The sequence below is a fragment of the Bubalus bubalis genome, chromosome 7, assembly GCF_019923935.1.
Source record: "Bubalus bubalis isolate 160015118507 breed Murrah chromosome 7, NDDB_SH_1, whole genome shotgun sequence".
Lineage (NCBI taxonomy): Eukaryota > Metazoa > Chordata > Mammalia > Artiodactyla > Bovidae > Bubalus > Bubalus bubalis.
This window is the reverse complement of record NC_059163.1, coordinates 46,318,703-46,607,060: the sequence shown is the minus strand read 5'-3', so window position 1 is coordinate 46,607,060 and position 288,358 is coordinate 46,318,703. Positions and strand designations below refer to the sequence as shown.

Here is a 288,358-nt window from a genome sequence, read left to right as displayed (position 1 = left end):
GCATATTCAAAAGCAGAGACATTACTTTGCCAACAAAGGTCCGTCTAGTCAAGGCTATGGTTTTTCCTGTGGTCATGTACGGATGTGAGAGTTGGACTGTGAAGAAAGCTGAGCACCAAAGAATTGACGCTTTCGAACTGTGGTGTTGGAGAAGACTCTTGAGAGTCCCTTGGACTGCAAGGAGATCCAACCAGTCCATTCTGAAGGAGATCAGCCCTGGGATTTCTTTGGAAGGAATGATGCTAAAGCTGAAACTCCAGTACTTTGGCCACCTCATGCGAAGAGTTGACTCATTGGAAAAGACTCTGATGCTGGGAGGGATTGGGGGCAGGAGAAGGGGACGACAGAGAATGAGATGGCTGGATGGCATCACTGACTCAATGGATGTGAGTCTGAGTGAATTCTGGAAGTTGGTGATGGACAGGGACCCCTGGTGTGCTGCGATTCATGGGGTTGCAAAGAGTCGGACATGACTGAGCGACTGAACTGAACTGAACTGAACTGAATATCACCAAAATGTACATATTACTTATTTGGCAATGAGGTATGCAATGCCTTACAACATTTCTTTTTTGATGCCTTGGACAGATATGAAATGATTCATTCATTCAACAATATACACTGAGCATTTATATACCAGAAGCTGACATAAGGCACTAGTTAGAAACATGAGGAATAAAACAGCTGTTGCCCTCCTGAAGCATTCGTTCTCAATAAACACATAAGTAATGAAATTACATCAGATTTTAATGAGGGATGTGGGGAACGTTAAGGGTAGTCTCTCTCAGTTTTGAATGGAAATCCTTAAGAAGCAAGAGAGGAAACCATGCTGGTATCTGAAGGTGGCTGCCTGCTCAAATGGAACAAAGTGCAAAAGCCATAGGCAGGAATGTGCTCAGCAGGTTGAGGAGCAATGTGGAATCCAATGTGAAGGGAAGGAAATGGACATGAGCAAGAATAGGCAGAGAGGAAGTCAGAGAGGGAGCAGGGGCCAGATCACAGAGGACACTGGACGCCACTGTAAGCACTCTGGATGTTCCTTTAAGCCCAAAGAAGAATCGCTAGAGAGTTTACATGATATGACACAACCTGACTTAACCTTTAGGACTCACTCTAGCTGCCCTGTTGGAAACAGACCTTAGGGGTCAAGGCAGAAGCGGGAGTTAGAAGATTATTATAATCATCCAGGCAAAAAATGATGTGACCTTGACCAGGATGACAGTGGTGGAGATAACGAAATAGCATAAAATTCTAGACATATTTTGAAGGTAAAACTAGCAGGATTTTCAGGTGGATTAAATGTGTTTCATGAAAAGACAAAACCTCAAGTTTTTTGAGCAATGGCGATACCAGCTCCTGGGAAAACTGAGACGTGAGTAGATTTGGTTGGGGTGAGGTGGAGGGAGGGAGATCAGAGATTGATTTTACAGATATATTTAACATGGCTTTTAAATATTCATTTTTAAAAAACAGACAGACTAGACCAGAGTTCAAGAGAAAGGTTGAGGCTGGTGTCCTTGGCATTATTTCAGTCGGAGATATGAGGTCAACAAGTGAGTGAGTGGAAACTGAAGTCAAGAAGAATTGCAGGACTGAGCTTTGGAACATCCAGTACTGAAAGGGGCTGACTGCTGTTTAACTGTTGAAATATTTAGTGTTGTCATCCCCCCCAAAAAAATGCTAGCTCCCTAAAGCTGCAGCCCAATCTTTACATTTTTCACTTTGCATTTTCCCTATGGTGGGTGCTTAATAATCATCTGGTGAATGAATGAATGAATGAATGTACCATGCAATGTTGACAAAGGTTGCCAAGAAGAAAAAGGAAGAAAAAGTATAGGAGAACCATATCTGGCATATTTCTCCAGTCTCCATCACTCACTCCTCCCCAAGGGGAAAGAATGACTTACCTACTTAATGAGTTTGGGAAAGGAAATTGAAACTCTGAGGCTCAGCAGTTTCTGAGTTCTTTTATTTTCCACGGAGTGTTCTCAAATTCTAAGTAAGATTATCCTTCGGGGGCTATGAGAGGGAGAAGGGAATGAAAAATTAGGCCCCCTTCAAATATCAATATATTGCTGTATGGCTTTTGTGATTGGTTTCTTTCAGTTAGCATACATACTTTTTTTTAAGGCCCATCCATATTGGAGCATGTAGCAATCTTTCATTCCTTCTTATGGCCAAGTATTATCCCATTGTAAGGATGTACTTCATTTTGTTTATCCACTCATCAAGTGATAATCATGGGGATTGTTTCCACCTTTGCCAATTATGAATAATGTTGCTATGAATACTTAGGTACAGGTTTTTGTATAAACATATGCTTTCAATCCTTTGGGCATGAAGAGATGAAGTGAAGTCGCTCAGTCGTGTCCGACTCTTTGCGACCCCATGGACTATAGCCTATCAGTCTCCTCCGTCCATGGGATTTTCCAGGCAAGAGTACTGGAGTGGGTTACCATTTCCTTCTCCAGGGGATATTCCCTACCCAGGTATCGAACCCAGGTCTCCCACATTGTGGGCAGACGCTTTATCCTTTAAGCCACTACAGAAAACTAATTGGGTATAACCATAGGAGTAAAATTGCTAGATCAAAGAGTGCCTCTATGTTTAACTTTTTGAGGAACTGCCAGGCTGTTTTTCAAGGTAGATGCTCCATTTTACATTCCCACTAGTAGTATATGAAGGTTCTGATTTCTCCACAACACTTATTATTTATTTGATCACAATCATCTCATGGAGTCTTGGATTTGCATTTCCCCGATGGATAACAATGCCAAGGATCTCTTGATTCAATACAATAAGCAATTATTGGCCAATTGTATATTTTCTTTATTCTTCTCTCACCACATAGGCTGGTTTGGATCCTATTTCTATTGTACTTGTTAGCGTGTTTTTTTTGTTTTTTTTTTTTTGAGGCTTGAAGTCAAACATGATAGCTCTCATCCTTATCCTAAGTACAAAAACCTTAAAATAATTTATAATTCACCCCATTTTAATTGTTACATAGTATTTTATTCCAACTTTATCTTTTATACCTTACAAATTTGTCATTAATATTATTATTTTATGAAGTCAGTGCTTACCTGGTATCTAAGTTAACACTCATATTTGCTCATTACATTCTTTACCATTGTTTACTGCATCTCACTCTTCCCTTCTGGGTTCAATTTCCTTCCTCCTGTAGGACATGCTCAAGTATTTTTAAACACTCTATGAGTGATAAATTATATTTCTTCAGTTTTTTTACTCTTATTTTTGGATGACAGTTTATTTTGTATAGTTTCTAATGACAATTACTTTGTTTTAATATTTAAAATATGATTCCATTGATTTCTGGATTCTATTATTGCTGTTTTGGGTCTAAATATTATTTTTCTAGGTAAATGTCTTCCTTCTGTTTACAGAAATAACCAATAAGCCAAACTATAACAGGAATAGAAAAGAGTTTTATTTGAGCCAAACTGAGAACTATAGCCCAGGAGACACAGATTCAAGAAGCACTGGAATTGTGTTCCCCGGACTATAAAAGGGGAGGATTATAAAGGCAAAACCCACAAAATTACATAAGTTGTTGGTCAAGACTTATAATTCTCACTGGTAAAAAAAAAAAAAATAGGGTACTTGTTAGGCAAGGGTTGGCTGAGGTGCAAAATGGCTGCATAGTTATGAGAAGAGACTTTGAGACCACAGATGCTGGCTGCTTAACAGATATTGTTTTGAGAATAGTTGGTGGTGTCTTTGAGTCTGATACAGTTCATAAAATTCAGGTTCTCAGTGATGCAGAATGTGGCTGAAATCACATCCACAATGGCTACCCAGCTCCCTTCTGGATTCCTGAACCACAGTTACTCCATTTTTATTTTTTTAACGCATTCTTTTCTTTAACAGTTAAATCAGATTAACAGTGTATACCTGATAGGCCATAAAAAAGCTGTTCTGGTTAGCATAAAGTTTAAGTTAAACCACAAATAGGCCAGAATGACTTCCCCATACCTCAAAGTGAAAATTTCTCCTATCACATCTCCAGTTGCATTTAAGATCATGTATGTGTTTTCTCTGACATTCATGTTTACTTCTGTGTCTAGATGTCTAATTTTATTTATTCTGTTTATTTCATTATGTTTCTTAAATATAAAGATTCACAATTGTAATCAACTTGGAAACTTTTTCAAACACTACCTTTTCAAACTTTATCTGTTTTGCATTTTCTCTTTTCTTTCTTTCTGGCATCCTTGGTTATAGGTTAGCTGTCTTTCTTCCACCTTGCTCTTATCTTCTTTCATCCCCATCTCTATCAATTTTTACTGCTTTCTGAGATCTACCCTAGATTTAGCCACCAGGTTTCTTGTCAGTGATCTCTAGCTAGCTATTCAATCATTTCTTTTCCTTTTCTAAAAGTTCTATTTGGGTCTATAAAACTGCCCTGGTCTTTCCCTAACAGTGCATTCTTTTCTAGGATTTTAATCCCTTCTATTGGGTCTTTGACCACTGCAAACATGTTTATGTTTTTCAGAGTGTGGTTCAATTATCTCAATTTCTTACTGTTCTATATTCCTGACTTTTGTCACTCATAGTAGATTGTCTCCATATGAGTTCTATCTCTTTTTAGGAACTCACCTTTCGTGAGAGTTCTTCTTCTTGGAGAATTTCTTCCAAGTGTTTTGGCATTTGCATGTACCAAGCAGAAGTATCAAAAGCTTAGACCAATTTTTATATTATTTTCTCAGCTGAGAAAGACAGCTAAAGACAGAACTGGTAACCAGGAAATTGAACCTAAAGTAAACACCTAGAAGGCAGACACATTGATATTTTTCCTCCCATCCAAAGCCCAAGTTACTACATACAAGCCTTTTTTCATCTATTTCTGCCAGTGGGTAGATATTTTTTTCCTAATTCACCTTTATATATTTTCACCATAGAAGGCTACAGGGAAACTTTATACACTATTTAGTGTTAGGTTAGGTTGTAAATAGTAGGAGCGGGCTCCTGGCACAACAAATAGAAAAAAATAGAAACAAAAACAAATATCATATTTTAAGACATTGAAAGGCTGCAGAAACAAAGTCAAGGGAGTTAAATTCCAGACAGCGATAAGTCCTTCCTAGGAAACAGGTAGCCATTTCTTTCCTGTCATGCTATCTGTATGAGAGTAAAGGGTAGGGCCAACTTTAATACCTATGGTCCTTTTATAGACACACCCAGGTCACCTCCTCTGCCAAGGACAAGCCAGGCATCTCATCCATAAGATGGATGCTAACACTACCTCATAAGAGTCATGGTGCTGATTAAACCAGAATGCATTTTTTTAAAAGTCTGCCATATAATAAAAACTATCAACCAATTTGATTGAAATGATATTTGTGAAATACTATGTTCAACTACTATAGAACACACTCTTCTCAAGTATGCTATGCTATGCTAAGTCACTTCAGTCGTGTCCGACTCTGTGTGACCCCATAGACGGCAGCCCACCAGGCTCCCCTGTCCTTGGGATTCTCCAGGCAAGAATACTGGAGTGGGTTGCCATTTCCCTCTCCAATGCATGAAAGAGAAAAGTGAAAATGAAGTCGCTCAGTCGTGTCCGACTCTTAGCAACCCCATGGACTACAGCCTACCAGGCTCCTCTGTCCATGGATTTTCCAGGCAAGAGTACTGGAGTGGGGTGCCATTGCCTTCTCCGCTTCTCAAGTATACTTAAATATTTACAAAATACAATGTATGCGAACATAAAGCAAGTCTCAACACATTTCAAAAGTTTGAAATCCACATAAAAATGTTCACTGACCACAGCAGAATTAAGCCAGAAATCAGTAACAGAAAGATAACTAAAGAACTGAGGGAGGAAGTCATAATGGAAATTGGAAAATATTTTTTAGCCAAACAATAATGAACAACAATGTATCAAAATTTGTGGGAGACAGCTAAAGCAGTGTTTAAGAGGGAAATTGACAGTTTAAATGCTCATTAGGGGAAAAAAGATTTTAACTAAGATCTAAGTTTCCATCTCAAGAAGTCAAAATAAAATTAACAGTTATGGCCAAGAAATTAGAAACAAGGGAAGAAATATAAGAACAACAACAACAACAACAAAAATCAATGAAATAGAAGACAAATATAAAATAGGGACAATAACATATCCAATGGTTCATTCTTTGAAAATATTAATAAAATTAATAAAACACTAGCAAAACTGGTAAAGAAAGAAAATATATATTATCTATATCAGAAAGGAGAGGAAATCACCATAGATCCCTGCTGATTTTTTAAAATGATACAAGATTATTGTAAATAATTAAAATTATTAAATATAATTATTCTGAATAACTATAAAACTTTGAAGAAATGGATGAATTCTTTTCCTAAACTGACACAAAAGTAAACATAACTTTCAGTCCCGAAGAAACTCTAGGCCCAGATGCTATCACTGGTAAACTCTATTAATATTTGATGAAAAAGTAAACCATTCTTACACAATTGTTTAGAGGAAGAAGGAACAATTCCCAACTTGTTTTATGAACTAACAGGACACTGATACCAAAACTTGACAAAGACATTACAAGAAAAGACATGTAGACTTATATCCCTCAAGAGAAAAGACATAAAAAAAAATCCTTATCAAAATATTAACAAATCAAACCCATTATTTATTATTTATTTATATATGCCAAAGTGTAACCAGGTAAGACTTATCCCAAGTATGTAAGGTTGGTATATTTTTCATAAATCAGTGAAATTAATTACATTAAGAGAATACAGGTTGACCCTCAAACACAGGTTTGAACTGCTGGGGTCCACTTATACTCAGATTTTTTTCAGTAGCAAATACTACAGTATAGCACAATCTGCAATTGGTTGAATCCTCCAATATGCAGGAACAGTAGATACAGAGGAACCCCGTATACAGATGGGCTGACTATAAATTATCTATTCATGGATTTTCAGCCTCACAGAAAATTAGGGTTAGGGTTGGCGTCCCTAAATCCTTGTGTTATGCAAGGGTCAGGTGTAAATGGAAAGGTTACTGATTATCTCAATAAGGGCTTAAAATTATATAACACTTAGTACCTTTCCTGACTTTTAAAAATTCTAATAAAACTTGAAAAAAAGGGGAAGTTTTTCAAACTAACAAAAGGTATTTATGTACAAATCTACTAATAATATTATATTTGATGATGAATGACTGTCTCCTTTGCCCTGAAAATCAGGAATGAGACAAGAATGTCTGGCAACAAGACAAAGATGTTTTCTCTCAGCACTTCCATTTCAACATTGTACCGGAGGCTCCACCCAGTGCGTAAGGCAGTAAAATCAAGTAAGAGCCATCTGGACGAGAAGGGAAAAAGTAAAACTTTTCTTATTCACAGATAATACAAACATAGAAAATTGTAAGGTAGCTACAAACTCTTAGAATAACTAAATTTTACCAGGTCAGAAGTTTTTTATCTTCACTTAATCCTCTTTTGATGATCTTCCTTTCTTTATGTAGATTCAAGTTTCTGACTTACACTGCTTTCCTTCTTTTTAAAGAATTGCTTTAACATTTATTGCCAGGAAGGTCTACTGGTGACAAATTTTGTCCATTTTTACTTGTCCCAGAAAGTCTTTATTTCCCCTTATTCTTGAAGAATCAGATCAGATCAGTCGCTCAGTCGTGTCCGACTCTTTGCAACCCCATGAATCGCAGCACGCCAGGCCTCCCTGTCCATCACCAACTCCCAGAGTTCACTCAGACTCACGTCCATCGAGTCAGTGATGCCATACAGCCATCTCATCCTCTGTCGTCCCCTTCTCCTCCTGCCCCCAATCCCTCCCAGCATCAGAGTCTTTTCCAATGAGTCAACTCTTCGCATGAGGTGGCCAAGTACTGGAGTTTCAGCTTTAGCATCATTCCTTCCAAAGAAATCCCAGGGCTGATCTCCTTCAGAATGGACTGGTTGGATTTCCTTGCAGTCCAAGGGACTCTCAGGAGTCTTCTCCAACACCACAGTTCAAAAACATCAATTCTTCGGCGCTCAGCCTTCTTCACAGTCCAACTCTCACATCCACTCTTAAAGAATAAGTCTATGAATTATTTGGATTAAATTTTGTGTATGGTATTAGGTAAGGGTCAAGAATATATTTTTTCCTATGTGGATACCCAATAATTTCAGCATCACTTACTGAAAAGCCCTTCTTTTTCTTCCTTGTATTGCAAGGCACCTTCATCATAAAACAAGTAACCAATATAAATTGGTCTATTTATGGAATCATTTTTATTTCATAAGTCTGTGTATCCTTACACCAGCATTACACTTTTAATTACTATAGCTTTATATTAAGTCTTGAAATAAGATCACTGAAATCCTCTACCTTTTGTCTTCTTCAATCTTATCTTGGGCTGTTTAAAGTTTTTTGTTTTCCACACACATTTTAGATTCATCTTGTCAATTTCCACAAAATTCTTCCTGGGATTTCAACTGTGGTTATGTTGAATAATTAGAACAATAGAGGAGACATTAGCATCTTAACAACACTGGATCTTCAAAAAGAGGAAAATGAGAAACATGATCTATCTCTCCATCTCTCATCCATCTCTCCATTTCTCCATTTCCATTTCTCTCAAGCTCACACAGAACATTCGCTAAATAAACCACATTCTAGGCCATAAAACACCTCTTAACAAAATTTTAAAAATAGGAATCATACATTTGCTCTCAGATACAACAGAATTAATCTAGAAATCAATAACAGAAAGATAACTAGAAATTTTCAAAATATGTTGGTATTAAACAAAACACTTCTAAATAATACATGGTCAAAATAATAAGTAATACATGGGTCAAAGAAGAACTCTCAAGAGAAATTTTTAAATATTTTGAACTAAATGAAAATGAAAACATAATTTATCAAAATTTGTGGGAAGCAGCAAAAGGAGTACTTAGAAGGAATTTTACATCATTGAATGTATACTTAGAAGAAAAGAAAGATCTAAAATCAATATCTAAATTCCTACCTTAGAAAACTAGAGAAAGAAGAGCAAATTAAGCACAAAGTAAGCAAAGAAAAGAAATAATAAGAATTACACTATTCACCCGAAACTATCACAACATTGTTAATTGGCTATACCCCAAAACAAAATGTTTTTGGTGTTTAAGAAAAAAAAGAATGCTAAACCAAAAAAAAAAGTGCTTTTTGGTACTAGAAAGAAAAAAAAAGAATAAGATTTAGAGCAGAAATAAATGAAATTGAAAATAGGAAAACAACAGCAAAAATTGACAAAATCAAAAGCTGGTTCTTTGAAAAAATTAGTAACACTGATAAGCTTCTAGCCAAGCTAACTAAGAAGACAGAGAACACAAATTACTAATATCAAAGAAGGGATATCACTACAGATCCTATACATCAAAATAAAGATTTATGGGAGTTGTCTATACTTTCTGCACATTTCTCTATAAACCTAAAATTACTCCAAAATAAAATTAAGTCTATTAATCAAGAAAAAAAACTCTTAGACATATCCTATGGAAGGGCGGGGAGAAGCAGATTATTCTTAATGGATGAGGACTATGGCACCTGGTAACAAAAAGCACTTTTGCTTGAAAAATATATTAAATGAATAACTATGATTTCCAAGTAAGATTCCATTCTGAGGTACTGGGGGCTAGGACTTCAACATATAAAATGTTGTGGGACACTATTCAACCCACAACATGAGGGAATGGAATGTAAGGCATAAGGCAAAGCTGGACCTTAGGGCAGGAGAGACACTGACCTAGAGCAGGAGGCACAAATGTGCTCCCTAAATTAAGAAATGAATGCATATGGCATTGCATACAGTAGCCAAGGGCAATGGGAAAATATAAAGGGAGTGCGGGAAGTGGGAGGAGGTTCTGTATTTGGACTCTCCGTTACTCTCCACTGCCTTTTTGCCTATCCCTGCTCCCAACTACACTGACATAGTTACTACACCTATTAAACAAAACACTTCTTGGTCTTGATATTTCATGAAGTGACTCCTCCAGTCATTTTATCTTCAAGAGTCCCTTGGCCATCTTTAGCCCTTCCTGCTGCTGCTGCTGCTACTAAGTCGCTTGTCGTGTCCAACTCTGTGCAACCCCATACATGGCAGCCCACCAGGCTCTGCAGCCCCTGGGATTCTCCAGGCAAGAACACTGGAGTGGGTTGCCATTTAGCCCTTCCTGCTGCTGCTGCTGCTAAGTCGCTTCAGTCGTGTCCGACTCTGTGCGACCCCATAGACGGCAGCCCCGTCCCTGGGATTCTCCAGGCAAGAACACTGGAGTGGGTTGCCATTTCCTTCTCCAATGCATGAAAGTGAAAAGTGAAAGGGAAGTCGCTTAGTCGTGTCCGACTCTAGCAACCCCATGGACTGCAGCCCACCAGGCTCCTCCGTCCATGGGATTTTCCAGGCAAAAGTACTAGAGTGGGGTGCCATTGCCTTCTCCACTAGCCCTTCCTACTTCCATATAAATTTTAGAATCGGCTTCTTAAATTACAAAAAAAGCTGGGGCTTGATTGGACCTACAGTTATTATTCCACACATTGGTTTGAGAAGAATTGTCATTTTAACTATATAAAGTCTTCCAATCTATGAGTTTAGTATGTCTCACCTTTTAACTATGTCTTATTTAGTATCATAACACTTTATTTTCTTTTAAGACTTACATATCTTTTATTAGAGTTAGTCCTTGACACATAATAGTTTATGCCATTGAAATGTTATCTTTAAAACATTTATTTTCCGCTTTTGCTCAGAATTAGAAAAGTTCAATATTTAGAAACTGATTTTTGTATCCACCGTTACCAAACCCTATTAGTTCTAATATCTGCTGACTCTATTAGAGTTTCATATTATCTTCAAATAATGACAGCTCCTTTCTTACATTGTAATCTGTAGACCTTTTCTTTCTTTTTCTTATTTATTGAGCTGGCTAAGGCCTTCAGGAAAGCACTGACTCCAAAGGTGATTGAATTTTAGTTTCATATTTCGAAGGTAGAGCCAAGAGGATCTGCTGACAGATCATATTTAGCAAGAGAAGAATCAAGTTTGAGTTCAAGGGTTTTGGCCTAAACAACTGGAAAAACGGCATTGTCATTTACCACAGGCCAAGCGAGAGGTCTGTTGATTATATAGTGCAGGTAATTAAACGAGGAAAGATAAAAACTGACATTTATTGGCAATGATGTCTCTAACAGGCTTTAGCCTGTTTTTCCACTTTTGAAATAACTCCAGTAAGGATTTAAGCATTTATAAATGCTCCCAGTCAGGTTTGACTCTAAGCTTCCTGTTCATCACTGCCCTCTACAGGGGCTTGTGTGAATATGAGCTGTGCACTCATTAAAATCCAAATCAGAAAATAAGGGATAATTTTTCCCTCCAGCTTCAATTTTTCTTGTTTCCATGAGACACACACACACACACACACACACACACACACACACATCTTGTCTTTGTGATCTTTCATCTGATCAGGTAACTATAAGAGAGTCTCCCGCTCAGGAAACTTGGTCCCTGCAATGAACTTCCAGGTAGACTGTCTAGAAAGATGTCCTGGAAAGGCTAGCAGTATTTCTACAGGGTTAACCTAAGAACGAGGGCTTCCCAGGTGGCTCAGTGGTAAAGAATCCACCTGCCAGGGCAGGAGGAGCAGGAGATGTGGGTTCAACCCCTGGGATAGGAAGATCATCTGGAGAAGGAAATGGCAATCCACTCCAGTATTGGGAAATTCCATGGACAGAGGAGCCTGGAAGGCTATACTCCATGGGATCGCAAAGAGTCTGACAAGACTGAAGCAACTTAGCACACATGCATGCAACCCAAGAAGAGTGAAGAGACAATGAAAAGGTGACCCCCACATATGAAACGCTGGGTCATACAAACAGACCCCATTGTCCCAGCTAGAAGGCCAATTTGATCATCCTTTATCACATATTTCTCAAGTCACTGGTACAGACTGCAGTGTCCTTGCACAAAGAAGCAAAACTCCAAGAAGCTGGCACATTTAACAATCCAAAGGACTGTTCAGGACACAGTAACCTCCCCACCCAGTTCCCTGATGCTCATTTGACACACATATGGGGTTTCACACTCGGGTGTGGGCTGCCACTCCCCTCTCCCACCCCTCTCCTGCCACCCCATCTCAAGAAAGAAGCTCCAAAAAGGCAAGGACATTATCCTGTAAGCCTCTCTGTCCTCAGTGTCCAAAACGATGCCTATCATGTAAGAGTTGTTGCTTAGTCATGTTTGACACTTTACCACCCCCGTGGACTGTAGCCCACCAGGATCCTCTGTCCATGGGATTTCCCAGGCAAGAATACTGGAGTGGGTTGCCATGTCCTTCTCCAGGGGATCTTACCAACCTAGGGATCAAACCCAGGTCTCCTGCATTGCAGGTGGATTCTTAACCAGCTGAACCAGAAGGGAAGCCCAAGAATAATGGAGTGGGTAGCCTATCCCTTCTTCAGTGGATCTTCCCGACCCAAGAATCAAACCAGGGTCTCCTGCATTGCAGGTGGATTCTTACAGTTCAGTTCAGTTCAGTCGCTCAGTTGTGTCCGACTCTCTGCGACCCCATGAATCGCAGCACGCCAGGCCTCCCTGTCCATCACCAACTCCTGGAGTTCACTCAGACTCACGTCCATCGAGTCAGTGATGCCATCCAGCCATCTCATCCTCTGTTGTCCCCTTCTCCTTCTGCCCCCAATCACTCCCAGCATCAGAGACTTTTCCAATGAGTCAACTCTTCGCATGAGGTGGCCAAGTACTGGAGTTTCAGCTTTAGCATCATTCCTTCCAAAGCAATCCCAGGACTGATCTCCTTCAGAATGGACTGGTTGGATCTCCTTGCAGTCCAAGGGACTCTCAAGTCTTCTCCAACACCACAGTTCAAAAGCATCAATTCTTCGGCACTCAGACTTCTTCACAGTCCAACTCTCACATCCATACATGACCACAGGAAAAACCATAGCCGTGACTAGATGGACCTTTGTTGGCAAAGTAATGTCCCTGCTTTTCAATATGCTATCTAGGTTGGACATAACTTTCCTTCCAAGGAATAAGCGTCTTTTAATTTAATGGCTGCAGTCACCATCTGCAGTGATTTTGGAGCCCAAAAAAATAAAGTCTGACACTGTTTCTACTGTTTCCCCATCTATTTCCCATGAAGTGATGGGACCGGATGCCATGGTCTTCGTTTTCTGAATGTTAAGCTTTAAGCCAACTTTTCCCTCTCCACTTTCACCTTCATCAAGAGGCTTTTTAGTTCCTCTTCACTTTCTGCCATAAGGGTGGTGCCATCTGCGTATCTGAGGTTATCGATATTTCTCCCAGCAATCTTGATTCCAGCTTGTGTTTCTTCCAGTCCAACGTTTCTCATGATGTACTCTGCATATAAGTTAAATAAGCAGGGTGACAATATGCAGCCTTGACATACTCCTTTTCCTATTTAGAACCAGTCTGTTGTTCCATGTCCAGTTCTAATTGTTGCTTCCTGACCTGCATACAGATTTCTCAAGAGGCAGGTCAGGTGGTCTGGTATTCCCATCTCTTTCAGAATTCTCCATAGTTTATTGTGAACCACACAGTCAAAGGCTTTGGCATAGTCAATAAAGCAGAAATAGATGTTTTTCTGGAACTCTCTTGCTTTTTCCATGATCCAGTGGATGTTGGCAATTTGATCTCTGGTTCCTTTGCCTTTTCAAAAACCAACTTGAACATCAGGAAGTTCACGGTTCACATATTACTGGAGCCTGGCTTGGGGAATTTTGAGCATTACTTTACTAGGATGTGCTGCTGCTGCTGCTGCTAAGTCGCTTCAGTCGTGTCCAACTCTGTGCGACCCCAAGGATGGCAGCCCACCAGACTCCCCCGTCCCTGGGACTCTCCAGGCAAGAACACCGGAGTCGGTTGCCATTTCCCTCTCCAATGCATGAAAGTGAAAAGTGAAAGTGAAGTCGCTCAGTCATGTCTGACTCTCAGCGACCCCATGGACTGCAGCACACCAGGCTCCTCAGTCCAATGGGATTTTCCAGGCAAGAGTACTGGAGTGGGGTGCTATTGCCCTCTCCAACTAGCATGTGAGATGAGTGAAATTGTGCAGTAGTTTGAGCATTCTTTGGCATTGCCTTTCTTTGGGCTCGGAAGGAAAACTGACCTTTTCCAGTCCTGTGGCCACTGCTGAGTTTTCCAAATTTGCTGGCATATTGAGTGCAGCACTTTCACAGTGTCATCTTTCAGGATTTGAAATAGCTCAATTGGAATTCCATCACCTCCACTAGCTTTGTTCGTACTGATGCTTTCTAAGGCCCACTTGACTTGACATTCCAGGATGTCTGGCTCTAGGTCAGTGATCACACCATCATGATTATCTGGGTCATGAAGATCTTTTTTGTACAGTTTTTCTGTGTATTCTTGCCACCTCCTGAGCTATCAGGGCTATTTTTTGGAACTGACACATTTAAGGCTTTAATAAAATATTTTCTAAAAGACTTAAAGTTTCATTTGTCCTAACCAAAAACAATGTTGTTTAAAACTGATGAGTCAATAAAAATAGCACTGTCGCTACATGGAAATAAATACAAGAAATGACGGAGTCAAAAAGTTTGCTTCTAAGGAGTGGAACTCTAGAAGGAACAGGGCTGCAGTTTTTAAATTTTTACCACTTTCATTTTTGTATTTGCAATTGCCTTTACTTTCTACTTTACATGTTTAAATTCTACACATTCCTAACATTCTACTACAACTACTCATTTTTGTGTGTAACCTGCCTTCTTCATCTACATTCATATTAATATAGTTCACAATCATAGCTCTTCATTTTACATTTTAGATTTTTTTCACTTAACCTACAGTTCCAGTTATCACAAAGCTTTCCGTGTTTTTACAGTCTCCATAATTATTTTAATGGCTGCATGATATTCCAATGTGTTACTGTACCATAATTTAGCTAAATACCTTAACATGGAACATTCTGGATTGTTTCCATTTCCAATGAAAACAATGCTGCAGTGAAAACTTAAAGTTATGTGGCCTTGTTTGTTCCCCTGCTTTGAATCATATTGTTGAATCATATTTCCGGGGTCCCACCAAAGCACCCCTGATTCACACAGTATACCGACTGCTACCAACGAGCACCAACTTCACCCTAACCCGCGAACCCGCGTGGCGGGGCGGTGCCTCCGTCCCAGGGGGCATGTCCAGGGCGGGGCCAAGCGCGTCCCCGCCCCGCGCTGCGCCTCGACGTCCCGCCCGACTGAGTCCGCGCGCCGCAAGCGAGTAGACGGTCTTCCGGGGGCCGGGGGAGCTAGATAGCTGGGCTCGCCGGCTATGGCTACGTGGGCGGGGACCGAGGTCTCGGCGCTGAACCCGCTGCGCGCCTTTTGGCTCACGCTTGCTGCCACCTTCCTACTGACCCTGCTGCTGCAGCTCGTGCCGCCCGGCCTGCTTCCGGGCTGCGCGTTCTTCCAGGACCTGATCCGCTATGGAAAAACCAAGGAAGGGGTGCCATCGCGCCCGGCCGCCTGCCGGGTCTTTGATGTTCCCAAGAGGTAACCGCGCCCTGGCGCGAGTCCTGGTTGCCAAGTCAAGGAGAGCCGGGGGCGCCCAGTTCGAGCTGCCGGCAGGGGGCAGCAGAGGCGGGCACGGAGCCGGCGCGGACCGGATCCGGGAAGCCCAGGCCGATTCCCCGAGGCGGCGTTACCCCTGCCCTTCCTCCCGCAACTGCACGCGTCAGCTCTGCGGCCCTAGGGGCGGAGTGTCCGGAGACACAGAGGAAGCTGAGCCACGCGCACCTCCCGGGGCGCAGGAACGTAAACTTGTGGCCTCAACGTAGCCTTTCCTTCGGGGGTAATGGCTGCGCTCCCAAATTTAGGGCTGGTCACCAGGCGGTAAAGTCTCCTTTGTCCCCAGTTTCTCTTTCCGCCGTCCTGCACTCTATGGACTCATAACCTAACTTGAGGTCGCCGAGACTCACTAGAAATGAAGGCAGGCCCTCCCTTATCTCGTGTCCCTGTTTGTCTCCCTCACAGTCAACAGTCAGGACGAAGGGTGAGACGCTGGTCACTAACAGACGCCACCTCCATCAGCCGCACCAAGGCAGGTGCCCCGGGAGACAGTTGCCCAAGATGGCACGTTTAGGCAAGCGTGGTCCCTAAGCGCCATATGGCTCAACAGATTTCATAACTAAGTTAAATGAGAGATTAAATCGTTATGCCTTCAATATAATTGTTGAAAAAATTGTAAGGCTTATTACAGTCCGGGGAGTTTTTTTCATGTGTTTTCACTTTAAATTTAGAACATAACTGAGAAGAGTGGGCCAAACACTTCTTGATGGTAGGTATATAGCAGTGGCGTTTTTTTGGAGATACAGCCTAAATTGGCGTTCAGAAAAGACTATGGTGAAATGTGATAGGGTTTCTGATGTACTGAAATATCTCGATTATCGCTTAAACCTCAAATAGGCTGTTCCCCAGGTCTGCAGATGGGAAAGGGTGTAAGTAAACTTGGCTTCCCATTTCTGACTGTTGGAGAAATACTCACCAGATGTAACACTGAGAAGCGAGCGCTAAGTCATTTTGAGGAATGAGGAAGGGGAATGAGGCCCTGGGAAGAAGAGCATGTGCCTGCTAAGTCACTTCAGTCGTGTATGACTTTTTGCGACCTCTTGGACTTAGCCCGCCAGGCTCCTCTGTCCATGGGGATTCTCCAGGCAAGAACAGTGAAGTGGGTTGCCATTCCCTTCTCCAGGGGATCTTCCCGACACGGGAATAAAACCCATGTCTCTTGTCTCCAGCACTTACAGGCGAGTTCTTTACCACTAGCGCCATCTGGGAAGACGTAGATGCTTCAAACACTGTGATTAAACCTGTTTCTTAAAGGCTCTTTTTAAGCTAAAATGTCCTGTCAACCCTAACCCTATTTTTCGGGAGAAGGCAATGGCAACCCACTCTAGTACTCTTGCCTGGAAAATCCCATGGGCGGAGGAGCCTGGTAGGCTGCAGTCCATGGGGTCGGGAAGAGTCGGACACCACTGAGCGACTTCACTTTCACTTTTCACTTACATGCATTGGAGACGACAATGGCAACCCACTCCAGTGTTCTTGCCTGGAGAATCCCAGGGACGGGGGAGCCTGGTGGGCTGCCGTCTATGGGGTCGCACAGAGTCGGACACGACTGAAGTGACTTAGCAGCAGCAACCCTATTTTTAATCAGGACTTGAATGTAGTAAGTACTTTTCTACTTCACAGCAGGGATATTCCTAGATTGTCATTTTTTTAATGTTACAAAGTGAAGAAAACAATTACTTGTTTTGAGAGTGAATTCTAACAATTTAACTTTCTGAATTTTAAAAAAGATACTAGTGTCACGGATAAAAGGGCACATTTCAAATCATCCCCTGCACTTACCTATGTATTTGGCTCCCATACCCCACCTCTTACTACTCCAGTCTGTGGTCATATGGCAGCCAAGAAACAGATTTTGTACGTTTTCCTTATTCATTATTGCAAAATGGGTACTCTTTGGGCTGCTTGTAATTTCTACTATATTATGTAATAATTTACACCTTTTTCTTCTTCCAGAATTCTAGAATGGACCATCCTATGGTGTTTTGTTTGACTTTTTTTTCCCTAAATTGAAGCTGAAATTTCTTTTTATTCTAGAGCAGGTACAACTATTCCAGGCCAATAATGAAAGTCAAAAATGTCTAGATGCTATATTGAAGGACTTTTCCTTGTTCAAAATTCAATAGCACTCTTAAAAATGAAAATAAGCCTATAACTTTTACACTTACAAACAGGCAGCTGTGAATCATGTTTCTGTACCTAAGAGCTCAAGTTAATTTGGGAGGAATTATTTTTTCATAAATGGTAAAGAATTAAACCTTAATTGAGTTCATGGAATGTTTGATTCCATAATCCCTGTCTGGTAGTTTTTTTTTTTTTTTTTAATTAAGGTGAGACTGCTTTTCTTGTTTTTTTTTGGTTCCTGGAGTTTTGATTTCCCAGAAAGTCTGAATAAATACTTAACCTCAAACATGAGTCACAATGCTCTTGACTTTCATAGTGCACATGGAAATACTTCTATTTCTAATATTTCAAAATATTATAGAAACATTTTAATTAAATTCAGCTCTAGAGACAAAGAGAATTGTCCAGTCTTTCCCTGCTGGGGTTCAGGGATCCTAACCAGAAATCCAGAGGATCTATGGATAGAACTCATTGCAAATTGGATTGGAGAAAATTACACCTTTATTTCACTAATCTCTAGCTGTAATTCACCATTTTCTTAGTGATAATGGAATCAACAAACCACACTATAATTAGCAATATCTGCAGTAGAATTGGCAATACCTGCAATTTAATACTATATTAAAAATATTGAAGAGACTAAGAACATTTTCATCACTATATAAAAATACTGTATTATCATCCACTGTGTCTCATTATTTAATACATTTAATTAAGCACATATATCACAAATGTTTCTTAGTGATTGTGTAACCTATATTTCAGTATAATTGGGTTTCCTTTGTATCCCCATGTATTTTAGGCTTGGGAAGGGGCCTGTTGCCTTCACCAGACTGCCTGAGGAGTCCATGGAAGAAAGATGTCAAGAATCCCTACTCTGGGCTGTAAATTCCATATATTTACATTTGTCTTGTTTGTTGCCATATCCTAGGCTCAATGCCTGACAAATAATAAAGTCCTCAGTCAATGTTTTGAATGAATCAAAGAAAAAAGGTTTGATTTATTGATTAACTTGACTAGTTTCTCTGAGAGTAACTTTGGCTGAGGTACCTTCTCTTTCATTCATTTATTTATTTAACCAGTGTTTATAGAGTATGTACTATTGCCAAGAGCTGTTCTAGGTTCCTTGGAGCCTTGGTTTTTGTAAAGCAGTAAATATGTAAACAAATCTTTTAAAACAAGCAAGACAATTTCATATAGTAATAAGTGCTTCAGAGGAAATCCAGCTGGTTACTTGATCATGAGCAATATGTGGGTGGCAGTGACAGCCCTGGAAAGGATGATCAGAAGAGGGTAGGGCAGGAGATGAGTTCATTTCAGGAGGCCAGAACAGACATTGGGCTTTATGGACCATGGTGGAGATTAGATTTTATTCTGAGTGTATGGAAAGCAGCTTTAGGATGAGCAAATGGGGGTGTGGCATTATGTGATTTATGTTTGAAAGAACGACTTGCCATTGTGTGGGAAAGACTCGATGAGAGGCTGTTAACAGTGGTCCAGGCAAGAAGTGGTAGTATGGACTAGAGTGTTAGTGTAATAGAACCTATTTGTCATATAGGTGGTGATGATATTAAAGCATGTAGCATAGGGCCAGGCACCTAGGCAGAACTCAGTAACCATTAGTTTCCTTCCTTGGTGTGTGTGTATGTACGCACACGCTTGTGTCCAGTCACTCATGTCCAACTCTGTGACCGCCTGGACTGTATAGCCTGCCAGGCTCCTCTGTCCATGGAATTTCCCAGGCAAGAATACTGGAGTAGGTTGCCATTTCCTCCTCCAGAGGATCTTCCCAACCAAGGGATTGAACCCACGTCTCTTGCTTGGCAGGCGGATTCTTTACCACTGAGCCACCAGGAAGCCTAGTTTCCTTCCTTAGTTAACCCTGTAACTCCCCTATCTGGTCCTGGGATCAGTTCTGGCAATCAGTAAATATGTATTAAATCAGAGCATATCTCCTGGCTCCAGTGGCTTCTAACTCACAGAAGAGTCCAAAACCTTATACAATCTTGTTCTCACCACCTCACTGAGGTCCTATAGTTTGCCCCTCCTGTGGCTCTAATCCAGTTTTCTGGGTCTCTCTCTGCTTGTTCTTTCTCCCACCTCAGGGCCTTTGCGCTGCCTGTTTCCTCTACCTGGAAAGCTGTTCCCCCAAATAGCCAGATGGTATATGCTCTCACTTCCGTATCATTCTGCTCAGATACCTTGACAGTGAGACCTGCCCTATCCACCCTGTTTAAAAATATAATGCTGCCATACCCAGCATTCCTCTTCCCAGCTTTAGTTTTCTCATTAGCAGTTATCACCTACTGACATGCTATAAATTTTACTTCTGTGTGTTACTGTGAATATAAGCTCCATGATGGCAAGAATTGTTGTCCTTTGTATTCACTGCTGTACCTCCCGAGCTAGAGCAGTCCCTGGCTTATAATAGACATCAAACTGTTGGTTAAGTCAGAGGAGTGCTTGCTTGGTGCCCAGTCCTGTGTTACCGTAAGGGTCACCGTATCCTTGCTCCCAAGGGCTCACTTCAATTAAGCATAGTGCGAATGGAAGAAAAACAGGGAGAGTATTTAGAACAGAAGGAAGTGGAGTTTTCCAATCCGCTTTTGAGGCTAGAGCTGGGTCTTTTCAAAAAGAAACATGGGACTTCCCTGGTGATCCAGTGGCTAAGACTTCACGGTCCCAATGCAGGGTACCCGGGTTTAATCTCTGCTCAGGGAACTAGATCCTGCATGTGCAACTAAGAGTTTGAGTGCCACAGCGAAGACCCAGCACAACCAAATAAATAAATAAATAGAGATACAACCTCAAATAAAGAGTAGAACACATTTCATGGAGCAGGAATCAGGCAAACAAAATGAGAGAGAATGTGCAAAATGTAGGAATAAGAAAAACAAGTCAGCCTGTCAATCAAAACCCTATGGTACAAGTAGGGCAGAACAAAATGTGGCTTAGCAGCTTATATCAAAATGTGAGTGACTTGAATGACTCATGATTTGGTATAAATTGGTATATGTAATGGTAGAGGTGGAAAAGCAGGTTCAAACAAATACCGACCACATGACCAGGAGCACAGCCATGTGACTTTTAACTTCAGGGTCATCGAGGCTGAGTCTGGAGCCAAACACTGCCACTTACTGGGAAGTGTTGGACAAGTAACCGAACCTTCCGAGCCTTTGTTTTCTTATCTGCCACATGAAGATAAACTTGCCAGGGTTGTTGGGAAGATGGGATGAATACTCTTAACTGGTCTTCCCACAACTAGATGATCCTCTTACCTAAGTACCAGAGGGATTTTTTTAAACAATGACCAAAATGAATGAGCTATGTTCTCTCTTTCTCTCTTTCTCTCTCTCTCGATCACTCACGCTCTCTCTCTCTCATACACACATTGTTGGGAAGATGGAATGAATACTCTTAACTGATCTTCCCACAACTAGATGATCCTCTTACCTAAGTACCAGAGGGATTTTTTTAAACAATGACCAAAATGAATGAGCTATGTTCTCTCTTCTCTCTCTCTCTCTCTCTCTCTCTCTCTCTCTCACACACACACACACACACACACACACACATATATTCTCTCACATACTCCCTTTTTTTTGGATTGTGATGAAATATACATGACATAACCTTTTCCACTTTAACCCTGAGTGTACAATTCAGCACCTTAAGTCCATTCACATTGTTGTGCAGGCATCACCACTGTCCATCTCCAGAACTCTTCTGTTAGAGAGATTTTTAAAACATAGATTATTCCTTCAAGTCACTGTGTTTGAACGCTGGCCCATCACACTTAAAAGCCAGTGCCCTTACAGGACCCCATAGCATCTTCCCCTCCTTTTTCATGCTCTAGCACTGTCCATATGTTGTTTAGTCGCTAGGTCATGTCTGACTCTTGGGACCCCTTGGACTGTAACCCACCAAGCTCCTTTGTCCCTGGGATTTTCCAGGCAAGAATACTGGAGTGGGTTGCTATTTCCTTCTCCAGGGGATCTTCCCAACCTACGGATTGAATGCACATCTCCTGCATTGGCAGGCAGATTCTTTACCACTGATCCACCAGGGAAGCCCACTATCTATATAGGTGTCATTTATTGTACCTCAGGGCCTTTGTGGTTGCTGTTTCCTCTGCCTAGAAAACTTTCCCTAGAAATTCACAAGGGTTACTCATTCTAGCCAAGCATCACTTCTAGAAGGGCCATCCTTGTCCATCCACCCATCCAGAATGACCTCTCCTCTGCACCACCTCTGTCCCATCACCCAGCATCAGGCAGGATGTCTGCAGATTCATTTGCCGACTCTCTGCTGAAAGGTAAATTTCAGCAAGCCAGGCACCTGGTCTACTCCCTGCTGCATCCCCAGCTCCAAGAACATCACCTAGCAGGTTCGAAGTGCTCAGTACTCTTTTTTTGAAAAAATGAAATTGGTAAAGTGGCTCTAAAGTTGCCCCTCAGAAGCTGTCCCCTCCTCTTTCCATGGGAGCCTGCAGAGCAAGGCGCTGCTGCCATTCTGAGCTATTGGCTCAGACCAGACCTGGGCTCAGTTCTAGGAAGTGTGTCTTAAGGAAGACTCTGGTAGGCAACCAGAGGCCAGGGTCTAGGGATGGGGCAGAGGGGGCAGAATCGACACTCATGCTTGAACTAAGCTCTTTTGCATGAAGAAGAGCTGAATCAGGATTAACAGGACACCTCAGGACAGATCTAGTGACAATTTGTAACAGTGGTGGGAGAATTAAGTGGGCTGCTATGGAATGATCAGCTTAGATCAGCGTTAGTTAGACTGGGTTGTGGGCATGGTCTAGGGGACTGTGAGTTCTGGGACATAGAAGCATATTCTGGATCACCTAGAAGAGGAGTCTCTTGAGTCTGTGTGTAGTCTTCTTGACTCCAAGTTGTCTTACTGCATCACAGATTAATGAGAAAAGAAGGAAGGCTTAATATAGCTGTGATGCTTTGAAGACCAGGAAAGGCCAGGTGATGTCCAGGCAACTTGCAGAGTCAGAAAGATTTTAAGTTGATTCAAATAGAGAAAACTAGTAGACCAATAGGTAAAGAGACCTCAAAAAAACCCGTGGTAGGCCCTCGTACCCATACCAGGTATTGCAGCAAACCAACATTGTCTTTCAAGTAAAATTAACTCTGTTAATTGCAATTTTTGTTGCTTTTGTGGTTTTATTTCATTTGTTACTCTGTTGATGGTAACACACACACTATACTTGTACTAGACTGTACCCATCAGGAGTTGATAGCTAGTTTTATGAGTTCTTATTTGTCATGTTATCATAGAAGTAATTTAGGTCGACACAATTTAGGAAGACACTAAATCAGAAGACCTATTTAAGGTTTCTTGCAGCCCTATGAGCCTGTGATTGTGCAAATCTTGTGTAACTGTTGTATGGCTATTGCAGCAATATTACTTGAGATTTAGAAATCTTCCACAGGTTTGGCTTGTGGTAGCACAGTCTAGGCTCTCCCTGTCAGGCCCTGGGGCCCTCTATTTTTGAGTTTGAGCCCAATTTTGTTACCCTAAGATAAGACAGATAGTTAACTTTAGTCTAAATTTAACAAGGCCATTCGTGTTCTTATTAACCTCAGGAAACCTCTTTTTCCTATGAGTTAACCAGTCCTATCATCTGAAAGGAAATTTCAAAAATCTGAACATCTGTAGGATTCAGGTTCTATTAAAAAAGCAAAACTATGCTTGCAGCATGAGGGAAAAGAATAGTCTTCTAGCATAATAGCTTCAAGTGGATCTGCTTTGATCATTATCTAACCTGTTTTCCCTTTGCAGGTATTTTTCGCATTTCTACATCATCTCAGTGCTGTGGAACGGGTTCCTGCTTTGGAGCCTTACTCACTCTCTGTTCATGGGAGCACCTTTTCCAAACTGGCTTGACGGTCTGCTCAGAATTCTTGGGACTGCGCAGTTCCGAGGTAACAACTCCCCTGGCTAATTCCAACCCTTGCGTCCTGTTCCTGACTTTCCTGCTTGCGGCAAGCTCTTCTGGGTACTTCATAGCTTCTCTCAGGCTCCTCCTCAACGGGTGAAGGGTGGGGGCAGAAAGGCTTCTGCATGGATCATAGCCAGATGGCCAAGGAGGAGGCCTCAGGTCCTTCATAGAGATCATGGCAGAGCTGCAAGTTGACTCTTCATCCCTGACTTCCCAGCAAGTGCTGTGCTAAACAGCACTGGCCGTTCTCCCTCTGATATTTTTAGTCCTGTTGATAAATTTATACAGAAGTCTTTACAATTAAGGGGAAAAACTTTAAAGATTCCTCAGGTTTGCCTTGAAACATTTATCATATATGTAGTTCCAACCAAAATTGTGCCTCCAGACTCCAGAAATTTGAGAGAAAATTACTTTTTAAATCATGGATTAAAAATGTTTGTTTGCTGTGGGGCTTTGGTTATATAATAAAATTGACTGGAAATAGTTGTTGACCAGATGATTACAAAGTAGCCTTTAGATTGGCCTCACTGTGCCTTGAATAAAGGATACACGGAACGATTTAAAAAGTAAGGAATTGAAGGCGAAAACCATAACATGACCTCAGTTAATGTTGGGCAGCGGGAGAGGGGAAGAGTTAGAAACACATTGCTCTGGGGCTGTCACTGTCCTTTGTTCCAGCAGCCAAACCACTGGCTCCCTAGGAACAATCCTTGTTCTGTATCTACAGAGGAACTTTTTGCAAAAGGTGACAGTCAGACGAGGAAAGTATGCGGAGCCCACTTGGGAGGGGAAGATACCAGAGCGAATCCCACTTCACCACTTAACACTTTATGCCTTCATTTGTGTACTGGAGGGTTCGTGGGGTTCTGGTATTTGGAGGGTGGTTGTGAGGAGTTTAATTTGATTGTTTTAACCTGTTGCTGAAGAGTTAGAACTAGATTTTTACTATGTATAAAAGAGAAAAGCAGGCCAAGCCAATATGACAGAAGTCTCCATAGAATGTACCCTTCGGAGAGTCAGGGGAGGGGCAGTGCCTGGAAGGGAACCCAAGCACCTGCTGGTTGTCTTCCATTTCTGGATCTGGTCATATGGGTTTAGTTTGTAAAAATCTATTAGGCTGTGTTCTTAATGTATATTTATGTTGTATGATAACATTTTTTGAAAAATCTAGATTTTATGTCATTTTAAAAACCAGCATTTTTTCTGACTTCTTTTGGGGCAGAGGAGCAAAAGGCAGATAGATAGATTTCAAGGCTCACAGTCCCCCAAAAGTATCATTTTTTTGGCCCTTAGTATGAAAAGAAATGCACAGTTCTTCCCACTCCATTTTCATGCCCCTTTCTGTTTCTGTACATTCCTGTGTCACGTGTCCCCCTGACCTCAGGCATCCCACCAGGGGGCCTGGCTCAGAAGTCATCCAGGAACTCTTCCTGACCATCTTCAAATGGGGATGCATGTCAGGGACCCAGAAACTGTGGAGTTGGGTTCTGAGAGCACAGACCCTTCCCAGCCCCATAACCCAGACGGCTTTCACATCACAAAGTAGAGACAGGAGACCTGAGTTTGTCTCCACTCTGTCACTAGCCAAATTCCTTGACCACTTGGCTCACTTCCTTATTGCCACTAAAAATGGCAGTGTTAGACCTCATGATATCTGGTACCCTTTCCTAGCTCTGATCTTGTTTAATAGTGTCTAACAGTAAGGACAGACATAACTGGATTATTCCTGGAGAGAGATGCTGAGCATGTTCCATTCTGAATTGTAGGGGGTGAGCTCGCACTGTCTGCATTCTTAGTGCTAGTGTTTCTATGGCTGCACAGCCTGCGAAGACTGTTCGAGTGCTTCTACGTCAGTGTCTTCTCCAATGCCATGATCCACGTCGTGCAGTACTGTTTTGGACTTGTGTACTATATCCTTGTTGGCCTAACTGTGCTGAGCCAAGTGCCCATGGACGGCAGGAACGGTGAGTGGTCATTGGGGTCTGTCAGCTGAGTCACTGAGTATGTGAGAGACTCTCCCCACCAGGCATTATGGAAGTTGGAAAGTAAGAGACCTGCCCAATCCACTTGGCATATGAAGAGTCTGGGCTCTAATTGTAGCTTTAAAAACTCAACATACCTGGAGGCTGTCATAAAGAGTGAAATAAGTCAGGAAGAGAAAAATAAACATCATATATTAATGCATATATGTGGATTCTAGAAAAATGGTATAGATGATCTTATTTGCAACCAAGTAGAGACACAGATGTAGAGAACAAATGTGTGGACACCAAGGGAGAGAGGGATGGAGTTGGGATGAATTGGGAGACTGGGTTTGACACTATTGAGATTATGTATAAAATAGATAGCCAATGAGAACCTACTGTGTATAGCTCAGGGGACCCTCCTCAGTGCTCCATGGTGACCTAAATGGGAAGGAAATCCAAAAAAAGAAGAGGATATATGTATATCTGTGGCTGATTCACTTTGCTGTACGGTAGCAACTAACACAACATTGTAAAGCAGCTATACTCCAATAAAAATTTTAAAAATTAAACAAGTCAGCATGCCCAAGGGTACCCAGCAGATACACATCACATTAACCATAACTGCTGAAACCTGAGACACCAACATAAACAGCAGTGCCTTCAGTGAAGAGAGTGCAGTGCAGAGTCCTCAGGAGGCTTGGTTTAGGGATGAAGAAATGGGCCACGGGGTTTCCCTCAGTGGGACTGAAGTCAGTGAACTCCTATGGGTTAGTCTGGAAAGAAAGAGGCAGTGTGGTCAGGAGTAGAACAGGAAGCAGGGGAACTCACTGGAGCAGGAGAAAGGCCAGCCAGCCCAGTTGTCTCACCAAAGCCTTGTCATCCTGGGGTGGAGGGGTGAGGTTGGGGAAGGTGAAGTTGTTGTGCAGGGTGAAATCATGGAACACCAGAGGAGGAAGGGGTGGGTCAGCTCCTGGTGACAAGTTGGGATTTGAGAGGAGGCAGGGAGCCATTCTATTGCCATTTAGTTCTTGTGGTGGTTCCCCTTACAAAAAAGCTTTTCTCAAGTGAGGCAGCCTGAGAGGGGAGAGCAAAAGAGTACTGTAGTAAATCAAAGTTGTGTCTTAACACTTCCGAAGCTCTCACTTGCTAAGAAGAGGGAAGCAAAATCACAACCTTGGTTTATGAGGAAATGAAATGTGATTTTGCGGGGCTGGGGTGGTGGAGGGGAGGGAGGATGGGATATCTGACATATTTGACCATCTTTTTTTTTTTTTTTTTTTTACAAAAACATTGCATGTTTATCATAAAGAATTCAAGTCATTTTGGATGATTCAAGTGAGTTTTTAATGCTGAGGTTAACTTCATCTTGCACCCTTAGTATCCATCAGCCCACACATGCTAGAGTAGATCATTCACAACTGTTTTCTCTAAGCCCAAGTCGCTCTGTTTCCTAAAGCTGCTCTATCCCTCCTCGTCAGTTTGAGCCCATGGTCTGGCTATTTCCAGTACTCAGTGAGTGAGCTTTCTCCGCAGGTTTGATTTCCGTGCTGAGTGCCTTTGGAGCAGCCTCTCTCTGTTGCTGTAGAACCACCCAAGGCTTCCATGGCTCGAGGAATGATTTTAAAGTACAACTTACTGACTATATTTCTCAATTCCTGAATTATTTATTGGCTCCAGCCACACTCAGCTGGCATCTCTCCATCTGATTTCTCTGAGCTGAAGTCAGTTTTTCCTCCCTCAGCTTTTGGCTGTGGCATTCTTTTCAGCCCATGTCACTATATGAGCTGTCATTCCTGAAGAACAGTCCTAGGTTTTCACCCAAAGGAACTTTCCAGAGCACTTTGGTAACCTATTAGCTTGTAGTCTGTCAGCATGACGTGTCTCTCCTGGAGTTTCCTCTGCTGGCCTGGACCCCAGCTTTTGCTCTTCCTCTTATAGAAACAGTCAAGGAGAGGCTGTTGAGACACCCACAAAATAGCTTGTAGATACTCCTTTCTGAAGGTTTCTGAAACTTGAGTTTCACCTACCTGTCCTTCAAGAGGTCATCTGCAGTCATTTGGGGCAGGCTGGGGAAGACTGGTTTCAGGAATTCATTGGAAGAAAGCACACTGGGGCATTTGCCCGCTTCATGGTCTGATACACAGGCGCTTGGGAGTCAGATGGGCTTGAGTCTGAATTCTGGCTTATTTAATTTATCAGAGCTCCAGAACCTTTATCTGGAATTGGGGACATACACAAGAACTCATAAGAGGGTTCTTATGAAAGTGGAAAGTGTATCTGTAAACTACCCAGATTTTCACGTCTCCTTGTCTTCAGAGTCTAGAGGGTCTGCCCCTAGTCACTCTCTATTATATTGTTCTGTGGTTTTTTTTTCTTCAGAGCCCCATCTCACCCTTATATTACCTTGATTATTGATTATATTATCTTGATTATTGATTTTTTTAAACTTGTTTCATCTCCTGCTACGAGAATGTGAGTTCATGAGGACTAGGATCTGACCTGACTCCCACTGCTTTATCCCTCATGAGAGATGCCACACTCAGTAGACACTCCATAAGGAATGAATAAATAAACAAATCATTAAATACTACACAGATCAGACCCTCGGTAAATAGCCTTCTGCCTGCCTTCCCTTTCCTGTATTATAATTCCAACTTCCTCTGAAAAATCTTTTTTCCTTCATAGGTAATTTCTTTGCCTTTAGAGTAGGTGACTTGGCAGTGACATGAACTCCCCAACTTCTAACCCTATGGTGACTTGCTCTTAAAGCCCTCTGATTTAGAACTGGTTTTCATATTTTGTTTGTTTTTAACTTATAAAAATATAACCACTTAGTTAAATGGCTAAACCTAGTAAACATTAAGAGACATCGTTTTTTTAAAAAATTAACTCAATTAGACTTCGATGGACTGTCATTAGTTACTAGCTGTCACCAGCTGAGTCCTACTTCCAAGTACCCATATGGAATAGCTTGATCCTTGGTTCTCATACCTAAATCAATTGTTAGGGGCTCCCTCTCGGCTCCAGAGCCTAGGCTCTTCCCCACTGTCAGTGAACAGCTTTGTTTTCTTCAGTCAAGTCCCTGGCTCAGCTCCCAGCTTCCTGCTGAACATAGGGAAGTCCTTAGTTTGCTTTTCTGATGCCAGTCCTTAAACAAACCTTCATTCTTCCTGTCTTCTTAGTACCTGGAGAAGAAAAATAAAGATGGAACCTTGAGTGTTTCTACTCCTGAAAGAAAATCTCTTGACTGGGCTCTCTTGAATCAGAACAGGATATGTTTCGGTCTTTTATCTTGCAGTTTACATTTCCCTTTTTGAGAAGCTCCACCCCTCACCTTTACTTGCAGTGATTTTCTTCATTGGCTGGGGCCAGTCAAGTCAGTATTCAAAGTTTCCCTAGAAATGGCTCAGGTGAGATCCTTCAGAAGGTGTTTTTCTGACAGCAGACTGCAAGAAAGAAGACATCAAACCAGGCTTAGCAATAAAAATGCAGAGTGGTCTCACCACACAAGAATACATCACAAGAGTGGGAGCTGACCCACAGAGCTGATCCCCGTGCCTGAAGCACTTGAAGAAGGAGCAGGAGAATGTGCCAATCTGGAGTTCTCTGCCAGTGAGCCCTGAAGCTGCCCCTAGCTGAGGAGCATACCTCCTTCATCCACAGGGACGGTGTTCTCCCTTCTGTGCTTGGGAAATGATATCAGGGTGGTTTTCTAGTCATGAGGAACCGAATAAGTGGATAATTGTGTTTTGCAGACTGTGTAATTTTTTTAATGCACTGAGCCTCTGAAGTTTTGCAGAGTTGGCTAATAGGTAATTCTTATTTCTGTAGTCTATGTGATAGGGAAGAATCTCCTGATGCAGGCTCGGTGGTTCCATATCCTCGGAATGATGATGTTCATCTGGTCATCTGCCCATCAGTATAAATGTCATGTCATCCTCAGCAATCTCAGGAAAAACAAAGCAGGTAAGATATCTTTTAGAACCACTGACTGGGGGGTTTTAGCCCTCAGGAGTTAAATGTACTTATTCTTTCTCTCTTTTCTTTCCTGCCCTAATTAGTCGACTAATCAATCTATCAAATACTCATTTTGACAAGACTCGCTGGGTCTTGATCTTCCCATCTGTAAAATGAGAGCATTTTACTGACAGCCATCCCTGGCACCATCTAGCCCTGACATTCTGTGACTCTATGCTGTGCCCACATTTTGGGGCCTGCACTGCATATATGTGTCTAACCAGCATGTCAGCACTACCATTACTGTGCCAAGTTAGTATCGTTCCAGCCAAAGCAAAAAAACTTAACTTTTTTAGTTAGCTTGTATTGACTTATCACAAATACAGTTTTTATTAGGCTTTTTGAAATAATAAAAATTGAACAGTGCTACTCAACATTTATCAGGCGCTTGTTTTGTGCCAGCCCTGTTCTGAGTTGCTTTATGTGTAACGTCACAGTACTCGCTTGAGGCAAATACAGTCTTACCCTGATTTTACAGGTGAGGAAACAGAGGCACAGAGAGGTTAAGCAACTTACCTAAAATTACACAGCTTGTAAGTGGCAGAGCTGGGATTCGAACTCATTCAGTCTGACTCTGGAATCTGAGCTCTTCATCACTAGCTTGGAGGACTGGTGGAGAAACAGGCTTTCTTTTGTGCTTATTTACAGTTAGTATAACTTCAGTCTGCGACTTTCTGACATGTAGTAGGTTGACAGTGGAGGTGGTGACAGCATGGTTTGTACAGTCTGCGACATCCTTTTCTGGTTGAGTTTTTATAAATGATTTCGGGAGCAAAGTGGTAAAACTTTTTTCTAGCAACTTCAGATGTTAAGGGTATCTTCTTCTCCCGTTTCAGGAGTGGTCATTCACTGTAACCACCGAATCCCTTTTGGAGACTGGTTTGAATACGTCTCTTCCCCTAACTACTTGGCAGAGCTGATGATCTACATTTCCATGGCTGTCACCTTCGGTTTCTACAACTTGACTTGGTGGCTCGTGGTAACCTATGTCTTCTTCAACCAGGCCCTGTCTGCTTTCCTCAGCCACAAATTCTACAAAAGCAAATTCATCTCCTACCCGAAGCACAGGAAAGCTTTCCTGCCGTTTCTGTTTTAAGTTAACCTCCAGTTATAAAGAATGCAAACCAAGTGACGGGTTCAGTTCCTAAGGACAGGTAAGTCTAGAGACCAAAGTACAGTTTCTGTGGAATGGCTTGAAACTCTGTTCCATTTCTGTTATCAGAAGTCTTCACTGCGTGAGCAAAGACATACCCCTCCAGAAAATGAGTCTTCAGACAAGAAATCCTTCCTCCCGGCAGACATGGGAATGCTTTGTGTGCTTTCTGAGATGCTCTATAGAACCAACCAGCTGCTAGAAAATAAAGAGCAGATGACAGAAACAAAACCAGCCAAGAATATATGAACAGCATCTAACAAATACATACATATACAAAGGAAGAGACAAGCTCACATGTGGCTTTGTTTTTGCTCCAGACAAACTAACTAGACAGCAGGATAAGCAATATAGTAAGTGCTCAGTAAATGCTTATTGCATTTCAGTCAAAGCAGAATAGCCCTTGAAAATAACAGCAATGTATAATTTCACACTGATGGATTCAGGGGAAAGTGAGTTTATTGAAGTTATTTTATACTTACTACACAAAGATTACCAGTAATGTAACCATCAGTAGTCATCTCCCCCTCGAATCACAGCTTAACAGAAGGTTTGAAACCTCTTTTATTTAATACTTTTTTGACATCCCTTTCTGGGGAGTACCTTAAAAGTGAAAGTATCAAAAATAAAGTATTTTTGTATTTATGCATAAAAGCCTTCATGAATGGCACTGACACTCCAGATTGGATAGCGCTGTAGCCTCATTTGTACGTAGTTACTTAGACTGGATTAATAACTGCCTGAGTTTTTTTTTTTTAAGTGATATGAAATTATTTATTTGACAAGCAGTTTAGTTTTGTTTTGAACTTACCATAAGTTTCATTTTCATATTTTGAACATTTCACAGTATTACAAGTTTATAAGGATTCTCTGGTGTGTTTTGTTCATTGCTGCCTAGTGTCATGTCCGACTCTTGCACCCCATGGATTGTAGCCCACCAGGCTCCTCTGTCCATGGGATTCTCCAGACAAGAATACTAGAGTGGGTTGCCATTTCCTTCACCAGGGGAACTTCCTGACCCGAGGATCAAACCTGGGTCTCTTATGTCTCCTACATTGCAGGTGGGTTCTTTACCAATTGAGCCACACAGGAAACCCCAATATTAATTAAACTATTGATTATTATATAATCAATTATTTCTTTCACAATAGAGGGAAATCTAAAAGTCGTAAATCAACTAATTTCAATGTATATGCTTTTAATATAATTATTATAACATTACTTTTATATGTGCTGATGTACTTAATAGAATGAATCCAAAGATATTTTAAGTTTATACTGACAGTAGCGTATTTAAAGAAAATACCCATCATTCAATCAGGTAGATATAAAAGTATAGTGTCAAAGTAGAAAATAATACCATAGTCTGAGCAATGCAGTAAAAACTGCACATTTGTGCAACATAAGATTTACTGGCTTATTGGCCAGGATATTAACTATTCCTTTTATACAGCTGTTTTATTATAGTTTACTAAAGTTTTGTGCTCAGGTATACCATGCTATGAGGGAAAGCACCTCGTTGTTAACCCAACACAGATAGAATGCATAGTCTAAGGGTGTCCTCCCCACCTGCATCTGCAGTGATAAACTGAAGCTATTAGATTCTTTCCAATCTGACTTTCAGTGTATGTATATCAGCACATATTCTAAAGTTCTTACACTTCCGAAGTAGCGTTTTCTCCCCAGCAATCAAATGCCACTTCCATCAGCTGCTCAGTCTGTTCAAATGAAATGACATGTTCATTTCATTTATCATTTAGATTCGCCATCCTCAAGACCAGGATTCAGGAACAAAACTTCTTACTTCAGAAATGTGAAGCCCATTGCATTTTGGTCTTAATTTCCACACATATGGCATAAATTTTAGTAGCATACTATTGGGGGAGAAAAATGTATTTTGCTTTAGCTTGCAATTTCATACTAGGCTAGACTAGGAATTTGGCTACTACTCTGGAATTTCATTGTACTTTTAAGTAAAATCATCATCACCCCTGCGAGGAGGCCCATGGGCTGTGAGAGAGGGTTCCCTGTCCGCCCTGTACACCCCGCGCCCACGCCACCCTCATCACACTTCTATCTCCTGCTCTCCCTTCACCTTCCTGGCTCAGACATTGCACTTCTAGGTGAAAACAAGAAGAAGTAGTGCTGTCCTCAAAGGGGTTCAGAACAAAGTCAGGTGGTCTTTGTTGAAAGCTCAACTGCGGAGAATAATTGAAAATCGTGCTGTGTTGCAAGATCGCTATCAGCAATGCTCTTTGGATTGGTGAAAATATTCTGTGTGCCTGGAGGGAGAATGCCAGAGACAGTCTGTAGATTCTTCCCACGGGTAGTCCTGGAATAGCCTGGGGGCAGGGTTCCTGTCTTAACCTGCTAGCTTAGTTGAACAGCTTTCCTCTTTCATTCTGTTACTAGGAAGTTCAAGGGAAATGATACTGAACCACCTCATAGCAGCATTCCCTGGGTTAACAACTGACTATAAAAGCATGCTAAAAATAGCCTTTGTTTTCAGTCTCCCAGGTTGTAGCTCGGCCTCTACGCTGACATTTGCTTTCAGTGAGCTTTCAGTGTGCGTGGATGATTTTGTGTCCACAAAGCTGTGTTCTGTGTTACCTTTTTAATTCAGTGAGTGGTTATTACTAGAATTCCTATCCCAAAAAAAGGAAAAGCCTTTGCTGATATTTTTATATGAAGCTTAATAGATAGTCTAAGGGGACTGTAAACATTTACATAACTAAAATGACCTGAAAATTCAAGGACCATTGATAAGGAATCTGTCTTGAACTGATAACATTAAAGAGGTCTTAATAAACGAGCAAGTAGAAATTTTTTACATATCTAAGCAGCATCTGCTTATCAGAAAAAATTATTCAACTGATTTTTATCAGTATCTTAACCTTCTAAGATTTTTCTGATAAATGGAAAAGAATCAGTAGAGTTGGCAGTGGTCCCTAAGTCACATGATGCGTATTTCATCATTTTTCTCAAATACTGACAATCTAGAAAGACATATATTGGTTTCAGGGAAACAAAATTTAATTATTTGAATAAACATTGTATTATAAAAAGCTACCCTATGCACATAATATCAGATCTCTTCCTTCAAAAGGACTGAATACTTGAAGTGCTTAGTGGACAAAAGAACACAAGGGATTTCTCTGCAGAAAGACCAATCTACCTCCTGAGTCTAGCCCTCTGGGTAAAAACCTCATAGCATATGTGCAGTTTTTATCAGGGGTCCCTGGCCTACATAGCATCTTTCTGTGAATTAAAAAGTTGTTACTCTAGCAGCATCCCTATGAGAGCAGGGCATGAGCCTTTGTGGGCATAAAAGGCAGCCTGGGATGGGACTGCAGCTTAATAAGCAGATCTTGAGTTGGATCTCAGCCCAGTCATCCTTCAGCCTGGTGTCTGTGCAGTGCGCGAACTGCACAGTGGTCCATGGAGCCGCTGCTCATCGTGCTGCCTGATTCTGCAGATTCTGTTCACCCTAAAGTAACAAGACTTGATTTCATGGAATCTTCTCACTGAGAAAGACCATATGAATATATCTAGGAGAAGGGGAAGTAAGCACTCCATGTAAAACATCCCTGCTGCTACCCACCAAAAGAGCAGTTTGGTGGTTAGCAGGTAAGTGACTCTCAAACGGTCAAATGTTCAGATGCTAGGATGCTAGTCCCAAGTAGAATATTTTGCTTCTCTGATGGACGTCTCCTGTCTTTCCAGTTCATTGTTCTAGTACAGCAACTCCAACAGCCCTTCCACCGCACTGGGACCTCCAGTCTATTGATACCATGACATTATTATTGTCCTTCACCTCTCCTCTAAGTTTTATCTCCTTAACATACTTAAGAGAATCACTCTTATCATCCATTTGTAATATCCCCAACTCTCTTGCCTCCCTGCATTGCTTCTTCCTGCTGATTTAACTAAAGTACTGCTACTGCTGCTACGTTGCTTCAGTCGTGTCCAACTCGGGGCAACCCCATAGACGGCAGCCCACCAGGCTCCCCCGTCCCTGGGATTCTCCAGGCAAGAACATGAGTGGGTTGCCATTTCCTTCTCCAATCCCGGGTTAAATTCAACCCTCCCTTCCCTGTGTGTGCACCTGTGCACCTGAACTATGGCTGGCGAAATACAGTCCCCAAACATCCCCCTTCAGATTTACGGCCGCTCACCTCAAGCGGTGTTCACTGCTGCAGTCACGGTGAAATCCCTGTTCCATTCACTCTCCCACTCTGCTGACTGGCGCATCTCTGACTCAGGAGAGGGAAGCTGCTGGAAGACAGCTTCCACAGGTTACCATCACTGCACCCACCTAAGCATCTGCCCTTGTATGTTGTCTGCCCTTATTACTATTGTTGAAGGATACTTTTTTAAAAAGAATATATAATCATGATTCTCATACAAATATAAAATGAACATGTGCCAAAGAGTCTATTGAAATCATGGTGAAGGAACCAGTAAGACATTAGAACCAGCTCAAAGAATTTCAAAGAGCGGACACATAAATGGATAATGTGTGTGCGTGCGTGTTAAGTTGCTTCAGTCATGTCCAACTCTTTGTGACCCTATGGACTGTAGCCCACCAGGATCCTTTGCCCATGGGACTTTCTAGGCAAGAATACTTGAGTGGGTTGCCATGCTTTCCTCCAGGGGATCTTCCCAACCCAGGGATTGAACCTGCCTCTCATGTCTCCACATTGGCAGGTGGGTTCTTTACCACTCGTGCCACCTGGGAAGCCCATATGGATAATAAGGCATGCTAAAATAAATTTGCTTAATATATCCAAAACTGTCTTCTGTAGTAGGAGAGGAAAATCAGTTGTGCCCCCGTTGGACAAAATTCATTTGCATGTTTATAGAAAAGATTTTTTTGCATTCCTACCAAGTGTCTATGACTTACAAAGTTATAAAATAGTTCAAAGACAAGGTGCAGATAACCTGAAGAGTATGACAGACTAGACACCAGTAATATTTTTTTTGCTCATTTCAGTCATTTACAACTTTTTCCTGAAACTAAAAGCAGTCTTTCTGGGTTTCTAGTTGAAGCTAGGCCCTCTACTTGGGCACTAGAGTCTACCCAAGGACACTGGTTAGCTATTCTTCTTCCTATTAAGTCAGCAAAGTTTTACCCTTCTCAATTTTGCCAGCAGCAGACACAATACCTTTTCAAAACCTAATCCCATTTCCCTCACCGGATAGCACCTGCTTTTTCTGGTGGCTTTGCAGCCAAACTACAAAGTTTTATTTTGTCCTTACTAGCTCCAGTTTTCCTCTCAGTGCTCAACCCATTCCAGTCACTCTGTAGACCACACAACTCAACTGACACTGCTCCTGAAAGAGCCTCCTGCAACCATGTGAAATCTAGTGGTTGCTTCTCAGTATTCACACGGATGCAGCAGTTAGTCACTTCACCTTGATACGCTTCCTCTAATTGACTCCAAGACTCTGCACACTCTTGAGCTTTCCTCCTTACTTCCCTGGCTATTCCTTCCCAGGTTTTTCTACAATTCCTTCTCTTTATCCTGACTTCTGAATGTAGGAATGCGCCAGTTCCGAGTTCTTGGTCCCTTTCTCTATCTTTAGATGGTGATCTCATAACAGTCTCATGACTTGAAATACTATTTATATACTGATAACTTCTAAATATATGACAACTTCTAAACATCATTCCTCAACTCTCAACTCATATATCCAATTGCATACTCCGTGTCTCTACTTGGTGTGTAATATAGATCTCGATTGATGTGATTACATGGGAATTTCTGATTTTCCTCACCCGCCACCTCTCCTACAGCCCTCCTGTTTCTTTACTTACTCAAACTGAAAACAATGAGGTCTTCCTTGACTCTTTCTCTCTCGGCCTGCAGACCATCAGTGGCTCTGCATCCAGAAGTTATCCCTGTTACATTAACTCTGAGCTCCCCTCCTGATGTGACCCACCATCACTGAACACCTAATCTGTTGCAACAGACTCCTAATCGGTCTCCTGGGTTTCTGCCTTATTCTCGACAGCTGATTCTCAACATAAGCCAGCGTGATCTTTCAAAAATGTAGCTCATGTCACTACTGTCTCAGAGCCCTGCAACAACTACCAGTTTCTCTCAGATTAAGGCCAAGGTTACTCCAGTAAGCTACTAGTTTCCCATATGATCTGACCCGCAGTCATCTCTCTTACCTCGTCTCCTAACCTTCATTCCCTCTCCCTGCACACTGGCCTCCTTGCTGGTCCATGTACATCAGCCATGCTCCCAAGTTAGGGCCTTTGCACAGGTCGTTCCCTCTGCGTAGAGTGCTCCTTCCCCAGAGGGCCACATGGCTAACTCTTCACCATCATTGTGCTATCTTCTGCTGCGTAACGACGTACTCCAGATCTTAGCAACGTAAAACAGCAGATGTCTCTCAGTTTCTGTGGGTCAGGATTTCAGGTGCAGCTTAGCTGGGTGCCTCTGCCTCAAGGATTCACTCAGTCAAGATGTCCCCAGGGCTGAAGTCCCATCAGCAAGCTCCCTGAGGGAGAACCCTGCTCCAAACTCATTCATGTGAATATTAGCAGGATTCAGTTCCTTGTTAGCTACTAAGCTGTGGGCCCGGAACCTCCTCTGGTTCCCTGCCACATGGGTCTCTCAGTGGGGCAGCTCACAGCATGGGACCCACCTCCCATCAGAGCAGGCAAGCAAGAGAATGCAACACAGAAGCAACCTCTTTATCACTTACTCTTGAAAGTGACATCCCATCACTTTCTTCATGTCTGTCTGTTAGAAGGGAGTCACTAGATCAGCTCATACTCATTACACAGGGCAGGGTTATCAGGAGGGTGTGGGCAACTGTGGGTGGGGCCATCTAAGGCTGCCTACCACAACCACCTTGTCAGTAAGGTGCTCAGTTGTGTCTGACTGCGACCCTATGGACTGTGGCCCGCACGCTCCTCTGTCCATGGAATTTTACAGGCGAGAATACTAGAGTAGGTTGCCATTTTCTACTCCAGAGGATCTTCCCAACCCAGGGATTAAACCTGTGTCTCTTGTGTCTCCTGCATTGACAGGCAGATTCTTTGCCACTGCGCCACCTGGGTCCTTATTTAAGGGTTGCAGTCTGACCCTCTGCTCCCTTTGCCGAAATCCTTACTGTTCTGAATTATGGTTTTCTCTGGATATATGCCAGGAGTGGAATTGGTTATTTTTAGTTTTTTTAAGGAATCTCCGTACCGTTCTCCATAGTGGCTGTACCAGTTTATTCCCACCAACAGTGGAGGAGGGCTCACTTTTCCCATCACTCTCTCCAGCATTTATTATTTGTAGACTTTTTGATGATGGCCACTCTGACTGGTGTGGGGTCAGGTCTATCTCTCCTTATATTCTAAATGATAATCTAGGTGGGTAGAGAATTAAGTTTTTCCCTTTTGGGATTTTTAATATGTCTTGCCACTCCCTTTTAGCCTGCAAAGTTTCTGCGAAAAAATCAGCTTATAAGCTTTATGGGAGTTCCCTTATAACTGGCTCTTTGTTTTTCTCCCACTGCCTTTAGAATATTCTCTTAATTTTGCCATTTTAATTATGATGTGTCTTGGTGTGAGTCTGTTTGGGTTCACCTTTTTGTAACCTTCTGGGCTTCCTGTACCTGTATATCAGTTTCTTTCTTTAAATTTCAGAAGTTCTCAGCTATAATTTCTTCAAATACATTTCCCCTCTTTCTCTTCTCTTTCTGGAACCCCTATTATGCATAGGTTGGCACATATTATATTACTTCATAGATCTCATACACTGCTTTCATTTTTGTTCATCTGTCTTTCTGCCTGCTGTTTTGATTGGGTGATTTCCATTATTCTGTCTTCAAGATCACATATTTGTTCCTTTGTGTCATTTTATCTGCTATCCGTTGCTTCTAGGTTGGTTTTTACCTCAGCAGTTGAATTGTCTCTTTTTTGTCTCATCTTTATAGTTTCTAGTTTCTTGTTACAGTGGTCAGCATTTCTATCAGTAATCTTTCTTAATTCAGTTAGTATTTTTATTACCATTTTTTAAATTCAGGGTCTGGTAAGCTCGTGAGCTTTGCTTTATTTGTTCTTTCAGGGAATTTCCTTTGCTCTTTCAGTTGGGAGTAGTTTCTCTCCCTTTTTATTTAACTTCCTCTGTCTCTATGAATTTAGGAGGAACAATTGTCTACTGTGGTCTTGTTGGAGTGTTTTTATGTGGGAATGTCCCTGTGTAAACTGTGTGTGTCCAATATCTTTGGTGCAAGGGCTGGTTTTGGAATGGACCAAATGGACCTTTACTCAGGGTGTGCTAGCGGTTATCTCCTTGCTGGGAGTGTGGTTGGTATTGTGGTGACTAGAGCCTGTATTGGATGTGGGGCAGGGCTTCCTCTTGGCTCCCTGGTGGTCACCACCCTGGCGAGGGCAGGGTCTGCTCCACGGTTGTTGGAGTAGCAGCTCTGAGTGCTCTGTTCAGTCAGGCTCCATTGCACTCAAGTGCATGCCATGTCCCAAAGGAAGGGACTGCTGAAGGAAGCGAAGCCCATGCAATCACAGAGGACCAGTGTAAACCCGTATAGATGTCCACAGTTCTGCCCAAGCTTACGTCCCTTTCGCATTTCATCCCAGATCTAGTGCCAGGCAGTGGTGTGGGGTAAGCTGGGGATCTGGGTGTTGTGGCTGCAGGGATTGAGATGGCCACACTGTCACCAGAGACCTGCCTGTGTTGCAGCCCTCTCCCAGGACCTGCCTGCCCCATAGCTATGCTGAGCTGCAGTGTGGAGTGGGTGGGGCCCAGGCTCTCCAGCTGGGAGAGGAACCACTACTCCTGGGCATGCTGGTGATAGCCGTCCCTGTCCTACTCGGGACACATGCCACACCCCTCTAGGGTCTCTACATAGCTAGAGGACTCCTCTCCCAGGGCCAGTCTTCCTGAGATTCACAGCTTAGCCATTGCTCACTTGCCACCCTGTGTGTGTGCTGACAGGGGCCTGCACGGCTCCCCTGGAATCACACCACTGGCACCCAGCTCTGTCTAGAATGTGTAGAACAAGTTGGAATTTACCCTGTCCAAAATCACAGTTTATACACTTTAATAGTTTTCCCTTCTTGGTACAATTTTCCAGGCTGTGAAGTTGTAAAGTGTTATTGTTGCTCTTGTTTTTTTTAATATAAGAGAGACTTAGGCTCTTAACTCAAATGAATTTTATTTGCATTCCCCAGATCATATCTTCTGGAATGTATGGTAATTTAGAATCAGAAGCACCTGATAGTATGAGGGTGTGTTGGAATGAACAAGTAACCTTTGAGGATGCCATTTTTGGTATGCATACTAATACATTTTACTTGTTCATAGAACATTAAGGTATCAACAGGAATTTGGGGTGTGGCTAGACCTTAACCTGGTTAGTAGAAGTTGGCAAAGGGGTCTGGCTCTCTGCAGACTGAGCACTTATTGCATCTGCCCTACAGAATCCAGGCCTACCTTCCATTTCATGACTCACAAGGTCCGTTTTTATTACCCTAAATTTCAAACTTTTATATAGTAAGTGAAACAAGGCAAATGCTTGTGCTACTTGATGGAGCAGTTGCACCCTGATTTGTCTACCATAGAAGACAGTTTTTTTGTTTTTTGTTTTTTGTTTTTGAAGTCACAAGCAGAATTATAGACTTTGCTCTTTCCCTTCAGCATCTCCCACTTGCAGGTTAGATTTCCCTGCAGTCAGCAGTCAGCAGTCTTTCATCATTAGGTCTAAGACAATATTTATAAAATCATCTTTGGAAACTCTGGGTGAAGAATAACACCATCTTAACCTAGGGCTTCCATGGTAGCTCAGCTGGTAAAGAATCTGCCTGCAATGCAGGAGACCCCAGTTCGATTCCTGGATTGGGAAGATCTGCTAGAGAAGGGATAAGCCACCCACTCCAGTATTCTTGGGCTTCCCTGGTGGCTCAGCTGGTAAAGAATCCACCTGCAATGTGGGGAGACCTGAGTTCAGTCCCTGGGTTGCGAAGATTCCCCTGGAGAAGGGAACAGCTACTCATTCCAGTTTTCTGGCCTGGAGAAAATTCCATGGATTGTACAGACCATGGGGGTCACAAAGAGTAGGACATGATGAGCGACTTTCACTTTCACTTTTTCTTTTCAGCCTTGGGATGGAAAGAAGTTAAACCCCCTCAGGAAACAATGGAGAAAAAGTGAAAATCAATTAGCTTAATCTCTTTAAGTCCAGGGAAAGACAGAAGGCTCCTGTCAAACTCAGTAGTTTACACCCAGGCACATTTAGAGACTCCGTACAGGAAACACAATGCTTACTAAGGATGTTTCTCCTCCTGGATCAGGCAGTCACCAGAATTTTTGACACCGACTTTGATCAGCTTAGTGCCTTATTTAAAAAGATCACCTATCTGTGGCCAGGTCTTTATGTGTTACCTCTCTGAAAACAAAAGAAGAGCAATTTATCTATTCAACCAAATTTATTTAGCACCTGCTATATGCAAAGCATGGAGGTAGGCTCTGTGGTGCATACAAGGTTATATAAGACATGATTTTTGCTTTCAAGAAGCCCACATTTCCGTATGAAGATGGCATAGGTTTATCAACAACCTATTGCCTTAAGTTAAAGTCATGGAGGAAGTCCATCAGTGTCATCATTTCCCTGCCACCTCATGATCTCCTCCTTACAGTTCAGATCCTGACACTTGATAGACTGTGAAACCATATGTGGCTTCATAAGCAAGAGAGCTATGCTGTCTCACAGGGCCACGCTCTCAGAAGGGCCCCATGCTTGGTTTAATCCTCTGCTGTTGCTGTCTGGAAATTCGTAATGATTTTATTTTTGAACTTGTGTTTGATAGAGGAAGTCTGATGGGACAGTGGAACATGCACGTGAGCAGCGGGAACGCGACCAGAGGTTATGCCTGCCTGGGTGCAGAGGGCTCGGGCCACGCAGGCAACCCAGCATGCACACACATGCGTCCGAGCAGCTCGGTGCAGCCAGGCGGGGGGGATGGTGGAGGCAATAGCAGAAGCAGAGGCAACAGCTGTGGCAGCGCTGGCCCCACAGACATGAAGGGCCCCCGCGTGGGGACAGCACCAGGACCTGCATGGGAAGCCAGCCGCCCACTCCCGGTCACACAAACATCACCTCTCCAGCCTGACACTGGGGCAGCAACTGCGGGCACTCAGGCAGCAGACCGTATCAGTAAGTTAGCGCCAAACACGTGAACATCGCAATGAAGCCTATCAGGGAGTGATTAGAATTTCCAAAGAGTCTAGAATCTCTGGTTTTGAAAAACTGCTGCCACATTGTGAAGCAAATAACCACACATGTAGAAATAGAAATGAAAGGATTATCCACATTCTACAGAATAAAACACTATAAAGAAGATGTGGCATATATACTCAGCCTTATACTTAAAGTAATTTTTTACTTCCCTGGTGGCCCAGTGGTTGACTCCGTGCTTCCACTGCGGGGGACATGGGTTCAGTCCCTGGTTGGGAAAGTTCCATATGCCATGCAGAACTGCCACAAATTAAAAAAAAAAATGAAATTTTTCCATGTGCAACAACATGGGTGAACTTAGAGGGTATTTTACTCAGTGGAATAAGTCAGAGAAAGACAATACTGTAGTTATAACTTATATGGGGAATTTAAAATAAATGAATGTAACAAAAAGACTCGTAGATACAGAGAAAAAACTAGTCATTATCAGTGGGAAGAGAGGTAGGAGGAGAGGCAATATACCGGTAGGGGATTCAGAGGTAATTACTAGGTATAAAATAAATAAGATACAAGAATGTAATGCACAGCACAGGGAATATAGCCTGTTATTTTTATATGTATTTATAAAGTTATTATATATAAACTAAAACTATAACACTACTGAATTACTATGTTGTAAACTATGTTATTGAAAGCAACTATCCTCCAGTGTTTAAAAACACTATTTTCATTTGAAGGTTTGAATGAATCATTTGTTGTTGTTGTTGGGGGTTTTGGAGTATAACTGCTTTACAATGTCGTGTTAATTTCTACTGTACAACAATGTGAATCAGCTATATGTATACATATATCCCTTCTCTCTTGAACCTGCCTCCCACCCGCTATCCCACTCCTGTACATCGTCACAGAGCTCTGAACTAAGCTCCGTGTTGTACAGGCACTTCCCACTAGCTATATATTTTACACGTGGTAATTCATGGGGTCGCAAAGAGTCAGACACGACTGAGAGACTGAACTGAACTGAACTGAGTGTATAGTCATTACTACTTTCCCAGTTTGTCCTACCCTCTCCTTCTTCTCCTGTGAATGAACCAGTTTTTAATGAGGAAAGCCATAGGGAATTAATTTTCTTTCCTTGTAATTGAAGCTAAAATGACAGAAAGCTTAAACAAGATTTTCAAATTATACTCAAATCACAAAGTCACTTTCAGTTACTTGTACAACCTCCACAAGTTTCAAGAAACATTGCCTTATAACTGAGGAAACATTAAAATGACATTATGCACATTCATGCTTTAAATTCAGACTTACATAAAACAAATCCATGTGAAAAATTAAATCTGTTTAGAAAAATGGTCCCACAAGAACCAACACTAGAATAGACTAGAAATACTAAAATTTCTATTTCAAAATAAGTCATTAGAAATGAATTTTAGTGTGGCCACAGCCTATAGAATATTCTCAGCAATTGCATCAGCAGAAAGATGCTTTCAAAATGAAAATGATCATAAGTTGTGATCTTACATTTGCTGAGTGATTGATAATGCTTTCAAGCATAGCTCTTGAAAAAGAAACTATATGGAATGAATTTCTTACCTGTTAAAATGACAAGTGTAAATCTTAATTTGCAGACAAGTGAGCCAAAACAATGTTCATAATAAATCAAGGTATCATATTAATATACTATTGTAGTTTATTGTATTATATAGAATATTGACCTCCCCCCCAATATTACTTTTGCAGTTTTCAGATTCACTGAGTTTCCCGTTTACCACCACCACTCCTATTAAACTAGTACCTTTAGCTGCCCTTTTTTCCCCTGCTTTTGAACAGGGGCCCTACATTTTCATTCTGCACCTGACCAAGCAAATTATGTAGCCAACCTTGGTCAGGTAAGAGTATGACAGATTTTTCATCATAAGCCATTACTCAAGACAGTTAGTGTTGCGAATGCTTAAGAATATAGAAAAGAGCAAGAAAAAAAAAAAAAAGATGCCTGTTCTTAATGTGTTCCATACAAAATCTATCAGCTGGTAGGCATTTTATCTACATTAAGAGGAAAACTGTGTAATACTATGAGTCAGAGTGCAGAATTTGGCATAAGGAGAAATCTGTATTTGATCCAAAATGGATGTCACAAAAAAACAGTTTGGGACAATGCCTCCGGTGGGTTGGCATCCAGATTAAAATTACAGCATTTGCGGTCCAAAGCATGAGTTTAGCAGGGATAAACACCCATTCACATGAGGGTCAAACTTGTACTTTATAAGCAGTAAGTCAGTCAGATTGTCCTGTCAGTATGCTGAGATTTTCAAGTAGGAAGAGCTATTTTTCCCCCAAATCAGAGAAATGGCATCACAATATGGGCCCTCCCCTCCTAGGCTTCTTCAGAATTGACAACTTCCAATAAGCTTTAGTGAAAGTTGCTCAGTCATGTCCGACTCTTTGCGACTCCATGGATATATAGTCCATGGAATTCTCCAGGCCAGAATACTGGAGTGGGTAGCCTTTCCTTTCTCCAGGGGATCTTCCCAACCCAGGGATTGAACCCAGGTCTCCCATATTATAGGCAGATTCTTTACCAGCTGAGCCACAAGGGAAGCTACAAAATCACCATAGAGATGACTTATATTTGAAAATGAAATATCAGGGAAAATCACCTAAATCCGATAAATCAAATTTGCTTTCCATAAAGCTAAAAAAGATCTATTTAATTATAATTATTTTATTTTATATTATGACTATTATATAAAACAACTTTAAAAGAAGATGCATATTTACCCAAAACAAATTTAGTTCTATCTTCTGACTTTGAAAGAAGTTATGGATTTCTAAGTGATATAATTTGTTTATCAATGCTTTTAAATGGTCCCATTTCTAGTATCTATAATGTTAAAATAGACTGAGAAAAGCTAAAAGCATGTACAGAATTACAGAGAAAGGCATCATAAACAATGTTTCTAAAATTGGGAAAAACCATAGTAATACATATAAGAATAAGAAAATCAACTTCATAATGTGTAAAGCCCTCTTACAAATTAGTGACAAAATGACTCGGCAGCAGGCTTCTGTTTTCTAGGCTGACTATATCAAAGTTAGCTTTGAAAGACAAAAGCAAGTTTAAAAGAACTGTCCAAGGAGAGTGTGGGAAAGAGTGGCATTCCTCTGTCTTTGTGGTCCTCAGGGAATGGAGTGACTGGTGATTGATGACAAACGGGAAAGTCACAGGGCTTTAGTAGCCAAAATGCCCCACCTGCCACCTCAATCCTCCTTCCTGTGCCTCTCTAAACCACTGGCATCAGAAAGCTTGGAATTTACAGTGAAAATAATTTAATGAGCTAGAACAAGGTCAAAGAGAAAAGGATGTTGTTTATCAGATACCATCAACACAGCAGTGAAACAGAAATAAAAACAGAAACACACATACACACACAAAAACCTGAGACTAGCTGTTTATCTAGGTCTATGGGGTCGTACAGAATCGGACACGACTGAAGCGACTTAGCAGCAGCAGCAGCAGCAGTCTCCAGGAAAGGGTGGGACTGCAGGCCTCTTATCATCACCTAAGTGTGATTCCAGCTGTGTGGAGGGTGTATGGGGTTGTTATACGTGTATAGGGTTAAAGAATCAAGCTCTTTGCTCTAGTGTAGGCAAAGGATTGCAGACTGGCAGCCTGAAACCCAAATTGGACTCACAATTCAGTTCAGTTGTTCAGTCGTGTACGACTCTTTGCAACCCCATGGACTGCAGCACACCAGGTTTCACTGTCCATCACCAACTCCCTGAGCTTGTCCATGGATTCATGTCCATCGAGTCAGTGATGCCATCCAACCATCTCATCCTCTGTTGTCCCCTTCTCCTCCTGCATTCAATCTTTCCCAGCATCAGGGTGTTTTCCAATGGGTCAGTTCTTCACATCAGGTGGCCAAAGTATTGGAGCTTCAGCTTCAGCATCAGTCCTTCCAATGAATATTAAGGACTGATTTCCTTGAGGATTGACTGGTTTGAGCTCCTTGCAGTCCAAGGGACTCTGAAGAGTCTTCTCCAACACCACATTTCAAAAGCATCAATTCTTCTGTGCTCAGCTTTCTTTATAGTCCAACTGTCACATCCATACATGACTACTGGAAAAACCATAGCTTTGACTAGATGGACCTTTGTTGGCAAAGTAACATCCCTGCTTTTTAATATGATGTCTAGATTGGTCATAGCTTTTCTCCCAAGGAGCAAGTGTCTTTTAATTTCATGGCTGCAGTCGCCATCTGCAGTGGTTTTGAAGCCCCCCAAAATAAAGTCTGTCACTGTTTCCATTGTTTCCCCATCTATTTGCCATGAAGTGATGGAACCGGATGCTATAGTCTTAGCTTTTTGAATGTTGAGCTTTAAGCCAGCTTTTTCACTCTCCTCTTTCACTTTCATCAAGAAACTCTTAAGTTCCTCTTCACCTTCTGCCATAAGGGTGGTGTTATCTGCATATCTGAGGTTACTGATATTTCTCCCAGCAATCTTGATTCCAGATTGTGCTTCATCCAGCCCGGCATTACACATGATATACTCTGCATAGAAGTTAAATAAGCAGCGTGACAATATACAGCCTTGACGTACTCCTTTCCCAATTTGGAACCAGTCTGTTGTTCCATGTCCATTTCTAACTAACGCTTCTTGACCTGATTTCTCAGATAGGTGCTATTTTGCATGCACAGTTTTAAACAGTTTTTCTCTTTAAAAAAAAAATGATTTATTTTATTTTTGGCCATTCCACATAACTTGTGGAATCTTATTTCACTGACCAGGGCTTGAACCCAGGCCTCAGCAGTGAAAGGGCAGAGTCCTCATCACTGGACCACCAGGGAATTCCTGGAGAGACTGCCTTTAGATGGATGGGCAGGAAGTTGTCTTTGAAGAAGTGATATTTATCCTAAATGACCCAAACCAGATCTGAAAAAAGTATTCTAAAAAGAGAAACAGCAAGTAGAAAGGTCCTGAGGTGGAACCAAGCTTGACTGCATGGGCAGGACACATGAGGTAGAGAAAGAGATGAAGTCACACAGAAGGCAGGGTTTAGATCATATAGAACTTTAATTCAGACTTGGACTTTATTCAAAGGACATTAACTGGACTTAATTATAAGGGCATTTGGAAGCTGTTAGATAATGTTAAACAGGGGGATGCATTGATTTATATTAATTTTGAAAGCTTTTTCTGGACACTGGTTAGATTATAGATTGGCAGTTGTGCAAGAGGGGAGGCCAAGTAGGAGTCATTGTAACAATCCAGGTAAGAAATGACACCTAGTCTAGACAAGGTGGTAATAGTGGAGATAGAGGCAGATTCAGGATCTGTTTTAGAGATACAGACATCAGAACTTGGCAGGGGGACTGCATTCAAGGCAGGAGCAAATGAGAGGACTCTGCAGGGGTATGCTGCTTTCCTCCATGGAGATGGGAGACTGAAGCAGCAGGATTTCCCAGGCTTTATTTGAAATGCCTGTGAAACACCTAGATGGAGATGGCAGGTATATAGGTGGATAAATAAGAATTCATGGAGCACGTGTTTAGCATTCTTTTGGGAATTTTCTTCCTGCCTGTGGAAACCTAGAAATGTTCAAGAATGGACCTGAAAGGGCAGTTCCCCTTTACTCAGGAGCAGAGGAGGCATCCTACAAGGTCCAGATCGCCATCACCTAAAGGGTTTAAACACACATAGGGCAATGGGATGCTTCATTTCACATAGCAGAGGTGCTTTGAAGAATTGGGCGGGTCAAGCAAATTGCAAATTGCTATTTGCCCTTTATTTACATTTCAATTTGCCAAGCACCTTCTCCTTAATTTTGAATGATCTTCAGTTGAGCCTGGTGCTACAGTCCACGGGGTAGCAAAGAGTCAGACAAGACTGAGCGACTTCACTTTCAGTTGACACTTAGCAGGAAGTTTCTAGTTTCTGCTTCCCCGTCTCCATTCTCATCACTCTGGTGCCCTGGCTTTTCTAACCAGCCTTTACTCCGTGGACTGTTTCAAGTTGAAAAGCTTAAATTCACCCTCTGATGATTCTGGGACGCAGGGAGAGGTTTCTAAGAGAAGAAGTAGCTCAGGAAATAGCTGGCCTCTTCCCTACTTCTGAAAAGTTGAGGAAGAAAACAAAAGAGGGAGACCAGCCCCCAGAAGTGGTTTTAGGTCTGGTAGCCAGGTGTGCTGAGCTAATACTAAATTCCAGAGTGAAGGGCTGTCTCCACCCAGTTCCAAGCAGCTATAGGCTGGGAGCATGCAGGCCCTGTGGAGAGCAGCAGAAATTAGTTTTTCCCTGTGGGTTGTATCTCCCAAGAGGAAGAAGGTGGCAGAAATGAGCCTGGTATACTCAGTTACTCTGCCCAAATTTACTTTCCATCATCAGAGGTGAAATGCTTAAGCCTTGGAGAGAAGCCAGGAAACAGTCCTCCTCATGGAAACTTGGAGTGGAGAAAGGACATTCTCCCCTAATGATAATAGAAATGTTCATTAATTGGCTGGTTTTATATGTTTGGCTTTTCAGTAAGACACAGTTAAGTTCGACAAGCAGATACAAGCACAACTCTGACACAAACTATGCAATTTGGGGAAAGTTAATTGAGCTGTTTCAGGTTTCTCATTTGTAAAAATAAGGATAAGAGTACCTACCTCTTTAAAAATAAAATTAAAAAAAAAAAAAAGAGTACCTACCTCATGAGATCATTCATGTAACACACAAAATGCACTGCATGGATCAAAAGAAGCATCGATAAAGATTTGCCACTACTTACTACTGTGAGGATGACTATCACTATTACCAAGTTAGAAAATCTGTTAGGTGCCAGGGATATAAAAGATAAAAAGATAGCTTTTAGATATAAAAGATAAAAGATAGCTCACCAGGTTCCTCTGTCCATGGGGATTCTCCAGGCAAGAACACTGGAGTGGGTTGCCATGCCTTCCTCCAGAGGATCTTCCCAACCAAGGTCTCCTGCCTTGCAGGCAGATTTTTTACAGTCTGAGCCACCAGGGAAGCCCATTTAAAGCTAAGGAGACAGGAATTTTAAAAACAACAACAACAACTTTAAAATACAGTGGAATGCACATGTAGTAGAGTTTCTTGCCAGAGGGGTGCCTACTAGCGATTACATTTTAGTGAGATTACATCTATGCAGGCCAGGACAAAAAAAAATCCTCTTGGAATTGTTGAGCATCCAACATCTTTATTGGGTGGGGGTCACGTAAGTAGCTCTGTCTGCAAGAGAGATTATCAGGAACCTGCCTGTGTTTTTAGGTGGTTTTTTTTTTTCTTCTTTTTTTCTAAAGGAATTAGTTACCAGTGATGACTAAAACGATGATGGCTCTAAATCTTCAAGGTAGTGAAAGCTAGAGCCAGCCTTGATTTAGCACACAAGGGCATGGAAAGAGCTGATCACTTTGGAATCTGACACTTGGAGCCTGAACCGGCGGAGTCTGAGGGCCCCTGACTCAGGGTGACATTGAAACAAGCCAAAAGAGCCTCACTCTGGCCAAATTCTGACCTCCTGTGCAAGTGCCCCCTGAGGGCAAGGCTGTTCACATCTGCTAAACAGCTTTGCTTCCTTGCCCCTGAGCCACCCCTCACCCACAGACATCCTGCAGCTTAACCCGTAAATCCTCATTGCTACACTTGCTGAGGTGGCTGGGAATTCAGCCATGAGTACTTCCTGTTAGCTCTGGAGTGTGGGAGCCCACCCCCAGAAAATAAGCCAAGCATCTTCCAGGTAACGGGGACACATGGCCAGTTTTGTTGCATTCATCCTCGGCCTCAGCCATTAGACTGAGCCACCAGACTTCCCTTCAGGTGTCTCTCAAGCACTGCTAGGCTGTAGGCATGAAGGAGAGGGAGTTTGGGGGAGGACAGTTCACATCTCTGGGTTCTCTATTACTAGTTTGTGAGGCTCAAACATTTGCACCCTAGGGATACACTGGGAGGTAAAATAGTTGTATGCCAAACTGTAAGGCATCCTTGTTACTAACACAGTAATAGAGCATGCATAAGCTACAGTAAATACAGGCTTCCCTGGTGGCTCAGACAGTAGAGTCTGCCTGCGGTGCAGGAGACCAGGGTTGGATCCCTGGGTCGGGAAGATCCCCTGGAGAAGGAAATGGCAACCCACTCCAGTATTCTTGCCTGGAAAATCCCATGGGTGGAGGAGTTTGGCAGGCTACAGTCCATGGGGTCACAAAGAGTGGGACACGACAGAGTGACTTCACTTTAAGCTACAGTAGCATGAAGCAAGGAGTGACGGATTCTGTAAGAGGAGGTGTTTAGGGAAGACTTCTGAGCAGTCAGCCGGAAGGGGATTTGAAAGTATGAGTAGGAGTTTACAGTGACAGAATGGAGGAAGTTAATTACAGACAGGAAGAATGGCATGGACAAAAGCTTTACTAACCCATGACATAACATGGTATCTTCAATGAATTAAAAGTAGGTTTGTCCACTCTGCCACAGATTGTTTTGGTGGATTCGTTTCTTGTTCCAGTGTTCACTGATAACCTTCCTTAGTTTTTTCACAATGCACAGGTTTAATATATGTAATATATATAAAGAATAATGGTGCCTGGCACATGGTTAGCACAACCTTAGTCATAGCTCAACTTTTTTTAATAAGATGGAAAAATATTCTCAGCCAATCATTCTTTTCTGTTTCCTATTCTTACCTACCCCATTCTCATCCTTCAAAAATCCTAAACACTCCATTTCAAAAGCCAAACAAACATTTTAAGAGGCCAGTCTAAAATCGATATGGCCCAAAACATGTAAAACAAAAAGGCGTTGCAGGAAAAGGGTAATGTTAGATGTTTTTGATCTGGGGGTGATTATAGGCAAACAATATCTAAAACAAAGCTTGAAATTTTTCTTCTGTTATTTCCTAAGTCTCATTTCAAAGGTTTGTTCACATAATCGCATCTTGACGCTCAAGAATACTGTCCTCAGTAGATCGCCAGGTCGGAGACGGCACCGAGAATCGGTGAAGTGAGGAACCCGTCTAAGACTCGGCGATTCCCTCAAGTGCCACGTAACCAGGACGCCCGAACTAACTTGACATTTAGGAAACGCTAAGAGAAGGGATGGGGGTGGGGTGGGAGGGTCTGCATATTAGGGCAGAAGACTCAGGAGGAAACAAGAAATAAAGAGCCGCGCGGCTCTGGGACGGTGGGCACAGTGAGATGAAGAGGGTCCAGAGTGGGCCGCGAGAAGGATGCGAGACGAGGAAGGTCACGCGACTCCCAGCACCTCGGGAACGCCGGGTCCAATGGAAGGAGGGCGCGAGCCGCACCTCAACCTGCCCGAGGACGTCACGACGCCGAGGCGGACGCCGGGCCAATGGGAGGCCGTCACAGGCAGGGGCGGGGCCCGGAGGAATTGGGCCGGGCCGCACTGAGACAGTTGGCAGAGTCGTGTGGTCAGGGCCGGGGGAGGACCAGTCGCCGGCGGTAGACGCCGGCCCGCCCTGTCTCACGTCCTCCGTTGGTCACTTCCCGCATGCTGCAGGCTCCTCCCTGAGCCGCGGCGGCGAGGCGTGGGGGGCGCGTCCGGGAACGGCTCGGGGTCGAAGCTTGCAGTCGCCCGCACTTCCTCCTGAGACGCCGGTGGCGCGGCCGTCTCGGCGGGCGGGATGGCGGCGGCGGCCCGGGATAGCGGCCGCGCATCTGCCCCCGGGCTGTTTCTGCTCTTGCTGGTTCCTCTGCTGTGGGCCCCGGCCGGGGTCCGGGCCGTACCCGACGAAGCCCTCAGCCACCGGAACAAGGAACCGCCAGCGCCTGCCCAGCAGCTGCAGCCGCAGCCCGCGGCCGTGCAGGGCCCCGAGCCGGCCCGGGTCGAGGTGAGCGGGACGGGCACGGGAGGGCGAGGCTGCGGAGCCGGCGGCGCCGGGTACCAGGCTCGCCGCTGCCGGAGCGCCGCCCTCGACTCAGGCTGCCGGCGCGGGGAGGGGACCTCGGCCCCGGCTTCCCGGGGTGGAAGACCGGGGAGTGTGCCCTTCCCGGGTGGGCGCTGGCCTCGCCCGGCTCCTTATGGGGGAGGGGAGAGCAGAGCTGGGAGGCCACTGTAAACCTTTAGTTCGGGAGGATGCAGATGCTGCTGAGGAACGGGGCGTCTTGTTGATCAAATGGATCCTAGAGAGCTGGAAATACTCATCCCAAGTAGAAAGTTTTTAACGGAGGGCAGCTGGAAGGCTTTTCGTATTCTCTGAGAATAATAACATCTGCCATTTCATTGTTGAAACAGCTTATCCCGAACTGTTGACCAAATTCAGTTCTGCACAACTTGTGATTTTTGTCAAATATATGTGGATAAGGAAGGGCGACTGTTAAAAACGTGCTCTGGCTTGCAGTAAGTAACCCTGAGGAATGCAGAGGAATAGTCTGTCTTTGTATGCAAGCAGTGTGGGATGCCAAAGACTAAATTTATAAGTGTACCAGAATCTTGCATTTTGGCCTTCACTAAGTAGATATTAACATCTTAATTTATGTTAATAAAATCACTTAGTGACTAGTGTTCAAAATCTCAGCAGCGTTTTTATATTTAATCCCACTCTGGGTCCTGGGCTTTCTCCTCATTTCCAGTTTGGATTTCTGAACTCAGATCCTCTGTAGTCTTTTCTAGTAGAGGACATGGGCACTCAACCATCACATTTCCACCCCAGGCTACCTCCAGCCTGTCCTCACCTAACTTATCTTCCTACCATTTAATTGCATTTTACTTCTCAGAAATCTTCAGTGAGTTGCCTGGCTTGCTGATTTCAGTCCAGCCTCATCAGCAGGATATTCAGGTTTCTTGGTAATCTGACTGCAGTCAACCCCTCCAGGCTTCTTAGCCCCACTCCCAGTCACCACTGTACTCACATCCAAGGCCTGCCATGTGCTCGGTTGCTTTCCAACAAAGACCTCTAAGTAAAAGGGGATTAGTGAGCTTGAAGCCCACTGATCAGAACCTTTCCCACTTTTCAAGAAGCAGCAGGTTATCTCCTCTCTGAAGACTTCCCTGAAATTTCCTGACTTAGAATGATTTCTCTCTCCTGCCTGTGACTCCTGGGTCCAGCTGACCCAGCTTGCCATGTCCATTTCCTAAATTGAACTGAAATGCTGATTCATGAAACTCATTCTTAATGTTCATCTTTTAGATTTCTGTCATTTCCCTCTTTATCAGAAGTTTATTTTAAAGCAATAAGTATTTTGGGTTATGTAATTTTCCAGGTCTTACATTAAAGTTTTGGTCATATAGTGATTTTTAAGATACAAATAGTGGTAGGTATGCCGCTTGATACCCTTTTAGACAGCTGGGAGAAGTATAGCTGTGTAAAAAAAAAAAAGGCAAGAGTGTCCAGTGACCATATTTAAGTGTCCTAAGAATCCTGTCTTTAAAACTGGGGGTGTGGAGGGAACGGACAGGCACAATATAATTTTTGTTTTTATTATTTTGATATATTCTTGGTGGTTCTTCTTAGACACTAGGAAATTTTTCTGTATTTTAGTAGAATCTAATTATTTTGTTTTTAATTGTATTTTCATGTAACTTTTTGTTTTGGCTCGTTTTTTTTTTTTTTTACTCTTGTATTACAGTATGTTGGAAGAGTTTTTTTTCCCCACATATTTTCTAAACTATGTAATGTAAGTATCATTTGCTTTTTTTGTCCACTTGGTAGAAGTAAGATACGATCAGAGTTTAATAGCCATGTAGCAAGGATTCAGCATCACCGAATATCAAAAAGTTTCAACTGTTTTGCTTTGCAACTACCTGCAGCAGATCTTTTTAAAGTGTAGGATACATCAATATATGTTTTCATGCCACTATGTTAGTTTCCTCTTTTGAAAATGGAGAGGAAGAAAAAAAATCTCCTTTATTAGGGAGCTTTCAAATGTAAGATGTATTGTAAAAATGTAGTATCTTATAGGGTGCTTTGAAGCAAGATTACTGAACTTCTAATAGGATTTTCTACATTGGATTTTTTTTCTCTCTCTATAATCAGGTAAAAAAAAAGTTGAGGGAGTTTACTCTGAACTTACAGTTAAAAATAAACCCCATTTTCACAAACCCATGAAAAAAGCACTGTTGCTCACTGGGATCCTTTCATTTATGCAGTTTACCTCTAGAGACATACTCAGTTTTTTTCTTATTCCTTTCGTGTCAGAGTATGAACTCCAAGAAGCATTAAGTCCCTTTAGGTCAGGGGTTCAGATAGATTTAATAGAGGTAATTTGCAATTTGCTGTGTATTCTGGAAGCCTAAAGAAGGATTGCTCTGGTTGCAAAGCACTGTTGATAAATCCGCAGAAGCCTACCACTTGACCCAGAACAAATTCTCTATACTGTATTTCTACTTTACTATTTCTTGGCATTTCTTTTATGCAGTATCTTTTAACACAAAGGCCTTTCAGACAATATTTTAAACTTTTTTCTGTTTTCATTAAGTTTCAGTCCTGCTCCATCCAATCCAAACTCCCAGTTCTAACCTCTTTACAGCTAAGACGGAAGCCATCAAGCATGAAGACCCTTGTCTTACTCATTGTTGCTTCAGAATGAAGTGATCTGATGTTACTGCATTTATTTGTTGGTGTTCTACTATCAGAGCAGTTAATTTTTAAAAAATTAATGAAACAATACATTTCAAATGTCAATTTATAAACACATTGCAAAACCATAACATTTATAAAAGCAAACATAAACATTCATTAATATAAAATGTAATTGTTAAATTATTCTAATATGAATTAACAGTAAATTCATAAAAAATATTTAAAAAGCTAAGCCATCCACAAATAAAAAGATGATCATGAATATTTATAATAAAATGTAATTTTATTTATTTTAATGCTGTCTTTTAAAACCAAGTTTATCAGTGGTGTTGCGGTTTAAGTTATGCATGTATTTTTACACACATTTTTCCAACTTTGGAAAGGTTTTTCGATTTGATACAATAAAGCAATGGGAAAGAGACAGTTGTAAGCCAGTTTTAAGCGCTTTCCAAAACTCCTTTATCTTCAAATAATCTCACTTCTTGTGTGGTAATTTGTTGAGGGAATTTTGTTTTTGTTTTGCAGGGACATCTATCTTTTTCTTGGTAGCAGGCTGTAGATTTTGTTTAAAAGAAAGCATCTTCATCTTCTCTAGTTTCATTATGTGTAGATGGAGATTCTGATGCAGCCATCTGTATGAGTTTTAATACATATGTGTTCATTTGGACTCTGGAACTAGAATAGAAATTTTTTCATTGTTAATTGTTATTTTCTTCCTTTTCTTGAAGATAAAGAGAAGAATCTTTAGATATTTAGAATATTTTTATTCTAAAGAATAAAAGGTTATTCTCTAAATGAGGGTGCTTTTTCACAGTTCTGCAATTTCAAACTAATTTTAACTTTAAGTAAAGAAGAGTTTTATTAAGTTTTTTGTCTTTGGTTTTTAATTATAAGTTACTGACCCTACTCTCAGGATGTAAATAATATGGATTTTAGATCCAAATCTGCAAGAATGGTATTTGTACTGAGGAGCAGAGTGTATTTCAGTACTTCGCGCTGTGTAACTGACCAGTGGAATGCCAAAATCGGAATTATAGTCACTGCCTCTGACCTTCCTGTACTAATCTAAATATTTGCTTCTATGCTAGTACTTTCTGCCTTTCTTCTGAAATGGACGTAATTATCACACTTTCCATACCTCCTCTCTTCATGTGCCCATACTCCTGACCTCTAGCACTTTACTTCCTCAGTAACTTTACTCTCTCCTTTTCTTTGGTTCCTTTTTATCTGCTTACACATTCCCACAGGTTTTGCCTGATTGGATGGGGTGAGGGGAAAGGCAATTGTTTTAACTGCTTGATTGTGTTAGTTTCTTTTCTTCAGCTTTATAAATGAAATTTCTAACTAGAGAATTAGCCGCTTTTTCACCTTGCTTTAGTCTTCTGTTATCTGGCGTCATCCCATGTTCTTTATATTGAAAGTTCATTTTTGAAGGATACCTGTAACCTAATTAATTGCTAAATCCAGGGCTCATTTTCAGTTCTTCTTTAACACTGTTAACTCTCTACGTTTTTAAGAGTCCTACTCTACCTCAGTTTGCATGAACTTGAGGAAGTTATTTAACCCTATTGGTTCTCAGTTTCTTCTTTTATGTTAAGTTGGGATAACAGCTTTCAGGTTTTTGAGTATCGAATAAAACAGTGTGTGTGAAAATCCCCGGCACTTAGCTAGTAGCTCAGTGAAATGATGATTGCCCCTAACTTGACCATCTGTGGTGTTCTTCTGCCTGCCTCTCTAAATATCCAAGACAATTTTCTCTTTGTTTCCCTCCTCCACTCCCTTCCCTAAATATAGACATTGTCTGAAGCTCATTTTTTTTCAATGTAATTTCTGCCTTTTCCCTTAGAAATCTAGTCTTGCAAAGCTCTAGCTGATAAATTCAGGTTGCCAGCAACCAAATACATACTTTGAGGCTATGCTGGCCTAAACTCAGGTGTTTCATTTCTGAAATCTCTTGGATTTCCAAACCTCTTGGAAATCTTTATTTGAAATGCTTTTTATCCTCAAGTCGAACATGTGTGAAACCAGGCCCCTTATTTTTATTCCTCTTTCCCATATACCTTAGAGGAATATGAATAGCATCTTTGATTCTTTGCCTTTTAAAAATTCTGTTATTTTTCTTTCTCATCATGTACAGGATTTTTTCCTTTATTTTGTCTTCAACATGAGTCTTGTGCAGTAGACCTCCTAATTAATTGGTTCAGTGGCTGGTATTCTTTCTGTCCTGATCTGTTAGTCACAGTGCCTTAATTACGTTTGTGTCTTCTACTCAAAAACTTTAAAAGGCTTCTCCCTTGCCTCTAAGCTGGTCCATAAACATACAGGCTTTTCAGTGTGGGCCCAGTTTATCTTTCTTATCTTACTCCAGTCATTCATCTGATGGTTTACTCCCTGTTCTCAGAATAAAGCCTGTTTTCTTTCAAATTGTCAGTCCAGGGAAAGAGGTCTATGTACCTCATGCATTTTCAAGTTGTCTGCTCCATGAGTGACTAGCACACATCCTGCTGAGACTTTGCAGCAGCTTTATGAAATGAACCTCAGAATTGATTCCTCGGTATTGGTAAAAGGTTGGCCCGTAGGGTTCGACTCCTCCGCACTTCGGGGCAGTGTAGTGAATAAGGGTGTGCAGCACAGTTACTTTTTGGTTGGATCTGCCTGAAGCCACTTACAGCTTGCAGGATTGACCATCCAGGGCTGGGGTAAGAGATTGGGTCAAGTGATTTTTGAAGTGGTGCACAATAGGTGTCTTTAATCATGAGCATGGTGAAAAATCCAGAAGGTACAGAAGAATGTAGAAGGAAAAGTGTGTCTCCTCTTGTATTCTAGCTCAGGGGTCAGCAAACTAGTTTACCACTGATTGCCTCTTTTTGTAAGTAACGTTTTATTAGAATAGAGCTAGGCCATTCATTGGAGAAGGAAATGGCAACCCACTCCAGTGTTCTTACCTGGAGAATCCCAGGGACGGGGGAGCCTGGTGGGCTGCCGTCTATGGGGTCTCACAGAGTTGGACACGACTGAAGCGACTTAGCAGCAGCAGGCCATTCATTTAAGTATTACCTATGGCTGATCTCAGACCCTAGCACCAATTGGGTAATTACCAAAGAAACTTTATGGCCCAAGAGGTTAAATATTTGGCCCTTCAAGAGAAAGTTTGCCCACACCTCTTCTAGTCATCCTGGTTCCTTCCCTGGCCACTGTTACTGTTTCCTGAGATTTCTTGAGCATTAGCAACTGTGTGTATACTTTATAAACCTGCCTGACTCTCCGCCCCATAACATAATACAGTGACCACATACATAGAACATACTTTTTTCAACTTAAAAATGTCTTAGTGATTTTTTTTCTTATTAGTGTATATGAAACATTCTTACTTTTAGCCCATAATATTCCAGTAAATGGAGCTACCATTTATTAACCAGTTCCCTGTGTATGGGCATTTAGTTATTTTGTCTCTTTTAACTATTGCAAATGATAACAATATGTTAATACTTGTTTCTAGTACAAAAAGTTTAACTTCCTGAGTGTTCCTGTCTCAAACTGTTTCAGTCATGTACTTGCCATGACTCATTGCCCACAGCATGCCTTCAGTTTGAGGAGAGTGGATCCTTAGGGGCTGGAGTTGCTGGGGTAGGCATTGCTCAAGAGGTTCCACAGAAGTTGTATCTTGAGGAATCTAGATAAATAGGAGGATAATAAGACGGTAGGAAGGGAAATAGGACTGCATGATAGAAAGCTTGTGGTTACCAAAAACTGGTACTCTTGAACTGCACTGTTCAATACTACAGCTGTGAGCCATGTGACTGTTCTTAAGCACTTGAAAAGATGTGGCAGATCCGAATTAAGAGGTGCATGAGATGTGTGCAGTGAGTAGATACACACTGGCATTGGAAGATTTGATAAAAAAAGAGGGTTAAATATCTCATTAGTCATTTGAAAAATATTCCTAGAGTAGTATTTTGGGTCTATTGGGTTAAATAAAATAATACTAAAAATAATTTTATCTGTGTTTATTTTTTAATACCTGGCTAACCACTGGACTGCTAAAGAATTCTCTAGAAATTAAAAAATTACAGTATGTGGCTTGCATTATTTACTGTTGGACAGTGTTGCTCTGGCTCATCCTTCACTAGGAAATGTTAGATTCATTTTGGGAATTAGTATGTGATTACATGGGACATGTTGTATAGTTACCAGAATTAAGTATTTGTATTTTATGTTCTAGGCTTAAGAAGGTCATGATGAAATTAGTTTTGGGATGATTTAACTGGTCACGTTTGTGGTGTGCTGTAATAACTAACTGTAACTGTTGACTGTGGATTAGGCACCATTCTCAGGGCTTCATGTGTAGTAATTCATTTAATCCTAACAACAGCCTTATCAATCTAGGGTAGATACCCCTCATCATAGAGATGTAACTTGAGTCACAGGGAGGTAAACTTACTGGCCCAAGGTCATACAGTAACTAGTAATGTCTTGGCTATGAACGCTGAGGATCTGACTCCAGAGCCCATGTATTAAACCATTACATTCTGCCCCTCTGACGATGAACTAGGAAAAGAAGCTAGTCCCTGCACATAGTAATTACTTGGGTAAATGACAACAAATGAATGAAGAGTAACTGATCATTTTCTGCATTTATTAACATTTTAAGTTTTTAAATCCTCTATCTTCATAGTGGGCTTCCCAGGTGGCCCAGTGGTAAAGAATTCGCCTGCCATTGCAGGAGCTGCCCAAGATGCAGATTCCATTTCTGGGTCGGGAAGATCCCCTGGAGGAGGAAATGACAGCCACTCCGTATTCTTGTTCGGAAGATTCCACGGATAGGGGAGCCTGGTGGGTTACAGTCCATGGGGTCGCAAACGGACACAATTGAGTGTACACATACACACACACACACACACACACATCCTCATAATACCCTGGTACTTTTGTTTTAAATTCTTAATCACACCATGGTTGGTGGCTGTTTAACACTAATTTGGGCTGTCCAGGACCAGCTCAATATATGACAAAAACTATAAGTTGATTTTTTTTTTATGCTCTGTATATAGATTTTAAGAATATATAGTTCTTGTTTTGCTGTTGTTGAGTCACTGAGTTGTTTCTGATTCTTTGTGACCCCATGTACTGCAGCATGCCAGGCTTCCTTGTCCTTTACTATCTCCCTGAGTTTGCTCACACATGAGTTTGCTCATGTCCATTGAATCGATGATGCCATCCAACCATCTTATCCTCTGTCGTCCCCTTCTCCTCCTGCCTTCAATCTTCCCCAGCATCAGGGTCTTTTCCAATGAGTTGGCTCTTCGCGTCAGGTGTCCAAAGTATGGGTAGCTTCAACTTAAGCTTCTAATGATTATTCAAGGTTAATTTCTTTTAGGATTGACTGGTTTGATCTCCTTGCTTTCCAAGGGACTCTTAAAGAGTCTTCTCCAACACCACAGTTCACAAGCATCAGTTTTTGTTTTGCTTTGTGCTTATAAGGCAAGTTTTATTTTATCCTCATAATTTCATAGAGGAATGGAGAGGCTAAGTAATGTGGCCTCTGTTTTATAGCTGGGAAACAAAAAACTATGAGAATATGTGTTTTGATCACTATTGTGTTTGTTTTTAAAAGTAAACATTTTCTGTTTGAAATTGGTTGTAAATGGTGTATATATATTCCTAAAATGGTTTCTTGGATTTCAGGTCCTAAATATTTTGGAACAAGATTTTTTCATACAAAAAGTATTTCCAAGAGGAAAATGTTGCATTAGTGAAAACTGAATGAAAATGCATATATTTTTTATCATGTTTAATGCTCTCAGGGTATTTAAATAGAAAGGAAACTCATTTTCAAAAGAAAACCAGCATAGTTGGAATTAAAATAATGATGGAGAGAAAGCTAGAATAAATGGTACTTGGTTAATCATGAGCTGGCCTTCCAAGGCTTCCCTTTGAATTTAGCCCTAACGCCAAATATTTTCTGCATTGTTAAATTTCCCAAATCTTTACCTTAGAGGTCTAGTCTGAGGAATGCTTTAATAAAGTTTTCTGATCCTTATCGTGGACTTTGGGAGTCAGGTTTATGCCATATGGGCTTCCCAGGTAGCTCCAGGGTAAAGCATCAGCCTGTCAATGTAGGAGACTCTAGTGTTTTCCCTGGGTCGGGAAGGCCCCCTGGAGGAGGAAACGGCAACCCACTCCCAATATTCTTGCCTGAAAAATCCCACGGACTGAGGAGCCTGGCAGGCTACAATCCATGGGGTCGCAGAGAGCCGGACACGACTGAGAATGCACGCAGGCTAGCTGTCCATTTCAACCTCTGGAAACCCTCATGAGGTAGAACTCTTTTCTCTGTGTTAAGCTATATATAACCTGCCACCTGAAACTTTTTATTTCTACCTCTTGGGCCCACAGAGACTTTCATATAGACTTTCTCAGTTATTGGAAATTAGGCACCCCAGTCCTTATGTGATTGTTTTACAGCCTGAGTTAGCAAACCTTTTTTTTGATCATGGGCCAGATAATAAATATTTTAGGTTTGGCCACATATTTGTAGGCTCCCTTAGGGTCTCTGTTGCCTAATGTTCCTTTCCTGCTTCTCTCCAACCCTCTCCCTCCCTCCTTCCCTTTTTCTTTTTTTGCAATCCCATAAAAAATGAAAAAATAATTTTCAGCTGGATCTACTCTTACCAGTAGCTTGCCAGCCCTGGTTTTAGACTCTCTTCTGTCTGAGGTTACCTTCAGAGGGTGGTGGTGCCTTAAAACGTGGTGCCTCAGAGCCAGTACAGAACTTTGGGGAAGGACTGTGAGGCACAGAAGATGGACTTGTCATTAACTCTTTAAAGTGCTTGGTGCTTTTTTTGGAACTTTGTCACATTTTCAACTCAAAATGGCCTTCATAGCAACAAAGACTCAGCTTATCTTCTTTATTAGGCTGCGTTACAGCCTAGGGTATTGGTGTAGGACCATCCATATATCCAGCAATATTAGATCTCAGCTTAGCTAGAGCCAGCTCTTCCTCTTGTCTACTGAGAGCTTTCGGATCCTGCTTTGTTCTCTTAAGTGTTCATGAAATTTCTCTCAGCTTCCTGTTACTTGAAAGTTTGATAAGGATACCTTGGGTCTTACACCTAAATTATGAACAAAGATTTGAATGAGGCATAGCTAAGAACTCAATTCACATGCATTTAGAAAATAGGGTCATTTTAATGTGTGGCTAGAGCTGGTCCCTTTTCTTTTTGTAAATTGTTTTGTAGATGTGCTTGGATTCCCATTTTAGCAAAACCATCAATCAGAGGTTGCTGTCATCACTAAGGCAGTGGTTAGACAGTAAATGAGTCTAATGACTACAATAGAAAAACAATCTCAATTCACCTACAAGTTAAATAATTTAAAATAATGCTATTATTTTATTTTTTATTATCATTGTTATTTTTAAAAAACAGCTAATATGTATTTTCTAATTTCAGAAAGGATTTACACCAGCTGCTCCAGTTCATACCAATAAAGAAGATCCAGCTACCCAAACTAATTTGGGATTTATCCATGCATTTGTGGCTGCCATATCAGTCATCATTGTATCTGAACTCGGTGATAAGACATTTTTTATAGCAGCCATCATGGCAATGCGCTATAACCGTTTGACAGTATTGGCTGGTGCTATGCTTGCCTTGGGCCTAATGACGTGTTTATCAGGTGAGTGCCTTTTCCCCTTGATGAGTCTGTAGCGTTTGAGAGAAGCGCGGCCGCGCCGAGGGCCCCCTAGTGGCCGAGCACACATGCTCGTGACAGCAGTGAGTCCCTGGGTCGTCCAGCAGTTAGGCTGGAATTTGGTTCATGTTCCAGAACTTAGGAAACGGAAAATGTTTTCAGTACAAAAATTCCTAAAAACCATATTGCACTTTAAAAATTAAATTTTTAGCTATTCACAATCAAGATACATGCTCCTCATTTTTTTCTTAGATTCTTTTCCCTTAGTCCATTTCAGAGTATTAAGTAGAGTTTCCTGTGCTATGCAGCAGGTTATTGTTAGTTACCTATTTTACATATAGTAGTGTGTATATGTCAGTCCCATTTTCCCAGTTTATCTCTTGCCACCCAGCCTCCCCCTGCCCTTATTCCCTGGTATCCATAAGCTTGTTTTCCATATCCATGACTCTACTTCTGTTTTGTAAATAAGTTCATTTGTACCCCTACCCTTTTTTTATTTTTTTAGATTCCACGTGTAATCTGTGGGCTTCCCTGGTAGCACAGACAGCACAGAATCTGCCTGCAATGCAGGAGACCTGAGTTCGATCCCGGGGTCAGGAAGATCCAATGGAGAAGGGAGTCGCAACCCACTCTAGGCAAGAAACCTAGAGAATTCCCATGGATAGACTGTGGGGTTGCAAAGAGTCAGACACGGCTGGCTGACTTTCACTCACTCACTATAAGCAATGTCACATAATATTTGTCTTTCTGTGTCCTACTGACTTTACTTAGTATGACAAGCTCTAGTTCTATCCATATTGCTGCAAATAGCAGTATTTTGTTCTTTTTGTTCTTTTTTACTGCTGGGTGACATTCTGTTGTGTGTATGTAGCGCGTCTTCTGTGCCTATCCCTCTGTTGGTAGACGTGTAGCTCGCTCCCTGTCCTGGCTGGCGTGTGCTGCCGTCACCATTTGGGTGCATGTGTCTTTTTGAGTTACGGTTTTATCTGGCTATATGCCCAGCTGGGTCATGTGGTAGTTCTGTTTTTAGTTTTTCAAGGAAACTCCATATAATTCTCCATAGTGGCTGTACCAGTTGATATTCCCACCAACAGTGTAGGAGGGTTCCCTTTTCTTCACACCTTCTCCAGCATTTATTGTTTATAGACTTCTTGATGATGGCTGTTCTGACCGGTGTGAGGTAATACCTCACTGTAGTTTTGATTTGCATTTCGCTAATAATTAGTGATGATGAGCATCTTTTCATGTGCTTTTTGCCTATTTGCATATCTTTAGAGAAATGTGTATTTAGGTCTTCCATTTTTTGATTGGGTTATTTAGTTTTTTAATAATGAGCTGCTGGAGCTGTTTGTATATTTTGGAGATTAATCCCTTGTCAGTTGCTTTGTTTACAAATATTTTCTCCCATTCGAGGATTGTCTTTTGTTTATGGTTTCCTTTTGCTCTGCTAAAGCTTTTAAGTTTAATTAGATACCATTTGTTTGTTTTTGTTTTTATTTATTTACTATAGGAAGTGAATCAAAAAAGATCTTGCTGAGATTTATGTCAAAAGAATCTCCTGCCTACGTTTTCCTCTTAAGAGTTTTATAGTGCCCGGTCTTATATTTAGGGCTTTTAATCCATTTTGAGTTCATTTTTGTGTCTAGTGTTTAGGGAGTGTTCTAATTTCATTCTTTTACACATCCAGTGTTCCCAGCATCACTTACCGAAGATACATACTCCTCATTTATTCACTAATGCTGATATCCAAATGGAAAAAATAGTAAAATTATATATTTGATTCAAAGTACTCATTATAGTATGTTTAAAAAGACAGATTTTAACAAGCACATGTAATATGAATTTAAATATTGTGCAATAAGTGTTAAAACACTTAGAAGACAAACATTTTAAAAAAACAACTGTAACAATTTTACCCACTATACCAAAAGTTAGATCTTTGAAACTCCTTGAACTTAAGATGAAAAGTGAGAGGGCTTAAGTAGTTTTTCAAAATGATTTTAGAGATATGCAAGGAAGAGGTTTGAAGACCACCGATAAAGCTTGTTCCTTTAGCTAGTCCAGGTGAAAGGAGCTGTCAGTACCTTGATCCTTGCTTTCACTATGGATATTTTTGCTTTCTTTTTTTCTTTTTAAGTCCAGATAAATTTATTTATATCTGATATCTAAGAAGTAGGACTCAGGCCACCACGGAGAAATGCGTGTTTCCTGTTGGTGGACATTTGGTAATCAAATAATGAGGAATCATGTTCAGTGTATTGTGTACTATTAAGCTGTTCTTACCCATTATTAGTAAAGAAATGAAACATTCTTAGAGTCCCAGTTTGTGTTACTATTTGAGTTACTATTATATAGGCTTCAATTAAAAAAAAAAAATTAAGACCAAGAGAATGTAAACCTAACACTAAATAATTGAACATATTTTAGTCTCTGATTCAAAAGCTACCTTGAGCCATGTAGTTGGGTGGAAAAGAGCGAGTTTCCCCCTTAGCATCAGACTTGGAGTAAAGTTTAATTCTGCCTTGTTTTAACCTAATGACAAGTTACCTAACCTCTTTGGGCTTCAGTTCCCCATCCATTAACTGGAGGTAGTATATAACTGCCTCATGGGGTTGTGGTTTGTATTAAAACGAGCTCTTGTATTTCAGGTACTCATTCGCCCTCTCTTTCAGCGTGCAGCAGACTTCTCCTGAAACACAGTACAGGACAGGCTCCATTACTGGCTGCTGAGATGCTTGTTAAGTCTGTCTTTTTAAACAGAATGAGTATTTTATTGAATTTAAAAGTTTACTACTTTTCACATTTGGGTATTAGCATTAGCATTATTCATATTTCACAATAAAAACAACTTTCTCTTCAAAAGCAAATTCTGATTCTAGGAAATAGGATAAGTGGGACAGGTTGTAAATGGTGAAGTCACTTTTTGCAATGAGTTTGAATAATACCAGAGAATTTTATTTTTGAAACTTCCATGTTTAAGGACAACTGGAAGACTGTCCTCTTTCTGCCCATTCCCTCCTCAGAACCTGGCTCCATACAGTCTCCCCCCTCTGCTTGGGTTTAGCTACTGTCCCTTAGGTCTGAGCAGGGCTAATCTCTTCTGTCCTGACCCTTGGCCTGTCTCCCTCTTACTGCTGGTACTGACAGCTTCTCTCATGTGGACTGTTTGAAGGAACAGGCTGCATCAGTGGTCTCAAGCCTCTTCCCTGTATGTCTCTAAAATCATTTTGAAAGACTGTGTGCCCCCTCTCACTTTTCATCTTAAATTCAAGAAGTTTCAAAGATGTAATTTTTGGTATGTTGAACGTTAAATTGTTATAGTTGGTATTTTTTTTATCTTATCAGTGTTTTAACATTTATTATACAGTATTTAAATACATACTACATTTGCAAACTGATGAAGAAAGAAATTCCCAAACGAAAGAAGTCCCTGATGTCATGCATGTTTAACAGTCTTTGAGGGCAGGTTAAACCCTGCTGCGCCACTCAGATCTGTTTGCCACACTGTTTTCTCATCAGCCTTGTCCACACTGAACTGATGCATCCTAGATGCTTAAGTCCAGTGCTGGCGAATTTCAGCAGTCTCTAAGTGTGGGGATATTGCTTTCCTTTGTGAAATTTCCAGTTTGAGTGTTTTTTTCTTGTTAGCATTCCAGATTTGCTCCTAAACTAGCTTGCCTTTGCATCCTGAGCCCTTTCTCTGTGTTCTATTTAGGGGCCTGGAGCTGCTTTTGGAGGGCGCAAGTGGCAGGAAAGGCATGAAATCTGACATCTTGAGCCTGGGGCTGAATCCAGCCTCTACTGCTTGCTCATTATGCAAACAGGAGCAGGTCACGTGGCTGCTGTTTGCTGAGCACCATCTGTGTGCATGACACTTCAGGCCCTCTTTAGGACAAGCCCCTGTCCTGTTACAGATGGACAGAGAGAGGGACATATTATCCATTCGTGGCTCACAGGCAGTGGAGCTGAGATTCTGAGGCAGCTGTGTCTGACTCTGAATCCAAGGGTTTCCGATGGCTTTCTTCAGGATAGGAGGTTCTGCAGGGAGAGGTGGATGAAGCCTGGAGGCTACACAGTCGGGGGAGCTATGGGCCCCCAGTCTTTCCTTTGAGAAAAATTTTACTGTCTTCTGTTTGATAATTAAGACTTTATTGGGAAAAGGTTTGAAGCTAAAAAGTCATTGGAAAATAATTATATTTTTACTCCATTATGACTTTCTAAGTTATTTAAGCCCCTGGAGAATCTTTGCTGTAAACTCAGGATAATAATAGCACCATCCTTAAAGAATAGTAAGATTAAATGCAGTAAAACAAGCAAGCCATCTGGTTAGTTCTACACCAGTTAGTTCTCTTCCTCCTTATCATAAAAAGGCTTTGCATCTGGGTATGGCCCAGCTGTGCCCAGGACACAACCGTTGAACCATTTATTTGGATATTTTCACATTATTTGCAATGCATGCGTAGTTGCTCAGTCATGTCCAACTCTGTGACCCTTTGGATTTGGACTGTAGCCCACCAGTCTCCTCTGTCCATGGGATTCTCCAGGCAAGAATACTGGAGTGGGCTGCCATTTTGGTTCTCCAGGGGATCTTCTCCAGCCAGGGATCAAACCCGAGTCTCCTGTGTCTCCTGCGTTGGAGGCCGATTCTTTACCCGCTGAGCCATTCAGGGAAGCCCTTAATTACAATAAAAGCTAATTAATTCAATAGATACTTGTTTAGAACCAACTGCTTGCCTAGAAATGTGTTGGGTCTGTGACCAGGGATGCCTGGTGGAAGTGGGGTGGGCTGCTGGGTAATACAGTGGTTCTGAGAGTGTCTCCTCCTGCTACATCCCACCCTGAAAAGAGCTTGATGTCTGAACAGCCTCCATCTGGCATTCTTGTCTTTAGCTTTTTTCAAAATTTCTCACTAAAATTCAGACCCATCAAGAGAGGCAGCTTCTCAGTTTTTGTGAGTTTGTTCCTTGGGAGGAGCGACCATAGAAAACTCAAGGCAGATCTGGAAGAGGGCCTCAAAGGGATGAGCTGGGAGATAGAGCAGCTGTGGGCTTGCTGGGTGGCACTAGTGGTAAAGAACCCACCTGCCAATGCGGGAGACTTGGGTTTGATCCCTGGGTCAGGAGGATCCTCTGGAGAAGGAGATGGCAACCCACTCTAGTATGCTTGCCTCGAGAATCCCATGGACAGCGGAGCCCGGTGGGCTACAGTCCATGGGGTCGCAAAGAGTCGGGCACGACTGAGCAACTAAACAAGAGGCAGCTGTAAGGTTACCGTTGATTTTCTTCCTGACTTGGCCAGAGTGGGCCTGTGCCAGATGTCTAGGTCTTGGGTCTGCTTGCCCTGTTCTTTAAAATACACGCAGTGGTGGACTTTGCTGGTGATTCAGTGGTAAAGACTCTGCTGCCATTGCAGGGAATGTGGGTTTGATCCCTGGTGAGCGAAGTTCCATATGCTGAGGTGTGGCCAAAAATAAGATACACCCAGTGGAATCTAAATACCATTGGGAGTTTGATCCTTACCTTCACCAACACCATCATTCTTTTAATAATAAATAAACATTTGGAAATTTACATCTTTTCTCTCCTTTAATTCTTATTTTCATTTACTTTCCTCACAGAATTTTATCCCTATGATAAATTTTTTGCTTGAAAGTCTTTTGTGGATCACATTGTCATATTTATCTGTAGCAAAAACACCTTTAAATTGAATTGTAGAACATAGTGAAAATTTCCTTTATTAAGTCTATAAATGTTAAAATTTTTTATCAATTGAGTTATAGTTACTAGGACAGAGTTGATCAAAATAAAATATCACAAATTTAAGTAAACAGTTTTTAAAAGTTGGAAATGCATCTCGTAATGAGATGATAGAACTGTACTTTTAAAATTGTCCATGGATGATACTTATTGCTAGAATGAAGCTAGGTTTAAAGTCAGTTCTGATCTTTAAAAACAATAGATATAAGATCTATTAGATCTTATAAAAATAGATATAAGATCTATTAAAAACATAGATATAAGGGCTGAGATATTTTATTCATAAAAGTAGACAGGAAGGAATTTTGTTATAGCCTTGTCACTCAGTCCATTGAACTCCTGGGTTATATGCTAAAAATCACATACTAGTCTATCACCAAGTGATTTTAAGTGATTTACCAACTGACAACTTAATAAGGCCTTCTGTCAATTTTGTTAAAAGCAGTTGGATACCATCAAGTATACCAAAAAAAGTTTTTCTAAAATTCATCAAATGACTGTACTGATACATATTAGTCTTTTATTTAGAGGTCCTTTGTTTAACTGGATATATTTAGAAGGAAGTAGTGGAGAAAATTGAAATATTTTTAATTTCAGTGTACTTTTATCAATAAGGGATTTTAAAGTTGTGTCATATCACATGTTTAATGGGGCCTTGGAGCTACAGATTAGCTCATTCAATTTATGAGAAATGTCTGTCACACTGCCTAATTGCTATGACAATTGGCCCATAGTAAACCATCTAAGACAGGCTTATTTTGTATCAGAAAACATTTACTTGGTTTTTTCACTTAATAAACATGATATATATGTCCCATGGCAGCTGTCTGTTTAGAATTCTGATTCTAAAACGGCTGGCTGGCGGGACTGGGCCTGGAAGCACAGCTAGGCTTGGGCTGCATGGGGAAGTAAGCCGCTGAGATTTAGTATCTTTGTGATGCTCTCTTTGTTATAGCAAGACTCTGCCTTAGGGAAAAGCATGCCCCTGGTTGGGGGATGAAAGAAGCACAATTTCTAAGTAAAATTATTCCTCCTGAAGCTAAAATACTCTATTTCTCATCCATGGCCATTGTTTCCGGTGCCTGTCATGCTATTATTTCAATGCCATGACATCAGAAACTTGTGTAAGACAGGGAAGACCCGAAGCCCCATCTCTGGTTTATGATGCCTTGACTAGGTGTATCAGTATTTCAAACCCTCTCTTTGGTGCCCTAGGATATCTTTTTATGCTGTGAGAAAGGCACTGTAGGAAGCTGGGTGAAAGGCATCTTGGTAGAGGGGCAGAGGGCAGCTGTGAAGGGATGTGGGCATGGAGGACCCGCAACTCCTCAGCTGCAGGCAAGAGGAGTCTTAAGGGAATGTGCCTGTGGAAGTTGAACTTAAGGAAATAGATCTCACAAACTTCATCTTCCACAAACTGAAAAGTCTTTGTGTTTCAAAGCCTTCAGTAATCAGCTTTCCGAATTACAGAGTTCAGTTTTCATTTTAATGAGCCCCTCACACCACATTCATGGGCATTCTCATCTTTTTATTCTCTTGGTTTACTAAGACACTCCCTGCTTCTAGTTACATTCTTATCTCTGAAAAAAAAAAGGTACTGTAAATATTGACATTCCGCATAGTTTTTAACCCTTGGCCCACTTAGTCCCCCCTCAACTAATATTCTTGTGCCACATGTTTTCAATTTAATTACTTGTAAGTCAGTGATTTTTGACTTGATGCAAATCACTTGCTTAAAGAGAAATAACCTCTCATTGTTCGCAGAACCAAAGTACTCGAGTGTCTGAGGAAAGGCTTCCAAAGAAAGAGGAGATAGAGGGACAGTAACCAGGGGAAGAAGAACAATGTTATAGTGCCAGATAGTTTTTTGCTCTCTATGGAGATGTCAAGGCAGACATCATGGGATTGTGTCAGTAAGTAGTTCTTTTAGATTATCTGAAGATAAAAGGAAAACTAAATTGAGGAGATTTAAAAGATTTGCTGCATTTCTTTGTAAAATTTTAAAAACCATTTATGGAAAATATTTTAAATTTACAAAGTTGCAAAATAAGATAGTCGGATACCTATATACCTTTTATCCAGATTCACCTGTTAACATTTTTACCACATTTGCTTTAGCATTTGTGACCTCTCTCTTTATATCTCTATGTATCTCTAGGTGTACAATATGTGTATATATGCACATTTTATATATCTATAGAGAAAGTATATATACACAGTATACATCTTTATAGACTTAGATTGATACATTAATCTTATCCATATTTTAATTTTGTCAGTTGATCTGACAATAGTGTCTATCCTCCCGTAGAGGATCTAGTCTAGGTCAGATAGTGCATTTAGTTCTCTTTAGTTTTTAATCTGAGATGTTTCTATAGGCTTTTCTTATGTGTTTTATAATACTTTTTCGAAGCTACATCCCCCTCCCCCTTTAATGATCAGCTCCTCATTTTGCCTTTGTGTGGTTTTTTCCTCGTGACTAGAGTGGGGTTACGCATTCTTGACTGGAACCCTGCAGAGCCAACGGTGCCCCTCTGAAGAGTGTCACACCTGGAAGCACGTGGCGTCCACTTGTCCCTCACTGATGATCTCCCAGTAAAGGGTGCACTGTCTTTATCCTCCCTCACAGTTAATTTGTAATCTTTTGGGAGACACTTTAAGACCGTACACATACCCTACTCCCCATTGTTTAGCATCAATTGATGGCTCTCACATGATCTGAACTCTGCCTCGATGCTTGCAAATAATGGCTAATTCCAAAACCCCATCCACATTTACCAGTGAGCCCTGATACGCTATTCCAAGAAAGAAGTCTCCCCACTCACATTGGTTTGTCTGTTTATTATTAATATAAACTGATGAACTCCTTTTTTTCAGTGGTTTATAATTAATTACTTAACTATATTGTTCCTTAAATTAACAAGATAGGGCAGCTGGAAACCCCTCCAGGCTGATGACTCCTGTGTCCTTGTGACATGCTATTTTTTGTTTTTGTTCTCCTTTCTAATATAACAAGATAGTGTGGGTTCATCTTATACCTACTTTGCCCAGTACTGGAATTAGCAATTTCTCTGAAGAGCCTTTTAGTGGGAAGCACATTAGAAACCAAGATCTGAGTGCAAAGTTGGTTCATTGTTACTGAGACATTTGGGCCTTTTCAGTAGACAGAACTAGAAAATATGTCTGTATTGTGTGTTTGTGTGGGGGGCAATATTGATATGCACAGAAGCATAGGTTTACATTTCTAAACATGATTTTAAAGTGTTTTTCATTTTGTAATACAATGAATCAGGGAATGGTTCACCTATGCAGTTATATATCTGATTAGGCAGTTTTATAAGTGTTGTGCCCATTTTAGAAAAAGAGCTGGTGAAGTGAAGAGTAATTGTATTTATAATATATATGGAAATGCCCTCTGGCCCTGCCATAGTTTTTAATTACTAACTTCATATTATCAATGTGAATGTGTTTCACAGTTAGGGTTTGGGTTCTTGATATAGTTCCAGGTGTAGTTTTTTGTGTAACTTACACAGTTACCCTCTCTACTTTAATGAGAGGAAAGAATAATACTGAAGAAGTTTGAGTCTGTTATGTATATATGTGTGTATGTGTATATATATATACATGGAATTGTTTTCCTTTGTAAAGTATATCTATTTTAAATAGTTGCAAAGAAGCATAGTTTCAATCATGCCACATGAGAATCTTGTCATGATTCTTCATGATAGAGGTTTGTAACTTAGATCTGTGATGAAGAAATACCACGTAGAACAGTCGTATAGCTTCCAGGTTATAAGATCATGAGATGTGTAGCGTACATCAAAGTTACTCTCCTAACTCAAGTACTGTGCCCTGCATGACCTGCGGCAAGCCAGCCTCTGGCGGAAGGTGTCTGAAGAGGAGATGATTGTCTTTAGATCTCACGAGAGATCTGTGTGGAACCTCTGCCACCTTCAGCTGCACCACTGATTTCTTGCTAAACTGTGATAGATAGGTCATTGGTTAGACCTAAGGGCTCAATATTAGTGGAGAGAAAGAAGTAGAATTTAAGGTTCTTACCTGTTAGCTTCTAATGTGAACCATTTTCCCTTTAAAACAGGGGTAAATGATGGCTCCTGAAGTTAGCTGTTCCTTTGGTTGGTGTGTGATCTGCTAATTAACCAGACATATCATTGCATTTTCTTGCAGTTTTGTTTGGCTATGCCACCACCGTCATCCCCAGGGTGTATACATACTATGTTTCAACTGCATTATTTGCCATTTTTGGCATTAGAATGCTTCGGGAAGGCTTAAAGATGAGTCCAGATGAAGGTCAAGAGGAACTAGAAGAAGTTCAAGCAGAATTAAAGAAAAAAGATGAAGAAGTAAGTCCGAGTGCTGTTAAAAAGGCACTCAACTATGAAGAGTAAGCACTATATAGAAGCTTTTCAGTGGTCATCCGTATCTGTGAGGTGTGTGCGCTACACAGAAATAGCTTCTTTTGTTTGGTTTCCATTCTTACCTCTGGCTGTGATAGGACTGGGTTAGTGGAAATCTGGTAGAGAAAGGCCTCAGGGATAAATGTTGAACACCTGTAATCACGTTTCTTAATTAGATTGATTATAAGCTCCTGAAAAACAGGAACTTGTTTATAATTTTCCCTGTTTCTTTGCACAGCATCTAGGGTAACAAGTGGTCAATAAATAATGTTTTATTTATTTTGTTGGGAAGAATTGGAAAAATTGAGAATGTTGCATTTGTTGCCATGTGAGACCAGTGGTTCAAAAGAGAAGTTGGGATCACATAACTTTAGCTTCTGAGAGCATATTCCCATAGACTTTAAACACTCTTTAAAGAAAGATTAAGCATTTGGGGCTATACTGACTTGGTTTCTGGGGTTAATGTCTTTTTTTTTTTTTTAACTTAGATTCAACGAACCAAACTCTTAAATGGACCAGGAGATGTTGAAACGGGTACAAGCACAATACCTCAGAAAAAGTGGCTGCATTTTATTTCACCCATCTTTGTTCAGGCTCTTACATTAACATTCTTAGCAGAATGGGGTGATCGCTCTCAACTGACTACAATTGTTTTGGCAGCTAGAGAGGTAAGTGGTACTTGGAGACAACTGCTTCTGTATTAAAACTAACATTACTTTGCTCCAGAGGTCACTGGACAGAGTCAAGGTGGATCAAGGGATGACTTTGTATGCTTGACAATATGTTTTAGATCTAATAACAATGCTAACCTTTAAAACTGACCTTTTCCCAGTTTCTACAATCAATCAGATTACTCTCTTTTGACTCCTTTTTCAGTTTTGCCAAAATGACGGTGTGGCTGTTGGTATGGCTTAGTTTTTTGTTTTTTGTTTTTTTCTTTTTCTTTTCTCAGAACCTTCCTTTATATATTTGTTGAGAACATAAACTGGTATATTATTATTAAAGGCCAGTTTGGCAAATGCCTAAAGCATTAAAAGTAGGTATCTCTGGTTTCTTCCATTCCTTGTGCTAAAAAAATAATTTGAGTGTTGCAAAGGTTACTTAGAAAATTTGTCTTAGCCCTAGGTTACTCAGTCCTAAGATATTAAGGCAGAGGAGATCTCAGATCATCTTGTCCTAGCCTTTTCTTTATAGATCAATTCCTGAGGCCCAGAGAGGTGGCTTGTCACTAGGACAGAAGCTAGTTGGTAGTTGGTAGCAAGGACAAGGACCAGAGCCAAGACTAGGCTTTTCTGCTGTATCTTGTTCAGAGTTGTCAGGTGCCACTCTGTAAAAGATAACTTTTTAAAGAAAATGTTAAATCCTTATTTCTTTTGAAGGGACTAATAAAGTTTACATGAGGGTCTGTTGTTCACACGGAGTAAGATCTGCTGAGGAGACAGTTGTGGGACAGAAATGCTGCTACTTTTCAGCTCTTGTTGATCCTGATGCTATTTATGATTTTATATCTATTAAATTACATTGTTTTTAGTCAGATGGTAAGATTTTAGATAGCAAGCTTGATTTGAATTTGTTTTTAACTCCTAGGAGGTATCTACCATAAAACAATGAGTTGCTCAGCATAGGCTGCAGTTCAGAATATAAAACAAGAATTGAAGGCCAGGGCTAAAATAAAGCTGGACAGTTTTGTCAAAGAAGCCTCAAAAATGCTGTATTTTTTGGAGAAAAAAGGGAACTCAATTTTTCGTTTGAGTCCTATGTTTAAAAATAAACTTTCTTTTTAAATGTCATTTTAATGGCTTTGTCCTATATTTTTCTTGATTTGTAGCCTTTTTTTACTGGCATTCAGATTGCCAGAACTGGGACTTGAAAGTAAGTGATCATTTCGTGGTGGTGGTGGTGTCATGGCAGAATCGTTGCTTTTTTCTTAATACTGTCACCTAAGTGGCACAGAGTAACTTGGGACAGGCTCAGCATTGCCTGGGTTCCTGTGGCCACTGCTTGCCTGCCAGCAGTGCAGGTATGCTTCCTGGGGTCGAGTCTCTTGCCACGTGAGCACATAACTGCAGCATCTGCTTCCTGGGTGGTTTTGGGCTGAAGCAAGCCGATGCATGTAGGGTCCCAGACACAGGGGGCACTGGGCGTTAGCCGCCTTCTGCACTCAGCACCACGGGGACAGGTAATGAGCTCTTCAGGGGCACAGATGTACTTGTCTATTTTTGTTACTTTAATACTAATTTTGGGGGGTTAACTTTTTTGTATAATCCATGCTGTAGTCTAATTCACTCCATTTTAGACTAAACTCCATTTCTATTTCCAGTAGAATTCAGCATTCCCACTTTGAATTTCACAGAATCCTCTAGTGTCCTTTGAGATGTTGATAGGTACTAAACAACAACAAAGAAAAAGGTTGAGGAAAAAGGTTCCAGGGTCCAGTAAATTTGGCAAATACTATAACGTTTTTCGTTTCGAAGATGGAATATACAAAATAACAAAGACTGAAAAATCCTGAATTAAAGGAACCATTTTATTTAATCCAGTGATTTTTCAGGTGTCATTTTAAAATAGAATGAAATCATCTTCTATTAGTTTTACAGGGTGTGATGCACAGAATTTGCGGAATGCAGTCCCACTCTTCGTTCCGCATGAACACATTTCCAGTTGTCTCCATTTCCCCAGTTTGCACACACACTGCCCACCCCAGCAAATGGGCCTGCTTCCTACTTCACGGAGGAAAGCAGAAGTCATTTCTTCATTGCCACCCATCACAGTGGTAGTGCTCTCCCGCCTGTTCGGGTCTCAGCCCTCTGTGCTCCCACCTAAAGCTTAGAATCTTTGCCTTTCTTCCAGGCCAATCTTGTTAGCATTTTAGCATGCACAAGTTTTTCTCACCTAAAAAAGTTCTACCCCCTTAATTCTGCTTCTCTTCGAAATATAAAGCTTCTTCGTGCCCTACTTCCCTCAGCCTTGGAGAGCTTGGCTGTGATGGGAACAGGAGTTGGCTCTACTTCCTTGCTTACTAAACACAGTGGACTCCACAGTTTCTGACTCAGCGGTGTTTTAAGTTCGCTGTGGTCACAGATGGGTCCTGCCGTGGTCTTGTTGGGAGGCTACTTGCTTGGTCACCTGTTCGGTCTCCCCTGGGCTGCTCTTGTGCTGTCGTCCTTCAGTGCTGCCTTCCTCATGACCGTATCGTCAACACCTTCCGCCCTTCTCTCCGGGGATGATTATTTTCGGTCCCATCGCTTCTTCTCCAGTGAACCCAAATGATTCTTGAACTTCTTTACTTTTAACTTCTGTTGGCATCCACACACGCTTTCTCCATTTTCCTTTATTCCTCTACCTGTTTTACTCACCTTGGTATCACTACCATTCATCTAGAGAATTATGGGTGAGGAACTTGAGTGTCATCTGATTTTTTTTCATACCTGTCATTTGTCATTAAGATATATCAGTCATGTTTCAGTTTCTCTCAAATCTATCTGCTTTTCTCTGCCTGGGCTCCCATGCCAATCCAGGCCAGCATTCTCTTCCCATGGCTACTGGAGGAATTTCTCAGTTGATCGCTTGGTTTTGTCTTCTTTCCCTCCAGTTCACTTTAGACTTAACTTTTAAAGCACAACCTGTCATATCACTCCCCAGTTAGAAACCAGTCAGTGTCTTATAAAGTCTAAACTCGAGGCTTCATGACACACGCCCTCCTACCACGATGGACTCACTGCTTGTGACACTGGTTCTCTCTGGAAACACACGGTGTTCCACGGCTGTCTCCTGCTGCTGGCCTGCTGCCAAGCCAGGTGATCCAGCTTGTCCTTCAGCGCTGTCTTTTCTGGAAAACTTTCACTGGTCTCCCAGTCTGAGTGCCTCCAGTCTGCTTTGGTGGCAGTTGTGTACTGAATGATACTGTGTCCTGGTGCTTTAGCTCAGCAGAGGTTGAGAGGCAGGGTCTCTTCTTAGGAAGCATCGTCAGACAACACTGGAAATGCTGGCATAGTTTCTTAGAGAGTATCAAATACTGCCTGAGGGAAGAGGTGCCCAGGCTGTCTCCTTAGCACTCACTTGAGTGAAATATTGCCTGTGAGATAGGTTCAGCAACTGCTGAGAGACTGGATTAGGTTTTTTTGATCTTGCACATTGAGTTTATTTTCCTTTTATCTCTAGTCTTAGGTATAATTGGAACATATCCTTCAAGCAGCCATTACCCGTTTTATAAATTACACACCTGAATTTGTCGAACTTTTTCCTGCTTTGCTGTTGTTCCTGACCTCTTTTCATGGCTGGAAACTAGTCGTCGTTCTCAGGTGGCAGTTTCCAGCTTGGCTTTAGATTAACGCTGCCTTGTTTCCAGGATCCCTATGGTGTAGCAGTGGGGGGAACAGTGGGACACTGCCTCTGCACTGGCCTGGCAGTCATCGGAGGAAGAATGATAGCACAGAAAATCTCCGTCAGAACTGGTCAGTCTTTTATTTTTTTAATTAGAAAATACCATTTAACTTTTAGAATCACTAAGGTTAGAAAAAGAGTGTGTATCTTCGAAAGTAAACTGTCTTTGTTACGATAATCAGAAGTCCAGCGTATTGGTTCTGCTATTGCAAACATGGGCCGTTTTTCACATGTGTAGATGTTAGTAAAATATAACGTCACATCAAAGCATGACTGGATTCATAGTAGCTTTTTGTCAACATATTTAAGTCAATGAAACAATTATGTGGACATTTGAGAACTTTTAAGCTTTGAAAACATACAGAATTGGGAATCATAGGTGGAGATTATATTTACTGATTCAGCTGAAAATTTCCTATGTGGCTGATCTTAAAAATGGAATAGAAATAGTCTCTTTGCTTGTTCAGAAGTTGTTGAAAATTTTTATAATTTTTTTTAATTGGAGTATAATTGCTTTGCAATATTGTGTTTCTGCTGTACAAAAGTGAATCAGCTATATGTATACATATATCCCCTCCCTTTTGAGCCTTTCCACCCCTTCAACCCCCATAACTGGCTTTTAAGATGAGTTATAGTTCTATTGTTGCTTATCAGCACTGTCTGAATTTAATATAATTGTTTTTAAAACAGTGCTGGAAAATAAACTGATTCTTAACTGTTTAGAGTTGGGCACGTTAAGTATTTTACTGTGGAAATGAGGTTGAAGTATTTCTAATTTTTTTTTAATGTTAGTTTGCTAGAAGAATAGGCAACATCATGACTTAGAAGAATTTGCCTTTAACTTTTTTCTGTTCTCTTACAGTGACAATCATAGGAGGCATCGTATTTTTGGCGTTTGCATTTTCTGCACTATTTATAAGTCCCGATTCTGGTTTTTAATGTGCTATTGTTCATTTGTATTTAGTTTAAGATAGGTAACTTTATGTACATAGTGTATATTACAACTAAAAGTGATGGAAAATACTGTATTTTGTAGTATTGATTTGTGAGTTTGACCCACTTAATGGAAGTATTATGTCCAAAAGAAATAATCACTGATTCTATTTGCAAAATGGAGTTTTAAAAGAAACCGGATATTTGTGTGAATTTTTCCTTTTCTCCAGCATAATTATGTTAATATAAGGTCTCCGTTTTTATTTTATTGGCTTTTTCTTTTTGGCTGGGGGTGAGGTGGGGGTAGTATTATATAGAGAACCGTTGTTCAGGGGGGTCTGCCACTTGATTTTTTTTCAGCACTGACTGACCCCTTTGTAAAGAATATAAATTTTCTCCTGGATAACCAGGGTGTTTTAAGATGTTTACCCTAAAATTCTTCCTGGGGGAAAGAATGAATTAATTTATATCTTTTAAAACATTTTCCTGAGCCAGTAAGCAGTAGTTTAATCAGAAGTCTTTTCAAAATTTGTCTTCTAAGAGCAAGAGAAAGGTATTGCTGTTATTAAAATGACAACTGTTTGCCAGGTCCTTTCTTCCTGTTTTTTAATTGGGTAGAAAACCCAATACAGTAACAGTCAATATTTGACCATGTGGAATTACCAAATTAAGAGAATACTGTGAGTGTATTCATATTTTTTCTATATTGAATAAACAATGTAACATACAACATAAATAAAAGTGGTATGACCAGTGCTTGTTTTTCCTTGTGTGTTATGCTAGCTCCTAATTTCCTCATTTATCAAAGTCATATTGGTATTTATAGACCAGTTTCTGAAGTTGACTGTTTTAAACCACTATCTTAGCCTTAACAATCCTAAAGGAAATCAACCCTGAATAGTCACTGGAAGGACTGATGCTGAAACTCCAATACTTTGGCCACCTGATGCAAAGAGCTGACTCACTGGAAAAGACCCTGATGGAAAGATTGCGGGCAGAGAAGGGGGCATCAGGATGAGATGGTTGGATAGCATCACCAACCCAATGGATATGAGTTTGAACAAACTCCGGGAGATAATGAAGGACAGGGAAGCCTGGCGTCGCTAAGAGTCAGACACGACTTAGCAACTGAATAAACCTTCACAAAGTTCTGTGAGGTAGTAGGTACTAAATGTAAATTTCTTTTAAAAGGTTAACTCTTGGTACAGCAGGGGGTCAAACTGGACAGTTTAGTTCTAGAGACCACAATCACTGATTATGGTGAAGGCCGCCTCATCACAGCAATTTCACTAATCACTGTCATTTAAGTTGTTGTAACTTGCATACCAAATGTTCCATCCAAGCAGTATACCTGCCTTCTCCCAGCCTGATGTGCTCTATTACCATGTGCAGTAACACTGCTACCAGAAGCTGCTACAGACCTGAAGAACAGTTCTACAGAAACCTCCACGTGTTCCTTGTGTGAAGTATATATAATAGCAGACCCAGAGCAAGTCAGGTTTACTGAGCTACTTACAAAGTGCACAGTGTACAGTCATTGGTAATTTGAAGAGACTGTGAAATAATCCAGTTGATCACCCAGCATTCTCAACACAGAAATCATTCTGCAGTAGTAACTTTGTGGGAGACAGCTGACCACTATTGTGAGGAGATCTAAACATGATTGTCAGTTAAAAAGCAGCAGTTCACGTATTTCTGAAAAAGTCATTTTTATAAACTTTTCTACCATGAAAAGTGTGTACTACAGGGTAGAAAAACACAGTGTCCATAAGACACTGCAAAGAAATCTCGGGTTAAGTCCCCAGACTACACCAGAAATCTCTGCAATTAAAATATCCCTAATACTGCCTTAAATTGTTACAAACAGAATTGTGGAACTGTATTACTTCCTTGTTAGAAAACAGCTGGTACACCTGGCAGTGAAGGCAGCCCGGTCCCAGCACCAGCCTAGTGAGTAGCAGTGAGGCTCTGTGAGGCCCCACACTCTCGTAACAGGACACAACTACTCAAGAGAATTTGGCAGATCAGAGCTTAGCTACAAGGCAAAAATTGCTAAATGCTGCTAACTCCATGGCAGAATAAAAGAGAAAAATGTCATTAGTAGTGATTTTAAAATATTTAATATTCTTTAAAATCCAAAATAATGTGATTCTTACAAGTTATGTGCCACATAAAGCAGGTGTTAAATTGAGAAATGTAGGTGATACTGGGAAACACAGCACTGAGGTATTTTTATTTTTAAAACTGAATAGGAAACAAAGTGAATCTAATTTTTACATTTATAAAAAAAACAAATGCTACTGCTTGGCTCTTTTCGTTGTCATTTTAGGTTCTGAATACATTACAGGAGTCTATGGGAAAAAGCATTATAATAGAGAACATATAGTTTTTAAAAACTGCACATGATAACCTGGAAAAATGGTCAATACAGCAAGAGGCCTGAGTGGAGGTAGGCTAATAACACACTTTACACTCTTCTCAAAGGATAGCTCTGAGAAACAAGTGTAACCAATTTAAACACCAAATCAGAATGGCAATATTAAATTGGTAACAAAATGATCCACATTTTATACAATACTGTATTTCCAAACAGGTGAAGATCAGCAGAGAACCTATTATAGCACCGTTAAAACATTACCCATCGTGCTTCTGTGCATTTTAGGGTTCGGGCTGAAGACATTACTTGGGAAATGTCAGCCTTGTTTTTTTGTATATCAATCTGGATTTTAATGAAATGTTTGCTTTAGGAAAAATAGGTATTCTTAGCCATTTACAGCTCCACCCTTTCAGAAGGAAGAATGACAGGCTATATCTAATTTTAATTTTAAACCAAGAACCAAGCAGTAAGGACATATCAATGTCAAGAGTAGCACACTAAGAACCACACAGAACATTAGAAATAATTTGGTGTGTGTTTTTACAACTACCAACTGATGTTAACAATTAAAGATTTACAGAGATAAAAAAAAATTTTTTTTTTTTGCACTAACTGGTTTCAATACAGCACTGAATTTTACTCGTCTTTGGGCTTCAGTCTTTACATAGAATGAATGTGCAAGTGCCATACTGAGGACCTTCCCCAACTTACACCATGATAAAACAGATCTCAAAGTGATTCCAGGATGATCTAAATGACAGCTGTTCTGGCTGGCTGACATCTATAAAGGAAAACGACATTTCCTGGCCAGTTTTTTTTCTTTTTGCTTGATGATTGTCTGGTTACATAATACATCCACCTGAACACAATATAGCTTCTCCTACATTTTAAGTCTTTAGTATTGGCACAACCATTGCCAGTGGTGAATCTGCACCAGTACAGGCCAACTCAAAACACACATCATAAAACGTCTGAATGTCACTTTTAAAGTGATGTCACAGTTTGTTTCCTCAGAAACTTAAAAGCATACATTTAAAAACATGAGCTCTCCAATTTAACCCTTAAAGAGTCAAGAAACACTTTTTACATCATTAAATCCAACTTGTGGTTCACTTGTTTTAATTACCGTTCTCTAAGGGATCCCAAAGCTAAAGTGCACTCTGGACGTTGCCTGTGGGACTCAAGAGCCCTAAGGTGGAGAATTCTGTTCCAATGCAGACCAGCAATAAGTATCCTCAAATTTCTAGGCTTTAGATGTTCAAACACTGCTTTTATTGGACAGTGCTGTGTAGGAACGTTTGGTTTGGCTTTGGTTTTAAAGGACCAAGCAACATTACACTATATATAACAGACAGCACACATTATTTTTCTTTGTAGAAGAGTTTGCAGTATTTATACATTGTTCCACCTATATTTAAGGACTGTAGATGGATTTTAATATGAATATGAGTGATGGCCATTAGAAGATGCTGATTGTTTTAATAACATTTTCCAAATGGGCAAAACAGGCAACGCGTGCCATGGGTTCTGTCATACTGGCCTTTGGCTGCGTTGGGGAAGTTATATAAAAAGTGCCCGTTAAATAGAAAAGGCAGCAAGTGAAACTAGAAAACAGTTGGCGTTACTTTTACTTTTTCTTAACTAAGTTGAGAACAGGAGGGGAGCCTTGGGGGCACCTGGGCTGGGCTCCACCGCTGTGCTGAAGTGGAACAGATTCAGAGCGCCACCAAGAGGCGTCACGAGGGCTGAGGCCCACACACACCCCCCAGGAGGCAGAGCCAGTCCTCTGCACAGATTACGAGGCAGAACAAAACAAACCACAATTAAATACACGACACTGAAATCACGCTGATGAGGAAACGGAACGCAAAGATATTTAAAAATATAAATAAATACATTTAGCCATTTTTATTCAAGAAACCCAGACAACTACTTTCAAAGCAACTGCTCCTTTAAAAACCCTTTTCTCAGTTCTCCTATAAATACTATTTTGATTGTCACTTAATGCAGCACCTCAGTGTTTGCTGGTGGTGGTGATGGGATTTCATTTAATGTCTTTTCATAAACTATATCCTATTTCACCTAAGAACGTTTTCCCTAGGAAAACCAGGGCAGCTTAGAAAATAACTTGCTAAATACTCAAAAACAGAACCTGCAAAGTTATTTTATTTAAGAAAAACAAGGAATGTAGTGTTAAATTATGACATGGGGATAAAGTATGCAAAACAGTCACATGGAAAGTTTTAATTTTTCAATCCATTCACGGTTGCTTAATTTGTGAGCTGTTCAATACTGTTTCAAATATCCTGAAAATAACTGTACCAACAAAATTCACCCCCCAGTGTTTCCACAGGAGACATTAAAATATGACCAAATTATTTTTTTCCTTTTCTTCAACCAAAGTAGTATTTCTCAGTTCATTTTGTGCAAAAAACATTCATTACAAGAGCAATTCAAATGGAAACACTGAAATGACATGCCAACATTTCAGAGCACATTTAAAACACTCAGAATAATTCTTGAAATTACTGTATTCTAAAATATGACTACCAATCACTTTTAGGTTAGTTCTATACATCTATTTCACACTGATGCAATTCTCCTAGACCTCTGAAAACAAACAGGCTCATTGGTCTCTTTTGGTGTCCACACAATAGGCAAGATAGGTTTACAATAGTGTCTAAATGGAACTAGGCATCTACAATCCCTTGACTCTACCACATTCAAAACAAAAGTCAAAGTTCATTTGGCTACCTTGAAATCACTCCCTTAAACCTACTATGGTTCACTGGATCTAAACATTTCTCAGAAATGTCATTTAAAAATTTCACCTAAGTGATGAGTTGGGGATCCTTTAGAAATGGTAATATCTAAGATAATAAACTTTATCAAAATGATTAATTGCAATAAAGTGCTTGTTACCTTTCAAAATGATGCTTTTCGACTGTGGTGTGATATCTGCAAAGTGTGTGCTATTCCTACATAAAGGATCCCCAGGCATGAGAGTTGGGTCTTCTCACCTGTCTTAGAAAGCAGCAGCACTATCTTTTGGTAGGCTGACAATAGGCACGGTACCCATGCGGATGAGGCTATGCTAGTGCTATGGCAAAAGGGGAAGTAAACTAGAAAAGTGGGAGGCGTGTGAAGGGTTCCTATTATATTCATAGTTATATACAAATATATTAAATATACTATAAAAATAGTCAAATCTTTTCCTTTGCAACTACTTCAGAAGCTCCTTTTAGAAGAATGCTCACCCGCCCCAAACAAAAAAAGACTCTTTTTCTCTGATCACTAAAAATGGCAAGTGCCTTTGTGCTGTTTCTTTTCCTCCGTTTAAAAATTCCCATCAGCTTATTTCTGGCTAGACTCACTCAGCAATAGTAATATCCAGTGTTTATACCTTCCAACACTGACTCCCGAGGGACTAAGAACAGGGTCACAGATATTGGAAAGGTTATAGACGTGAATGAGTTTTACACAAATGTTCGTCAACAAACTTTCAATCACCAAAGAAATACAGAAAAAAAAGTAAAAATGTGCAATACCAGAGCAAAATGTTATTTGCAGTCCACTTTAAAAAAAAAATAGTTTACCTCAATGTAGTGGAAATATTTTAAAACTTGTTGAGTAATATCCAGTTTAAAATAATTTTCCCCTGTCTGTGTAGAGCAGGCAAACGAGTTCTATTTTAAGGGGCCCCTTTCTAAGGCTTCTTGAACAAGGGTTCATCTCCCTTCAAGACACAGTGCCCGTAACTAACTGCAAGCAGAATGCTTTAAGGCAATGACCATCAACCCGAGCACTTTTGAAAAATTCCAGTAACATTTTCACTAATCTGCATTGAGTACTCTGTAACAAACTATTCAAAGTTACTGGCATCCCTTTATTGCTAGTACATTCTTAAACCACATTTAAGTGATAGAGCACAGAACTCAAATTCCCCCTTCAACTTGGGACAGAGTTGGGAGACCGAACTATAGTTATTTACTTATATGTTACCCCCTGTCCCCCGCATATGCTTTTCCACCAATATTTTCACTCAAATAATAAAGTACTTGTAAGTGTCTTGATTCTGCTTTGACACCACTCTCAGCAGCAACTTTATTAATCCTTATAATCCTCACTGGTAGTTTAAAAACAATAGTGACTCACCCAAGGCTACAGCAGTTCAAAGCAGCTAACACCTAACAATTGCCACCCAGAAAAAAAGGGGGTTTTTTTTGGTGTTTTTTTGTTTGTTTAAGAAAAATGTAATATCTATGAGAGTAAAGAAGAGGGAAGATAAGATTTTTAAGTAGCAGAAAAGTGTTCCTATTTGGTATTTTTTCATGACTAAGATTTGGATTTCAATTAACAGCTTTGGCTACAGAAATGAAAGAATTACAGGCAACTGCTGAATCTTCCATCAGGATGCTCAAGTCTCGGTTCATGGAGGAAGGGGCAGGAACCGCTTTGCGGTCCAAGTTCCAGGGAAGCAGGAGGAAAACAAAGTTAAAGAAGGAGCTGAGAGGCAGTTACTAGCTCTTCTGACACAACACTTCATTCTGACAGCAAATGAAAAGCAGCCAGCTGCTCCTTTAAATGTAGCAACCATTTCTAAGCAGGAAAAAAGTGAGCTGTGAGAACAACAGGAATTATAAAGCAAAATCTTGTCTAATTTGCTTTCCTAAATATTTGAGGATGGAAAAATACTTGAAGGGACAGGGAGAGGAGAATGTGAATGAACTGTCTACAAATTTACCTTGTGGCTTGTCTTACACTTTGCTTGTGTTAAACTGAGTACACAGTACTCATGGTTCACCATCTTTCTTTTCACATACGGGACTTGGAAGATAAACCATAATATAATAGTTCTTCATACCTTTTGTTTGCTAAATCCATATCACTATATATTGCCAATAAATAGATGAGGCACAACTCAGAATATATGGAATGGCATGATAAGGTTAGGAAAGGCAAGTTTGAAGGGGGAAAAAAAATACTGTTGCCATGCTCTACAACATCAACGTTGTCCACTGTGGGCATATGCTTAAGTACACACATATTCTGACATCTATTCCTGACATTCATGACAAAGTCAGAAATCTCTTCTGGATGGTCATTTAGCTAGAAGAGGAGCTCCTTGATATGTTAATTACTGATTGGCATCTAGTAACACTTCTTTTGTAGAAGGGTAGGTACCAACTTTCTTTGGTTGTTTTCTTTCAACATGAATTTTCTAGTTTAAGTGTGGCCAGGTATGATTTTCTACAGAAAGATAAAGTATATCCCTTAAGGATGATAGCAAAGCTAAGAACAGAAAAGTCTTAGAACCAACTGAGAGTTCCCCTGACACCTTTATCTAGCAATTCTGTATTATTTTCATTGCCAAAATCTTTTAACAACCTCAATTCTGTTACACGTTTTCTTTTAAGGTTAATTTTGATTTCTTACAGCTTGCTATCTTCCCTTTCCTCAGTAATAATTTTTGATAGCCAATAAGATATTTTCCCATTAATTTTCCTTTGTTCTCTAGTTATAAATTTAATTATTAGTACCATAGAATCTATAAAATGCTTTTTTTAATGTATGCAATTCTGGTTGGAACTTACTACCTTTAGAATATGGTATCACCAAACGAAATCTTAGTTCATGTTTATAAAGCACGTGAGTTACAAGATTCTAGCACTATAGTGAAGGTAAAGCCAATCCCTAACCCTTCTTTTGTCTTTGTAGGATTTTAAGATCACATTGAGAAAATATTTACTGGTAATTCCTAAATGAATACATAAATCTAAGGAAAATGCTGATTTAGAAAAACAACTTTGTGATCCAATAGTAACTCTGATAGTGTCACCAGGATGTTATCTTTTATTTTGAAATTATTTGTACCTCTAATCCAAGAGACTCAGAGAGTCTTCATTAGGAACTTAATGGTGCTGACACCCACATGCTATTAAAAATGTACCAAGATTTCAAAACTGCTACTGAAACTAGACAATGAGTTTAAGATGGTGAGTAATCACCTGAATGAAAATCAAGGCACTATGGGTTGTTTTTTCTTTTTTTTTTTTCCCCTCAAATAACCCTGAATCATTTCTGACTAAAAGAAGCACTGAAACTGTGGAGGATAATAAAAAGATTCCAACAAATCCTAAAAGTTAAAATTCCCACCAGTGAGAACATTAAAAAGTGCCTAAAATATTTTGTGTGCAAATTCACTTCTATAACTGAAACATACTTGAAATAACTGTCAAGCTTGTTAAAAACCGTTTACACAACTATTTCCAACTAGGAACTAGATCAAAATATGTGCTCAAAACTCCCAACCATCTTAAAATAAAGCAGTGCAAATCCTATTCTTAAACATAATTGAAGAATAATAAAATGAAGGATATTTCTGAGTAACTTGAAAATCCTGTTTCAAATAATTTAACCTGAAAAAAAAAAAAAAAAAAAAACAACAACTCCATTCCCAGCAGCACATCATACCTCACTGAACAAACTGTGACATCACAGTCAAAGTATGAACCAAAAAAAAGACTTGTGCCCCGGAAGAGTGAATAGAACACTACCGCACTGTAAACAAAAGGGAAAAGAGGATGTATTAGTCTGCACATGGCATCAGAATCTAAGGAAATGTACTCATACCTAAAGGAAGAGATAATGCTTTCATGCAGCATACAAAATGTTTTGCTTTCTCTCCTTTTATCCAGACATATACATAGTATTATTTTTACAGCATCTGTACATAGAGAATTTGAACCCACACAACATTCTGAAATTAATTACTATTCCATCATTATCTGAAAAGGGAAGGGGGTCTACTGAGTCTACTGGACTGTCTTCATGGCATCATCGTAAGCAAACCCCTGACATGGATGGCAGTGGTGTGTCCTCTGTAACACTTGAAAACAGGCACAGAACCACTCAAAGTTACTAATGTTATTAGTGCCTTTCTGATTCACTGGAGGTCCTGTTTCATAGCTGAGCTTCTTAACATTTGGCAATATACTCTTTTTCCATTAAAAAATATCTGGGCAAGTAAAACACTGTCAGAATTGGCTGTGGCCCTATGATCACCTCCTGCTGGCTGGTATTTAATGTACATCTGCAGTGCTAGGCAGCATTTTCCCTGCTAACTAATTCCAGGAACTAGAACACTCAGTATTGCATCCCATGAAACCGCTGGAACTTTTCATCATATCCTTAGATCATCCAAGCAACTCTTTATGGACCACTCCCATCCTCCCTTGAGGGCAGAGAGGATGCGTGTGCGCTACTGTGGTTGAACCTTGGAAGGATCCGTCAAACTTTCAGTCCTGTGCCGACTCAGTTGCTGCTGTTGCTGCGACTGGTGTTGCTGGTGATGTGACTGAGGGAAAGTGCTCTGCTGTAGAGGAAATGCAGCAGAGAGGATAAGCTGAGTTGAAGGGTTCCCATGGAGCAACCTAGAAGTCTAAAAAGACAAGCAGATTATGCAACACTGCTTCACCCCCATTATACTGTGTACATTAAGACTACTCAAGTTTTCCACTTCTCCCATAGAGTCAAAACCTGTACATAAGTCTTGTTTTTTTCCACTTAAAAATAGTATTCTGGAAAATGCTTATGAGCATTTCCCTCTTTTTGAAGTATAACAGAATTTCATTTTTTAGAAGGAAATTGAGCTAGAGGGAATATGATACAGAAAGCTATTTATGTCCTGAGACAAACCACACATACTCTTTCACTTTATGTCCTAAAGACCACATTTTTAAACAGATGATACAATTTAAGCATTGCTAAGAGCATACGACATATGAACAATCTGTGGTCAAACAGAAAATGCCTTCTGCGTCAGCTTTTTGATTGGTGAGAGGAGCAGTGGCCAAGAGCATGGGCCCTGAGGTACGCTGCCTGGGTTCAAACTCTGGCTGCCCAGTTTACCAGATGTGTAACTTGGTCAAGCTATTTACATCTCTAGACCTCATTTTCTTCATTTACAAAATAAGGATAATCAGAGTATCTCCCACACTGGGTTTTTACAAAGATTACATATTAACATTATTATTTAAAAGTACCATAAAACTGAGGACACAATTACAGACTTATGTCCTTTATGTAACAGTGTGATATAACAGAGAACAAAACAGAACGAGAGCACAGGCTTTGAAAGCATCAGCAGCCCTGGCTTTGAGTTTTGCTCTGTATTTATCAGGCCTTGGGCAAGTGTCAGCTCCATGAACCTCAGTTTCTTTTGTCTAATTTCTCCTTCTAGATATACAAAGGAAACTAGTCAAAAGAAAGCGGAATTTTAAAATTAATATCTTTCTTCACTAAGGACAATGTCTTAATGCAGGGTTCATGATTTTAAAAAGGAACTGTAACAGGTGATTTCTGCAAATGTGTATGAAAGACAACTACACAAACACACAGAAGGATAGATCTCTGAAACCTAAAAGCCACTGAGCTTTGCTAAGCACTTGGAGACATTTTCTTTTTCTCACTGTTATTAGGAAAAGCTTTTGAAAGATAAAAGAATTCAGGGTATTTATGAGCCTTATAGGGTTACAACAAAAGTACATTTTGGAACTAGGTGTTACATAATCAGAAAAGAGAAATTGTGTATTTCTATCTGCATATTAGTGTATTTCTAAAGGGTATTGCCTATCTTGCTTCTTAGAAATGTTTTTTTCCCAGAAGTGGAAGAGAATGTTCATTCTTTTAAGAGCCCTTGTTCTCTGAGAGACTCAGAAATCTGAGTTCCTAAGCCAAGTCTTCTTCCTTTCTAAGCTTCTGCCTAATTCTCATTACATACATTTCCCCTAGAGAATAGTTTCTAACTTATTATAAATTCTTGTCATTAATTCATTTATAACTTCATTTATAACAACAGCTAACCCAGTCATTAATGGCTTAATGTCTAAGTGGCTGTATGACTCTCAAGAGATAATTAAGTAACTAACCTCTTTTAGTTTAGCAAATCATCAAGTTAAGAAATATATTTGCACCAGAACACCAATGATGATGAACTAACAGTGTATTTATGCGTGAGTATATAGTATAATACTGAAATCTTCTAATTATACCATATGTTGTATAACTTTAAAAACTGATGGTATTTGCCTGGAATAAGTGGAATGGTATCCAGCACAAATCGTGGTTTAGCCTATATTCAAAATTGCTGGCCTCTTGGACCAGTAAGGAAAAAGCTGGATTTTCAGATGTCACAATCTGCTATTGTGATGCCCCAAAGAGGGTACTGAGGTCCAGAAATTTGCCTGCTGCTTTGCTGAGGATCCCAATCTAGGTGACTTTGTCCTGCATCCTTTAGATAAGTAGATCTTGTCTGATATACCCACAAGAGATCTGTGTCTGCATTTTGGTTAATCTGAGTATCTATTACATTATTCAAGATAGTGGTCATTTATGAAGGCAAGTTATACTTATAAGGTGTTTAAGTATATACCTTATTCTAGGCTCAGTGATTCACATGCATCTTACTCATGAGATATGAACGACTAGCCTCTCCATATCATAGATGAAGAAAATGGATCTGAGCAAGTTAAGTAAACTGCTGAAGTTCACACAGCATGTGGTGCAGCAGTAACTCAATCTCAGAACAGCCTGTGCCGTCACAGTATTTTTCTTCCAATATTAATTTATAATAAAAAAGTTATAAAATTTAATTCAAGAATTTAACATAATGCCTAAAGTAATTTAAAAAAAAAACAAAAAACCCTTTCAATACTCAGGATCTGTAGAGAGTACAGCTTGATGGGCCCCTAGGGTAATAAGAAGAGAGAAAAGTGCTTTTGCTTGAGTTCCAGAAACTCTAGCCAGAGAGAGCTCTCTGTAAATTGCCTTGATATGGGTAGGAAGCAGCCACATATTGTATCCACCAATTTAGATAACTAGGTATTTCCATAGCAGTACTAAAAGTTTCCTAAGAGAAGAAAAAGTAGCCAACTGGGATAAGCTTTCTGTCTTTATAGAAATTTAAGTTGTACAGTAAGTTTTTGCAGATTTTTCAGCTCATTTACAGAACTGTTCATTTAATCCCTAATTTCACTATAAAAAGGTAAACACATTTGGGACATTCTTCCCAGGGAGAATTACCTGTAAAAACTGCTGCGGTGGTTGAGTCAGCTGAGCCTGAGATGGTTGCTGAACTGAAGGGAGCGGCTGTTCCTGGGAACTCTGCTGCTGCTGCGTGACTGACAGTGTCTGCGACTGCGGAGGTTGTGGAGCAAAGGTGGGGTAGGCAGTCACTACCTGACCCATAAGCATCGCGCTAGGTACCATGACCGCCCCACAGGCTACAGGAGCGGTTACTAATTTGGTCACAAGTTGCTGACCTTGAGAAAATCTGTTAAGAGGAAAGAAAGGGAAGGGGAGTCAGAAGTACAAGTGTACACTATGAAAGGCAGTGGGCTGAATATTTCTCTAAGACAATATCCATGATATTACCAATTTAGCTTTTTAAAAGCCATATGTTCCAATTTTGTTTCATGTTTTTAAAGATTCCCTTTGGGATACCAGTGAAACAGAAATGTACAGAGCAAAATGAAGCAATCACAAACAAAAATACAAACTCTTTTTTTGATATCCACATGCAAAAGAATGAAATTTGACCTTTACATCATATAAAAATTATATAAAAATTAACTCAAAATGGATTAAAGACTTAATAAGCATAAATGTCGAAAACTGAAACTCTTAGAATAAAACACAGGGAGAAAGTTTCATGACACTGGATTGGGCAATAATTTCTTAGGTTATGACATTAAAAGCATACACAACAAAAGAAAAAATAGATAAACTGAAAAACAAATTTAAAATTTTTTATGTAGCAAGGGACACTACCAACACAGTAAAAGGGCACTCCAGAGTGGGAGAAAATATTTACAAATCATGGATCTGGTAAGGGATTAGTAACTAGAAAATATAAAGCAATACTACAACACAGCAACAAACAATGTGATTAAAAAACCGCCACGGGTCCTAAATGATATTTCTTCACACTATATACAACTGGTCAATAAGCACTGAAAAGATGCTTAATATGACTAATCATTAGAGAAATGCAAATCAAAACCACTATGAGATACCACATCACATTCATTAGGATGGCTACTATCAAACATAGTAATTGTGTTGACAAGGATGTGCAGAAACTGGAACTTCTGTGCACTGTTGATGGGAATATAAAGTGGTTTGTCCATTATGGAAAACAGTATGGTGGTCTTTCATCAAATAAAAATGTAACAACCATATGATCCAGCAATTCCATTTCTGTACATATACTCAAAAGAATGGAAAATAGGGACTCAAACAGTTGCACACCAATGTTTATAGCTATTCACAATTTTCAAAAGTGTCCATCAGTAGACAAATGGGTCAACAAAATGTGTTATATACATTACAACTGAATAACACTTAGCCTTAAAGAGGAAGGAAATTCTGATGCATGCTATAACATGGCTGAACCTGGAAGACATTATGGCAAGTGAAATAAGCCAGGTAGAAAAGACATACATTATGTGATTCCATTTACATACAGTACCTAGAGTAGTCAAACTCACAGACTTACGTGCTTAGAAAGTAGAATGGTGGTTTCTAAGAGTTGGGGGAAGAGGAATGCATATTGTCTGATTAATATAGATTTTTAGTTTGGGAAGAAGAAAAACTTTCTGGAGATTGATGGTAGTGACTGTCACAATGGTGCCAACCTGCTCGTATGTCAATGAACTGCACATGTGAAAATGGTTAACACAGTGAGTCCTTTGTTATGTGTATTTCACCACAATAAAAAAGAATGTAATGCACGCATGCAAAAAATTTTTAATCTGTTAAAAATATCAACTTTTTTCTTTTTATAAAACTACTAGGGGGGAAGGGCTGAGGAGCGGAAGGGGCGGCCAGCTGCTCGAGGTGCGGAGCAGGGTCAGGATGGACGAGGACGTGCTGACCACCCTGAAGATCCTCATCATCGGCGAGAGCGGCGTGGGCAAGTCCAGCCTGCTCTTGAGGTTCACAGATGATACTTTTGATCCAGAACTTGCAGCAACAATAGGTGTTGATTTTAAGGTGAAAACAATTTCAGTGGACGGAAATAAGGCAAAACTTGCAATATGGGATACTGCTGGTCAAGAAAGGTTCTGAACATTAACTCCCAGCTATTATAGAGGTGCACAGGGTGTTATATTAGTTTATGATGTCACAAGAAGAGACACCTTTGTTAAACTGGATAATTGGTTAAATGAGTTGGAAACATACTGCACGAGAAATGACATAGTAAACATGCTAGTTGGAAATAAAATTGATAAGGAAAATCGTGAAGTTGATAGAAATGAAGGCCTGAAATTTGCATGAAAGCATTCCATGTTATTTATAGAGGCAAGTGCAAAAACCTGTGATGGTGTACAGTGTGCTTTTGAGGAACTTGTTGAAAAGATCATTCAGACCCCTGGACTGTGGGAAAGTGAGAACCAGAATAAAGGAGTCAAGCTGACACACAGGGAAGAAGGCCAAGGAGGCGGAGCGTGTGGTGGTTACTGTTCTGTGTTATAAACTCTGGGAAACGCCATCTCTTGCGTATTTGATCAGATAATGTCATCTTTCTGTATATAAACTCTCTTAACTGCTATTTTAGGGACCTTGAAGTTTGCACATATTTGTTTTGTATCATGGCAGTAAATATTTGTGAGAAAGCCCACTCATTGACTTTTCCAGGTAAAACGTAAGCATGCACAGTTTGCAGTCTGCAGTTTTTTATGTAACATAAAATAGGTGTACCTTTATAAGTACATTTGATTTTATGATTTACATTCATCATGTGATTTTTTAAAAATCCACCTCTCTAGTATATGTTGATACAAGGTCTAGTTTTGGTCTCTTTTTCGCTTAAATACTTATCAATTACTGAATTAATTGGTATCGTAGAACTCCCAGGACCACTGGGAGATAAACAGATGTCATCAAACCTGGCAGATTTCCCTTCAGGAATAACAAAGAGCATGATTCCACAGCTTTCCTAGGATGTTCGCTGATGGATTCTCTTTAGTACTAAGCAAAATCCTCTTTGCAGGATGTGGTCGAGGCCAATTTATAATTAAATCCCCGTTTGTTCTGACGATACTTCTGAAGTAGCATTAATATGTTAAAGAAGTTTGGTCTTCCTTGACTTGAGGAGTAGCTCGTTGCTTAGCTGGAGTTTTAATTCTGTGATGTGTACATGGCTTCATGAGCCTCTGTGCAGCATTTTGGGTTGTGTGGTATTTGACAGAATCGCAATAAGATTCCCCCATTTTGGTTTCAGAAGGACAGGAGTAGTATGTTTGTGTAACTCATGTAGCACTTATCACCTTTAAAACCAACACCTTTTCCCATAAATGTTGGTGGTGTTTGTTCCGGTACTTCAATTATAGCTTGTGTAATGTTAATGAATATCTGTATCTTATGACTTCCATAAATGACTAGTTGATATTCAAAAACATATTTCTGTGTTTTGAGGGCTGGGGAAAAAAAACACTAAACTATAATTTGAAAAAGGCATATTGCTTCCAGATTTCGATGTGTATGGAAAAATACTGTTGCAGTGAAAATCTTGGTACAAACTTGTACAGACTAATAAATCTTTTACACAGTATTCAGTTTTGTAACCTCCTGCTATTGTACATTGTATATTTTTTTCACTCATGTATTATTTAATATACATTGATCTCTGCTATTTTAAGCTTGCAGATAAGTAATTTGCCCTTTCAGGCAGGCCACTTTAATACCACTCAGTAAGATTAATAAGAAATACTAATTTCTGGGTGGTTTGTTCTCTATATACAGTTGCAAACGATATACATTTTTGTGGGCCACCTTTACAATGCTTGTGATAATAGACTGAAATGTATATCTTCACATAAGAAAACCTTAACATACTACATGGTTCACACTTCTTAGACTATATTACATGGGATTAAAGGTTTTATGCATTACATATGTTTTTACAGAAAATGAAACATATACTACTACTTTAATGTTAAAGAAAGATAGCTAACACATGTACTTATGATTTGTTGTTACATTAAAACTGTAGATTTGTATATGTGGTTTCTGTATTGACATTTCTGTTTATTGCTATCTGCTCCTTGAGCCATAGAATATTCTTCCAATGCATTGGATTGTCTTTATTTGGTCAGAATTTGGATACATATGAGTCACTTAACTTTTAACAACTAATTTTGTTTGATTTATATTGTAACCTTTTATAGTTTTTTAATAAATCTAGCCTGCTTTCCCTAGATAAAAAATAAAAAAAACACAAACTACTAGGTACTTGGGAGTTAGATATATGTGACACATGGTTCATTTTGCTAATGAAAATAAACCTGTCCTAAAGGAATTTTTTTAAAAAGACTTCTAAGTTTATAGATGTTTACATTGTAAGTTGTGTCTTATAAGCATAAATGACATTTATGTTTCAAAACTAAATAACATTCTAACAGCATATAAAAGTACCCTCAATTTACAAATTTATCAACAGGCATAGTACCCACTGTATTACAATTCACTAATATTCCCTCCCACCCACAACCTTCATGCTTCCACAGTCTTTAATAAAAGAACAACAAAAAACAATGCCTCTTCAGGGAAAAATATCATTTCTATCTGCCTTTTCTATGAGATAAAGTTAGTTTCTAACATTGGTCACTACAGTGAGGAAATCGAGATAAGACTCTACTGTAGATTTAACATGACCTAACTGCAATTACAACCTGTTTTAAGGTAGATAATTATAACTACACTTAGCATATTTATGCTAACAGTTTAAATGTTCCACAAGACAAAACAATTCTATTTTGAATCCATGCCAAATCTTAAAAATAAAGTGTTGTATATTATGTACTTTAGGATTAAAGGTATTATTTAATGCAAAAGCATATATAATGAAAAATTTACAAACAAATAACGTTACAAAGTGGCTTAATCACAGAAGTGCTAAGCACTAATTTCTCTGTAATCTTAAAAGAATTTAGTATCTGAATTGCCCAACTACTCACTGCTAAGTATGAGAATATCTCATTCCTCTCTGGCACCAAAAGACATCCTGCAATTTACTTTGGCTTTAACTTTTTTCTTTGTATACACTGCTCCCTCTGCCTAAATACCCTACTGTGTGTGACTCCCTGCTACACACATATCTAAAGCAATGCGCTTAAGACACAGGCCAAATATCTCCTCCCTGAAATTTTCCCTGACCACACTCCTCTCTTCACTTGCTTGCCTCACCCCATAAAACTGCTCACTTCCTCCTTTTCGAAAATCTACTAAGTATTTATCACAGCAAATAATACTGATTTATTCACCTTTCTACAGCTTTGACTAGTCCGATCTTTTCTGGGATAAAGAATGTGCCATACTCATAAAGCAGGCATTCAAATATTTGCTGAAGTTGTTTTTCCCCCTTCAAAAAACAGCTGTCTACAAATAATTGCTGAACTGTGTCCTCTAAAATTTATGTCAACATTCTATGCTAATGGATTTTACCTTGGGCTTTAAATCTAGTCCTTTATAATATTTCTATGGAGTATATTCATAACACTTCCTTCAAAAGCTGGACTTTTTAACTTGAAGGAACTGAGTTTCAAAAAGCAGCAGTGAGTTTCTCTCTGATCTTATTGCTTCTGCAATCCAGCAGCTTCCTCACCCCTCTGGAAATTATTAATAGGGTTTCAATAAAATCTACTACAAAGTCTAATACAACAGCAAGATTTTATTATAAAAGCAGCAGTCTACTTATATTACACTAAAATAAAAAAAATAAAATGCATTTAAAATGTAATTTTTAAGACTACAGAAATCCTATAGTTTTGAAAGATATCTTTCTTACTAAATATTTGAAAAGGTTATTTTTTTTTAAATATCTATTTCTAGGTCAGCTATTTGGAAGACTAAAATTAGTCACAGAAAGCGATTTTTTTCTAGAATTGCCCATAAAACTTTAGTATAGTATATGTTTAAGCACTTGAGCTCTGAAATCAGACACCCAGTTTTGAATTCAGATCCCCTTCTTTACTCCCTTCACAGCTTCAGACCCTTGACCAAATTTTTTATTCTTTCCTGGGAAATAAAGACCCTCACACTTTTTTTTTTTTTAAATAAGAATTAAATGAGATAATATACTTTGAGCATTTAGTACAGTACTTAACAAAACTCAAGAAAGGTGAGCTAAACTTAGTCCATAACACGTATAAACTATGGTAGCAAACACCTTCACCACTGCTACTACACTGACAACACGAGCGGCTATATTGCAACGATAAACAAGTTTTATAGTGATACAGACAAAACCTATCATAAAACTTGTGTAGAATTTGGATTCTACCATATGTTAGCACATTTTTGAATATGAAATAAAATGAAATAAAATTTGCTATTACTCTTTTATTATAAAGTACTTCAACAAGGATACATTGTTTTTATTTCAAATTCTAGAGTGAGCAATAAATTAAAATCTCATTTAAAAAATCCAAGTATTGTTTTATAATCAAACAACTGACATCTTTGGAAACATGACAACTACCTGATCTGTCTGTCCTGAGTGAATGTAGTTACTGCAGCACTCTGGGAACTGTTTTGGGGCAAACTCGATGGGATGTGGACCATGCTTCCGGCCGCCGGCTGAGAAATCACCATAGTGTTGTAGAGTGGGGCTGTAAGAGTGCTCTGCGTCTGACTGGGAAGAGATGTTTGTTGACTGTGCCCGCTCAGTACATTCTGTTGACTCTGCTAGAAAACAGAAGATTTTACAAATAGAAAAAAATTTATTCAGGAAGTATGCTTCTACTACTAATCATTCTAACAATAGTTGACATGAAAGAAAAAGAAGTGGCAGAACATACTACTCTGGGAGAAAATGAACCATCAAGGAATAACTTGCAGTATCTGAGAATGAATTAGTCTTCAATATCTTGCTGGAAGGTAAGCTATGATTTTTGAAAAGGAGCATGATCTTAACAAGGATGACATAAAATATACATGAAGAACTACTAAACACCCAAAGTAACTGACATTTGACATTTTTTTTTTTTTGACATTTGACATTTTTATGTATTTCATTCCAAGTCTTGAGATTTACAATCACAGATGCATGTCAATTACCGAAATTTCCCAGAATGTTAATTAAGCCATCACTGCCCTAACAAAATACATTCTTTACATATGGTAACATATATCCTGGTCAGAATCCTGCAACTTTCTTTTTTTTTTCCCACACACAGAAGTAGTTTGTATATTCATTTCAAGCAAACTCAAAAATTTTCTAAATGTTGAAATACAGGAAGCATTCAACATTCAACAATTTAAGAATAATTTTGCACAAAATACTTTATCACTCTCAATACTATAGTTTCTAATTATTACTATTAAAGTTTTACATATGGTATTGTACAAAATGAAGCTTTTGTCTTTGTTTTAGCAATACCACACATTTCAATCACTGAACATTCCCTAGCTCACTGTACTCAATAACGTTACCTGACTTGATGTACTTTGTAAAGTCTGCTGTTGTATCATATGCTGAGTTGTGCCAATGTGTCCAGTATTCATTCCACTTTGAATCTGGTTAGTTTGAACAACCTGGCTTTGCATATTTATAGGTGCAAGCTGCTGGATATTAGTTGAATTTCCAGAAGAAAGTTGAACAGAACCAAAATTCAATCCAGGGGTTGACTGTTGCAAAAACATCTTTAAAAATAAAGATTACATTAAAATGATCTTTTTAAATTAAAAAAAATGAGAGCATTTTTAGCAAAAATAGCTAAAAATTAAGTTTTAAAAGCAAGTAATGAGAAGACTAAGTCATTCTGAATCAACAATGAGCAATAAGTAATTACTGAATAAAACATGATACTCATTTTCATTCTTTCAATCATCCTAACCCCTAATCATGTTTCTAATTGTCAGGAAAAGTGTTATAAATTTCAAAACCTCTACTTGCTTGATACTTTACATGTTGAGGATTATTATATATGCTACCGTTACCCTAACTCAGCTACTCAAAGGTCTGTGGATTGGAAGCTCTGTATCACTCATCATTTATAATTTATGGCATTAGGGAGAAGTGGTTTTCACTTGAAGTTTTTACCAAGGTCCTAGTTGCATCAGATAGACATAACTTTGGCCCTGTTGGTTGACCATTATAAGACTATAATTTGAATCATACCTACCAGTAAGTTATTCAAAAAATTACTGATGATTAATTTTAAATTCTGTACCTACATATACCTAAAAGTCTATGTAAAGTATTATTTTGATATTATGGGAATTTAAGCTTACTAATAATTAGACTGCTAAAAGATGACTCTAATCTGGAGAAACAAAAATGCTGATGGAAACACTCTTAGGAATCAATTATCTTTAGCGACTGTAAATGCAATCATAATGGGTAGATAACCAATGAGTATTTACTGAACTAAATGGATGAACCATATCTTTTGGATCCCACTTTTTATTAAGAAGAGTCAATTTCCTAAGAAGCCAAAATACAAACGGCATGCTTTGTTTGTAATCAAATGTAGTAACTTACCTGCAGCCCTTGACCATGGACCATTTGAAGCTGTTCTTGAATTTTTCTTAGTTCTTCTTGTTGCCGATGAATATTCGCCTCTATCATCCGAGTCCGTTGCTCCAATTGGTCTTTGAGATGCTGCATGGCTCCTAACTGAGCTGAGAACTGAAACTTAAGTATCATGGATGGAAAAAGTATAACATTATTTTACAATCACTTCTCATAATTGTAAAATGTGAAATGCAAGCAGTATATCACGAATTAAGAATGTCGTGCCAGTTACTAATTTATTGCTTCTCAACACCTAATTCACCTATCCTGGCTCAGCTTTGTGGTACTAGAGCTGGACCCTATAAATGTTTCTCCTTAATCAGCAGGCACCAGCAGTCATGTCAATGATGATGTGGAGGGATACTGTAAAGGGAGAATGGGTAACCTCTCTGGTTCTAGTGCTTTTCCTTCGTGTTCTTATGCTAGCAGGTAGCATCCTACTGAGTGTCATCAGCAACCAGCAGCTAGCTTTCCAGCAAGTCTCACTGGCTTGCTAGTGGGCAGCTTCCCAGCAAATTTTACTGATATCCCAGCAAGTGGCTGCTCGCTCCCCAGCCAAGTCTGTGGCATTTCAGTGAACCTGTGTACCATCCAGTGGATATAGCCACAGCAGCTCCAATGGGACGTGAGTCTCAGCTTGGCCTGGAGGAGCAGTTTAGGAGAGTTGAAGGAGTCTTCTGAGCTGTTCCCCCTTGGCAACTCTCCCTTTCACTTACCTTTAGTGGCTGCTCTCTACACTGGTCTTTCCTGTATCCTTTTGAATTCCCTTAAGTGCTCTCAGTAGTTAATCTCTGTTACCAGTTAATAGTTTTTTATACCATCCCTGTTCAAATTTCTCATCCAGCTTCTGACTAGAGCTTGACTGATTATAAGATGACTTTGTAACACTGGCTTTTAAAGACCTAAGTTCCTACTGTGGTGCTACTACTTGATAGAAAAAGTTACAGAACTTCAGTCCTGATCTTTTAACAAATGAAAAAGTAGTCTGCACCTAGAGTTATTCACATAAAATTCTGTCATCCCAAGAATGTCCTCTTTGTGTAGGTCATTAGAAAGTTAAAAATCTGACAGACTAACCAACCATAAAATTTTCAACAAATTGTTCTCAAATACAAAAACCTAGGCTTTTAAAGACTAAGCGATTATAAGTGAATGCTGCATATGCAAATAAAAGCACAGTTATTCTGCTTACAGAGTAAGGTTTTCAATCGCACTTATATCTGCTTCACTTGAGTTATAGACAACTTCTATTTACTACTGCTTGAAACTAAGCACATTTAGTGATTCACCACTTAAGTTTAAATAGGCTTATTTACTTATTTCCAGGAATATTCACCACAGAATGCAATATAAAAGCAGAAAGAATTTCACTTCATTGGAAATCTGTCTTAAGAATCTCCTACAATGCATGTAAAAGCAAATGACACCCCAAAAAGCTTTTTTACCCTATCTTCAAAAGTTTGTTTTGAGAATACTGAACATTACTTTTCAAAGTATACAACTCTGACTTCTGAAGTTAACAATAACCAGATCAAACATCAGATTACACTAGATATGAAAAAACATTACAAATTTAATATCCTCATGCCTTTTTTATTATTTGAAATTTTATGTTTATATCATATAAATATATTGTATCCTAAAGTTATTTATACCTTTAGGTAAACATTATACTGTCACCACTTGAAGAATTTCTATTAAATACAAATAAGAAAATAAAAATAAACACAGAAAGCAGAATAATGGGAAATAATATCATAGAACTAAGAGGAACAGTGTTTGCCTTTATCACTGAATGAAATGAGATTTGAATACGTATTTGAGGACTCAGTGCTGATAAAAACTACTGGAACTCCAGACACTATTTAATAATATAGTGCTGCTATAAATACCTTACACAGTTATATGCTGCTAAAAGTCAAGATTATGACAATTAGATTGTTATTTAGATTATGACAGTTTACAGCAATATCAATATATCTATACAAGTATCATAATATATAATTATATATGTCTGGTGGCTCAGATGGTAAAGGATCCACCTGCAATGCAGGAGACCTGGGTTCAATCCCTGGGTTGGGAAAATCCCCTGAAGGAGGGCATGGCAACCCACTCCAGTACTCTTGCCTGGAGAGCCACATGGACAGAGGACTCTGGTAGGCTATAGTCCATGGGGTCGCAAAGAGTCGGACTTGACTGAGCAGCTAAGCACAATTTAAGTAACAACCATATAAGATAAAGGTATTTTTAGATACCTAGTGTTAATATCAGAGAAGGCAATGGCAATGCACTCCAGTACTCTTGCCTGGCAAATCCCATGGACAGAGGAGCCTGGTAGGCTGCAGTCCATGGGGTCGCTAGGAGTCAGACACGACTGAGTGACTTGACTTTCACTTTTCACTTTCATGCATTAGAGAAGGAAATGGCAACCCACTCCAGTGTTCTTGCCTGGAGGATCCCAGGGACAGGGGAGTCTGGTGGGCTGCCGTCTATGGGGTAGCACAGAGTCGGATATGACTGAAGCGACTTAGCAGCAGCAGCAATATTAATATTATTTGAAATTAAGACAATGTAGAGATAGCTTCAACATCAAACAAAACACAATTTCGGATTATTTCTAGCACAACTTAGTATTTTTCATTTGTCTGAGGCACTGAGTGCAGTGATAAATTAAAAGTTGCGAAGTTATAATCAAAAGTGTCACTTCTGTAATACCTCTCCTTTGTCTTGCTAACTTTTATATTTAAGCCTCCTTGGGGACTCAGCCCAAGTAACAATTCTTCCAGAAAGTTCTCTCACTTCCTCAGTCTGCAACTGAGAGTCCATCTAATGTGCTCACGTGTCAAGCTTTAGACCTTGAGCATAGACTATTTGTAGTTATCTATCATTCCCTCTAGATGTAATAAAGTTTCTTAGTATAGATAAATTTGCATTGCCAGCACCTGCAATATCTGATAATATAAGGAGCTTAATAAATGGCTTATATATAAACATATGAATAAAATTACTCAATTCTTCCAATATCCATGGGAAGAACAAAATGAACTACATTTCATCTTTAATATTTTTCTATGGAAAGTGAAAGTGTTAGCCACTCAGTCATGTCCAACTCTTTGTGACCCCATGGACTATAGACCTCTAGGATTCTCTGTCCACGGAATTCTCCAGGCAAGAATACTGTAGTGCATAGCCACTCCTTTCACCAGGAAATCTTCCTGATCTAGAGATCAAACCCAGGTCTTCCGTACTGCAGGCAGATTCTTTACCTTCTGAGCCACCACAGTATTTCTCAATAGGGATTAATCAGGATAGCTTTTTGTTGTGCAAAACTGTTATGAACCCTAAAAGACAACTAAAGTACCAGCGGCACACCAAATTCACTGACAATCAAAAAAATCTCCAGGTATTCTAAACGTCCACAATTGAGATTTACTGCATCTGTATTTTAAAAAATCTCTAGTAGCTTGAAAGTGAAAGTCACTCAACTGTGTCCGACTCTTTGCAACCCCATGGACTATACAGTCCATGAAATTCTCCAGGCCAGAATACTGGAGTGGGTAGCTGTTCCCTTTTCCAGGAGATCTTCCCAACCCAGGGATCAAACCCAGGTCTCCCACACTGCAGGCGGATTCTTTATCAGCTGAGCCACAAGGGAAGCCCAAGAATACTAGAATGGGTAGCTTATCCCTTCTCCAACAGATCTTCCTGACCCAGGAATCGAACTGGGGTCTCCTGCATTGCAGGTGGATTCTTTACTGACTGAGCTATGAGGGAAGCCCCACTAGTAGCTTAAAGACTATTTGTAATTTAAAAATATTTAACGGAAACAAATAAAAATACCTGGGACATGCCATGCGGAACTGGTAAATTTGCAGATTGAGACATCACAGGCTGTGTTAATGACTGACCAACAGTCTGGGAATTTATAGACTAGAAGCAAAATAAAAAATAACACTAGGTGACAACCATTTTCATACATGAATACTCCCAGCAGAAATACCACCATGGCGTCTTCATAACTGAATTACAGCTTTTAGATGAGCCTCATACATTTAAATGAGCATAGGCCTGTCTCTCCCTCTAAACTGGAAATACTTAGTCCCTATTTATCTTTTTATCTTTCAAGGCATCTGTCACATTATCTTGCATGGGCTCTCAATAAGAGTTGCCTGGACTTTATTGAAAGTGATTGGTATTTGAAATTAGACATAAAATGGCTCTAAATTATCAGCTTTCCATAATTATAAAAAAAAATCTAACATTTTGTCTGAAAAATATTCAAAAGGACTTGTATGTTTGACTACTACTTCACAAAAAAATGAAGACCTTGAGTAAGTGTTATATATCAACAACTATTTTGAATTTCATAGAAAGGGATAATGAATAAATGAATTTATGAATATTTAGATGATTCCCCCCACCCCTTTTAATAAATCTTTATTCAGCAACATACTATCTGAAGAGTTTACCTGACTACTAAATGATGACCTCCTTTGTGCCATCTTCTCATGAGCTGGTAAATGTTGTCTGGGAGGAGTGCTAGTATCTGTTGGGATCTTTGTTGGTGTAGCTAAGGTTGGTCAACAGAAACAGAATAGCATTAGTACTTGAAAAATACAATTTCCAAAGATCAATCTCAAAATGCTTTCCAGTGAATAAAAGTGGTCTGTAAATTTTAGAGTTGTTTTTCTAAATTATTCAATAAAAGTGACGTCTATGACAACAAGATGATTTATTTTAATTACCTCTTTTTTAAGGATAAAGAAAACATCTGAAATAGGAAAATTTCAAATATAAAATGGTTACTACCCCTACAATTCTATAATAGAAAAAAGCAATAAATTAATTTAAAAATGGCCTAAGGACTTGAATAGATATTTACTCAAACATGACACAGAGATGGCCAGCCAGTATGTGAAATAATACTCAATACTCCACTAAACATCAGGGAAATGCAAATCAAAACCACAATGAAATATCACCTCTACCTCTAAAGAATGGTTACTATCAAAAAATCACATTGTAAATCAACTAAAAAAAAACCCTTTTAAACTGTTCAAAAAAAAAAATCTAAAGACAAGTGTTGGTGAGAACTTGTGTGAAGGTGTGGAAACCTTGCGCACTGTTGATGGGGACAGGAAACGATACAGATACTGTGGAAACAGTATGGCTGTTTTTCAAAAAAATTAAGATTAGAACTACCATATATGAACTAGAAATCCCACTTCTGAGTATTTATAAAAAAAAATTAAAGTCAGCATCTTGAAGAGATATTAGCATTCCAATGTTCACTGCAGTATCATTCACAATAGCCAAGGTATGGAGACAATCTAAATGTCTGTTGACAGGTGAAAGGATTAATAAAATGTGATATATACATACAATGAAATACTACTATTCATCCTGAAAAAGGAAGGACATTCTACAATATGTTACATGAATGAAACTTTAGGCCATTATGCTAAATGAAATAGGCAATGACAGAAAAAACAAGTATCTCATAATGGTATGAGGTTATTTAAAATAGTCAAACTCATTGAAACAAAGAGGACAATGGTAACTGCCAAGGCCGGGGGTGGGAGGGGGGGAAGAGTGGGGAATGGGGAGTTATTAATTAGTGGGCATAGTTTCAGATAAGCACAATGAATAAACTCTGGAGATCTGCAACTTTGTGTTAAAGGATACTACATAAAGGAAATGCCAAGAAATAGTTAACACAAAGGCCCTTCACAATATTTGGAAAGGTTTAAAATCTCAATCTATGTTTAACCACTTTAATGTTCCACCCATCATGAAGATGTCGAGTAGTTCAAACAAGTCCCTTTTTCATTATATACACTTTTAGTACTCTGAGAAATAAAAGTGCTAGATTCTTTTTAAAAAATTTAAAAGGGTATTAATTTAATGACAATTATGCATGTCTTCATAAAGACAAAATACACAGAAAACACTTTCAAAAAAGCAAACTAAGAACACTTACAGGTTCTATCAATAAAAAAGGAATTACTGTAATAGTTTTGCTTTCTTTCTGAGGGATGATTAAAAATACCAATACCAACATTACTACCTACATGTTTTATGGGTTACTTTATAAATTAATTCTTTGCTAAATGTGAGCAATGTGCCTTTTGCTCACTGAAAAAGTTACTGTATTTCAGAAATAGAAACACTTATCATTTGAAAGTGGCAGCTGATGAAAAATGCTGCTAACAATAATGCAAACAATTTAGAAGGGCATCTTTAAAGGAAGTCTGCTTGCAAGCTGGGGTACTCACAGGAAGGGTCTGAGACTGCTGTGTGAGATGATTTTCTTGAACTCCGGGAGGAAGCAGAAGGAGTTGGGCTGTGATCAAACCTTTCCAACGCTTCCTTGAGACTGACTGTATTTATACGATTATCAGACCCAGAATCTTGGCTCTAAGGAGACAAGAGTAAAGTAAATGTCTTCTGTGGTTCAGTTCAGAGGTCCCAAATTAGCATATCACTTGCTAATTTCCCCTCCCCAAAATCAGTTTTCAACCATAACAAGGCATGTGTACCTGTGTAATAAAGAAGTGTAATAAAGGAGTAAAAATTTACTTTTTATAGCCCAAAAGTTTTGGTTTCCTTCTCTATTGAAAGAAACAACAGACGCAAAGGAATAAAGTTGGACTATTACCTTATACCATATATAAAAGTTAACTTAAAATGGATCAAAGATCTAAACATTAGAACTCAAAGTATAAAACTTTTAGGGAAAAAAGGGGGAAAGCTTTATAACACTGCACTGGGCAATGATTTCTTAGATATGACACTAAAGCACAGGCAACAGTAGTGCATCAAAGGACACTATAAACAAAGTGCAAAGGCACCAAGGAATGGAAGAAAACATTTGTAAGTCATTTATTTGATAAAGAGTTAATACCCAAAATATAGACAGAGCTCCTACCACTCAACAGCAAGAAAAAAAAAAAAAAAAAAAAAAAAAACCCAAAAAATCCAATTAAAAAATGGGCAAAAGTCTTGCATAGAGATTTCTTCCAAGAAGATATATAAATGGCCAATAAACACATGAAAAGATACTTAATATCACTAATCATTCAGTTCAGTTCAGTTCAGTCGCTCAGTCATGTCCGACTCTCTGTGACCCCATGAATCACAGCACACCAGGCCTCCCTGTCCATCACCAACTCCCAGAGTTCACTCAAACTCAGGTCCATCAAGTCGGTGATGCCATCCAGCCATCTCATCCTCTGTCGTCCCCTTTTCTTCCTGCCCCCAATCCCTCCCAGCATCCGAGTCTTTTCCAATGAGTCAACTCTTCGCATGAGGTGGCCAAAATACTGGAATTTCAGCTTTAGCATCATTCCTTCCAAAGAACACCCAGGACTGATCTCCTTTAGAATGGACTGGTTGGATCTCTTTGCAGTCCAAGGGATTCTCAAGAGTCTTCTCCAACACCACAGTTCAAAAGTATCCATTCTTCGGCGCTCAGCTTTCTTCACAGTCCAACTCTCGCATCCATACATGACCACTGGAAAAACTATAGCCTTGTCTAGATGGACCTTTGTTAGCAAAGTAATGTCTCTGCTTTTGAATATGCTACCTAGGTTGGTCATAACTTTCCTTCCAAGGAGTAAGCGTCTTTTAATTTCATGGCTGCAGTCACCATCTGCAGTGATTTTGGAGCCCAAAAAGATAAAGTCTGACACTGTTTCTACTGTTTCCCCATCTATTTCCCATGAAGTGATGGGACAAGATGCCATGATCTTCGTTTTCTGAATGTTGAGCTTTAAGCCAACGTTTTCACTCTTCTCTTTCACTTTCATCAAGAGGCTCTTTAGTTCTCCTTCACTTTTTGCCATAAGGGTGGTGTCATCTGCATGTCTGAGGTGATTGATATTTCTCCTGGCAATCTTGATTCCAGCTTGTGCTTCTTCTGGTCCAGCGTTTCTCATGATGTACTCTGCATGTAAGTTAAATAAGCAAGGTGACAATATACAGCCTTGATGTACTCCTTTTCCTATTTGGAACCAGTCTGTTGTTCCATGTCCAGTTCTAACTGTTGCTTCCTGACCGGCATACGGGTTTCTCAAGAGGCAGGTCAGGTGGTCTGGTATTGCCATCTCTTTCAGAATTTTCCACAGTTTATTGTGATCCACACAGTCAAAGGCTTTGGCATAGTCAATAAAGCAGAAATAGATGTTTTTCTGGTATTCTCTTGCTTTTTCCATCATCCAGCAGATGTTGGCAATTTGATCTCTGGTTCCTCTGCCTTTTCTAAAAACAGCTTGAACATCTGGAAGTTCACAGTTCACGTATTGCTGAAGCCTGGCTTGGAGAATTTTGAGCATCACTTAGGGAAATGCAAATCAAAACCAAGAAATACCACTTTACATCTATCAATATGGCTATTACCAAAAAAATTAGAAAATAACGAGTGTTGGTGAGGATATGAAGAAACTAGCACCCTTGTGCAGTGCCAGTGGGGGTGGTGGTGGTGGTGTTCAGCTGCTTAGTCCCGTCCAACTCTTTGCGACCCTACGAACTGTAGCCCGCCAGGCTCCACTGTCCATGGGATTCTCCAGGCAAGAATACTGGAGTGGGTTGCCATTTCCTCCTCCAGGGGATCTTCCCAAGCCAAGGACTGAACTCACATCTTCTGTGTTTTCTGCATTGGGAGATAGATTCTCTACCACTGAGCCACCTGGGAAGCCTGAGAAGAATGTATAAAACAGCAGAGCTACTATGGAAAAATGTAACAGCTCCTCAAAAAATTAAATATAGAATTACTATATGATCCAACAATTTCATTTCTGGGTATATGCCCAAAAGAATTAAAAGCAGGGAGTCAAATGTGTATTTGTAAGCCATGTTCCTAGCAGCATTAACCACAGTAGTTAAAAATACGGATGCAACCCAAGTGTCCATCGATGGATGAATGAATAAACAAAACATGGTATATATACACACAATGGAATACTGTTTATCTTTCAAAAGGAAACTCTGACACATAACAATATAGATGAACCTTGAGAACATTATGCTGAGTGAAATAAGTTAATCATATACAGACAAATACTGTATGATTCCACTTATATGAGGTACCTATAGGAATCAAAGTCATAGTCAGAAGTGGACTGGTGGCTGCCCAGGGTTGGAGAGGAGTGAATGGGGAGTTGCTGTTCAATGGATATGGAATTTCAGTTTGGAAAGATGAAAAAGTTTTGGTGATGGATGGTGGTAATGCTTACACAACACTGTAAATGTACTTAATACCACTGAACTTAAAACTGGTTGAGATGGTAAATTTTGTTACATATATTTCAAATCAGAAAAAAAAAAAAAAGAACAACCAACAGACACTTTAGTTTATAAAGGCACTGTAAGTATCTGGAACTCTGCATTTGACTGCTCAAAATCATCTTCACACCAACTCTGACCTTCTCCAGATTTCAATATCTATATGGATGATTCATGCAATATCCTGTCCTGGCCTCTCAGCTTTCTAGGAACTCCTCGTTGCCAATAACTTCTTCCTCTATTCTACCTGATTCAATCCCTACTCTTCATTACCAGATTACTGTAGTGCCTCTAAAAACACAAATTAAAATCCAACTTTAAACCACACTTCCCTGTCTGAGCTTTCCAGTTCACTTGTTCCTCTGGAGACAATTACAGTCAACTTAAAATGATCACCAATCTAAAATGATACATAACACTAAGCCAGAAACATTACGTTTTCTAGAGGGCTCACTTTCCTACTCTCCACAGTTATTCCATACTTTCCAAAAGTTCTTAAACCTCTTTCTCCCTCTCTCCACAGAGAGCTCTGTCTTATATAGATGAAAATACTTGCCACCACCATATATGTAACTCTACCTATTAACATGCTGTGCTGTGCTTAGTCACTCAGTCATGTCCAACTCTGTGACCCCATGGACTGTAGCCTCCCAGTCTCCTCTGTCCACGGGATTTCCCAGGCAAGAACACTGGAGTAGGTAGCCATTTCCTTCTCCAGGGGATCCTCCCAACCCAGGAATCGAACTGGGGTCTCCTGCATTGCAGGCGTAGTCTTTACCAGCTGAGCTACAAGGGAAGCCCACCTATTAATATACCAGGTATATAAATATACCCATCTTCTGTTTGCTCATTATAGTGGAGCAAAGTGTCATCAAAGAACCTCCATATGCAACAGTGAATTAAGCAACAATACTCTGTTTCCTATTTCAGTGAAGCTACATAGAAGGCAGTGTGTGTGTATACACCGATATAAATAAATATGATTTCAAAATTACTACTATCACAAAAGGAAAAAATGGGTTATGTGACACAATGCCCGCTGTCCTGCACTCTAATTGCTCTTTACATCCTGTTTTGTCTCCATCTCCCACCCTCTCCCAGCTCCTGAAACCCTTCTGCCTGCCTTCAGTTTCCCTAAGCAGCAAAAGCTGTATTCTCAACCTCACTGATGAACATTCCTTCATTGGCGTCCTCTGACTAAAACCCAGAACCCCCCACCCTCCACCCCCAAAGGATACCAGTTTCCTTGTAGGTCTCCCAGGCAGTGGGAGTTTCCCTTCTCTCAACCTTCAGACCTCTGCTCCGGAGGTAGAAGAGAAGTCCTCCTACTGCTCTGGCCTGAACATCCTCCCTTCTACCTTTCCCAAAATTCACAGCTATGAACACCACATTATCTATCTCTCCTTGCTGTAGTCATTTACTCACCTTGTGCTTACTCCTCACTAAGTAGCTGAATTAAAGTTTCTCTACTCCTGGCTCAGTACTGTCCTAACTGATTTTTTTTTTAATTGGAGAAGGCAATGGCACCCCATTCCAGGACTCTTGCCTGGAAAATCCCATGGACGGAGGAGCCTGGTAGGCTGCAGTCCATGGGGTCACTAAGAGTCGGACACGACTAAGCAACTTCACTTTCACTTTTCACTTTCATGCATTGAAAAAGGAAATGGCAACCCACTCCAGTGTTCTTCCCTGGAGAATCCCAGGGATGGGGGAGCCTGGTGGGCTGCTATCTATGGAGTCGCAGAGTCGGACATGACTGAAGCAACTTAGCAGCAGTAGCAGCAGCATAGATGATTTACAACATTGCATTACTTTCTGATGTACAACAAAGTGATTTTTGTATATATATCCTTTTTCGAATTCTTTTCCCATAGGTTATTATAGAGTATTGGGTAGAGTTTTCTGTGCTATACATTAGGTCCTTGTTGATTATCTGTTTTATATATAATACTGTGCATATATGTTAATCTCAACCCCCTAATTTTTCCCTCCCACCCACCTTTCCCCTTCAGTAGTCTGAACAGAACCACAAGTCTGTTCTCTAAGTCTGTGAGACTATTTCTGTTTTGTAAATAAGTTGATCTATATCATTTTCTAGATTTCATGTATAAACAATATATGATACTTTCTCTGACTGATTTCACTTAGTATGATAATCTCTAGGTCCACACATGTTGCTGCCTTCTTTTTTATGGCTAATATCCCACCGTATATATGTACCACAACCTCTTTATCCATTCATCTATTGATGGACACTTAGGGTGCTACCATATCCTGAATACTGTAAATAGTGTTGCAACTGAACACTGGGGTGCATGTATCCTTTCAAATTATGGTTTCTGCAGATATATGCCCAGGAGGGGGGCTGCTGGATCATATGGGAGCTCTATTGTTTGTTGAGGAACCTCCCATACTGTTCTCCATAGTGGTTGTGCCTATTTACATTTCCACTAAAAGTGTAGGACGGCTCCCTCTTCTCCACATCTTCTTCAGCTGTTATTGATGGTCACTTTTTGATAATGGTCATTCTGCCTAGTGTGAGGTGATACCCTCATTGTAGTTTTTATTTGCAATTCTCTAATGATGAGTGATGCTGAGCAATCTTCTCATGTGCCTACTGGCCATCTGTATGTCTTCTTTAGAGAAATGTCTATTCAGATCTTCTGCCCATCTTTTGGTTGAGTCGTTTGTTTTTTGATAATGAGCTTCATGAGCTACCTGCATATTTTGGAGATTAATCCCTTGTCAGCTGCTTCGTTTGCCAGTGTTTTCTCCCATTCTGTGGGTTGTCTTTTCATTCTGTTTATGGTTTCCTTTGGTGTACAAAAGCTTTTAAGTTTAATTAGGTCCCATTTATTTTTGTTTCAATTCCAAAAGACTGTAACAACTTTGTATGGGGACTAGACACACATTCATTTTGTAATGTATTTAAATGCTGAATCACTATGTTGTACACCTAAAACTAATAAATTTTGCATCTTCTATATTTCAATTTAAAAGTTGCCTTCCATGGCTCAAGATGCTGAGAATATAGGAGCAAATAACAAAGACAAGTTCTCTGCTCTCATGGGTCCCACATGAAAGAATTTTTCCAAAAAGACTATGACTGCTTAGAGGTAAAAGATCCACTATGTTTTAATGAAAGATATTTTCTGAGGAAAGCACTTATAATTTTTCTTATGCTATGGCATATTTTACAACTGAAAGTTTACACCTCTTAACCCCCTTCACCTATTTTGCCCCATCTCACACCCCAATGCCTCACTCGGGCAATCAGCAGTTTGTTCTCTATGAGTCTGGTTTGTGTGTTCATTTGTTTTGTTTTTTAAATTCTACATATAAGTGAGATAATTTGTCTTTCTTTGACTTATTTCCCTTAGCATCATGCCTCCAAGATCCATCCATACTGTTACAAATAGCAATATTTCATTTTTTAATGATTGAATAGTATTCTACTATATGTATGTACCACATCTTTACTTGTTTCTGTATCTTAGTTATTGTAAATAATCCTGCAATGAACACAGGGATATATAAATCTTTACAATTGTTTTTGTTTTCTTCAGGTAAATACTAAGAAGTGAAGCTGTTATATCATATTATTTTTAATTTCTTGAGGAATTTCCATACTATTTTCTGTAGTGACTGCACCAACTTACAATCCCACCAACAGTTCATGAGGGTTCCCTTTTCTCCATATCCTTGCCAATACTTGCTATTGATTGCCTTTCTGATACCTGCCATTATTACAGGTATGAAGTGATACCCTGTTGTGGTGCTCATATGCATTTCAACCACTAAGTGAGCTTGGAAAGAGACTCTGCCTCGACTGGACCTGGAGATGACTGTGGCTCCACTGACGCCTTGATTACAGGCTTGTGAGGGACTCTGGACTGAAACCCTGATTACAGACCCATGCCCAATTCTGAAGCAGAGTGCCCAACCAAACTGTGTCGGGATTCTTGACTCACAGAAACTACTGAGATAATATATGTACGTTATTTTATATCATTAAGGTTTGTTACATAGCAGTAGGTAGCTAATACACTTTATTTCTACCTGATATAATGAAAAAAGAAACCAGTGTTCAAAATCTGACTATAACTTTCCAGTCATGAGTCTTTAAGCTCAGTTTTAATGTTTTCAAAGTGGGGATATATCCAGATAAGGATGTCTGAGAAATAAATGATATTTCATATTTCATATAAAAACCAGAGCCTAGCAGATTGTAATAAATGTTAGTTTAATTCTAAGATCATATGTCTCTACCATGATCTCTAAATAGCAGGCCCTTCAAATCTTTTTTAAAAACACATGAAGTTTTAAAATATTAAATTTAATATAAAAAAATACTATAGTTATAATTACAAGTAGATGAAATATTTGAAAAACAATTTTTCTGTAAATTATTGAGTCTTGTTATTCATTGAGAAGAAATAATTTTTTAAAAACCTATAAGATACATACTTTGTCAGCAGCTGTCTCTGGAAGAGACTCTTCAATGCCAAGTTCTCGTCGTCTTTCAGCCCTAACTTCTGCATAACTACAAGTGGAAAAAAAACAGAATTTCAGTGTTTGATCATTCATTTAAAACACTGCAGAGGTGCAACAATTCAATATTCATTATGTATCTCATTTGTTCATCACGAATTCCAGACTATTTTCTATGCACCAAAAAAAACCCTAAAACATATACATATATAGCACTATATATATATATATACACACAGAGTGTATCTTAAGTCAAATTTCACTTTTTTACATATCTAAAAAATTTAATGTACTACTATAAATGATCTGTAACCACACAGGACCTAAATCAAGAGGAATTAAATAAAGGAACAGTATACTTTATCTACTCCAGATCTCCTTTTACATGACTGACTGTGGTATACAAAAGACAGTTACAACATCTGCTCTAAACCATAAAACTTATGTCAGAAATTATGTTATCTTTATTTCTATATAATGCCTATAAGTACATTTAATAATAAATTGAAAATATGAATATTTTCAATAATATTGAAAATACTGAATATTGAAAAAAATACTGAAAAATAAAATGGAGAAAAAAATCACTCTGTACTTCTGAATAAGTCATACATAAAACTACATTCCAGAATCATTATGAATGTTTCCATATTCAGAAATTCTGTAAAAGAATTATTACCTTACTACAGTGTGAGTACAAACAATAAACTCTGGCCTTGAATTCCACTGATGGTAAGTGATATAATAATGAGTTTGAAGCCAAATCCACTGCTGTCCTTTGGTCAGGAACCTATAGTAACACGATTTGCCTTTTCCATATTGCATTACTAAGAAGAAAAAAAATATTTTTTGATTTGTATTACTAGATTTTTACCCAAAGGTACCATTCACATTTATATCTATCTATCTATCTATAAAATTCTTCTGGCTTTTCAATAACATATAGTATATCAAATCTTCCATAGCCTTCCATAATCTCCCAACTTATAGCCTGTTATTGCTGATCGTAGGTATTTTTCATACACAATAAATGTCCAAATACTTGAGAATAAATTATTCACATACTGACTCTCTCCTGCTAAGATATATTAAGGATAACAGCAATAAGTAATCACACCTGAGCTCTACTCCCCATACTCTACCCCTCACCCTCTGCAAATACAGCATCTTTTATTTTTTGGCTGCACTGGATCTTCGTTGCTACATTCAAGCTTTCTCTAGTTTCAGGAGATCGGAGGCTATGCTCCAGATGTGGTGTGTGGGCTTCTCACTGAAATGGTTTCTCTTATTGCAGAGTACAGGCTCCAGTGTGTGGGCTTCAACAATTGTGGTACACAGGCTTAGTTTCCCTGCAGCATGCGGGATCTTCCCAGACCAGGGACTTGAACCCGTGTCCTCTGCAGTGGCAGGTGGATTTTTAACCACTTGACCACCAGGAAGTCCAAGTATAGCATTTTAGAGGCATTTACTTCTAAACCTTAACTTAACAAAATCAGAAAAACTTAATTATTTCAAGTAGCTGATTCCCGAAAACAGTATTTCAAGCAGTATTTCCCAAAACATTCTTTACAGATTGTAAATTCAAAAGTCTTTTAGCAGATATTAAGCAAAAAATGGGTTCTGTGTTAAATTAACTTGGGAAAATTTGTTCTTCTCAAAGCCTTGAGTATGCTAATCTGTCAAGATTCTGGTGGTGGGGAGATGGGGACTGATTATGAACTCTTACCTAATCTTCTTTGACCATAAAATTCATTTTTAATAGACTGGTATTCAGTGGATAAAACCTTAAGACAGGCTGGACCAGAATCATGTTCGCTCTCTCTCCTCCAACCCGTCACTATTCATGAGGAAATCAAAGTCTACATTCTTGAAATTGGTTGTCAAAAATTATCCAGCTAGTTAATAGAGGTGTCAGATTTTTTAATACATCACGGAGCCTAGTGCCCATATCACTCGAAGTGAAAAATATTTCTTTTGTGATATTATATAACATGCTTTATTTTCATAGAGAGAGGTTTATAAACCCGCCTAAGACATGAAGGTACATAAAATATCTAATTAAGCTTTAGAGGACACTCAAGATGGAAAGATTTGGGAAGGAGGATCAGAGAGGCAAATGAAACCTATTAAAACAAACTTCTGAAACAAAGAATGAACAAACAGCATGTGGTAAAGGAGTAGGTCCAGACTCTAATCCTATCTCTGCCACCAATGTTTTTTGTTTTTGTAATTGGAGGCTAATTACTTTACAATACTGTGGTGGTTTCTGCCATACATCGGAATGAATCAGCCACAGGTGTATGTGTATCCCCCATCCTGAACCCCCTCCCACCTCCCTCCCCATTCCATCCCTCTGGGTTGTACCAGTGCACCAGTTTTGAATGCCCTATTTCATGCATTGAACTTGGACTGGTCATCTATTTCACATATGGTAATATACATGTTTCAATGCTATTCTCTCAAATCATCCCACCCTCACCTTCTCCCACAGAAAAGTCTGTTCTTTACATCTATGTCTCTTTTGCTGTCTTACATATAGGATCATCGTTACCATTTTTCTAAATTCCATATATATGTGTTAATATACTGTATTGGTGTTTTTCTTTCTGACTTCACTCTGTATAATAGGTTCCAGTTTCATCCACCTCATTAGAACTGACTCAAATGCATTCTTTTCAATAGCTGAGTAGTATTCCATTGTGTATAAGTACCACAACTTTCTTATCCATTTGTCTGCTGATGGACATCTAGGTTGCTTCCATGTCCTGGCTATTGTAAACAGTGCTGCAATGAATACTGAGGTACATGTGTCTCTTTCAATTCTGGTTTCCTCAGTGTGTATGCCCAGCAGTGGGATTGCTGGGCCGTACAGCAGTTCTATTTCCATTTTTTTAAGCAATCTCCACGCTGTTCTCCATAGTGGCTGTACTAGTTTGCATTGCCACCAACAGTGTAAGAGGATTCCCTTTTCTCCACACCCTCTCCAGCATTTGTTTGTAGACTTTTTGATGTCTGCCACCAATGTTATGGGACTGTAAATAAATTAGTTAGCCTTTTTGTGTCTCAGTTTACTTGTAGAGATAATAACAGTACCTACTTTCTATTATACAACTGTGACTATGAATAATGAAAATAATACATGTAAGTTGTTCAGAACAGGGCAAAACAAGATGATAATGTTCCTTCTGTTAATATAACAATGGAAGGTAACATTATGAAGCACTCACTGAGTTTTCTATAAGAGATTCTTTAAATGTGGCATTACCTCCTGTGCAGACTCACATGCCTGGAAATAAAAATTCATGAAATAGTGTTCTAATATTATAATTTTCAAAGCAATCTACTTCTCTTACTCTAAATATAGAACTTCTATACTTCAAAACAAGGTTTATTAGATGCCATATTATAAACCTGTACTTAACTACTATAGATTGAAATATATAAAATGGGAGGAAGTTTAATTTAGACTTGATCTAGGATTCCTATTAGAAGTAGTTATGCATACAAAAGAAATTTTTCCAATACATTTCAAAAATACAAAAATGGTCTGTTTTACCACCTTCTATTAATATGATAGTTATTTACAGATTAAAAAAAGTATTACCACCCGAAGTATTAAAATCTACTTACAGTGCTCATGACATTTTGCCAAATTTTCTAGGTCATCCACATGATAGTAATCATAGCCTGATGTTCCCAGAACTTCAAATGGCAAATATCCTATTATGGGTGGTGCCCTGAATTACATATAAAACAATCAATATTATGACTTTTTCCATTAATAAAAAGTACTCAACTACAAACCAATTTTGGGAGGAAACTTTATTTCTTAAATAATGGATAATGAATTTGAACATCCTGACTAGAAAAAGTTTGTCTTTTAAATCCAATAATTTCAAGAACTATAATGATTAATCTTTTTATAGAATTTAAAAATGGGAGTTACCTGTGATCTAGAAATAGAAACTTCCACTCTAAACTATGTCTAGATGTAAACTCTTCATTGGGTTCTTCAACAGTGCACATTTCCTACAAATAAATAATTAAAATTGAGAAATACTTTTCTGTGTACTCAGCAAATTGTTAAATATTGCTATCTGTATAAGTCATTTTTAGCTAACTTTTCCTTAAACATTTCTTTAAAAAAAATTTGTATTTTCTAGTACTAAGGAATGTGGCAATAAACACATGCAGGCTTCTGGGGGAGTACTTCTCACTCCACACATTTCTCTATTCACTCACATGCCTATAAAGTCTCATTCTAATCTCTCTCCTGAATTATAGTTCTATATTTCTGTCTGGATGTTTCCACATACCACAAACTCAACATGTCCTAAAATGAACCAACTATTTTAATCCTCATATCCAGTTACATAATGTTCCATCTCATTAATGGAGGCATACCTGTACTGTGCCATTAAGTCTAAAATCTAATAGTCACAATACATTCATTTTCACCTTTCACCATCTAAATGGCCACTGCTAAATCCTTTCAGTTTCACCTTCTAAGTTGTTTTTGGTTTTTTTTTAATCTATTCAATCCCATCCATCTTCAGGGTCTTAGTTTAGACTCTAGTTGCCACCACTGGCTCACATTATTGCAAAATATTCCAAACAAGTTTCCCTGTCCTTCAACTCATCTTCTATTCTGGCCACAATGACCTTATAAATACTCAAACATGATTGTATAATTTCCCTAACAGAAAAATCTTAATGGCTGCTCATTCCATTAGGACAAAATCTAAACAAGGAGAAACAAACAACAAAGAAAAAAACATCTATCACTGCCAGCATCTGCTTACTTTTCTAACCTCATCTCTCAACATCCCTACCCTCCCTCCAGTATTCCAACCTGCCCATGTTCTTGAATGACCTTCTGCAGCACAATGTAGTGATTAAGAGTTTGGGTTTAGAAAAAAAAGGAATTAGAATCAATCTCAGTTCTACTACTTAATAGCTATGACTCTGGGTAAGTAACTTAACTTCCCTAAGCCACAGTTTCCTTATATATAAAATGGTGATCATATCACCATTTGTAAGTATTAAATGAGATAATGCAGGTAAACAGCATGTAGTAAGCATCCAAAAAGCATGTTACCACTGCCATTATTTCCTACGATCAAAACAAGTAGAGTCAGAGTGGTTTAAGATCCTCTAACTGCTAATTCAGTACTTTGTCCTATGGTATTTCCCTAAATTTAAAATCTTAGCCTGGCTTATTTTCAGCCACTTTGTGGTTACTGAAGTCTTTCATTTTCTGACTTTAGTACTAATCATCTACTTCCTGGACCCAGGATATAAAAATAAAATTATTCAATTGACTTTTAAAATTGAAAAGGTAAATTAAATGTAATAAGGTCACCTGTGTATTTCAAAAGAAAATTTCAAAAGCAATCTTTGGCCTTTCCCCTTTAATGTATTTGTGAACTATACAACAAAAGCACCTTAAAATTTTGCACAAAAGCAGGACAATGGTGATATATAACCACTGGTTAACAGCCAAAAACTTCACAAACCCAAATGAAATTTTTGGCCAACCCAACACAAGGTATATTATCAAAAAATTAGTTCTGTAATTTGATGAGTGCTTTGATAACTCACTATTTGCTTCAAAAATATTATGATCATACATGTTTAATGACTCATGGCCATTACTACTTTAATGTTTACAGGAAGTATCTGGGAACAATTAAAAAAACAACAGATAGGACTCATAATATGAAGTGAAACCCCTATGGGAAACAGAAACATACCTTGATGAACTGAGGTGTAGCTAATCTGACAGTAGCTACAAAACAAACTCTATCTTCATAAGAAGGCCTATGAGTGCGTTGTATTGTTCCTTCAAAACCATTGTGTGCTGAAGTGGATACTAAAGCAATAAGGAAATAAATACCATCAGTTACTCCAGTAAAAATCTAGTTTTTACTAATACTTGAACATTTGTCTTTAAGAGCTTAAAATAATAACAAGTGAAAAAATATTATAAGAGAAGCATTTTAACTTACCACTGTTTAAAGATTTGAAATTTCCTATAAATTTCACATATTCATAAGTAGATGGTTCCTTTGGGTCTATTGTTCCTCGAAGCATATGACAACAAAATTCTAACTGATTTTTTGCTGAAATAAGAGAAAAAATATAACGTATTTTGTGATTTATCATAAATAAGCCACACAAAGTAAGATTCTAACAGTTTTGTAAGTTTACAATTACTATTTTCTCATACAGAGGTCCTCAATGACATTGTGTTCAGTCCATAAAAGCAGAGTCTCTTCAGGAGATGATCTCACGTTGTCCTTAATAAAGAAGACGGATCTTCTGATACAAGTAACTCCATGTTCCTCCATTTTTATTTGTCCTTCCTTGTCATTCATCACTCTAATCTCAAAGAAAGGTCTTGCTTCCTAGTCCAATTTTTTTAATCTCTACTTTAAACAGTCTTTCCCATCCTCCTTCTCTAGGACCACCAGAACCATTCATTCCTTTAGCATTCACACATGTCTTCTTTGGGTCCTTACCTTCTACTTTTAAATTTACTCAGGTCTTTTTTCATGCTATTGTTTTTAGTAACACAGATCTCCTTCCTTCTCATTATGTGCTCTAGTTTCCATATGTTCACCCTCCTTAACTTCATGTATTATGGCTTTTGCCCTCACACTTCTATAGAAATTGCTCTTCATTGTTTCTACCTCTTCTTAAAACTCACATGTTTTCATTCCCATAGCATGAAACTTACCTTCCTACCTTATTGACTATTTCTCTCCCTTCTATTAATCAGTCAACAAACTATAGACATTCACAAAAGTTCTTTTGATTGTCATCTATTATGCTCTACAAACTTACCAGCACTGACAAACTTATTTACTCCTAAATCTCTCTCACCAATTTTAACATTTTATGTAAGACCAAGTCTCATATCACTATTTTTCAGGACATTTGTACCTGACTGTTCCATCAGTAACTTAAATTCAAAGTACTTGAAAGTGAATTTTTCCTTCTATCTTCCTAAGGCAGCTGTCGTTCCCCTCTGTCCTATCTCCTTAGTTAGAAATCGTATCAATTTGTTCTCTTTGTATCACCAGCTCAAAAACTAAATCTGTAACCAGGATCTGCTGTTTATTACACCAAGAACGCTCTGGTGAGTCATTTTTTCCACATGAGCAGCCAGTACCACCATTCTGGTACTGATGTAAATGACCTTGCATCTAGGTAACTGCAAAAATGTATTCTCTATGCCTCCACACTCTTGCCACTCAGACTCACCCTTGTCTACTACTCTTAGATTGTATTACTTTCCTCATTATTAATTTTAGTACTCAAGGACTAATAACACCTCTCTTCACTTACAGTATCCAACTCATACTCTTCTGTTATTATTATCAATGGGTTTATCATTAAACTCAGCAGGTTCAAACTCTCACCTTCTTTCTAAAACCTTCCCCACTGATGATCTCTAGCTGGTTTGACACCAGTGGCTAACACCAAGTCCTACCGAGTTCACCTCAACACTCACAGGCACGCTTTCCTCTCCATCCTTACTTCTACTGCTGTCCTTTTTAACTCAAGTCTAGTCATTTTCCCAAAATTTTCCACCTGAGAGATTTTCTTTTTGAACCACAAAACCACCCAAATCCCCTTTTTGCTGGCTTCTCAATGAAGTAAAAAATAAAAACCAAACTGTTAAGGATGAAATATCAGGCTTTATTTCCTTCTCTAGACACAAACACATCACTTGTACTACCTTATCTTCATTATGATACAAATGACCTATTTGGAGAATCCTGAATTTTCCTAGCAATTCCCCTCTGTTTTAAATCATGTCCATTCCTTTGGCATGAAACATCCTTTTCATCTGTGGAAATAACTTTATTTTGTATATCAGTCCATTGGGTCACAAAGAGTGGGATGCAACTAAACTGAACTGACTTCAAATACTGTTGTTTACAGGCGTATAACTGGCCTCTGCATCACTATATCCAACCCAGATCTTTCTCCTAGATGAAAGACTAGAGTAGTCGCTTAGTGGTGTCATAAGAATTTGGTTTTTTAACAAGTATAAATAAGCTTCAAATGTATTCTCCTGGCCTCTTAACTACTCTCAACTTCTTCTGAAAGGCTATTTATTCTTATCAAAAACATACATTCACACATACTTACATGTGTGTATATGTGTATCTCAACTGTTGAACAGTTAGTGTTCTACATAATCGAAGATTCAAAATATGAAGAAACTTTAAAATGATTAATGTTAGCTTCCCTTGTAGCTCAGATGGTAAAGAATCTGCCTGCAATGCAGGAGACCTGGGTTCAATCCCTGGGTCAGGAAGATCCCCTGGAGAAGGAAATGGCAACCCAGTCTGGTATTTTTGCCTGGAGAATCCCACGGACAGAGGAGCCTGGTGGGCTATGATCCATGGGGTTGCTAGAGTTGGACATGACTTAGCAACTAAACCATCACCACTATAAGAAAAGTCAAAATTTTAAAGCCATGAAAAAAGTAGTTAAAGAAGACATCTAACAGCTAATGGCCAAACATAGAGCTGTCATGATTTCAGACTTTACACAGGATAATTTATTCAAGAAAACGAGGGGTGGGAGGGAAGTTCCAGAGGGAGGGGACATATGTATACTTATGGTTGATTCACATTGCTGTGTGGCAGAAACCAATACAACATTGTAAAACAATTATCTTCCAGTTTAAAATGAAAAAAAAAAAAAAAGAAAGAAAACAAGTTGTTCATTGACCAGATATTCTGGTCAATGAGTCTAGAAGAAAAGTCAGATTACACGACAATATTTTATACTTATTAAAGGCAGGACTACACTTCCCTATTCTTGGCACTTCTATTACATAGCACAAGTGTCTGTTACACCGCTGCTTTGTTGTTTACTCGCCAAGTCATGTCCGACTCTTTTGCGATCCCATGGACTGTACCATGCCAGGCTCCTATGTCCATGGGATTTCCCAGGCAAGAACACTGGAGTGGTTTGGAGTGGGTTGTCATTTCCTTCTCCATGGGGTCTTCCCAACCCAGAAATCAAACCTGCATCTCTGCATTAGACATATCCAATAAATTATTGTTTAATTCTGCTTAATAGAGCACAAAATTTAAGTAATTTTATAAAAAACAGTTTTGTCTCATAGTTTCAGTGTTCAATTGGTTAGTGATGGTGAAAATAAAAACCCTTAATTTTCTCTTACTACAGTAAGATTTTGTATAAACATTAATAAGAATATATTGCTGAGTTCCATTTTTCTGTAAAATAGTTTTATGGCATATTATAACAGATGAGATTTCACTGTATTCTGGAACAGAGTTCAGACTTTTAACATGGTCATAATTCCATTATATTTTAATATTTAAAAAGGATCTAACAGGGGATTTGGGATGATGCTATGTATTAATTTGGTTAAACATATCTCTGTCAAGAAATTACAAAAGTAAAGCATAATGCAACCAAATCCGTTTAACTTTTCACTTAAGAGGTACTACTTACATTTTAAATATTCAGGGGTTAATGAATCACTTTCCAGCAGATGGGTAGAGAGTATTTTATAAACTTCTGAATGTTCCCCCTCTGGGATAAAATTAAATATACTTTGATCCACAAGATCTGACTGAAAAAGAAATTTTTAAAAATTAAATAATTACAGTGATTCAAGAGAAATTTATTTTAAAAATATACAATCACTCTTAAACACCAGACGATCATATGGTTGACGTTTCATTATCTGTAAACAGTGACAAATATCAAGTTTCAGAGTACAACTCAAAAGACAAGATTGAGAAGGTGAAAAAAGTTTCCATAATCTCACTGTCTCTGATACAAGCATCATCAGATTCATGATCAATATGACCTTTGAAAGTTTTGTAACTTGTAAGTTTCACCACATGTGAACATGTTAAATATAACAGGACTAAGAAAGCTTATTAGAAGAATCTCTGGCTACCAGATGTAGCCTTACTATACACACCAATCTCTGGTGAGCAGGGTATACACTACAAATAAAGGACCACAGGACGGCCCACAGGCTACATGAAGAGAAGACTTGACTTTGAGGTCAGTTCAATCGCCCAATGTGTCCTTTCTTTATTTCATCTTTTCCAGTCATCTAACCTGTATCCCACTGTCAAAAAGTCATGCTTTAAGATAAACAACCTCTTCCCAAAAAAGCTGACTTACATGCTGAGCATTATAATCTATGCTAAGATATGGCTTTAATCAACAGTAATCTGACCAGCAAGAGGTTGCTGACAATGTGACATGGCTGTGGAATCCAAAGCGAATAGGACAGCACCGGTCCATAAGAACCATGGACAATAAAACTTTAGTGAGATCACGTATGTGTGCGTGCTAAGTTGCTTCAGTCACGTCTGACTCTGTGCAACCCCATGGACTGTAGCCTTGTCCGACCCCTCTGTCCATGAGATTCTCTAGGCAAGAATACAGGAGTGGGTTGCCATGCCCTTCTCTAGGGAATCTTCCTGACCCAGGGATCCAACCCACATCTCATGTCTCCTGAACTGGCAGGCGAGTTCTTTACCACTACATTTCCTGCCAAATCCCATCCAGTCTACTTGGTTTCTCTGCATTTCAAACTGCTCTGTGAAATCCTGGGGATAATGAAGTGATAGCTCCAAGACTATGGAAGGCAAGGGAGGTGAAAAGAAACTGTGAAGACAGGGCTAAGGGTTCCACTAAGTAGTTTCACTTTTATTTCCTATTTCAAATATTTTTAAGATTGTTCAAAACAAAAAACCTCAAACAATAACAAAAAACAGAGAGCCACTGAGGATAGTAAGAGGCAGGATAGGGGTGTTTACCACTCTCATACAAGCCATATACACTTTCTTCAGTCCTTTCCCTAGCCTTCAAGGTACACACCATGAAGTGAATCTTTCCCCTCTCTCACCACATTTGTACTCTTCTGTCTTTCACAGACCAGCTGAAATTACTTCCTCCAAAAATATGTCTTTTAACTGCATTGTTGTTGTTCATTGTCCAGTTGCTAACTCATGTCCAACTCTTTGCGACCCCATGGACTGCAGCACACCAGGCTCCTCACTCCTCCACTAACTCCTAGAGTTTGTGTCCATTGAGTCGGTGATGCTATCTAACCATCTCATCCTCTCCCCCATCTCCTTTTACCTTCAATCTTTGCCAGCATCAGGGTCTTTTCAAATGAGTCAGCTCTGCACATCAGGTGGTCAAAGTATTGGAGCTTCAGCTTTAGCATCAGTCCTTCCAATGAATATTCGGATTGATTTCCTTTAGGATTGACTGGTTTGATCTCCTTGCTGTCCAAGGGACTCTCAAGAGTCTTCTCAAGCACCTCAATTCAAAAGCATCAATTCTTTGGTGCTGAGCCTCCTCCCTGGTTCAACTCTCACATCTATATATAACTACTAGGAAAACCATAGCTTTGACTATTAATATATGGACCTTTGTCATCAAAGTGATGTTTCTGCTTTCAATATGCAGCCTCGATTTGTCATAGCTTTTCCAAGGAGCAAGTCTTTTATTTCATGGCTACAGTCATTGTCTGCAGTGATTTTGGAACCCCCCAAAATAAAATCTATCCCTGCTTCCACTTTTTCCCCTTCTATTTGCCCAGAAGTGATGGGATCAGATACCACAATCTTAATTTTTTAATGCTGAGTTTCAAGCCAGCTTTTTCACTCTCTCCTTTCACTCTCATCAAGAGGTTCTTTACTTCCTCTTCATTTTCTGCCATTAGATTGGTATCCTGTACATATCTGAGGCTGTAGATATTTCTCCTGGTAATCGTGATTCTAGCTTGTGATTCATGCAGCTCGGCATTTTACATGATGTACCCTGCATAGAAGTTAAATAAGCAGAATGACAGAATACAGCTTTTTCACACTCCTTCCCCAATTTTGAACCAGTCCCTTGCTCCATGTCTGGTTCTAACTGTTGCTTCCTGACCAGCATACAGTTTTCTCGGGAAAGAGGTAAGGTGGTCTGGTACTCCCATCTCCTGAAGAATTTTTCAGTTTGTTGTGATCCACAGGGTCAAAGGCTTTAGCATAGTCAATAAAGCAGAATTAGATGTTTTTCTGGAATTCCCTTGCTTTTTTCATGACCCAACAAACGTTGGCAATTTGATCTCTGGTTCCTCTGACTCTTCTAAACCCAACTTGGAAGTTGTTGGTTCACATAAGTGTTGAAGCCTAGCTTGAAGGATTTTGAGCACAGCCTTGCTAGCATGTGAAATGAGCACAACTGTACAGCAGTTTAAACATTCTTTGACACTGGAATGAAAACTGACTTTTTCCAGTCCAGTGGCCACTGCTGAGTTTCCCAAATTTGTTGAAACACTGAGTGCAGCATTTTAAAGCACCATCTTTCAGGGTTTTAAATAGCTGAGCTGGAATTCCATCACCTCCACTAGCTTTATTCATAGTAAATGTTTCCTAAGGTCCACTTGACTTCTCACTTCAGGATGTCCAGGTTTAGGTGAATGACCACACCATCATGGTTATCTGGGTCATGAAGATCTTTTTTGTAGAGTTCTTCTGTGTATTCTTGACATCTCTTAATCTCATCTGCTTCTGTTAGGTCCATACCATTTCTTTCCTTTATCGTGCCCATCATTGCATGAAATGTTACCTTTGTATCTCCAGTTTCATTGAAGAGATCGCTAGTCTTTTCTTTTCTATTGTCTTCCTCTATTTCTTTTCACTGTTCATTAAAGAAGCCCTTTTTATCTTTCCTTGCTCTTCTATGGAACTCCCTGCATTCAGTTGCACATACTTTTCCCTTTCTCCTTTGCCTTTCGCTTCTCTTCTTTCCTAAGCTATTTGTAATGCCTCCTCAGACAACCACCTTGCCCTCTTGCATTTCTTTTTATTGGGGATGGTTTTGGTCACTGCCTCCTGTACCATGTTAGGAACCTCTGTCCATAGTTCTTCAGGCACTCTGTCTACCAGATTTAATCTCTTGAATATATTCATAACCTCCACTGTATAATAACAAGGGATTTGATTTAGGTTATATCTGAATGGCCTAGTGGTTATCCCTACCTTCCCCAACTCTTTTTGAGAGTCTCTTGGACAAAAAGGAGATGAAACCAGTCAATCCTAAAAGAAATCAACCCTCAATATTCACTGGAAAGATTGATGCTGAAGCTGAAGCTTCAATACTTTAGCCACCTGAAGCCAAGAGCCAACTCACTGGAAAAGACCCTGATGCTGGAAAAGACTGAGGGCAGGAGGAGAAGGGGGTATGAAATGACTGGATGGCATCATCGACATAATGCACATGAGTCTGAGCAAACTGGGAGATAGTGAAGGACAGGGAAGCCTGGCTTGCTGCAGTTCACAGGGTGGCAAAAAGTTGCACACAACTTAGCAACTGAACAACCACAGACGATGAAGTGGGTCAAAGTGGTAAAGATGTTCAGTTGTGCATGTGTCTAGTGGTGAAAGTAAGGTCCAAAGCTGTAAATAACAGTACTGCTGCTATTAATAATAGGAACTTGGAATGTTAGGTCCAGGAATCAAGGTAAATTGGAAGTGATCAAGCAGGAGATGGCAAGAGTGAACAACGACATCTTAGCAATCAGTGAAGTAAAATGGATGGAAATGGGTGAATTTAATTCAAATAACCATTATATCTACTACTCTGGGCAAGAATCCCTTAGAAGAAGTGGAGTAGCCCTCATAGTCAACAAAAGGGTCCAAAATGCAGTACTTGGGTACAACCTCAAAACCAACAGAATGATCTTGGTTCATTTCCAAGGCAAACCATTCAACATCACAGTAATATGCTCCAATCACTGGTGCCAAAGAAGCTGAAGTTGACCAATTCTATGAAGACCTACAACACCTTCTAGAACTAACACCAGAAAAAGATGTCCTTTTCATCATGGAGGATTGGAATGCAAAAGTAGGAAGTTAAGAGATAACTGGAGTAACAGGGAAGTTTGGCCTTTGGAGTAGTACAAAATGAAGCAGGGCAAAGGCTAACAAGTTTTGTCAAGAGAATGTGCTAGTCACAGCAAACAACCTTTTCCAACAACTCTACACATGGATATCACCAGATAATCAATACCAAAATCACACTGATTATGTTCTTTGCATCCAAGTTGGAGAAGTTCTATACAGTCAGCAAAAACAAGACCTGGAGCTGACTGTGGCACAGATCATGAGCTCCTTTTTGCAAAACTCAGGCATAAACTGAAGAAGGTAGGACATTCAGATATGACCTAAATCAAATAAATCCCTTATGATTATACCATGGAAGTGATGAATAGATTCAAGGGTAAGAGTGCCTGAAGAGCTATGGACAGAGCATAAGGAACAAAGATTCTGGCCCTTCTGATAGGCTTTATTTACTTATTTCAAATATTTGTTTTCTTATTAAAAATATTTATTTGCAAATAGGGAAGTCCAAATAATCATATAACTACTTTAAAAATTCTAGATTTTTATTTCTGCATACTGCATTTACACCAAACATTGTACTGACTTTCTTAATACACACTTGTGTTTATATTTCAAGATTTTCAAGAAAAATAGATAATGAAAGGCTCATACAATATCTTAATAATAGCAGTGTTATTCCTGGACTCTGTCAGGCTATGTAAAATGGTTAATCTTCCTCCCTGTATTACATGGCAACAAATTTAATATACTTTCTTCTCAGGAACACATTTAAGCCAAGTGGGAGGAAAGCAATTTTGAATTGTAAAACTTTACGAATTTTAAGTTCCCAGTAGAGAGACTTTATGTCTTGGTATTCCCACTAAATAACTGAACAATTCTCTGGGGTTCATATATGTTTTTAACAAACACAAAGGGGCTGGGCGAAAAATGTCTAAACTCCCTTCTGCCCTGGAGGTGGTAAGACCCTATCATTTTGTTGTAGAAAACCACTTCAGGAACGAAAAAAAAAATCCATAATTTCCTTTCCCGATTAGTAGCCACAAATAGGTTAAAATTTACCTAAATTAGTTTCATAAGTACGACATGACAAAATTAAGAAAAAATTTTTTCCAAGACCTATAGAATCAGACATGCAATTTTATAGCTAGATTTAAAATTTAAATTAAAAACTGTTAAGTCATACTGACCACTGATTAAGATGGCAAATTTTAACTTCTCAACAGAACTGAATTATAAACACTAAAGCTTTATATTTAGAGATTTTCTAATGTTTCTTCCCCTCCGGACAAGAGTCAAGAATATATTTTAGATAAAATGGTTATGTATGTTAAAACAGAAAGAAAGGGACACCACTATTTTAAATCTTTTGCTTAGCATCTGTTACAGTTTAATTATTAATGGCAGGCCAAAAGAGAAAAATCACTTTTTTTTTCCTTGTTGAGTTTGATCCTAAACAAGTTTTATTTCATTTTATCAAAACATCCTCTGGGGACTTCCTTGGTGGTTCAGTGGCTAGGAATCTACACTCCCAATGCAGGGGGCCTGGGTTTGATCCCTGGTTGGGGAACTAGATCCCACATGCCACAACTAAAAAAAATCCTGCAAACCACAAGAAAGATCCTAGGTGCTACAACTAAGACCCAGCTGAGCCAAATAAACAATACAATATAGCAATGTAAGTGATGTGAGGAAAAGTATGCAATGAAATGGGTGTGCTTTATCAGCAGCAATCTCTTCTGCCCCAAAACTCACCTGCCGGTCTCTAAATGCTTTGGGTGACACCAACGGTTAAAAACACCCAGAAGATGTTACTAACAGAGGAAACTGGGTAGGCATATATGGGAACTCTGTACTATCTTCTTAATTTTTCTATAAATGTAAAAATAGCTCCAAAATTAATATTTTTTTTAATCCAGAAGGCAATGAGAAGGTCATGAAACTTTTCATTGAGGGGAGTATGTTAATTATCTAACAGCTGGGTCCTAACTAGGTCTGTTGCACACGTTTGCTATTTCAATATGCCGTGAAATATTCCCTTACTAAAGATTCAGTGTGGCATTAGGAAGGAATCTTTAAAACATCTATTTCAAATAATCTACTCACTTTCTTATACTCAATCAATAATTACCAAGTGCCTCACTAAGAAATTAGCCAGCATATGTGGATACAGAGATAAAGTCCCTGCACTTAGAAAGCTTACCATTATTATCCAAATAAACAGAAAATTACAATTCACTGTAAGTGTCATGGTGGCAGCAGGTATAAGGTAACATGAGAACAGAGAGAAAAGGCATCTAATTCTCAGTGAAGTCCAGGAAAAGTGCCCAAGAAGCAGGCATTCTAAAAGTCTGACCACACTGCAAATTACACCCTGATTATGACTAAAGATTATATAGTTTTTAAAAATACATAACTGAAAGAAAATCCAATAAAATTGTTTATAGGTTTAAAAGCCTATAATTATACGCTTATTCAAATTACTCAACTATTTATTCAATAATTACTCAATTATTTTATTACAGTTGATTTATAGTATTATTAGTTTTAGGTGTACAACATTAATGAATCAATTGTTTTAATAGATTACACTTCACTTAAAGTTATTGCAAAATAATGGCTATATTTCCCTGTGCTAGACAATATATTCCTGTTGCCTGGCTTTTATACCTCGCATGGGTAATCCCCTCCCCCATCACACCCCTCTCCCATCCTCTTCCACACTGATAACCACTAGTTTTTCTTTACCTGTGAGTCTGCTTCTGTTTTGTTATAGTCTTTCTTTTGTTTTATTTATTATTCAATCTTATCTTAGTCATATCATAATCCTACAAAGGATTTCTTCCCCTGGCTTTTCTTACTATGCAAATTTTTTCTTAAGGAAACAGTTGTCCAGAAAAATTCAGTTATCAGTCTGTCCTTTGGTCTGCCCCGAGAGAAGCAGTAAAGCCAAGTCATTTTCTGTGTGACACAGAAACCAGCAAATTATTTACTGCCTGGCTTTCAAAAACAAAGTTCCCTTATAGAATCTGGCCTTTTAAGTACAGAGTAAATTCTCTTAATAAAGTACAAAACAGCAGCGTAATCAGAGGGAAGGAGATACTGCTTTTCAACATCTCTTTAAAGAAATCTTTACAGAATAGATGACTTTGTACTGTTACACATTTTCAAGAGATGGCATTTTAAGAGTAATATATAAGTAACTTCAAAATATTTACATCCAAACTCCATTTAAGCCAATAAGTTAGGGGGTTCCCAGAGAAAAAGAACCAGAAATAGCTTTCTTGACATAGAGAAGCCATTTTAAATCTAAGCCTGGCCACAATGCTTGCCCTTGAAGGAATATTAGTAATGAATGATCTTAAGGGAACAAAGGAATACAGGAACAGAGAAAGGGCAGGCAAACAACAGTGCAGTGAAAGCAGAGTTCCAGTTCCTCCTCAAAGGATATATATAAAATATGCCCAAGTTCTATAGGAAACCAAGGCCCTCTGCTAAGTGGAGAATATGATGATGATGTTGACCCTTTCTCACTTCAATCAAGTAAAGCTTAGATGCTGTTGACCTTTGCCCTACTTTTATACTGAATTCTCCTCTGCTCAGGTCCCTTCATGAATATATATGTATTCTTAGCTTAAAAACTCCCTAATTTTGCTGTTCGGAGAGAAACTGCTTTGGGAAAGACATTTCCCAAAGTATCTTCGGTGTTCTTTCTTGCTGCAAGTAATAATAAATCCTTCCTTCTCCTAATCTTTGGCTTGGCTGTGTCTAATGGCTTGACGGAGAAGGCAATGGCACCCCACTCCAGTACTCTTGCCTGGAAACTCCCATGGACGGAGGAGCCTGGTAGGCTGCAGTCCATGGGGTCACGAAGAGTCGGACACAGGACACGACTTCACTTTCACTTTCCCTTTTCACTTTCATGCACTGGAGAAGGAAATGGCAACCCACTCCAGTGTTCTTGCCTGGAGAATCCCAGGGATGGGGGAGCCTGGTGGGCTGCCGTCTGTGGGGTCGCACAGAGTCGGACACGACTGAAGCGACTTAGCAGCAGCAGCAATGGCTTGAGACATCCACCAAGAGGCATACCCATTTTTGTGTAACATCACCTTAGATGAGAATATTACATATTCAACAAAAACTTCAAATTCATAAAAACTGTCAACTGGAGCACAGCACCTAGCATAGTATCTGGTAGCATAGATGTTCAATAAATATATGTTAAGTAAAACAGCAAAGACATAATTCAGGTACTCACCATTCTAATCAAAATTTACATACAATTCTTTTCTGATTATCTACCCTTTGGGTCATATTAAGAACAAATGGAATATGGGAATTAAAATATTATCAATTCAAGCCACAGAGCACAAAAGTTCTGTATCTATTATTTTCAGCATGTTCTTCTAAGTCATTCTTTTGAGAAAATTATTAGTTAGCTGCAACAAATAGCTCAGTAGAAATTTAGTTATTCCCAAGATATTTTCAATGAATAAGTGATATCACCACCACACTGATTAAAGTTAATAGTGAAAACTCAGCATTAGAATAAAGAAGACAAGAAGAATAGAGGTTAAAGTAGGAGTTGAATATTTAGTTATTACAGATGACAGTCATGACTGACCTGAAAAAACACAGCCATACTAAAATGAAGACATGCTTAGAGGTCTCATCCCTACTCTGGTCATTGTTCAACAGTGTTCTGGGGCTTCACTTCTTAAGGTTTTAGAACATTTAAAAATAGGCATTAAGTGAGAAAGATGGGGTGGGAGGTAGGAGGGAGGTTCAAGAGGGAGGGGACATATGTATACCTAATGCTCAAAATTCTCCAAGCCAGGCTTCAGCAATATGTGAACCGTGAACTTCCTGATGTTCAAGCTGGTTTTAGAAAAGGCAGAGGAACCAGAGATCAAATTGCCAACATCCGCTGGATCATAGAAAAAGCAAGAGAGTTCCAGAAAAACATCTATTTCTGCTTTACTGACTATGCCAAAGCCTTTGCCTATGTGGATCACAATAAACTGGAAAACTCTGAAAGAGATGGGAATACCAGACCACCTGACCTGCCTCTTGAGAAATTTGTATGCAGGTCAGGAAGCAACAGTTAGAACTGGACATGGAACAACAGACTGGTTCCAAATAGGAAAAGGAGTTCATCAAGGCTGTATATTGTCACCCTGTTTATTTAACTTATATGCAGAGTACATCATGAGAAACCCTGGACTGGAAGAAACACAAGCTGGAATCAAGATTGCGGGGAGAAATATCAACAACCTCAGATATGCAGATGACACCACCATTATGGCAGAAAGTGAAGAGGAACTCAAAAACCTCTTGATGAAAGTGAAAGTGGAGAGTGAAAAAGTTGGCTTAAAGCTTAACATTCAGAAAACGAAGATCATGGCATCCAGTCCCACCACTTCATGGGAAATAGATGGGGAAACAGTGGAAACAGTGTCAGACTTTATTTTTCTGGGCTCCAAAATCACTACAGATGGTGACTGCAGCCATGAAATTAAAAGACGCTTCTCCTTGGAAGGAAAGTTATGACCAACCTAGATAGCATATTCAAAAGCAGAGACATTACTTTGCCAACAAAGGTTCGTCTAGTCAAGGCTATGGTTTTTCCTGTGGTCATGTATGGATGTGAGAGTTGGACTGTAAAGGAGGCTGAGCGCTGAAGAATTGATGCTTTTGAACTGTGGTGTTGGAGAAGACTCTTGAGAGTCCCTTGGACTGCAAGGAGATCCAACCAGTCCATTCTAAAGGAGATCAGCCCTGGGATTTCTTTGGAAGGAATGATGCTAAAGCTGAAATTCCAGTACTTTGGCCACCTCATGCGAAGAGTTGACTCATTGGAAAAGACTCTGATGCTGGGAGGGATTGGGGGCAGGAGGAGAAGGGGACAAGAGAGGATGAGATGGGTGGATGGCATCACTGACTCGATGGACGTGAATCTGAGTGAACTCCGGGAGTTGGTGATGGACAGGGACGCCTGGCGTGCTGCGATTCATGGGGTCGCAAAGAGTCGGACACAACTGAGCGACTGATGTGATCTGATGGTTGATTCATGTTGATGTATAGCAGAAACCATCACAATATTGTAAATCAATTATCCTCCAAAAATAAATATATTAATGAAACAATATTTTTTAAAAAGTGAGAGATCACAGGATTTTTATACTTACTGGTAAATGTTCAAGCAATGAAGTTACACTCTCAGACACATATATTATGCTTCCATCTGTCATGATTGCTAAAAAAAAACCATCAAGAGCCTGAAATTAAACACAATGGTCAGTTAAATGAAAAGAAAAAAGTATTTCACAGGACAGACATAAAAATCTAAGATAAATTACAAAGAACTGGAAATTTCTAGGGCACTGTCAAAATACTAGCTTTTCCCCTTTACAATACCTTAGTATTGATCTTTGTGCATTTTAAGATGCTTCTGGAAGAAAAATATCACTCTATGACCATTACTGAATAGCAAGTTTCTAAAAGAGACTTAATGTTCTTCTACCTTTATCATATGTTATTATACAACGATGGTCTTCTTTAAAGATGTTAATATTTCCAAAGCACAGATGCCATCAACAGTATGTCTTTGGCCAACAAAAGAACAGATTATCACCATCACATATATAATCTTAACAGAAGTGTATGACTGAAGCACAGGGAGATACATGGGGAATAAACTGAAAGGGAATAAGCTGAAAAAACAGAGTGAGGCCAGATCATGCAAGGCTTTGAATATCAGGGCAAGACATATGAACTTTGCTTAAGAGCAGTCTGGAAGCAATGTGTAAAATGGATTTTGAGGAAAAAGTGAATTAAGAGGAAAATTTCAGTGGCCTTTGGAATAATCAGAGAAGTTAAGGAGAATCCAAATGAAATTAGTAGCAATAAAAACAGAAGAAAGGACTTAGGCAAGCATTAGGAAATGTGATGTTAAGAGTTCAGGAGAGGAGTCAGCACAGGTGGACAATACTTAACAAAAAGCAATACTCTACTCATGTCTCACAAAGTTTTTCATCTGAGAATCCTAGGCACCAAAGTGGAAGCTGAAGAAATGAGATCTGCAAAAATGAAAAGGATGCCAAAGACAAATGTTTGGGGTATTATCTATGTACATAGATGAGGAGGAGCGAAAGTGCCAGAGAAAATGACAAAGACAGGACAGAACACACTGCTGTTGATGAAGTCAGTGGGAAAAAGCATGACAAAGGGAGTGAGGAGGAAAACGGATGGTTCAGTGAAAAATGGGATCAAACAAGACAAGGAATAAAAAAATGAGGACTGAATTTTGCTGACTTTCAAGAGTTATGTCAACAGGAAGGAGACTCATACTACAATGAGTTTAGAGATGGGTGGATCATCAGAAGGCTATTATAAAACACTTTGTTCAAGTTCATGAAAGGACACATTTTGAGAGGACAAGTATCAAGGGAAGTCATATTTTTAGAAAAAGTAACTGAAATGTATTTTCAGGCTGAGGAAAAGAAGATCCAATGGAAAAAATGTTGAAGACTTCCCTGGTGGTCCAGTGTCTGAGAATTCTCCTGCCAAGGCAGGGGACATGGGTTTGATTCCTGGGTGAGGAAGATCCACATGCCATAAGGTAACTAAGCCCATGTGTTACAACTACTGAGCCCGCACGCCTACAGCCCACACTCCACAACGAGAGAGGCCATGGCAATGAGAAGCCATGCACTGCAATGAGAGCATAGCCCCTACTCGCTGCAACTAGAGCAAGCCAGCACACAACAACCAAGACCCAGAGAAGCCATAAACAAAAAAGTAACTTAAAAATGAAAAGATACTAAAGATATACAGCAGATAAAGTATATCATCAGAGGAGTTCCTCTTCTATCAAATAGTTATCACACTAAATCTGAATTTCTTGTGTAAGTACAGGGCTCTCTCTCAAAGGATACAATTCTGGTAAGAACTATATTGTATCGGCAATATTGTATATCTGCAGCACCTGACATATGTGTGGCACATGGTAAATAAGAAATACTTGTATGTTCCTCATGTATCTGAGAGAGCAACCTCCCTCTAATTCTAATAATTGTTGGGGTATATGGTATGGTGACTGTATGGAAAAAGGCATCCCCCACCTCCCCTTTTATTGAGGGAGAATTTGAGCAGATGCCTGCCTTCCAAAATGGCTCAGACAAACTCATTCTTTGCTAATCTAAGGGGAAGGGATGAAACCTTATAATTTAAGCAAATGCATGAAATTTTCACAAAAACTCTTTAGTACAATTACGCCAATATTGTTTTCTAAGGAAAAGGGTCAAAATGATGTTAAGAACATGCTTTTCTCATGTGAAGCTAGATTGTGTCATCTTTGAAAGCAAATTACTGTGATGATCTCTACAATGATCTCTACTCTACTTGTTCCTAGGAGATCTACTAGGAATTAGGATGCAGCTCTCTTCTGTGAAGTGAATAAACTAAAACCAGAACTCTTAATGACCTGATCCCACTCCCAGAAGCAGAGCCTGCTCCTTTCTCTTCTGAAGCAGGTAAAGATTCAGCAGAGAAAGGCCTGCATCAGCACCGTACCAAGTCTTAACACAAGAAAGGATCCAGAGTTCAAATTTCTTTTGAATGGCAGGATGTAATTTCCCAAGAAGGTAGATACGTACACCAAAAATGGGAGGGGCTTTGAGGAGGAAGACTCAAGAGATGTGGAACAAGACAGAAGAACGTCCTTATCCCAAGACTGAAGACTGTGAAGGTTATCCCTTGTCCACGTTGTATGATAGGAGGGAAAAGGCTCATTAGTTACAACTCATCTTCCTATTTGACATCTACTTTACATCTACTTGGCACATATCAAGAGGCCTGTATACATCTTGATTGTTTACTTAGTGAGTACTTAATCTGGCAAGAGGGGATGGAAGTCCCAAGGAAGGGGACAGAACCTCCTTGAGATGAGGCAGGCAGGGCCCTGGCCCTTCCCTTGTAGAGTACTGGGGAGAGCTGCCAGCTGTCAAGAGGAAAGAACTCTGTACCAGGATATGACTCCATACAGAGATAACTTGGCACAGAGGTCTAGTAAGGCTAAATTGCCCCACTTCCTTGGTTAACCTCAACATCCCCAACAAGGGTAGCAAGGAATATTCCTTAAGCATCAGAAACAAGAGGGAGAGGGATGGGTGGCAATGGAAAAATGAAGAGAGACAGCCAACACACAAGGTGTAAGTGAATTTTAAGATCTTAGTCTCAGTTCTTTGATTAATTAGCTGACTGCACAAGCTACAATCTCTCCAGGCATCATCCATAAAATGAAGAGTTGGAGCTGAATGACCCCAGCTCTTCTGCTAGCAGCTCTAACATTCCTAGACAAAACCTACATCTGAAATTATGCTGAAAAGGGCATCCAGATTGCCTAACTGTAATCTGATCAACATGATAAGCCAACAATAACACAACTAGGTTAGCTGAACCCAGGTTACAATACACACAATTATACATAGCCTTCAATCTTGGCATATGAACATTAAAATGCCTACTTAGCAGTTACAAATATTCACTAAAAATCAAAAGTATGTTTGACATATTAAAGGTTAGTAAATATAGTATTTTTCAGGATTGTAATTTCAAAAGCTGTGAGGATAATCATGAGAAAACTAATTTATAGTTTCAAAATTAACATGTTTAAATATTCTGTTATATATAAGATTATAATCTCTAGACTCTTTGATTTAGTTATTTTTAATACTACATATGTACTACATGTGTCTTCGCAATTAAGTTAAAATCTGTTCACTGTAAAGAAAAATTTGAAGACAATTCTTTTCAATTTAGCTTTTTATTGAATAGATAATTTACCTTCCTAAGTTCCTTAAATATAGATAATACATTAATTTATGAATTTATAAGAAAATTTGGGGGGACTTCCTGGCAGTCGAGCAGTTAGGATTCTGCACTTCCACTGCAGGGGGTGTGGGTTCGATCCCTGATTAGAGAAATAAGATCCTGCATGCCGCTCAGTGTGGCAAAAAGTCAAAAAAATAAATGAAGAAAAATTATTAAGAAAAGAAAATTTCACACCAATAAAGCAGGGTAAGTAGAGTTTATGACTGGGACTTCCCTGGTGTCTAGTCGTTAAAAGTCCACTGTGCAGGGCAGGGGACACAGGTTCAATCCCTAGTCAGGGAAGTACGATCCCATGTGCCTGGTAGCAACTAAGCCTGCTAGCCACAACCTGAGCCCTTGCACCCCAGAACCTTGTCACAGCTAGAGAGTCCATGCACCACAAAGAGGATCCCACATGCTGCAACTAAGACCCAATACAACCAAGTGAAGAAAAAGGTTTTAAAAAGGATTTATGATAACACAGATGGTATTGAATCATGGCACTGAGAAATAAAGAAAAATTTAAAGAACAATTAAATGAGTTGATTTCTTCTTGGGGTTGCAAACATTAACTTGTTTATACCTTTTCATAAATGTATTAATCTAAAGAGATAATTCTGGACAATTTCAAACTCCTTTTTAGAGAAGAAAAAATTAATTGGAACTATTATTTGGTTTGTAACTTGTGTCCACTAATTTAAAGAGCTAATTGCTGGTTACCAAGCTAAAAGTTCTGTGCCACAGCTAACTTTCACTAAAAAGAAGTGCCATAAGCGGCAGTGGGCACAGGGGGCTAGGCCCACAGGGATCAGAGGCTAGTTTTCCTGCAGTTAATCCTGGCTCAGGATTAGTTTTATTTTGAGCAAATTTCATAATCCCTTTGCTCAATTTCCTCATCTGAAAGTAAGAAAGGGATACTAATAGAGTATCTTCATAAGATTACTGTGAGGATTCACTGAGGTAATAGTATGTAAGATGTGCTCAGTTATTTTTTCAGATGTTAAGCATGGCTTTAAGTATATATACAGTGTATTTACACTCAAATAAATTTTCATATGGTGACATTTCTGCTGAATATATAAAGACTTAATCCAGCAATTAACTGTTCTACCTAGTAAAAACAGAAAAATAATTCAATAATTTGAAAAATACTGTTGCTTTGGACTTTAGTCAACATGCAAAGACAGTTGAGACATGGTTCCTACATATACATATACCACAGAGATATATGCTTAAAGTCTAAAATAACAAACCTGAACAAACAGAATAAGAAATGCAAATTATTTAACAATCTCTACTTCAACTGTTTTCTTCTCCTCCTTCTGTCTCTAGCTTCTTTTGCTTATCTACTTCTCTTGTCCTTAACTGTTAACACCCAAGTATAATACCACCTTTATTTATTATTAGTTTTTTGGGGGGGAAAAAAAAGCTTTCATAGAAATCTGATACTGAACTCTGTACTTTGTGTGCATGAAGATATCCTTATTAATCTAAATTGGAAATGTTTAAAAAGTAAAACTGATAGGTATGAGTGACTCAAAATTTTTGTGGATTTTATAACTGATTGTGTGACATATTAAGTTTTGCAATTCTAAGCAAGTATGATCTGAACTGTATTCAAAAATAATTCTGTCATGAAAGAACATCTACTTTTAGAAGGAAAACCTTTTAGAAGTTTCTATTTAAAATGAGAAGAGCTGCCTTTCAATGTATATTTCATTATTTTAATATTTTCAAAATACTTAATTTAGTATCATTTTATGCTGTGTTTAGGTGGATTTTAATTTGTTGGAAAAAAATCCTACTGTCCAGTAAAATACATTTCATAATATTTACCATGTGATGAATAATATATTTTATTTTTCATTTAAATGTTAGTGTTGTTCAGGTAGAGAACTTGGTATAGGTTTCTGACTTATTAAGCCTCTCAAAAATTCAGATGATATTGAAAGCACAAAGATTTGGCATTATTTTACCACATATAGTACTATTTTATTACAATACTTACATCAGTTAATTTTAAATGAATAGTTGGTTGACTTATACTGAATTAAGATTTTTCAGTATTAAACTAATATTGTTAAGTCTGTACTAGAATTGGTAACCCCTGTGATTTCTTAAGAAAATAAAACTTTTCAAATATTAATCTGGACATACCTCTAGCATTAATTGTGTAAACTCTTCATTACTAAGGAATGTAGGTTTCCAGTCCTGTCGAATTTCACTAGCGTCTGACTGTGCAGTGATTTCTGTAAACAGATTGACACATTAGTGGCACTAATTAAAGAGGAGAGCCATAGTCAATAACATTTATTGGTCTAGGTAGGTATCAGGAGGTCCAAATTTTGGTATGATGAAATATTGAGCTAATGTAGCAGGTCATCTGCTTGAATAATTTGGATAACTTTAAGACTAGTCTCTTGAAAATGCCAGTCTCTGAATTTTCTCTGGGGAGCTTTGAGAACCTTTGCTCCTGACTGGCCTGAGATTACTTCCTGCTTTACACAATGATCAAATAAGAATCAGAATAAGCAGACTAGATCAAGCATTAGAAATATATTCTTTCCCCTTTCTTTGCCTTTCAAACAGTAGTACCTAGAAGAGACCTAAGGACATAAACCGGGAGGAAAAGGAGCCAAGGAGATCAGTCAGCTTTTTAAAAAAATTATTTTAGGCCTGCCTATTGCCAGGCAAAGATTCTTCCCAGTCTAAGGTGTTCTATTCTTAATCAAAGAGACTAAATTAAAATTCTAGGCAAAAACTTTATAGTAATAAACCCAGAGAGATTCTGCTCTGTGTCTCTGGCATGTTTTCTTAGTGGTAGGATGCTGGTCAAAAGTTGGAGATTCCCTAGCTTTCGGCACATATTTTAACACAATTATTATAGTTTATTTTGCAACATATTTCTAATGGATTGTTATAAAAAGCTATTCATAAATGATGAAATCTGTACTTAGGCAATATTTTTTCCATATTTAAATGCAGACATATTAAAACAACCAAGTAAAATTAAAATACATATCACAGATTTTACTCTACAAAATATACTCTATCTTACAGTGGAAAATATGGACTAAGTTGTTTTGATTTCTCTATTACCAGATATATAAATACAGCATAAAAAATTGGCACCCCAAATTTGGCATATTGGAAATGTCTGTATTAGATATGAACAATTACAGCTACTAATTCTGTGGACTATAATCATGCTTTTCAAATTCACATCAATTATATACATTCAGAAAAAAGGACTTAAATCCATAAACAAATTCCATCAAGTTTAGCTAAACCCAGGTTAATTTTTAGAGTAATAAATATGTAAGAATTACCTTTCAATTTCAGGTAAATTTTAATTTTGTGAGAACCATAAGCCCAACTTAAAAAAAAAATTTAAATGCCAAAATTCATCCTCTATTGTCAAGGGGAAATAATTATGCATGCATATCATTTCATTTCATTCAACAATCATTTACTGAACTGCTACAATGTCTAAGGAATGAGTGCACTAACAAGTGACAAAGAAATTAGTGAGAAAACCATTTGTAGAGATAAAATGTAATGATAACGTAGGCAGTAAATTTTGTTAACCAGCAATTTTGACACATTACCAGAAGAATCAACAAAATTTGGCAACTGTGATACTGTACACTAAAGAAGATGAAAAAATGCAAAACTCTTCTCAGGTTTGAGTCCCAGGGGAGTGAAAGGACTGTGGTGTGAAAATGGAAAACTGAAAGAAAGAGATGACTTGACAAAATGAAAATGAATTCAATTTTAGATGTGTTGAGCCTAGAACATTTAAAACCAAAGATCCAGAAGTTACCTGGAAATGAAAAACTATAAAGTCTGCATCTAAAAATACAGACTTAGTAGTTAAACAGAGACGCAAAACCAAGGGTAAGAGCATGGAGAAAGCATGAACACAAAATAAGACCTAGAGAAATGTCATGTTCAGAGGGCAGAAAGGAAAGAAGTTAGCTCGGTTGGGAGAGGGAGGTGAATGAAGAAGTACAGTGTATCTCAGAAAAAGGAAAAAGAAAGCCAGTGGAGGGCAGGTAAAAATTTCCAGTGCTTCAGAGATGCAGAAGAGGATGAGGTTCAAGAAAGAGCTACTGCTTTATTGGCAGCAGAGAGTGTGGGGGTCATGGTATTAATAAAAATAATTTTAAACAGTGGTGAAGCATAAACCAGGCTAGTAATACATTACAGAGTGAGCTATCGAGAAACAAAAGCACTAGTTACAAATTCTCTTTTGAGAAGTTCTGTAGTTTATTTGCATCTGAAAAAGGAAACGTCGTTCTACAAGTTTTTTACCTATTTTCTATTAAGTAGCATCTGTTAAGTACCAAAATACTTACTATTCTCTAAAATTTCCTTTCTATGACATATTTACTCAAAGTGATTTTCTTTAACAAATAATCACTTTATTTTTTTTTTTTTTATTTTATTTTTAAACTTTACAATATTGTATTAGTTTTGCCAAACATTGAAATGAATCCGCCACAGGTATACCCGTGCTCCCCATCCTGAAAATAATCACTTTAAAACCATGTTTATTTCCTAGTCATTGAAGTAATCTGTTTAAATTACATATCTCATGATCTGACTCGATTCTCTTCCAAATACACTCCTAACTTTCCAACTCAAATCTATGCTCCAGTTAAACTGACCTCTCCTTGCTTCTCTGGTTTTACATATGCTACTCCCTCCATGTGAAATGCTGTTTTCCTTAAGATAAAAAGAAGACTCAGTTGAAAAATCAACTGGTTTTATGACTTCTCTGACACATTCTTTCCTCTGTATTTTCACATAAATATTCTTTACAAGCACCACTCACATTAATTACTTGCATTGTAATTAGCTACTTATATATTATTTGTCTCCCTTGGTTTGAGTTACTTGAGGGTCAGAACTATTACCCTGCACCGCAAGAATCTAGGCTACATGTGTTAGTTGCTCAGTCATGTCCGACTCTGTGTGACCTCATGGACTGTAGCCCACCAGGCTCCTCTGTCCATGGGGATTCTCCAGGCAAGAATACTGGAGCGGGTCACCATGCCCTCCTCCAGGGGATCTTCCCAACCCAGGAACTGAACCCAGGTCTCCCGCATTGTGGGGAGATTCTTTACCGTCTGAACCATCAGGGAAGCCATGGATATAGTAGGCACTAAATAAATGTTTGTTGAATGAAAGAAAGAACATACCAGGGAATCATTAAAAGGCAATTGTTTCTTTCTCTTGAAAAAAGGTTAGGAAGCACCCAGTCTCAAGCATCACTGCCAAGATTCTATCGCATTATGCTTTAAGAGAGAGTCTGTTATTTTTTTTTAAAAAATCCATTTTACAAAGTTAAAAATGTACCTTTATGTTTTCGTAAAAAATCGATGCTCTTCTGTAGAACAGTAGATTTGTCCATCTTTCTAGCATTACCAGGAAGCATGGATCCCAGTTCTTTAATGAGAACATTAAACTGATCTCTACGTTTCTTTTCAGATTTGTTTCTAGATACTCTGATGGAATAAAAAATTACATAAGCAGCTTTCAAACAATCCATTTAACTACACAAATAGTTTAATACAATGCTCAATATGGACAGAACCACAGATCACGTACTTCTGTGACTACAAATGGTAATGAATGTTCATATTCTAGGTTTCTAACAATATAGTTAATTAGGACAGTAATTTTAATTCTTGGCTTAACCACTAAAAGAAACTTTTACATATTAAGCACTTGGCATATCTGTTTTTAAGACAAATTATGTTCAAATCTCAAGTTTTACTGAATCTAATATTTATCAAGAATTTGTGTTTCCCTTACAAGGCTATTATTATTACTGAGATAGTTTGTGAAAGTACATATAAAATATAAATACAAATTATTAAAAATTACTGAATAGGATAAAGTTATCCATCTCCTGTAAGCTTTAAATTATAAACAGAAATCTAAAGATGAAAATCTCTCTACCCTCAGGCTTACCCACACATTCTTCCTCTTTACTCCTCTATCCCAGCCTCCAATACAGAGCTGTAACTACTTGCTTGCATATCTCTCTCTTCACTGCGCTGTGGGCTTAATAGCAGAGCCCAAATTTTTTCATCTAAGCACTTTTAAGCATAACACCTAACAAACAGTAAGTGCTCAAAATATATGTGCTAAATGAATAATTCCCACTGTTCTATGTGAAGCAGTAACTAGGAGCAAATTCTTAGCTGCACTGAGAACTTGTAAAATAAATACAATTATTTACAGAGCAACTAATCATTCTGTAACACTTCTAACTATATGCTTTTGTGAAGTCAGACTTTAGAATTCAGTTTTTGTTTGAACAAAGTATACTACTTTCCCAAAAGGTCAGAGGATAATTCTATTAATTTAATTTTTTTCAGTAAAGAAGTAGCATTTATTCCATATTAGTACTGGGAAGAAATACCAAAAAAAAAAAAAAAAAACCTCTTAAGAAATGTAATAGAAATTAACTGACCCCCTCACCAAACACTAAACTCTTTGTTAGAATGATAGAGACTGTGCTAACACGGGCTAGGAATACTGGACAAAGATAACTTCTTTCAAGAAATTCACCTAAATCCTATGGAAACTCCTAAGTGTGCTAAATTGAATCATGAAGGCTGAGTGAGAAAGGCGGGGCAGTGGTGTGTGAGAAGACTATTCCAGACGCAGGAAACTTGTACAAAGATGAAAACCTATCACAAGTAGCTCAGCATGGCTAATGTGGCTAGAATACAGGATTTCTGTGCCCAAGTATGCTGGAGTCGGGGGTGTGGGTGGTGGGCAGTTCAGAACAATAAGTATTCAGAAAAAAAATCATTAAGTTTTTATGCTACACAAAAGGATTTTAGTTTTAGTGAAAGTCATTAAACAGTGAAAGGTACTGAAAGGTTTTAAGCAAAGAAATGCCAGGAACAGAACTGATTGTTAGTAAGACCATTCCAGCAACTGAGTAATGAAAGAATCAATGTTTGGTAAAACAATTCATTTAACAAAAGCTACTGAAAACACTGTATGCCAAACAAGACTGGAGGCCAGATGACCATTTAGGAGGCAACTGCAATATCCTAGGCTAAAAATCCACAGCAGTGGCAGCGTTAACACAGCAGTGTGGGTCTGAGGATTATTAGTTGCAGAACTAGCTAGTTGCAGAACTAGCAATTCTAAGTAAATCAGACTTGGAGTGAAGAAGCAAAAGAAAAATCGAAAAGAATTTCCAAGTTACCATGTAATATAACATGAGATATTAGTTTGGGTGGAGAGATGGTTTGGGGAGAATTTAAATATGGTGAAATTGCTTGTTTGACATTTTAAAGGACATATACTAGAGGAAGTGAGACAGATCTAGTTCTACTCCTCTAGAAAAGAGTAAGCAGGAAATAAGCACCAGCGAATTAGTATCTATGAAATATCTGAAGACATGTGTAGAGGTAAAATTTAGAGCCATTATTGTATATTTACATGCTACGCATTATTGGAAACATTTATGAAATTTCATTCTATTCCTATGAGGTAGATCTTATTATTTTTCATTTTATAGGTGTGACAACTCAGGCAAAAAAGAGAATATGCCCAGGATCATACAGTTCCCATGAAGTAATCATTTAAAACCAGCATTTTAACTCAAGTGTAAGAAATACATGGAAATCAAATATCAATGCCAATCCTACCACTGGATCACACTCATTAAAGCAACTTTACTTCATGTTACACTCAGGTTGGAAGTACTCGGCCTTGTGATGACCTCAGTAACAGCTCATAGATGTCAGAGCCCAATGAGGTCTGGGTAATTCTGACAGCATTATTATAAGGTCTTCTTTCTCCAAGGTTTCCCACCACCATAGTATTTTTGGTCCCCTAAAAACATGATCAAACCTTCAAAGTCTCTGCAAACAGAAAACCTTTAGCTCACCTTATCCATCTATAAATTTGGCCTTTAAATGTGTCCAAGTTAATTCCTCAAAGTTCTGCCTCTTCGTTCAGGCAAGACTGATTATTCCCACCTTAACAGTGACTTTACCTCTACCCTAAAATATTTTATAGAAACTTTCTCCCACTAGACTGAAAGGAAAGGAGTTATCCTATATATGTTTAGCTTCAAGTACAGGTCTTTTTATTTACTTGAATAAAGTTATATAGCTTTCCTCAATATTTTCCTTAACCCAGTACCTTTTATTTTGCTAAAACAGATGTGTAGGAACTATTACATGTTTATTTTTTGTTTCTGAATGTAATGCTACAACACCCTCTACCCTCATCTAAGCACCCACATAGTTCAATGTGACTGGGAAAAAACCAGAAAAGTACTGCTCACTCTCAATGACTACAAACTTGGCTGTCTGCTACCTGGACCCTCCCCTCTGCTACTTTAATTACCATCAAGGCCCATATTTAAGGTTAAACCCTCACCATCACCACCATGGCTCTAGACGCCATCCGCTCACCTACTTGATGACACCTCTCCATCAATTCTCCCTGTCCTCCCCCATCATCTATTTTCCCTTTTATTGGAGAATGGAGGCATGTCAAAAGGCACAGAGAAGCCAACCCTGAAAGACCTCCAAATGCCAAAGCTGGAACAAATCAAGTAACTGAATAAATAACATAGCACTGGAGTATAAGATCCCCCCATGGGAGGTGAAACTTAATTCTCCCATCTCTGCTCTGAAGGTGTGCTATACTAGATAAATTGCTTCCAAAGTAGTAGGTTCAGGAAAAATAGTAACTACAATGATGACTCTAGGCAAACCCTCTCTTAGCAAGTGATTGAAGGCTTACGTCCCCAGTGACGTCTGTCAGGTAAATACTATGTGCCATAATGTGATATGGTGGGTAAGAAAGGCACTTTTAGAGGAAAATTTTACTTAATTTATAAACTACACACTGATATCCTCAGCTCTTCTCCCTTCTAACATATCTAAGTTCTTAAGGCAGTCAGCTTTTGGAAATCACTGATTTACTATTTATTTACCATTACATTTACTTGTTACTTATTTTTTTACTATATTACATCATAAGTTTAACTACCTTTTTGCTTTGTCCTTGTCATCTTCTTCCACCAACCCATCAAAAATACTACCATCATCTCTAAAAGAAAAAGAAAGATACAGAAAATAAGAGCAGATTCACTAAGCAACAGCAATACTAAAACAAAATGTAAATCAATCAGTTATAGCCTAGGATCTTTGTAGAGTTACAGATTGCACAAATTCAAACCCAATAACTATTAACCTGTTTTCTAATACATACAGACAAAGTTCAACTATGTTTTACATTTTAAAAAGTTTATTAGAATAAACAAGAATTTAACCAAAAGTTAAATATCTTATTTCAAACTTTTAGTAACTAGTGAAAACCTAGAGAAAATCAGTGTATTTGCCATTATAAAAATGATTCACTTAAAATCATATTATAGTCGCACATTTTAAAAATAGACATTTACTTTATAAAACACAAATCACTCAGAAACATCACAATATCTAGCATGTTAACTTATATTGATATAATTTCATTCATTACTGATTCATTTGACAAACATTTTTTTTTGTTAGTGCTCTCATGCATCGTTCTGTTCTAGACATGGTTACCAAGCAGTTAGCTAGACATATAGGCCCCTGCTCCCCTACAGCTTACTTTCTAGTAGAAAAAAACAAATCAACATGAAAATGTATGAACTGTTTTTTATTTTTAAAGAAGCGATGTGTTTATTACTGGGTGGTTATTTTAATCTGTGTGGTTAGGGAAGGACTTGAAGTGGGAACATTTGAGCTGAGATCTAAAAGACAAGAAGGGATTGGTTAAGGGAAGACTGAGGGGAAGAGCATTCTAACACAAGTCTCTCTGAAATCTACAGACCTGGTGGCTAACTTCTTAACCTAAGGGGCAATATTAAATAGTGTCAAGTGACTTATGATCTTTTACATGAACTCACTATTGATTCCTTTAACCACATCTCTCTGTGGCCTATAAAGTGCCTATGAGTCCCACAATTGAGATCATCTACAAATCTTCTATCATAGCAAACTTTTGGGGTTCCATGTAAACACTAAAATTTATAAAAAATTCTACATGTAAATGCACATCATTGAGGAGAGAGTCCATTAACTTTCATGACATTCAGAGAGAAAATGAACTCATTAAGAACCACTGCTTTATGTCTGAACACTCTGATGTCATTCCTAGATGTCATATTATCTAGAATGGGAACTGGAAATCAATCAAAAGCACAACACTGAAATCATATGTAATGCCTCAGGAGTAGTGAAGAAACATTTTTTCTGAGAAGACTACACACAGATTCCACTTGAAACTATGCATAGCCCAGTCTATGGCAGGGCTCCCTGAGGAAACTCCTTGCCCTTCAGGTCTTAAGCTCTGGTAAAGTATGTACCTTCACTATTTACCTCACAGAAAAGGGAAGGAAGCTGCCTCTCAATGTCAAAAGTCACTTTGTGCACAAGTCTAGCTATAAAATGCTTAAAGAATCCCCTATGGAAAAATCACACAGTATACTAAAATAAAAGCACAGGAACTTTAGAGTCAGAGAGATCAACACAGGTCATAACTCCAGCTTATTATTTACTATGTGACCTTAAAACAAGCTATTTAACCTCTCTGACCTACAGATCCCTCATCTGTAAAATCTCATGGAATTATTGTGAAGTTAAATGAAGTTAAAACAAAGAAAGTGCTCTGCATGTTAGCTGTCAGAGAAGGTATTTTTAAAAAGCTGTCATTGTATTTCATCAAATTTAAGATACCACTGATGATAAGACTTATTATGTCCACTAAAAGTGAAAGTGAAGTTGCTCAGTCGTGTTCGACTCTTTGCGGCCCCACGGACTGTAGCCTACCAGGCTCCTCCATCCATGGGATTTTCCAGGCAAGAATACCGGAGTGGGTTGCCATGTCCTTCTCCAGGAGATCTTCCTGATCCAGTGATTGAACTCAGGTCTCCTGCATTGCAGGCAGACGCTTTACTGTCTGAGCCACCAGGGAAGTCCATTATTATGTCCACTAAGAAATTTAAAAATACTACCAATTAAATTCTGATAAGGCTACTCTAAGATGAATCCTAGTATCAAACATGTTAAAAGGTTAAAAAAAAAAAAGTTAAAGAAGTCTTAAAATCAAAGAAACAAGGAGGCCTATCCTTTACCAAGAGTAAGATTTAAAGATTATAATTTCAACTAACAAAATCCTATTAATAATTACAGTTACCTCTTATGAGTCACACATGCTAAGATGTTTAACAGGCTGAAGTTAGGACCAATAGATAAGGAGACAGATGATTCCAAAAAGTGCCAAGGAAACCCCTGAAACTGTCATGATTCCTTTCAGAACAGTTCTGACCAAACCATTCAAAATTACAGCTCAAGATCCATTCAGAACACAAGCGACATGCTGTTGACTTTGGCTCTAGATAATACATTTTACTATTACATGACATTTGCTCAATACAGAAGGTAAGTATAATAGTATTAATGATTAAGCATAATACTTCTTTTATCAGTGATACAGACTATTACTCTAACAGTGAATTTTTAAAATAGCTTTACATAATTCAAAATAAATGAGTCTCTAAAAACATACCTGTCAACAAGTGAGCTCATTTTACTACAGCTTACGGTAAACAACATAACATGTTACGTTTTCGTCTTGTGGTAGACATTTGTACTTCTCCTTGAGTGGAAGGAAAAGTAAATGGTCATTAGTTTTCTAAAAAACTTATTTCTACAAACATAGTATTAAATAATTTGAGAAACACTGCATGTTTATCATAGAGATTTCAAAATGTTTTTGTTTCTACAAAGGGCTAGAAGATTATTTTCAAGAAAATAATCCTTAGCTGAGGCACATTTGAGGTTTTGTTTTCTTCTATATAAAGAGCTACAGAGGAAAAAAAAATTGAAGACCATAATTCATTTCCTTTCTATAATAAAGTAATCAAAAAGCCACTATATTCAGTATAGATTATAACTATATAACTATGTAAGTAGGCTACATATGTCAGTCTAGGTAAGTAAGCTTTAAGAACACCAGCTAATGGGTGATAAACATTTGCTAAAAGCCTATTTTCTATTAAACAGTACAGTTAGCTTTGGAAATACAAGGATGAGAGATACAATCATTATGGGCAAAAATCTGCAATTAAATAGGGAGGCAGATAACTAAATAATTACAGAAACAGGGATAATAAAGGTATATGGGGGAGTCAGAGGAAATATTCTTGATGACAGTCATATTGTCAGGCAGCAGAGATTCTTGTTATCGAAACTGTGGTCCTGAGACCGACATCATCATCAGAGAGCTTGTTAAAATACAGAATCTTGAGACCAGCTCTAGTCCTAGTAAAGCAGAATCCACATTTTTAACAAGGTCCCCATGTGATTTGTATGACCATTTAAGTTTCAGAAGTAACAGGCTAAAGGACAAGAGGTAATAGTTGACAGGATTCTAGGCCACAAGAATAGCAATACGCAAAGACACAGGCCATTATGAGATGAGAGGGCATCATATTTGAGGAACTTTTCTCTTTAGAGAAAAATGTAGGTATATTACAACTGAAAGTTTTAATTACCAGAGTATAAAAGTGAGAGATAACAGGAGTAGTAAGGGGGTGAAGGCAAGTAAACTGAAGAATAGCCTTATTATAAAGTTTCATATTCACACCGAAAGAATTAAAATTTACTGCTTTTAAAAAATTACTGCTTTAAAACTCAATCATAAGCCTAAAATTTCTCTCTATATTCTATACAGTTTTTCTAAAGTAGAAGGCAGGTTTTACCCATAAAAGATACAGTTATGAGTTAAATATTGAATAAACACCTTAATTCTAATATCCTAACAGTTTTGAGCCAAAAGAAACTTTATTTAAAATTTAGAAAATAGTGTAAATTGATCTGTCACTCTGAACCAGAGAATATTAAAAAACATGAGATTCTAAAATACTCAATCAAATGTACATTCAAATGTACACTCATGACAGGAAGACAATAACTCTTGATAAATGATGCTGGGTTGCCTATGTGGTTATGGCTGCAGAAGTGGAACTGTGCAGGGCTAAGAGTTCTTAAAAGATAGTGGGGAGGATAATGGGGTGGGGGGAGGGGGGACGGTGGTTAAGAAAAATAAAAAGAACTAACTTCAGGATAAAACAGTGATTTTAAGTGTCTGGGTCAACATCAGCAAATACAACACAAAATTACAAAATTTCAGAGTTAGAAGAGACTTTAAAGATCACCTAAGTACAGCCCTCTGGTCCAACAGACATACTTATCATCATGATAATAACAGAGTTTGGTTCTATCACTAGAACAGAAAAAACAGTCCAAAGGTAACAGAGCCAACCTGGGTGAATTAAAAAAGAACAGTTCCAGTTTAAAGTTAAAAGATCAGATTTGAGCCTTATATGGCACCAAGTATCCATCTGTTTAATTATGAGAAGACAGAATAGGGCAAACTAGAGGGAAAAAAAAAACCCAAAGAATAAGGACTTAAAGACTATACAAGAGGGACCATGCTGACTCTAAGGGAGGTGAATCCAAAATGCTTTAGAAGACAGACTGATGCTTTCTTAAGCTATTTTATTATTGTTGGTTAACAGAATTTTTCCAAACACTATTTGCTGTCCAACTAATTGAGCAACATAAAATTACATCTCTGACAGCTTAGTCCAAGATCTTTTCTCTACTTGTCCAGCCAATTGATAGGCATGCTATATTTAAGGGAAAGATAAAAGGAAGAAGTGAAGTAGGCCCAACTAAGTAAAGTAACTTTTAGAAGATTCCCCTTGATTAACAAAACAAAGTGGTAATGTGGGAGCAGCCAGTTACTGTGTCGGGACTATTCTAGGACCCACGTTTTCAGTACTAAAAGACTGGGTATAGTTTACACATGTCATGCTATGAATTCTAAGGACTCAATTTTAGAAGACATGTAAAGTTCCTACTCATAGCAAGGAATTTCTAATACAGATTAAATATTATTGTTAAAACTCTTGTTTCTTAAATATTGACATTAATAGACCAGTATGGTATGCAATAAAATGTCTTTAAAAGGAGCAGTTACAGTAGTTGGAACAAATTAAATTATGTAAAGGATCAAGTTACAGCTAGGAATCGAATGCTCCTTTACATAAGCAACTTGAGCTCAAAGTCATTCAGTGATAGGAATTCCCAGCTGAGTAAGCACCACATTACTATTTTATCACAACACAGAGGGCAGGATGGTATAAGTTTTTTATAAACATCATTTTAAAAACAACTTTTTGAAAAATTTATCAAAGGGGGAGCTATTAATAACTAATAAACTCTATAAGCAATTCAAAGTTTGCCAATATGGAAGCAGGTATGTTTTAAATTCAGCACACAACATTACAGGTAACTAACAGAAAATCTCAGTACCTGGCAGTCCATCTTTGGAAAAGAATTCATAAACAATGTAACACATTCTGCATTAAAAATAAATCATGCAGTATCTAATGATATGATACTACTTGTCCTCTGAATCCCATCTGCTCTCTTTCTCAAAGCTTTCCATTTCTATATCGCTAATTTCTCCCTCCAAAACTGCATTATTCTGATCAAAATCTTAGTGAAAAATCTTAAAGAAAAAATGAAACACAAAACTTCCTTGACCCACCAATCTCCTTCAGGTACCGTCCTCCTTTTCTGGTCCCTTTCACAGAAAAACAACTTGTCAATTGTGTACAGTTGGTATTTCAAGATCTTTCATTAATTCCCCTCTCTCGTTTTAAAACTTAGTGTTGATTTTCACAAATGTATAACTGTTCAAAGTTTAAAGTGTCCAAAAAATTTTACAAGACTTATTAAAAAACCAAAGTTCTCTGATCTCCATATTCTACCTTCAACCCCTTTCATCTCGTTAACTCCTTCCTTTGGTAGTTAACTGCACATCTCTAATACCTCTTACTACTTCTTGATTCTTTCTGTTTTAGGTGGGGTGACTGCACAGTCCCAATTTATTTGAGTAGTCCCAATGTAATTATTAAAAGCACTTGCTTCTGCTCCAAAAAGTATCTTTAGCCCATCATCTACTAAATTCCACTATGAAAAATCATAATTTAGCACTGATCCCAACTCATTTTCCTAGGGAAGTGTCATTTCAAAGTACATTTCAAGATACAATCATTTCATTACCTTTTGTATTTCTGAGATCTTTGAACTGAGTCTTCAGAAAACTGTAAGTTCAATATATTCTTCTGTATGGCTGACTGTCAGTCTCAGAATTCTGTTTAAGAAAAAATTTTGTTAGATTTACACAACTTATATAGACATTTATCATAAAAGAGGTTTTAAAATAATTTTGAAACATAAAATTTAGAATTTTGTCCCAAAACAATATATTAGAAACACTAAACACTAATAATTGTTTCTAAAAGAACTTTAAAAAACTACAACCACTTTTAATTCTACTACAGAAGTTAAAAGACAAAAGTACAAAAACAAATATAACTATAAAGTATGTTAATGAACATACATACATATATATGTGCTAACAAACACTCATATATGATGAATATAAACGGATGTAATCTGTAACAGAGATCAAGTGTGGTAAGGGGGAGAGAAGTAAGAGAGCAGAGTTTTTCAAGTTATCAGCTTAAAATATATTATTAACATTATGGTAAGCACATAGAAAACACCTATAGAGGATACCTAAAAAGGAAATGAGAAAAGAATCAAAGCAGAATCAACGAATCACACCCTATAAAACATTAAAAAAAAAAAAAATCAATGAAACACAAAGACCAGAGGAAAAAAAGTGGAAAAAGCTACAAGACGGACAAAAAATGAACGAAATAGTAACAGTCTTTCCCTATCAGTAATTATTTTAATTGCAAATAAACTGAAGTTGCCAATCAAAAGAGAAAGTAGGTAAATGGATAAAAATACAAGATCCAACTATATGCTATCTATGAGAGACAGTTTAGATTTAAGGATACACAAAGACTGAAAGTAAAAGACTGAAAAAAGACATTCCATGCATACGGTAACCAAGAAAGCAAGAATAGCCATACTTGTATCAGACAAAACAGACTTTAAGTAAATAACTGTCACAAGAGATTAAAAAGACATTATACAAAAATAAAAGCATCAAATTTATCAGGAAGATAAAACAAATACAGGTACAGTTACACCTATTTCACATGCTAGCAAGGTAATGCTCAAAATCCTTCAAGCTAGGCTTCAACAGTACATGAACTGAGAATTTCCAGATGTGCAAGCTGGATTTAGAAAAGGCAGAGGAACCAGAGATCAAAATTGCCAACATCCACTGGATCATTAAAAAAAAAGTAAGAGAATTTCAGAAAAAACACCTATATCTGCTTAACTGACTATTCTTAAAACCTTTGACTGTGTGTATCACAACAAACTGCAAAATTCTTAAAGAGATGGGAGTACCAGACCACATTAATTGCCTCCAGAGAAACCTGTACGCAGGTCAAGAAGCAATATATAAACTGGACATGGAACAACGGACTGGTTCCAAATTGGGAAAGGAGTTATGTCAAGACTGTATATTGTCACCCTGATTATTTAACTTCTATGCAGAGTACTTCATGTGAAATGCTAGGCTGGATGAAGCACAAGCTGGAATCAAGATTGCCAGGAGAAATATCAACAACCTCAGATATGCAGATGATACCATCCTAATGGCAGAAAGTGAAGAGGAACCAAAGAGCCTCTTGATGAAAGTGAAAAAGGAGAGTGAAAAAGCTGGCTTGAAACTCAATATTCAAAAAACTAAGGTCATGGCATCCAGTCCTATCACTTCATGGCAAATAGATGGGGAAACAATGGAAACAGTGACAGATTTTATTTTGGGGGGCTCCCAAAATCACTGCAGATGGTGACTGCAGCCATGAAATTAAAAGATACTTGCTCCTTGGAAGAAAAGCAATGACCAACCTAGACAGCATATTAAAAAGCAGACACATCACTTGGCCGACAAAGGTCTGTATAGTCAAGCTATGGTTTTTCCAGTAGTCATATACAGATATGAGTGCTGGATCATAAAGAAGGCTGAACACCGAAGAATTGATGCTTTCAAACTGTGGTGCTGGAGAAGACTCTTGAGAGTCCCTTGGACTCCAAGGAGATCAAACCAGTCACTGTTAAAGGAAATCAACCCTGAATATTCATTACTGATACTGAAGCTGAAGCTCCAATAGTTTGGCCACCTAATGCGAAGAGCCAACTCACTGGAAAAAATCATGATGCTGGGAAAGACTGAAGGCAGGAGAAGAAGGGGACAACAGAGGATGAGACGGTTGAATAGCATCACTGACTCAATGGACAGGAGTTTGAGCAAACTCCAGGAAATAGTGAAAGACTGGGAAGCCTGGCGTGCTGCACAGTTCATGGGGTCACAAAGAGTTGGACACAACTTAGCAACTTTACAACAACAAAAACTCAATCATCACTGTCAATAACTGAATTAACCAAGACCAACCCAACAGTGCCAAAGTTAATGCAAAACTTTACAGTTATAGTTTGCATCTGACCTATGCAATGTCTATTTTACATAATTTTTTAAAAACCAAGAATATGCTATGTATGTAACATGACAGCAAAACATAGGGAAATTTATGACAGCAGAAAAAGAGGGGGTATTTTTGGGCACAAAAAGAGACTGTTTTTTTATGGCAACAACAAAAGATAGATATCCCTGGAGATTAGAGACTCAGATAAATATAAAAGGTCTGAATCAAAAACACCAGAGCAATAGAACTGAATTCCTAAAATGTGCATGAAGCCAATTCAGAAGCCAGTTCCTAGTGTCCTATTTGGTTTTAAGTATTTTGGGATAGAGTCAGTCATAATCAAAGCACCTAATAAACCCAGAATACTGGAGGAGTGAAAGTAGAAGTTAAGACCATGAGCTTAGAGTCAGAAGGCATGAAAATCTTTGGGACAATTAACTTAATTATCCTAAGCCTCACAATTCTTACCTAAGGCAGCTGTTGTGAAGTCTAAAGGATATGTAGGGATACCAATTATTAACAAAATAAACACAAATAGAAACCCCCCCTTTAAAACCAAAATAAAAGGCTTAAACATCTGTAGCATGACAAATAGTATTTTTTACCATATTAAGTATCCCTAAAAGTTATTCAAAAGAGTTTAAAACCCAAACAAAACTACAACAAAAAGTAAGACTAAATAAGGAGCCATGAAGAAAACAAACAGCTAATAAATGTAAAAATTATTCCTGGCAAGGAGCTTTCTCTGGTAGCTCAGCTGGTAAAGAATCTGCCTGCAATGCAGGAGACTTCAGTTTGATCCCTGGGTTGGGAAGACCCCATGGAAAACGGAACAGCTACTCATTCCAGTTTTCTGGCCTGGAGAATTCCAGAGACTGTATAGTCCATGGGGTCGGAAAAAAGTTGACACAACTGAGCGACTTTCACTTTCTTTCAACAGAAATCAAAGCAGCGAAGTAAAAACATAGTTAAATATTCAGTTCAGTTCAGTTCAGTTGCTCAGTCGTGTCCCACTCTTTGTGACCCCATGAATCGCGGCACGCCAGGCCTCCCTGTCCATCACCAACTCCCGGAGTTCACTGAGACTCACGTCCATCGAGTCAGTGATGCCATCCAGCCATCTCATCCTCTGTCGTCCCCTTCTCCTCCTGCCCCCAATCCCTCCCAGCATCAGAGTCTTTTCCAATGAGTCAACTCTTCCCATGAGGTGGCCAAAGTACTGCAGCTTCAGCTTTAGCATCATTCCTTCCAAAGAAATCCCAGGGCTGATCTCCTTCAGAATGGACTGGTTGGATCTCCTGGTAGTCTAAGGGACTCTCAAGAGTCTTCTCCAACACCACAGTTCAAAAGCATCAATTCTTCGGCACCCAGCCTTCTTTACAGTCCAACTCTCACATCCATACATGACCACTAGAAAAACCATAGCCTTGACTAAGACGGACCTTTGTTGGTAAAGTAATGTCTCTGCTTTTGAATATGCTGTCTAGGTTGGTCATAACTTTCCTTCCAAGGAGTAAGCATCTTTTAATTTCATGGCTGCAGTCACCATCTGCAGTGATTTTGGAGCCCAGAAAAATAAAGTCTGATACTGTGTCCATTTCCCCATCTATTTGCCATGAAGTGATGGGACCGGATGCCATGATCTTCGTTTTCTGAATGTTGAGCTTTAAGCCAAATTTTTCACTCTCCACTTTCACTTTCATCAGGAGGCTCTTTAGTTCTCCTTCACTTTCTGCCATAAGGGTGGTGTCATCTGCATATGTGAGGTTATTGATATTTCTCCTGGCAATCTTGATTCCAGCTTGTGCTTCTTCCAGTCTAGCGTTTCTCATGATGTACTCTGCATGGAAGTGAAATAAGCAGGGTGACAATATACAGCCTTGATGTACTCCTTTTCCTATTTGGAACCAGTCTGTTGTTCCATGTCCAGTTCTAACTGTTGCTTCCTGACCTGCATACAAATTTCTCAAGAGGCAGGTCAGGTGGTCTGGTATTGCCATCTCTTTCAGAATTTTCCACAGTTTATTGTGATCCACACAGTCAAAGACTTTGGCATAGTCAATAAAGCAGAAATAGATGTTTTTCTGGAACTCTCTTGCTTTTTCCATGACCCAGCGGATGTTGGCAATTTGATCTCTGGTTCCTCTGCCTTTTCTAAAACCAGCTTGAACATCAGGAAGTTCACGGTTCACATATTGCTGAAGCCTGGCTTGGAGAATTTTGAGCATTACTTTACTAGCGTGTGAGATGAGTGCAGTTGTGCGGTAGTTTGAGCGTTCTTTGGCATTGCCTTTCTTTGGGATTGGAATGAAAACTGACCTTTTCCAGTCCTGTGGCCACTGCTGAGTTTTCCAAATTTGCTGGCATATTGAGTGCAGCACTTTCACAGCATCATCTTTTAGGATTTGAAATAGCTCAACTGGAATTCCATCACCTCCACTAGCTTTAAATATTAGTGATTCCTTAAAAATTCTACTTCATATATTTATCACTGAGCAAATATTTGCTGAGTGCTAATACAAGTGCCCAGTAGTACACTGATTGTAGTTTTGAAATGGTGAAATAGACACAGCCACTACATTTGAGGTGCTTTCCAGAGAAGGCACAAAATGCTCTCTGAACACTCTGGGAGTTACACAGAAGTTAAGAAGTCTCCTGAAGAAGTGACACATAAACTGAGATCTTAAGAATAAAATAAGATTTCACTAAGCAAAGAGAGAAATTTCATCAATTTTCAAGAGAAAATGTACACAAAGGTCTGGAGACATGAGAAGGAACTGTGATTTTAGAATACTTCCAAGTACCTTAGTGTTGACTGGAGCAAAAACCTAGGGACCAGGGGTAACAGAGGTGGCAGTAAGAGATGATAATGATGAGGTAAGTGGATCATGACAGTAACTCCCAACCCCACTCTCCCCAGTTAAGACCCTGAAAAGTTTTAAGCAGGAAACTGACATTAACAGACACTTGTTCTTTTGAGCCATCATCTGGTTACAACACAGAAAACAGAATATAAGGAGCCAGGACTAGAATTAGAATGGTAGAAGTATAGTATTGTAGAAGTTCAGGTAAAACAATATAGAAGCAGCTGCTGCTATTGCTGCTAAGTCGCTTCAGTCATGTCCGACTCCTAGCGACCCCATGGACTGCAGCCTACCAGGCTCCTCCATCCATGGGATTTACCAGGCAAGAGTACTGGAGTGGGCTGCTATTGCCTTCTCCATATAGAAGCAGAGATCATTTTAAAAATGAGAATTTTAACAGATACTGAGATGACTAGACAGAATTTGGTGACTGATTAACAGAAGTTGGGGGCAGGGAGAAGTCAAGAGCACCACTCAAATTTTCGCTTGGACACATCTGTGAGGTGGATAGGTAATACTGGAGGAGTAAATTGGAGAAAAGAGGAAGGGAATGATGTTGAAAGCACTGGCTAACATTTATTGAACATTTACTACGTGCCAGGCATTCTTCAAAGTCTTCTCTCATTTAAGACTCAACAATCACATGAAGTAGGCTCTATTATTATCTCCATTTTACAGATGCGGAAACTGAAACACACAAAGAGAATATGTAAGCTAGCTGGCCAAGATGAGCAGTAAGGCTAAGATATAAAACTATTCATTTAGCTTGAACTATGCTCTTAATCAGGCTTCCCTGGTAGCTCAGCTGGTAAAGAATCCGCCTGCAATCCAGGAGACCCTGGTTCGATTCCTGCTCAGGAAGATCCCCTGCTGAAGGGATAGGCTATCTACTGCAGTATTCTTGGGCTTCCCTGGTAGCTCAGACGGTAAAGAATTCATCTGCAATGCGGAAGACCTGGGTTCGATTCCTGGGTTGGGAAGATCCCCTGGAGACGGGCATGCCAACCCACCAGTATTCTTGCCTGAAGAATCGCCATGGACAAAGAAACCTGGCGGGTTACAGTCCATGGGGTCACAAAGAAAGAGACATGACTGAATGACTAAGCACAGCACACAGAAGCATGCTCTTAATCACTGTGAAACAAACACCTCACGAATATTTCTAATGATGGATACAGTTTTAGACATGTTATGCTTAAGATATCTATGGGACATGGAAGAGGAAAAATGTCGAGCTGCCTCTGCTGCTAAGTCGCTTCAGTCATGTCTGACTCTGTGCGACTTCATAGACGGCAGCCCACCAGACTGCTCCGTCCCTGGGCTTCTCCAGGCAAGAACACTGGATTAGGTTGCCATTTCCTTCTCCAATGCATGCATGCATGCTAAGTCGCTTCAGTCGTGCAGGCAGCTGGAAATATGGGTGTGGCTTTCAGGAAAGAACTGGGTGAAGGTGTAAAGTGGGAGCCATCAAAGTAAATATGCACATTAAAGATAATGATTAAATGGATTTCTCTAGGAAAAAAAAAAACATACAAAAGGAGAAAAAAGGCTAAGGCTGAAATCTGATGAAAAATGTAACATTTCAGAGACAAGCAGAAGAGTAGCCAATAAAATGGGGAGAAGGCAGAGCAAAAAAATGTAAAGAAATGGGTTTTGGAAAGTTCCTGAATGTGAATTATGGCTCATGGAGATAACAGAAGTACCTAGCCCATAAAATTGTTCTAAGGATCAGCTATGTTACACCTTTCAAAAAGTATGTAGAAAACCCAACAAAGGAGTGATAAATTTTAAGTATAATTAGTGGTATTAATACTATCAACTAGACGGAAAAGGACCAATCAAAGATAAAGAAGAAAGCCATGAAGGATTATTTGTCACTAAAATTAAAAGAAAAGAGTACTTCAAGAAGTTGACATGTCAACACTGCACTGAGGACAAGAAAATGACTCTCAAGTGTCTATTACATTTAATAACAGTCTGAGAAGCTTGTGACAGAGAAATGAAATAGACACTGAACAATGCTTTAAGAGAGTAAATGAGGACTCCTTTTCTTAAAAAAAAGTTTGGTAAGAAGTGTTAATAACTGGAAACGCTTAAGTCCTTTGACCTAGTAAACTCATTTTGGGCGGAAAAAAAAGGAAATAATCAGAAATGTATTCAAAGTTTGACAGTGAATGCATTATCATTTAAAACAGTAAAACTAGAAAGATTTTAAACATCCAACAGCAGTAACAGTGACATTAAAATATATTGAACATAAATCCAAAATATGTCAAAGTATCAACTGTTGTTATTTGAGTAATTAGCTTATGGATTTTTTCCATTTTTACTTTTTCTTTAGCACTTTCTAAAATTTTTCTAAGAACATGTATTATTTTATAACAAGAAAACCTTAACTGCTGCCCTTTTCTTGTTTGTTTCCTTTTAACTGTCCAACATTAGAGCCTGGGCTAAGGAAAAAAAAAAATAAGTAACAGAGTTACATGCTACTATTACCAAACATAAGTAAAAGAGACTATCTTCCTATGTACTTGTTCCTGTAACTTACAGAAGAAGCATTTTATTTCATCTAATTATTAACATTAAATTACTAATTTAAAAGGTTTAACTCAAGAACCTCGGTTTAAAAAATGGAAACTAAAATAAATCCTTTTCTGACCTAATAACCTATTGACCTACTGACCTACTTTGGAATTTAGGTTAGTTAAATCTGATATCACAGATCTTTCTGGGACTGAGGGATCTATTGATATAAACATTAATTAAAAGTAGTGCTGAAATTTAATTGATGTAATACAAAACCCAACAATCCTTAACTATGTTTATCATAATTTATGAAAAAGTCAAACTTGCTTCTGCAGATTACTGTTTGTATTATAGTTAAAAAGATAATTATTTCTAAGAGAACAATTTTAACTTGTAAAGAAAGGCTGAAATACTTTTAAAATTATTTAATGAATGAGTAAAGATGAAATTTAAGTTTTCAATGAAATAAAGTTCTCAATTTATTCAGTACTGAATGGGAACATTAGTTCACTTTCACAATGGATATGAAACATTAGCATGATAAAAAATTCTTAATTCTACAGTAGTTTGTAACACCAATTTAAATCTAAAATTGACAGCAAAAACAAGAAACACACCCTAAATCAAAGTCTCACGATCCAGACCTCTTAGAACCAAAGAATATTCTGATTCAAGAGAAACATCAAATGCTATCAAAATTCTACCCTGTCAATATCTAGATGAAAAGCATTTCTGAAGCCTCATTAAGTAAACAAAAACTGAAAGATTAATACAGCTCTCCTGGTAGCACACAAGACTACTGCAATTATTCAACAAATTTATTTCTTCAAATAATGTCTGGGTTCCCTTGTGGCTCAGTCAGTAAAGAATGTACCTGCAATGTGGGAGACCTGGGTTCAATCCCTGGGTTGGGAAGACCCCCCGGAGAAGGGAAAGGCTACCCACTCCAGTATTCTGGCCTGGAGAACTTCATGGACTATATGGAAAGTCCAAGGGGTTGCAAAGAGTCGGACACAACTGAGCAACTTTCACTTTCACTTTTCCTCTTCATGTGATGGACTGATCTGGTCCACAGAATACATCAGCACCTTAATCCTTTTTTGAGATGAGAGTGAGGCCCGAGACTGTCCTCAGCTTCAAATGAGCCTCACAGAAGATCTGAAGTGCAGCAAGAGTTCAAGCCCAAGACTCAGCATCAACTACATACTGAACCAAATACCACACCCTAAACCTGGATACCATCCTGCACCAAGCCCTACATTAGTATTCACAGAAGAAAGAGGGAACCCTGTGGTAGGAGAATAAGGCCCCACTAAAAGGACCATGCCCTAATCCCTGAAATCGGCAAATACATTTCAAAAAGGGACTATGTAGATGCAATAAGGTTAAAAATTTTGAGATGAGTAGTTAGTTTATGCCAGATTATCTGGGTGATCCAATGTAATCACACAAGTCTTTAAAAGCAGAGGACCTTTCCTGTCCATGGTCAGAGCGATATGAGACAGAAGAGAAACAGGAAATGTGGCTGGTTTTGAAGATGAAAGAAGACAGCCACAAGTCAAGGAATATAGGCAGCTTCTGGAAGCTTGAACATACAAGGAAACATTCTCTCTCCTCTGAGGCTCCCAGGAAGAATGCAGCCCTACCGACACCTCTTGCCTTTAGCCCAGTGAGACCCTTATGAAACTTCTGAGCTGCAGGACTGTAAGATAGTAATAATAAATTTGTTCCGTTTTAAACCATTAAGTTTGCAGTACTTTCTAAGTTTGTCATTCTATGGCAGTAATAGAAACTTAATACAGGTCTAAAATCTCTGGCTGCTCTTGATAAATCAGCCTTTCCCAAACAAACCCTTTCTCCCTCCATAGTCACAATAATCTACCTAGGAAACCACAGGGACTAATCCCATTATGCCCTACTTTCCTTCATATCAGGCACCAAGAGAGGATCAAGACTCAGGTCACCCCACACCACCTAGACTTTCGTTCCTACACACTCTGTATATCCCCACATTGATACCATCCCCCTTTCCCAATTTTCAAAATCCTTTGATTGTGTCCTCTAGACACATTATCATTAGCAAAACATCCTATTTCCTCAATATTGTTTTTGCACACTCTCTTCCCATTTCCTGCCTCAATGGATCTCTCTTTGCCAGGAGTTCTGTTCTCGCTCCAGGCCTTACCATTTACCATTGGGCGGAACTCAAGGCATCAGCTGGGCTGCATTTCTTTCTGGAAATTTGAACGGGAAAATCTGTTTCCCAGTCTTTCTTTACAAGCTTCTAAAGGCTGCCTTTAGAAAGGCAATGCCAAAGAATGCTCAAACTACCGCACAATTGCACTCATTTCACACGCTAGTAAAGTAATGCTCAAAATTCTCCAAGCCAGGCTTCAGCAATACGTGAACTGTGAACTTCCAGATATTCAAGCTGGTTTTAGAAAAGGCAGAGGAACCAGAGATCAAATTGCCAACATCCGCTGGATCATCGACTATGCCAAAGACTTTGACTGTGTGGATCATGATAAACTGTGGAAAATTCTTCAAGAGATAGGAATACCAGACCACCTGACCTGCCTCTTGAGAAACCTATATGCAGGTCAGGAAGCAACAGTTAGAACTGGACATGGAACAACAGACTGGTTCCAAATAGGAAAAGGAGTATGTCAAGGCTGTATATTGTCACACTGCTTATTTAACTTATATGCAGAGTACATCAAGAGAAACGCTGGGCTAGATGAAGCACAAGCTGGAATCAAGATTGCCGGGAGAAATATCAATAACCTCAGATATGCAGATGACACCACCCTTATGGCAGAAAGTGAAGAGGAACTAAAGAGCCTCTTGATGAAAGTGAAAGAGAAGAGTGAAAAAGTTGGCTTAAAGCTCAACATTCAGAAAACGAAGATCATGGCATCTGGTCCCAACACTTCATGGGAAATAGATGGGGAAACAGTGGAAACAGTGTCAGACTTTATTTCTGGGGGCTCCAAAATCACTGCAGATGTAGCCATGAAATTAAAAGACGCTTACTCCTTGGAAGAAAAGTTATGACCAACCTAGATAACATATTCAAAAGCAGAGACATTACTTTGCCAACAAAGGTCCGTCTAGTCAAGGCTATGGTTTTTCCAGTGGTCATGTATGGATGTGAGCGTTGGACTGTGAAGAAAGCTGAGCACCAAAGAATTGATGCTTTTGAACTGTGGTGTTGGAGAAGACTCTTGAGTGTCCCTTAGACTACAAGGAGATCCAACCAGTCCATTCTGAAGGAGATCAACCCTGGGTGTTCTTTGGAAGGAATGATGTTAAAGCTGAAACTCCAGTACTCTGGCCACCTCATGTGAAGAGCTGACTCACTGGAAAAGACTCTGATGCTGGGAGGGATTGGGGGCAGGAGGAAAAGGGGACGACAGAGGATGAGATGGCTGGATGGCATCACTGACTCGATGGATGTGAGTCTGGGTGAACTCCGGGAGCTGGTGATGGACAGGGAGGCCTGGCGTGCTGCGATTCATAGGTCGCAAAGAGTCGGACACTGAGCGACTTAACTGAATTGAACTGAACTGAAAGGCTGCCTGCAATCTTTGGCTCAGGGATCCCCTCAATGATCAAAGCCAGGAGCAGGTCACATCCTTCTCAGCTTGTCATCTCTTGTGCTTCCCTCTTACCTTATCAAGATACTTGTAATTACACTGGGCCCACCCAGGTAATCCAAGATAATGATCCCATTATAAGGTCAGCTGATTAGCAACCTTTACTCCTCTTTGTCATCAAACCTAACAGTCACACTTTCTGGGAACTTAGGACATGGACATCACTGAAGGACCATTATTCTGCCTACCACATACTATGACCCAAGAAAACTCTCCCTCCAATGAGTTGAGTTCCGCCCAACGGTAAATGGTAAGGCCTGGAGTGAGAACAGAACTCCTGGCAAAGAGAGATCTGTTGGGACAGGAAATGGGAAGAAAGTGTGCAAAAACAATATTGAGGAAATAGGATGTTTTGCTAATGATAATGTGTCTAGAGGACACAATCAAAGGATTTTGAAAATTGGGAAAGGGGGATGGTATCAATGTGGGGATATACAGAGTGTGTAGGAACAAAAGTCTAGGTGGTGTGGGGTGACCTGAGTCTTGATCCTCTCTTGGTGCCTGATATGAAGGAAAGTAGGGCATAATGGGATTAGTCCCTGTTGTGACTATGTAGGGAGAAAGGGTATTTGTGAACACAAAATATCTTCTGGGGATAAACATTAAATAATCTGATCCATCAATATATAAGACTGTATGACCATTCAGAACTGTGTAACTACCTGAACTCTTTTCCTTTTGTCTTTCTTGAAGGGAACTGAAAAATACTGTAGATGAGAATCCCAGTTGCATGAGTTCAAATGCAACTGAATGTCTAATTTTATTGCTATATGCAAGAGGCTCAAGGCATGCTTTACTCAATGGCCAAAGTCTTACTTTAATATCCAAATGAATATGACAGCAGATTTCCCTTTGGGACAATTATTTAATGGGCTACACCATATAAAATGGCATAATCTGTAAGTATCAAACAGATGTCTAACAGGATTGATAGATCCCAGCCTTTCTGGAATCTTTTATTTTTAAGAAGCACTTTATGTAAATTTCTGAGATGGGTCTCCAGAAAAAGAGAGAGTAAATTAAAAGAGAGAGTAATTTTATCAGTGTTATAAAACTACAGGGACCTGTAAGAAATCTGATTAAGTTAATACTGCGAAAATAATAGGTTTAGGGTCAGCTCATGAGACGTTTAATAACTTACAACTAATATGTATAAATCTTATAACAACGTTTTGACATATACTTCATTAATGAGGCCACCAGATGCACATAAATACTACCAAAACTTACATTGTCAAGGCCACAAATACTCCTCTTTTCGCAGTGCAATCACTGTTTTGATCTATTAAAAGTTTGGTAAACTACCAGGTTGCTTTTGTGCAGCCAAGCAGGTCAAGCAAGTTCACGATCACCTGAAAACCAGCTCAAATAAGTTTCGATGCATTCTGAACCACATATTATTCAGAAAACTGTCATCATCAATGTGTTTTTTCTTCACTAAAATTATTATATCTACATTTGTTTTCAAGATAAAATTCATTTCCTTTAAATCGTAAGATTTTACAGTGCATGATTTATGTATATGTTGTCCATTTCCACTTTTCTATACCTATTTACTTTTAAAGCTCTCAAATAAGCAAAACTACATGGATATATTAAGTACCTTAGCTGACTATTATTTTTTCAATCCACTGACTGACTGCTTGAACCTCACCTGAAATGACAAGGTCTGGGAAAATGACAGGCCAAGACCCTATCTGAATCTGTTCCCTTGATACTCCAAGTATCAAGTTCCTTTGATGCTCCAAGGGAGCTGGAACTCCCTTGATACAGACACATTTGCAGTATTCAAGTAAGAGTTGTTGTTTAGTCCCTAAGTCATGTCTGACTTTTCTGCAACCCCACGGACTGTAGCCCATCAGACTCCTCTCTCTATCCATGGGGTTTTCCAGGCAAGAATACTGGGTTGCCATTTTCTTCTTCAGGAGATCTTCCTAACCCAGGGATGGAACCTATATCTTCTGCATTGCAGGCAAGATTCTTTGCTGCTGAGCCACCAGGGAAGCCCTTCATGTAAGAATAATTAAGCATAAAAGAGGATATGTAAATGGAATGCTAATTCACAGCTAGAAAGCCTATGACCAGGCTTCACAGGATGCAGCCTAGACATAACAAGCATTATAGAAGAAAGACATACCCTAGATACAGAAGAAACATGATCTGAGATTTCCACTGACGATTATCTGCAAGTCTGCTATTGAGTCCATGTAGTAAATTTGTGTTTCATATATTTTCAGTTCTGAAATTACCACTTGATTCTTTTATATGGTTCTATATCAGAGGAGAACTATCTTTCTGTTCATTTCAAAAATGTTCACTTTTGCCTCACTGCCCAGGGATATAACGTAGCAGTTACTTTAAAGTCTTTTTCTGATAATTCCACCATCTGAATCATCTCAGGGTTGGCATCTATTTATTGTCTTTTCTTGTAAAAAATAGTCAGATTTTCCTGTTTCTTTGTATGTAAAATAATTCTGTGTTATATCCTAGGCATTCTGAATATTAGTTTATGAAATTAGATTCTGTTAACATCTTCTGGAGAATCTTTTTTTTTGGCCTAAGTTTATACAACAAGTTACATATTGCCTTCTAAGGCTGGTAGTACTACTGTCAGCCCAGTTTTCAAAGTCTTTACTATGTTATTTGGGTTCATCCTCTGCATGCATCACTCCAGCAAGTCTAGGATTTGAACAGTGGTTTACATCGTAGGTCAGTTCTCTGTCTTTTCTGTATTTCTTTGGGTCCTTCCATGCTCATGTAGCTCTGTCATGAGCTCTCTGTCTTTTCTGTATTTCTTTGGGTCCTTCCATGCATGTGTAGCTCATGAGTAAGGTGGGACCTTTGTGAGTCTCCTTTCACATTAGCCCTCTTCCCTGTGAAATTTCTCCAGCATGCATCAATTTCCACAGGCCTTTTCCCCAAATCCTCTGACAAGAAAAATGGTTTTCTCTCAGTTTTAGTGTTTGTGCCACCATGGCAATGCAACTTTATAGGCAGAGATGGTCTCGGGGCAAGCTTGGGAGAGAAAAAGAAAAAAAAGCGGAGGTGATTTCCTTTTCCTTGTCTTCTGGTAAGAAATAAGGGTATTCTCTTGGGGTTTTTGTAAACTTCCATACCCACTGTGCAGTTCCCTAGTTCAGCCCACTATTTGGTAAAAGCTGAGTCCTGGAAAGAGAGAAAAGGCATATTCACCACTATACAGGCTATTTTTCAAGTTATGACTTCTCAATTTGCCTATTATTATTTTCAGAGTCCTTATATAGCTAGCAGCTGTTGGTATTCTACTGAGTATCGTTCTAATCAGTCAGAGGCTTACTCCATTTTGGCCTATGCATTGTATTATATCTACTTCCCAACAGACTCTCACCTCATGGCTTTAGTAGTTAAAGGTGGCTCAGCAGTAAAGAATTCACCTGCCAATCCAGGAGACGCAGGTTCAATCCCCAGGTCAGGAAGATTCCATCCTCTGGAGGAAGAAATGGCAACCCACTCCAATATTCTTGCCTGGAGAATGCCATGGACAAGAGCCTGGTGGGCTACAGTCCATAGCATTGCAAAGAGTCAGATACGACTGATCAACTGAGCATGCATGCACACAACTGGTCATTATCTGGATCACAATTCTATTAGAAATCGCACTGTGGTGAGCTTCTAATCCTCAATCACAGGTAGTAGCATTTCTTACTACCTATGATTCTTCTATAACAGTCGGCTTTCCCTCTGAACTATCTGGTCATCCTGGAATAAAGTCTGTGCAGAAAATAAAAAATAAATGATCTTTCACTTACCAATGATTCCAGAGTAATGAAATGACAGTTATTTTTAAAGAATTATTATAAACTTTTGAATTCTTATATATTGAGGTTTCAATCTTTAGTTAATACATATTTTTAAACCTACTGTTATGGAAAATTTCAAACACACACCAAAGTAAAAAAGAACAATGATTAACTCATGTATCCATCACCTATTTTCAATAATTATCAAATCATGGTCAATACTGTTTCACCTATTATGTCCCTTCCCCATTCTTTCTCATCTTCCTCTGTATTATTTGAATCAAATCCCCCAAACTATATTATTTCATCTGTAAATATGCTAGTATGAATTTATAAACTGTAAGGACTTTAAAAAACATAATCACAATATCACTAACTTTAAAAGTTAGAAGATGTGGAAGACCTCTACACACAAAACAAAACATTTCTGATAGTAATTTTAAAAGATCTAAATATACAGGAGATAAACTATGGTTAATGTATTGAAAGTCTCAATATGGAAAGATATTTAATATATCCAATCCATCTACAGATTCAACATTAAACTAGACAATAATAATAAATAAAAAATACTTAACATGCTTAATATTAAGTAGGGATTTATTATTTATTTACTTCTTTAGGAAACTGACAGGCTGAGCATAAAATCTTAACTGAAATTCAGAAGGGCAAGAACAACCAAAGCAATGTTGAATAACAAAAGCTGGAGGATTTAAAGCTATAATAATTAAGAGTATGGCACTGGCAAAACAACAAAGAGACCAATGGAACAGAAACAGAGTCCAAAAAGAGACCCACAAATAAACAGTCACCTTAACTACTGAAATCCGTAGGAAAGTATAGTCCTTTCAATAAATAATGCTGAACCAAATGAATTTCCAAGTGGAAAACAAAACAAAACATGAATCCTACCACACACCATGCAAAAACCTAAACACTCAAGTTTATAGAGGAAAACATAGCAGAATTATCTTCTTGGCTTTGAGACAAAGAATCCTTAAAACACGCAAAGCACTAACCATAAAAGAAGAGTTTGATAAAACAGACTTTAAAATTAACAAATTAGTACACAATATTAAAAGAGTAAAGAAGTAGAAGTTTTCAACACTTAATCTATCAAGAAACTTATCCTAGAAATAAAGACCTGCAAATCTGTAAGACAGACAACCCAATAGAAAAATAGGCAAATAACATGAACAGGCATTTCTCAAGAGGATAAAACAAAGAATCAATAAGCACATATAAATATGTGTTAACTTTTTAATTTAACTCAGATGACCATTATATCTACTACTGCGGGCAGGAATCCCTCAGAAGAAATGGAGTAGCCATCATGGTCAACAAAAGAGTCTGAAATGCAGTACTTGGATGCAATCTCAAAAATGACAGAATGATCTCTGTTTGTTTCCAAGGCAAACCATTCAATATCACAGTAATCCAAGTCTATGCCCCAACCAGTAACACTGAAGAAACTGAAGTTGAACGATTCTATGAAGACCTACAAGACCTTTTAGAAATAACACCCAAAAAAGATGTCCTTTTCATTACAGGGGACTGGAATAAAAAAGTAGGAAGTCAAGAAACACCTGGAGTAACAGGCAAATTTGGCCTTGGAATACGGAATGAAGCAGGGCAAAGACTAATAGAGTTTTGCCAAGAAAATGCACTGGTCATAACAAACACCCTCTTCCAACAACACAAGAGAAGACTCTATACATGGACATCACCAGATGGTCAACACCAAAATCAGATTGATTATATTCTTTGCAGCCAAAGATGGAGAAGCTCTATACAGTCAGCAAAAACAAGACCGGGTGCTGACTGTGGCTCAGATCATGAACTCCTTATTGCCAAATTCAGACTGAAATTGAAGAAAGTAGGGAAAACCACTAGGACATTCAGGTATGACCTAAATCAAATCCCTTATGATTATACAGTGGAAGTGAGAAATAGATTTAAGGGCCTTCATCTGATAGAGTGCCTGATGAACTATGGAATGAAGTTCGTGACACTGTACAGGAGACAGGGATCAAGACCATCCCCATGGAAAAGAAATGCAAAAAAGCAAAATGGCTGTCTGGGGAGGCCTTACAAATAGCTGTGAAAAGAAGAGAAGCAAAAAGCAAAGGAGCAAAGGAAAGATTTAAGCATCTGAATGCAGAGTTCCAAAGAATAGCAAGAAGAGATAAGAAAGCCTTCTTCAGCAATCAATGCAAAGAAATAGAGGAAAACAACAGAATGGGAAAGACTAGAGGTCTCTTCAAGAAAATTAGAGATACCAAGGGAACATTTCATGTAAAGATGGGCTCGATAAAGGACAGAAATGGTATGGACCTAACAGAAGCAGAAGTTAATAAGAACAGATGGCAAGAATACACAGAACTGTACAAAAAAGATCTTCATGACCCAGATAATCATGATGGTGTGATCACTCACCTAGAGCCAGACATCCTGGAATGTGAAGTCAAGTGGGCCTTAGAAAGCATCATTATGAACAAAGCTAGTGGAGGTGATGGAATTCCAGTTGAGCTATTTCAAATCCTGAAAGATGATGCTGTGAAAGTGCTGCACTCAATATGCCAGCTAATTTGGAAAACTCAGCAGTGGCCACAGGACTGGAAAAGGTCAGTTTTCATTCCAATCCCAAAGAAAGGCAATGCCAAAGAACGCTCAAACTACCGCACAACTGCACTCATCTCACACGCTAGTAAAGTAATGCTCAAAATTCTCCAAGCCAGGCTTCAGCAATATGTGAACCATGAACTTCCTGATATTCAAGCTGGTTTTAGAAAAGGCAGAGGAACCAGAGATCAAATTGCCAACATTCGCTGGGTCATGGAAAAAGCAAGAGAGTTCCAGAAAAACATCTATTTCTGCTTTATTGACTATGCCAAAGCCTTTGACTGTGTGGATCACAATAAACTGTGGAAAATTCTGAAAGAGATGGCAATACCAGACCACCTGATCTGCCTCTTGAGAAATTTGTATGCAGGCCAGGAAGCAACAGTTAGAACTGGACATGGAACCACAGACTGGTTCCAAATAGGAAAAGGAGTACGTCAAGGCTGTATACTGTCACCCTGTTTATTTAACTTATATGCAGAGTACATCATGAGAAACGCTGGACTGGAAGAAACACAAGCTGGAATCAAGATTGCCGGGAGAAATATCAATAACCTCAGATATGCAGATGACACCACCCTTATGGCAGAAAGTGAAAAGGAACTAAAGAGCCTCCTGATGAAAGTGAAAGTGGAGAGTGAAAAATTTGGCTTAAAGCTCAACATTCAGAAAACGAAGATCATGGCATCCGGTCCCATCACTTCATGGGAAATAGATGGGGAAACAGTGTCAGCTTTATTTTGGGGGGCTCCAAAATCACTGCAGATGGTGACTGCAGCCATGAAATTCAAAGACGCTTACTCCTTGGAAGGAAAGTTATGTCCAACCTAGACAGCATATTCAAAAGCAGAGACATTACTTTGCCAACAAAGGTCCGTCTAGTCAAGGCTATGGTTTTTCCTGTGGTCATGTATGGATGTGAGAGTTGGACTGTGAAGAAGGCTGAGAGCTGAAGAATTGATGCTTTTGAACTGTGGTGTTGGAGAAGACTCTTGAGAGTCCCTTGGACTGCAAGGAGATCCAACCAGTCCATTCTAAAGGAGATCAGCCCTGGGATTTCTTTGGAAGGACTGATGCTAAAGCTGAAACTCCAGTACTTTGGCCACCTCATGTGAAGAGTTGACTCACTGGAAAAGACTCTGATGCTGGGAGGGATTGGGGGAAGGAGGAGAAGGGGATGACAGAGGATGAGATGGCTGGATGGCATCACTGACTCAATGGACGTGAGTCTGAGTGAACTCTGGGAGTTGGTGATGGACATGGAGGCCTGGTGTGCTGTGATTCATGGGGTCGCAAAGAGTCGGACACAACTGAGTGACTGAACTGAACTGAACCTTTTAAGTTATCAGGGAATAACAAATTAAAACTACAAAAAATTCACTAGATTTATAGCAGAAGAGTTGTTAATTTGAAACACTAATAATTTCAAGTGTTGTTGAGGATGAAGAGAAACAAGAACTCATGTACAATGCAGGTGGAAGTGTAAATTGATTCAACCACTTTGGAAAACTAAACTAGGAAGCATCTACAAGAGCTATACATCCAAATACTCTGAGACTCAGCATGTTCCCCCTTGGTTATTTATCCAGCAGAAAGGCATACATATGTGCCAAAAAACATGCTGAAGAATGTTCACAGCAGAACTGTTTATAGTAGTCAAAAACTGACAATAAACCAAATGTTCGTCAACCGTACAATGGATGAATAAATTGCAGTATATACAAATAATGAAGTATTACAAAGCAATGAAAAAGGATGAGCTACTGCCATATGAATCAATATGAATGACTCCTGCCAACAAGATGTTGATCATAAAAAAAATTAAGTTCAAAAACAGACAATACCAATGAATACTGAATCAAGCCAGAATAACAGTTACCTTTGGGAGAGCATGATGACTGTCAGGGGGCATGAAGGAGGCTCCAGGATTGATGAAAATGTTCTATATCTTGACCTTGGTATTCGTATTAGTTAAACAAGTGTTCATTTCATAAAATCTCATCAAAATGACACTCAGTATTTATGGACTGTATAATATGCATGTTTTAATTCAATAAAAAGCATTTAAAAGTTAGCAATACTACATCAGTCCCTTGATCTTTCTATTTTTAATTTTTTGGTTATTTTACTTGGTTAAACTGAAGTCTAGTAGAACTCGGTTTCTATTATCAGTCTGCCTCCTACTTGGGTACTAAAAGTCATATTTACTTTCTTTTTCTGGACAATTACTGAAGAACAGTCTTATGTGTGGATCCTTCCCACATTATGAGGGCAACAAAAGCCTGCCCTGAAGTTAAGACTTTTATGTACAAACTAGATAATTCTAAGATAGTATTTTTTCTCAATATATATATAATCAATTTTCTATATTGAGTTCCAAATCACCAGTTCCCACAGTCTGTGTCTGGAAAAAAGGAGGTAAGAAAACGCAAAGCTTCTGAGGCTTAGCATCTAAGCTCTGGTCTAGCTAAATTTGAAAAGTCAAAGTCGCTCAGTCATCTCCAACTCTTTGCAACCCCACAGACTATACACATTCAATTCTCCAGGCCAGAATACTGGAGTGGGTAGCCTTTCCCTTATCCAGGGGATGTTCCCAAACCAGGGATCAAACCCAGGTCTCCTGCATTGCAGGTGGATTCTTTACCAGCTGAGCCACAAGGGAAGCCAAATTTGAAAAAGCATATCAAAACAAGGTGTAAGCATAATGCTGCTCTGAAATAAAATGAATTATTATATGTAAAGTGCTTTAAAAATTATGCACGCTAAGTCGCTTCAGTCATGTCCGACTGTGTGACCCCATAGACGGCAGCCCAGCAGGCTCCTCTGTTCATGGGATTCTCCAGGCAAGAACACTGGAGTGGGTTGCCATTTCCTCCTCCAATGCATGAAAGTGAAAAGTCAAAGTGAAGTCGCTCAGTTGTGTCTGACTCTTAGCGACCCCATGGACTGCAGCCTACCAGGCTCCTCCGTCCATGGGATTCTCCAGGCAAGAGTACTGGAGTGGGGTGCCATTGCCTTCTCCAAAAATAATGCATATCACAATGTAAATGCCCACCAGTAAGTCTGCAATTCTTTATACCCAGTTGGAAAAACATTATAACAGATCCTTACTCTTGAATTTCCTTCAAAATATTTAAGATAATAAAAAATAGATCTACTTTAAAAAAAAAAAACGTATTTATGGTGCTAAGGGAAAATTTAATAGATTTTTATTAAAACAAGCTGAAGTGAACATTAAAGAAAAGTACACGATAGATGAAAATTTAATAAACTATACCTAAGATTTTTTTTTTAAGTTCTAAATTATACTACTATTTAACTATGATGTTAGGAGAACTCCTAAATATACTTTATCCAGTCTGCAAAATTTTAACATCTGCATCGTCATCTTCACATACAGATAAACATATTTTCTGAAACATTTGAGAGTAAGGTGCGTATACCATGCCCTTTTACTCCCAAATACTTAAACGTGTACCTAAGAACAAAGATATCCTTTTATAATCTAATGTCTATTTTTTAAAAGGAGTAAATAAAGTCCTTAAGGGCTTTATTCTTCCTCCAGTTTAGGATTCAGTTTAGTCATGTATTAGATTTAGCCATTGTATCTCCTGAGCAGAAGATATTAAAGAGGTGGCAAGAATACACAGAAGAACTATACAGAAAAGATCTTCACGACCCAGATAATCACTAGGGTGTGATCACTCACCTAGAGCCAGACATCCTGGAATGTGAAGTCAAGTGGGCCTTAGGAAGTATCACTATGAACAAAGCTAGTGCAGGTGATGGAATTCCAGTTGAGCTATTTCAAATCCTGAAAGATGATGCTGTGAAAGTGCTGCACCCAATATGCCAGCTAATTTGGAAAACTCAGCAGTAGCCACAGGACTGGAAAAGGTCAGTTTTCATTCCAATCCCAAAGAAAGGCAATGCCAAAGAATGCTGCAACTACTGCACAATTGCACTCATCTCACACACTAGTAAAGCAATACCCAAAATTCTCCAAGCAAGGCTCCAGCAATACATGAACCATGAACTTCCAGCTATTCAAGCTGGTTTTAGAAAAGGCAGAGGAACCAGAGATCAAATTGCCAACATTCGCTGGATCATTGAAAAAGCAAGAGAGTTCCAGAAAAATATCTATTTCTGCTTTATTGACTATGACAACGTCTTTGACTGTGTGGATCACAATAAACTGTGGAAAATTCTGAAAGAGATGGGAATACCAGACCACCTGACCTGCCTCTTGAGAAACCTGAATGCAGGTCAGAAAGCAAGTTAGAACTGGACATAGAACAGACATAGAACAATAGACTGGTTCCAAATAGGAAAAGGAGTACGCCAAGGCTGTATACTGTCACTCTGCTTATTTAACTTATATGCAGAATACATCATGAGAAACGCTGGGCTGGAGGAAGCACAAGCTGGAATCAAGATTGCCGGGAGAAATATCAATAACCTCAGATATGCAGATGACACCACCCTTACGGCAGAAAGTGAAGAAGAACTAAGGGGCCTCTTGATGAAAGTGAAAGAGGAAGAGTGAAAAAGTTGGCTTAAAGCTCAACATTCAGAAAATGAAGATCATGGCATCCAGTCCCATCACTTCATGGCAAATAGATGGGGAAACAGTGGAAACAGTGGCTGACTTTATTTTTGGGGGCTCCAAAATCACTGCAGATGGTGATTGCAGCCATGAAATTAAAAGATGCTTACTCACTGGAAGGAAAGTTATGACCAACCTAGACAGCATATTAAAAAGCAGAGACATTATTTTGTCAACAAAGGTCAGTCTAGTCAAGGCTATGGTTTTTCTAGCGGTCATGTATGGATGTGAGAGTTGGACTATAAAGAAAACTGAGTGCTGAAGAATTGATGCTTTTGAACTGTGGTGTTGGAGAAGACTCTTGCGAGTCCCTTGGACTGCAAGGAGATCCAACAAGTCCATCCTAAAGGAAATCAGTCCTAGGTGTTCATTGGAAGGAATGATGTTGAAGCTGAAACTCCAATATTTTGGCCACCTGATGCAAAGAGCTGACTCATTTGAAAAGACCCTGATGTTGGGAAAGAGGGAAGGCAGGAGGAGAAGGGGACGACAGAGGATGAGATGGTTAGATGGCATCACCAACTCAATAGACGTGAGTTTTGGTAAACTCCGAGAGTTGGTGATGGACAGTGAGGCCTGGCGTTCTGTGGTTCATAGGGTTGCAAAGAGTCGGATATGACTGAGCGACTGAACTGGAACACCTTTTAAACTGTCTTGTCTTTATAAGGTATTCTGCAAGACACAATTTTAAAACATAGGTTCTTGAGCAAATCAAACAGGGAAGTTTCATTAAAAAAGAGATTCAATTGAAGAGTTGGGAAAAGCTTCAGAAGACTTAGATGAGAATATATAAAACTTCCTACTCAAGAGTGGCTTTAGTATATATATATTTAAAGGTTTATTATCAAAAGGTTTCCAGATTTTATACTGCTAAATCTTATCCCTCAAGATGTCAAAAAATTATTGTAACTTAGACTAATTAAAAATTATTAATTTAACAGACAAATCTGGCCAATGATTTGATAGCTAGCTGTAAGGAATGAATTCAGAAATGGATTCAGAAAAAATTACTGTTTTCATCAAAATTCTCTCCTACAGTAACAAAAAGACACCTAATCCCAGTAAGCAAATCTTTAAATGAACTGAAATTATTGTGATCATGCATAGAAAGAATAGCTATTTGAGATATAAGATATCATGTACTTTTACTCAACAAACATTGACTCTGTGCCAACTATGTGCCAGATCTACAATAGCTACAAAGAGATCAATAATTTTAAAAAAATTAGGCATGGTACTCACCCTTAAGAAACTTATAATTTAGCAAACCTAAGATTCCTACTTTCAGACAGGAAAGGTTTTATTTTTCTCTATTCTGAAAACAAAGCAACTAGGATGCAGAGTGGTAAATGTGTCAAACTGCACAGAACTGTGAAATGTTCTAGAGACACAAGAAGTTAGTAATAGTTGCTCAGTCATGTCCGACTCTACAAACCCATGGACAGCAGCCTGCCAGACTTCTCTGTCCATGGAATTCTCCAGGCAACAATATTGGAGTGGGTTGCCATTTCCTTGTCCAGGGGATCTTCTCAACCCAGGGAAAGAACCTGGGTCTCCCACATCGCAGGCAGATTCTTTACCATCTGAGCCACCAGGGAAGCCACAGAAAAGAAGAGCACAAGAAAGGCAGATCCTAAAATTGTCATCTTAAATCTCCTGAGGACTTAATTTGCCTCTGTCAGGCTGCAGAAGACTCCTTAAAAATATCCTCCAATCTATCCATTCACTCCAAAAGGGACCATGTTCCTTAATCCCCAATGTACATACTAGCCTTGTTCCACTGAGTCAGTCACCAACTACTTTCCAAATAATATATTAGTGCTGCTAAGTCACTTCAGTCGTGTCCAATTCTGTGCGACCCCAGAGACAGCAGCCCACCAGGCTCCCCCGTCCCTGGGATTCTCCAGGCAAGAACATTGGAGTGGGTTGCCATTTCCTTCTCCAATGCATGAAAATGGAAAGTGAAAGTGAAGTCACTCAGTCATGTCCGACCCTCAGCGACCCCACCGACTGCAGCCCACCAGGCTTCTCCGTCCATGGGATTTTCCAGGCAAGAGTACTAGAGTGGGTTGCCTTGCCTTCTCTGAATATATTAGTACTTTTACATAAAAATATGATAACAGATGTATCTCCTTACATAGAAACAGATAATGTCCTTTACAGATCAACTCCTTACATAGGAAAAAACAGAAGCTGCACAAAAGGTATATACTACTAGATAGTTTTAGAATGGATGTGATAAGAAATATGCAAATTGAAGACTGGCTGGTCACAGTGGTTCTTTAATAATTTAACTGTGTCAGTGATAGGCTATAGTAGGCCATATGAGTGAGTGAAGTTTGGTTCTTTTCAAAGTTGTATGTAACCTAATACCTTTTCATTCAATTAGTGTGAGGAATGCCACGACTAGAAGAAATAGGATGAAGAGTGTCAGAATGTTAATTTTAAACATTCTGTTAGGAGGAGAGTTGAACCTCTAATAATAATGATTTTTTTATACAATTACTAGGCTCTGCAGTCTAACCTGTGTTCTCTGGCAGGGTGTTTTCATGAATTAAGATTATATCATTAATTAGTTTTAAGGTGCTTTTGAAAAGTAGGCCTTATTTCCGTCTTTTTGTACTGGGAGAAATATATAATAGAAACTGACTTGGATTACTCTGGTGTAAACTCGTATTACATAGGACCTTAACTATTGAATAAATGAATATTTAATACTGGTTATGCCATTGGGATGTCCTGACCCAACATCAAGATTCTAAACCCTACTGTCGATATGAACTCTAGAGTAGGACTATGCTGTTATCTGTAGTGTAACTTGCTCCGTTGACCAATTTTTTGGATCAGTAAGGGATCAAACATTTTGACTATTTGGTCTAAATTTTAACCATTCAGAGACATTTTTGTTCTCTGAGATCATCCCAAACAAAACCGCTAACCCATATAAAAGTTTTATTATCCCATGATGATTTAGTTCATTGGAGCGGGGGGGGGGGGGGGGGGGGGGGGGGGGGGCATTAATTAAATAAAGCTCCATACAGGCCTCTGGTCTTATTTTGTTATTCCCACCTCTTCACAGGAAGGTCAATTTCACTGATTAAGAGATAGGAAAACCCTTGTGTGGCCACTCACACAAGTCTTTATTCAGAAAGCAAGTGATTATGCTGCCTTTGCATGGTCAGGATAATAGATGTCACTGGGCAAGCAGTGCCTTTAATACTGGTCAGGCTACAGGTGATACTCTCAGTAAATAGGCAAGGCTTGTACTTGTTGAGTTCCTTTTACTTTTTTAAAATCTTTTGGTAGGTGCATACCTCTGTCAGGTTGAGACTAATTTTAATAAATAATTTAACACTGACTTAGATTTGTTGTTAACTACCAGTGATTCCATTACTTATATAAGCTTATGCAAGAAGAAATATTTCCTGTTAGTCATATTAACATTACTGTTTCTTTTAATTAATAGATTAGTCCAGTATTAAACTAGGAGTCGATTTATTATTGCTATTAAGGTAAATGTGTTGCCAAGCTTGAACGCTTAATCGATGGTTGTTTTTTAAGGCAACTATGGTGTTATTTTTACTCTCTAGATAAGGTTGTATCCTGTTTCTAAGGAGTTGAAACTTTTTAGATTAACATTTAAAAATACATTAAAATTTCTGATTTTTTAATAGTTTGTAAAGTTGAACTATGATTTAAGATTCTTTTTTTTTGGACAACCAGCTCTCATCAGGCTTGTCAGGCTTGTCACCTCTACTTATAAATCTTCTCAGAATTTTGCTATATAGATGAGTTTTTTCTAATAAACTGTTCATAAGGAGCTCATCTGGCCTCTGGGGATTTAAGTTCTTTGTTAAAAATTTCCTAGTTAAATCATTATACAAAATGTAAAAGGGGAACGGTTTGGTTTTTTTTTATTACTTTTAATGCTTTTTTTTTTAAATCAGGCCCTTACAGTATTTTCTACATAGCACTCCAAATTTTTAAATTTCCATCTCTTATACTTTAAATACTGGGTGAATAATTTATTTAATCTGCTTATAACAGTTGAATTTGTGGGAAATTTGGGACAAATTTAAAGTATCCATAAACTATGAAACTCCTGAGGCTAAAATAAACTAGGTGCTTTTATTTACGCTATCCTTTGATTTATTCAAGCACACTTTCTAGTATGCTTCCCTCATTAAGACTTTATCTCCTCATATGTGTTTGGTACTTGCTAAGAGATTATAAAGGTTATTAATAATTGAGGAGGGTGATGGATGGAGTGTGCATGCTTGATGGCCTGATTCAACTAGGCACTCTATTCTTAATTTACTACCATAGCCTCCTTTGGTTTTTAGTTTCATAAAAACTTTCATATAATAAGAAACATGCTCTTGAAATAGAAAATATAGTCCATTTCCTCCCATCCTACAAGTTACATTTTGACCTAACATTTTTATGTGTAATAATTACTCTTTCTGTTATTCCTTTTTAGAGTTTGCTGAAAACAGCAGTATATAGACTGAATTAGCAAATGCTGGTGAGGTTTATCAGAGTTTATCAATCATAGAGCAGGCTCCTCTAGAGGGGTATGAGGCACCATCAAGTCTCTCGAGTTTTAAGCTACTGCTAATAGAACTCTGGCAAATAATTTTGTTACTGTAATTATCTGAGTTTAGGGCTAAGCATAATGGGTTATCTAATCCTGGATTGAGTCTTAGCTGTTGTGTGATCAAGAACTGTTAAAGTCACTTCTGTAGTTTATTTTTATTTTAGCTATAGCTTTTTACAGTTTAGCTAGAACTTTTTTATTATTCTTTAACACAATTTACACTGGTTTTCTATTAATTTGAGTTAATCATATGACCGTGGTGGCTAGCACAAAATTTACCAACCCTAAATTACATAACTAAGTCCAATTTTCATTCATGGCTTAATTTTTATCACTGCTGTTTCCCATGAGGGTATGGCTTAAGCAAGGCAATATGACCTACTATTTTTGTGTGCTTGATAACTGCTTCTTTTAATCATGATTTAGAGGACAGTCTGTTTAAGCAGGATTCCCAGCTGGTGCTAGTGGTAAAGAGCCTGCCTGCCAATTCAGGAGACATAAGAAACGTGGGTTCGATCCCTGGGTTGAGAAGATCCCCTGGACGAGGGCACGGCAACCCACTCCAGTATTCTTGCCTGAAGAATCCCATGGACAGAGGAACCAGGCGGTCCACTGGGTTGCAAAGCTGGACACAACTGAAGCAACTTGCACGCACGCACTGCTTAAGACACTGTGGTAACACTAAAACGTGGTAAAAAACTGAGAGTACTATTTTAATTTTCTTCCTAACACGTCCATTTACATTCACTTTAGAAGAAAAGTAATACCAGAATCAACTTATTGCCTGCTTGAAAACAGCAACACAGGTCTAATGAGAATATGGATTACACTTCCCAAGATAGAAAAAAAGTGTAAGTTCAGTCACTGAGAATTGGTTATTAACTCTTAGCTCCCTCTAATTTCCCCCAACTCATTTCTTATCTTAGCACTCAATCTATAAATACTTTTCCAACTAGGTAGAGCAGAGGTCAGCTAACTTACTCTATGCTGCTGTTAAGTCGCTTCAGTCGTGTCTGACTCTGTGCGACCCCATAGACGGCAGCCCACCAGGCTCCTCCGTCCCTGGGATTCTCCAGGCAAGAATACTGGGGTGGGTTGCCATTTGCTTCTCCAACTTACTCTATGTAGGGTCATAAAGTAAATATTTTTGGCTTTCTGGGCCCTAAGGTCTGTGATGCAACTCCCTAACTCTGCCTCTATAGCCTGAAAACAGCCATACACAATGTGTAAAAAAATTAAGATCGGCTGTATTTTAATAAAGCTTTATTCATAAACAGTAAACCTGAGTTTCATATAATTTCAACATATTGCAAAGTAGTATTCTTCTTCCAGGAATTTTTTCCACCAACCATTTAAAAATGTAAAGACTATTCTTAGTTCACAGGTCATACAAAACAGGCAGTAGGCTGGATTTGGTAGCGTGCAAACCCTGGATGGACAGACCTGCTTCTAAGCTGGACTTGTAGCAGGTGACTGGCCTGTCTTTACCTCAGTCAACTGATCTCTAAACCTAAAACCTGACATGAAATAATTCTTATTCTACTTTTCATTCATTTGCAAATCACCTTTCTCTCAAAAAAAAAAAAAGACACACTGTAGCTCTTACTTTCAGATGGTAACTTTTAAGAATTTCAAGAACTGCTGAAATACATCTGGATATCAATTATCTTTCAATAAATAATTTTTCACTTCTCTTGAGAATAAAAATTCTAAAGATAAATAAAAGCTATCAAAGGTAGCAGTCTATGCTCTAAATGTTTTTATAATAATTGGTCCTATGCTCCTTGCAAGGAGATTGCAAACCTCATTGTATCCAATATTTATGTCAGAAAAAAAAAAAAAACAAGAAAAGAAGGCATACTTCTGAGCTCAAGATGAAGACTGAAGATATCTAGTGAAACTCACCAAGTTGCAAAGATTCATCTAAGAGGAATGCAGAATTTTCCAAAGGCATCTAACACTGTGACAAAATCAGCTTCTAAGTTTCAGCAGCTTTACAGGAAAAATAAAAAATAAAAAAATCCATGAAACAAGGGCAGCTGTGGAAATAATGTTAACCAAATTCTAAGTAACAATACTGCTAGTATTTTTTTTTTCCATCCAAGTATACCACATTAATTGAGGTTTCCTATGTGCCAGGAATTGGGGATGCAGCAATGAACACATCAGATTCTATCAACCCCTCTGGAGCTTAGTCTGTAGGGTTACTCCAAATGGGATGAAAGGTTTTAAAACCATGATGGTGTGAAAGGGGAGCATGGCAGAGATACAAACTAGTCTGGTGGGAATTTGTTAGAAAACATCTCCCTGAAAAGAGGCAATTAATGCAAGCATGAGTAGGATCTGACCAAATAAAGCAACTGGGGAGGGGAGAGAAAGAATATATTACATTAAGGGGAACAGCATGTTCAAAGGCGCAGATGTAGGAGAGGATATGGCATCTGTGTGAAAGTAAAAGAAGTCGAGTATGGCTGCTCAGAGTAAGAAAAGAGATGAGAAGGTCATTCTCTGAGATGAGATATGGCCAAAGGAAGAAAGCAAGGTATTAAAACAATTTGCCCTCTATCACTCAGTCACACAGAGCTAACAGGCAGAGTTCATTTTAAGCCCTCACCACTTGACTGCAATATAATTACCATTCTGCAGCTCTTCTCAGTCCTCTATCATCAAGGGTCTTAGAAGAGGACTCCTGGAAAGAAAGCTGACGGAAAGTCTTAAGGAGGATGATCCTTTTGTGGAGCTTTTGCAAGGGCCTGAGAGAAAACTGCCAACCTCACTAATGAATGGAAGAACTGATCAACTAACCATCAGGAGCCCTCATGCAAAATGAAGGAAAAGAAGAGTCCCAGTACCATCCTCAATTACTAATGAATAGTTGTCAAGCATTTTATTATGTGTGAAGTCTAGTTGTAAGTGCTTTACATGTATGAACTAATTTAATCCTCAAAACATCCCTATGAGATAGGTGCTTTTTATTACTCTCTATTTCCAGTATGGTTTTATGAACGGTCCAATGATCATCATTAATTTTTATTAACAATTGAAATGAAAATTATTAGAAATGTTAATGATACTTCTTTCCACCATATTAAAAGAATTTTAATTACCCTTCAATAGGAAAAGTACTATTTTAAAGATTAACAAAAACTAAAGATTTCACAACATTAATTGGGTTATTTCTCTTTTAACTAGCAGTTCCGTTAGACAAGGAGTTGGAAATTCTGTTCCTTGCTCATTCATTCACTTACTATGATAGGTTCTACATAGCCAATGATAACGGGGAAAAAACACCAAATTCCTGCCCTCATGGAGTTTTACTCACTGAAATGAAAATTGATACCCCCTAGCAATTACATTTTTATAACATATCCTACTTATAAAATGTTCTTATGTAAAGAGTCAAACTCTTTGCTTTTTCCAGTTTTTCTATGGTGTTTCCTGTAAAGTACAAATGTGAAAACTGGACCACAATAAAGTTGAGTGCCAAAGAATTGATTTTTTCGAATTGTGGTGCTGGAGAAGACTCTTGAGGGTCTCTTGGACTGCAAGGAGATCCAACCAGTCAATCCTAAAGGATATCAACACTGAATATTCATTGGAAGGAGTGATGCTGAAGCTGAAGCTCCAAAACTTTGGTGACCTGATGTTAAGAGCCAGTTCACTGGAAAAGACCCTGATGCTGGGCAAGACTGAGGGCAGGAGGAGAAGGGGGCAACAGAGGATGAGATCACTGGATGGCATCACCAACTCAATGAACATGAGTTTGAGCAAACTGCAGGAGATAGTGAAGGACAGGGAAGCCTGACATGCTGCAGTCCATGGGGTCACAAAGAATCAGACATAACTTAGCAACTAAAGAACAACAACAAAGAGTCAAACTACAGAATCAAATCTTTATATTGTATATTCTTAACAGCTGCAGTATCACATCCAGGGGTGAAAAAAATCTTCAATAGAAATTAAAATGGTTTCTTGCCTTCCAAAGCACAATGCTCTACTCTTGGGTCTCATGGAGCAGACAATAAAGGAAAAAAAATGTCTAAAAAGGGCCTTTAAAGGAGTAATAATGAAAAAAAAGCTTGAGAAACACTGCTTTAGAGCAAACGTTCCATTTAAATCAATACAGAAAAGAAGTAAAATGACATCAAGAAGAAGCAACCAGATAAATTCAGAATGAGAAATATTTTATAGAACTGACCTAGTTTCATATATATATATATATATATACACACACACACTTAGAAATATTTGCAGATGAATTAGATGTGGAATATGCTTCAAACAGATTCAGGAGAAGGTACACAGCTGAAGGTATAGATGAAACAAGACAGGTCCTGAGTTGATAGTTATTAAAGCTGAGAGTTCATCATTCTATTCTGTACTACTGTTGTTATGTATTCCATTAAAACAAAAGCGTATGTTATTTGAGGAAGATTTTGAATTCTTAAGAAACTGGAGCAGAACTGTGTAATACATAGCTGGTACAAACATTTTCTATCAACGGTGATCTACAAACCGGTATCACTCTTCTCCCGAATAAACTGTACTCTTCCCACTGCTGGGCATACACACTGAGGAAACCAGAAGGGAAAGAGACATGTGTACCCCAATGTTCATGGCAGCACTGTTTATAATAGCCAGAACATGGAAGCAACCTAGATGTCCATCAGCAGATGAATGGATAAGAAAGCTGTGGTACATATACACAATGGAGTATTACTCAGCCATTAAAAAGAATACATTTGAATCAGTTCTAATGAGGTGGATGAAACTGGAGTCTATTATACAGAGTGAAGTAAGCCAGAAAGAAAAACACCAATACAGTATACTAATGCATATATATGGAATTTAGAAAGATGGTAACAATAACCCTGTGTACGAGACAGCAAAAGAGACACTGATGTATAGAACAGTCTTACGGACTCTGTAGGAGAGGGAGAGGGTGGGAAGATTTGGGAGAATGGCATTGAAACATATAAAATATCATGTATGAAACGAGTTGCCAGTCCAGGTTCGATGCATGATACTGGATGCTTGGGGCTGGTGCACTGGGACGACCCAGAGGGATGGAATGGGGAGGGAGGAGGGAGGAGGGTTCAGGATGGGGAACACATGTATACCTGTGGCGGATTCATTTTGATATTTGGCAAAAGTAATACAATTATGTAAAGTTTAAAAATAAAATAAAATTTAAAAAAAAAAAGAAAAAAGAAAAAAGGACTCAAGAAACATAACAACTAACTGGTAATTTCCCATCTGAATTCTGATTCAAACAATATAAAAAGGTATTTTTCAAACAACTGGAAAAGATCTGAGTAAGAACTAGGTATTATATAATATTAAGAAACTATGGTTAATTTGGTTAGATATGATAGAGTTTATGTAAGAACATATCTTTACTTTTTAAAAACATATAGAAATATTTTACCCTCCCTGGTGGCTGAGGCGGTAAAAAATCCACCTACAATGCGAGAGACCCGGGTCTGATCCCTGGGTCGAGAAGATCCCCTGGAGAAGGAAATCGCTACCCACTCCAGTATTTTTGCCTCGGAAATCCCATGGACAGAGGAGCTGGTGGGCTAGTCTGTGGGGTCACAAAGAGCTGGACACGACTGAGCAGCTAACACTTAGAGGTATTAAAAAAATATCTTTTTATATTGTTTGAATCAGAACTTTTTAACTACAGAGGTAGTTAGAAGTGAAGTGACAATTCCTTTCATTCTTTTTTTTTTTTCCTTAAAAAAAGAAAACCTGAAGAATGAAAGAGAATGATGACAGTTTTGTCTCACTTTCCCCTTTGGAATGCCTACTGGTAAGACAGCACAGAAGTACAAAAAGTTTAAGATCTATAAAACAATGAAAAGAATGGAGTAGGAAGTTATGAAGGGATGAAATGACACAGTAGATTTATAGAGAATAGAAAGAAGATCCAAAGTGTGTTAACAGGTTAAGCAAAACTAGGGAAAGCACAGTGCAAAATTCACACACACAGGGACTACCGTGGAGGCCTGAGTCCATCATTCTGAGACTCTAGACTCAAGTTAGCAGATAAAGAGGCTGAATACTAGTGACCTAGGAAAAAGTTACCTGTCTCCTTTCTCTGCACCCATTCCTTGGCTAGGCAAGGCCCAGTGGCACCCCTAAGCCAAAAACTGTGCCACTCTTTTCTAAAGAAATCTAGCAGAAATCTGGCAACCTGCTCATAAAGAAACCAGAGGAATGTTAGTGCCTAGCCAAGTCTGTTGTCAATACGACAAATAGAAAGCTCCTGAGAATCACAATAGGTTCCCTGCTCTTCTGCTCTAAACCTAAACTTGCCAGCAGACAAGACACTCCATCTATGTACTAAGAATTACCAACCAGTCTTTTCAAACAGAGAAAGCACTTAGGAAAAATCCCACCTATCCAACAAGAAAAAAACACCCCACTGTAGCTATAGAAAGTAATCAAGACATTCCTGTAGCAATATACATGAGTCAACTATGTAATTTCATATGAGGAAAAACCACAGCTAGAAAAAGACAAAGCTAAATAATAAATTAACCCCAGAAGACTCACAAAGTATTCAGGTACAGAAGAAAAGGATTAAACAATCAAAATATCCTTAAGACACTCCTAAAGAAAGTGCATTCAAAGAAACAAAAACAGAATGCTACAATGATACAGATTTTACAACACCCAGAATTGTTGTAAATACTTTACAAATATGAACTCCTTTGCCCACAAAGTAGTTATCCTCATTTCATAGTTCAGAAACAGAGCACAGAAAGGTTAAATAATTTACCTAAGGTCATATGGTAGTGGAGCTGGGATCTTAACAGACACAGTCTAGCAGTCTAGTTCTATTATATATGCTTTTAACAACTATACCATGTTGCCTCCTGAAATAACACAAACAGAAAATAAGCAAAGGTACTGGAATACTTACAATCTGCTTACAGACATTCACAGAAAAGCAGGAACATATAGCTAAAGAAATCTGTAATAAGGAATAAAAAGGCAATGACAGAAAACATAAGAGATATGACATAAGGATCAAACCAGAAAGCCAATATTCTGCTGATGAGCATTCCAAAGTGAAAGAACATAGAAAACCAAGAAATATTACCAAAAAACAGTGAGAACATTTCCCATTACCTGAACAGAAATACTGGCATTTCAATGGAAAAGGTCTATCAACTCCAGAGAGTTCAGATAGAATAACAACAACTCACAACTAGACACAGGGCTTCACTGAGGGCACAATGGTAAAGAATCCACCTGCCAATGTAGCAGACACAGGCAATGTGGGTTCAATCCCTGGGTTGGGAAGATCTCCTGCAGGAAGAAATGGCAACCACTCTAGTATTCTTGCCTGGAAAATTCCATGGATAGAGGAGCCTGGCAGGCTACAGCCCATGGGGTCGCAAAAAGAGTCAGACACAAGTGACCTACTAGGCATATACCTAGATATGTTAACTATAAAATTCCAGAACTACAAAGACAACAGTAAGATACTAAAGTTTCCAAAGAGAGAGAGGGAAAGGGTTATAAAAATATAACAAGACTCAGGGTAGCATCAGATTTCCTACCATCTTGATCTAAACAGAACAGAGAAAAGCTCCTAAGTTCAAAAGGAAATTCACTCTGAATCTAAATTTCTACACTCAAACTATCAAGCAATTATGAACCAGGAAAAAGCCATGTTTAGGCATTCAAGAATGTTTCATCTTAAGTATCCTGTATATTGATGTTAATTTGGAACATATTCCAGCAAACAGGAGGAGAATGCCATGAAACAGGAAGATGCGATATCTAAGGAACAATAAACCTAACCCAGAAATGCAGTGAAAGAATATCTCAGAATGTTAGATACTCAGCAGGCTTCCTTCTTATGAAGACTGAAGGAAGAAGTAGGAAAACTCTAAAAGGGATGTCTCTAGGAAAACCAGGGATTCCTTCCAACAAATAAGATACTGTGATTCAAGCAGGAAACATTTCTACCAAAGAAAAAAAGGTAATTACAGACTGCAGGAGGGGAAGATGAACAAGATTAAACAAACAACTCAGAATACAAGGCAAACTAGTGGCATGATTATGAAAAAATTTGCCCTAAGATAACCAAACTTACCTTGATATCCTATTTTTTTTGAGTTCCATTATAACTTTGTACTCATGAAAAACAAACAGCTCAATAAGTAACTGTAATTTATTGTGTTCAGCTTTTAGAACCAACCTACTGAAAAGCCTGAATGTTTTTGTTTTGTTTTGACCATACCATGCAGCATGCAGGGTCTCAGTTCCCCCACCAGGGATCAAACCTGTGCCCTCTGCATTGGGAGCGTGGAGTCTTAGCCACTGCAATGTCTTAATCTCATTATACAACAGAAAAAAAGGTTATGTGATCAACCTGGTCAAACACAAAAGAAAAGGTAGAAATGAAAGTGAAGGAGAAGAAAAGACAAGATAGAGAAATGGATAAAGGCCCTACTATCCTTATCTTACATAGTAGGAATGTAAAATATGTCTAAGAAACATTTTATTTACAACTGCACAGGTACCAAATGAAAACATTATACTGTTTCAAACTTTGGGATGAAGAGAGATGAGTGATTAGATTAAGGACAGCAAAAGTAAGCTAAATCCTCATCACTCTCAGCAAAATCAAGAGAATAATTTAAAGTGAATTAATCAAGAAATAAACCTTACCTGCCTCCTGACAAACCTGTATGCAGGTCAAGAAGCAACAGTTGGAACTGGACATGGAACGATGGACCAGTTCAAAATTGGGAAAGGAATACATCAAGGCTATAAATTGTCGCCCTGCTTATTTAACTTATATGCAGAGTACGTCATGAGAAGTGCTGGACTGGATGAAGCACAAGCTGGAATCAAGATTGCGGGAAAAACATCAATAACCTCAGATATGCAGATGACACCACCCTTATGGCAGAAAGCGAAGAGGGACTAAAGGGCCTCTTGATGAAGGTGAGACTGAAAAAGCTGGCTTAAAATTCAACATTCAAAAAACTAACATAATGGCATCTGGTCCCATAACTTCATGGCAAATAGATGGGGGAAATATGGAAACAGATTTTATTTTCTTGGGCTCCAAAATCACTGCAGATGGTGACTGCAGCCATGAAATTAAAAGACACTTGCTCCTTGGAAGAAAGGCTATGACACACCTAGACAGCATATTGAAAAGCAGAGACATTACTTTCCTAACAAAGGTCTGTAGAGTCAAAGCTATGGTTTTTCCAGTGGTCATGTATAGATGTGAGAGTTGGACCATAAAGAAGGCTGAGCACTGAAGACCTGATGCTTTTGAACTGTGGTGCTGGAGAAGACTCTTGAGAGTAATCTTGGACAGCAAGGAGATGAAACCAGTCAATCCTAAAGGAAATCAATCCTAAATAGTCATTGGAAGGACTGATACTAAAGCTGAAGCTTCAGTAGCACCTAATGTGAAGTGCTGACTCATTAGAAAAGACCGTGATGCTGGGAAAGATTGAAGGCAGGAGGAGAAGGGGATGACAGAGGATGAGATGGTTGGATGGCATCACTGACTCAATGGACATGAGTTTGAGCAAGCTCCAGGAGATGGTGAAGGACAGGGAAGCCTGACATGCTGCAGTCCATGGAGTCACAAAGAGTTGGACACGACTGAGAGACTGAACAATGACAACAAATCAAGAAATAAAAGCAGATCTCAGTAAAGAAAAGCCTAGGACCAGGTGGCTTCACAGGAAAAAATTCTCCAAAACATTTAAAAAATATACCAATCCTCCTCAAACATTTCCAAATAATTAAACAGGAAGGAACATTTTCACCTCATTTCTTGATGCCAGTACTACTCTGATACCAAAAGCAGAAAAAGACACAACACAAAAAAAATACAGACCAATATTCCTGATGAATACTGATGCAAAAATCCTCAGACAAAATATTAACAAATCAAATTCAATAGCACATTAAATGGATTATATACCGTGATCAAGTGGTTATTTATACCCAGAATGCAAGGATGATTTAAACCATGAAAATCAACCACTGTCATATACCACATCAACTGAATGAAGATGGTGGGGAAGATGACTTCAAGTAATGAAGGCATTTGACAACATCAAACATTCTTTCACAATAAAAACACTAAACAAACTAGAAACAGAAGCAAACCACCTCAACATAACAACAGCCATATAAGAAACAGTCATAGCTAACATCATATTCAATAATAAAAAATGAAAGCTTCTGGACTGAAAGAAAACTGAAAAATTATGGACAAAGCAAGGATGCCTATTTGCATCACTTGTATCCAACATAGAGCTGGAAATCCTAGCTAAAGCAATTAGGCAAGAAGAGAAACAAAAGTCATTCAAATATGGAAGGACGAAGCAAAAAATTACCTCTGTTCACAGATCGTATGATCATATATGCAGAAAACCCTAAAGATTTCACACGTAAAAAGCCGGTTAAAACAAATAAATGACTTTAGCAAAGTTGCCCAATACAAACTCAAACATTCAAAAATCAGTTCTGCTGCTAAACATTACTAATGAACTAAAGAAATTTGAGTAGACAACTACATTTACAATAGCACCAAAAAAAAAAAAAAAAATGGAGGAATAAAGTTAACCAGAGAGGTGAAAGCATGTACAATGAAAACTATAAAATATAGCTAAAAGAAATCAAAAGACAATCTATGTTTGTGGATTGGAAGACATGTGGAAAATTCTTAAAGAGATGGGAATACCAGACCATCTGACCTGCCTCCTAAGAAATCTGTATTCAGGTCAAGAAGCAACAGTTAGAACTGGATATGGAACAACAGACTGGTTCCAAATTGGGGAAGGCATATGTCAAGGCTGTATACTGTCACTCTGCTTATTTAACTTATATGCAGAGTACATCATGAGAAACGCTGGGCTGGAAGAAGCACAAGCTGGAATCAAGATCGCCAGGAGAAATAACAATAACCTCAGATATACAGATGACATCACCCTTATGGCAGAAAGCGAAGAAGAACTAAAGAGCCTCTTGATGAAAGTGAAAGAGGCGAGTGAAAAAGCTGGCTTAAAACTCAACATTCATCGCAGCACTGTTTATAATAGCCAGGACATGGAAGCAACCTAGATGTCCATCAGCAGATGAATGGATAAGAAAGCTGTGGTACATACACACAATGGAGTATTATTCAGCCATTAAAAAGAATACATTTGAATCAGTTCTAATGAGGTGGATGAAACTGGAGCCTATTATACAGAGTGAAGTAAGCCAGAAAGAAAAACACCAATACAGTATACTAACGCATATATATGGAATTTAGAAAGATGGTAACAATAACCCTGTGTACGAGACAGCAAAAGAGACACTGATGTATAGAACAGTCTTATGGACTCTGTGGGAGAGGGTGGGAAGATTTGGGAGAATGGCATTGAAACATGTAAAATATCATGTATGAAATGAATTGCCAGTCCAGGTTCGATGCATGATACTGGATGCTTGGGGCTGGTGCACTGGGATGACCCAGAGGGATGGAATGGGGAGGGAGGAGGGAGGAGGGTTCAGGATGGGAACACATGTATACCTGTGGCGGATTCATTTTGATATTTGGCAAAACTAATACAGTTATGTAAAGTTTAAAAATAAAATAAAATTTAAAAAAAAAACCAAAACTCAACATTCAGAAAACTAAGATCATGGCATCCGGTCCCATCATTTCATGGTAAATAGATAGGGAAACAATGGAAACAGTGACAGATTTTATTTTGGGGGGCTCCAAAACCACTGCAGATGGTGACTGCAGCCGTGAAATTAAAAGACACTTGCTCCTTGGAAGAAAAGTTATGACAAACCTAGACAGCATATGAAAAAGCAGAGACATTACTTTGCCAACAAAGGTCCATCTGGTCAAAGCTGTGGTTTTTCCAGGGGTCACGTATGGATGTGAGAGTTGGACTATAAATAAAGCTGAGTGCTGAAGAATTAATGCTTTTGAACTGTGGTGTTGGAGGAGACTCTTGAGAGTCCCTTGGACTGCAAGGAGATCCAACCAGTCCATCCTAAAGGAAATCAATCCTGAATATTCATTGGAAGGACTGATGCTAAAGCTGAAAGTCCAATACTTTGGCCACCTGATGCTAAGAACTGACTCACTGGAAAAGACTCTGATGCTGGGAAAGATTGAAAGTGGGAGGAGAAGGGGACAGCAGAGGATGAGATGGTTGGATGACATCACTGATTCAATGGACATGAGTTTGAGCAAACTCCAGGAGATAGTGAAGGACACGGAAGCCTGGCATGCTGCAGCTCATGGGGTCACAAAGAGTCAGATACAACTTAGCGACTGAACAACAACAAGGGAGAGAGAACTTTTCAGGTTGATAGGAACTTTCTGTATCTTCATTGTGGTAGTGGTCACAAAAACGTATACATCTATGAAAATTCAACATGTATACTTACACTGAGTGCATTTTAACATATAAAAATTATATCCCAATAAATCTGCTTTTTTTTCCTTAAATTTGGCTTTTTTACTAGGTCTGAAACTAAAACCCCACTACCTAAAGCCTACAAGAAGAATGTTTAATACAAAATTGCTCATGAAAATTGCGTTCTTCTGTGAAGCTTTAAAAACCAATAGGGAAGGAGTTTCCGGGTGGCTTAGTGTTGGGATTTGGCACTACTGCTGCCATGGCCTCGGCGTGACCCCTGGTCGTGGAACTGAGGCCCCATAAGCCACAGCCAAAATATCAAAACAGCAACAACAAGGAGTTGTCTATATCCGAGTAGGATGCAACAGTTTGCAACAGGCCAATATCCTTCTTGAGAACAACCAGAAAAGCTAAATAAATTATAAAAATTATATTTTTAAAGGCAGTACAGAGATGTCCTTAAAGCATGGGAGACAATAAGGTCTACAACTCCAAAGAAGGGGAAATTTTTTCAAGGTGTTTAGATGATCTGCAGTTGTCTTTTCCCAGGGGGTATTTCCAGATTATAGGATGGGGTGAAGGCTGAAAAACTTGAGATTTGGCCTGTATGAAATGCTGCTGCTAAGGAACCAAGAAGTCAGGAAAGCTTTTGGTGTTCACACAAGGCTGAAGTAACAAAAATGGGAAACTGCAGAGACCTCAAACTCAAGGATATTTGTTTAATTTTAAAAAATGCAGAGTTAAAAAGCTAAATAATAACTGAAAAACTTGAGAAGCAAAGTGAAATTTCCCATGTTTGGCATTACCAAGGGGATAAAGACTACCAGGCTTTGAAATGAAAGTCTTAGAAAACCACACCCTATAAATAACATAAAGAAGAGTATCACCAAACTACTCAAATAGCAACCCAGCCTTCACATAAATTAAAGTGACTGGCTCCCTATTCTATCTGCCTGAAAGAAAAGGTAAACACCCTCTGGCAGAACATACTTGGTAATGCTTGCTTTATTTTGTTTTTTAATTCACAATGTCTGGCATTCAATCAAAAATTACAGGACATAAACAAAAATAATCAACCAACTTGACCTAATTGATATTTATAGAACACTCCACCCAACAACAGAATACAAATTATTTTCAAGCACACATGGAGCATTTACTAAGATCATATCCTGGGCCATAAAACAAATCTCAACAAATTTAAAAAGATCCAAGTTATAAACGTATATTCTTTCATCACAATAAACTTAAAAATAACAGATCTCTGGAAAACCCTCAAATTTTTGGAGACTAAATAATATAAATAATCTATAGGCCAAAGAAGACATCAAAAAGTAAATTAAAAAATAATCTGAACTGAATGAAAATAAAATATATATATATATATATATATATTTAAACTGGTAAGCAATATTTAAGGGAAATTTATACCACACATATATTAGGGGGAAAAGATCACAAATTAATGACCTCAGCTTCTATCTTAAGAAACTAGAAAAAGAAAACAAACTAAGCTCAAAGTAAGTTAAAGAAAGGAATTAAGATCAGAGAAGAAATAAGGAAACAAAAAACAGGAGAACTAGAGGAAATCAGTTAAACCAAACACTGGTTCTTCAAGAATCTTAATAAAAGTTAATAAATCTCAAGCCAGACTGATCAGGGAAAAAAGACAGAAGACACAAATTATCAACATCAGAAATGATACCAAATCTCTGTAGATTATACTGATATTACACTCACAATATATTCTACAGCTATTTAAAGGACAATCCACTCCAGTACTCTTGCCTGGAAAATCCCATGGACGGAGGAGCATGGCAGGCTATAGTCCATGGGGTCACAAAGAGTCGGACACGACTGCGCAACTTCACATACTTAAGATATAAACAACTTTACTAATTCAACAACTTAGACGAAATGGGCAAGTTCTTTGAAACACCTGTCAACGTACAGAGAGAAAGAATCCCACAACTACATGAAAAACAATCAACAGGAAAACAATGTATGTAGATGAATGAACGATGCAGATACTGAAATTATTTAATAGACAAGTATGTACACAATTATAATAAGTATGTTCAAGAGAACTGGAGTTTATTAAAAATCTATAAAACAGGATCAATGAATGTTTTAAAACTCAAAGTTATAATGTAAAATTAACACATTTTCACTTGGAGAAAAATAAGGTAGTTTTTGGTGTACTGTAAGATAGTTCATTATAAGATATCCAATTGAAGTACGGAGAGAAAAAAAATTTTTAAGAGACATTTGAAACATGAAGATAGAGTGTAATAAATGTTTAAATTAGAATCCATAAAGGATGAGACAGGCAGAAGCAATAATTGAAGATGTAATGACAGAGAACTTTCCAAAACTAAAAGGCACCAAGCTACGTATTCAAAAAAGCTCTAGGAACATTAAGCAAAATATAAAGAAAACCACACCTCAACATGTCACAGTCAAATTGCTAAAAAAATAAGAGAAGAAAAAGTATTCTGAGAAGTCCTTTGAGAAAAATAGAAGACATTATTATTAGCAAGACATACACTGATACATTACCTTCAATAAGACTTAAACAGAAAGAAGACAATAAAATAACTATCAATGTAGAGTTCTATACCCTGTGAAAATATTATTTTAAAAAGGTGAAATTAAGATGTTTTCAGATGAACAAAAAAGGAAAAATTCACTGTCAGCAGGTAGACCAGTATTAAAACATACTACTAAAGGAAGCTATTCAGACAGAAGGAAAAAGAACCCGGACAGAAACACAGAAAATGTAAGAAAGGAGAACCCTGGAAAGGGTAAATATGAACAAAAATTGTCCAAAAGCATACTGTTCTCTGGCGTTTAAAAGTATAAATAAATGCAGAATGGTAATAATGCAAAAAGGCTGGCATATGAGTTAATACGTAAGAAACAGCCATTATTGGAGAATGGTAAAAGTAATAATTTGAACTATCTGTATTATAAATAATTTGCATTGTAAGTCAAGTATGCTTATTGTATGCAACCTCAAGAATAACCCTTAATGGTATAATGAAAGTATAACTAACTAATTAATAGGAAAAATGGGGAAAAATTAGATTAACACACAAAAAAGAGCAAAACAGGAGTGATAAAAAGGAAAGCAAAACAGAAGATTCAAAGAGAAGTCAAACTCAGCTATTATTAGCAAAAATGTAACTACAATAGACCCCTGATTAACACAGGTTTAAACTCCCTAGGTCACCTGTGCCCAGATTTTTTCCCAGCAGTAAATACTTGAGTAACACATGAGCTGTGATTGCTTGAATCAAATGGGGAACACTGGATACTGAGGAACCACAAAAGGGGCCAACTATAAGTTATACGTGGATTTTTTACTTTTCCAATTAAGCAGAGAGTTAGCACCCCTAACTGCCACGTTGCTCAAAGGTCAACTGAAAACAAAGTAAAAAACTAAAACTAAATAAAAAAAAAAAAGGCCTTCCCTGGTGGCTCAGTGATAAAAGAATCTGCCTGCAACACAGGAGACTTTGGGTTTGATCCCTGGATCAGGAAGATCTCTTGGAGAAAGAAATGGCAATCCATTCTAGTACTCTTGCCTGGGATATCCCATGGACAGAGGAGCCTGGCAGCTACAGTCCATGGGGGTGCAAGAGAAAACACAATTTAGTGACTACACAACAACAAAGATAAAAAATAATGAAAATATGACTTGACAACTAAAGATATTCAGAAAACATGATGAGAGGAAAAAAGTAGTTTATAAAACTGCATTTTATTCCACTTGCTATAAAATTTTAACACATACATGTATACACACAAACACACCCCAACTACCTTAGAAAATGCTGAAAAAAAAATATTAACGGAGAGCTTCATCCCTGGGATTTTGGGTAATTTTTTTTAATCACAGATTTTCTTTGTAGTTTTTAATACTTTAACTCTTTTCCAAGAAACAAGATTCGTTAACCACAAAACTATTTTCAAAGCAAAAAAAAATCAAACCAAAAATCTTAATGATCATCTCTGACAAGTAAAAGACTCAAAAAAATATATAATAATGTGATCAAGTCTAAAAAGAGGCTAAACAACATAAATTTGTCTCACACAAACTCTACATGAAACAGGCACCTTTATAATGAAAAATACAGTATATCATCAACCACTTCTGATGGAGACAAAAATTATCAAGTAAGAAAACAGCTTTTTCCATTAATTAATGTTACTCTCATTTCTCTTCCTGCTTCTAATAAAAATCTGTGAAATTTCTATAGAACTATATAAGTTATAAAATAAAATTGGAGTTCTAACATTTTGCATTTTAATTTGTGGGTTTTTTCCAAAGTAACCTCTAATATTATTTCAACTAAAATTTAGGTTTCAACACAGGAAAACCAAATCACCAGTCTTTCAAAACTCTACTTGGCAAAGGGATTTCAGAGAAATATGCAATACCAAGTATCTTGGCAACATTTTCTAATAACATTTCATTGTTCTAAGTTACATAAAAAGGTCAAGTACTCTCAAATTCTGGAGAAGGAAATGGCAACCCACTCCCGTATTCTTGCCTGGAGAATCCCATGAACAGAGGAGTCTGGCAGGCTACAGTCCATGGGGTCGCAAGGAAACGGATACAACTGAAGTGACTTAACACACACACTCTCAAATTCTCTACCTAGAAACAAAATTCTAAGCAACTTACGGAAATTAGGATTCTCCTCCCAAAAAACAAAAGCCATGTTTGGTACACACTATGAAAGTAACAAAACAACAGAAATAATAACAGCTAACATTTTTTATTGAACTATTAACTATATGATACTCATTGTTCTAAGCAATTTGCATGTACTGTTTAATCCTCACATAATATTACGAACTAGCATTATTGTCATTTCATAGATGAGAAATTGAGGTAACATTTGTCCAATCACTAGTAATAAGGCCAGGATGTGAATGCCAAGCAGGCTAGCTGTAGAGCCCTGCACTCTTAATCACTACACCAAGCTACAGACAGAAGTAATTAAGATCTTGTTAAAATAGTTTGCTGTTATTAAATTTCAAGCAATAAATAATAATAATTTTTATTCAACATAAAACCAGATATTTTAATGATCTGATCATGTCACTGAAAATAAATGAACAGAAGAAATAAATACCTAAAAACTTTCTATTTTTGTGACAAAAAAGAAAAAAGTAAAAAACAGTTGCTATCAAAATAGTCACAGAAACCTGAGAAAACATGTAACTTCCAAAAAATGACAACAGAAGACACATTAAAACTACTGTACTGAGCTTTAATATCATATCTATTTTCTATTGAAAATAGGTTAATCAGTTTTTCTCCCTGACTTAATCTAGAGGATACAGATACCTAAGAGTTGTATAAAATGTCACAGAAATCCTACAGAAAGGTAATGTGAATTCTTTGGGTGAAAGTATTCTTTCTTAGTATTAAGATTTTCCTTTTAAGGAAGTTTTGAAGCAATCAAACAAACTCTCTGTAAAAAATATTATAGCTTAAATTTTAATGGAATGTGTTCAAACTGCTTCACAGATACCTACCCTGTTTTTCAGAAATATTTCTGAAAAATAAAATGTAAATCACATTCTAAACAGTATCTTATAAAGGTTAAAAATAATACATAAAAATTTATTTTTTTAAAGTGATTTTTCTGTAAACTTCTAACACTTAAAATAGTAAGTAGAATTACATCTTTGTGAAATACACACTTAAAACAAGTAATAACTCAAAGATGAGATTCTACTTACAAGGATGAGCTTAGGTAATCTAATATTCATATAATCAAAAGCATAGAGAAAAACAGGAATCTCTTACCCACCTAATTCACAGAAGTTACACCCAACAGAGCTATAAAAATGACTAACTGATGGTTGTAATCTATAAATATAAATGCCATTTTAACAATTACAGTCAATTAGTAAGATTAAATTGTTCTGACACTAAAAAGTTTTCTATAATTCATTCAATGCCACCTAGAATTTAAGACTCAGAAAAGGATAAAATATAAAGTACAATACTGGGACAATGCCTGAAAGAAACTATGAAAGTTTCTTTCTTTTTTTTTTTTTTTTTTTAACTTTATGCATCTGCAACGAACTGGAAAGAAATACAAACAATAGAAGGTAATTTTGCTGTAATGAGGAACTTTGACAGATTTTTCACCATAATGCTGTTTGCCTTCACAGTTTAAAATATTTCAGAAAATAAGTATTTTATTTGACACAGCACAAGAAGTAAAAATATGGGGGAGCGAGTACATTAAATATGTGCTTTGAGGAAAAAAATGATAGGAAAAAACAATTTACTTTTAATACTAACATTGCCTGAAACATTAGATGGCAGACAACAGTTAACCAGCAGACTTAAATCTCCTATTCTCCAAATCCTGAAATCTAAGAGAGGCTATATTATAATTATCAAGTAAAACATCAAATGGTTCTTTCTAGTGGGAGAGAGTAAAAAAACAAGAATAAGCCATCAGTTAGTGCCTGCTATGAGGACACAACTTAACTCCTTACTGTCTTACCCCTTAAGAGCTAAGACAAGCTAAATTTGCTCTATCCTTTCCTAACTATTTTAAATGTCATGAAATATCTCTACTCTCCATTCAAACTCCATGCCCATAAATATAAAAAGCTGGAAACAGTCTTACAAACCTTAGGTATGTTCTTCTTCTGGAATCTATCATTTCCTAACTTGGGTTACAATCATTACACACATGCTCTTTTAAGGGTGTGTGTGTACTCAGACCGGAGAAGGCAATGGCACCCCACTCCAGTACTCTTGCCTGGAAAATCCCATGGATGGAGGAGCCTGGTGGGCTGCAGTCCATGGGGTCGCTAAGAGTCAGACATGACTAAGGGACTTCACTTTCACCTTTTACTTTCATGCATTGGAGAAGGAAATGACAACCCACTCCGGTGTTCTTGCCTGGAGAATCCCAGGGACGGGGGAGCCTGGTGGGCTGCCATCTATGGGGTCGCACAGAGTTGGACACAACTGAAGGGACTTAGCAGTAGCAGCAGCAGTGTACTCAGTCATGTCCAACTCTTCAGGGAAGGGTCAACTGTACTGTATCCTCTATGTATCTCACAGGTTAGTAAAGAGTCTTGACTAATAGCCAACTCTATCACCTAAAAAGAATGAAGTCGTAGTAATTATTCTCAGCTCAGTTTAAAAACAAAATGAAACAAAACAACAACCAAAAAACACCTCTGGAACTATTAGAAAGGTAATGTTCTGAGAAGTATGTATACAACTTGTCTGCTGTCATTAAACCAAAAACCAGACCAAAAAGCTTCTTCTCCTGTTTCCCCAGCTGGATTCCTTCCAAGTAAATCAATGTCTCTTATTTAAAGACAAAGCATGCTTAGGTTCAAGTCAGAGGACCAGGAGAGGCTCAGTCGCTTAACTTTCTGACATGTCCAATCCAGGTCATTTCCCTGTCCTGTGAGTAGTACCAGAGCTCACAGTAGAGACAAACTAACAAAGCAGACAATCAAGACAACTTAATTTCTGAGATTAAAAGTCTATGTAAATACACAGAAAAAGAACTCAAAGGTTATATAACAATGTAACAGTAGTTATCTCTGGGGAGAGATGAGATGGAAATGAAGTATATAAAAAGCGCTTTCACCTATTATAAATACATTGTATTGTTCAAATTTTTCCTGAACATTGACTTACTTTAATGTTTTCCAAAAGAATGAACAGACCTATACGGAATTCAAATGAAAATTAAATGCCATTTGCAGAAAATTGACTACCAGAGACCTACAGATCAAAGAGAAATAAAATTATCCTATCCTCCAAAATAAAAAGGAATGCTATACAACAAAAATGCCCATAGCAACTGTCTCCCACTACTCAACATTCACTACTCTGATTATACGATATTAGCCACCAGAAGAATTTTGAGTACCCTCCCCCCTGAAATTACATACTGTTTTCAGCAATCCATTAAGTCATAAAAAATTTTCAGCGTTTGTACCAACAGAACATTGACTCTCATTTTTAATTCTCTGTAAGTACTGTATCTATATACAGGATCTCTCTCTAAACACACACACATATAAATTTACATGCAGTTCACGTCTGACTGCCTTGAGAAAGTATTTCCCCATCTGAAAAGCAAACTATCTAGACAAGCAATTCCACTGTCATTTTAATGGAGAGTTCATATTCTCCAACTATTTGTCATCACAACTTTGGGGTTAAAAAGAGTAAAAGTAAAATTGTATACAACTAGGATTTCTGGGGAAAAAAGCAGCAGGAAAAACTATGCTCTGAACACAGCATAAGCCAAAATGTCAAATGTAAATAATGTCATATATTTTAGCAAAATATGACTAAACATTTTTAAAAGTTAAATTTGTAACATTTTGGAGCCTAGAGAGCCATACTTAAAACTTTCTGTCAAGTTTAGGTCGTGTCCCCTTAAAAAAAAAAAAAAAAAAAAAAACCACTAAGAGAAACCATATTAAAAACGGCCAAAATTACTACAAATTAGGAAAGAAAGAAATTATTTTGAGCAAATTATTTTGGAGAGAAGGATTTTTGTTTAATCTAGTTTACGAATTAATATAGTCACAAATACTTTAAAATATAAAGGCATACAGTGTACGTGTCATTTCCCACCATCCCCTCATCAGGTTACTCCTCCCTCTGCTGCTGCTGCTGCTAAGTCGCTTCAGTCGTGTCCGACTCTGTGCGACCCCATAGACGGCAGCCCACGAGGCTCTCCCGTCCCCGGGATTCTCCAGGCAATAATACTGGAGTGGGTTGCCATTTCTTTCTCCAACCCCTCCCTCTACCCAACCATTATCAATTCTCCACTATCCTGCCCCGCCAGTTTCTTTATACTTATAAAAAACAAACACAAATTTATATTCCTATTCCATGGGTGCCTCGTTAGCACACAAAGTAGCACATTATTCACGCTGTCCTGTATCTTGTTTTTTTCACTTTATAACATACTTTGGAGATCTTTCCATGTCATTACACACAAAGCTTCCTCATTCTCTTTCATAGCTGATTATGACTACCACAACTTTCATCAATCTTCTTCAGGCTAAACTTTAATGACATTCTATAGTTAACTACTTAACATCTGAGTTAAGTTTCTCCTCCCAGATCTAAAAGCAGACAAAACAACTCATTATTTAAATTACATCCTTTGTAGAACGTTTATTTTCCAACCAGGTAGAGGAAAAAGTCGCACAATTTTATCACTTAAAATGAAGATACAAATTAGAATGCAGACTTCAAGTGAAATTACCTTTTTTTGATTGGGGCATCAGCGTAACGGCCAAATCAACAATGACTAAAAGTTCCTTCTAGTGCTTTTCTTTCACTGTAAAAGAAAACACTGTTGTTGCTTTTCTAAGGTTAGAAAGCCTTCAAGTCGTATAGCGTGGCATTCTAATAGCAAGCAACCGCCACCTGATTTGATCTTTCATTCCCCAAGTCAGAGGCCGAGGTTTTTTTACCTGTCAGGATTCTGCTATTAGCAACAGGACTTGTACACCAGCGAAAACGCACTCAAGAATGTAAGCTCTGCGGCGCTACGCGTCGGAAATTACTCTCCCGGGGCCAGCACACCAGGACTAGCTAGAGTCCAGCTTCGCAGGCGAAAAGGTTTCCATAAGAATAAGCCGCCGTGGTGACCCGGAGCGGGCGGGCGCGGGTGGACTCAAGGAAGGAAGACCGGCGCCGCCCCGGGAGCGTTCGAACCCGCGCAGCGGCTCCAGTCGGACGCGAGGAGTAGCGCGTTCCCCGGGGACCCAGCCCCGGAACCGCGACCACTAACGGAACCAGCCCACGGGCGGCGGCGGCCGCCGCTCGGACTGCGGGCTGCGGCGCGCGGGCCGGGTGCCGGGAAGGCGGGGGTTCCCCGGAGGAGCTGGCCGTCCCGGCGCCCCATTGGGCGCCGCTCCAAACGTGCCCGAGTTGTGACAGGAATAAAGTGGGTCACAAGGCCTAGCGGGTCCCCAGCCAAAGCCCTCTCCGCACCGGCTCTTCGGCTCTCCCAGCCGCTCTGCCGCTCGAATCGGCCTCAACCCAAGGGCGCGCTCCGGCCACCCGGCCCCGCCGCGCACCCCAATCCCGCCCCTGCCCCGCAGGTAACCCCAGCTGTCCCGAAAGGCCCTTCAGACGGGGCGGGCCTCCACCCCAACTCCCGAGAAAAGACACACTCGAGCGATAAGCAAAACTTGGGCTTCAGCGCCAGCCCGCCCCTCCCCTGGCCGCCGCCCCCCGGCCCCACACACACCGCCCTCCTGCTCCCCCCACTTCCCGGCGCCCTCACCGTGTGGCTTGCGGCGGCTCCGGCTTCTTCCCTCCCCCACCCTGGAGTCCAGCTGCGGCGACTCGGAACCACTAGCCTTGCAGCGTCCTGAAGGCGCTGCGGCTCCCAGCTTTAGCAGCACCCTGAGGCTGAGTGGCGCCCCTAACCCACCCCTCCAAAAATTCACCGCTACAGCCGCCCTCAACTCCTCCCCCTCCCTTCCCTTCCCCTCCTCCACCGGCACCGGGACCACGCATGCGCCGCTCAGGCCAGCCTGCCGGCGGACGTCAGGCCCCAGGCCCACCCGGCGGGGCGCCACTCACCGGGAGCGCGCACGCGTCGGCGGCCAGATTTCCTTCGCGCTCTCGGTCTTGGGGGTTTCCTTTTTTAAGCCGGTAGCCGCAAGAAGAGTCTGTGATTGCGCTCCCTCCCGGCGCATGCGTAGTCAGTGACCCCCTGCGGGCTCCGACTGCCGGCGCTTTTCGTTCGTCCCTCCCCTCACTATCCCTTTCCCCGGTGCGTCTCGGTGCGCATGCGATGTGCTCCGTTAGGCAGCTCGGAGCTGCGATGGGGATCCCGGGCGCCGGAGGAGACTCCTGCTCCCTAGGCTACGCGTCTGCGCGATCCGCGGCTGCCGCCGGGCGTGCAGGAAAGCCGAAATCTCCCCGGCGCCCCTTTCCTCGCACGGGTTACTGGAAAGCAAGGGAGGCGGGGCCTGGTTAGCTGCGGAGGGTGCGGCCGGTCCCGGGAGTTTAGATCAGGGTGGCTTTGGCTTTTACCCTGGATGCGGGAAGCGAGGACAGAGGAGAGTTTCTTGTATAAGGGATCCCGAAGCCAAAAGGGACCTTGTCTTTCTCGAAAAGCAAATCACTTTGCCAATGCCAGGGGAAAAAAATCGGGCGGGCGAAAAGACTTTTCCCCCTCATCCGGTGGCATCACTTGCGTTTTGTCTCTTGGGACGGGAAGAGGGCATTTGTGAAGGTGACTGGCACTCCAGACTCCTCCTCTTTCTTCTCCTGGAAGTGCACTGCTTTAGTCGCTTCTTTTTGGAGAGTGGGCCTGGGGAGACCGGACATGAGTCCTTGGCTGGAGGGCCGAGGCCAAAGAAGATAACGGACGTGCTCCTTTGGAGATTTTTATCTAGCCTTAAGGAAGATGGGAGATAAACCAGGATCCTAGCTTGTACCTTCCTTCCCTTGTAGAAAAACGTGTGAATATTTTCCCCCTTATCTTAGGGGGAAATTACTTTCCTTGATGGTTAAGACAGTTGATCCACAAGGGAAAGCACCTTTCAGTAGCTAAAAATTATTGGGAAAAAGTCTACAGTCCTAATTCCTAGTAGTTTTCATATTTTAATGATTGTTCTTTGAATATGAAATAGAAGCCATTTTTTCTTCTTTCAAAAAAATGTTGTGACTATAAAATCCTCCCTCAAAGGTAACATTCATCTCAGTGAACACTTGAGATTCTTGCTGTGTACTCAAGAGAAAAAAAAACATCAAAACTGAGGGACTATTCAGATCAGACCAGAGGGTTCTGTCCGGAATGGGAGAGCATGATAGAGTCATCATATAGCAGACAAGATTTTAGTAGACATTTTTTCCTGTTTAGCCTTCATTCCCTATTCTGATCATTTCCTTTGGAGAACTATCCTTTCTTCACTCTCAGACCATTTGGCTGGGGCAGGACTCCAGAGGAAAATACATTTGAGTTAATCCTCTACCTTAGTTTGAATTTAACTAAGAAGGGTGATCTCTTTTCCAATGGAGTTAAGTCTGCAGAAATGGAAGCCTGAACACATCTTCCTACTCACAGATTCTGAGAAAGAAGGCAACGTGGAATAAAGCAGGTTCAAAAACGGAGATTTGGCCTGGAGACACATTGGATGCATGGAATCTGTTGTGGACTAGATAACTCTGGAAATTTCAGTTAAGTTAGTCAATAAATTCTTAACATGTATTCATTGCTTAAACCAGTGAGAGGTTGTCTGTCACTTGCCATCATGAATTCTCACAGTGGTAGCAAGAAAGGAGGCAAGATTAATAATACTGATTAGGAAGGTTTCAGTTAGACAAGAGGCTTTGAATGCTTTTCCTAGGATGTGGACGTTTGGATTTTCTAGAGAAAGTGATCTCTCTTTATATTCTGCATCATATCTTCAAAAATACCTTTGCCCCTTTTAATGGTTCCATGGTCCTCTTAGTCACTAGTAACACATCATGTTCATCTTTGACTCCTTCCTCTCTCATTTTCTGTATTTAATCATTTACCAACACCTGTTGATAGTCCCGTTTTTCTGCTCAGTCTTCTGCCACTACTCAAACATTTCCCATGATTCAGTTCACAACTTATCTTTCTCCCCATACTCTCCAAGAAGAAAACTGTACCACATATTTTTAATCACATTTCCAACTTCCAGATTCCACTTTTCCCTAAAACAAAAACCCTGCCTCATAGTTTGTCCCCTAGCCTAAATCCTCTCCTTGAACACAATTTATCTAACTCAAATATTCTGCTCACTTCTTGTCTGCCTTGGTATAATTTAAAAGGAACATTTCCAACTCCATTCCTAACTGGCTTCCACAGTTGATGTCTTGATGGAAGCAATATAGATAGCATAGTGGCTAAAATACAGAATTGGAAACTTACTGCCAGGATTTATCCCGGCCCCACTACTTAATATCTGCATGACTTTGAGTCTGTTCTTCAGTTTCCTCATCTGTCAAATGAGGGTAATATCATGTCTCAGGATAATTGAGAGAAGATAGAACAGGTAGATGGAGTGTGTGTGTGTGTGTGTGTGTGTGTGTGATAGTACCTGGTACATAAAAAATCCCATAGTAGCAGTGGCTATTAATGATGTTACTTTTTGTGTAGTTCTTGCATCTCTTGCTCAATTTCTTCCCCTAGTTCTCTGGGACCCTATGTCCTTTCTGTTTTTTCATAATACTCTTATCCACCCTTTCCTTGACGTTCCTACTTTTACTACTACAGTTTCAGGTAAATAGGAACATGGGAAGCTTGATATGCATAATAGGGAATATATTGTCAGGGTTTTTTTTTTTTTTTAAGAATTCTTCATGTTTTAGTCAATCACTTTTATCCTTTCTAGATCCTTTAGAAGGAAGGCAATAGTATGATGTGATATTGAAGACTTTGTAATCAAAGTTCTAGGCTTCAATCCTGACTAATACTAAGACACACTGAGCAAGTTAAATAATTTATTTGAGCATCAGGGTATTTATCTGTAAAGTCAGAAAAAAGGCATCTCAGAATTGTGATGATCAAATGTAAATTATAAACTACTACAGAAAGGTTAGCTGAAAAGGATGGTGGCTTTAGATTTTTATGCTTTGTTGTTGGAACTCTAGGAATGGTTGAAATGACTCACAAATTTGTAACTACAGCCTACACCTAACCTTTGGGTTCTAAACACGCATGTCCAATTGTCTCCCCAATGTCTCCTCTTGAATATCTCAAATACCTTGGATGCTCCCTTCAATCTGTTCTCCACAAAGCAGCAAGAATACTCTTTTGAAAATATAAATGAAACCGCATGTTCCTACTTAAAATCCTTATTATTTCCCATTATATCTAAATTCCTAGTTGTGGCCATAATACCTCTTTGATCTAGCCCCCTCTATGTCTCCAACTTCATGTCCTACCATTTTTCTCTTTTCCCATAACACTTCCACCCAGAAACTTCCTCAAGTTTCTTGCGAATCTCTGTATTCTCAAGCTTTGATACATGCCGTGCACTTACCTGGACCACCCTCCTACCTTTTTCTCCTGGCTGGTTCCTCTTCAGTCTTCATGTCTCAAAGATCTAACTACCCTATTTAAGATGTTTCCCTCCTACCTCTCACCTGCCATCCACCAACATAGTACCCACAATTATTCTCTATTACTGTGGGTTTTTTTTAAATATTTCTTTTCTTATCTATTAACTATCTTCCCCCCCAACCCCGCCCCATTGTCACCACATGGTAAATCCCAAGAGTCAAGAACCATGTGTTTTCTTCATCACTGTACATGCAGCATTCATTTCAATGCTTGAGTTAAATGGAAAAAAAAAATGAATGAAATGAAAGGCGAAACATGCCAGAAGATTTTTGGGATCACTCTTATATTCCAAGTTGTGATTGTCAACAGATTGTAGTCTTGTCAGGAGGTAAACTTAGCAACGTGTTTTAAAGTACAAAGGAGAGATAAACTGAAAATAGTGAAACACTAGTATGAGATGCTGAGTGAGGTCCACAATAGCGAACAAGAACATGCAGCATTCACCCTCCAAACAGCTGCCCGCATTTGAAGCAGATATTCCTTCAGCCCGGCTTCCCTGGTGGCTCAGATGGTAAAGAATCTGCCTGCAATGCAGGAGATGCAAGAGATATAATTTCAGTCCCTGGGTGGGGAAGATCTCCTGGAGAAGGAAATGGCAACCCACTCCAATATTCTTGTCTGGGAAATCCCATGGACAGAGGAGCCTGGCAGGCTACAGTCCATAGGGTTGCAAAGAGTCAGACACGAATGACACACATGCACATTCCTTCAGTCAGGATCAAAAGCTGGACAAAACTGGACTTAACATGGTCAAAACTTCCAACCCCTACTTTCAGGCCATATAAGTAAGATACAAGGGAAGAGGAGGATGAGAGAATCATTGGAGCCACAACTTAAAAGAGTACTATGGCTTTTCCTTTTTGTTCCCCCACCCCACTCCAAGTTGGGCTTCCTTGGTGGCTCAGTAAAGAATTCACTTGCGATGAGGGAGACCTGGGTTCGATCCCTGGAGGAGGGCACGGCAACCCACTCCAGTATTCTTGCCTGGAGAATTCCATGGAGGAGCCTGGCATCCATGGGGTCACAGAGAGTTGGACACAACTGAGCAACTAAGCACAGTTCACTCCGAGTTAAGTGAACAAGGCTCCAACAGAATCGGCTAGAGAAACTGGAGTGACTAAGGAGAGACTGGTATCTCTTTCCTTTCAGATTTGTTGATCCGCCCTGCATCTACCTGTGTGAACAGGAAGATAGAGACTTGGGGAGAAACAATTGGAGGAAGTGGGCTAAAGTGTACTCCTACAGTTTGGCATGGCAAGGAAGTTTCTACGGAGTCCATCCATGCTGGTAGAAAGTACTGTCCAGGTTTGAACCATTTTGACACCTACTGGGAAAAGAAATTCTAGCAACAAGAGGCAGGATATACTTCAAGGAGTGGGAACTGAGAGAGATCAAGAGAGAGAGCTGCAGACTGATCTCATATCAAGGAATTGTTCAGTGGAGAGGCTGCCTCCGAGTTTCTAGGAGAACTCAATGTGCCCATTAAAGAGCAAACACTTTGATGCAATATGGATAGTACTTACCTAGTTAAGAGAAATGTATGCCTTTCTTCCCTAATCTCCCTTCCAGTCCCCAACACCACAGAAGATGGGTCTTGAAAAGAGAAGGAAATAATTGGCTAAAACAACTCCACCTTCCCTCTTGAGTTCCTGAATCACAAGTTCAGCCATAGAACATTTGCCTGGGAACTGATATTGAAGCTTGAAACTAGATCGACTTTTAATAACCAAAAGTGTGAAAGAAGAGTTAAAGAATATGCTCAAGATGTCTTTAGGGGACTTGCTACCAGTGCTGCTTAATCACCTAAGGATTTCATTAAAACAAAAATTGCAGTTCAGCTAGGCTGGGATGAGGCCAGAGACTGCATTTCTAACAAGCTCCCTGGGGATGCTGCTGATTCTAGGATCACACTTTGACAAAACAGGCACTATAAAGCAGGAGAGGGAGTTTCAATGGTTGGCAGAAAGGAATAGAGAAAAATATTAGGAAGGTTATATGAAATACACATTTTTGTAGATCAAAAACATTTGAATATTTAAAATTTCCAAAAAAATCACAAAAATTCATTCAATAAAATGTGAAACACATTATTAAATAATTTCCCCACATTCTAACAAATACTTATACCCCACTTAAATGAGAATGTATAAATCAAGTAGGATATGAAGTAGTACTGATCTACACTGGCAAGCATGAGTGCTTGCTAGAAGCATGTGTTTGTGTGCATTATTTGAAAAAGGCTGAGGCTGGAATCAAAACCAGCCACCTCTATTATGCTATAATTTTATGAATTTTACAAATGTTTAAGTTTTCATGAACTGTGCTTATGTATAAAAACTACTGCCACCTGGTGGATTTGAGTTAAAAAAAGAAGTATGAATCTTTTTATTCAAACATCTTAAATACTATTACTACTTCCTCTGCTAATTTTAACTCAAAAAAGAAAATAGGTAAATATGATGGATTTACTAAAAAAAAATTGCATTTGGGGGAACCTTTTGCATTCGGTTTCAATTGGAAGGGAAATAATGAATGCTAGTTGCTCAGCTGGGTCTGACTCTTTGTGACCCCATAGACTGTAGCCCACCAGGCTCCTCTGTCTGTGGGACTCTTCAGGCCAGAATACTGGAATGGATTGCCATTCCCTTCTCCAGGGGATCTTCCAGACCCAGGAATTGAACATGGGTCTCCCACATTGCAGGCAGATTCTTTACCACCTGAGCCACCAGGGAAGTCAGGGAAATAATGTCTATACTTATATGCATTAGATGGCATTAAAGTTACATTTTAACTTTATGATTAATATGGTTTTTCCTTTAATTTCCACAACTGTTTTATTGTCAATAGGAATCTTTCCATCCATTTTGTTAAAGACTCTTAGAAGCTGGACCTTATAGGTAATTATTTCTCTGATATGTGTGCTAACGCTATAATAAAGACCATTGTGTGCAACTCCCAACTTTGCTTCTCAACGTTTCCTCCCTTCATCCAAATGTGTATATTTTCAAAAGCCTTTCTTTGCTATCTCAGAAGGGGTCTTCCTAATTCTTTACAAAGTTAGATCATTTGATTTTACCTTATCTGATAAAATAAATTATTACCACCTAACTCAGTGTGTGCTGAAAAGCAGAGTAAGCTGACAAGATTCGTATAGTCAAGGCTATGGTCTTCCCAGCAATCATGTTCAGCTGTGAGAGCTGGACCGTGAAGAAGGCAGAACACTAATGAATCGATGCCTTCGAACTGTGGTGCTAGAGAAGACTCCTGAAAGTCCCTTGGACAGCAAGGAGATCAAACCAGTTAATCTTAAGGGAAATCAACCCTGAATACTCATTGGAAGGAGGACTGATGCTGAAGCTGAAGCTCCAGTATTTTGGTCACCTGATGCAAAGAGCTGATCTACTGGAAAAGTCCCTGATGCCCAGAAAGACTGAGGGCAGGAGGAGAAGAGGGCGCCAGAGGATGAGATGACCAGATGGCATCACTGATGCAATGGACATGAACTTGGGCAAACTTTAGGAGATGGTGAGGGACAAGGAGGTCTGGTGTGCTGCAGTCCATGAGGTCGTAAACAACTGGGTGACTGAACAACAACAACTCAATCTGTATTTAACTTTCCCTCCACTTCATCATTCTCTGCTGCCTCCATGATCCCTACCTACCTCTAAGAAGAGCAAATACCCTTTTCTGACTTCATGTTAAATTGCCTTGTGCATGCTAAGTCGCTTCAGTCACGTCCGACTCTGTGCAACCCTATGGACTGTACCCACCAGGCTCCTCTGTCCATGGAATTCTCCAGGCAAGAATACTGGAGTGGGTTGCCATTCCCTTCTCCAGAGGATTTTCCTAACCCAGGGATTGTTTCTCATGTCTCCTGCACTCTTTACCACTAGCACCACCTGGGAAGTCCTAAATTGCCTTGGTTTTCACCAATTTATTTTTGTAATCTAATCACTTAAATTTAGTCTGGATTCTCTGAAACACATCAGTGAATACCCAAAATCACAATGATGGGTCACCAGTACAAACAAACTAGAAGACTAGAATGTGTTGTTAAACTATTACATGCTGGATTTAACACCATTTTCTCTAAAAGTGGTGTCAATTATTAATCCAAGATAAAACATGCTGCAGGTTCTGTAGTGTTATTTTCTCATGATGAATTCTTCCGAGATTACTATCAAAAGATATGTAAGCCTCACAATATACTTTTCTCACTTCTCATGATTTAGAAACTTACATGTTATACAGGTCTAATGATTCAATCACCTGTCTACTTAGTAAGCTAATACTTTCTAAAAATAATAGAACTATTAAAAATTATAACAATGAGATGTTTCCTAGTACTTTTTAGAATCTTTAAATTGCATTTTTCCATTGAGTGCTTAATTTTTTTAATAGGTAAGAGACTTCAAAGAAAAAGCATATGGTCATAAATTTAAGTATTTTCACTCAAAGCCTCTAAATAATAGACTTTAATATTTATTAAAGTAAATTAAAGTCCATGGTTCTTTTTCATCATTTTTATTCACATGCCTTTTTGGAAGTGATTAGGCAACACCGAGGACTTGTAATATATTTGTTATTGTCCAAAAAGGAGCAGAAAAAGGATAAAGTACGAAAAATATTAAGGGTTCAGGACAAATTCCAGTTTTGTTGGAAGCAATAAATATTCTGAAATATCTGGAAGTTTTTGTAATTACATATAAGCTATAATTCTAATATGAAAATGAAAATAAATCTATTCATAAATATTCTGATCTCTGATTATAAAGGCAATGACAAAAACACTCCATACACAATGGAGTATTATTCAGCCATTAAAAAGAATACATTTGAATCAGTTCTAATGAGGTGGATGAAACTGGAGCCTATTATACAGAGTGAAGTAAGCCAGAAAGAAAAACACCAATACAGTATACTAACGCATATATATGGAATTTAGAAAGATGGTAACAATAACCCTGTGTACGAGACAGCAAAAGAGACACTGATGTATAGAACAGTCTTATGGACTCTGTGGGAGAGGGAGAGGGTGGGAAGATTTGGGAGAATGGCATTGAAACATGTAAAATATCATGTATGAAATGAGTTGCCAGTCCAGGTTCGATGCACGATACTGGATGCTTGGGGCTGGTGCACTGGGACGACCCAGAGGGATGGAATGGGGAGGGAGGAGGGAGGAGGGTTCAGGATGGGGAACACATGTAAACCTGTGGCGGATTCATTTTGATATTTGGCAAATCTAATACAGTTATGTAAAGTTTAAAAATAAAATAAAATTAAAAAATAAATAAATAAATAAATAAAAATAAAATAAAATTTAAAAAAAAAAAAAAAAGAAAAAAAAAAAAAACACTCCATATATGAACATTTGAAAGCTGTTTATTAAATATTCCTACTTGGTGTCCTCACTGTCACTGCCTGAGCCATCAGTGCCATCATAAATACAAGTGTTTCTAATTGAAGACACCATCACATCTACAATGGCTTTTTTGGGGTTTTCTTCCAAATCAGTCTGTATTGCTCCAACTTCTGCTAGCTTCCATTCAAGTTCTGCAAAAAATAACCCATCAATAAATCAGATAAAATCCTGGAACATCTATATGAAACAGAAGTTGACTCCAATAAAACTAATGTGGAAACGATGATATATTTAGAACTAAATTACAGTGAAAGTACTATGTCAAAACACACATTGGATATAGCAGAGTTATACTTAAAGGGAGAAATTATGGCTAACATTTATTTTTAAATGACTGAAAATAGTGCTTTGGAAGTACAAATCAAGGAGCTAGAAAAAAAATTAATGTAAATCAAAGGAAAGCAGAAAGAGGGCTATAATGAAGAAGAGACTTTAGCAAAGGTTGAAAAGCAAAAGCAATAGAGGTGACTAACAAAATCTCAAGTTGGTTCTTTGAAGAGATAATAGACACACCTTAAGCAAAAAAGATCACAAGAACAGAGAAACAAACTAAACAATGTAAAGAATTATATGGGGCAAAACCAAGATAAAGGTTTTAAAGCCATGAGACTACTATAAGAAAAAAGTATGCCAATACATTTGAAAATTTTAGTGGGAAAACCGCAACAAAAAGTGTGAATTATGTAAACATATTTAAGAGTGAAACTGAAAAAAAACTGAACTGATAACAAAAACCTCCCAATCCTGCAAACTGCTTATTTTGTTAAATTTATTCCTAAGCACTGTGTAAATGAACAGAACATTTGTGAGGAAAATTACAAAATAAACTTAAGAGGAAAATTACAAAATATAATACAATTGGCCCTTGAACAGTTCAAACAGGTTTGAACTGCAGAGGTTTGCATGTATGTGGATTTTTTCAATAAATGCATATTATAGGTCTACACAATCCATAGTTGTTTGAATCCACAGATGCAGAACTGCAAGTACAGAGTGCCAACTCTAAAATTAAGTGTGGATTTTTCACTGCGTGGGGGTCAATACTCATAACTCTTGTGCTGTTCAAGGGCCAACTGTAAATACATTATATTTATGAAGAAAGTTACCAAAAAAAAGAAGATCAAAATTAATGACAAGTTACATCTTATTCATGGACAGGAATACTCACTATTATTAGGATATCAAGTCTTCAACAATTAATCTTTAAATGTGATTCTAATAAATAACCAACAGGATTTTTCAGACTAATTCCAACATTCATATTACATTTTGAAAAAGACTTGCCCTACTAGAGACAGCTAAATTGTTAGGAAGGTACAGTAATTAACATAGTACTGTACTGATTCAGGGATAGACAGAACAGACCATTGGAACATAGTGGAAACTTCAGAAACAGACTGAAGCATCTTTTTTTAATCCTGAAAATGACATTGCTGCTAAGTCACTTCAGTCGTGTCCGACTCTGTGCAACCCCATAGACGGCAGCCCACCAGGCTCCCCCGTCCCTGGGATTTTCCAGGCAAGAACACTGGAGTGGGTTGCCATTTCCTTCTCCAAAGCATGAAAGTAAAAAGTAAAAGTGAAGTCGCTCAGTCGTGTCCAACCCTCAGCGACCCCATGGACTGCAGCCCTCCAGGCTCCTCCATCCATGGGATACTCCAGGCAAGAGTACTGGAGTATGTGGTGCCATTGCCCTCTCCGTGAAAATGACATAGGAGATATCAAAAGTCAGTGGTGGGAAGACACCTCACATACATTAAGATACATTTTTTTCTTAAATAGTAATTACTATTTAAGAAAAAAAAAAAGGGAACGAACAGGTGTTGCTAAGGATGTAGAAAAATTAGAGCGTCTCTGCATTGTTGGTGGGAGTGCTAGATGGTGCAGCCCCTGGGGAAACAGTATGCTGTTGCTCACAAATTAAGTAGAACTGTTATCAGATCAGATCAGATCAGTTGCTCAGTCTGTCCGACTCTCTGCGACCCCATGAATCACAGCACGCCAGGCCTCCCTGTCCATCACCAACTCCCGGAGTTCACTGAGACTCACGTCCATTGAGTCAGTGACGCCATCTAGCCATCTCATCCTCTGTCATCCCCTTCTCATCTTGCCCCCAATCCCTCCCAGCATCAGAGTCTTTTCCAATGAGTCCACTCTTCGCATGAGGTGGCCAAAGTACTGGACTTTCAGCTTTAGCATCATTCCTTCCACAGAAATTCCAAGGCTGATCTCCTTCAGAATGGACTGGTTGGATCTCCTTGCAGTCCAAGGGACTCTCAAGAGTCTTCTCCAACACCACAGTTCAAAAGCATCAATTCTTCGGCACTCAGCCTTCTTCACAGTCCAACTCTCACATCCATACATGACCACAGGAAAAACCATAGCCTTGACTAGATGGACCTTTGTTGGCAAAGTAATGTCCCTGCTTTTCTATATGCTATCTAGGTTGGACATAACTTTCCTTCCAAGGAGTAAGTGTCTTTTAATTTCATGGCTGCAGTCACCATCTGCAGTGATTTTGGAGCCCAGAAAAATAAAATCTGACACTGTTTCCACTGTTTCCCCATCTATTTCCCATCAAGTGATGGGACTGGATGCCATGATCTTCGTTTTCTGAATGTTGAGCTTTAAGCCAACTTTTTCACTCTCCACTTTCACTTTCATCAAGAGGCTTTTGAGTTCCTCTTCACTTTCTACCATAAGGGTGGTGTCATCTGCATATGTGAGGTTATTGATATTTCTCCCCGCAATCTTGATTCCAGCTTGTGCTTCCTCCAGTCCAGCGTTTCTCATGATGTACTCTGCATATAAGTTAAATAAACAGGGTGACAATATACAGCCTTGACATACTCCTTTTTCCTATTTGGAACCAGTCTGTTGTTCCATGTCCAGTTCTAACTGTTGCTTCCTGACCTGCATACAAATTTCTCAAGAGGCAGATCAGGAGCTCTGGTATTCCCATCTCTTTCAGAATTTTCCACAGTTTATTGTGATCCACACAGTCAAAGGCTTTGGCATAGTCAATAAAGCAGAACTAGATGTTTTTCTGGAACTCTCTTGCTTTTCCCATGATCCAGCAGATATTGGCAATTTGATTTCTGGTTCCTCTGCCTTTTCTAAAACCAGCTTGAACATCAGGAAGTTCATGGTTCACATATTGCTGAAGCCTGGCTTGGAGAATTTTGAGCATTACTTTACTAGCATGTGAGATGAGTGCAATTGTGCGGTAGTTTGAGCATTCTTTGGCATTGCCTTTCTTTGGGATTGGAATGAAAACTGACCTTTTCCAGTCCTGTGGCCACTGCTGAGTTTTCCAAATTTGCTGGCATATTGAGTGCAGCACTTTCACAGCATCATCTTTCAGGATTTGGAATAGCTCAACTGGAATTCTATCACCTCCACTAGCATTGTTCATAGTGATGCTTTCTAAGGCCCACTTGACTTCACATTCCAGGATGTCTGGCTCTAGGTCAGTGATCACAACATCATGATTATCTGGGTAATGAAGATCTTTTTTGTACAGTTCTTCTGTGAACTGTTATATGATCCAGCAATTCTACTTCTGACTATACACTGAAAAGAACTAAAAAGAGGGACCAGAATAGATTATTTGCATATCCATGTTCTCAGCAGCATTATTCACCATAGCCACAAGGTAGAAGCAACAAATATGTCCATCAACAAATTAATGGGTCTGCCCTGTAGGTCAAAGGGTAAAGAATCTGCCTGCAACGCAGGAGACCCAGGTTCAATCCATGGGTTGGGAAGATCCTCTGGAGAAGGGAATGGCAACCCACTCCAGTATTCTTACCTGTAGAATCCCATGGACAGAGGAGCCTAGCAAATTTCAGTCCATGGGATTGCAAAGAGTCAGAACGACTGAGTGACTAGCACTACACAAAAATGTACTATAAAAAATACAATGGAATATTATTCAGACTTAAAGTTTTAAAAAGGAAGGGAATGCTGACACATACTACAATACAGATTAATCTTGAGGATGTTATGCCAAGTAAAATAAGCCAGTCACAAAAGGACAAAACTGCCTAATTCATTTATATGATGTACTTTGAGAGTAGTCAAATTCAGAGTTAGAAAGTAAAATGGTGGTTGCCAGGGGCTAGTGGGAGCAGAGAATAAAGAGTTACTTTTTAAGGATAAGTTCCAACTCTTTGCAAGATGCAAAGAGTTCTTGAGATGGATAATGGTGATGATGGCACAGCAGTGAAAATATACTTAATATCACTTAACCATATACTTTGGGCTTCCCTGATAGCTCAGTCGATAAAGAATTCACCTGCAATGCAGGAGACCTGGTTCAATTCCTGGGTCAGGAAGATCCACTGGAGAAGAGATAGGCTACCCACTACAGTATTCTTAGGCTTCCCTGGTGGCTCAGCTGGTAAGGAATCCGCCTACAATGTGGGAGACCTGGGTTCAATCTCTGGGTAGGGAAGATCCCCTGAAGAAGGGAAAGGCTACCTATTCTAGTATTCTGGCCTGGAGAATTCCATGGACTGTATATGGGGTTGCAAAGAGTTGGACACAACTGAGAGCCTTTCACTAACCATACACTTTAAAATGATTAAATAATATAACTTATTTATTCATAATTAAGTTCTGGATATGTATAATTTATTGCAGGGTAACAATAATTAATAATACTGTATTCTAAGTTTTTAATAATTCAAATGATGAATTTCATGTTATGTGTATTTTTAAATAATTTAAAATTTTTTTCAGGTATTACAATTTTAAAAAGTAGAGTCCGGATAACTACTCATGATAGTGACTGCTTAGTGAGGCAGGGAGGGGAATAGAACTAGGAATGGAAATACAGGCAACTTCAACATCTGTACTGTTTATTTCAATAATAAACAAATAGCTGAAGGAAACATGAACAAATGTTCACATTTTTTTATTTTGGGTAATGATTACGTGAATATTTTCTATATTATTGTTTGTATACTTATGTATTTTTTAAATTAAGAGGATAAGGCACAACAGATGGCCAACAAATATATGCATAGATGCTCAACAATGCTCATATAAGAAAAATGCAAATCAAAACCACAATGAGTTATCACCTCACACCAGTCATAATGGCCATCATTAAAAAAATCTACAAACAATAAATGCTGAAGAGGATGTAAAGAAAAGGGAACCCTCTTGCACTGTTGGTGGAAATGAATTTGATTCAACCACCATGGAACAACAGACTGGTTCCAAATAGGAAAAGGAGTCAAAGGCTGCATATTGTCACCCTGCTTATTTAACTTATATGCAGAGTACATTATGAAAAACGCTGGGCTGGCAGAAACACAAACTGGAATCAAGATTGCTGGGAGAAATATCAATAACCTCAGATATGCAGATGACACCACTCTTATGGCAGAAAGTGAAGAGGAACTCAAAAGCCTCTTGATGAAAGTGGAGAGTGAAAAAGTTGGCTTAAAGCTCAACATTCAGAAAACTAAGATCATGGCATCCAGTCCCATCACTTCATGGGAAATAGATGTGGAAACAGTGTCAGACTTTATTTTTTTGGGCTCCAATATCACTGCAGATGGTGACTGCAGCCATGAAATTAAAAGACATTTACTCCTTGGAAGGAAAGTCATGACCAACCTAGATAGCATATTCAAAAGCAGAGACATTACTTTGTCAACAAAGGTCTGTCTAGTTAAAGCTATGGTTTTTCCAGTGGTTATGTATGGAGGTGAGAGTTGGACTGTGAAGAAAGCTGAATGCCGAAGAATTGATGCTTTTGAACTGTGGTGTTGGAGAAGACTCTTGAGAGTCCCTTGGACTGCAAGGAGATCAGCTCTGGGATTTCTTTGGAAGGAACGATGCTAAAGCTGAAACTCCAGTACTTTGGCCACCTCATGCGAAGAGTTGACTCATTGGAAAAGACTCTGATGCTAGGAGGGATTGGGGGCAGGAGGAGAAGGGGACGACAGAGGATGAGATGGCTGGATGGCATCACTGACTCGATGGCGAGTCTGAGTGAACTCCGGGAGTTGGTGATGGACAGAGAGGCCTGGCGTGCTGCGATTCATGGGATCGCAAAGAGTCGGATACAACTGAGCGACTGAACTGAATGACTGAACTGAACTGACGGAGAACAGTATGGAGAAACCTTAAAAAACTAGGAACAGAAACAGAACTACCATATGACCCGGAAATCCCACTACTGGGTATATATCTTGTGAAAACCATAACTGAGACAGACACATGTACACCAATGTTTGCTGCAACACTTTTTACAATAGCTAGGACATGGAAGCAGCCTAGATGTCCATTGACAGATGAATGGATACAGAAATTGTGGTACATATATACAATGGAATGTTACTCAGCTTTAAAAAAGAACACATTTGAGTCAGTCCTAATGAGGTGGATGAACCTAGAGCCTACTGTACAGAGTGAAGCAAGTCAGAAAGAGAGACACAAAGACTGTATATTCATGCATGCCTATGGAATGTAGTGAGATGGTACTGATGAACCTGTTTGCAGGGCAGCAGTGGAGACACAGATAGAACAGACATGTGGACACAGTGTGTGTGTGTGGGGGGGGGTGACTTCAGAGAGAGGCATGGAAACGTGTACATTACGATATGAGGCAGGAAGCTCAACCCAGTGCTCTGTGAAAGCTGAGAGGGGTGGGATGGGGTGGGAGATGGGAGGAAGGTTCAAGAGGGAGGAGACATATGTGTACCTGTGACTGATTCATGTTGATGAGTGGCAGAAACCAGTACAATATTATAAAGCGAATATCTTGCAATAAAAATTTAGAAAAATATACTAAATAAATTTCAGCCCTAAAAAAAAAAAAAAAAAAAAAAAAAGAGAGGATAAGGCACAGGCTGAAAAGTAAGATGGTAAAATAGAGAGGGAAGGAAAACTCTGGAACAATTACAATTCTGGAAGTCTTACTAAAGCCAAAAACAGTTTTATGGGAATGATAGAGTGAAAGAAAGACTGTTAAAAATAGCCGTTCACAGTGGCTTTAATACAATGGTAGGAGAAGATTTTAATCATACAGAATTATATCAACTCCAAGAAATGACTAACTGAAGAGTTAGGTCTTAGAACTAGGTTTGGAAGTAAACATTACTGTGACCCCATGGTCTGTAGCCAACCAGGCTCCTCAGTCCATGGAATTTTCCAGGTAAGAGTGCTGGAGTGGGTTGCCATTTCCTTCTCCAGGGGATCTTCCCAACCCAGGGATCAAACCCGGGTCTCCATTACTACAGGCAGACGCTTTACCGTCTGAGCCACCAGGGAAGCATCTAAACATTGTTAGAGAACATAAAACTATAAAGCCCTTTGCTATGTACTATGAAAAAGAAAACAGTAGAAGGCATAGTCCTTGCACCTGTTAGGGAGACAAAACTCAAAGGGAATGGGTTAACCAACAAAATCTGAGAATATGTAGATAAATGGAAAATAAGTTGTGTATAGAATATATGCTATAGAAATTCAGTAGAGAACATGAAAACAGATTATTAATTGCTCCAGCATCACATAATAGATTAAATGGAAACCTAAGAAGGAATAGGGTTTGGAAGGAAGAACAAAGCAGGGTAGGGTATTTAGAGAACAGAGAAAGAGTATTAAACAGAGTATTGGTTGGCCAAAAAGTTCGTCCAGATTTTTGTAATATTTTATGGAAAAACCTGAACAAATTTTTTGGCCAACCCAATATAAAGGCACAAATGAGTTAAGTGTGTTTGAGATAGTGGTTGAACACCAGCTTGGTTGCAGCAGAAACTGCAGAAAACATTGGATAGATGGGCTGAAATTTTTAAGCATATGATTCTGAATTTTTAATGTATTTGAAACAAAGAATCATTAAGGATTTAAGCAAGTGGGTGTTATGATAGTATTATTGTAGGAAAATTAATCTGAAGGCATATAAGAAGAAACTAGAAACAAGGGAAAAGCCTAATGTTTTATGAAAATAAATTTTCATGATATTTGTTAAGTTATGTAATTTTCTTAATAGGCAAATTTTAAAAGTAACATCATTACCTTCGAGCTTGAGATTTATCCCTCCACATTCTATAATTCCAATGAACTTGCCTTCTATCTGACCATTTTTATAAACAAAAATGGTTGGTAAACAATTGTCATGGTAGTGTTCAATACAGCTATTCACAATGGCTTTAACAAATTTAGTTTCAGGAAACTTTCTTGCTAGGAGACTAAGATGCTGGTTAACCAACAAACACATTGGGATGCTAAAAAGAGAAACAATACACACAACATCTTTAAAAAAACAGGCTACTTATTTCAATCTAATAAAATAAGTAAAACATTTCCATGACAAAAATATATCTTTAGATTTTCTTTTAATATAAGATTGCATCAATTGTAATCCTCTATTTTTACCTTTAGTAGTGATAAACTATAGAGTATCTGATTTTCATTACAAAAACTGTTATAGCCTGGGAATGAAGCTGCTACCATGGGAATTTGCAGCCTAACTAAGGCTAACCACATTTGACTTGGCAGCAGTGTAATCGAGTACAATGTAATTGAGGAACCAGTAAGTTCCTAGTTTATAGGACACTGAGGGGGAGAGGAGGAGAAAGAAAGAAAAAAAAAAACAAAACAGGACATTTCTAGGGGATCCTTAGCAGTTCTAAATTTAAACAAGGGGACCCAACTCTTGGTCATAGGTTATTTCCACACCAGAAGTTATCTCAAACTTCCTTGAATTCCTTTTATTCAAACTTCATCCACCCTTTTCTTTGACATGCTATATCATATTCCCCAACACCCAGAACTGTTCATTGGAAATTTAAAATTGATCAGAAATGTAACCAAAATCGGCAATTCTTCCAGCTCTATCCCTTAACTCTCATTACACTCATGTTTTAATTAGTCACTTTTCTCTATCACTCACTCACAGCTTTATTAAATTCTTTCAAAGCTAATCCTCAGCTTTATCCCACACTCCTTCCATTTCCTATGGGACCATTCTTTATTTGTTATCCTATTTTCTTAAGCTATCCTTCTTTACTCTACATAAACATATTCAAAATACTAAAAAATTTTTAAAAAGTCCTTTCTCATTCTCTCTCCCTCTAATAACTACTCTTTCCTGGTCACAGCCCAGATGAAAAAAGATTTTAAAAATCTCTGTGTTGTTCACTTCCCTTCTTAAAAGGCTCTCCTTTTTTGATTCCTGTGATAATTTTTTCTATGAATTTCCTTTTTACTCCTCTGACTTACTCCTTATGCTAATACCTCAAATGTAGATATTCCTTGTGACTATGTCCTAGACCCTCTTCTCATTTTAGACACATTCACTGGGCATTCTTTAAAAAAAAAAAAAAAAACACTAAATTTGATACAAGTGTATCTCTCCTTCATCTTTGTATACATTTTCTCATCATTCAAATGGAGCATATTTGAAACAATACAGTAGAGGAAGGAAAGATTACTGTGAACCATGTTAATCAGAGAAAGGTCTTTGTCTAACAGACAAAATTAGTATATTCTTCTCTTGAGATCTTCCCTGGTGGCTCAGATAGTAAAGCGTCCGCCTGCAATGCGGGAGACCTGGGTTTGATCCCTGGGTTGGGAAGATACCCTGGAGAAGGAAATGGCAACCCACTCCAGTATTCTTGCCTGGAGAATCCCATGGACGGAAAAGCCTGATAGGCTAGAGTCCATGGGTCGCAAAGAGTCGGACACAACTGAGCGACTTCACTTTCACTTCACTTTCTCTTGTTCTACACCTTATATGTCCTTTCAATACATACATCTATATAGATAGATAGATATACACATGAAATGTTTAATTCGTCTCTTGAACTATATCATAAAAGCATCTTATTCCCATTCGTATTCTCAACTCCTGCAAACTGTCACAGATATAGTTGAAGTTGAAGTTCTCTTAAGTGAGTGGCTCATACCAGGACATACTGCATGCTGCAGGCAGGTGGTAACCCTCCTGGACTTTATCCACTTTTCCCCTCTATATTTGTTTATGCACATTGCATATTTTATTATACTTAACAAATAAATAAAAGTGTGACAACAAAAGTCATTGAAGTTATGAAGAATATCAAATGCATGCTTTGGAGAAACATGATAAATGTGAATCACTTAGAAAAAAATTGTTGTGTAGCTCATTATAAGCCAGACAAATGTAAATGTCAGAGGAATAATAAAGATTTCTGCACTCAAATTGCTTCATATGTACTTGTGAATTCTTGCTCCATTTTAAACAAACTCTGAAAATGAAACCAATGGCAATATACTAGGTCTTAACAATATTGGGGGAAGACTATATTTTTTAATTTGTCTTCTCTTTGCCAGTTTCTGGCTTTTATCATCAATTTTTTTTTCTAACCTTGTTTCACAAATTAGAAAAACTCAACAAAGTGAGTATAGAGGGAACAAATCTCAACATAATAAAGGCTTGATATGACAGGACCACAGCTAATTTTATATGCAACAGTGGAAAGCTGAAAGCCTTTCCTCAAGATGAGGAACAAGGCAAGGATGCCCACTCTCACCACTTTAATTCAACCTAGTATTGGAAGTCCTAGCCAGAGCAAGAAAAAATAAATAAATAAAAGGCATCTAAATAGGAGAGAAAGAAGTAAAGCATGTCACTATGACATGGTATTATATTTAGAGAACCCTAAAGACTCTATCAAAAAAATGGTTAGAACTAATAAAAGAATTCATTAAAGTTGTAAGCTAAAAAATCAATACACAAAAGTCAGTTATGTTTCTGTAACTAAGAATGAACTAAGTTATGTTTCTATACACTAAGACTCAGAAAGAGAAACAAAGAAAACAATACCGTTTGTAATTGCATCAGAAAGAATAAACTATCCAGGGGTAAAAAACATTTGAAAACTACAAGACATTAATGAAAAAAAGTGAAAAAGAAACAAACAAATGGAAAGATACTCTGTGCTCATGGATTGGAAATATTCATATCACCCCCAATCAATCTACAGATTCAATACAATCCTCGTCAAAATTCCAATGGAATTTTTCACAGAAATAGAACAAATAATCCTAAAACTTGTAAGGAATCACAAAAAAATCCAAGTAGTCAAAGCAATCTTAAGAAAGAAGAACGAAATTGGAGGCCACATGTTTCCTGATATTAAACTGTATTATAAGGCTATAGTCATTAAAACATTATGTAACCGGTAGGAACACAAACACAAAGGAAAAAAAAAAAAACACACAAAGATCAATGGAAAGCATAGACAGACCAAAAATAAACCCATACTTATATGGTCACTGAATTTATGACAAAGGAGGCAAAGAACACACAATGGGAATGAACAGTGTTGGGCAAAATGGACAGCAACACACATAAAAATGAGATTTGACCACTATCTTACATCATACACAAAAAAACTCAAAAAATATTGAAGATATAAATATAAGATCTGAAACCATAGAACTCCTAAAAGAGAACATAGGCAATGACATAGATCTTGGTGATAATTTTTCGATTCTGACACCAAAAGCAAAAGCAAAAATAAATAAGTGAAACTTCATTATACTAAAAATCTTCTGCACAGCAAAAGAAACCATCAACAAAATGAAAGGCAACCTACTGAATGGGAGAAAATATTTGTAAATCATATACCTAATAAGGAGTTAATATCTAAAACACATAAAAGAACTCATACAACTCAATAGCAAAAACCCAAAGAATCTGATTTAAAAATGGGCATAAGATCTGAATAGACATTTTTCCAAAGATGATATACAGATGGCCAACAGGTACATAAAAATATACTCAACATCATTAATTACCAGGGAAATTCAAATGAAAACCACAGTGAGATATCACTTCACACCTGTTAGAATGGCTATTATTAAAAAGACAGGAAATAACAATGCAGCAAGAATGTGGAGAAAAGAGAATTCTTATGCACTATTTGCTGGGAATGTAAACTGGTTCAGCCACTATGGAAAACAGTATAGAAGTTCTTCAAAAAATTACAAATAGAACTACCATATGGTCTAGCAATTCCATCTCTGGCTATTTAGCTGGTGAAAAAACACTAACCTGAGAACATATATGTACCCCCATATTAATTGTAGCATTATTTACAATAGTCAAAATACATAAACAATCTGAGTGTTTATCAGTGGATGAATGGACAAAGAAATTGCAGTATATATACAACTGAATATTATTCAGCCATTAAAAAGAATGAAATTTTCTCATTTGGGACAACATGGATATACCTATAGGGTATTATGATAAGTGAAATAACTTAGAGAAAGACAAATGCCATATGATCTCTCTTACATGTGGAATCTAGAAGGCTGCCAGAGGGTGGGAGAAGTGGATAAAGGGGGACCAAAAGTAAAAAAGCCAAAGCAGAGAATCACACAAAAATATCTTTTTTAATTTAAATATTTTCTTTTCATCTGACATATATAAACATACATTAATTTAGTAATCTTTGATATTGGCTCGGGAGCTTCTCATCTACAGCTTTTCTCATCTAAACTACACAATAATGCATTGTCTTCCATATCTTCTTAGTGCATGCAGGTCTCATAGGTATATGCATGATGATTCATTTTGCCGTGAACAGAAGCTAATACTACATCGTAAAGCAAGTATGTTGTTCAGTTTCTACATCACATCCGACTCTTTGTAACCCAATGGACAGCAGCATATCTGGCTTCCCTGTCCTTCACTATCTCCTGGAATTTGCCCAGACTCATGTCCATTGAGTTGGTGATGCTATCAAACCATCTCATCCTCTGTCCTATCATTCTCCTCCTGCCCTATAATTCTAGTAAAAATTAATTTAGAAAAAGAAATCATCTTAACACTAAGTGATGTTATATATCAATTTACGTAACAAAAAGCTAAGAAAAACAAAGTGCATACAGTTTAATTTATATTTCAGAATATATATATAGACAGATAAGTACAACTTGTTACAAATCTAGATACTACTTTATTTTACTGGATGGCATACTTAAAGTAATATTAGAAATATGTACTACCTAACTCAAATCAGTTTTCCACATAAAACCATGACATTAATACTTTATAAGCTTTATTTTCCCTCAAATTGGTGAAGCCAATCCACAAATATCTAAGAAGAAGAATTTGATGATTACTGTAAGAATAAGAGCTGAGTCAGCAGTATGACCCCACTTATGGGGCAGTGGTCTTAATGCAGGAGGCAGGTGGGAATTGGTGGTAGCAGTGAAAAGTATGGAATTAGGAGACTATGGCACTCTAGATTGTGGTGCAGGGAGAAAATGATTGTTTGAAAGTTCAAACTTGGTGTTGGGGTTTGAGGGCCAGAATTTAACCCCAGAAGAACTTTTAAAAAATAAGCAAGACCTTTGATATCAGAAAACAACTTATGGGCCTAGCTATGAAATTTGAGGTACAAAATAGGCAATGGGGTATACAAACAAAGCTAGTGGAGGTGATGGAATTCCAGCTGAACTATTTCAAATCCTAAAAGATGATGCTGTTAAGGTGCTGCACTCAGTATGCCAGCAAATCTAGAAAACTCAACAGTGGCCACTGGACTAGAAAAAGTCAGTTTTCATTCCAATACCAAAGAAAGACAATGCCAAAGAATGTTCAAATTACTGTATAATTGCACTCATTTCACATGTTAGCAAAGTAATGCTCAAATTTCTCCAAGCTAGGCTTCAGCAGTACATGAATCGAGAACTTCCAGATGTACAAGCTGGATTTAGAAAAAGCAAAGGAACCAAAGATCAAATTTCCAACATCTGCTCGATCATAGATGGAGAAGGCAATGGCAACCCTCTCCAGTACTCTTGCCTGGAAAATCCCATGGATGGAGAAGCCTGGTAGACTGCAGTCCGTGGGGTCGCAAAGAGTAGGACACGACTGAGTGACTTCACTTTCACTTTTCATGCACTGGAGAAGGATAGAAACCCACTCCAGTGTTCTTGCCTGGAGAATCCCAGGGACAGGGGAGCCTGATGGGCTACCGTCTATGGGGTCACACAGAGTCGGACACAACTGAAGCAACTTAGCAGCAGCAGCTGGATCATAGAAAGAGCAAGGAAGTCCCCAAAAAACATCTACTTCTGGTTTATTGACTACACTAAAGCCTCTGACTGTGTGGATCACAACAAACTGTGGAAAATTCTTAAAGAGATGGGAATACCAGACCACCTTACCCGTCTCCTGAGAAACCTGTATGCAGGTCAAGAAGTGACAGAAGCAGACATGGAACAACGGATTGGTTCCAAATTGGGAAAGGAGTACGTTAAGGTTGTATATTGTCACCCTGCTTATTTAACTGATATGCAGAGTACATTATGCAAAATGTCAGGCTGGATGAAGCACAAGCTGGAATCAAGATTGCTGGAAGAAATACCAACAACCTCAGATATGCAGATGATACCACTTTAATGGTAGAAAGAGAAGAGGAACAACAACAAAAAAAGAACCTCTTGATAAAGGTGAAAGAGGAGAGTGAAAAAGCTGGCTTAAAACTCAACATTCAAAAACTAACATCATGGCATCTGGTCCCATCACTTCATGGTGACTAGATGGGGAAATAGTGGAAACAATGATAGATTTTATTTTATTCAACTCCAAAATCACTGTGGATTGTGACCGCAGCCATGAAACTAAAAGACACTTGCTCCTTGGAAGAAAAGCTATGACAAACCCAGGCAGTGTATTAAAAAGCAGAGACATCACTTTACTGACAAAGGTATGTACAATCAAAGCTATGGTTTTTCCAGTAGTCATGTATGGATGTGAGAGTTGGACCATAAAGAAGGCTTGAGCACTAAATAATTGATGCTTTTGGCATGTGGCAAGTCAAAAAAAATAAGCATAAGAGACTGGATACATCCAAATGCACTGCATGATCTCTGATTAGGGATCAAAATATATATATTATAGAAATATTATTATGATTATTCAAAAATATATGTATTTATGAAAGAGATTCTGAAGTTAGTTGGAGAAATTTGAGTTAAGGACTGACTGGGTATTAGATGGGGTTTCCCTGATAGCTCAGATGGTAAAGAATCTGCCTGCAATGCTGGAGACACAGGTTTGGTCCCTATTAGGAATTATGGTTAATTTTGTTTGGTGAGAAAATGATATTATGGTTATATAGAAAAAAGCCCTCAGGATTTTGAAGATGCATGCTGAGATACTTAAGAGTAAAGCATCATGTAATTCATTTTGAAATGGTTCTACAAATACACACATATAAATATACAAACAAAACAATACAAATACGGCAACATGTTCATTGCTGAAATCTACCCAGCTGGTATGTAGGGTGCTCATTTTATCATTCTTCCTACTTTTTTCTATGTTTGAAATTTTCTATAAGCTTTTCAAATTAACTGACAAAGTACTTGTTTTTCTAATAAGTATGAGAAGTTCTTTAAGTTACACCTGAAAATATATTAAAATAATTTAGTCCCTGAAGCCAATGACTCTACACATATATTTTTCTTTTTCAATTGAAGTATAGCTGATTTACTTTGTTTTCTTGATTAGTCTTTGTTATATGCTTTATCCAACATTAAAATGAAAAATATGTATCTTAAAACATTAGAATATTAGATTTTTACAAAAAGCTACAGTAATTACCTTGATCTGTATAGATGAATTATAACCCACACATCTTTTTCTGCATTTGTGACTTCATTCACATACTGATTTCCAGAAATTTCTCTTAATTCCCCAAATTTTTGTTTTTTCTTGAGAGCTTTCCATTCCTGTAACCGCTTTTCTCTAGTTAAAAAAAATGAAATTACATAAAAATATTGTTATATTCTTAAGACTATCCCATATACAGTAATAATCTAGGGATGTGAATGGAATGCTAGTACATATGAACCTCTTTAAAGAATAATAATTATTAATGGTTTTACAATGGCAGTTACTCTTTTTACATGGTTATTTGCTTTATCATGGGTATTATAAAATATAAGAAATTAGCTATTGATTTAAATTTATTTTTCTCTAAGACTAAGTCAATTATAGTTATTGAGAGCTTATTTAGACATTGGACTAATAAATTCTCGTATACAGATTAGATAAAGGGAGAGCATGCAGAACAATAATAACTAACATTTACTGAGAGTTTACTATGTTTCCAGGCACTGTTTTCAGCATGTTTATTAATTTAACCTTGCAAAAGCTTAATGAAGTTAACACTATTATTATTGCCAATTATAAGCTCTTAGCTTTCACGCTAAACTTTCAGTTCAAAGTCTTTAGTGAACATGTATAATTACTTGTTATAGACATATTGCAGGTAGACAGATGATAAAGAACAGTGATTATGAGTATGAACTCTGCTGCTGCTGCTGCTAAGTCACTTCAGTCGTGTCCGACTCTGTGTGACCCCATAGACGGGAGCCCACCAGGCTCCCCCGTCCCTGGGATTCTCCAGGCAAGAACACTGGAGTGGGTTGCCATTCCCTTCTCCAATGCATGAAAGTGAAAAGTGAAAGGGAAGTCACTCAGTCGTGTCTGACTCTTAGCGACCCCATGGACTGCAGCCCGCCAGGCTCCTCCGTCCATGGGATTTTCCAGGCAAGAGTACTGGAGTGGGGTGCCATTGCCTTTTCTGGGAAAGGAGTATATCAAGGCTGTATATTGTCACCCTGCTTATTTAACTTATAGGCAGAGTGCATCATGTGAAATCCTGGGCTAGATGAAGCACAAGCCAGAATCAAGACTGCCAGGAGAAATATCAATAACCTCAGATACGCAGATGACATCACCCTTAAGGCAGAAAGAGAAGACGAACTGAAGAGCCTCTTGACGAAGGTGAAAGAGAAGAGTGAAAAAGCTAGCTTAAAACTCAAACATTCAAAAAACTAAGATCATAAACAGCTGGTCCCATCACTTCATGGCAAGTAGATGGAACAATGCAAACAGTGACAGACTATTTTTTGGGGCTACAAAATCACTACAGATGGTGCCTGCAGACATGAAATAAAAACACACTTGCTCCTTGGAAGAAAAGCTATGACCAACCTAGACAGCATATTAAAAAGCAGAGACATTACTCTGCTGACAAAGGTCTGTCTAGTCAAGGCTTTGGTTTTTCCAGTAGTCATGTACGGATGTGAGAGCTGGACCATAAAGAAGGCTGAGCACTGAAGAATTGATGCTTTTGAACTGTGGTGTTGGAGAAGATTGTTCAGAGTCCCTTGGACTGCAAGAAGATCAACTAATCAATCCTAAAGGAAATCAGTCCTGAATATTCATTGGAGGGACTAATGCTGAAACTGAAACGCCATTACTTTGGCCACCTTATGCGAAGAACTGACTTACTGGAAAAGACCCTGATGCTGGGAAAGACTGAAGGAAGGAGGAGAAGGGAACGACAGAGGATGAGTTGGTTGGATGGCATCACCAACTTGATGAACATGACTTTGAGCAAGCTCCAGGAGTTGGTGATGGCCAGCAAGGCCTGGTGTGCTGCAGTCTATGGGGTTGCAAAGAGTCGGACAAAATTGAGTGATTGAACTGAAATGTTGTTATATACTGTATGTCCATTAACATTGATTTATAATTATTGTTTTATAAACCGTATAGAAAAAAGGGAGTTAAAAGCCAAAAATATAGTAATATTGGCTTTTATATTTACCTATACAATTACCTTTACCTACGTTTGTTTATTCTTCCTATGTTTTAAGTTACTGTCTGCTGCTGCTGCTGCTAAGTCGCTTCAGTCGTGTCCGACTCTGTGTGACCCCATGGACTGCAGCCTACCAGGCTTCTCCGTCCATGGGGTTCTCCAGGCAAGAACACTGGAGTGGGTTGCCATTTCCTTCTCCAATGCATGAAAGTGGAAAGTGAAAGTGAAGTCACTCAGTTGTGTCCGACTCTTAGCGACCCCATGGACTGCAGCCTACCAGGCTCCTCCGTCCATGGGGTTTTCCAGGCAACAGTACTGGAGTGGGGTGCCATTGCCTTCTCCAAAGTTACTGTCTAGTGCCCTGTAATTTCATCCCAAAGGACTCCTTTAGCTAATTTTTAGGGCACTTCTACTAGTAACAAGCTCATTTATATTTCATCTAGAAATGTTCTTAATTTCTCCTTCATCCCTGTAGCTTAGTTTAGCCAAATATAGAGTTCTTGGTTGATGAGGGTTTTTTTCTTGCATCCTCTAAGATTTCTGATGAGAAACTGGCTGATTGATAGTCTTTCTAAGAGATGTGTCTTTGTGTGGGCCTTTGAGTTTATCCTAATTGGAGTCCTCTGAGCACCATAAATCTGTAGATTTATGCCTTTTCTCAAACTTGAGACGTTTCCAGCTAGTATTTCTACAGATATGCTTTCTGCTCCATGTATGACAAATGTACTGCTTGGATTCCCATACTACACATGCTAGTTTACCTAACAGTGTACCACAAACAAAGCCAATTAGGCTCATTTGCTTTTCTATATTCTTTTTTCTTCCTGTTCCTCAAACTCAAACTTCCAATTGTCCCATTGTCAAATTTTCTCTGTCTTATGCTTGTTCAAATATGCTTTTGAAGCACTTTAGTGTATATTTCAATATTGTACTTATTAGTTTCAAAATGTCTTTTTGGTTTCTTTTTATAATTTCTCTTTATTGCTATTCTCATTTTGTTCATATGATGTTTTCCTGTTTTCACCCATGTCTTTCTTGAGCTCTTTGAACATCTTTAACTAAGGTGTCTTAAAAATCTTTGTCTAGTTAAGTCTGACACTTTGGCATCTTCAGATACATTCTGCATTGATTTATTTTGTTCTTTTGAAAGGACCATACTTTTCTGTTTCTTTTTATGCCTTGTGATTGTTTTTTGAAAACTGAATGGTTCATTTAGTTGATAGCCCTAGAAATCAGATTCTTCTTCTAACTCATGTTTTTTGCTTGTTTTCACATCGGGTGTGTCCATGACAGGATTTAGCCTGAGGTGAAAGCATACTTCTCAGGTCTTTCCTAAGACTTCCACTTTTCCAAGGCTTTCTAAATTCCCCCATATATATGGTTGCTTTTTGATGTAAAAAAAAAAAAAACCCTCAAAACCAAAAAAACAGATGTGGTTCCTTAAAATACCATGGAAGCCACTTGAGCCTGGAGGGTTGATACAATGGCTGCCAATCTCTGTGTCTGTACCTCTGCTTTCAGAAACAGCAATCTGCAATCAGAACACAGAACCCTGATATTTGAGGACAAAGTCCTTAATGCCTACCTTGGCTCCAGCAAGCTGTGCCAGAAGCACAGGTTGCTGTTGAAACAGCTGTCTCCCATGGGGCTGTGGAAATGAGGGATGGATAGCTGTTACTACACTGAGGACTGAAATCAACCAATACTAATTGTAATTTACCAGCCAAGCTTTATGCTGGAAATTTCAAGTATTCAAAATAGACTCCAGAGTTCCAAAGTCTTCACTTCAGTTTCTGCCAGTACAATCATTGCCTGGGTAGTGAGATGGATTTCTGGACCTTTTTACTCTGCCATCTTTCCTGGCGTCAAACTGACCAGTTGTTTTTGAAAAGTCTCTCAAATTTGGGTTTCTCTGATATATTCTTATGATTAGATTGATGCAATGCATTATTGAGAATACCACTGATTGTGTGTCTGTGGTAGGGCTGATGTGTCCTCCTTAGCACATCATATTATTGTGTATTATTGGTGATGTTAATCCTGGTCACGTTGCTAAGATGGGGTCTGCCAATATTCTACACTGTGAACTTAACTATTTCCTCCTTTATAACTATTAAATATTTGGGGCAATACTTTGAGATTATGCAGAAATCCTGTTTCTATTTAAACTTTCACCCACTCATTTTAGCAACTATCAGTAGATTACTATGATGTTCTGATGGTAACTTTTGCATTTTCCTCATTTCATCTACACTTATTCACTGGAATTCTTCAGTGACGAAGTGTTACTTTGTTGAATTTGTTCATGTATGCACTTACTTATCTGTATTACTATACACTTAAGGATAATCATTTTATTACTTATTTTATAATTCAATATTATAATAATTTAGTTTTTCAATTTGTTTCAACTCTGGGCATTATAAAATCTTTTAGTTTGGCTCTTGTGCCTTAAAATTTTCAGCGCTTCCTTAACTTTCTGATAATGCCCCAGACTCATGCTATTCTTTCTCAACTCACACTGCTGACTAAAGCAGTTCTCTAAGAAACACTGATTCCTTTTATTGAAGAATAGTATTATGAATCAAGAACTCAATTCTAGGTGTGGTCATTGCTACCACAGTATTGCTGCTTCCAACCCAATGCACTGATTTTTTTGTATATATTAAAACAACCTTGGATTCCTGGGATCAATCCCATTTGATCAGAATGCATTATTCTTCTTTTAAATTATTGGACTTAATTTGCTAATATTTTGATAAAATTTTTCATACCTACATTCATAAGAGATGTTTTTCTGTAGCATTCTGTTTTTGCAATTTCTCTGTCTGGTTTTGGTATCAGGATAAGTTAGGAAATCTATGCGCTTGTTCTAACTTCTGAAAGAATTTATAACTAGCAATTAATGATTCATTAAATGATAGAAACCCTTAACAGACATCATACTATAAGGAAAATCATGGTCCTCTTTTTATTAGACTTCTAGTAACATTTTCCACTTTACTCATATGTAACTTGATGAAGTTCTGTTGAGTATTATTGAACAGTTTTTTATTTAAACAAAGGTAAAAAAGATCAGGGGAAAAAATCCATCTTATAGAAAGTGAATTAGTTTTTAAATGTTACTTAAAAATTAGTTTTGTTCTTTTTAAAATATAGTCTCTAGACAAAAATAGGAATTTTTCCTTAGTTTTATCAATACTTCATTCAAAAGCTCATAAATTATCCAAATGAATCACTGTACCTATATATTTCAATAGCTTTCATATCTTCATCATCAAATTCATCTTCCGCGTCCTTCAATTCTGCAAGAGTCATCTTTTCATATGGTTTAACTGAAACACAATAAGAAGTTGTAGATAAATGAGTTATTTAAAAAACAATTTTACTTTATAATTACATGTCTAGAAAAACAATAGATAAATGGAGATCAAGAATATCTTTAATGTTGATATTAAAGTTTCTTCATCATATAAAGCTATATTGTGGTTGACTGAAGTTTGTTTGGAATATTATTACTCCCTCAGAGTTCACAAAACTATCAAGTTGTATTTAAAAATAGATGTGAAAATCAACTAGATCACATAAATGTACAGTTCCCCAAGTACCTGGAAATACTGGCAAGTAATACATGTATACAGAATGATGAAAATAGAAGGTAATCACAAAGCAAAGAAAAGTAATAGAAAAAAATCTCAGGTTAAATACTAGGGCATTTCAGCTCTAATATTAGGATGTAACTTTCAATACATGAATTAGGAATTTTAGGCGTCAGCATCCTAATTTCAAAAGTATGAGTGGGATTTCTATTAAATTATTTCTAACATCCTATCTCCCTCTAACTTCACAAAATACATGATCACTATCATAACTGTATTATTCCCTTTACCCAGACCACCAAATGCACAACTATACCCATTGCTTCTTTCTGTAAACGTAAAACCATTTCTTCAATTTCATCTTTTGGCTCTTCTTTTGGAGGAAGAATGCCAAAATCTCTTAAAATTTCATTCCATTCTGTATCTTCATTTGGATCCTATATAAAAAAAATTTTAAAACCTATTAGCATAGTCGTACATTTCAATATTTGTAAAACTTATATGCCGCATTTCCAACCATGTAATTATTCATGAACTCTACAGATAAACTAGACAATTAGTTTTAAAGAGGAGAACAAAATGGACTACTTTTTCCCCATTTCCCAGTACTACTGCAACTACATACATTGATAAAAAAGAATACATCCTGTACCCTCAATGTTATACTGAGATGTTTAATAAAAAATAAATCTAATATATATATATATGGGCTTCCCTGGTGGCTCAGAGGTTAAAGCATGTATATATATATATATATATATATATATATACACACACACACACACACACACACTATTAATGAAGAAACTTGTGAGTCACGGAAAATAATTTGAAGACTATAATAGGCAAAACCAACTCACATCAGGGTTTCAGTCACCATCTGCAGTGATTTTGGAGCCCAAGAAAATAAAGTCTGTCACTGTTTTCATTTTTTTCCCCATCTATTTGCCATGAAGTGATGGGACCAGATGTCATGATCTTAATTTTTGAATGTTGAGTTTTAAGTGAACTTATTCACTCCCCTCTTTCACCTTCATCAAGAGGCTCTTTAGTTCCACTTTACTTTCTGCCATTAGAGTGGTATCATCTGCATATCTGAGGCTGTTGACACTTCTCCCAGCAATCTTGATTCCAGCTTATGATTCATCCAGACCAGCATGTCTCATAATGTACTTTGCATATAAGTTAAATAAGCAGGGTGACCATATACAGCCTTGACATACTCCTTTCCCAACTTGGAACCAGTCGGTTGTTCCATGTCTAGTTCTAACTGCTACTTCTTGACCCAAATATAGGTTTCTTAGGAGATAGGTATGGTTTGCTACTACAATCCTTTAAAAGATTTTCCACAGTTTGTTGTGATCCATATATACAAAGGCTTCAGTGTAGTCAATGAAGCAGAAGCAGATGCTTTTCTGAAATTCCTTTGCTTTCTTCAAGATCCAATTAATGCTGGCAATTTGATCACTGGTTCCTCTGTCTTTTCTAAATCCAGCTTGTATGTCTGGAAACTCCTGGTTCATGTACTACTAAAACCTAGTTCAAAGGATTTTGAGCATAAGCTTACTAGTATGTAAACTAGTGCAATTTTACAGTAGTTGGAACACTCTTTAGCACTGCCCTTCTTTGGGATTGGAATGAAAACTGGTCTTTTCTAATCCTGTAGCCATTGCTGAATTTTCCAAATTTGCTGACATATTGAGTCCAGCACTTTGACAGCATCATCTTTTAGGAGTTTAAATAGCTCAGGTGAAATTCCATCATCTCCACTAGCTTTGTTTGTAGTAATACTTCCTAATGGACCCTCCAGGATGTCCAGCTCTAGGTGAGTGATCAAACCATTGTGGTTATCTATGTCACTGAGACCTTTCTTGTATAGTTCTTCTGTATATTCCTGCCACCTCTTTTTAGTCTCTTCTGTTTCTGTTAGGTCCTCACCTTTTCTGTCCTTTATCATGCCCATCCTTGCATGAAATGTTACCTTGATATCTCCAATTTTTTTGAAGAGATATCTAGCCTTTCCCTTTCTATTGTTTTACTCTATTTCTTTGCATTATTTATTTAAGAAGGGCTTCTTATCTCTCCTTATTATTCTCTGGAACTGTGCATTTAGTTGGTTATATCTTTCCCTTTCTCCCTTGCCTTTCACTTCTCTTCATTCCTCAGCTATTGGTTAGGCCTCCTCAGGCAACAACTTTGCCTTCTTGCATTTCTTTTTCTTTGGGATGGTTTTGGTCACTGTCTTCTGTACAATATTACAAACCTTCATCCATAGTTTTTCAGACACTCTGTCTACCAGGTCAAATCCTTTGCATCTATTTGTAGATTAGATTACACCTCCATTGTATGATAATAAGGAATTTTATTTGGGCTCCAAAATCACTGCAGATGGTGACTGCAGCCATGGAATTAAAAGACGCTTACTCCTTGGAGGAAAAGTTATGACCAACCTAGACAGTATATTCAAAAGCAGAGACATTACTTTGCCAACAAAGGTCCATCTAGTCAAGGGTATGGTTTTCCCAGTAGTCATGTACGGATGTGAGAGTTAGACTATAAAGAAAGCTGAGCACCAAAGAATTGATGCTTTTGAACTGTGGTGTTGGAGAATACTGTTCAGAGTCCCTTGGACAGCAAGGCAGATACATCCAGTCCATCCTAAACGAAATCAGTCCTGAATATTCATTGGAAGAATGGATGTTGAAGCTGAAACTCCAATACTTTGGCCACATGATGCAAAGAGCTGACTCACTTGAAAAGACCCTGATGCTGGGAAAGATTGAAGGCAGGAGGAAAAGTGGGAGACAGAGGATGAGATGGTTGGATGACATCACTGACTCAATGGACATGAGTTTGAGTAAATTCTGGGAGTTGGTGATGGACAGGGAAGCCTGGCGTGCTGCAGTCCATGTGGTCACAAAGAGTTAGACACGACTGAGCGAATGAACTGAACTGAATTGAAATGGCCTAGTGGTTTTCCCTACTTTCTTCAATTTAAGACTGAATTTTGTGATAAAGAGCTCATGACCTGAACCACAGTCAGCTCAAGGTCTTATTTTTGCTGACTGTACAGAGCTTCTCCATCTTTGGCTGCAAAGAACATAATTAGTCTGATTTCAGCATTGACCATCTGGTGATATCCAGATGGCCAATACTGAGTCATTTCTTGGGTTGTTGGAAAATGGTGTTTGCTATGACCAGTGTGTTCTTTTGTTTGCCCTGATTCATTTTGGACTCCAAGTCCAAACTTGCCTGTTAATCTGGGTGTCTCTTGACTTCCTAGTTTTGCATTCCAATCCCCTATGAGGAAAAGGACATCTTTTTTGGTGTTAGTTCTACAAGGTCTTATAAGTCTTCCTGCAACTGGTCAACTTCAGCTTCTTCAGTATCAGTGGTTGGGACATAGACTTGGATTACTGTAATACTGTATGGTTTGCCTTGGAAATGAACTGAGATCATTCTGTCATTTTTGAGGTTGCACCCAAGTACTGCATTTCAGACTCTTTTGTTGATTATAAGGGCTACTCCATTTCTTCTTAGGATTCTCGCCCACAGTAGTAGATACAGCAGTCATCTGAATTAAATTCATCCATTCCCATCCATTTTAGTTCATCTTGCTACCTCCTGCCTGATCACATTCACTTTACCTTGATTCATGGAACTAACATTCCAGATTCTTATGCAATACTGTTCTTTACAGCATCAGACTTTACCTTCACTACCAGACACATCCACGACAAATTCTTTATCTACATCCTACAAAATTTTATATGCTGTATTTTTATTGGTATTCAGTTAAAATATTTCCAACCTTATGATTTTTTTCCCTCACATTTTAATTTGGAAGGATGCTACTTAATTTTCAAATACTTTGGACTTTTCTAAGTATTTAATTAATAATTTATAATTTAATTCTGCTTGGTCAGGAAACATTCTTTGTTAAGATTTCAATTTTCTGAAATGCATTTATTTGTTTCATGACTCAGCATATGGTATTAATATATCTTAGTGAATGTTGTACCTAGTGTGAAAGGAATGTATATTCTCCCACAGATCAGGGTTTATTTCTCTACAAATCAATAGGTTGTCAACAGATTTGTTCAGAAATTCTATTTTGTTAGAGATTTTTTCTTTAGTTGTTCTGTCAATTATTAGGGGGAGGGATGTTAACGGAGAAGGCAATGGCAACCCACTCCAGTACTCTTGCCTGGAAAATCCCATGGACAGAGGAGCCTGGTAGGCTGCAGTCCATGGGGTCGCGAAGTGTCAGACACGACTGAGTGACTTCACTTTCACTTTCTTGCATTGGAGAAGGAAATGGCAACCCACTCCAGTGTTCTTGCCTGGAGAATCCCAGGGATGGCGGAGCCTGGTGGGCTGCCATCTATGGGGTCGCACAGACTTGGACACAACTGAAGTGACTTAGCAAGGATGTTAAAAATCTCTGATTATGAATGTAGATTGTCTTTCTCTCCCTCTGTCAGTTTTTGCTTCGTATGTTTGATGTTTGATTATTATGAAAATAAACAGTTGTATTTAAGAGATTTTCCTAGTGAATTTTTCTTATCATTATACAATTTTCCTTTTTATTTCTAGTAGCAATCCTAAAAGATGATGCTGTTAAAGTGCTGCACTCAATATGCCAGCTAAATTGGAAAACTCAGTAATGGCCACAGGACTGAAAAAGGTCAGTTTTCATTCCAATCCCAAAGAAGGGCAATGCCAGAGAATGTTCAAACTATATACAATTGAACTCATTTCACGTGTTAGCAGGTAATGCTCAAAATCCTTCAAGCTAGGCTTCAACAGTATTTAAACCAAGAATTTCCAGATGTCCAGGCTGGATTTAGAAAAGGCAAAGGAACCAGAGATCAAATTGCCAACATCTACTGGATCACAGAAAAAACAAGAGAATTACAGAAAAACATCTACTTCTGCTTTATTGATTAGGCTACAGCTTTTGACTGAGTGGATCACAACAAAATGGAAAATTCTTCAAGAGATGGGAATACCAGACCACCTTACCTACCTCCTGTCAACAAGGAACACAATGCGACATGGAACAACGGAATGGTTCTGAAATGGGAAAGGATTACGTCAAGGCTGTATATTGTCACCCTGCTTATTTAACTTCCATGCAGAGTACATCATGCAAAATGTTGGGCTGGATGAAGCAAGAGCTGGAATCAAGATTGCCAGGAGAAATATCAATAACCTCAGATATGCAGGTGACACCACCTTTATGGCAGAAAATGAAGAAGAACTAAAGAGCCTCTTGATAAAAGTGAAAGAGGAGAGTGAAAAAGTTGGCTTAAAGCTCAACATTCAGAAAACTAAGATCGTGGCATCCAGTCCCATCACTTCATGGCAAACAGATGGGGAAACACTGGAAACAGTGGCTGATTTTATTTTGGGGGGCTCCAAAATCACGGCAGATGGTGACTGCAGCCATGAAATTAAAAGACGCTTACTCCTTGGAAGAAAAGTTATGACCAACCTAGACAGCATATTCAAAAGCAGAGACATTACTTTGCCAACAAAGGTCCGTCTAGTCAAGGCTATGGTTTTTCCAGTAGTCATGTATGGATGTGAGAGTTGGACAATAAAGAAAGCTGAGCGCCAAAGAACTGATGCTTTTGAACCGTGGTGTTGGAGAAGACTCTTAAGAGTCCTTTGGACTGCAAAGAGATCCAACCAGTCCACTCTAAAGGAAATCAGTTCTGAATATTCATTGGAAGGACTGATGCTGAAGCTGAAACTCCAATACTTTGGCCACCTGATGCAAAGAGCTGAATCTTTTGAAAAGACTCTGATGCTGGGAAAGATTGAAGGTGGGAGGAAAAGGGGACAACAGAGAATGAGATGGTTGGATGACATCACCAACTCAATGGGCATGAGTTTGAATAAACTCTGGGAGTTGGTGATGAACAGGAAGGCCTGGCATGCTGCATGCAGTCCATGGGGTCACAAAGAGTTGGACATGACTAAGCGACTGAACTGAACTGAATTGTATGGACACGAGAGCTGAACCATAAAGAACGCTGAGTGCCGAAAATTGATGCTTTCAAACTGTGGCACTGGAGAAGACTTTTGAGAGTCCCTTGAACTGCAAGATCAAATCAGTCAATCCTAAAGGAAATCAACTCTGAATATTCATTCGAAGGGCTGATACTGAAGCTGAAGCTCCAATATTTTGGCCACCTGATACAAAGAGCTGACTTGGAAAAATACCCTGATGCAAAGATTGAGGGCAGGAGAAGAAGGGGACAGCAGAGAATGAGATGCTTGGATGGCATCATCCACTCAATGGACATGAGTTCTAAGCAAGCTCTGGGGGATAATGATGGACAGGGAAATGTAACTTGCTGCAGTCCATGGGGTCGCAAAGAGTCAGATAGGAGTGAGCAACTGAACAACAATAATCATCATCTTGATGTCTACTTTGTTTGTTACTAACATAATTTATATAGCTTAAGACTAAGTACTGTTTAAACATATCTTTTTAAATTTTTTTATTTCAATCCATCTGTTTCTTTGTATTTAAAGTGTGTCTCTCTTAGCAGTATGTCATTATATATTGCTTTTTCAACTATTTTGATAATCTCTACTTTTTAATTGAAATGTTTCATTCATTTAATATAATAAATGTTAATGTTTAGATGTAGGGCCACTGTTTTCCTGTTTTCAATTAGTATTGTTTGCTTTTTGTTCCTCTGTTCCTTTCCTGCCTTCTTTAGGTTAAATATTTTTTAGAATTTAATTTTTTGCAAGTAGCTTTTTAGGTATACATCTTTTCATTATTGTTTTAATATAATTGTTCTAGACATTGTAATCCTGTCTTTAACTTATTACAGTTAATATTGGACTATTTTATATAAAATATGGGAATCTTGCTTAGTATAGTTCCATTTTCCACTATCCTATCCTTGGCTTTATTACTGTTATATATATTAACATCTACAACATATTTGAATCACTTTAATATAATGTTACAATTTCTGCCTTAAACAATTATGTCTCTTAAGAAAATTAAGAAAAATTATATTCAGTTTTTAGTATTTATCTAAATATAAAATTATATTCAGTTTTTAGTATTTATCTAAATAAATACTTTATTTATACATCTAGGGTACTTTTCACTCCCTTTTAGATACAGGTTTTCACCTGATGTAATTTCCTTTCAGTCTAAAGAAACTTCCTGTAGTATTCATTACAGTGTAGGTCTGCTGGAAATGAATACTCTCAGTTTTCATATTTCTGAAAATGTTTATTTTTTCCCTGTGTTTTGACAGATAGTTTAGCTGGATGTAGAATTTAGCTTGAAAGCTTTCCCTTCAGCATTTAAAGCATTTGAAAGGCCTTCTGGCCTCTGATGTTTCTGATGAGAAGTCAGCTAATAATGATATTACTGCTCTCCTATACATATGTAATATACACATCTTAATACGTCTTTTCTCTGGATGTTTTCAAGATTTTATCTTTCGATTTCAGAAGGGTATCTATGTGTGCTTGGTGCAGTTTTATTTTTATTTATCTTGTTTGGAGTTCCCTGAATTCTTAGATTTTTAGTTTATGCCTTCCCTCAAATTTTGGACAGTTTTATCCATTATTTCCTTAATTTTTTCCCTACCCCTCCACCCCATCTTCCTCTGCCTTACGATTCCTTACAGTATGCTACATGTATATACATGTTAACTATGTATTCTAGTTCAGTTCAGTTCAGTTCAGTCGCTCAGTCATGTCTGACTCTTTGCGACCCCATGAACTGCAGCACGCCAGGCCTCCCTGTCCATCACCAACTGCAGGAGTTCAGTCAGACGCAAGTCCATCAAGTCAGTGATGCCATCCAGCCATCTCATCCTCTGTCGTCCCCTTCTCCTCCTTGCCCCCAATCCCTCCCAGCATCAGAGTCTTTTCCAATGAGTCAACTCTTAGCATGAGGTGGCCAAAGTACTGGAGTTTCAGCTTTAGCATCATTCCTTCCAAAGAAATCCCAGGGCTGATCTCCTTCAGAATGGACTGGTTGGATCTCCTTGCAGTCCAAGGGACTCTCAAGAGTCTTCTCCAACACCGTTAATCCATTTAACAATATCACTTCAGTTCACTGAATCTCTATTCACTTTTATTATTTTTCTTTCTGTTCTTAAAACTGGACACTTTATATTGATAAATCCAAGTTCCCTGAGTCTTCTGCCACCTCCAGTTTTCCATTAAGCCCATTCAGTTATTTTTTATTTCAAGTCGTTGATCTTTTCAGTTCAAGAATTTCCATTTGATTGTTTTATTATTGTTTCTATTTCTCTGTTAAGATTCTCCACCTGTTAATTAAATTTCCTTTACATCCTTGAATATATTTATAATAGCTGCTTTAAATTCTTTGTTTGCTAATATTAACCTCTGGATAGTCTAAGGATCTGCTTCCATTGGTTGCTTTAATTTTGAATATGGCTTTTCATTTTTTTCTTTTTTTCTGGTCTAATTTTTATTGTATACTAGATATTGAGGATGATACATCATAGAAATTCATGATTCTTTATGTTCCTCTGAAGTATGTTGATTTTCATACTTGCAGGCAGTTAACTTGGCTGGACTGAAACATCAACCTCTTTCAACTGAAGTGGGCAGCACCCAAAACCTTAGATCAGCTCAGTTCTTTCATCTTCTAATGGCTGCTTTCTGCCAGGCAACTTGTGGTCTCTTACCTATATATGGAGTTTAGCTGACAATTAAGGATTTGTGTGAATCTTACACATAGAATTTAAAGATTATCCCTCTGTGCTACTTTTCTTTCTGAGACTTCCACATAATTCTCCCACCACTCTACCAACCCAGAACTTTGCTCTCCAAAACCCCTATTAACATGGTTGTTTTCTGCCATCCCATGCCATATGACTATAAAATGCCCTCATGTGCATCTAATCTTTTTAATCTATTGTGGTTTTAAAGTATGTTCACAGATTCTTTCAGACTCCTTTTTTTGAGAAGTGAAACTTAATGCCACTTCCATTGAGTATAGGCTGAACCTGTGGTCTTATTTCTAATAAACTGAAAATATGATGGAAGCAATACTATTTGAATTCTGAGACTAAGTCACAAAGGCACTGCTGCTGCTTTTTCCTTAGTCTCTCTCATCACTTACTCTGGGGGAAATCATGATTTTTCACAAAAGCAGCCTGTGTTGGTCTGCGTGGGAAGCCATAACATATCACAGATCAGGTGATTTAATTAGACATGTATTTTCTCACAGTTCTGGAGGTTGGAAGTCTAAAATCAAGGTGCCGGCAGGGTTGGTACTTCTGAGAACCCGTCTGGCTTGCAGGATGCTGCCTTCTTGTCGTGTACTCACACAACCTTCCTGCTGTGTGTTAGAGAGAGAGAACGTGTTCTAGTGTCTCTTCCACGTCTTATAAGGACACCAATCCTATCAGCAATGTTTTGTAGTTTCCAGTTTATTCTTATTATTTTTGATGTAATTATACATGGAATTATTTTCTTAATTTCCTTTGATATTACAGTGTTCACTGTAGTGTATAAAAATGTCTTCATCAAATTTGAATGTCACTTTTTATAGTTTCCTGCTCTCTGAAGAAAATTTCAATTTTGTCTTCTGTTTTTTAAACATAATAAGCATAGTTGTTTCATAACCTGTTTCTGATCATTCAGATACCTGAAGTCTTTGCAACTCTACTTTTGTTGGTTTATGTTCATAGTACCTCCCTTGTGTGCATGGTTACTTTTGGCTGACTGCTGCTTGATGTCCTGAGAACTTACAGGCAGGAATTCTAAGATAAAGATGTCTTTATCTACAGAGGATTTGCTGTGTCTTCCAGGCATGTACACGAAATACAGTATATTACTAATTTACAATAAATTCACAGTTTGAAGTTTTTTGGATCACCCAGACAATATGCTTTAGGCTGCAATCTATGTGAGAGCTGTCTTGAGCCACAACTTCTTGGGGATAGGTTTTATTGCTTTTCTTTTTATCCCCTGCTCCACTAAGCATCAAGACAACGTTCCTTGAATTCCCCTAGACATTTTATCTCTGGTTCATACTCCTATTAGTTGCCCATGCTTTCACAGGCCAAACTCTTGGGTTCCTTCTCACCCTGTAATTATACCCAGAACCAAACTGCAGATTAAGATGCGCTTGGGGTTAAAAGCTGCTTTAAAGCTCTAGAAATCCATTCACCTGTTTTTCTACTTTCCCTTTGATTTTGGTCTCATCGTTTTCTATCATGTTACCTCTGATGCTTTTAAGGATCAGAGGTAGTTTTACTTATATTCAGCAGAGGAGTTGGTCCAAATAACCAAGCTCATTATTATCAGAAAATCCAGCAGTCATCTTTAAAAAAAAAACAAACAAAAAACAAAACAAAACCCTCCCTGCACTTCACACACCCTATCACCCTCTTTTTTTTTCCTCCCTACTCAAACTTCTTAAGATAGTTATCTATATATTCTATAATCACTTCCATCTCCCATTCACTCTACATGCTAGTCCAAATTTGGCTTCTACCATCAATACTCCTTTCAAAACCATTCTAAGGTCAGCTATGAGCTCCATGCTGTCATTTTCAGTGGATATTCATTATATTTGATCTCTTAAGCAGAATTTGGGAAAGGCTGTCATTCTTTTCTTATTAAAACACTTTCTTGATATTCATGATATCACAATGTTGTTATTTAGTTGCTAAGTTGTATCCAACTCTTTTGCTACCCCATGGACTAGCCTGCCAGGCTCCTCTGTTTATGGGGTTGTCCACACAAGAATACTGGAGCAGGTTTCTTCTCCAGGTTATGTTCCCAACCCAAGGATCAAACATGCATTTCCTACATTGGCAGGTGGTTTCTTTACCACTGAGCTACCTTGGGAAGCCTCCATACTTATGGTTTTATTTATATCTCTGACTGTTCTCCTTAACTGATCTGGGAATTAGTTGCAAAGGGATTTAATAGTAAATGCTCTATATTCCGATCTTCCCTTGCCTTTAAGAAATCATCTATGAAATCATAATAAACAAAATAGAAAAAGGCACCACAATCCACATTATAATAGTATTATGGTATTTATCATGACACAGTTATATCTGAAGGAGAAGGCAATGGCACCCCACTCCAGTACTCTTGCCTGGAAAATCCCATGAACAGAGGAGCCTGGTAGGCTGCAGTCCATGGGGTCGCTAAGAGTCGGACACGACTGAGCGACTTCACTTTCACTTTTTACTTTCATGCATTGGAGAAGGAAATGGCAACCCACTCCAGTGTTCTTGCTTGGAGAATCCCAGGGATGGGGGAGCCTGGTGGGCTGCCGTCTATGGGGTCGCACAGAGTAGGACACGACTGAAGCGACTTAGCAGCAGCAGCAGCAACAGAGTTTTCGTGATCATGTAGGAGAAACTCCAGGGACACCTGGGCTTTCTTAAGACAGATGCGACTATTCGGGTCTCCTCTCTGACCTTTTTAAAATGTAGTGGGGCAGAATACTTAAATTGAATTACACTTGGCTTAAAACTGATGGTCTGTTTCTCATAAATAGTGCGGCAGTAAGATTTCCAGAATTTAGGTGTGAAAGGTTTCCTTCAGCGACAAACCTTAAGTCTTTCTCAAATTTTGAAAAAACGGCGTTCTCCTAGAACTCATTTACATTTCTCTTCAATCCTGACAGAGACGGACGCAAAATTTAGCTCTTACTGAGAACAAATGTTAGAACCTAACTCCTGTAGGAACACCGCTGGGGAAGCCTTTAGGGTGCCGCAAAGTCACCGGAGTCCGATATTCCCACCTGCATGGTGTTCCGCCTCACTTCGGGCCGGGACTTCTGTCTCCGACGTCCCTTTAAAGCGTTAAGGGAACCCACCGCGGTCCTGGCGGTTCCCACCGCCCCGCAGGAAGGCAGCGGGGAGAACAAACGCCTAGGACGCACTGCGCCGGGCGCAGCTCTGTTGCCAGGCAACGCTGAGGCGTGGCCTAGCTTTGGGTCCTGACGCACCTGGTCTTGGGCATTTGCCCCGAGGTGCCTCTTCTGTTCGAAATACTGGTGCTGGCATTTCTCCCACCCTTCTCTCCGCCACCACCAAATTAATGCGTTGTGTCCGAGCCTCCGGCATCCTTCAAGCCCTGAATCCTGTCTGTCTTCACTGGGAAGTAAGAAAATCTTGGGGAGAAAAACCCTTCAGAGTTCTTAACCCGGGACCCATAGTTTATATTTGGATGGACTTCAGCGCTTGAGGGCTTGAGCCCCAGCCCTCAATACACACATAATTTTGTTGTATGTGTGCATTTGGGGGGGTGTATTTCAGGACGAGAGCTTTCATCAGATTCTCAAATGATTCTCCTCCATCTTAAAAATCCATTGCTTTTAGGCAGGAAGCTCAGTCCTTAGGTAGGAAACCTAGATAGTTTGGTTCCTTGGTGTTTCAATTAAGGAAAGGAACTGCGAGCTGCCAGGAACATGAGAAAAACAGATGCTATTGCCAAACATGGTTATACCCATAATCACAAAGATGTGAAAAGATATGAAAAAGAATAAAAAATGGTTTTAGTGACAATTTTAAACTCGGGCTCAGCTTTGGACCACTCCATCTGTAGTGTCCAGTTAACACAAATTCTGCACTCCTAATAAGATATGCAGATGACACCACCCTTATGGCAGAAAGTGAAGAGGAACTAAAAAGCCTCTTGATAAAAGTGAACGAGGAGAGTGAAAAAGTTGGCTTAAAGCTCAACATTCAGAAAACGAAGATCATGGCATCTGGTCCCATCACTTCATGGGAAATAGATGGGGAAACAGTGGTAACAGTGTCAGACTTTATTTTGGGGGGGCCCCAAAATCACTGCAGATGGTGATTGCAGCCATGAAATTAAAAGACGCTTACTCCTTGGAAGGAAAGTTATGACCAACCTAGATAGTATACTGAAAAGCAGAGATATTACTTTGCCAACAAAGGTCCGTCTAGTCAAGGCTATGGTTTTTCCAGTGGTCATGTATGGATGTGAGAGTTGGACTGTGAAGAAAGCTGATTGCAGAAGAATTGATGCTTTTGAACTGTGGTGTTGGAGAAGACTCTTGAGAATCCCTTGGACTGCAAGGAGATCCAACCAGTCCATTCTGGAGGAGATCAGCCTTGGGATTTCTTTGGAAGGAATGATGCTAAAGCTGAAACTCCAGTACTTTGGCCACCTCATGCGAAGAGTTGACTCATTGGAAAAGACCCTGATGTTGGGAGGGATTGGGGGCAGGAGAAGAAGGGGACGACAGAGGACGGGATGGCTGGATGGCATCACCGACTCAATGGACATGGGTTTGAGTGAACTCCGGGAGTTGGTGATGGACAGGGAGGCCTGGTGTGCTGTGATTCATGGGGTTGCAAAGAGTTGGACAAGACTGAGCGACTAAACTGAACTGAACTGAATGGCCCATAAGTGTTTTGTTATATTTTCTTCTTTTTCTTATTCCCTGCCTCCTCCTCCCCCTCCACGTTCTTCTTCTCACCTTCCTCCCTCCTTTCTCTCCTCCTCTTTCTTCTTCTTTTTACTATCATGAGAGCACCTCCAAACATTAAGTGGCCTTAAGTTTCACTAGATTTCCAAGAGGCCCTGGGAGCTGCTTGAATTAGCCATCAACTCCCTTTCTTATTCTGACCCTCCCAAATCCAAGCTAGTTGAATTACTGTGCATAACACTAGGTCAGGTTGCCCTGTACATTTGGGGCTTTTAGAGCTCATTCCTTAGCAAGTTAAGTCCTATGGACCCTGCTCAGGCCCTAGACAGGCACTGGTTCTCTGTCTTGGTGGGGGATGGTTTCTTTATCCCTTCAAGTTCCATGAGCCCAATAAAGAAGCCAAAGCTGAGATAGAGCAGAAGCTTTGTTCAGTGGCCAAAGAATGGAGAAGTGGGGACTAAGTTCACAGATTAAATCCCTCCCCTTATCTTGCTCAGATAAGGAGAGGGGTTTAATTTTAAAGAGTAATGACAAAGGGAGGAGGAGTGAGGCTAATGATGGGAAGGCATATGCATTAGTTTTGGGGGGTATGGAGTGCCACTCCTTTTTATCCTTTTTGGTTCTTAATGTCAGGTCTTGGCCATCAGAAGTTGTGTCATTTAATATGATAATATGGTAAAATCAATGTATAATGAGATGCAGAGTCTCTTGGAGGTCAGATCTGTGAACATCTTGGTCCCAGCTGGTTGCATCTGGTTTTTGTTTGTAGCTTCCTTTATTATCTCTGGAGCCTTTAGTTTAAAGATTTATATTAACTCTTGCTAAAGGTGGGGGTTGGCAGGTTTTGAGCAAAGACCTAGAGCAGCTCTGGCAACACTCTGGGTCTCAAGTTCCCATCTTGTCAAGTCAATTCATTTTTTAAAGAAGATATTTTTTGTTCTCTTCTGCTCCTTTTTTCTTATGTTTTTCCCATGGATTGACAAGAAGTGAAATTCAGGGACTCTGTTAGTAAAAGGCATAATTTAAGCTATAATCAGTGGTCATCATTAGTAAGACAAAAGTTTATTAGATACTCTGAAGAATGTAAGACCTAATCCTACCCACACAGAGAGCCAGGCTTCTCTAATCAGTTAGCAACCTGCCGGTAGAGAAGACAGTTATCCAAGAGGCCAGATCAGAAGCGGAAACCCAGGGGAAACTGAAGGGAGATAATCTCAACATCCGTGTGACATTAGTTGTGCCCACTAAACACTGATTTGATGTAAAAAGTTCACCCACTGTGTTCATGATTCTCTACTAATAAGAGTGTATTCTTTCTGGTAATGGATGAGGCTGGTTGCCTTTTAGATGCTGCAGGGTGAAACAACTAGATAACTAATAAGGACCTACTGAATAGCACAGAGAACTCCACAAAATACTCTGTAATAACCTATATGGGAAAAGAATCTTTACAAAAGTGGATATATGTATATGTGCTGCTACTGCTAAGTCACTTCAGTCGTGTCCGACTCTGTGCGACCCCATAAGACAGCAGCCCACCAGGCTTCCCCGTCCCTGGGATTCTCCAGGCAAGAACACTGGAGTGGGTTGCCATTTCCTTCTCCAATGCATGAAAGCGAAAAGTGAAAGTGAAGTCGCTCAGTCGTGTCGGACTCTAGCCACCCCACGGACTGCAGCCCACCAGGCTCCCCTGTCCATGGGATTTTCCAGGCAAAAGTACTGGAGTGGGGTGCCATTGCCTTCTCCCATATGTATATGTGTATAACTGGTTTACTTTGCTGTACAGTAGAAACTAACACAACATTGTATATAAACTATATTCCAATAAAAAAAATTGAAACAAATAAACTTAATACTACTAAGTGGTATAAAAAGCTGGCTCTTGACATGTTTGCAGCAATCAGACTATTTTATGGTGTATAAATAAAAACTTGCGTATTGGGCTATTGGATTAATCATGGCCAAATCCTCCAACTAGTAATAGTTTTAGTTGGCATGCACATTCTAAGATTGCTAGCTTTTTGACATTCTGGTATGTTTTAGCCTCTGCTATTTTGTTGCTGATGAAATCCAAACAGAAAAAATTAAAATAGCTCCTTAAAACTCAACTCTACTAAGTGTCTTACATAAAAATAACTAAAGAGCATTGTATATGAGTAGCATCAACAGCTTCAAGAATCTAGGGAACATAATTATTTACAGCTTTATTATACACTATTTATCATTAAACACTAAGAAAAAATATTTTAAGATGCTTCTTTAATTTTCAATAAATCAAACATTTACAATCTCAGTCAACTTTTACTAAGTATGTTTACAACACAGGGATTCTCAAACTTGTTAAACTTAGCAAGGATTGTTTTTCAGAAGAAAAGAAAAAAGTCAGTACATTTTATATCCCATAGCGTTGATTCTGCAGAATATAGCTGGTGTTCTGTTTAAAAAGAAAAGAAAAGTTTAAGTACAAATGGGTATATGAATGTATACATATACAAGTCTATATATACTTCCTTTAGTATAGACATCTCTATAAATGGGCTTCCCAGGTGGCTCAGATGGTAAAGTGTCTGCCTGCAATGCGGGAGACCCGAATTCAATCCCTGGATTGGGAAGATCCCCTGGAGAAGGAAATGGCAACCCACTCCAGTACTCTTGCCTGGAAAATTCCATGGATGAAGGAGTCTGGTAGCCTACAGTCCATGGGGTCGCAAAGAGTCGGACACGACTGAGCAACTTCACTCACTTTCACACTGAGTTTGGTGTTAAAATCAGACACTTTCCCACTTAGTATTAAATTTTTGTGTTCACATTTTATAATTTCTCAACATTTGTAATATTATAAAAGATATTTCTTTTTCATTAACTCTTTGTTCTAGTTCCTTGAAACAAGTAAAAATTAGGAATGTTTGCTCATATTCTTGATGTAACATAAGCCTTTGTTGAAACATGAGTTAATACCAAACATAGTTGATTCAAGTTCATAAGTATGTCCCATGAGCACATGAAATTTTTTCTTCACTTTTCCAATATTTGTATCTTTTATTTTTTTCTTGTCTAGCTGAATTGGCTATGGCATTAAGAACTACGTGAAATAAAAGGAGGCAGAGCATCCTTGTTTTGTTTCTGATGTTAATAGAAATACTCCAAAATGTTTTACTATCAAGCTTTCTACTGACTTTGTTTGAAACCATTATATAAATATCGTTAATTTCTTTTCTAATTTCTTTCTACAGGATCTTCTTTGAAAACATCAGAAATGTATGTGGCACTTTACCAAAGTATCTATAGGCATACCTCAGAGACACTGCAGGTTCAGTTCCAGTGACTATCTCAGTAAAAAAAGTTACACATTTTTTGGTCTCCTGGTGCATGTAAAAGTTATGTTTATACTATACAATAGTTAAGTGTGCAATAGCATCATGTCCAAAAAAACCCAATGCACATACCTCAATTTAAAAATACTTTATTGCTAAACATTGCTAACCACTATCTGAGCCTTCACCGAGTCATAAGCTCTTTGCTGGTGGAGGGTCTTGCCTCCGTGTTGATAGCTGCTGAAGTCACTGAAGGCTGTGGCGGCTGTGGCATTTTCTTAAAACAGAATAACAATGAAGTTTGCCACATTGATTGACTCTTCCTTTTAGGAACAATTTCTCTGTAGCAAACAATGCTGTTTGACAGCATTTTATTCATAGTAGCACTTCTTTCAAAACTGAATTGTATCTCAGGGACTAGGGAAACCCAGCAAGAGGGAGAGTGGCAGTGGAATCGCTGGTCAGTGGAGCAGTCAGAACACACACAACATCTCTCAACGAACTTTGCCACCTTACATGGGTGTGGATCATGGCACCCCCAAAACAATTACAATAGTAGGATCAAAAGTCAAAGTGAAGTCGCTCAGTTGTGTCATGTGTCGCTCTTTGCGACCCCATGGACTGTAAAAAATAGAGTGATGATGAAAAAGATTTGAAGTATTATAAGAATTGCCAAAATGAGACATAACACATGAATTAAGCAAATGCCATTGGAAAAAATTTCACTGATAAACTTGCTCTACGCAGAGTTGCCACAAACCTTCAAATTGTAAAAAATGTATCTGTGAGGTGCAGTAAAGCAAAGTGCAATAAAACGGAGGTATACCTGTACTGAATTGATTACATAATTTTTATTTTAAAGGTGAAAATATTTTCATACACTTCCTAATGTTAAACCATCTTAGTTGATGCAATGAACTTCACTTCATCAGTTCAGTTCAGTTCAGTTCAGTCGCTCAGTCATGTCCGACTCTTTGTGACCCCATGAATTGCAGCACGCCAGGCCTCCCTGTCCATCACCAACCCCAGGAGTTCACTCAAACTCATGTCCATCGAGTCAGTGATACCATCCAGCCATCTCATCCTCTGTCGTCCCCTTCTCCTCCTGCCCTCAATCCCTCCCAGCATCAGAGTCTTTTCCAATGAGTCAACTCTTCGCATGAGGTGGCCAAAGTACTGGAGTTTCAGCTTCAGCATCATTCCTTCCAAAGAACACCCAGGGCTGATCTCCGTTAGAATGGACCGATTGGATCTCCTTACAGTCCAAGGGACTCTCAAGAGTCTTCTCCAACACCACAGTTCAACAGCATCAATTCTTCGGTGCTCAGCTTTCTTCACAGTCCAACTCTCACATCCATACATGACCACTGGAAAAACCATAGCCTTGACTAAACGGACCTTTGTTGGCAAAGTAATGTCTCTGCTTTTCAATATGCTATCTAGGTTATGGGGTTATATAATTCTTTCAATATATTGCTGAATACTATTTTCTGTATTTTTTAATGTTTGCATTGATATTTATAAATAAAATTGGCCTACAGTTTCCTTTCTTATACTAACTTTGTCAGGTTTTGGTATTAGTATTTGCTGACTTCATAACAGTATTTGAAATTTTTATTCTTTCTCTGAGCTGGGAAATCCAAAATTTCTTGACCTAGTACCTTGAGGGGAGAGTTCCCAGATAATGTTCTCAATTTTTCCCGCACAAAGTCATCAGTCTAGTTAGATTTTTATTCTTTTTTCTGAGGTCAATTTTGGTAGCAGCTAATTTGTTATACAACCTCCATTTTATCTAGGTTTTCAAACTGATAGCCACAGTGATTTGCAAAGTACTTTTATGATTCCCATTACTTTTATATCTGTTTTAATTTCTCTCTTTTCATTTGTGTTTTTGTATATTTATGGCTTCTTTCTTTTTCACTGATTATCAGGCTAGGAATATTAGGAGAGTTTATTACATATTTTATTAAAAAATCAGATTTTTGGTCTATTTACAAGTTCTTGTATTTTACCATTTTATAATCAATTAATTTCATCTTCCATTTTATAATTCTTCCTTTGCTTTCCTGAGGTTTACCTCATTGTTCTTTTTGACTTATTGACTTAAATTCCTAATTTGCTCACTCTTTCTTGCTTCAGTTCAGTTCAGTCACTCAGTCGTGTCTGACTCTTTGCAACCCCATGGACTGCAGTACGCCAGGCCTCCGTGTTCTTCACCAACTCATGGAGTTTACTCAAACTCATGTCCATTGAGTTGGTGATGCCATCCAACCATTTCATCCTCTGTTGTCCCCTTCTCCTCCCTCTCTCAATCTTTCCCAGCAACAGGGTCTTTTCAAATGAATCAGTTCTTCCCATCAGGTGGCCAAAGTATTAGAGTTTCAGCTTCAGCATCAGTCCTTCCAATGAATATTCAGGACTGATTTCCTTTAGAATGGACTGGTTGGATCTCCTTGCAGTCCAAGAGACTCTCAAGAGTCTTCTCCAATACCACAATTCAAAAGCATCAGTTCTTCGGTGCTCAGCTTTTTTTACAGTCCAACTCTCACATCCATACATGACTACTGGAAAAACCAAAGCTTTGAGTAGACGGAACTTTGTTGGCAAAGTAATGTCTCTGCTTTCTAATATGCACCCCACTTCAGTACTGTTGCCTGGAAAATCCCATGGATGGAGGAGCCTGGTAGGCTGCAGTCCATGGGGTCGCGAAGAGTCGGACACGACTGAGTGACTTCACTTTCACTTTCCACTTTCATGCATTGGAGAAGGAAATGGCAACCCACTCCAGTGTTCATGCCTGGAGAATCCCATGGACGGAGAAGCCTGGTAGGCTGCAGCCCATGGGGTCGCACAGAGTCGGACACGAATGAAGTGACTTAGCAGCAGCAGCAGGTTGGTCATAACTTTTCTTCCAAGGAGCAAGCGTCTTTTAATTTCATGGCTTTCTTGCTTGATAGTGCTTAAAGTCTTGAATTTTCCACAAAATATGGTTCTGTCAGAATCCATAAGTTTTAACGTGTGTTTTCATTACCTTCATTTTCTAGAAATTGTACAATTTTGGTGTTATCTTTTTTAGTTAAAATATGTGATTTGATTTTTGTTTCTATGAAAAATATTAAGACTTTTACATTCTTAGATAAATATGTACTCAAGGGTTGAGATTAAATATATGAATGAAATATTTGCAAAAGTATGTTCAGCATAGAATCTGCATTTAGCATTACTTAAGTTAGTAGAATATTGTTTTATTTCTCTGGTGTAAATCTATCAGTGTGCATTTCATTTTAAAATTTATAGTATAATAAGATTAACATATTTATTAAGTATGTGTGGGGCCATTCAATAGCTACTAAGGGTCCACTGTATCTCTGACACAGATATGGAAACTCTGGGAGTACCAAAGCAGAAGTCATGTTCTCCTGTCATTCCATATTTTTCTAGTTCTCTAAAGATGGTAAGCACAACTCTTAGAAAGAATCTTTGAATATAGGTTATTTGGAGGACAGAAAGGCATTCAGTCTGTAAATTCTGGCCCACTATTGTGGATATTGATTACCAAAATAAATACACAACCTCTGACATATTGTACTTGTACAGTAAATGATGATTAGGTCAATGTCTGCAAAACTGATGACTATTGTGACATAGTGTGAGGCGCATGCAACACGGGCAAAGAAAATCTGGGCCTAAAATACTAGCATTTTCCATTATATGAAGTCCTCATAGCCTCTATCTTTGCAGTGTTTATATAGAATATTAATCTATACATTAATCAAATAATAGAAATATACTGAGCATAGGTTAATTTGTGAAGATGTGAAAATGACAGAAATTTTCAAACTGAGTTGAATTGTGATACACATACCATTTTAAATGTAACCTTCTGCTCTTCTTCCATTGCGTGGCTGGAAAATAGTAAGTCAGAAACAAAGCAATGTAACTGAGGAGGGAAGTTAATTTTCATAGAAAGCAGACTAATGATCTCAATGAGTGGTATTATTTCTTCCTTATCTATGTTTTCCTTATCTATTATTTTCCTCCTTCCTTCAGTCCATTCTCCTCCAATTTATTGTTAGAATTAGTTTCCAAAATGCAAATCTTACTATATAGCTCTGCTTAGACTTAATAATAATGTTGACATTCCTTAGCTAAATATTCCATTGGCTAATATTTCTTTAGCTCAATATTTCATTAGAACTTAAGAAGTAATATCGGGACTTCCCTAGTGGTCTAGTGGTTAAGATTCTGTGCTTCCACAGCTGAAGGCATGGGTTCAATCCCTGTTCACAGAACTAAGATCCTGAATGCCACGTGGTGCAGCCAAAAAAAAAAAAAACTTAAGGAGTAATACACCTTTGAGACACTTATTTCCTGCACATGAAACATTATGGAACTAAACTATGAAACAAGTGAATGCCATTTGGGGTATTTACTAACATGAATACTGGATTAGAGAAGAGATCAGAGATACCGTAATATTAGAGCAATAAGGTGGTGACAGAAATGAATCTCAGACTGTAACCTTGATATCAAATATCTTGGGATAAACTTAAAAACAATTAAAACTTACAAGTTAATATAAATAAATGCACAGTGAAAATACTTTTCAATGCTGATATTGACTGAATTTTTAAAGAATTATAGTATATGCATACCCTGAATAAAAAGTATCTTCTACTTTGGCTTGCAATAGGACCTTGGAATTCTTCCTGGAAGAGAAAATGAGGATATTAAAAATCAAAAAGTAAAAGTAAGTGCAAATGCTTCTTGAGGATATAGGTATTTTCAACCACCATAATTAAATAAAGAGGGAATCAAGGATTTGGGTATATAATTCATATCATTAAGTGATTTTTCTATTTACACCTGAAGAATTTTCAGTGATACTAGCAGTAAGATCAGAGTGTTGTATATTAATCTAATTTCCTTAACAGTCTAACAGATTCTATATTCAGGAAATTTGTCAACTGTATGTATATTCATCAACAAGTAGGCAGAAGACATTTCATAGATAAGTAACTATATTTATAATCTCCTTTCAGCATTTTGTTAGAATAAAAAAATTTCTTTATAGTACATGTATGTGCTAACAAATGAACAGGCAAAAAATATAAAATAGAGCTGTGTCATAGCTAAAATACACAAATACAGGAATTTAAATTAAAATTGAGGGATAACTTTGGTAAACTATATTTATTCATTGAGACTTCAGAGGAAATTTTCCCCATATACTTATATTCACTGAAATGGTAATTAAAAAAAATAGGAACAAACTGATTATTGACAGTGGATATATTTTGAACTGTTTCTTTTTTCAAACATTTCATTTCAAACTTAATAGAAAAATATGTAACATTTTATGATTTCTATAGAGTTGGTTCTTGTAGCTTCCTATTTTCAAAAACTACTTATATAAGTATCAGGACAGCAATCACTATGAAATTTGTCATCAAGACCCTTTTCAAATATTCCATAAACATAATCATATTTTTAGATTTTAAGAAATGTCCCTGACAGCTATTAAAATTTTGAAATCCTTGCTTTATAACAAATGTATCTTAAATTCTGAACATTCTATACCTAATTCTCATCCTGACTATAAATCCCCTGCAAATTACTTTAAAGATGGAAAATTTTAATATTTAAAAATATAAATATAAAAACTATATATTTATTTGGTTATATAAGAACAGCTATGTATTTTATATTAAGCAGATATATTATATTAAGCAGAGAAAGTATATTATATTAAGTATGTATATATAAAGTATATTATATTAAGCAGAGAAAGTATATTATATTAAGCAGAGAAAAGGAAAGATAGGATAACATATAAGTTAAAATGTGCCCAAATTTAAAGTTTTCAAACTCAAACACACAGTTCTTTTTAGTCTTATCATTAGCGATAGAACAGTATATAAAAGAATTTGGGAGGTAATGCTAAAAACCATGTTGGGATGGAGGTGAGGATGTCCAGCAAAGAAAATGTAAGGGAAGTGTTTGACTTTACTAAAATCTGAAAATTCATTTTCTTTAAGAACCCAAAATATTTTACTATCAAAAATATGGTTTAAAATTCGGTGATTTAGGCCCAGAAAAGTCAATACTTAACTCTAATTTTTTTTTAATTCGTGTTTTACTTTCTTTTCTCATAGATTCCTAGGAAGCCTAGCTTGCTGTGAAATACTTTTAGGAGCTATCGTTTATCCAATAAGATATTACTACCAAGTTAGAGTTCATGCTCTCAGCTGCTGCTGCTGCTGCTGCTGCTAAGTCGCTTCAGTCGTGTCCGACTGTGTGCGACCCCATGGTTGGCAGCCCAGCAGGCTCTCCTGTCCCTGGGATTCTCCAGGCAAGAATACTGGAGTGGGTTGCTATTTCCTTCTCCAATGCATGAAAGTGAAAATATAGTCTCACTCAAGGTGGAACATTGAGACAAAGTACCAAACTGGCCACACTACTGAGTAGTTTTGATTTTGCAAATAATAACATTGAAATGTTGTAGTAAACTAATAATTTTGCTGGTGTATTTTAAGAAACTGGATTTTTAAATTGTAATCTTACACTAGTCATAAGTCAAGAAGACTCTTCAGAAAGTAAAAGTTTTTTAAAAAGCATATATCACTTCTAGAAAGTTGACAACTGATTTGATTTTTTCATGTTGGAAATTCTAAAATTTTAAGGGGCTACTACAGTTCCTCTTCCATTTCTCAAAGTTGGCAGCAGGCAGCAGTATTGTCTTCCATGATGGAAGCTTAGTTCAACCATGTGAAGAATTTATGGAGGAGATAGTGATCATAAAAATAAATTTTGAGGAATTTATGTGCCTAAACTGTATGCATTTTTTAAAGTATTTGAAAACTTTTGGTAGTAGAAGAATATAATTAATATGATACTTAAGAAAAATTTAACAATAAAATAATAGAAATATTCAAGATTAGATTACCAAGGGAACAGCATAGTGGAAAAAAATATTTCCCTAAACTAAAAGGCAAGAAATTGTTGTAATCTCTAATCCCACTCACTACTGTGATCTTGGGAAACTCCTTTAACTATTCTGAGTTATTTTTCTTTTTGTAAACCAGGCATAACAATACTTATGTAAGTATCAACAGAATTGTCAAAGAATAAAATGAGATCCCGTAAGACTGAAAACTATAATGTATTCCAACAATGGAAGGCATTACATAAGAACAATGCCTACAAACTTTCATCATCGAGAGAATTAGGATTCTTTTCAAAGGGCAGTAAAAATGTCAGAATTTCCAGTTTAAAAATATGTTAACTCAGTTATATTTACCTTAAACATAAGACACTGAATTTGGGCCATATTTTTGCTTATTGTGGGAAAAAACAAAATACCTACATTTAATTTCTGATATATTTACTTCATAAACCTTAGTCTTGCTAATGCTTTACTACCTGGATAGAAAGCTTGTCATTCAAGCCACATGTACACAGAAGAGTCAGTAAAGGTCCTTGATCTTTTCTCCTATTCCCATCTAATGACTCGATAGGAATGTCCTTTCTCTGCCTTGTCCTTTCTCAAACCAAGAATGAATAGGTTTCCTCACTGGGAGGGGCCGGTCCTTGAAAGGAAGTCTAGTCCACGCTTTCCTCACTGCCCACAGCCTGAGTTAGAAGGGACTTATTATGGGGAGGGGGACAGTTCTCCTCTTCCTGAGTGTGAAAATACTCCTGCAGACAAGTGCTCTTCTGTAGGCTACCTGGGTGTTACGTGAGGCTTATCCAGGAGATCTTATAAACCACCACCCCTAGGAATAAGCAGAAAGGGCTGCCCCACACAGAGTGGCGAAGCAAGCGTGCAGTTAGTTACATACGTCCAATCTGAACCTCTTCATTCTTCTTTCATGCAGTTGTGGGACGAGCTGCAGCAGCGGATGCAGGACAGACGACTGAGAGACACGAACACACACACGTGATGAGCACAGAGGCTTCTCAGCATTGGGCATAAAGACGGCTTCCTATCTATTTTTGTTATTACCCACTATCCTCGCTCCAGCCGAAAAGGAACAAGAAAGATGTGACCTAAGACAGTCCTCTGTGAGCATTCAAAGAGCCGTGGATAATAAACCAAGAGATGGAATAAAAGTTGGCAGTTCTGTGCTGGGAATCTTGATCATTCTGTTGATGAAGCTCTTTCCTGAGGGCCTGAACTCCATCACCAGCCAACAAGGGAAATACCTGCTTGTATCTTTGAAAAGCAAAAAGCCGCCTGTCTGCTTCCAGACTTACTAAGAATGGTCTGGGACAAATGAAACCATTTGAGAATTAGTTTTCCGTCATGAATATGTTCATCTGGAAGATTATACTATACACACATCTAGTAATCTTCTTTATAAAATATTTATTTCATTTAAAACTGAACACGTGGAACAAGACAACAGGAGACACAAAAAATGGCAATGTGTCATTGATAGTGAAAAATGTGACTAAGATACATGTTCTCAAGACGTCAAGATGCCAAGCAGAAGAAAATGAAAGCACATTTGAGACATGTGGCTACCTGATACAGTTTCATTTTAAAGGCATGTCTTCAATGGAACCTTCTCACAAACATTAAATTCATTCATCAAACGGATTACTTTAAGCCGCCTATAATGGTTACCTGTTAATCAGTTCAACTTGTATTTAGTTTAAAGCCCATATAACCTAACTTTCAACTCCTCACATGTAAGAGAAGTTGTTATTCAATGAGATAAATATTTAAAACTAAGTTTACAGTTACAATCACGTTCCTACAGGTAAACATATGTTTAAAATACACTATGTTCCTCATTCCATAAAATGGTCCATGATAGTGAGTCACAAGCTTAGAAAGAATATTATAGTCAAGTAATTTTTAAGTATTCTATATTGAAACACTGAAATAGGTTGGTTAGCACTTTATAAATCCATGCATACAAAAAGAAAACCACTACAGCCACACAATTTAGAAGTGAAATGAATTAAAGTTATTGTTATCTGGCTAATCTGAGAGAGTAAATTCTCAAATTAAATGCCTAGTTATAAATAAGGAGCTCTTAGGAATACAAGTCAATATTTCTGAAAAAGTAAAAGTGTTGGTAACTCAGTCATGTCCAGCTCTTTGCGATCCCATGGACTGTAGCCCTCCAAGCTCATCTGTCCATGGAATTTTCCAGGCAAGAATACTGGAGTGGGTTACCATTCCCTTCTCCAGGGATCTTCCTGACCCAGGGATTGAACCCAGGTCTCCCACATTGCGGGCAATGGCTACATTTTTGACAATCATCTTTTAAAATATTTCTTAAAATGACTTTGCATAAGTCTCCAAAAATCACTGCAGATGGTGATTGCAGCCATGAAATTAAAAGACGCTTACTCCTTGGAAGGAAAGTTATGACCAACCTAGATAGCATATTCAAAAGCAGAGACATTACTTTGCCAAGAAACGTCCATCTGGTCAAGCCTATGGTTTTTCCAGTAGTCATGTATGGATGTGAGAGTTGGACTATGAAGAAAGCTGAGCACCAAAGAATTGATGCTTTTGAACTGTGGTGTTGGAGAAGACTCTTGAGAGTCCCTTGGACTGCAAGGAGATCCAACCAGTCCATTCTAAAAGAGATCAGTCCTGGGTGTTCTTTGGAAGGAATGATGGTAAAGCTGAAACTTCAGTACTTTGGCCACCTCATGCGAAGAGTTGACTCATTGGAAAAGACCCTGATGCTGGGAGGGATTGGGGGCAGGAGGAGAAGGGGACGACAGAGGATGAGATGGCTGGATGGCATCACCAACTCAATGGATGTGAGTTTGAGTGAACTCCGGGAGTTGGTGATGGACAGGGCGGCCTGGCGTGCTGCGATTCATGGGGTCGCAAAAAGTCGGACACGACTGAGCGACTGAACTGAACTGAACTGAAGTCTTTTTCCATTGCAGTAATCAACATCTAAACCAACATGATTTACCTAATCATATTTGCTTTTTTTGGCCTCTAAAATGTAAGTTGCATGACACTTACTGCCATTTTTTCTAGTACCTAGAATTGTGCTTGGCTTGGTACATAGAAGATATGCAGTAAATAATCGTTGAATGAATAAATGAATGGATTTAATGTACTTGTAGCTATTGAGATATAAAATAAATGTATAATAAATACTGAATTCCATTTGTTCATCTATATATAAATGTTTAAAGAAAAAAAAACCATGAATCTTGATCTAGCTCTATGAGATAAATTGCAAAAACAGTTTTTTTTAAAAAATACAAGTGATCACTAATAAGTAATTCTACAACTTACCACAACATTTGAATTGCCCAACTTTCGAGTCTTCGAATAATGAAATAAGAACTGTTAAAAAAAAAAGTAATGAGCTTTACTATGAATGATCAGAGGTTTCCTGATTATTTTTAAATGTATATACTTGTGAAATCACCTTACCCTTTTGGTGTTATCTTTTTCATCTGTTTCCTGTTGAAAAGAGATTTATAAATATCACTATATTATATTAGAAAATAATAAGAAATATGTATAAAATATTATAAATGTAGAGTATACAATTTATAATTTATTATAAGATTATAATTCTTAAAACATGTGCTACATATGTTATATATAAAATATAAGACTGAAATTAGTTAAGTACATATTGTTCTAAAAATAAATGGGCAATTAACTAAAAACTGTTTATAAATAAGAGTATGAAAAAAGATCTCTACTACACCATTATTCATAAGAGCAAAAAATTGGAAACCTCCTGAGTGTTCTGTAGTAGTGGAATGGGAAATTCTGATATGATCACATGATAGACTATTCAGAGAAAAAAACTAGAAGGAATCACATCAAACTATCTGTAATTGTCACTGCATAGTAAGACTTATCAGTTATTTTTGCTTCCTTCCATAAACTTTTCTAGAGTCCTCTCTCATTCCAAAAATTTGTCTTTCAGAATGAGACATATCATTCCCTTTTTGTTGTTCTTTTCTGTTCTCATTTGCTTTTAATATGAATAGAAACTCATGGGTAAACACCATTGTCATATATTTTCTCTTAATTAGATAAAAAGTCAATTAAGTGGTTTGGAAAATGTCACCATTAAAAACATCAGAAAAAAATACAATTGTAAAACAGTTTCCAAAAATATTTATGCTTCTAAAATATCAAGTTTTCTTTGAATTACTGCATGCGTGAGGTATGGAAGTCAGAACACACCAGCGATAATAGGTTAAACTACTAATGAAAAATATTTTCTAAACCTGAGGCTTTTATCCTTAATAAGATAGTTTTAAAATTAGTTCACCTACCAGATACAGAACGTCAACTGAGGTATGGCACATTATGCCATTTTTCAAGTTCCCATTGCCTCACTTCAGGACAAAAAGTTCTCCCAGAAGAATCAAATAATAATTTTAATAAGAAGCCAAAACATCACAGTAAGAATATAATTTTCAAACCGACATGGACAATACAGTTTGCTTTTTTTTCATTATTAATGTCCTCTTTGACAAAGTACAGTGTCCTAACCTTCAAGCTTAGAAAAATGCATCTGTTCTCCAACTGTCGTACGATTCAGGGAGAGAGAAAGAGCCAAAATGACCCCAAATTTCTCTCATCAGAACTAGAACACATCTTATACTTGAGGGGGACATATGAAGTTTTCCAATTAGATGACTGCAAACTCCACTAATATGACCCTAAATTCTCAGGCATCAAAGAAACTGAAGTATTTGTTTCTTATCCAAAATCAACTTATGTTCGTTCTTACAGCTCCTCTTAGCATGCTTCCTAAATTGAGCATATTTTCTTCCAGGAGGAATTCCAAGATATTTCTGAGCAATTGTTTTTGCCTACAAATTAAACACCATTTGAACCTTACCTGGGGCTTTGGTAGAGTCCGCATAATTGCGAGGCAAATCTCCTCCAATGCATTGGACGCCTAATATAAATAAGAAGATGCACAGACGATGCTTCTGCTTTAACAATATTTGCACAGAAGAAATAACCATAAAATGTCAGGATCATGAGGATATATATTTCAATACCCTAAACAGAATTCTTCTTGTGGCCCATTGAAACTGTTGAAATCCTTCAATTTCTCTCATGACAAAAAAATTTAGCTCCTAAAAGTAAAACCGTCTTTCCAACCAGGAAAAAAAAAAAAAGTTATATATTGCACATATGCACGGGTTAAGGCTTCCACTGTGAGTCCAGATACAAAACTTCTCAGTATTTGCTAAAATTCTATGAGAGTAATGAGGGAAGTGCAAAAAGAGGGGTTATTCTTCTCAGCTTGCTGCAAAGTCTGAATCTACATGCCAAAGCTGTGAACCTTGCTGAATTTACTCATTATTGGCTAATTTGAGAATCCTGCAATTGTTTGCAAACAACGGGAGTTTGGATGGGAGGAAGCCCAGGCCATGCACAGCGCACCTAAGCTGAGTTCCCACCCTTCCAGGCTGCTGACTGCACATCCCAGGATCAGGTTTTTCAAAGCATCTGAGTGTAGAAGCAGGGCAGGGCTCCTGTGGCTCACAGCCAGCTGGGTGTGGTTAGGAGGAGCACAGAGGGACAAGCAGGGGCGAAACCTGCTTTGCACAGAATTCAGCAGTCACATCAGAAACAATTGATTACTTAATAAATACGTATTGGAAATAATAAGGTGAAATGGGGCGGGGGGCATCTGTGGAGTTGAGCAGCTTGCAACTCAAGAGCAGTGCAAATTCCATTTCCTCTTTATTAGTTGTGTAACCTTAGGCTGGTTGACTAACCTCTCTCAACTTCAGTTCCTGCCATCATAAATCAAGGATGGCAACATCAATTCAGAATTCTTGGAAGGATTACATGTGGTAAAGCTCTTAGCACAGTGCCACAGACAGAGCAATTAGTTAACAGCAGTGGCATTAAAAAAGTGTGATCTGTAAAGCTTGATTTACAGCTGCAGTTACTGCTAATTCAGTAGATGTGTCATGAAGGACCATTCAGGGCCACCAAGACCCTTGCCCTTGGCACACACATGTTTAACAGGGTAGGCTATAGCTTAGGGATACAGGTGGAATCATGAAGCAGCTTCTCTGAACACCCTTCCTAGCACATCAGAGGCCTGCTTTGTTCTGTTTGCCTGCCCGGTGCAAATTGTTGGGATATTTATTAACTATATTAAATGGTTCATATGTATGTAGTATTTCAGTAAATTATAAAACATTTTCATACACATAATCCACACTTTGTCCTTAAAACACAGCTTGATATATAGGATGGGAATTGTTATTCTCACGTATAAAGCAAGTGAGGTTCTGAGAGACTGTGACTTACTTCCCCAGTACCACACACAGCTAGGTTGTCTGACCTAGTTTTGCACTGGTATTGACTGCTAAGCCGATGATTAGGGTTAGATGAGAGAAAAAATAGAGTGTGAACACTGATATATCTTTCACTTTTTCCCTTCATGGTTGGGTATGCAGGTCACCCAGAAAAATCTAGAAATAAATTCCTGAAACTTCTTTTTACGGCCCATCTAGAAATGCAGCAAAATACAAAACAATAAAAAAAAATCTAGTGATATCATGTGTCTCAGCTCAAAGAAGAATAAATTCAGATATATGGGTGTTTCCTTAGAAAACAGTTCTAAGTCAGATGAGGTGTGGCAACAAGACTGAAGTCTGACAGAAAAACATTTCCAAACAAATTGTATTTCCTCCAGCAACTTTTTACATGAAGCCAATATTCACTGAGCTGCAACTGTTATTTAAGGATTTTTCTCATATGGGATTTTTAATATTTTATTTTTTTTTATCATGGACCTTTTAAAAGAGCCTTTATTTTCTATTTGGTAAAAATGTTTTGAAGAACTCTTCAGAGAATCATATACATAATAGCTAATGTGAAAATTATTTTTTTTAATGGTATCAATTAGTGTAAAAGATTTCATAGTAAATTTACCAAGCTCTCTTCAAAAGGCACACAGTCTCCAAAGCCAATAAAAGCCTAATTTACTTTTATGGTTTTTAGATGAGTGCTTTAAAATTCATCCTTTTAATTTTGCAGACATAAAAGTGATTCTGAGGGTGCTTCTGAATTTTATATATAATGCAAAAGTTTGTGTGCTGACTAATATCCATCCCATGTTATATATCCACCAAAGTTCCTCAAGCAACTTGAAATATTCGTAAACGTCAGCCTATTGTGATTCTGGTTTCTCTTTACCACCTAATGCCTGTAACTTGCTGCAAGTGGTCCCTGCAGGCTGAGGAACCAGTGCAGCAGCAGAAATGCAGCACTTTACAAGGCTGCTGCTCCACACTGGCCAGGATGACATTCTGGAAGGACTACGTGAAGGACAGGCACTGCACCCTGGCTGGACCGTGCAGAGGAGTCACCCCAGGCACGCAGCTGACTGCGCTGAGAGAGGCTGAGCCAAGAGCCTCTGCTGAGCCCTCTCCTCTGATCAGGGGACTAGTGATGCTGATTCAGAAAGGTAAGACACTAAGGGTAACTCTGCTACACCGGCACTCAGAGACAGAACTGCAGACAGAAGGAGCAGCACCCAGCAGAGACGTGTAAGGACACACTTACTTCCCACTCCTCCCCATGTTTCTGAGATAGGCGGGGACTCAGGACCTTTTGCTGTAATGCTTGTACCTGGACAAAGCTCTTCTTGAGCAACCAAATACAAAGAAACTATATGGGACTAAAAATAACTGATGTTTGGGCAGTTGGGGCAAATTATGGACAAAAAGATACCAATAGACCAAAAAACCCAACCGCTACTTCTGAAGAGCCAGGAGCAAAAGCAGGAGTACTGAGTCTGCATTGGACACCACCAGAGAGGTGGGCAAAACACCTAAGCCATCCCTCCAGCCCAACCCCTGGACACACCCCTACCCCCACTCCATATAAGGAACCAGTCCCCACCCCAACACCCAGGGAGTGCGAGCAAGGGAACCTTTACTTGTTCTTGCTCCCTCTGCTGCAACAGGGGCCCCAAAAAACCTTTGTCTGAATTTCTTGCCTGGCCTCTAGTCAATTTCTACTTATTAGGGGAGGCCAGGAACCCTGGGTGGTATCACTTCCAGGTATAGGAGCTAGACTAATACTCCTCTCTCCCCAGCCCTCTCTTAGGTGTTTCTCGTGGGAAGAGGATGAGTTAACCTGATGATTGGCAGCAAGAAACTGGGCACGCTCTGTTCAGCCCTTTCCTCTTAGGTAGCCAGTTCTCTGGCCAGCTGTTCTTGCCTTGTCACTGCCCTGTGGCACAAAACCTGATTCTGGCAGAAGGCTTGAGTCACTGACTAACCTCAGTTTAATTCTGGGGGTAGTTTTAGCAAGGTCAGCGTATCTAAGGCCCCATTCACAAACTGACTTTTCAGTTACAATGATATTTTTATCTCCTAAGTCTGACTCTGTAAGTTCATCTCTCCATGGGTTGAAAACTCAATTGAGGGACCAGGATATTCGTCCCTTAATACAGCAATAGACACATTTTAACACAGAATTTGATTTTGAAATTAGCATTTTACTGTCTAAAATATGGGTATTTTATCTGCATATCTATTTTTCTTAGAGATAAAGCCTAGCACCTTACATAAACTGTTGGCACTCATTATTACCTGCCAATGATATAATAATTTTTAATATGTTGACATGTTTTAATAAGTCCATAAAATCATGACAGGTCCAGAGGGAGAAATGCAGTATTTCAGCATGACACAAATGCTTACATCACTCCGAAACAACTCCATTTAGAATTACCTGAGGCTGTGGATGCATGGACAACAAAGACAAACAAGCATCATTTATCTGTAAAACAGATGAAAATTCCAGTTATATCCTGGAAACAGACAGACGATAGCAAAAAGCAGAAAGCAGATTTTATAAAGTCAGGTTACTTATAAAACATTAACGAAGGTTCTATGACTGTTCAGGATTCTGGATTTAGGAGGAAGGAGCCTTTTAAACTATCTAAAGAAGTCTGGAATTGGAATTTCCCCAAGATCTGACCCCAGGCACAGGGGTATACATCCCCATTTCTAGTCATAGGGATCATCAGAGAGATGCTTCAAACATTGAGGGGAAAAACTTTTAGTGTTATTCAGCCTGAGAAATGTGTGTGGTGACTAAAGAATGGCCTCAAAATTAAGGAGCATCCTGTTACGTGGTTCTTTACTACATATAAATCTAATCACATCATCTAAACCACAGGAAAATAGCATACGTGCTAAACAATACAGTAAAAACATTCTTACACAACACGAGCCATCTTCTAGTTCTCTATCAAGAAGCCAGCATTAGAAAATGGTTCGATTTTACAATGAAGGTTTATTGACTATGCTTGGCAACTAGCTGTCCTCAGCTTTTATCCTTAAAAGAAACTTTGAAAGATTTTAAACTGTAGTATAAGAGATTTATATTAATCATTAAAAACTGTGCTGATAAGTACTAAGTACTTATCAGTACTAAGCTGGGTGTCTAGAGTAATTACTGGCATTTATTACTTTCAGTTCAGTTCATTCGCTCAGTCGTGTCCGAGTCTTTGCAACCCCATGAATCACAGCATGCCAGGACTCCCTGTCCATCACCAACTCCCAGAGTTCACTCAAACTCATGTGCATAGAGTCAGTGATGCCATCCAGCCATCTCATCCTCTGTCGTCCCCTTCTCCTCCTGCCCCCAATCCCTCCCAGCATCAGGGTCTTTTCCAATGAATCAACTCTTCACATGAGGTGGCCAAAGTATTTGAATTTCAGCTTTAACATCAGTCCTTCCAATGAACACCCAGGACTGATCTCCTTAAGGATGGACTGGTTGGATCTTCTTGCAGTCCAAGGGACTCTCAAGAGTCTTCTCCAACACCACAGTTCAAAAGCATCAATTCTTTGGTGCTCAGCTTTCTTCACAGTCCAACTCTCACATCCATACATGACCACTGGAAAAACCATAGCCTTGACTAGATGGACCTTTATTGGCAAAGTAATGTCTCTGCTTTTTAATATGCTGTCTAGATTGGTCATAACTTTCCTTCCAAGGAGTAAGCGTCTTTTAATCTCATGGCTGCAATCACCATCTGCAGTGATTTTGGAGCCCCCCAAAATAAAGTCAGCCACTGTTTCCACGGTTTCCCCATCTATTTCCCATGAAGTGATAGGACCAGATGCCATGATCTTCGTTTTCTGAATATTGAGCTTTAAGTCAACTTTTTCACTCTCTTCTTTCACTTTCATCAAGAGGCTTTTTAGTTCCTCTTCACTTTCTGCCGTAAGAGTGGTTTAGTGGCCTTTTAAAATGGGACTGGAAAAAAGGGGACTGATTCTTGTCTGTCTGAGATGATTTAGGTTGAGTCCTATTTGTGACATAACATCTCAGGGGTATCCTTTTAATTCTAGAATTGTTTGTTGAATTTAATTTCTCACACTAAACTGAAGGGAGGATAATTATATCCTTCTATCATAATTTCTCAAGCTCCTTATTGTTTCCAACAAACATGAAGTAAACTAAAACATGAACTAAAATATCCGATTCTCTAACTTAGAGAATAACAAAAATATATGTGGTAACATATAGTATTACAGAAAAGCATATGTTTATGTCTCCTTTTTACGTTCACAAAACTTGTATTGGGAGAATTGTTTTATTCTATTTGTCCCTTGTGGCCAGTCACCTGCTCCCTCTTCTGAAGATTTCTTCAGAATCTCTCTCTCTCTCTCTCTCTCTCTCACACACACACACACACACACACACACACACAGTAAACTTCTTGAGGTCAGGGGCTATTTAACATGTTCAAATAAGTGATCAATAAATATTCTTTAATTAAATTGTATTGAAAAAGAAGTCAATTGAGAGAGGAAAACCAAAAGAGTTTTTATGCTTAAAAGCTTTGAATTGTGACCAATGCTTAGTGTAAGTGAAAGTGAAAGTGAAGTCACTCAGTGAAGTCACTCAGTCATGTCCGACTCTTAGCGACCCCATGGACTGCAGCCTACCAGGCTCCTCCATCCATGGGATTTTCCAGGCAAGAGTACTGGAGTGGGGTGCCATTGCCTTCTCCAAATGCTTAGTGTACCATCCCCAAATGCGATTAAGTTTGCCTTAGTAGGGTAGGAGGAAGTAGTCCCTTCCCCAAATAGTGATGTATAGGTATTTGAATATGTTATTTGCTCAAGAGAGAGCTATCCACCCCCAGCCCAGGCAGCCCATCTGTATGAAGCAGTCAAATCCAAAGACCCGTAAAACTCAGGGTTCACTAATCAGTGCATCAATATTGCTTGAATAAAAACATCAGGATAAGAAAAAACTCCAGTTAATCAAATTAGTAGATAATTGCAAAGCTTTTCAGTCTTTGTACTCCTTTCTTTAAAAGGAAGAGCTGTACTGTCTGCTGTCTTTCTCCTTGGGTAAGCACTTGTTCATTTTACTCAGTTTATGGCCCTGATGGTTTTAAGTACCACTAATTGCTTCTGAGAACTCTGTGGAGTCCATTGATTAATCCCTTTGAAAATGGTTAGGACTCTGTATTTGGTTTGAAAAGTACATGTTTCTAGTGTCTGAATAGCTTTGTAATTTTGAAAACCTCTGATAGAAAGCTTAACTATATGTTCTAAACATTTTACTTTTTAAAATATTTTTTATAAAAGAATTTATAGTGGTTTTACAACTCCATTTGATTTTGACCCCAGCATTATCATCTAAAAGGTTTTTTTCAAAGATATTTCACAGAAATATAATTTCAAGCTAAAATACATGTTTTTATATTCTACATTAATATCTATTATCTAATTTGTCACTTTATTAATATATTTCTAGCATGTATTATTGGGGATTCCCTGGTGGCTCAGTGGTAAAGAATCTGCCTGCGAATGCAGGAGACTTGGGTTCCATCCCTGGGTAGGGAAGATTCCCCTGGAGAAGGAAATGGCAACCCACTCTAGTATTCCTGCCTAGGAAATCCCAGGGACAGAGGAGCCTGGTGGGCTATAGTCCGTGGGATCACAAAAGAGTCGGACATGACTTAGCGACTAAACAACAACAAGCATACATCATGATATACCAAGGCAGAGACCTTTGAAAGAGATTTTATAAGTTTCTATGCTATTTAAGACTCTTTAGTGCTCGGTCCTTACCATCAATCTTTTCCATCATGTATTTTGTTAGGGGTGGCTTAGGTATAAAAGGTGTTCTCCTCACTTTATAGCTTGCCATCACCATTGGATATGCTTTATTTATTTATTCTTTTATTCCCTGCCTACTCTCATTCCATCCTCCCAAAGGCCACTCTTCTAATGTATTTGATGTGTATCCTTCATTTGTTTATGTTCTTATAAAATCTGTACTGTTGTTTGGTGTGTGTGTATAATATTCTCTTACTTTTTTTTCTTAATACTATAAGATCACGCTCTGTTCCTGGATACCTCTAGTGTGTTGCTCCTAACTACCACAGAGTCCTTTATAATGTTCCTCCAACTCATGTTGCCTACCTACTTCCCAGTGATGGATAGCCTGTCCCCTCCACGCCGCCCCCCGCCCCGCCCCCATTACCTCCTTGTATCTGTCCCCATATACGCTTCTGTAGGAGAATATGTTTGGGCTGCATACCCGGGAGAGGGATAGTCTAGAGCATGGGGATATCTGGGTGGCTTTCCAGATGGCTGTTTTCAGTGCTGGAGGCATTTGGTTCCAGGCACTTCTGGTCTGTCCTGAGCACAGGTCAAAGAGGCAGAGTCACAGGTGATTGCAGTTAGAATAGTAAGTCTTGAGTGTGCTTGAAAGGTGAACGACAAAGGGCAATGACAGCATACTGACAAGGTCAGCTAAACTCTCCAAGCTTTGGTCTCAGTTCCACCAGCTCGTTTGTCTGTTCTTACACCCTCATTATGCCTTTCTTATTAGTACAGTTTTATATAATATTTTTTGATATCTGGTAGGGAAAGTTCCTTAGCTACTGGCAGACCTTTATTTTTCTGTATCAATTGTAGGTTAAATTTATAAACTTTCCAAGCAAAAGTTAAGTGGAATTCTGATTGGGGTTACATTGATTTTATGGAATTTACATCAACTATTTGGGGAGAATCAATATTTTTCTTACATTAAATTAATTGTTCCATCCAACAGCAAAGAATGCCTCTCCAAATATTTGCATTATCTTCTAATTCCTTTATTACAATTTGATTTTTTCATATAAGCTATTGTGTATTTTTGGTTAATTCCTAAATACTTATAGTAGTTGTTGCCATTGTGAATGATGTAGTATTTTCATATTACTTTTTCTTAGTGAAAAGAAATGTTAGTGATTCTTGTATATTGGTATTATATCCAAAACTCTGCTGAATTCTCATCCTAGCTTTAATAGTTACAATGAGAAATTCATTAATGTAATTCATCACGATTATAGATTAAAGGAGAAAAGGCACGTCAAATTAAAAAAACGCACAAAGTGAAAGCTGCAAGTTAAGTTTTATTTGGGGCAGTATGAGGACTGTAGCCTGGGAGACAGCACCCCAGTTAGCGCTGAGAAACTGCTCCAAAGAGGTACTGGGAAAGGACAATTTATATGTGATTTTGGTAAAAGGAGAGTACATGCAATCGAGTGCATAGTTTTTTGAGGAGAGTTTGTGGTGGTCTTTTGAAGCTTCTGCTAGTCATGAGAAACAATTGTCATCATGAAGGGTTTTAGTGCTTTTCTAGAGAAGAGGAGATATAAAAATTCAGATCATAAAACCAGTTCCTGAGAATATCTAACTATCTGAAGACTTGTCCTGCCAGTTTGCCGAAGCACAGAGTGCCTCATTTCTACTCTCCACCCTGAACTTTTTCAGGAAGTGTTGAAGGTCAGCAGCTACAGCTGCACACGATTTAATCCTTATAGAGGTAGATGGCAAGCACCCACAGCAAGTGCCAATTTGTGGTTGACAGGCATGTTGCTTATCTCAGTGTTGCTGCTGCTGCTGCTAAGTCACTTCAGTCGTGTCTGACTCTGTGTGACCCCATAGACAGCAGCCCACCAGGCTCCCCCGTCCCTGGGATTCTCCAGGCAAGAACACTGGAGTGGGTTGCCATTTCCTTCAATGCATGAAAGGGAAAAGTGAAAGTGAAGTCGCTCAGTCGCGTCCAACCCTCAGCAACCCCATGGACTGCAGCCTACCAAGCTCCTCCGTCCATGGGATTTTCCAGGCAAGAGTACTGGAGTGGGGTGCTATTGCCTTCTCCGTATCTCAGTGTTGGTGCAGGTAAAATATTTGATTAAGTTCACATTTTATTTAGGATTAACAAAACTCTTAAGAAAGGAGAAGAGAAATTCCTTAACTAGGTGAACATTATATAACAGAATTCTAGAGGAAACTTATACTTTATGGAGATCCTTTAGCTACATTTACTGTATGTAAACATAGTACTGGAGGACTCTGGCCATCGATTGGAAGAGGGCTTTCCTGGTGGTTCAGACGGTAAAGCGTCTGCCTGCAATGCAGGTGGCCTGGGTTTGATTGCTGGGTTGGGAAGATCCCCTGGAGAAGGAAATGGCAACCCACTCCAGTATTCTTGCCTGGAGAATTCCATGGACAGAGGAGCTTGGTGGGCTACAGTCCATGGGGTCACAGAGTCAGACACAACTGGGCGACTAACACTTTCACTTTACAAGGAAAGAAGAAGTTGTTTCTTCAATACTTAATGTATTAATGTTGCACCTTTTGGGCATAAGGTATTGTTTCTAGGAATTTATCCGTTTCATTTATGTTTTCAAAATTATCACCATATAGCTGTCCATAATACTTAGGGGGAGGGGTAAGAGCTTATTGAGACACAATTTACATTTCATACAACTCATCCATTTCAAGTGTACAGTTCAATACACTGTTTTTAGTGTTATTTATAGAGTTGTACAAATTTCACCAGTCAATTGCCTATAATACTTATTTAAAATATTTATAAAATCTCTATTTTTGTTGATGATCTACTCTTTTTCAGTCTTTGTCCTTTTTTATCTTTATCTTTCCCTCTGCCTTTTAAAATCAGCACTGCAAGTGCTTATTAACATTCTGAAACAATAAATATATGCTTTTGTTAGTATTGTCATTCTCCTTCTCTCTCTTTTAAAAATCTATTTCTCCCCTTATTTACTTCATTCCTGTTTATTTGAATTTTCCCTGTTGTTCTTTCCCCTCATTTTTTAGCTGAATGCTAAGCATATTTGTTTTTAAATTTTCTTCTGTCATGAAAAATATATATGAAGTTAAAGTTTCTTTCTAGCTACTGTTTTAGCTGTAGCATACAAACTTTGAGCTATAATATTTCTGTATCATTCTTTTAAACATAGAGCTATTTACCAATGCCATATATTTTCCAAGCAAATGGGATATTTAAGTTATACCTTTGTTAATAGTTCCTAACTTTATTGCATTATAATTGGAAAACATTTTAAATGGATCCTTTCTAACTTATGGAAACTTCCTTGTCTTCTAAGATACAGTCTACATTTTTAAATGCCCCAATTATATTCAAAAAGAATGTATATACTATTTAGTACATGTTTTTAAAAATATTCCTAATAGCTCAAATTTATGAATTGTATTGTTAGGTCTTTGACATATCTACTTGTGTGCTATTTGCTTTAACTATCAGTTTTGAGAGAGGTATATTAAAATCTCCAACTACAAATGTTCATTTATCTATTTTTCCCTGAATTTCTATCAATTCTTAAATAAGTTTGGAGATTCTTCTGTTAATACGGGCTTCCCTGATAGCTCAGTTGGTAAAGAATCTATCTGCAATGCAGGATACCCTGGTTCGATTCCTGGGTTGGGAAGATCCCCTGGAGAAGGGAAAGGCTACCCATTCCAGTATTTTGACCTGGAGAATTCCATGGACTGTATAGTCCATGGGGTCGCTTTCACTTTCACTTCTGTTAGTACATATTAATGATGGTTGTATCTTTTTGCTCTGTTGCTCTTTTATCAACATATGTTTATCTGTTAAAATGGTTCATGTACTTGAATTCTATTTTATCAGATGTTAAGACTGCCACTCCAATTTTTGTGCAGTTCATATTTACTTGGTGTGTCATTTTCCATTCTCAACCACTTTTTGTTTTCTACTTCAAGTGTGACTTTTACCTAGGCCATATTGCTTAATCTGTTTTTAACATCTGGTGTGATAATCTCTTTTAAGTGGTATATTTTAGCACATTCATATTTATTCTCATTATTCTATTATTAGGATTTATTTCTGCCATCTTCACCATTTACAGTATTTTTGGTTTCTTTTCATCTTTCCTTCTTTCATTTAATAAAAAAAAATTATGAATTCAGAATGTTGCTAAAATCACAAAGCTCAATTACATTATTTCACTTTACCGTGATAATTTTAAAAAGGGTAAATTTCCACTAATTTGTGTAATGATAATTCTTTACCTCATTCCACAACTGTAACTCTTGTTCAGGCTGTAATCCTTGAGGCAATACTGGAGCACCTAAAAATAAAGTTATATTCACAAGTTAATGTTACAATATTTCTCCTAAAACTAAACATTATATATAATTCATTTGGGGATGATATTTCTCATTTTTCACTGTATATCATTATTCTCCTAGTTCAATTAGGTATCTCCAGATTTGACTTAGTATAAGGATTCCCTGGTGGTTCAGTTGGTAAAGATCCCCCTGCAATACAGGAGACTGGGGTTCAGTCCCTGGGTGGGGAAGATCCTCTGGAGAAGGAAATAGCAATCCACTCCAGTATTCTTGCTTGGGAAATCCCATGGACAGAAGAGGCTGGAGGGCTACAGTCCATGGGGTCCCAAAAGAGTTGGACATGACTTAGCGACTAAACTACCAGCAACCAAGAGGACATAATTATTAAACAAACTTTAATAACATTACAAAGACATTACTCTCAAGAGTGAAAGACTTATATGTCCACTCAAAACCTTGTACATGAACATGCATAGTAGCATTATTCATAATAGCCCCGAAGTGTAAACATTCCAAATATCCATCACCTAGTGAATTAACAAAATGTAGTACATCCATACAATGGAAAATTGTGGTCCATAAAAAGGAATGAACTATTGACATATGCTGCAACAGAGATGAATCTCAAACAGATTGTGCTAAATCAAATAAGCAAATGCAAAAGATTATATTCATACATATAAATGTATGAATCCATTAATATGGAACATCCAGAGAAGGCAAATCTACAGTGCTAGATTACTGGCTGCTTAGGGCTGAGGATAGGAATGGGGACTGACTGCAAATGGACATAACAGATCTTTGGGGGGTGATGGAAAATTGTATTGTTGTGATAGCTGCACAACTCTTTCTTTTCTTTCTCTCTCTCTTCTTTTTGGTAGAGATGAATCAATACTTCATTTGTTAAGGAGAAGTAAAATTACTAAAAGTTTTGTAAAACAGAGCATAAAAAAGTAAGAAATCCATTCTACTTAATTCAGAATGCTTGAAGAGTCACTTATGCCACTATGTATGATAATGCAGGAAGAAAAATTTATTACAGACACATATTTTTTTTTAGTTTGGGTTTAGTGTTGTTGGGCCTAAATATTATAAAGAATGATATTCAACCAAATGAAATAACATTTTTCAAGTAAGACAATGCCTCCAGGGTATTCCTAATGTGATCATGAAAGAGAACTTAGATGATGAAGTATCACATAAAATCCATGTAAATGCATGAATACAATGTTATAGCACAACTTTACGTTTATTTATATGTAAATCACTAGTACTTGCTATAACTAGTGGGGCTTCCCTGGTAGCTCAGATGATAAAGAATCTGCCTGCAATGCAGAAGATCAGGGTTCAATCCCTGGGTCGGGAACGTCCCTTGGAAAAGGGAATGGCTACCCTCTCCAGTATTCTTGCCTGGAGAATTCCATGGACAGAGGAGCCTGGTGGGCTATAGTCCATGGGGCCACAAAGAGTCGGACACAATTGAGTGACTAACACTTTATTATAACTGAAGTTTGTACCTTTTGACCACCTTCATGAAAACTTATTTATACCATAAATCACAAATTAATTTAAAAGACAAAAACTCTCAAAATGTGTGAAACATATTTAATAAAAGGTGATGGCAGATATCCTTATAGGATAGAACTCTTTCAAATCAATAGAAAAAAAGGAAACATGAATAGGCAAATGGCTGCCCAACTCTTTAAGTCCACTTAAAAGTCACTGAGTTACATAATTAAAACAGATAAATTTTATGGTACATAAACTGTATCTCAGTAAAGGTCTTTTAAAAAAAGAATTACTTGTTAAGGCCTTAATTATTGTTGAAATAAAATGTTAACTAGCTTATAGCCTCTAAAGTAATATTTTCTTCACAGGCTTAATTTTCTAATTCATGTTGTATAAATTACAAATATTAAATGTAATTATTGTTTATTATATATATATTAATTCTTACTAAAATTAAGTAAATACCCTTTTGTGAAAATGAAAGTGTTAGTCTCTCAGTCATGCCTGACTCTTTGCAACTCCATGGACTGTAGCCCACCAGGCTCCTCTGTCCATGGAATTCTCCAGGCAAGAATTCTGAAGTGCATTGTCATTCCCTTCTTCAGGGGATCCTCCCGATCCAGGGACAGAACCTGGGTCTCATGCATTGCATGTGGATTCTTTACCATTTGAGCCACCAGGGAATCCACAGGCACTATGTTGAGCATTAAAACGTGTCATGTCCTTAAACCTTTAAACTAGCCTTTTAAGGTAGCTATTCTCCTTATTCCCATTTTAAGATGAGGAAACTGAAGGAAGGAAAGATTAAATAATTTGTCTCAGGTCACCAAAATACATACATAGCAGAAGCAGATTTCAAATCAGGTCTGCGTGCAGGCTCAGTCATGTCTGACTTTTCGTGACGCCATGGCCTGTAGCCCGCCAGGTTCCTCTGCACATGGGATTTCTCAGGCACGAATACTGGAGTGAGTTGTCATTTCCTCCTCTAGAGGATCTTTCCAACCCAGGGATCCAACCTGGGTCTCCTCTGGCTCCTGCACTGGCAGGCAGATTCTTTACTACTTGAGCCACCTGGGAAGCCCTCAAACCAGGTATGACCGATCCCAAATCCTAACAGATTTTTCCCCCTAATATTCTACCACTTTTCAGTCAAGTCTTGCTTTGAGTTCACTCAAATTTATACTGTTATTGAAGCTAAGTTCTAATAAAAGTAACAGTATTTAACTACACTTTCTGTACCCAGCATTAGAAGTAACTTACATGGATCATGTAGTCCATAGTCGAGAGTTCATTTATTTGAATCCCCTTTCATGGGACAGCTATTCTAGGTACACAAACAATCTTACACACTTCTCAATTATATATTTCTTGTCCTGGCCCAAAGGTATATCTCAAAGTCACTATTGTCTGGTGACTGTTACTCTAAGTCGATTCTGTTTTCAGAAACAGATAAAGCTGTGCTTCTCAAATTTTTACACAAAACATCTGGTGATCTGACTAAATGAGATTCTGATTCAGTGATTTGGGTACAGGTTCAAGAGTCTGCATTTCTAGCAAGCTTCCTGGTGATAAAATGATGCAGCTAGTCCATGAATAACAGAGAACAGCCAGAGGCAGTGAGCACTGCATTGCAGAAAGAAACACAGGATGCCTCTTATTTGACAGAACTAGGCAGCTCAAAGAAACGTTTCAGGTCTAAGGTTTTTAACAAGTCTGAATAATTCCAAAAGAGGGATATAAATATTCTCATGAAAAAATCTAACAGGCCATCGAACTATTCCTTACAGCTTGAACGCATTACTAACCTATTGTTACTAAGCATACACAGCTTTGAAAAATAGGAAGGTAAAAGTAAGGGGGATAAAGGGAGAGAGCAGTATTTGATTGAAGAGAACCAGAATCAAGTATGATGCAAGGAAATACACAAGGAATTTCACTTGTTGGATGCAATCCTCACCTGCCTGTGCTTTTGATTTCTCCACTCATCATACCAGGGTTAATCTCTTTTTGACAGGGCATTTCTGTTTAAAGAAGACAATTTCAAATTCTTTCTTTGCTTGACTATCCTCCACCCTCCAGTAAAAGTGGAAGCACCCCCTCCCTACAGCCTTACCAAGACCTTCAAGACTTTGTCTCCTTCCATGTCCCCAAGCTGGCTCGGGTCACACCAAAACTGCCACTGTCTAACTTAGTCCCAAGTATTTATATAATAAAAAAGGGATACTTTGTGGCTCTTACACAAAACACATAAACACAGTCTCAGGGTAGAAAGGTGAGAGAAACCAGAATTTTGAAATGTTTACCTATAATTTGTAGAAAAGCATTAATATCCTATGACTGAATCCAAACATAAGAGGAAAAAATTTCCCCTTTGTCTATTTGTTAACTAAAGTTGTGCTTTTCCTCTCAACATACCCAGGATGTGGGCTTTACACTAGCAAAGAGTAGTGCTAGATACCATCCCAAATACTGTCAGGACAGTGCCACTCTCTTCTATATTCTAAAAACAGCAATGGATTTTTTTTTTTTTTTTGCTTTTAATTTTTATTAAAAGTAGGGCTTTTATTAAGAGTAGAGCTTCCCAGGTGGCACAGTGGTAAAGAATCTGCCTGCCAATGTTGAGTTTGATCCCTGGGTCCAAAAGACCCCCTGGAGTAGGAAATGGCAACCCACTCTAGTTTTCTTGCCTGGAAAATTCCATAGACAGGAGCCTGGTGGGCTACGGTCCATGGGGTCCATGGGGTCCATGGGGTCATCAAGAGTTGGACATAACTAAGTGCACAGGCACACACACAGTTGATTTACAATGTTGTGTTAACAACTGCACTATTTTTGATCAGTTTCAAGATATTTATACTTAACACTATCTCATAAAGGGAAATCTTTAGTTTTATACTGAACAATATAACTAATGCAAATAATATGGATCAACAGCTTGTGCATCTGTAAATACACCATGTGTAAGAGAAAGAAAAGCAGATCCTGCTATTCTAAAAGTAGTGTCCATTTTCTTTTCTCATTACTAGTACTTAGCTAGTGTAGGATTTGGAAGTCATAAATCATTACTGCTGACTGAATTTCAAGAACTATTTCATGAGTAGGAAAAGACACTTCTTAATTCAGTCTTGGGCACTTCATCACTTCTTGTCAGAGGCCGTGTCAAAAGATAGTTTGTTGCAGATATCCAAAGGTACCTCTCTTTTAGGAAATTTCTGTCTTCATTTTAATGTTCTTTGAACGGTAAACTATTTCCAGCCACCAACTCTGTGGCTGGCCCTTTACTTTTTATTGCCATTGCAGCTCTGCTAACTCATTTTTGCTGAGGATGCTACACTTATTGACATGATTTTTCCCCCCTCTGGCTTTGTGGCATTTGCTTTGTTGTTTTTTGATACATCCACTCGCACCTTGCATAATGATTAACCTTGGTGGATTATCTCCCAGCTTGGCTTATGTATGTCAAGCTTCCCCTCCAGTGCTCTTGTCAGGGCTCAGGAATATAGCAGATCACCAGGGCAGATCAGATGAGGGTAAATTCACCCTCTTCCCTTCTCATCACATTTTTAGAGAGATAAAATTAATTTTTTAGTATTAACAGCAGGTCTGAAGGGGAAAGAAGATACAAAAGGGTAGTCTAGGGGGATTTCTGTGTAGGGAAGGAGGTATCTCATCCCTTAACTTAAGAAACAGTGGGGATATTTACAAGATGATTGGTCAACCAGCAGATACCCTCTTTTGGAAATAACACCCAAGACTTGCTGTTTTTAGAAAATGGCTGCTGCTTTCTATAGTTTCTGCCCAGTCACCAGGAGCCTGAAAATTCCCCTGTATCCCCCTGCTAAAAGAAGTTCTCTCTCACTGATGCAAAATTCACTGCAAGCATATAGTACTTAACATGCATGGAAAGTATATTTGCTTCACAGAGAAAAAAATTAAACTATGATTATCTGCTTTCTGAATAAGGTAGATAAAAGTGACCATCCTAATTTTACCAATAACAAATTTAAAACGGAAAAAGATTAACGTGACTTTGCAAAAGGCATGCTGTATCACTGCTGAATATGCCATGGAGAAGGTTTAGGTCTCCTAGCTTCTACTGCTTACATTTCACAACCAAATTACCCTGCTTTTCAAGCCGGCGAGTCCCCACCTCTCTGAATCTCAAATGCCCCAAGGAAAGGGGGAAAACAATGAGAGGACAGCAATAAAAATAGCCCCATTAGGAAAAGAATGATGTGTCAGCTCCCCCACCTCTAATAGGGGGCTGGGCTACAGGTTAGGGAAGGTTCCCACACTAATGGCTTCTAGTCCTAACATTATGGACAATGATGAAACAGCCCTCCCTTACACCACTGAGAGGAGAGCAGAGGGAAACTAAGGGGACCCGTTGCGGATCTAGAAAATTCAAGATCTTAGTAGGGCTACCGCTGGCCTAGGATGGCCCTGGCTCAAAGCTGGCAGATGAGGGATGGTCCCCTCAGGCTACTTGGAAAGGTAACCTTAAGGGAACAGGAAAGTGATCTTTTCCACTGGAACTGGTTATATCTACTCTATCCCAAGTCCCAAGCTTCGGACACCCCTTCCAGACCTTGCTTTTGCTTTCCCCCCATCTTTCCTCTAAGCCACGGCTTCGCTGGTGGTTCAGATGGTGAAGAATTCTGCCTGCCAATGCAGGAGACCCTGGTTCAATCCCTGGGTCGGGAAGATCCCCTGGAGGAGAAAGTGGCAACCCACTCCAGTATTCTTGCCTAGAGAATTCGAAGGACAGAGGAGCCTGGTGGGCTACGGTCCGTGGGGTCTCAAAGAGTCGGACACGACCGAGCAACTAACACTTTCACTTCCTCTAAGCGAGGCACAGAAGTCCTTGTTACTATCAAATCGTAGCTGCCTTCAGTGGCTTTAGCTGCAGCAGTGACGGAAAGGCGGGCTTGCACACTTGCTTCTCCAACTCTATATTCCTGATCCGGTGCGGAATAAACTATGAGGCACAGAGCCCACGCTCTCCCTTTCCATACTGCTAGAAAGGGGCCTGTTACTGCTCAGGGTTACCTGAACAGTCCGGGAGCTTACTCACCAAGAAAACCGAGCACTTGCCAAGTTGACCTCGCATCAGCAGGGGAAGTATCACACCCACTCTAGTTTTGCTTCATTGTCAACCCTCCAGTAATTGTAATCAAAGGAAAAGCATTTTAATTTTCACTATTTTAACTCCCGTTACCCATAAATCATGCGGGCTGGACATCCCGAGTCTGAGGGGGCTGCCCGGCTTGGGAGTTTCCCCCAGGCTCAGGTCCAGGCTCGAGCCGGGCCACAGACACGTGCGCCCTGGCTGCCCTGGGTTGGCGACCCGTGCGCCGCGGCACGAGGGGGTGGCAAATCCCACCAGCCAAGAGTAAAGACGAGAAAAGGAGATAAGAGATCGAGGAATGGAGCGGGGAGAAGAGGCACTGGACTGGAAGCGGCGCGGGCGTCCCAGGGGGCGCGGGGTCCTCTTACCTCCGCAGGCGTCCGCGCAACAAGAGAGCAGGAGCAGCAGCAGGAGCGGGGACCCAGCGGCCGCATGTCCCGCGGGCGGCTCGGGGCGACGGCTCGCGGCTCGCAGCATCCCGGGACCCTGCGCTGCACCTGCCGCGCGCTCCGAGCAGTGCTCCAGTTGAGCTTCTGCGGCCCCGGCTCGCTGTTCTCCCGGCTCCGCGTCCAGACCGACCGCCCCACGCGCTGCCAACTTTTAAATCTCGCGGACACGTGAGCCGAGGCGGCTAGGTCCCCGCGCGCGCGTCACCTCCCGCCCCCGGCCTTCTCGCGTCACTCCCATCCCGCCCCACCCCGCACCCCATGCACGAGTTTCTGACTCAGGGTACCACGTATCTTTCACCCTCCTCGCCCTAGGGTCTCTGGAATGGAGGATCATGGAATTAAAACGAAGCATGTCCGTTCCTTTCTTTGGAAGCACTGAAGGGGAGCCGGAGGGGAATGCAAACCAGGCGGCCAGAAGAGGCTGGTATCCCGGCTTTTAAACTTGCTGGTGGCGATGCTCTGCCAAAGACGACCCCTCTGCACCCTCCCTGGAAAGCCTTCTCTGCCCCACCCGACTGTGCGGCACCTCTTGTCCAGAGCTCCAGGAGCCACCTCGGTGCAAGCACCTCTGTTCTGTTGCCCTGTTTATCCCCAGCTCCTTGTACACGCCCAGGGAATCTTAGAGCAGTACTGGCTAATGGTGGATAGTTAGTGTTAGTCGCCCGACTCTTTGCGACCTCATGGACTGCAGCCCACCAGTCTCCACTGTCCATGGAATTTTCCAGACAAGAATACTGGAGTGGGCTACCATTTCCTTCTCCAGGGGATCTTCCCAACTCAGGGATCGAAACTGGGCCTCCTGCACTGCAGACAGATTGTTTACCGACTGAGCCACCAGGGAAGGTGGTGCTGTGCTTAGTCGTTCAATCAGGACTCTTTGCGACCCCATGGACTGTAGCTCGCCAGGCTCCTCTATCCATGGGGATTCTCCAGGCAAGAATACTGGAGTGGGTTGCCATGCCTCCTCCAGGGGATCTTGCCAACCCAAGGATCGAACCCAGGTCTCCCACATTGCCGGCAGATTCTTTACCCTCTAAGGCACCAGGGATTAGAGATCAGATCAGATCAGTCATTCAGTCGTGTCCGACTCTTTGCGACCCCATGAATCGCAGCAGGCCAGGCCTCCCTGTCCCTCACCAACTCCCGGAGTTCACTCAGACTCACGTCCATCGAGTCAGTGATGCCACTTTCTGCCATAAGGGTGGTGTCATCCGCATATCTGAGGTTATTGATATTTCTCCTGGCACTCTTGATTCCAGCTTGTGTTTCTTCCAGTCCAGCATTTTTCATGATGTACTCTGCTTATAAGTTAAATAAACTCTGCTTATAAGTTAAATAAAATGACGAACTCCTTTTCCTATTTGGAACCAGTCTGTTGTTCCAGGTCCAGTTCTAACTGTTGCTTCCTGACCTGCATACAAATTTCTCAAGAGGCAGGTCAGGCGGTCTGGTATTCCCATCTCTTTCAGAATTTCCCACAGTTTATTGTGATCCACACAGTCAAAGGCTTTGGCATAGTCAATAAAGCAGAAATAGATGTTTTCTGGAACTCTCTTGCTTTTTCTATGATCCAGCGGATGTTGGCAATTTGATCTCTGGTTCCTCTGCCTTTTCTAAAACCAGCTTGAACATCAGGAAGTTCACGGTTCACATATTGCTGAAGCCTGGCTTGGAGAATTTTGAGCATTACTTTACTAGCGTGTGAGATGAGTGCAATTGTGTGGTAGTTTGAGCATTCTTTGGCATTGCCTTTCTTTGGGATTGGAATGAAAACTGACCTTTTCCAGTCCTGTGGCCACTGCTGAGTTTTCCAAATTTGCTGGCATATTGAGTGCAGCACTTTCACAGCATCATCTTTCAGGATTTGGAATAGCTCAACTGGAATTCCATCACCTCCACTAGCTTTGTTCATAGTGATGCTTTCTAAGGCCCACTTGACTTCACATTCCAGGCTGTCTGACCCTAGGTCAGTGATCGCACCATCGTGATTATCTGGGTCGTGAAGATCTTTTTTGTACAGTTCTTCTGTGTATTCTTGCCATCTCTTCTTAATATCTTCTGCTTCTGTTAGGTCCATACCATTTGGTCTGAGATCTTTTAGGGGAAAGCAGTTGTCTGTTAAAGACAGTTAAAAAAAAAAAGGACTGCTGAGACTTGACCACATAGACCTTTCTAACAGTTCTGGAAGGTCTCTGACTCTCCCATGGAATTGCCAGCCTTAAGGTAATACCTCCCTTTCTGTGCATTTCTCCTACTGTCACTTCCTAGCAGTTGCAGTCTGATTTCTAGAGTGACCTGACTTCTACTATCCCTCTCCACAGTTTCCTTCCTAGGGGGAAATATCCATGAATCAGCCTTCTCCAGCACACTAGCTGATGTGGTTTTAATTTCCTCTTCCAGAAACAAGGAAGAGGGATCTTATTTGACCTCCTTTTGAAAGGAACTCTGAGGGAAGGGTAGAAAAGGAAATACAATAACATTTCTTAAGGAACATCTTTATATCAGGCACCTTCCCATGCTATGCATTTAATATTCATGGCATCTCGGGGATGTGAAAGTACTTTATTATGATTCTCATTTGATGAGCTTAGAGATATTAAACAATCCACCCAAGGATATCAGGCTTCCCTTGTGGCTCAGCTGGTAAAGAATCCACCTGCAATGTGGGAGAGCTGGATTCGATCCCTGGGTTGGGAAAATCCCCTGGAGAGGGGAAAGGCTACCCACTCCAGTATTCTGGCCTGGAGAATTCCATGAACTGTATAGTCCATGGGGTCACAAAGAGTTGGACATGACCGAGCAACTTAAAAAAATTATATATATATATATATATATATATATATATATATATATATAAAGATATCAGCATGTGAGGGAACCACTGTCATTCTACCCTGTAAAGATGCTTCTCCCCTAAATCAGGGATTTTAATGTATCAGACATGCATTGTACAGTCTACTACAGGCAAGGCATGTCCTTAAGGATACATTTACTAGTCTTCCTAAAGGAAATTACAGTTTGATAAAGGACCCCAAATCCATACTCAAATAGCTGTATTACAAGGCCACTGGGATAGTGCTCTGTCATAAATACAGAGAGGCAAGAGAGTAACCCTGATAGAGTGAAAAAGTAATGCCTACACTTTAAAGTTCTTTATATCCAAGAAACACGTGAGCAAGGCCAGATTATATAGAGTCTGGTCCACGTTCAAAGATGGATGAGAATAGATTTAAGATTGCATGTGCTTTTATTTATTCCCAAAGTAGTGAAAAAGCATTAAGACTGCAGAGGATGTAAATGAAGTAAGGATGTGGGTGGGTGGAGGGGGCTGTGGTTTCCCACTGCCTTCCTTGTATCTCCTGGAAGCACACTGAAAGATCACTAGTCTTGGCCGCCTTCGGGGGTGAGATGTCAATGAAAACAGAGAAGCCTGAAATAGTGGGCTTGATGTTTTTCAATACTTCTAGAGGTCAGGAAAAGAAATGACTCATGTATGACAAGTTTTTTCTGCATGAATCAGGCTGCTCTGGATGTTCTGGTACACGGCCCTTGGTACATGTATGCAAGAGTTTTCTGAATTATATAGCTAGCAATAGTGTTATTAGGTCATAGGTCCAGTTAAACTATGGATTGTTTTCCAATGCATTGTACCAATTTATACATCAACAGAGGACACGATGGTTGGATGGCATCACTGACCCAATGGACATGAGTTGGAGCAAGCTCCATGAGATGGTGAAGGACAGGGAAGCCTGGTGTGCTGCTTCACACCAGTCGATGGGGTCACAAAGAGTCGGACACGACTGAGCAACTGAACAAGAACAACACCCCACCAGCAGTGCATGAAGCTTCCATTGCTGCACATCCTTGTAAAAACCTTTGCCATAGGGGTGGGGGTGGCATCTCATTGTGGATTTAATTTGCAATTCCCACTACGAATGAGGTTGAATATCTTTTCACAAAGGTATTGGCCATCATTGTTTTCCCTTCAGTGAAATGTCCTTTATCTCTTTTCCATTCTTCCCCTTTGGGTTGTTAGGTTTTTCTTACCCATTATAGAAATGCTTTATGCATCTGGAGCATTTGTTGGTTAATTGTGTGGCAACTCTTTCCTCCCTACTTATGACTTTTCCTTTACTCAGTATATATGAGTTGTTATTTTTGAAGAAATGCTTTTTAAAAGTCTTGTAGTCAAATGAACATGCTATTGTGTGACTTGGATGATAAGAGAAAATAGATGAGGGAATGAAGGAAAATAGACACTTTCCTAAGAGCAAAGTTATGGGGCAGGGGCTGGAGGGCATTCCACAATTGACTAAATAGAAGAAAGCCGATTCCCAAGGTCCCCTTTTGTCCAAGTATTCCAAAGAAGCTAGATTCCAGATCTCCACAGTAGAGGCTTAACAATTTTCTTAGCATTCTGATCTGTATTTAGATTGAGCTTATACATTAGTATATACCACCAGGTATAGTGCAGCATCTAAAGCATTCCTCCTTACTCCGTTCAAGACTGAAAGTTTGATTCTTGGTTCCAGGCTGAATCCTCTCAACTATTTCTCTCTTGCAAATTGGCAACTGGATTTTGCTTTTTGTTTATAATCTATAAGAATGAAGGCTCGATTAGATGACGGCCCTACAAACTACTGAGACCTGCTAGCTTGTGACTGGGGTATCTAGAAAAATCATCATGGAGAGCAATAGGAAGAGGAGGATGGCTGAATGTCAAGAGAATGGGAGAATCAACAACAGATGGAAACTCAGGCAGGCAGGAGCTGGCAAAGTCTAGTAACAGGTAAAGAGATCCAGCTTTAGGAGCTGAGAAAAGGGGCACAATCTAGAAGATTTAGGAGTTCTAGGCAAGATAGCCATGCATTTCTTCAAATATTAATTGAGCACCTTCTAGGCTCCATTTTAGAAGCTTGGGATACAGCGGTAACTAAGTTAAAGTCTTTGCCTTCATGGAGTTACAGGCTTTCAAGGAGAGGCAGATAATAAGCAAGTAAATAAATGAAACAATTTCAGATGGTAGTGAATGCTATAGAGAAATTAAAACAGAGTAATGATATGATAGATGGTGCCTGGGAGCTGGGAAAAAGACACTTGACACAGGATCATCTAGGGTAGCCATTTGAAGGGATGATATGGGAGGCCTGAAAGATAAGAAACCAATCATGGAAGGATCTATGAAAAAAAGAGTTCTAGGCAAAGGGACTATCACATGCAAAGGCCCTAAGGCAGAAATGGAAAGAAAAGCCAAGCCTGAAATGATCCAGGAGCAGAAGGAAGCCAATGAAACTGGTACAGAACTGTTAGAGTAAGTGCAGTATTGGGGAGAGGGGGGAGCTGATATCTGAAGTAGGCAAGGTAGGGTCCTGATCAGTGAAAGGTTTTGGAGACCATGAGAAGCGAGACAGCAAAAGAGACACAGATGTATAGAACAGTCTTTTGGCCTCTGTGGGAGAGAGGGGGGGTGAGGGGGGGATGATTTGGGAGAATGGCATTGAAAGATGTATAATATCATATAAGAAACGAATCACCAGTCCAGGTTTGATGCAGGATACAGGAAGCTTGGGGCTGGTGCACTGGGATGACCAGAGGGATGGTATAGGGAGGGAGGTGGGAGGGGGGTTCAGGATTGGGAACACATGTACACCTGTGGTGGATTCATGTTGATGTATGGCAAAACCAATACAATATTGTAAAGTAAAAAAAAAAAAAAAAAATTGTTCTCTAAGTAAAATAGAAAGCCTTTAGAGGATTCTAAGTAGAGGAGTGAGGTGATTTGATTTACATTTGAAGAGCATCATCCTGGCTTTCATGGAGAACAGGCTGTAGGGGATCTCAGTAGAGGCAGGGAGAACACTGTAGAAATCCACACCAGAGCCAGAAAACTGGATGCAGTACTGATGTGTACTACAACATGGATGAACACTGAAAAGATTATGCTAAGTGGAGAAAGACACAAAAGGCTATATATGGTATGATTCCATTTATACATAATATTCAGAAGAGGCAACTCCATACAGACAGAAAATAGACAAGTTTCCAGGGGCTGGGGAGAGAAAAGAGGAGCTGCTAATAAATATGGAGGATTCCTTTTGCAAGAGGTTTCCTTTTAAAGGTGATGAAAATGTTCTGGAGTAAGACAGTGGAGATGTGAATATACTAAAAATCATTGAATTGATACTTTAAAAGGGTGCATTTTATGGTATGTTAATTACATCTAAAATTTTTTTCTTTTAAAAAAGGAAGAAGTCCAGGTCAGAAACAATGTTGGTGGCAGTCTTTGCAATTTAGCAAAAGAAATATTTGTCTATTTTTGGCATGAAATATCCAAAATTTGCTATTTAATACCTGGATATTCTTGATAACTATGACACCCCCCTCTCAAACTTTGTGAAGCCATTCACCTAAGACATGTCTGTATCAATGACTATGCTATAGTCACTAACTATAACTTCTTTCAGGGAAGAAAATACTTCATAAAACTCAGATGGAGAATGTTGGTCTTTATAGTCACTTTGATATAACTGTTACCTTTGAATAGCATCATTATATAAATAATTGCAAGTGAATACTATGTGTGAAATAATGATCTGTTCTCAGTGATTAGCAGGATACTCACTCATCCATTCAGCAAGTATTTATTAAGCCAGTTTCCACTGTAAATAGACTAACAAAATATTAAAAATTCTGTATCCTGTTTTAGCTCTTCTAAGACCACCTGCACCCTGTCATGCATCTTCCCAATTTTGTTATTTATTTCTTATGTGCATGCAGGATGATCTATTTAGAAATACCACCCTGATTCCAAATTTGAAATTTAAAGAAAAGTTTTTGCTTAAGGGTACCTAATCTAAAAAGTAAAGTTCTGCTGAGGTTATAGTAGTTAAAAGCAAACTACTCCAGGGACTTCCCTGGAGGTCCAGTGGTTAGGATGTCACCTTCCAACACAGGTGGTGCTGATTCCATCCCTGGTTGGAGACCTAAGATCTTGCGTGCCTTGAGGCCAAAACACCAAAACATAAATCATAAGCGATATTATAACAAGTTCAATAAAGACTTTTAAAATGATCCGTATGAAAAGCAAGCTATTAATACTTCAAGGACTCAGTTCAGCCTATGGTCTCTTAACTAGAGTTCTGGGCAGAAGCCAGTTATGGAGCTACAGAGCTCGGGTTCAAAGGGAGTAGTCATTTGTGGCAACTGCAGGAAAATAGACCAAATGATTGCGGGTCTGTTTGCTTTTGAAGATGAGTATCTATTACTTAGTGACAAGGATACTTTTCAGCTTTTTCTACAAACAACTTTGGTATCTGGATGAAACTTCCAGTTTACAACTGCATTTGCCTTCGCTTTGAACAATAATATTTCATAGATTTTATGGTAACTCCAATAATCCCAACTATTCTTTTTCCCATCTATGTCTTCAAACTAGGTAGCTATCAACCTCTCTGCTTTCAGGAAAATCTCCTGATTCACAGCGACTTTTCAATGAACAACACTGTACTGAGAAATCAACCCAGAAGAAACATGCTTTTAAAAGATAACAAAAGAATAATGAATACTAGAAATGGAGGACCACAGATCAAATATATCCACATTTCTTAAGACTTTCTGTTGTAGGATTATTAACTTTGCCCTGATAAAGATGTAGCAGCTCATAAAATTTAAGAAATACAACATGAGCCTTTACAGGGGAGGGAAACTTTTCTTCTTTTCTCAAATTACTTGATAAAATTTATTTTAAACAGTTTGCAGAAATAATGGGCAACATTAATAAAAGTCCTTTCACCCAACGTTGTTTTTCAGGTTCATCCAAAGCACATACTGACTGTGATGTAGACTGCTGCTGCTGCTAAGTCGCTTCAGTCGTGTCCGACTCTGTGTGACCCCATAGACAGCAGCCCACCAGGCTTCCCCGTCCCTGGGATTCTCCAGGCAAGAACACTGGAGTGGGTTGCCATTTCCTCCTCCAGTGTGTGAAAGTGAAGTCGCTCAGTCGTGTCCAACCCTCAGCGACTCCATGGACTGCAGCCTTCCAGGCTCCTCCATCCATGGGACTAGTGGTGAATAATAGCTTTGTATGTCCAAGAGACATTCTTGCTAATGTCTTTGCAAAAGAAGCTAGATTTCATATCTTCTGTCTCCTACATTTAGGAGGATGTGGGTGGAGACAAAATCAGTGAATTCTCTAGTACAGGCCAGAGAAGGTTGACATGCAGCCTGAAAGCAGCATAGATTTTTCTTAGAGAGCCTTTAGAGATAAATTCCTTTTGAGAAAAGTTATAAGAGAATTTTTTAAAAAGCAAAAAGTCAATAACTTTTTGCAGTTACATTGACACCTACAAGGCTAGACTTTCACATGATAGATGTTCTGAGGGGAAAGCCATTATAGAAAGGCAGCACCATTATTGCTAATTTGAAACATGATGTTAAAAAAAAAAATTCCAAAAAAAATTCCGTGGAAGGCAGAATCGTTCTTTGTTTCTTAAATTGCAATTAAAATATTAATACATACTAATGAAAGATCTATTAGATTTTCTTCACGTGTTTATGCATCACATCATGGCAAAGCTGGCAGCAAAACAAATATTTCCTGACATATGAAGCTCTATAAAAATGGAAACTTAAATGACAGCCGTAAAAACACAAGGATAGCTAAAATAAAATTTATTATTTCTACACAATAAGTTGTACAACCATTTATCATAGACTGGTTTTTCAGTCTATTTTAAAAGGAATCAAAATATTACATTTTCTAAAGACATCTGTATTTATGAAAAATACATAATTTCTCTACATAGATAAGTTAAAATTTTTTACTGCATTTCATCAAAGGTAATTGAAAAAAATGAAAAGAAAAATTGATATTATTTGATCTTCTGAAAAATGCTAAAGTAAAATAATCAAAAGAGACATGGAATGAATTTCTGAATATAAAAACAAGTGACATTTCAGTTAGTATCATAAAAGGAGTAGTCACTACTCATTTTATCTCTAGTGTCTCAAATAATTTTAGCTCTGATTTTTTAAGTGGACCATAGAGATATGAAATTCTCAAAGTTGTATATGGATGTATGTCATGTTGCTCTAAATTAAATACTAGATGATATTATTTTTAGAAATTTAAGATATTTCTGAGAAGAATAAAATGAGTCAATGTTGAGTAGTTTATTCTCCTTGATCAAATACCCTTTTCCTTAAAAATATATCACAGGTCCTTTTTCCTATCTTTTCACTCATTAGATATGTAAGCTACTTTCGATCTTGAATCTCAGCCCAAATTTGAGCTTTTAAACAGCTTAAAAGGAAAAAGCAGAAGTAGACAAGAAAAGTTTAGAGAAAACTGAAAATTAGGCCAAACAAAATCAGGGCAATCATTGCCTTAACTCAGTGTGTTTTCAAGCAAATCAACCCTGATGCTCTCAT

The 288,358-nt window shown here is 38.7% G+C and overlaps 5 protein-coding genes and 1 pseudogene across 18 annotated transcripts; 3 read left to right on the top strand and 3 right to left on the bottom strand.

Annotated features, from left to right (window-relative positions):
- Positions 1 to 15,219: 15,219 nt before the first annotated feature.
- Positions 15,220 to 31,698, top strand: SRD5A3 (steroid 5 alpha-reductase 3). Of its 2 annotated transcripts, XM_006058319.4 has the most exons (6): positions 15,342 to 15,543; positions 18,545 to 18,626; positions 23,536 to 23,678; positions 25,462 to 25,659; positions 29,494 to 29,628; positions 30,516 to 31,698. In XM_006058319.4, exons 1-6 carry the CDS (start codon positions 15,477 to 15,479, stop codon positions 30,773 to 30,775), a joined length of 885 nt encoding a protein of 294 aa, XP_006058381.3. In that variant the 5' UTR covers positions 15,342 to 15,476; the 3' UTR covers positions 30,776 to 31,698. The 2 variants fall into 2 exon arrangements, with proteins under 2 accessions (XP_006058380.3, XP_006058381.3); XM_006058318.4 differs by lacking the exon at positions 18,545 to 18,626 and having other exon boundaries at positions 15,220 to 15,543.
- A 19,734-nt stretch (positions 31,699 to 51,432) lies between these two features.
- Positions 51,433 to 77,763, top strand: TMEM165 (transmembrane protein 165). Of its 2 annotated transcripts, NM_001290876.1 has the most exon segments (6): positions 51,678 to 51,884; positions 62,027 to 62,252; positions 72,212 to 72,387; positions 72,930 to 73,109; positions 76,790 to 76,895; positions 77,687 to 77,763. In NM_001290876.1, coding segments are annotated over 6 exon segments (972 nt in total).
- Positions 77,764 to 79,861: 2,098 nt separating this feature from the next.
- Positions 79,862 to 201,728, bottom strand: CLOCK (clock circadian regulator). Of its 11 annotated transcripts, none has more exons than XM_044945872.2 (24): positions 201,473 to 201,728; positions 200,142 to 200,216; positions 171,115 to 171,262; positions 151,441 to 151,531; positions 147,872 to 147,961; positions 145,307 to 145,366; positions 141,632 to 141,780; positions 138,428 to 138,519; positions 132,586 to 132,675; positions 121,989 to 122,109; positions 118,496 to 118,609; positions 118,241 to 118,359; positions 116,434 to 116,516; positions 116,118 to 116,224; positions 113,167 to 113,314; positions 112,464 to 112,539; positions 104,990 to 105,131; positions 103,184 to 103,284; positions 102,555 to 102,644; positions 98,682 to 98,834; positions 97,631 to 97,840; positions 96,678 to 96,883; positions 90,218 to 90,467; positions 79,862 to 87,575 (listed from the first exon to the last, which is right to left on the bottom strand). In XM_044945872.2, the coding sequence occupies exons 5-24, from the start codon at positions 147,916 to 147,918 to the stop codon at positions 87,396 to 87,398; spliced, it is 2,538 nt and encodes an 845-aa protein (XP_044801807.1). In that variant the 5' UTR covers positions 147,919 to 147,961; positions 151,441 to 151,531; positions 171,115 to 171,262; positions 200,142 to 200,216; positions 201,473 to 201,728; the 3' UTR covers positions 79,862 to 87,395. The 11 variants fall into 11 exon arrangements, with proteins under 11 accessions (XP_044801807.1, XP_044801806.1, XP_044801808.1 ...); XM_044945871.2 differs by lacking the exon at positions 201,473 to 201,728 and adding an exon at positions 201,171 to 201,356; XM_044945873.2 differs by lacking the exon at positions 201,473 to 201,728 and adding an exon at positions 200,353 to 200,995.
- Positions 92,038 to 94,197, top strand: LOC102413689 (annotated as a pseudogene).
- An 8,635-nt stretch (positions 201,729 to 210,363) lies between the features above and the next one.
- PDCL2 (phosducin like 2) lies at positions 210,364 to 243,788 on the bottom strand. The gene is made up of 6 exons (XM_006058329.3): positions 243,432 to 243,788; positions 231,963 to 232,083; positions 231,292 to 231,382; positions 226,043 to 226,186; positions 218,452 to 218,660; positions 210,364 to 210,548 (listed from the first exon to the last, which is right to left on the bottom strand). The coding sequence occupies exons 1-6, from the start codon at positions 243,435 to 243,437 to the stop codon at positions 210,391 to 210,393; spliced, it is 729 nt and encodes a 242-aa protein (XP_006058391.2). The 5' UTR covers positions 243,438 to 243,788; the 3' UTR covers positions 210,364 to 210,390.
- Positions 243,789 to 247,304: 3,516 nt separating this feature from the next.
- NMU (neuromedin U) lies at positions 247,305 to 279,106 on the bottom strand. 2 transcript variants are annotated; one of them, XM_006058330.3, is made up of 10 exons: positions 278,846 to 279,106; positions 271,781 to 271,839; positions 264,132 to 264,179; positions 260,260 to 260,319; positions 258,825 to 258,854; positions 258,684 to 258,734; positions 256,246 to 256,320; positions 253,060 to 253,113; positions 252,270 to 252,309; positions 247,305 to 247,524 (listed from the first exon to the last, which is right to left on the bottom strand). In XM_006058330.3, exons 1-9 carry the CDS (start codon positions 278,952 to 278,954, stop codon positions 252,274 to 252,276), a joined length of 522 nt encoding a protein of 173 aa, XP_006058392.1. In that variant the 5' UTR covers positions 278,955 to 279,106; the 3' UTR covers positions 247,305 to 247,524; positions 252,270 to 252,273. The 2 variants fall into 2 exon arrangements, with proteins under 2 accessions (XP_006058392.1, XP_025145825.1); XM_025290040.2 differs by lacking the exon at positions 256,246 to 256,320.
- Positions 279,107 to 288,358: the final 9,252 nt, after the last annotated feature.

Bases quoted from the DNA above. Each gene is read 5' to 3' on its own strand.
- SRD5A3 (XM_006058318.4), top strand. From the start codon at position 15,323: ATGGCTACGTGGGCGGGGACCGAGGTCTCGGCGCTGAACCCGCTGCGC. The intron at 15,544-23,535 runs GTAACCGCGCCC...TTCCCTTTGCAG, and splicing joins GTCTTTGATGTTCCCAAGAG to GTATTTTTCGCATTTCTACA. The intron at 23,679-25,461 runs GTAACAACTCCC...TCTGAATTGTAG, and splicing joins TGGGACTGCGCAGTTCCGAG to GGGGTGAGCTCGCACTGTCT.
- TMEM165 (XM_044945505.1), top strand. From the start codon at position 51,678: ATGGCGGCGGCGGCCCGGGATAGCGGCCGCGCATCTGCCCCCGGGCTG. The intron at 62,253-72,211 runs GTGAGTGCCTTT...ATTTTCTTGCAG, and splicing joins CCTAATGACGTGTTTATCAG to TTTTGTTTGGCTATGCCACC. The intron at 72,388-72,929 runs GTAAGTCCGAGT...TTTTTAACTTAG, and splicing joins TAAAGAAAAAAGATGAAGAA to ATTCAACGAACCAAACTCTT.
- CLOCK (XM_044945872.2), bottom strand. From the start codon at position 147,918: ATGTTGTTTACCGTAAGCTGTAGTAAAATGAGCTCACTTGTTGACAG. The intron at 97,841-98,681 runs GTAAGTTACTAC...TTATTTTTAAAG, and splicing joins TCCATGGTCAAGGGCTGCAG to ATGTTTTTGCAACAGTCAAC. The intron at 96,884-97,630 runs GTAACGTTATTG...TCTGTTTTCTAG, and splicing joins TACAAAGTACATCAAGTCAG to CAGAGTCAACAGAATGTACT.
- PDCL2 (XM_006058329.3), bottom strand. The intron at 218,661-226,042 runs GTAATTACTGTA...TTCTCTTTTTAG, and splicing joins ATTCATCTATACAGATCAAG to CATCCCAATGTGTTTGTTGG. The intron at 210,549-218,451 runs GTAATGATGTTA...TATTTTTTGCAG, and splicing joins GATAAATCTCAAGCTCGAAG to AACTTGAATGGAAGCTAGCA.
- NMU (XM_006058330.3), bottom strand. From the start codon at position 278,954: ATGCTGCGAGCCGCGAGCCGTCGCCCCGAGCCGCCCGCGGGACATGCG. The intron at 271,840-278,845 runs GTAAGAGGACCC...CTTTATTTTTAG, and splicing joins TTGCGCGGACGCCTGCGGAG to GTGCTCCAGTATTGCCTCAA. The intron at 264,180-271,780 runs GTAAAGAATTAT...TCTGTTTTACAG, and splicing joins AGTTACAGTTGTGGAATGAG to ATAAATGATGCTTGTTTGTC.